Source organism: Hypomesus nipponensis, chromosome 1 (genome assembly GCF_054491055.1).
Source record: "Hypomesus nipponensis isolate SF chromosome 1, ASM5449105v1, whole genome shotgun sequence".
Classification (NCBI taxonomy): domain Eukaryota; kingdom Metazoa; phylum Chordata; class Actinopteri; order Osmeriformes; family Osmeridae; genus Hypomesus; species Hypomesus nipponensis.
Window position 1 is genome coordinate 18,346,875 of NC_140361.1, and position 288,358 is coordinate 18,635,232.

The window sequence follows — 288,358 nt, forward strand, 5'->3', positions numbered from 1 at the left end:
ACAGCGGAGGGCCCACCCTAGGCCCTGGTTCCTGCCTTGGCTCCAGCCCCAGCCCGAACCCCGACTCCAGCCTTGGTCCTGCCCTGGGCCCCTGCCTCGATCCTGCCCTGTGCCCCTGCCTCATCCTGAGGTTGTGCCGCCCTGCGCCCGGACGAAGAAGGTTGCGCCGCCCAGCACCCAGACCACCAAGACTGTTCCTGCCAGGGAGTCTCGGCCGACTGCCGCCGGAACCCAGCCCCGTTCCTGCCCTGTACCCCAGCCTCGTTCCTGCCCACTACCCCAGCCTCGTTCCTGCCCTGTGCCCCAGCCTCGTTCCTGCCCTGCGCCCCAGCCTCGTTCCTGCCCTGCGCCCCAGCCTCGTTCCTGCCCTGTACCCCCGCCTCGTTCCTGCCCTGTGCCCCAGCCTCGTTCCTGCCCCGTGCCCCAGCCTCGTTCCTGCCCCGTGCCCCAGCCTCGTTCCTGCCCCGTGCCCCAGCCTCGTTCCTGCCCTGAGCCCCTGCCTCGCCCCGAGGTTGTGCCGCCCAGTGCCAGGCCATCCGAGGACTCCTGGCTGCCGCCCCCTCCGCCCGAAGACTCCTGGCCGCCGCCCCCTCCGCCCGAGGACTCCTGGCCGCCGCCCCCTCCGCCCGAGGACTCCTGGCAGCCTCCTCCTCCGCCCGAGGACTCCTGGCTGCCGCCCCCTCCGCCCGAGGACTCCTGGCAGCCTCCTCCTCCGCCCGAGGGATTCTGGCCGCTGCCTGCCACGGTGCCCGCGCTCCCATGCGCCACCTCGTCCTGGCTCCCAGGCGCCCCCTCGTCCGCGCTCCCAGGCGCCTCCTCCTCCGCGCTCCCAGGCGTGCCCGAGCTCCGGCCTCCGGGCCACCCCCCGGACCTGACTTGACCCTCTGCCCTGCCTCCGGGCCGCCCCCCGGACCCACCCCTGCCCTCGACCATGCCTGCTGACTCCACCGCATTTGGGTCCAACCCCACCTCACGTCGTGAGATTTTATGTTGCATTGGGTAAGTTTTTAAACAATGGCTTTAGATACGGTCTTCTCCTGGAGTTCAGCGTATACCTTCAATCAGTAGGTTTACTACAGCAAATCAAAACGCAAGGGGATGAGTCAGCTGGGGTCTCATTTATAAAACAGTGCGTAGGATTCTTACTAAAAGTGTACGTACGCCCAAAAGCCTAAAATGGCGTACGCACTCAAAAATTCAGATTTATAAAACCGTGCATACGCACACCTGTACGCAATGTTCCCTTTATAAATCACAGATTACCCACAAGTGTGCGTACGTGAATCAGCATTGTACCCCGCCCTGAACACGCCCATTTTTAACCATAAATAGTCAATGCAAAGCACCTCATGAATGCTAATCTAGTATCTCATCGTGATGCTGGCATACGATTGTTCTTTACGGTGAATCATAGCTCATGACAACTTCTCAGACACTGTTAGCCTATTGGTGGAGCCCCGAAAACTCAGAAAATGTGGTGGCCAGTAGATCACCAATTTTAAAAAACTGTGCGAGTGGCGTCAATTGTGCCAGTGATACTACGAGTCGAGATACAATTTGAAAACAAAAGCGTTTGGTTATGAACAGTAATCTATTCAAGTCTGGACTGATAACGAGGACGTAGAATGTAGCGATTGCACGGGAGCTTAACGACTGTATTTCCAGTTTTTGACATATGAGAATATTTGCACAGTATTAAATAAATATATTTAGTTATACACTGTGTTCTGCAGTTATCTAAAGGTAGGATATGTGATGTTATCCTGTATTCCATGCAGTCGGGGAATCTCCCCCTCCTGAACTCCCGTAGTGGACAATCTGATGGTGAGGAAGCGCTGAATTGTTATTTAAAATTTGAGTTGGATTGTACAAGGTGTTTATGGAACAAGAATAATAACACTGCTGGATGTAATCTTCATGATAATCATGAAATTGAATGAAAAAACCCTTACAAAAAAGAAGTATATTAAAGTATACTATAAGTATACTAAAATATGACAAATCCCTTCTAGACCTAAGTACAGCATTTGACACTGTGGATCATGAGATTCTCCTGGAACGTATGGAGAACTATGTTGGGATCTCTGGTACTTCACTTCAGTGGTTTAGATCCTATCTATCTGATAGATCACAATATGTCCACTATGATGGCTGCTCATCCAGGAGCTCCACTGTAAAATACAGAGTACCACAGGGTGACATAACATAATTAGAAGCTCTGTGGTAAATTTTCACTGTTATGCAGATGATACACAGCTATACATGTCCATAAAGCCTGGAGAATTTCCACATGCTATGGAAAAATGTGTTTCCGGGTTGAGAACTTGGATGACAGCAAATGTACTTCTTCTTAATTCGGATAAAACCGAGGTTCAAATTTTCGGCCCTAAAAAATACAGAAAAAATGTATCCAATCTGACCTTAGACGTCACCAAAGTATCTCAAAGCCAGCTGGTAAAAAAATGAGGAGTCACTTTGGACCCAGACCTTTTGTTTGAGTACCATATTAAATAAATCACCAGAACGGCATTTTTCCATCGACGTAATATTGCCAAAATACGAAAATTCCTCTCAAAGGATGATGCTGAAAAACGAATACATGCATTTGTTACGTCCCGATTGGACTACTGCAATGTGTTGTTGCTGCTAGACAATTGACAACAAGAAAGTTTGATCATATAACATCTACTCTTATCTCTTTACACTGGCTCCCTATCCAAGCCAGAGCTGATTTCAAAGTTTTACTACTAACTTACAAATCTCTGCATGGATTGGCACCACTGTACCTCTCCGGTCTCCTTGCACCCTATTGCCCCGCAAGGACTCTAAGATCTCAAGATGCCGGCTATCTGGTAATACCCCAAATTAAGGTAGGGCGTTCTCATATAGAGCACCTCTTCTCTGGAACAAATTACCTGTCTCAATTAAGGAGGCTGACACTGTTTCGACATTTAAAACTAGACTAAAAACGTTCTTGTTTAGTCAATTCTATGATTGTTAAAGGTAAGTATGTGTGTACTTTCTAAGTAAACCTGGGGTGTGCGTTTGCCTATATGTGTGTATCACATGTAACTTTTAAATTGTAATTTTAGCTTATGTTCACACTGCCCATTTATATGTTAGAAATAAAGTAAACCTGTTATTGTATATTGTTACTATTATAGTTCCGTTGCTGTATATTGTTATTGTTTTAGTTTACTTGTTGGAGACAACGGGGGACTGGTTGGTTGGTTTTCATCCTTATTCGTATAAATATAACCTATTTTAGAGTCGTTTCCCCCGGAACAGATTTCATGTTCCAAACGAGGGGGGCTGTCGCTGTCTTGGTGTGTGGGGCTGCATCAAATACCCTCTTAGCTTTGTTAAGTTGCTGCACTAGTCCACACTTGACCGGTGGGGATCTTATTCTATTATGACTGTAACTGTTAGCTGCGCCTGGCATTCTCTAATCCCTGCTTTCCTCTCTCATCCCCCTGGGGGGTTTGGGCTATCAGGACCTGCCTGGTCGTCGGTCTACCAACGCTGGAGCAGGTCGTCTACCGGAACCCAGTCTCCATGACGGCCAACACCGGTCCCATCCAACGTCTATAAAGCCGAACAATGGATTTTGGTGTTTCAAAACCCATTGACATTGTATGACTATGTTTAGCTTGTGTTCTGCCCCTCTCTCTTACCAACCGTCTCTGGAGGAGGGGATCCCTCTCTGAATTGCTCCTCCCAAGGTTTCTTCAATTTTTTCTCCCGTTGGTAGTTTTTCTGGGAGTTTTGCCTTGTCTTCCTTGAGGGTTTAGGTTGGTTGAGGGGCAGTTCTCTGGGCGTATGTGAAGCCCTCTGTGACATGCTTGCGTGCAAAAAGGGCTATACAAATACATTTGATTCGATTTGAATTTACAATCTAACCTAAAAAAACAGTACAAGAGAACGATACAATAGTGCAAATTGCAATGTGCAGTGTGTCATTGTGCAGCTTGTGATTTAAAGTCAGTGTGAGTCCTTGGCCTTGTTAAAGTGGCCAACAGCAGATGAGAAGAAACTGTTCATGTGGCGTGAGGTTTTGGTCTTGATGGACCGCAGCCTTCTGCCGGAGGGGAGTAGCTGAAACAGGGAGTTTCCAGGGTGGGAGGGGTTGGCCACAATATTCCTTGCTCGCCTCAGGGACCTCGAGGTGTGCAGATCCTCGAGGGAAGGCAGATTGCAGCCGATCACCTTCTCAGCTGTGCGGATGATACGCTGCAGTCTGCTCTTGTCCTTGGCAGTGGCAGCAGCGTACCAGACGGTGATAGAAGAAGTGAGGATGGACTCAATGATAGCTGTGTAGAAGTGCACCATCATTGTCTTTGGCAGGTTGAATTTCTTCAGCTGCCGTAGGAAGTACATCCTCTGTTGTGCTTTTTTGGTGAGGGAGCTGATGTTCAGTTCCCACTTGAGGTCCTGGAAGAGGATGGTACCCAGGAAGCGGAAGGACTCCACAATGCTGACTGGGGAGTCACGCAGGGTGATGGGGGTGAGTGGGGCTGTATTCTTCCTGAAGTCCACAACCATCTCCACTGTCTTAAGAGCATTGAGCTAAGTTGTTCTGGCTACACCAGGTCACCAGGTTGTCATCTTCCCACCTGTAGTCAAACTCGTCCCCGTCAGAGATAAGCCCAGTGAGGGTGGTGTCGTCCGCAAACTTCAAGAGTTTGACAGACGGATGACTCGAGGTGCAGCTGTTAGTGTACAGGGAGAAGAGCAGAGGAGAAAGGACGCAGCCCTGAGGAGATCCGGTGCTGATGGACCGGGAGTCAAAGACTTGTGTTCCCAGCTCAACGCACTGCTTCTTGTCAGACAGGAAGTGTGTGATCCACCTGCAGGTGGAGTCGGGCACGTTCAGTTGGGAGAGCGTGTCCTGGGGAGTCCAGATGCTGTAGGGTGAAGTGGAGGGCCATGTTAACGGCATCATCCACAGACCTGTTTGCTCTGCAGGCAAACTGCAGTGGGTCCAGGAAGGGTCTGTGATGGATTTGAGGTGTGCCAGCACAAGGCACTCAAAATACTTCAATTCCACAGAGGTCAGGGCGACGGGTCTGTAGTCAATAATTCCTGTTGGCCTTGGCTTTTTGGGCACAGGGATGATGGTGGAGGACTTGAGACAGGCTGGCACATGGCATGTCTCCAGGGAGGTGTTAAAGATGTTTGTGAACACAGGAGACAGCTGGTCAGCGCAGTGCTTGAGGGTGGCAGGAGAGACAGAGTCCAGCCCAGCTGCTTTGCGGGGTTCTGCCTCTTGAAAAGTCTGTTAACTTCACCCTCCTGAATGGAGAGAGTCCTCACTGTAAGGGGGGGAGGGGGGAGGCCACATGGATGGGAAGGGGTAGTTCAGGACTGTCCAATTTTCTTTCAAATCTGCAGTAGAACTTGTTCAGGTCGTTGGCCAGGCGGGAGTCGTTGGTGGAGTGGGGGGCTCTGGGCTTGTAGTTGGTGATTTGCCTGAGCCCTCTCCAGACAGAAGCAGAGTTGTTAGCAGAGAATTGACGCTTCAGTTTCTCGGAGTACAGTCGTTTAGCCTCTCTCACCGCCTTGCTAAACCTGTTCTTCGACTCCTTGAATCTGTCTCTATCCCCACTCCTAAAAGCTTCCTCCTTCTCTGACCTCAACCTTCTCAGCTCTGCTGAGAACCAGGGCTTGTCGTTGTTGAAGCTCACCCTGGTGCGTGTTGGTATACAGCAGTCCTCACAGAAGCTGATGTATGATCACAGCCTCAGTGAGTTCATCCAGACTCTTGGTAGCAGTCGTGAACATATCCCAGTCAGTACAGTCCAAGCACGCCCGCAGATCCTCCATAGCCTCACTGGTCCACTGTTTTGATGTCCTCACAACAGGTTTACAGAGCTTTAATTTGTGCCTGTATGCAGGAATCAGATGGACCATGGTATGGTCAGGGGCCCAGTGCTGCACGAGGGACGGCGTGGTAGGCTCTACTGACTGTAGTGTAGCAGTGATCCAGAGTGTTCTCTTCTCTGGTTGGGCATTTGATGAATTGTCTGTATTTAGGGAGTTTGTGGCTAAGATTACCTTTGTTAAAGTCGCAGAGTACAGTAACAAGGGAATCCTGGTTTGCTCGCTCCACACTCAGAATCTGGTCGGCAAGCGTGCGTTGGGCCTCTTTAACATGAGGACCCGGCGCCATGTAAACTCCGACCAAAATGAGCAACGCAAATTCTCGTGGCAAGTAAAAAGGTTGACAGATTATAAAAAATGATTCCAGATCTGGAGAACAATGTTGCAGAATCACTGTCACATGTACACACCAGCCACTGTTGATGTAGAAACAAATACCACCGCCTTTGGTTTTGCCAGAGAGTGCAGTGTCCCGATCAGCTCTCATGAGTTGAAAGCCTGCCAGTTGTAAAGCGGCGCCCGGGATCAAATCGCACAGCCATGTCTCCGTTAAGCACAAAACCGAAGATGAAAGAAAGTCTCTGTTTTTCACCATCAGTAGCTGAAGTCCGTCGATTTTATTGCACAGTGAACATACGTTGGAGAGGAAAAAACTTGGAAGCACTGTTCGGATTCCACGTCTGCGTAGCCGAACTAGCGCTCCCGCCCCCCTTCTTCTTTTACGGCGTTTCACTGCATGAGCAAAGCCTAGCCCGGCACTGCCTAGAATTACCACTAAATCTGCCGCTGGAAGCAGAAAAGTGGGAAATAAGTCCACAGGAGTTGTGGTCCTTATTTTCAGAAGTACTTCTCTTGTTAGAGAACCCCGGAAATCTTGGCAGAACACTGAATTAACAGACAAAACGAGACAAAACAGAGCCCACTAGCAACTATGGCCGCCCTCACCAGCGCCATCTTCCAAGAAGACCAAAAAGCTATTGAAGTTTGAAGATTTATTTTGAATTTAAAAACATTTTGTTACAACCTGATATGAAAATAAACAAAATAAAGGCTGTGCAATGTGTATGCATACATTTTGAACAGTTTAACATAATTATTATGTTTCTAGTTCATGTTGTTGAAAAGCTATTGACTTTTGACATTTTAAATGTGTAATTTGTTGATGGTCCCTAAACATACGGGCGTCCGAATGTCTGTTGAATATCGAACTTCCAACCAACTTTACCACGGTGATTTACCGTGTATGGGTATTATAATGAAGAGACACAATTCAAGTTAATGATCTTTTATTATCAGACTGGACGTTGATGCCATCAAGCTCTTAAAAAAACTCCAACACAGAAAAGAGAGATCACCGGAACAGAGAAACACAGGGGCGTAGCCAGGATATTATTTCTGGGGGGGCCAGCTCTGGCCAGTCTTCTATTTGGGGTGGCACATGATTGTCAAAAACTACTATTTTAAACCTCACACACTGCATCACTCAGAGCAGAAGTTTTCTAACGGCTCATCTAGTTTTATGGACACTAATGATGTCTTATTGATAATCCCATGTTATTGGAATGGGTGCTTAGATAATGTGCGAGTGCGATATGTCATGATTATGTGAGGGGGTTCGGGACCTTAACATGAGACGGGGATGTTTTTAGTGCAAGTGACAGAAAGACACGATATGAATTGTCATTTTAGGCAATAATTTATTTAGGTAAACTGTAGCATTTTAAGTGCAATATTCCATTCATTTTGATAATGTATACATATATGTATACATAAAGAGAGAGAAAAGCAAAAATATGACGTGTGTGTGTGTTTGTCTTTTTTGTACATTGTAGTTTTGACTGTACATACAGTTTGTATGGATCTTTTTGTTTCCAATTATATCAGTCTTTTTGTTTATCATTTTTCACATTGGATTATACACTTGGTGGAGAAATGAATTCACAAAACCAGAGCCTTGTCTATATCGCAGGGGTGTCAAACCCATTTTCACTGAGGGCCACATCAGCATGGTTGCCGTCAAAGGGCCAGTTGTAACTACGATGTAACGTCAGTAACGATGTAAAAACATGGTGTTTTTGTTGTAGCTTTTGTAAACATAGGGCATATTATGCTGCAATTTAAGTCTGCCTTTTAATTCTTGGACAATCTGCTGTTTTTCTTGGAGGATAAATTTGCAAATTTTTCTCAGTGTTTGGTGCCAAAATGCAAGCGCACATAGCGCAAGAGCAAAACTTGTTTTGCCCTTCATCTGAACGCAGAACAGCTTTTTGAGCTTTATGTAAAATAAACATTGCCGTTTTCCAATAGGTAAAACCTTGTCTAATGAAGGTGATGTCTTCATCATTGCTGGCTCCAAATTGTCGATAAGGGAAGCAGAAACATGCTAGCTTGGCTGAGTACTCTAACCAAGTTCGAGAGCGATACCAACCTGGGTTGAATGCCCGAGGATCTTGCCTGAAAATGCACATGGGGTACGTTCGCAGAACCGGCTGCATTGGAGTGCTGTCATTCAAACCATGCTCGCCTTCACCCAGTTAAACTTTGCGTTTAACACTGATGTGCATACACTGCTTTCTAGAGGCGGGATGTCGTCACTTTGCCGTAACACAATTGAAATGCATGGTGAGAGATGTCGTTTATGGTCAATGCACGCTGTAAAGCAGCGTAGACTTATTTCAATAGCCCATTAATCTTCCGCGGGCCACATAAAATGACGTGGCGGGCCTTGAGTTTGTCTTTAATATAATATTATGAGACTGCACCTGCTGCAGTCATCGTCTGACTAGTGACAGCTGGTAAGAGTGTCACACGTGTGATGAGAAGTGGGAGATAAACAACAACGATTTCTAACTTACAAAGACGCAACAAAGCAACGTGTTTTCGACAAAAAAACGCTTCTCCACCTACTGTTCTGGCGGTGAATTGTTTTCAGCACCCCCAGCCTTCGGAGAACCATAAAGGCAACAGAAATGCTAATTAATCCGTCCTATCCGGCGGCCCGCCCATCCGTAACAGAGTCGGAGTACCATACTGGCACCTTTAGAATGCAGGTACGTTGTTTGTGTCTTGCGCTGTTGATGGGGGCTGCCGCGAGGCAACGGCCCCGGTGGATGTAGGTGGTATTGCATTCTCAAATCTGGCTCATAGCTTTTCTCACTAGCTTTTTCATTGAATACTTTTTCTAAAACGATTTTTCCTAAATTTGAAACCAATCCCATATGGGTAAACTAGCATCCCAATTATGTGCTTAGTCAAGCAAACTTGCCTGGAAACGTGCTCGCCAATACGAACAGGGGACGAGCACAAAAGGGAACATAAGCAAATCGCTGATTTAGCCTACCTGAGCTGAATGAGAACAAAGAGAAAGTGCTTGATAATCTACAGTTGCCTGCTTTATTGTAGTAAGTTTTACAAATGGTTGCACACACACGACGGTTGTTTGTAGCGTTTATTTCCGTTATTTTAAAGCAGATTTAACCATTTTGTATGATCGGTATTATGCTCATGGCATGACAAACGTAATTATAGCCTAATATAATTTGTTATAATATCTGGTGATATTAAAAAGACAAAGATGAGGTAGATGAGGAAGATGTGGTTATCATGTCTGTCTGATCACAATATTGTTATGGTCGTTATATTGTTACAACTTTCGCTTGCTTACTGCGCTGCCACTGAGCACTTTTCATAGAAATGAATGGGGACGCCATCTTGGGAGATAAAAGTAGCTGTGTCTACTAATTTAGTCTATGTTGTAGCGTGACAAAAGTGACAAATGACAACATAAGACGACTTGATAAAAAAAATACTAATGCATTTATTTAAGTTTTATGCCGTTTCTGTTCAGCAAGGTTTTTTTTTTTTTTTTTTGCCTTGAGGTTGGGGGCCATTCTCTGGCCACGGCCCCCCCTGGCCCCCACGTGGCCACGCCCCTGGAGAAACATAAATATACAGCTTTGCCTAAAGTTCTGCGTCTTCCATTGGTCTCCGCCGCCCAGTCTGAATGTCTTGACTGCCATGGTTACAGTAGCTAACTGCCGAAATTATAAGAAAAAAAATCGACATATCACTGTTAAACCAGAATATATTAGCTTATGTGTAGGGAGGACAAACCCGTTTGAGCGTTTTTCCTGAAATACGTTTTTATTAGTGCTGCCAAACGATTGAAATATTTAATCACGATTAATTGCATTAATGCCATAGTTAACTAGTGATTAATCACAATCGCACATTTTTGTCTACGCTAAATGTCCCTTGATTTCTTTTTGTCCAATTTTTTTTTCTCATTTTAATGCTTTTATCAACATGGAAAAGTGGATCGGATTGCTTGGTTCAAATGTTTTTTTAATTGAAAATAACATTGCAATTGCCTGGCTTTGACGAGGGGGCAGAGAATTCGCATCAGCTGTGTGCTTTGCCATGAAGTGGTATTTCAGACTGGACGTGCTGCGATGATAGCTCAGTTCACAACGACAAAACACACAGATCACTTTGCTCTTGTCAATGGGACCATTTGGCAACTTTTTAATAGTAAACTTTGCATTCAGAATCTTATTGGCATCCATTTCGGCGTCTCGCGCTCGCCATCTACTCAAAGCGTAAAGTTAGCTCTTTAGCCGGATTGCAAGCCCAAACAAGTGTGTGCGGCGTGCCTGTTGTTTTGTTTCCGGTGTAGCTAGATCCGGTGTGGTGTTGTAGTTTTTCTAACGTCAGTAGTTGTTGCAACAGCATGTGAAAAAAACGACAACAATTGCTGGGACAAAAAGAATGTTAATCGCGTGGTAAAAAATTGACGCCGTTAAAATGGGTGTGCTTTAACGCAGTTAATAACGCGTTAAACTGACAGCACTAGTTTTTATTCGTTATTCCTGGGGAAATGATGGAATTAAATGACATATTTAGGATACTAAAATACGTGTGCACAATAATATCAACAATATTTGCTAAATGTATATTTACATTTTTAAAGGTTTTTTATTTTACCTTGAAGCTACTTCCGTTATTCAGCAGTTAGTGAAAGAGGCTAGTTTTACGACAGCGACTTTGGATGTAAACTACTTTAACATGTTAGCTGATTAGCCAGTATGAGTGAGATATGTATACAGTTACATTTACAAACCTCTTGCTTGTAAAGTATTTAGTCTTAAATACGATGGGAACACATCACATTCTAAAATGCTTGACACGGCAAATGTTGTCTTTTTTTGTCAAGCGTCCCTGAAGCTCAGATTCCGAGTCGAGTTCCATGAAGCTATTTCGTTGCAGTGAATGGGTGCAGGCACTCATCGGACTTAAACTCAAATATCTCAAAAGTCCCAACTGGAAAATGTTAGCAGTTTCACAGTCCTGTAAAGGACATTTTCCTGAACAGATTGACCAAGTTAAGGTTGTGGCATTTAAGTTAAGGTTAGTAGCAAAGGGTGTAAAGGTCACTCGGCTAATAACAGACGTCTTTAGGCTGCGTTCACACTTGACTTCTTTTTTCTGAAAAAGCGCCTTTTGAGCGCCTTTTGAACGCCTTTTCAGAAAAGCGTTGGGTGACGTCAAGCGCCTTTTTCTAATGAGTATTTTGTAACCTGAACGGGAATCATATAGTCTGGCGATACATTATTATCTGTTATTTTTCGGTGGTTACTTATCGACAGCTAGCTACTATGGCCAATAAAATGCCATTACTTGCTTTAGCTTTGGCGTTTGAGGAACCATAGCTATAGCCATAGCCCTAGCCATAGCCTGGTAACTAAGGTAGGTTACAAGGGAAGGTACACTCGTACCTACTCTCCACATCCTGATTGGTCAGCTGTCAAAAAGGCGCTTGACCCAAGTTTTTTCTGAAAAGTTGAGAAAATTAAACTCAAAAAGGTGTCGGGCTCAGCGCTTTTCTAGAAGTTTTTAAAAGGTTTTCCCATAGGGTTGCATGTAAAAAGGCGCTGAAGGCAGCGCTTTTTTCTAAAAGAAGTCAAGTGTGAACGCGGCCTATAACTGTTAAAACGCCAGTACCACATTCGGGACAGTATTCACACAGGCATTGGCTCAATCCTAGTTTTCGGGCCTACTAGCTTGCATGTTTTTAGATGTTTATCTGCAACAAATGAATGAGTTGTCTAAAAAATGAGTTGGAACAAAATACCACTATTAAAGTGTGCCCTTTGCGCCCCTCCCCCCACCTGTCTCAGGGCCAGGCTGCTGCTGTAACTTGCTAGTCAACCTTTACTGAGGGGACTGTTTGAACACGTTGGAATTAAGAAATTATTATCTTTATGTATATTTGAGACCACAGATTCGTAGATGTAAGTTTCCACTATATGTTAACCGATTTTGAGGTGGATCCGATTAAATGAGCGAAAACAAGGCACATCTGTCCATATTTTGTTAGTGAAGCAGGGAGAGGAATGCTCGTGGCAAGCTAACTAGCTGGATAGAGCGATGGGGAGTTTGTTAGCACTCAAAATGTAGGTCTAAAACAGGGGCACTCCTAGGACATAAGCTCGATTATAAAAAATCCCCCAGCTGGGAAATGTTTGTTGACCTTCATGAACATAATGACATCAAATTGAGGCTGTGGCATTGAAGTTCAGGTTAGTAGGCAATGGCTCAAAGTACTCTCAGCCAATTACAGGCCTCTTAAAATGGGAAAACTTCTGTGCCACATACGGGATGGTATTCACACAGGGGTTGGCTCTAATTTGAGTGACAGGTTGATTCACCAATTGAAAAACTCATCTGGGAATTTTGATTTTTGTTTGGCTTCCTAAGCAGCAGTAGAATTCTAAGTTTTTCTAAACCGCGTACCGTACAGCATTACAGTGAGCTACACTGGTTTAAAACTACAGGTATATAAGGACAATTGTACCCATGAATTGTTTACTAGTAATATAATGTCCAAATAAATCATAAAAGGTTCATCGATATGTGAGGCATGTTTATTATTTTAATGATTGAAAAAAATACACACTGCTGGCTATTAGATTGTTTTAAAGTCGCCTTTCTGTTCTAAAAAGCTTTTGAAAATGTCATCGACGTCATACACATCGTACGACCAGAGCTACTGCTTTACGGCAAGCTTTGGTCACTTACTTTTTTCCAGAGAATGTCTAATAAAGGGAAAACTCTCACTCTGGAAACTTCCGGGTTCTGAACTGGTTGCAGTTCCATGTGAGGGCGCTAACGAGCGAGCGCAGAATGAATGGAGGTCTATGGAGCGGTATCCCTCAAAATCCACTTTTCTCAGGATATAATTTTTTGTCTAGTAATTTGAATTCTGAATTAAAAAGGGGAGGCAAAAAAATACACACTGCTGGCTATTAGATTGTTTTAAAGTCGCCTTTCTGTTCTAAAAAGCTTTTGAAAATGTAATTGACGTCATACACATCGTTCGACCAGAGCTACTGCTTGACGGCAAGCTCTGGTTACTTCCACTTTTCTCTCGAGGCATCGACAACACAGCTGACAGGTTAGGCTCTCCCTGTCAATACACATGCTAGAAAGAGTTTTGGCTTGCTAATGTTGTTGCTAATGTTGCTAATGCTCTGACATTCTGGTTCTGCTTCGGATGCCATCAAGCAGGATCTCTGGTCGTAGTCAGTCCTTCACTAACCAATCAGCATTCGTTAGCAGAGTGCTAGCGTGTTATGGGCAACAACAACTTACCCTGTAAGAAATCGAAAGGACATAAGTACTCGTTCATTCAACTTTTGACCTGTAATCCATGTAGAACATGCCAAACCTACAATCAAATCTGAGATTTATCAACAAAAATCAGGCGAAAGAGACAAATTTAGCCGTTTAGCTCCATAGACTCCCATTCATTTTGCACTCGACCGCGATCACTCCCAGTGGAACTCTGGTGGAACTGCAACAACATTCTGTAGAATGGGGCTTAATAGAACAGGCTCTGCTTTATTCTTTCAGGGCATCGACAACACAGCTGACAGGTTAGGCTCTCCCTGTCAATACACATGCTAGAAAGAGTTTTGGCTTGCTAATGTTGTTGCTAATGTTGCTAATGCTCTGACATTCTGATTCCGCTTCGGATGCCATCAAGCGGTAGCTCTGGTTGTATCAGTCCTTCACTAACCAATCAGCATTCATTAGCAGAATGCTAGCATGTTATGGGCAACAACGACTCACCCTTTAAGAAATCGAAAGGACATAAGTACTCGTTCATTCAACTTTCAACCTATAGTCCATGTTGAACATACAACAACTACAATCAACTCGGAGATTTCTCAACAACAATCAGGCCAAAGAGACAAATTGAGTCGTTAAGCTCCATAGACTCCCATTCAACATGCACTTGCTCGCGATCACCCCCAGTGGAACTCTGGTGGAACTGCAGCCAAATTCGGTACAATGGGGCTTAATAGGGAGTGGCAAGGCTCTCCTTAAACAGGCTCTGGTAATAGGCTCTGTGCACAATCTTACTGACGAACTTCCGCTGTAGCCAACATTTGGTAAATCAGTTTCAGGTTTACTGGAGACAATCACCCGAGTTTCCAAAATGCTCAGCTTTAGTAGATGTCTCCAAGACCTGCCTAAAATAAGCGTCAGTGACGTCTATCGCATCGTAAATTATTTTCCCCCTGCTCCAACAAGCAAGCGGGACAAGGGATTCAAACTGTACATATCCAGTTATCTGCACAACTATGAGGGTAAGTAGTTGATAGGGCGGTTTTCTGACGAGGGCGGGCCGGAAGGAGTCACGACAACGGAAATGAGTTTGATTCTTTGGTTTATTAGTCGAGTACCCGGATCAAACAATCAGTTCAAGACATGCTGATGGCATGAGTGACAAACATCTCTCTTCAGAGAGCTTAAATACAGTTGCTGGACATGTTCAGATATAGAATGCACAGCATTGCTTCCTTAACCGGTCTCCAGTGGTCAGTACACTGATACACTAGAGCACACTAGCAGGTGAACTGGTCGTTAATTATGTTGAAGTCCCAGTTTGTACATGATTTGCCTCACAGTCTCCTAACTGTCTGAACTGTGTGCTTTATTCTGCTCGGTGGGAGGCCTCGCTGCAGGACCTTTGACCTCACAGATACTTAGGCTATACATGTACACAGAAAATCTGCCTTACAGTAGTTTAATGTGGTGTTTCGGTCGGCTAGCGGCTAAGCTAGTTAGCGATGTGTTCATTTTTAGTGTACAGTAGTATAGAAGCTTGTTTTTCTTTATTTTAAACGCAAACTGTCCGTTTTTATGTATTATCATTTGTATTTCTTCCCCTCTCAATTTCTAATAAAGATCAGGACACAGGGGAAGTTGTGGTCTGTGCTACAGGTCCATGAGGAAAGCTGAGAAACCTCACAGTCTGAGTGTATGGTGAAGTTAGGATTGATAAATTCAGGTTCAGCCAACACTTAAAAGCTTGTTACTTTAATAACCCGGCGTTCCTAATGTTCCTGGGGATTTAGCTACGGTCAGTTATGTTTATTATCACTCTCAAATATAATAATCTTCATTAGGCAGGTAAGTTTACCTGGCTGATCCCCTCCCGGTTAAATGCGTTCTTATTCAAGTTTTCCCCAACTCAGTCATTCATTTAAGATGCAATCTTGTGTTTAAGGTATTAGCATGGGCGGCGCTAGGGAGGGGCTAGCAGGTGCTTCAGCACCCCCCAGAAAGACCAAAGCACCCCGATAAAACCCCCTAAAATATTGCTAATTTTGTGGTAGTATTCAGGCCTGGAGTGGCCATCGGGAGAATTGGCCAGCAGATTGCCAGCTTTCTCTCAGTTTTTTCACACACCCAAAAAATGATATGTGTTAAGTTTGTTAAGTTACTGTGTGACCGATAAGTAAGCTAATAGGCAACACTAAGTTTTAATCTAAATAAGCACATGATCAGACCGTGCATTAAAAAGTGCACTTTTCAGTAGTCGCGCATGTTCTCGTTCTCAAACACAAGTGAGTGTTGTTTTCATGGAGACAACCCTAAACCATCATTTATTGTTGTGGAGGAAGTTAGCAAGACTAAGCTGATTCGAAAATAATAAAATGGATGGGAAAAATTGAGGAACTGAAGAAGCCAGGTTAAAAAAAAGACCTGTCACTTCATAAATCTAGGTTCCTGCAAGGGTGGGAAAAATATGTTTTCTTAAAAGCCCTGAATCGTTCAGGTAAAAATGTGGGTTGTAATTTTCGGAAAACATAACAATATGAGTCCAAAGTAATGTTTATATTAGGCCTCATAAAGCTCGCATTAGTGTGAAGTTCCGATTTCAGCTCACATCAAAACCTTGACTAGGTTCGGGTTAAGCCCCAAATGTTCAACGTTTGGCTCGGCCCCTGCAGCCGAGTGCACCAGCTGGGCGTAAAAAAGTTGGTCTTAACTCTTACGTCGGTCTTAGCTACGTCCGACTTTGTGATTTGAATTTACACCAAGTGCACCAAGCTTGACAGACCAAGGTCGTAGCTACGTCTGGTCTTAAGATGCGCATCCTTGTGAAATTGCGAAAGCGTCGATCGTTGCCAAGCAACACATTTAAGAGCCTATCAGAGCCAGTCTACGGGCTCATTAGACATTCTCTGAGCCTATCCGAATCGACAATAAAATTAACAGTGGATTTCTGCTACCACGGACGACTCTTTCTCGCCTTAATGCCCTTTCCATGTTGCCTATTAACAAGACGCGCTGCATGTGCGATCAAACTGTTAGCCCTAATTAGGCTACCATGGATATTGGTCCGATTTTCCAACTTACACCTGCTCCCCACTAGGCGTAAAATGTACACCAGAGAATGTCTAATATAGACTGAACTGCCACTCTCGGGAAACTTCCGGGTTCTGAACTGGTTGAAGTTCCATGTGAGGGCGCTAACGAGCGAGTGCAGAATGAATGGAAGTCTATGGAGCTATACCCCTCAAAATCCACTTTTCTCAGGATATAATTTTTTGTCTAGTAATTTGAATTCTGAATTCGAAAGGGGAGGCCAAAAAAATACACACTGCTGGCTGTTAGATTGTTTTAAAGTCGCCTTTCTTTTCTAAAACGCTTTTGAAAATGTAATTGACGTCATACACATCGTACGACCAGAGCTACTTAGGGCTTAATAGGGAGTGGCAAGGCTCTCCTTAAACAGGCTCTGTGTACACCCAGGTGCAGCACATAAAGGGCTTAAGTCTAACTGGTGCATTAGTCGTAACTTCAAGTTAGTCGTAACTTTCAGTTCTACGTCGGACGTAGCGTACCCCCAGGCGTACGCCCAGCTGGTGCACTCGGCTCCTGGAGCCTTTAAATGTGTTGCTTGGCAACGATCGATGCTTTCGCATTTTCACAAGGACGCGCATCTTAAGATCAGACGTAGCTACGACCTTGGTCTGTCAAGCTTGGTGCACTTGGTGTAAATTCAAATCACAAACGTAGCTAAAACCGACGTAAGAGTTAAGACCAACTTTTTTACGCCCAGCTGGTGCACTCGGCTCCTGGTGGGGATGGGCTGGTTTTGGCCATTACATTGCCGGGCAGAAAATGGGTCCAACTCCGGCCCTGATTGTATTTATATAATATACATATATAATTGCTCAGCTCCCCATGTCAATGATCTAGCACCCCCTCAGCACCTGCATTAAATATTCTCTGGCGCCGCCCCTGGGTATTAGGCTATCATGTTTCAAAGAAAAACGATTATGGATCTTGATTTAATGCAGTTGGCAAAGGCATATTATACAACATACTGTAATCCAACATATAGAAATAAATGACATTTGATCTGTGATTATAGAATATTAGATATAGAAAATATTGTAAAAACAAGATTGTGTCCTAAAAGAATGGTTAGACAGTGACCAAGCTAAGATAAATTAGTATTTACTATGACATTTTACTTATGCAGGTGGTACTGAAAGATTTGCGGTAAAATAAATGTTACACCCTTAAAATTACAGGAGTTTTACCTTTTTTTAAGATTACATAGAAATTATGTTTATTTAATGACAATTCATTGTAATTCTACAGATTCAAATGTAATTTTACATGAAATGGGAGGTAATATTTTACAGATTTTTTCAAGTTGATAATAATTAAGAAATGCATGTGGAACTAGAGAGGGTACAATTTCCGGGGAAATTGTAGGGTGTGCTTGCTTGCGTCGGTTGCAGATGGGTTCGTTTATTATGAAACAAACTGAACCCCCTTTGAAACAAGCTATTCTAACAACTTTGTCACCAGCCGTATTTTTCAGATGGCATTTGCTTACTGAAAATATGCCCCCAAAACACGTAAATAAGCTTGATATTTATTTAGGGGGAAATGGCTTGTAAAAAGATGACTAAATGGCTAATTCAAAAGAAGTTTGCTGGAAGGATCATTGTCAGTAACAAAGCCAAAAGCGACCATTTGTTCTCAATCTAGAGTCCTGCGTGGAGAAGCTGAATTGTGGAAGCTAGCCTAGCTGCTGTTGCTAGCCTGAGTTCCCTTGTGCGACAAAAGACACTTGCCACAAAAACTTAATTCAAGCCTAAACCGTGCAACGGAACGTAAATAAAGAAATAATAATAAATTAGTAAGAGAGATTTAGTGAATTGTGGTTGCAGTGCGGCCATAGACAAAAAATAGACAAGGAGGTCAAATACAAAGCCTAGTGTAAAATTGAAGCCGCTAGGTGGTGGGCCGAAACCGTGTATCTGCTTTAGTTTTTAAATGACCCGTCCCCGTCGATGGAAGAGCTGGATTTTTTATATTATCAAACATTTTTCTTAAAACATTTTCATTTGTTGGCACATCCAATAGTTGCACATTTTCCCTGTAGCTTAGTTCAAAGTTAGCAACTTTATCCAAGAGTGTATGGCTGCAGCCTACAGCTTCCCGCCTCATGCCCTCCCGTCTCATGCACTCCTTGTCTCATGCCTCTACTTTTCAAGATAAAAGGTTGTCTGGTCCTCTATTTCTCCTTCCTACTTTGGTGTCCGTGTTTTTTTTTTGTCTTCAGATAAATTGTTACATGGGGACTACCCAAAAATGTGTCGATCTCACTGCATTTCTCGGCAGAGACATTGAGAAACTTCCCCCTGAGGGGAAAAATGTTTTTCGTCTGAGATGATTATATACCAACATTAAAAAGAAAAAGCATAAATACTCGTAAAGTCACTATTATAATGTAGACTACAGAATACATAATCTGGCCAGGACCACTGGGGTGGCACTGGGGTCATAAATGTTAATTAAGCAATAAGGTACGAGAGGAAGTACTTTATCGCCAATAAAGTACGTGTTCAAGGGTGTTGTTAGGCCCAACGTGCAGCGGAGGGCCGGCATGTACTTTATTTGCGATAAAGTACTGCCTCGAGTACCTTATTGCTTTTATAATACGGTTGCCAGCGAAATTATGAATAGTAAATAAATAGTAAGCTGCCTTTCAGCACAAAATAGTTATAGCCAACAAACATTGTGTATCGCATTTCAGTAGCCGAGAGAAAATAGTCCCTGTAAACAGTGGCTGTTGCTATGCAACGGACAAACAGCATTGTGAACTTCACGTTTGTTAGCCTAGCTAGATCTTGCACCATCTCATTCATTCTCAATTCTCATTTTATAAAAGTTGCCTTTAAAATACCAACAACAATGGGACACTTTCAATAAAATAATATTTAATTTAAACATTAGGCCTAAACATTCTAAATCAATCATAAATGTTTCATAGGCACTGGGTATATGCTAGCTAGCTAGTCTACATATGCTGTAAACTAGTTACGAGTGATTTGGGACTCGATAGACTAACATTAGGCTGTTGTTAAGGTTAGCTTATGTTGATTTGGATCTCCATTAATTGTGCATCCGTGGAAAACGTAGTTTTAAGAAGCTAAGACCAGGTCAAGTAATTGCGTGGCTACGAAGCTAAAATTAAAGAAGTGGATATCTACTAGTAGTTACAGAAGCAACTAATGGCTAGACCTGAGCTTCCGTCCAACGTTTCAGTAGCTAGACCAACTAGTTAGCACTGATAGCACGGGACAGTGCAATATTATTGCTAAAAAATTAACCGAATGTTGCTAGTCTAGCTTGCTAACCAATAAACTGCTGAACACCAGTACTTGTAGACAAGTCTTTTTCTTCGACAACCTTTTAGTTATTTTGAGTGCGCACTAATATGGAACGCTTCCCTTTAAGGTAAATGTAAAAAGGCGTACAGTACTCTATGCTAAATAAAGCACACCCCGTGACTCACTCTCAACCAATCAGAATGCTTGATTTCAACCACCCGTATTATAAAAATATTATATAGTACCGTCAGGCAGGCTTTCATTGATGCCATTGCATGAATTACCACATTTCTTTGTTCAGTTGTCACTCGACCTCCATCCATCCATCTTCACAAGCCACCGGTTGACAGCCTATAACAGCATAAATTGTTTAAGATGCACATTAGGGATATATGTTATGTCAGCCTGTCACGTGGCAGTTTCCATTGAAATAGTAATATTGTTTAATCATCGACTCACCTGAAGCAAATGGAACCAGCAAAGGAGAAGCTTTGCATTTGGAATAACACTTTTGATGGCATTAAGCACCCTCAAATCATGGTCCATCATCACTGACCTGTAACAATTACAAAGAAAGAAACTAAAGAGAAAAAGTTACACCACACCCAAAAGCATAGTGTATAGTATACAGTGTAAATATTGTATCAAGACAATTCAGAATAGAGAGTTAAGAACCTAGTGAGATTCAAAATTCAAAAGCTGTTGCTCAGTGCAGTGGTATTTTCAGATTCAAACACACATATTTCCCGTTGTTCTAATTACAAAGAAAAATATAGCTGCAAGCAGCGATGCGGTTTCCTCCGCAAAATATTATAAACATGTACACTGTAGAAGATTGAGAGTTGGACAACAAAAGAGCAAAACTACTTAATGTTTGGCCAACAACAGGCTGAATGGGGATTTGATTGGAACAGTCTCTCTATCCTCTCTGCTACACACCAACTGTTGAGATTGTATGAAAAGAAAGGGCACACTATTAGTTTTGGTCAGCTTTGGGACAAAGGTTAAGAAACTGTTGACATTTCAAGGTGAAATTGCATGAAATTGTGCATAGTATTTCAGAATGATGTCATCCTGTTTAACTAAACAGATAATCAAAATGATGACAGGGCAAAAGATAATGGCTGGATTCCAACCTACTACCTTATACTTTACAGGTCACCATCCCAGCCCATTGAGCTATTCTCAGTGTTGAATAGTGTCATGTTCAGTAACTGTATTAAAAAGTAAGCTGTTTCTCCTGTGGTAAGCGTTGTTAGATTCAGCCAAAGTCGAAACTACTTGTACATTTCCTATGAAAATGGGACAATGGGATGACTGGGTTGCTGCTGTAAAGAATAACTTACTTATAGTTTTTTAAAAAGGTTGTTTGGAGTGCCATAATTTGTCATGGAAGGGAATTTCAAATCATGCCTAGCATCAGTGGGGATGTGTCCTGGCTTAGGTTACTGAAATGAATTTGTGCAACGGACAAGGGATCCACCTGAACAATCAATTTACTTCATTAGAGATAACCATTAGCGTTATCTCTACCATACGTAGACTACAAGTAGCTAGCTACTGTGGTGAACCTGGCTTGTTTTGCAGTGGTTTACACAGTCTCGTTAAACAGATGATTGGAGTGTTGTGATGGGCTCAAATTTTAAAAAGCTGTTTCTCCAATGGCGAGCATTGTCAGATTTGGTCCAAGTTCAAACAGCTGTAATTCAGTCATTTTGGACATATCAAGGTGAAACTTTGCATGGTTCTTCAGAGGCATATCACCTTGAAGCCTACTAGGTTTTAACCATCCTTTCAAAAATACTAAATATTTTTTTTTTGATTTAGTTACACAAACATATTGAGGCAATGTGGACATTTACATAAATATACCCCTTTCAGCCATTTTGTACTTGATTCCATTGCCTTAAGTAATATTTTTAAATATGGCAATGATACATATCTGTACAAAATGTCAAGTCAATTAGATCTTTGGTTCAAGAGAAGAGGAATTTTGAAGGTTTTCCAAAATTATCATTAAACAGGAAAATTCATAATGGCAGACCTTATGGGTCTTTGAGGCTTTTTTGTTCCTCGTGAAAAATGAGGCATGTACATCAAGTTTCAGAAGAATGGGAGAAATGGGGTGGAAATGCCATCACTTTGAAAATTTGACTTTTGGGCGGGGCCTGTGGCCCCCCCCTATTGTCTGATGTGGCCCATATTTGGTGTGGGTATACCCACTTGGATGTAGTATCAATGTTCCAAATTATAACATTTATGACCGGGGACTTTTTGAGATATTGGAGCGCAAGGAGAAGAAAAATAATAATAAGAATACCAACAATAACAATAGGTTCCCTCCTACCGGAGAAACCCTAAATATAGTTGCAAGCAGCAATGCGGGTTCCTCCTCAAAACGGCAAAATATTATAAAAATGTACAAGCAAAATGACTTCATGTTTGGCCAACAACAACAGGCTGCATGGGGATTTGATCTCATGAGCATTAGGTTACAAGTCAGTCTCTCTATCCTCTTTGCTATACACCAACTGTTGAGATTTCATGAATAGAAAGGGCAGAGTATTACCTTTGGGACAAAAGTTAAGAAACTGTCTACATTTCAATGTCAAATTGCATGGAATTTCACATGGTACTACTTCAGAATAATGTCATCTCAAAGCCAATAAGGTTTGAATAACCATCAGTCAAAATGATATTGTATTTATTGGCACAAAGATATTGAGGCAATGAGGACATTTACATATATACAACCCTTTTTGTATTGCATTTCATATTCCATTTCACCCTATACAAAGACACATCTGCCCACACACAACTTCCATCCATGCCGTTTCCCTCTCTCCCAGCACAGGTTATGCCAAGGGAGAAATGCTGCGGCGGCCACATGAGGTTTAGGGGTAGTCCAAAAACATGCTGCTGTAAAGAATAACTTACTTATAGTTTTTTAAAAAGGTTGTTTGGAGTGCCATAATTTGTCATGGAAGGGAATTTCAAATCATGCCTAGCATCAGTGGGGATGTGTCCTGGCTTAGGTTACTGAAATGAATTTGTGCAACGGACAAGGGATCCACCTGAACAATCAATTTACTTCATTAGAGATAACCATTAGCGTTATCTCTACCATACGTAGACTACAAGTAGCTAGCTACTGTGGTGAACCTGGCTTGTTTTGCAGTGGTTTACACAGTCTCGTTAAACAGATGATTGGAGTGTTGTGATGGGCTCAAATTTTAAAAAGCTGTTTCTCCAATGGCGAGCATTGTCAGATTTGGTCCAAGTTCAAACAGCTGTAATTCAGTCATTTTGGACATATCAAGGTGAAACTTTGCATGGTTCTTCAGAGGCATATCACCTTGAAGCCTACTAGGTTTTAACCATCCTTTCAAAAATACTAAATATTTTTTTTTTGATTTAGTTACACAAACATATTGAGGCAATGTGGACATTTACATAAATATACCCCTTTCAGCCATTTTGTACTTGATTCCATTGCCTTAAGTAATATTTTTAAATATGGCAATGATACATATCTGTACAAAATGTCAAGTCAATTAGATCTTTGGTTCAAGAGAAGAGGAATTTTGAAGGTTTTCCAAAATTATCATTAAACAGGAAAATTCATAATGGCAGACCTTATGGGTCTTTGAGGCTTTTTTGTTCCTCGTGAAAAATGAGGCATGTACATCAAGTTTCAGAAGAATGGGAGAAATGGGGTGGAAATGCCATCACTTTGAAAATTTGACTTTTGGGCGGGGCCTGTGGCCCCCCCTATTGTCTGATGTGGCCCATATTTGGTGTGGGTATACCCACTTGGATGTAGTATCAATGTTCCAAATTATAACATTTATGACCGGGGACTTTTTGAGATATTGGAGCGCAAGGAGAAGAAAAATAATAATAAGAATACCAACAATAACAATAGGTTCCCTCCTACCGGAGAAACCCTAAATATAGTTGCAAGCAGCAATGCGGGTTCCTCCTCAAAACGGCAAAATATTATAAAAATGTACAAGCAAAATGACTTCATGTTTGGCCAACAACAACAGGCTGCATGGGGATTTGATCTCATGAGCATTAGGTTACAAGTCAGTCTCTCTATCCTCTTTGCTATACACCAACTGTTGAGATTTCATGAATAGAAAGGGCAGAGTATTACCTTTGGGACAAAAGTTAAGAAACTGTCTACATTTCAATGTCAAATTGCATGGAATTTCACATGGTACTACTTCAGAATAATGTCATCTCAAAGCCAATAAGGTTTGAATAACCATCAGTCAAAATGATATTGTATTTATTGGCACAAAGATATTGAGGCAATGAGGACATTTACATATATACAACCCTTTTTGTATTGCATTTCATATTCCATTTCACCCTATACAAAGACACATCTGCCCACACACAACTTCCATCCATGCCGTTTCCCTCTCTCCCAGCACAGGTTATGCCAAGGGAGAAATGCTGCGGCGGCCACATGAGGTTTAGGGGTAGTCCAAAAACATGCTGCTGTAAAGAATAACTTACTTATAGTTTTTTAAAAAGGTTGTTTGGAGTGCCATAATTTGTCATGGAAGGGAATTTCAAATCATGCCTAGCATCAGTGGGGATGTGTCCTGGCTTAGGTTACTGAAATGAATTTGTGCAACGGACAAGGGATCCACCTGAACAATCAATTTACTTCATTAGAGATAACCATTAGCGTTATCTCTACCATACGTAGACTACAAGTAGCTAGCTACTGTGGTGAACCTGGCTTGTTTTGCAGTGGTTTACACAGTCTCGTTAAACAGATGATTGGAGTGTTGTGATGGGCTCAAATTTTAAAAAGCTGTTTCTCCAATGGCGAGCATTGTCAGATTTGGTCCAAGTTCAAACAGCTGTAATTCAGTCATTTTGGACATATCAAGGTGAAACTTTGCATGGTTCTTCAGAGGCATATCACCTTGAAGCCTACTAGGTTTTAACCATCCTTTCAAAAATACTAAATAATTTTTTTTTGATTTAGTTACACAAACATATTGAGGCAATGTGGACATTTACATAAATATACCCCTTTCAGCCATTTTGTACTTGATTCCATTGCCTTAAGTAATATTTTTAAATATGGCAATGATACATATCTGTACAAAATGTCAAGTCAATTAGATCTTTGGTTCAAGAGAAGAGGAATTTTGAAGGTTTTCCAAAATTATCATTAAACAGGAAAATTCATAATGGCAGACCTTATGGGTCTTTGAGGCTTTTTTGTTCCTCGTGAAAAATGAGGCATGTACATCAAGTTTCAGAAGAATGGGAGAAATGGGGTGGAAATGCCATCACTTTGAAAATTTGACTTTTGGGCGGGGCCTGTGGCCCCCCCTATTGTCTGATGTGGCCCATATTTGGTGTGGGTATACCCACTTGGATGTAGTATCAATGTTCCAAATTATAACATTTATGACCGGGGACTTTTTGAGATATTGGAGCGCAAGGAGAAGAAAAATAATAATAAGAATACCAACAATAACAATAGGTTCCCTCCTACCGGAGAAACCCTAAATATAGTTGCAAGCAGCAATGCGGGTTCCTCCTCAAAACGGCAAAATATTATAAAAATGTACAAGCAAAATGACTTCATGTTTGGCCAACAACAACAGGCTGCATGGGGATTTGATCTCATGAGCATTAGGTTACAAGTCAGTCTCTCTATCCTCTTTGCTATACACCAACTGTTGAGATTTCATGAATAGAAAGGGCAGAGTATTACCTTTGGGACAAAAGTTAAGAAACTGTCTACATTTCAATGTCAAATTGCATGGAATTTCACATGGTACTACTTCAGAATAATGTCATCTCAAAGCCAATAAGGTTTGAATAACCATCAGTCAAAATGATATTGTATTTATTGGCACAAAGATATTGAGGCAATGAGGACATTTACATATATACAACCCTTTTTGTATTGCATTTCATATTCCATTTCACCCTATACAAAGACACATCTGCCCACACACAACTTCCATCCATGCCGTTTCCCTCTCTCCCAGCACAGGTTATGCCAAGGGAGAAATGCTGCGGCGGCCACATGAGGTTTAGGGGTAGTCCAAAAACATGCCTCCCACATTTGACACATTTTTTCAAGATGGCTGAAAAACTGCAGATATTCCAACTCTTCTTGAGTTTAACTCTTTCCAGAATCTCAGTCAATGAACAATTAACAATAGGCATGTGGGCAACCGGGCTAGGGCAGAGCTCATGCTCAGCTCCTTGTGAGAATAGCCTATGGCAGTACAGCAGCCGTCTCTCTGGTCCTATTAAAATACAAAACATGCACAATCAGGGTGACCAACAAGATTATATTAACTGATAAACAATAATATTACAAAAATCTAACTGAACAAACACAACAACTGAAATCCCTCGCATGGCTGTCTTAACCGCACTATTTTCCACAAGTCTGCCTATTTGACATACTGCACTGCATGCTGGGTACCCAAGGGGCACTGACGCTGATTATCTAGCTCTCCTCCAACGGTGATTTGAGTATTAGCTTTGGTCAGCTTTGGAACAAAGGTTAAGAAACGGTTGACATATCAAGGTGAAATTGAACATGGTATATCGGAATGATGTCATCCTGTTTAACTAAACAGATAATCAAAATTATGACTGGCCAAAAGACTGCGGATGGATTTGAACCTGTGACCTTGCTCCTTGCAGTACACTGTCTTAGCCTACTGAGCTATTCTCAGTGTTGAGAACCATTGTGGTCAGTTACTGTATAGAAAAATAAGCTATTTGTTCTGTGGCAAGCTTTATAAGATTTGGCTGAAGTTTCAACAACTGTAATTCTGTGATCTTCTGAGAAATCAAGGCAGGGGCAGGCTGGCCAGCTGGTTGAAGCTGTCTTGGGGGCAGGGCTGAAGAGAAGCTGTCCAGGTAGAGAGGGGTAGTCCAGCAAGGGGTCTGTGTTGCCCTCAGCATTCTCTATTGCATCCTCTGTTACACTCAGCATCCTCTCTTGTTGCTCTCATTATGCTCTGTTGCACTCTGTTGAGCAGGTCTCTGCATGACCTGTAAAAGTGAAAAAAGGGTCCATGTCAGTGGTGAAAAATAAAGCTTTTCCCATCTACACTTGACACAGACTTCAGTTTTGACTGTGAAATGCAGTGGCATTACTTGAACTTGAATCCAAATGTGTTGACCTGATGGAGACCCGGCCATGCAAAGTCACTCAAAACATTTGGCTCTATTCCAGGCTCTTGCAAGAGTATTTAACTGGTCAATATGTACACATCTGACCAAAGACCAGCTCGACCTTTGCCTGTAAACAGTGATTCTGACTGTTAGAGACCTTTAAATAGGCTGACCGAGTGAAACTAGCCTGGCTAACGTAGGTCGCTTTCTCAGGCAAATGACGAATGAAATAGGCTTGTTTTGAAAGCTCTTATATACTGGCTATCTTCAGCAGGCTCTTGTCTACAAAAAGCAGCCCTTCCTGACGTTTTAGGAGTTGAACTGAGTGAAAGACAATATTGTTTACGCACTGCCAGTGAGCGAGCCGAGTCTGTCTATGAGGCTAAGTTAAAACAATGTACCCCCGAGACGCAGTCTCACTCCACTTGCAAGTTTTCAACAAATCACAAAAATAATCGGACTATCTGGTTCTATTCGTGTGCACTAAAAGATAGGAAAAAAGCTTAAAATATGCACCATGTAGTCTTTGTATGTATGTAAATAAATATTACTGTTAGTATTTCAGTTATCCTAATAACATAATGTATATTATTTACATTTTTTTCCAGAAATACAAGGTGATTTATTAACTTTACCTTGGATATGTAGATTCCACTCAGGTCATACATAGTGGTAGCCAGTAGCCACATATGTAGGATATGCACATGAGAGGAGTTACAATTAAAAATGTATATTTTATAATGCAAGTAGATTTCTCAAATGCAAAACTATATTCTGAGGTGGGAGAGACCCGGCAGATTTGATTCCTCACATGGCTAAGGCTTTGGCCATTTTCTGTATATTTGATAGGCTTGTTATTTTGGCCACCCTGATAAAATTACTGGGTCTAACCTGGCCACCCCAGTAGAAAGGTTCTGGCTACGCCCCTGGTTGAAAAAAATAAAAATTCTGTTATATCCTCTTTTGCTTGGAATGTAGTTACATTTGGAATAATACATGTTGACATTTTATTTCTTCTTGAATATTGTAATATTATCCAAATCTTTTATCCATAAATGCAGATACCTTTAAACACTACCTTAAATACATTTTTCAAATATGAGCTGAAAACTGAAAGCACTGAAAGCAATGTATATTCCCCAAGCCAGAAACCTGTATTCATTGATGGATCATTTTGATTTTATATAATAAACCCTTACAAATGTTTTTATTTTATTAAAATAAAATAAGTACTTGGCCTTGATGACGTCAAACGAGTTTAAGAGAACGAAAAAAAAAAAACGGAACACAGTCACATTTTGTTTTTCCAGATGCATTCCATGGAGGAATTTTACCGACTTAAATAATATATAGCAGGAAATATTTTTATTGAAAGGGAAGTATATAAATTACAAAATGAAAAACATGTAGCACTTAATGGTGTTAAATGTGCCTTTCCAACTTTGATGGGTGAAAAGTGACATTCAATGACATATTTCACAATGACTGCAACCATGAAACTGCAACCATGAAACTATTTTCAGCAATCCCATACTGAGGTAACTTTTCAGAGACCAACACTTGAGCCTGTACAAAAATAATCAAACTGACCTTATTAAATGTGATCCATATATGACATGTGTAATTTGCTATGTTAGAAAGTAACCCCGATGATCCATGGACAAAAAGTGACAAACCTATTCCACATGATTTGCCATATTTCTTTATTTCAACAGATTGAGTCTGAGCGTTGCAGTATACCATTGACAGCGCATAAATAAAATAGACGAGTACAAAACAAAAACCTTCTTAGAAAATACTTACCTAGTTTGTTCCTGGTTAGAGTGATAGAATTTAGGGTACAGTCAATTTCTTTGATTTTGAAACCCTGACCATTTCCAAGGAAAACATACTGTTACTCTTCTGTCTGCCCAGCCCACAGTTCCCTTCCAAGCATGGTATGTGTCACTCAGCAGAGGCCAAGAAAAATCTATGGGGGCATTTTTCTTACATTGACACGTGACAAAAAACAAACAACTAAAAGTGGGCATTTGGCAAATAAAAGAAAGAAAAGAACCAATCTCTCTCAATCCCAAGATAACTGAAACATCTATATTTCCCTTCACCATGTTCTCTCTCAATAGCTTTAAAGTTAACAAACAAAACCCAGCCGTTGCAAACTAATGAAAAAAAAAGAAGAAAGTTTTACATGTGCATCATGTTAAAGCTCATTAAACTTTTTGTAACATCTTCACATAGTCCCTTTTACACACTGACACACTTCATCCAAATATAAGTAGACCACAACTTGATGGAGCCTTGGGAAGTGATCAGGGACTTTCTCCACAATGAGCCCCCAACAAGTCCCATACACACACACACACACGAAAGATGACAGAAAATCACACATTGGACTGCATGTTTCTGACATACAAGGGAGGATGAGGGGGGAATGGTTGGGGGTATTTATCTTTCTCCCCACTCTCTCTGGATGCAGTGGCGGTTGGTGGGGCTATAGTCTCAGGTGAAGAGCTGGGGCATAGGTGAGCGTGTGGCGTGGGTGGAGGAGGGGGTGGGATGAATCAGGCTCTCCATCTGGCTCGTGGACACACATGCAGTTAAATGATGATGATGATGAGGGGAGGAGAAAAGGAAGAAAGGCGAGTTATACCTACAGCTTCCACAACAGTCCCATTGACAGGGCAGGGTATTAGGGGTCACGGTTCGGCATAAGGGTAAGGAGTGAAGGTCAAAAGGAATAGGGTTGGGGAAGGAGGGTTTAGGATTTTTAAGCGTGCAGCCGCTTCAGGCACTCTCGCTACTCTCGATGGGCTGCAAGTTCACCAGGTGTTCAGGCTTGGCCCCAGCAGCATGGTGCTCCCACATTTGCAAGTAGAGCTTCTCCAGGTCCATGGTGTACTGCTTGGTGTTGAACAGGGGGCTGCAGATACGCTGCTTCCACACACGAGCTCGGATCATCTTCAGACTATGGAAAAGGTGAGGGGTTTAATCAAGAACCAGACAGCTTTCATCAATCTAAATGCTAGGCCAGGACAGATGAGCTAGTGGGACTAAGAATAGAAGCATATAAAGATAAAAGATAAGATGAAAATGAGATGAGGTGAAAATGAGAGGCAGAGGGTGGAAGAAACAATATAGTTCTTACTATTCCATGTCAGAGCCTAGTTTGACGGCCACATCCTCATACTCTTGACGGGTGAGGGCAATGAGCTCAGGACAACCTAGACAGGTGAGCTGGGAAGCAGCCACGCGTGATGCTAGGGTCTCTCCTGTACGGAAAGAGTTGTCATTTAAAGACCGACCTGTCTCACACACACAGGTTATGACACTACATTGGGCCGACAATTGTCAGAGATATCCACTGCTCTGCCACACAGTCACACCTATACACATTTTTATCAGGCTTGAAAACAAACTTTTTTTTACCTGGCATAGTGACCATGGGTGTGCCAGCCCAGAGTACATCCATGCCCGTGGTGTGGCCGTTGCAGAGTGGGGTGTCCAGACACACGTCGGCAAGCTGGCCCCTCCTCACATGTTCCTCCTTGGGTGCAACAGGGGAGAAAATGATGCGGGAGGCAGGCAGGCCCATGTTCTGGGCATACTGCTGAATGTTGGGCTCCCCCACAGCAGGGAAACGCAGCAGCCAGAGCACACTGTTGGGAACACGCTTCAGGATCTGATCAGGACAGAGAAGAAGGGATGTTATGAAAAATAACTTTTCATCAAATTACTAAAATATTACTGTATTTATTACATGAAAAAGGTGCAGTGGTCTCAATTTTATGTTTATCATTTTATCCATATAATCATGTCTATCAGTGAATTGAACTCTTCCACAGAGAAGGAACTTTCTGATCACTGAGCTATAAAGGGCGCAAAGATGAGTTGACTGATTGATCTTACATTGGCCCACATCTGCAATGTAGGAGGATCTATCTTGTAGAGCTGATTAAAGTTGCAGTAGACAATTGAATCCTCTGGCAGGCCATACTGGGAGCGGGTCGTCACCACAATGGTGCGTGGCACCTCCTCTCCGGTGGCAGCTTTGTTGTTGATCTAAGAAAGACCACAAATGGTCGATGAGAGGGAGGACAAAATTAGAGTCTGGATAAGATCCTCCCACGGTGCAAAGGGTGTGACAAGAGAGGAGGATTAGAGGCAGGTATATGTTAACAGATACATGAATTGTGTATTTAGGGTTCCTCCATCAGGAGGAAACCCATTGCTAGTATTCTTATTTTTCTTTTGCATAAAACTGCCCCCCACAAATAAAAAATGCCATAGCACAATCTTTTCAAATGTGGCACATCGAAACTACATTAAGTAGTTGAAATCACTCAATATAATAAACATGTTTGGGGTCACTGAATACTCAATTTGTTGCTTATTAACTAAGCTTGCAGTCGAGTTGTGGGCATGTGATGCAGAGTTTTTGATTTGCATCACTGTGCAGCCGGTTTTCCATCCACGAGTCTTCAGACAGGGATGTTGTGTTCAAATTTCCGTGTTGATAGTCAGTTACAATTCAAACTTTTGTTTTCTTCACAAATGGGTTAGCATACCATTAGCTAAATTGTTACAAACTACCAAAGTCATAAAATGTTTGTTTCACCCATGTGTGAATATTTGCAAAAAATAAATGTATTACTTATGTTTATCTAGCACTATTGGATCTGCCCAGAGCCACTCTGATCTGCCATTACCAATCGCAAGCGTTCGCCTTAGCCAACTCCTACACCACTACTGTAACAGAGCAAGCTGCCGTAGCTGGAAAATCAAACTTTTCCCGAACCCCGTGGGGAGGAGGGCCACAACATCATGGCCACCAACAAAACTCAGCAAGGAATGTACTTGCTCCGGCTTTAACTTATGGATATTCGGAGGCGTTGCCACAACTGCAGAATAGCTTCGCTCGCATCTTTCTCCGCCACCATTACTAAACTACTCAAAGTAGAGCACGACATTAACATCATCCTTCTCAGCCACTCCCTCTGTTCGCTGATTGGACCTACAAAAAAATTGTTTCTGAAAACCGACTTCAGAGTCAAACTCCCAGACCTGGTACAGAAGCAAAATCCAAATTGAGCGGAACTACGTAGGAGCCATTACAATTCTTTTTTCCAGCTAAGTCACCAAGCTAATAATCCCAGGAATCTCGATTTTTTTAAATGGGATTTTAGGGGGAGTTTCCCACAATTATCTTGAGAACCAGGAACTCTGCAAAGTTCAACGTGCAGTGCCACGTTATACATGGTTTGGGTAAGAATTGAGATATTTCCCCAAAATAATTACTGTTTCGCGATGGATCTTTTTCAACCATGTTGATCTCGCAGTGTACGCTTCACTAAGCGATTGGACTAATGTGGCCTAGAGGTAGGAGGCTGTATAACTTCAGTGAATTTTGTTTAGTTAATGAACTCATGCAATTAACAAAGGCTTTTGCAATTAAATGAAACTAAGCGCTTAATGCACCCGAGTTTGTAGAGAGGAAAATAGGGACATTTTGCTCAATTATTTGGAAGCTAATTTGTTTTTACAACTGATATGGGCAGGTTAGCAGTGCTGACTGGACTAAATAGACAACATAGGTGTCAATCGTTTCGTCTTGGTAGCGATTGAGTTGCTTGTATTGGGATTTACGTTCTGTTGCGCGGTTTAAGTAGAAATTAAGTTCTTGTGGCGAAAAGTGAAGCTAACGGTGGCTAACTTGCTAGGAACAGTCAGTGACGCCACGAACGTCACAAAAACTAGCGTGACTATCTCTAGCAGAACATTAGTTTAGCAGCTCGTTAACTTTTGGGATAACTGCTTTACTGCAAGGCAGCTGCAGAAACGCCACAAGCAAAGAGGCCTGGGTGATAACTATTTGCTCATTTTACTTTGTGATATGACACACAATTGTAATTTGTAATGTACAATATAAGCTAATATTATTAAGGAAGTACATCTACTTTCGGAAACAGTAGTCAACTATTTCACTGAAGCATTAGCATCATGACATTAGCCTCTGTTGCCCGGGCAACACATACTACAGCGGTCTATGATGCATCTGTTTTCAATCGTTAAAATTAACATTCCTCACAAATACATTTTCGTTGTAGGATTTATTATGACATTATATTACAAGTAAACGATTTGTGGGTGAAATTATCATTACCTGTGGTTTCAAACCAGTGTAGCTCACTGCAACGCTGTAGCCTAGTCTAGTAGCTAACAAAAACATCTCCACAGCTGTTTACAGTACTAGTAGGAAGTCAAACGGCGGCACATGTTCGGCACTACCCTTACTTAAATCAAAAGTCTTTCAATGGGTGAAACTATCTGACTAGTGACTACTAACCTGAACTCCATTGCCACAGCCTAAACTTTGTCAATCTGTTCATGAAAATAATTCATTTCAGCCTAGACCGTACAACGGAAGTAACGTTAAATCAAATTCAACCAACGCAATCGCTACCAAGATAGTCTAGTACAACTAGTAGTAGTAGCCTACAATTTACCGGGGCACCTTTTCCACAAAGCAGGGCTATATCGTATATCCTTGTTACTGACAATGATCGCTACCGCTGACATGTTTATGAATGAGTGATTTTCCCCTAAATAAATGTCAAGCTTATTTACGTTTTTGGGGGCATATTTTCAGTTAGCCTTGTACTATTTGATTCCATCGCGATTCCATCTGAGATAGCTACTGCTGGTAATGTCGTTGTTAAAATAAGTTTCGAAAGTTTTTTTTTATTAATGTATGAATGCAATATGAGTAGGCTAAATGCTTGAAAATATCACAAGAAGGGAAAAACTTACAATGACGTTTAAGTCATAGAGATTAGGTCAATTTTTACACCGGTCTGCCAAATGTATTTGTTTTGATTCAACTATGAGGTTGCTGATCACCATTCCCTCTTGCAGGGGAAATGAGAAGGCAACTATTTCATTCTACTCTTCACTCTTAGTATTTTGAGTTGTAAATGAGCAGAAAGAAATATGCTTTTAAATATATGTAATCTTTATAAATAAGTAGGCTATGCATTTTCATTTAAAATATACAGAAATATCAGTTGTAAAATGTAATTTAAATACGGACCCCTGCAACCAACACAAGCAAGCACACCCTACAATTCCCCCAGAAATTGTACCCTCTCTAGTTATTGTTGTGGTGGTTGGGATTATGTGTAAGGTTACATGAGTTATAGGAAACCACACAGCACTTATTAAAATGGCAATTAGTATATAAAAACAAATGTCTTCAAAAGCTATTTCTTATTACCAGCAGCAAGACGTGCTACGATGTATATTATTGTACGTACTCACATGTATATTATGACTATTTTACCCACCCCTACTCCTCAGTTTGTAATGTAGACATGAAAGATGTCAAAATGTGTCTTTTTTCAGTATTGTTGTGTAAGGCGTGTGTTTGACTACAAGCGTGGCAGCCTGTGCAATAAAGTGTGTGTTCTACCTGTGTGGTGGCCAGTCCATTGCTGACAGTAAAGCTGTTGATGGTGACCTGAATCTGTCCCTGGTTGATCATATTGATGATGGCCTCTGCTGCAGTGTTCATGGGGATGACAGGCATGGAGAGAGCCCCGTTGTTGTCTGAGGTCTCCTGGATGTCAGACTTCATCTTGGGGGAGGGAAGACAGCAGAGATGGGGAGAAATCCAACATATAGGGTTGGAAAAAGATGGGAAGACAAAACACAACAATAATTTAAAAAAAATTAAGACAAAAGATTCATGTTTTAAATTTGCCTAAGGGACAAGCCAGGATGACAAGACCAACAGTGGGTGGACTTTAGAACTTCTTTACCTCATGACCCAGAGGCCTCAATTCTTGGTTCTCACCTTTACAACCTTGACATCGGGCAGGCTGTCCAGGAAGGCCTTCAGGTCAATGCCATTTAGCACAACTCTGTTGTCAAAGATGTGGCCATTTGACTTGAAGTCAATCACAGCTTTTTTCTGACAAATCACATGTATGACCACAGAGGGGAAGAGAACATGATAAGTCTTGGAAGGTCAGCAGCTCTCTAATAAATATATAGTTTATGCCCATAGAGACCAAGGTTTAAATCCCACTCATGGATTACCCTGCCTACCTTGAGGTGGGGGAACATGTTAGCATGGTCTCCTATGAAGAAGGTGTTGGGCATATAGGCCAGTTTCTCAGAGTATTGCTCTGCAACCTCAATGGGTGACGTCTCTTTGTCTGAGATTATGTAGTCCATGAAAGGAGCTCCACTGGTGCCAGGGTAACCCAGCCACATGCACTGAGGACGAAGAAAGGCAGGAGGTAGGAGGAGGACAGCAAGGAGAGAGGAGAACAGAGTAAGTCATTCTTCTGATGTCATCATTGCAAATACATTATTATTACGCAATGTCTCCAAACTATTTTTACATTAGTGATCAACTCATCAATTTAAATTCATTCATTTTGCAGATGCTTTTATCCAAAGCGACTTCCATAGGTCAATGATAATAACAACAAGATAGCCCCAAAGCATTGCAGGTAGCCAAAAACAAGAAGTACACATTGTGAACAACCAAAAAATAAGTGCTAAAGGGAAAAAACCATAAGAGCATGTAGTTAAGCAAGTTACAATTAAACAACATTATTCTCTAAGTGCAAGTCTACCTGTAGGAAAGCAACAAAAGTAGGATTAACTAAAATAGAATACAACAGTTTAAATCAGCTACCACTAACCAACAAGAGCAAAAGTCTAAGCAAGAGTCATTGTGATCCTTGAGGAAACTAGCATTGGGTTCAGCAAACCATTCCTAAGTACCGTTGTACTCCCACTTTACTGGTTTCTTACTTAAACTAGGAATCTGTATGCATGTGTGCAGCAGTCCTACCTGGATGGGAGCAGGGCGCAGTGCAAAGAGCTCGTTGCGGGCACCTTTTGTGTAGCCATTCATGTTGACCAGGATGTGGAGTCCATCCTGTTGGATACGATCGGCAGCCTTACCATTACAGGGTATCTAAGCAACGAGAGGTGAAGTGAAGGAAGAGAAAGAAGAAAGAGAGGGAATGGAGAGGTCAATTTAACACATGCAAAACTTATCTTAGAGACGCATGCACTCAAATTGTTTGACAGTGTTTGTCTCAGGTTTGGTCTGCAGCACAAGTTATTTAAATCCACCAATATGATGATCAACTATAGTGATTGACCTGGGACAGGTCAGTAAAGTGATGAGCTTCGGCCAACACTTTGACACGGAAGTTGGTGCTGTCATCTGGGCTCAGGGCATAGCAGAACACCTAGGAGAAGCAGACATATGCATAAAAACCATTACCATCAGCATATCCCATCAACTTGCAAAACCGTAATCCTGTTTCCAGGGAACATATTTTTATGTGGTTCACAGGGGTTCACTTTCACCTGTCCTTTGTTAGTCGTCTTTGGCTCAGTGGTAGGGACAGACGATGATAAAGTGCCAACGTTTCAATCCATGTTGGACTTTTCTCAGTGCAAGACGAGGCATGCATGAGTCACCATATATATATATATATATTCTCTACATGTAACGTGCATCGTTACATGCTAATCAATGATCTAGGGTTTAGGGCTCAAACTGTATTTCCAGTAGGTGAGAAAGCGTCTTGACACAACAATCTCCTGTTGTGCCTACATTAGGCATGGGCTGGTTACCGGTTTCAAGGTATGTCACGGTTTCAATACTTCTAAAAAATTTCCGTTATACCGTAGCTGCGGTATAACACTGTTTATTTACGACGCTCATCAAAGATGGAAAGTGCAGGAATCCCTCAGGTTTTACGCAGCGGTGAAAGTAACCCTTTGGTTGCCCCTACCAACTAACATTGACGGCACAAGTGGAGCAGAGCAGATCGCTCAGCTGTGGCAAAAACACTATAGTGAAATTTTTAACTGTGTCAAAAGCGTTTAATTCGTAGTTGGTAATATTGACAAAAGTGAAGATGTGACTGTATCTCCACAAGAGGTCTATGATATAGTGATGGGGCTTTATAACAACCAGTCAATTATAATAATAATAATAATAAGTTAAGAGAGCTGGTAAGTTTAGTACTGGTGATATAAACTTTGAATAGTACTATTGGCATGCTACCGAATGAGGCAGATAACACAGCTAATTAACTAGCTAGCAACAGCTAGTTTCACGCTAGCCTACGTTACACCAGAGTAGGGGTGGGCAGTATACCGGTATGAACGCAAATACCGGTATTGCATTGTGCCATGATATGGATTTTGCCCTATCTTGGATATCACAATATATTAATAAATGTATTAGTAAAGTGTTTGATATAAAATATAAGGTCAAGCGATACTGCCTAGTGGGCTAGTTCAAATTTCTATCTTTTACAAAAAATACATGCAGCATGGACGCTGCACTCTTTGTGCCAGCCACTGAGAGTCAACAAACAAGCAAGTGCAACTCCAGAGGACGCAAACACTCATATGAGTAAACTGCTTTTGTTGGCAAGTTTAAGCAAGCGTTAAGGCCATTGCACACTGAGTCCGAAATTCGTATCCGAAATGTTCGCATGTAAAAAAATTAATACGACCTCACGTTATGTCAATCGCGCTTACACACTGCCTCCAAAACTTCCGTCCATCCCAAAAAAGTTCGGATTGAGTTCAGTTTTCGGCATTTTCGCATCCATAGTCAGCATTTTTTGGGGGGGAAATTCAGAGCCACCGAATGTTGAGGTTGATGATTACGAAAAAACGCATTTACAAAAATTTCGCACTCAGTGTGCAAGGGCCTTTAAGGATTAAGGAAAGACTGATGAGAAAGACTACCATGTCAGAGCCTTTTATTTAGACAATAAAAAGAGGGTGAAATGCTCTGAAGCAGGATGTGACCTCTGCAACTGACTGCCTGCCCTCTCCCTCACACTCACTTCCCTCCCTCACCTTCCAAAGTTGTATTTTTTTTTACCAGTTTTGTTAATGAGTTTTTATTTATTTAAGCATGATAGACATTTATCAATTGGTGTCCTTTGGACCAGCGGTCCCCAACCCCCGGGCCGCGGACCGGTACCGGTCCGTGGGTCATTTGGTACCGGTCCGCAGAGAAAGAATAAATAATTACATTATTACAGTTTTATAAAAAAAAAAAGCACTTTAAATATTTGTTTTTGTGTTGCGTATTATTTTGAAGGCATGTTTAAATGTTACCATAGCGACCAGAGAGTGTTTGGGGCAGAGCAGGGCAGAGCCGCAGAGACATGGACATAATAAGGGCAGAGAGGATTCATGTTATGTTGTTGGCACGATGTTACGAGGCCGCTGCTAATAAAGTTGCATAAGAGTACACAGTGGATTCACGTTTATTATTGTATTTAGAAAATGCCACCGTTTGTATGCCGGTCGTATCATTTTATTTTATGTATTTATGCGCCACGCCTTAAAGGCCGGTCCGTGAAAATATTGCAACATTAAACCGGTCCGTGGCGCAAAAAAGGTTGGGGACCGCTGCTTTGGACCTTCCCGGAATTAGAGTAGGGTTTTTACCCCTTCTGCCCCGGCCGGAGTGCAGTCCAGTCGGCCACGCCCGTTGCCTCTCCTCTCCAACGAGGAACGGGAGTGTTACTATTGTCTAGGGGTGTCACGATACCAACAATTCAGTAGTCGGTGCCAATACAAGTAAAATAACACGATTCTCGATGCCAATTTCGATACCACGGTCAAAATAAATAAGATTTTCTAAGATTCCATGTACTTGAACTTGAAACATGAACTTCTTCATTAAAATATTTTTAAAATAGCAAAATTACAGAAGACATACAAAACATGTGCAATAGAGCATAGCACAATCATTCAGCTAACAAGATGAACATGAGTTTACCTTCTAACCAAGGTAGGATAGGCTATTGTTAAAACCACAGCATAGCTAACCTAAACTATGTACATAACATAATCCAATGGTTTATGTTATGTACATATGTTATGTACATATGGAGATGGTGGGCACGTGCAACACGTGACTCAAAACATCATGTAACGTATTTCTGTAGGACAGATTAAAAAAAAAACTGAAAAAGTGCATTCTTTGGATTCCAGAATTTTGTCGCGACCACAACGAACATTGATTTGTTTTGTATGATACCAGATGTTAGCATTGGTGCTGCGCCTCTTCTGGAACTGAATCAGAACCAAGGTTATTATCGTTAACGACAACGTGTGATTTTTTTTCGTTAACTGAAAAAAAAAGAAAAAAAACGATAACTAACTGAAACTGTATTGTGTTTTTATAAAACTAACTAAAATAGAATTATAGAGAAAATGTCTTAGTTTTTGTCTTTGTCAATGGATTTCATAGGTGTCAATTTATTTCATACATAGCCAGTCTATCTTCCGCTGTACCACTTTTAGTACACGCCCCTCGCCTGGTATCAAGCCGGCAAAAGTCGGGAGAAAGCCACAGAGTCCTATTTGAGATTACTTCGAACAGTAACATGCTGTACGTGACTGGTTAGGCAGTGACTCTTTCAGAGTCAGATTTACAAATATGTAAACCCAATACAGTATTTTAAATCACCATTCAGCTTGCACATTGACTACTGGTTGTTATTCCTAATCCTTTCAGCATTCTTAACACACACATAGGTTAGGTAGCTACATACAGTTTGCAGCTGTTTACTTGTGATGAACTCGCGTTAATGTGATTATGCACCCGTGAATATGAACACTTTCATACGAAGTTGCACACATGGTTTTTAAGTTTTCCCATTATAATTTTAGGAGTTAAATAGAGGAGACTATAACATCCGCTAGACAACTAGTAATTATTTCATGCAAATTGAACTCTTCCATTTATATTGATTAAGTTATTAAGTGTCCTTAGCTAGCTAATCAGCTAGCATAGCAACTAGATACTAGATACTATTCCCGGCTCCCAAGCAATGTCATGTGTGGCTCATTAATGGGTTTAGTACATGCTGTTCACGTGTGTCTTTAGTCTATTGGTTATTACATCTTGTGTAGACTGTTTACATACTTGTACCCATATCTACATTTTATGTTCTGTTGTTGGAATTTTTCTGGTTAATGACACAAACACACTGACTGACACATATTTCATAGTCTTTTGTGGATGGCTGTTCATCTGTCCTAAATACATTTTTTAAAATGGTACGTTTTCAAAAAAAACCTTGGTCTGTAACATTCTCCGGTAAAGACTAAAACTGAAACTAATAACTAAACTAAAACTAAGCATTTTCCAAAAATAAAAACTAAACTAAACGAGCAAACCTGCTTTAAAAACTAATTAAAACTAAACTGAAATTGAAAACAAAGTCAAAACTAAATAAAAATAAAAACTAGTGAAAAATTCAAAACTATAATAACCTTGAATTCTTTAAACAAATCCGGATAGCGATCTTTCAGGTGCTTAGCTAAATTGGAAGCATTACCTCCCTTGGTCTGAAGACCACTGTAGCATTTTTTGCATAATGGCTTCTGCGGATTAATTATAACGCCACGGTCATCTGCCTCAAACGCAAAGTATTTCCAAACAACTTTTTGTGCCTTGTCAACAAGTCGAGGTGGGGCGATCGCTACAGCTGCAGTTGCTATCTTGGCTTTCAGAATGTAAATGTCGACTGGAACACACCTGAATACTGCCCCCATCAGTTCCAGAAGAGGCGCAGCACCAATGCTAACATCTGGCATCGGTGCTCACGGTGCTTCAAAAAAATGGGCATCGTCTATGTTTTGTTATTTTAGCATCTAAAAGGTATCGTACGTATCGGTTCTCGTGACATCCCTACTACTGTCACCAAACAGGACACCTTAAGGCCGACTGCTTTATGTTGAAATGCAAGCAGCAGTCACAGCCAAATAAACGACCAAAAGAGGTGGGTCTAGTGGTGCTACTAACCCCGGAGATGGAGGGGGACACATTGGAACCCTATTATGCTCCGTTTATATTGGACAAGTTGGTTTCCCTCAAGGCGGATGCGATGAACCAGTGCCCTGTGCGCACACTAAGGGATACTGGAGTAGCCCAGTCTTTTATATTGTCTGACGCATTACCTTTCTCTAACGACACTCTTGTGTGCTGGTGCAAGGCATCGAAATGGGCTTCGTATCTGTACCGCTCCATCAGGTACATCTGACCTGTGGCTCGGCGAATGGGGTGTTCAAAGTGGGCGTGCGCCCGTCTTTGCCCGTTAGGGGTGTTACGTTTCTGCTAGGGAACGACATTGCTGGTGGGATGGTAATGCCAGTTTTAGAGGTCCAAGAGCGACCTGAGATTCTGCAGCCTGATGTGTTGGCACAGGACTTCCCTAAAATATTTCCTGTGTGTGCAGTCACCCATGCTCAAGCACGTAGTCAGAGCAAAGCAGTAGACTTGTCGGACACCCTGTTCACGACTGCATTGTCTGGCCAGCCTGTGTCACCACCAGTGTTTTCTCAGGCTACTGCTGAGCCGAGTGTCCAGCTTAAGGTTGGGTGCGATACACTCCAGAGGCAATCAGGTTACCTATGGGCTGTGATAGTCTTATCGAGGCCCAGAAGGAAGACGGCTCTCTAGCCAGGTGTTTTGCTGCTGCTCTTGCTCCGGAGGGAGCTAAAAACACAGCAGCGGCTTATTTCATGGAGCATGGTGTCCTGATGCGGCAGTGGAGACCGCATGCTGGTTCTGATAATGAGTGGGGTGATGTTGTTCAGCTTGTTGTGCCTACACTGTACCGACAGTCCGTTCTGTTGCTGGCTCATGACCATCACTGGTCCGGTCATCTTGGTATCACAAAGACTTATGACCGAGTGTTGAGACATTTCTTCTGGTCAGGTCTGAACCAAGACTTGTCTAGGTTTTGCCGCACATATCATGTATGTCAGATCATGGGGAAGCCTAATTAAGTCATAAAGCCTGCCCCTCTTCACCCAATCCCGGCTGTAGGGGAACCGTTCGGACACGTACTGGTTGATTGTGTTGGTCATCTGCCAAAGTCAAAATCCGGCAACCAGTTCCTCCCAACAATAATGTGCCTTGCAACCCGGTACCCTGAAGCGGTCCCTCTTAGGTGTATAACAGCCCAGTCAGTAGTAAGGGCCCTGATCAAGTTATTTTCTACTTTTGGCCTGCCTAAGACTGTACAAACCGATCAAGGTACCAACTTTCCCTCTGGTATATTCAAACAGGTACTAGGGCTGCACGGTTATGGCCAAAATGATAATCACAATTATTTCGATCAATATTGAGATCACGATTACTTATCACGATTATTTGTTGATTTTAACCTAATCAAATTTGATTGTCACAATGCATTGTACCTGCAGAATGGATGTAGATAAAACTCAAAATATACAGTCAATAAAAAACAAATGATCTCCGTCCACACTAGCGTTTTTATATAATTTTCCAAATGTTTGCCGTCCACACTAACAGGGGTACATGACAATCGTTGTCATGGTTACACCACTCCTGCCCCTCCCTCCAGCCACGGTGCCCTGTTTACATACTCCTCTGGCAATACTATTTGGTGTTTTAAAATTGTCCCACCAGCTAGCTGTTCAGCCAGGTCTCACCCAGAATCGCTGCTCTATGTTTGGTTTAAACGTTCTCTGCCTTGTCCCCCCTATCGTTCAGGCACACCGAGCAGGCTACAAAAATCGCCTTCTGCGTAGGAGTAACGCATAGGCTATCTATTGAGTGATAGGCTAATACTTGTACCTGAAGTAGGAACTAAACTGGTAAATAAATTATAGAGATGGAGCAGCATATTTCTTTCACCTTCCATGTTCATCTTGACATTAGCTAAAGCTACCCCAGTGCCATGGCATCTGCGCGTCATCGTATCTGAAAAGCGCCGTGGACCCCGTCCACACTACTACGCGTACCCGGCGTTTTCAAATGTCTCCGGCTAGGAGAGCGTATTGGAAAAGCTCAGTTTTCAGTGTCCGATTACGCCGTATTAGTGTGAACGGGAGGTACAAACGCAGACATATGTATGTGTAGCCGATGTGAATAGGTGAAACTCACTCAGGTATGTAATAGGCCACCCGCGTCAACGAATAGCTAGCTTTTCTTTGGCGTAGCTGGTAGTGGTGGCGCTTGGGAAGTCAGAGATGGCGTGTTCGACCCTCGGTGAAGGGTGGACACGGTCCGGAAAAGCCTGACGGAACTCGCAAGACCACGTCCGTTACATACCCGTCACATATGCGTTTTTAAATTTACTCGACTACATGCAGTGCTGTAGCCGGCTGCAGCCTACAGATTGGAGAAAGAGTTTATCATAGCCAAATACATAAAATGACAAATGTTCCAACTTTATAGAGCCGTTTATAACTCCTCTCCGACTGCAGGCGGCAACTCTTGCTGGTCGTTGCATGCAGCCGCAGCCGATGTCGAACGCACCTATTGGTTTATGGAGCGCTAGATTGGCTTTGCAAAAAATAACTTTGATACGGAGCGCTCTATTAACGGAATGACGCATTTCTCGATCGCACGCTCAATCACGTGAATTTGATCGTGGGAAGCCGAAATTGTGATCGTGATGAAAATTTGATTAATTGTGCAGCCCTAACAGGTACTAACATCACTGTCCATAACACACCGGACCTCTAGTGCATATCACCCAGAGTCGCAGGGAGCACTTGAAAGGTGGCATCAGACCTTTAAATCAGTGCTCCGCAAATACGTCATGGAGAGCGGTAGGGAATGGGATGAAGGCGTTACCCTGGCTCTGTGTGCAGGGGTGTAGTGCAAGAGTCCCTGGGTTTTAGTCCAGCAGAACTGGTGTTTGGTCACACTGTGAGGGGCCCTTTGAGGGACCAGCTAACGGGCGAGAGTTCGCCCACACAGCGAAGCGTGCTGACCTACGTGAGTCGTTTTCGGGAATGACTGCACGAGGCTTGCAGTATAGCTAAAGAGAATGTCTGTATTGCACAACGGTATGCAGGTTGTCTACAGGTATAAACAAGTTAAATTTAAGAAATTTTATGACCTTTTAATACCACTTCTAAATGAAATTTAAGACCAAACTTTAAGACCAAATGGAAATACAAATCAAAAGTGGAAATATACAGTAATCTTTCCAAATAAACACACTGGTGTCTGTTCAAAATTACATTTAGTCATTTTAAAATGAACAGTATAATATTTATTTGTTTATTTGTCAGGGACAATGCCGTGCACATTATTACATACATAGATAATGTTGTATATGTGTTGCATAAAAGGTTTTTAGCCAAAAGGCTAATTTGCATCCCCAGTCCCTGGTCAGACCTTTCTAAAACGTTAGGCAAATACAATTAACTGCATAGTGTGAGTTACACAATCATGCAGCAGATGCAATATATTAGTATATCAACATTTCAAAGATTCATGACCACATTACACACAACAGCACATCATGTAACAACACAATACCTTACAACAGGGACAACAGAGACACTGTGTGCACCTGCTTTTATGGAACTGACTTACTGGCTACATGTTTGGTTTTCTTTCAGAAAACCAAAACGTCTGCCAGACGCGCTACACCGGATGCACAAACACAATCCGCGACTAATGCCTTGGTCTCTGGTTATGCAGAATTATAGCCTGGTGATCTGCCACAAGAAGGGCACAGAGAATGTATTTGCAGACGCTCTTTCTCGTGTGTGACACTTGCTGGTAGGTGGTTACTGCGGGGTCTGTAATGATCATGTTGATTGGTTGTATGATATGTTTGGGGTGTCGTCAGCCATGGGCTGACTCTTTAAGGGGGGGGAGTGTTACGTGCATGCACGTTGTGTTTGCCCTGCCTGTTTTGTGTTGTTGTTTTGTGTTCTGTCTCCTCCTTACTGACTCATTCTCCCACGTCATCAGATGTGCACACCTAGGTCCAATTAAATTTAAATTTAAATTTACATTTAGCAGACGCTCTTATCCAAAGCGACTTACAGTAAGTAAAGGGACATTCCCCCCGAGGTAAGTAGGGTGAAGTGCCCAAGGACACAACGTCATTTGGCACTGCCGGGAATCGAACCAGTGACCTTCTGATTACTAGCCCGATTCCCTATCCGCTCAGCCATACGACTCCCCGATTGGTCATCAGTTCCTTGCCACACCAGTTCCAGACCTCCCATCAACCAGTTCCCTTTAAAAACCCTTTGTTTCTGTGAGTTTTGTTTGAGAGAGGATTGGTTTTGTGTTGAGCTGTGGCAGAGCTCTGGTATGTTTGGTATTGGTTTTCCTGGTGTACTGGTTTACGTCTGTTTATGCGTTTGTGTTTACCGTTTACTTTGATTTAGGGGCCTGCTTGTGTCTTGTCTTCAGTTTCTTTTGTTTCTGTTTGTTTTGTTGCGAGCACCGGGACAAACGGGGATAGGAAAGATACCCCGGGGTCTACATTTCACACCCACGTAGTAGTACCTTTTGTTACTTCCCCAGGTTAGCAGTGAGCACCACCCGTCTTTTTTAGGTGTTTAGCACCGGTCTAAGGGGCGGGCGGGTTTGCTTATGTTCTTTTCTTTGGTGCCACTGATTGTCCTCTTTGATCCCGGTGTTGCTGTGTATAACGAATAAACGTTACATTATTCATATTGAGTATCTGGTTTGTGTGACTGCACCCTCACTGGCTTTACCTGTAGCCCTATGTTGCGTACTTCCACTCCGAGCCATTGGGGGGCGTAACAATGACAAATAAGAAAATGCATACATTTCTGTCATAAGGTAACTTTACAGCAAAGCCTTTACTGTACGTAGACTGATCAAGCTTACTGTCGTGCATAGTCACCCCCTAAATGGCCCTTCTAAGCCAGGAAAAACCCTGATGCTATGCAATTATATCACCCCAATGTGTTTGTAAATACATAACTGACTGAAAGTTTATCTAAGCAGACGTTTGTACTGCTTGTTAAAAAAAGTGTAAATATTTAAATATCCGACTTTGGTCCAAACAGTTTAGTTTTTTGAGTCCTTCCTTGTTGCACTGAATGATAGTGTGTCAACATGGTGAAGTGTTAACAGTGATATATTTTACAGTAATAGTCCCACCAACCTCAAACTTCTCAGAGTTGTGCATGCCAGGGATGGACTGCATTAGGTGGGAGGTGGGGTGGTTTCCGAAATCAGAGCTGACATAGCCGACCCTCAGACGGCCGCCACTGGTCTTCAGGTCCTTAGGGTGCTCATAGGGTGGCTTGTGAAGGGCGTTGATCTGTAGGCCACAGAAAGAGGAGGGGTCAAGTCTGCAATTTGTATGTATATCACACACACACGATTATGGCCTAAATGATAATCACGATTATTTGTATCAATATTGAGATCACGATTAATTATCACAATTATTTGTTGATTTTAACCAAATCAAATTTTATTGTCACAATGTACAGTCCCTGACAAAAGTATTGTCACTTATCCATTTTGTAGAAACAACTATTTATAACCTGACTTTTAATTAATCAATTGGTTTTTAGAAATGGCTCATATGAAAGCTACCCCCCCTGCAAATTATGTTTAATAAACTAAAATAAATTTGCTTCACTGAAGAAAGATTGATCATTTAACGAACGCAGGTCAGATTTTGTCAAGACAAAAGTTGTCGCCTACCGAAATGTGAAAATTAAATAAATAATTTACTGCAAATACAAAAATATGTTGCATAACATCAGTGAATGAAGTAGTGGTGCTGTGAGATCCATATTTAATATATTGTATGACTTCCATGAGCTTGAAGGACTGCATCCATGCGGTTCGACAATGATTCATACGATTTATTGATGAAGTCATCAGGAATAGCAAAGAAAGCAGTCTTACATGCCTACCAGAGTTCATCAAGATTCCTTGGTTGCATCTTCCATGCTTCCCCTTTCATTCTACCCCAGACATGCTCAATGATGTTCATGTCAGGTGACTGGGCTGGCCAGTCCTGGAGCACCTTGATCTTCTTCGCCTTGAGGAACTTTGATGTAGAGATGGAAGTATGCGATGGAGCACCATCCTGCTGCAAAATTTGACTCCTTTTATGGTTGGGAATGTAAGAGGTAGCTAATACTTCTTGATATTTTTGGCTATTGATATTGCCTTCCACCCTGCAAATCTCTCGCACACCCCCATACTGGATGTAACCCCAGACCATGATTTTTCCGCCACCAAACTTAACAGTTTTCTGGGTGAATCTCGGATCCAGCGCGCTCCAGTGGGTCTCCTGCAATATTTGCGGCGGCTGTGATGTAATTCCACCGAAGATTCATCTGAGAAATCCACCTTCTGCCACTTTTCCAGCGTCCATCCTTTTAGCAGGCTTTGGGCCTTGGCAAATGCCACACGTTTTTTTAATTGCCTTTTGTTTAATGCTGGTTTCTGAGCACTGATTTGACCATGGAGGCCATTTGGAGACAGAATTCTACAAACTGTCCTGGTTGACACAGGGACTTGAGGTGACCAGCCTGGTGGAGCTCTGCTGCAGTGAAAAAGGGGCTGGCCTTGGATTTTCGAGCCAACAAACGGTCCTCCCGAGCAGTTGTCTTGCGGGGTCTGCCTGACCTAGGCTTGTCAAAAACATCTCCAGTCTCTTCAAATCTTTTTCTCATTCTTTGTACTTGGCACTGAGACACATTGAAGGTGTAAGCCACCTCAGCAGTGGATCTGGTCTTCAGACTCTTGATAATCAACACTTTGGTCTCAGAGTGAATCTTAGGCATGTTGTCAGAGGTCAAGTTGCAGTTTATGTGAAGGTCTGTTGTGCGGGGGTTCTTTTTATACACACCCACTAATTGATTAATCAATTATTGATCACAGGTGAGGCTGTAATCTAGGATTGGGTGCATCATATGACAAGGCGACAAGACTTTTGTCTTGCCAAAATCTGACCTTTCTTTGATCATTAAATGATCAATCTTTCTTCAGTGAAGCAAATGTATTTTAGTATATTAAACATAATTTGGGAGGGTTTTAGCTTTCATATGAGCCATTTCTAAAACCAATTGATTAATTAAAAGTCAGGTTATAAATAGTTGTTTCTACAAAATGGATAAGTGACAATACTTTTTGTCAGGGACTGTATTGTACCTGCATAATGGATGTGAATAAAACTCAAAACATACAATCAATAATTAAAAAAAATCCATAACAGAATGTAACCAAATAAGAACATTTCATAACTATGCAGAAAAGACTAGTTTACTGGTTTTTGGATAGAAACACTAGTCTGTCAACATTTTTTGCCTGAGTTGATGTTGTGCTTTGTTTAGTTTTTGCAACGTATTTCTTGGCCCTCATACATTCATCGTATTGGACTTCATGGTGTTTTTTTAAGTGGTTAAATGGTTCGTTGTGTTGGGTTTGTGGTGCCAACACAACTTTATGGCACTCGTTGCATATGACCTGTTCTTGTTTTGTGTCACTTGCCTTGAACCAAAAATGCTTCCATAAAATGGATGAGAATCCGATTCTGGGGAAAAGGCCCTCGGCCTCGCCCTCTGCTACGTTAGACATTTTTTAGTTTTCTTTGAAGATAGTAGCCTTATGACCGACTGCTATCTGTTGTGGAATTGTTCTCACTTTACTCTGTCCTCTGTAACCGTCTGCATCTAGAAACTAAGCTGCATGGTGCAGGGAACAAATCTGATTGGCTCATGGAGGCACGTGATCAGACATTAGGTGTACTCGACACCATGCAGTGCTGCAGCCGGCCCAATACCTAAAATGACAAATTTTCCGACTTTACGGAGCCGTTAACTCCTCCCCGACTGCAAGCAGCAACTCTCGCTGGTCGTTTCATGCAGCCGCAGCCGAATGCACCTATTGGTTTACGGAGCGCTACATTGGCTTTGCAAAAAAGAACTTTGATACGGAGCGTTCTATGAACGTAGTGACGCATTTTAAATATTGCTCGATCATGAGAATTTGATGGTGGGAAACCGGAATCGTGATTAAAATGTGATTAATCGTGCAGCCTTAACAGACACACAATACATAAAGCTTGTTGACGTCCCTATCTACACTCACATCAAAATGATGCAAGGACATAATGTTTAAATAGAATCAAATTCTGTGGAAAAAAACTGAATATCCCACTTCATATCCCAATAATGCTAGCTATCACTATAAAGCATATTTTCTTTCAATTCAATTAATAAATAGTTTATATATAATGACCACATGGGGAGGCCAATTTCTTGACTTAATTGTACTCAACAAATAAAAAGTACTTACTCATGTTTGATTTATTTTTTTAAGGCTCAAAATTATGGCCATTTTGGTCGCATATATATCCCGGAATGTTCTGTGCAACCTCAAAATATTTTGGGGAGTATGGCAAATTACGTCTTGTGCATAATTCCCTGGACAGGTTCAAGTGGACACTGCACCTTTAAGCGTACAGTGAGTTCTGGGCTACATTGAGGGTACCTAGCTATGTTTTCTGTTCAAAAAGTATTGTCTTTGTAGGCCTACTTGAATAAATGCTGTTTGCCAAAAGGGAGAAGTTTGCCGACCTCCCATCTTTCCAACTCCTTACAGGAGCATTTGTGTAAATACCTGTTATGGCATGACATGTTTAAATTTCTCTAAAAAAATGCTTGCTAATTGCATAGTGATATCCTACGTTACATAACCAATTTAACTTAATCTTTAGATTATTAACTTTACTGTAGATTATAGACCTACTAATATTAGCCGTCAATCACTCCCTTCGCGAGACACCCAAGCAGAACAAAAGTGTATATGACATTACCCACGGACCCTCCTCCCCTCACACAACACAGGCAGACTCGCTCCCTTGTTTTTCAACATGAAATTTGCAGGTCGCACGTCTCAAAAGTTAGCAGTCTAGAGCCGTGTATCGGTTGTAAAAGCGAATTCACCTTGTATAACAGAATTTTCCTATTTTCTTTACTCCTAACTCCGGTGCGTTAAGTTCTTAGTTTCATTTAATTGCAAATGCCTCTGTTAATCGTATTAGTTCATTCAATTATATTTCATTTGTGTGGTGTCAAATTAGTCAGGCAATATTTCCAGACTAAGAAAGTAAATGCGAAAGTAATGACAAAGTAAATGCAGTGAGAAAGTGAATGCAAGTCGGTGGACATATCGCACAACAAAGGACACCTGCTCAATATGTGACACATCAGAGGTCTCGTCCAGGAAAATAGAAAATTGTGATGCTTCTGTCACTTCCCTCTGTATGACTTGTTTCACATAAATACTAAGAGCTTTTATGAGGTCATTTTGTGTTCTATTGGACAGGAGAGACACCTGGCACCTTTGGTTTGATGCTTGTTTTTCCTTGACTACATCAAGATGAAGCTTGAGTATGCTGTCATATTGGCCAAGCAAATCCAACAGGTTCAGAAAATGTCCTCTGTTTGAACTTGACATGCCTTCTCAGTGTTTACCCTATGTTGATTTGGCTAAATTTCTGCCGCCACGGTATCAGATAGGACTGTACAAGATTTTAGGCCGTCTATGAGCAGTGATTGTTAGAGTGCATGTCGGAGAATAGCAAGGACACCCGTGTCACAGCTCAGTTGAGATTGCGTGTGTGCGTCTTTAAGAACTGTAAGTCGTATAACTTATGTTTTCAGTTCATTAAAGCCTGTTATTGTATTAGTCTACAGTTATTGCAAATTTAAGTTAACTGGTGATTTTCGTTGTTTGTATTCTTCCCCTGCTAGCATAATTGAATGCCTGTTGATTCGATAGTGATTGCTGCCCTTGCAGCATGCTCGCGCAGCGGTCGCGTGCAGTACCGCAGAGTAAACCGCATAGCCCCCTCCCCCTTCTGACTTCCACAATTGTTGCCTTTAGGCTTATCGATTTGAAGTGAATAAGGCTACTTTATGAAATGTTTCGGGTGGCGATTTTTGAAATCTAGGTCTACATGAAATTCTGCAGCTGTTTAAATTCACTATTTATTTGTTTTCCCTCGGAGGGGCACTTTGACTCGAGGAGGGAAAACGGGCAGCTGCCCGGGCAACCTTAGCCATATCGTGTGCATGTCCCTGGGTGGGAGGTATTAGCTGGAACACACAATGGGACCACAGCATCCAAGTCCAAAGTAGATTATACCATTAAAGGAGTCATTGACTGGGTCTTTTGGGTATTTCACACTTGTCCTTAAGGTCTCCAAATAGGGTATGTAACATTGGTTGGGCTGAAAACGGCCCAGGTGTTGTTTTATGACCCCTGGTACTTCCTGTGAAATTAACTTTCACAGGATTGTTTTTTATGCTATGCTCATGAATATATAGATGAGCTGCGCGCTGATTGGTTGGTTTTCAACAAGTGAAGCTGCTGAGCAAAAGCGTGGTGGAGACTTGAAATTAAAACGTGTAAATGAATCTAGTGTCTACACAACACTTTATCATATTGACTAGATATCATTTGAAATTATAACGTTAGTTGTATCCACTTCTGTTGTCGAAGCAAACGGGATAGACTTAGGTGGGTAACGTTACAGTTTAGCAACCAAACTATATCATGATTCAACTCAGCTTCAGTTAGCTTGATATCTTGCTGAAAAATAAAATGAAAAATAACTTGAAAGATCTGGACAAACGTGCATCGTGAAACGTAGATTTACATGACAACACAGATTATTCATTTGAAGCAAACAGTCAGTAACATGAAAACGCATTAGCCCCATTGCCAATAAACTAAGTAAATCATCACATATTCTACCTATGCTCTTGCATTAGCAAGAATGCCTACAGTCTAGGTGTTTTCGCTATCTAGCTGTTCTTGCATTCCTTGCAAATCCGCATTAGTAAAAAGCAGATGAGCTAGAGTCTAGCTAACACTGACTCGACGGGCATGGCTGATTATTATTAGTTTGTTTATACCGTAGCGTTAAAGATCCCTGTGCAGTTCAACCCTCAATTACACATTTGCACAAACCATTTCACCAAGGATGGTTTTGAAAACCTGGGACAATGTAAAGCAGGATTTGCGATGAAGCTGTTGCTGAAAAGAGATGTGTTCCGACCTTGTGTTCACCAAAACCGCAAGCAGTAGTAAGATTTTATCGGTAATAGTTAACTAGGCGGCCCCATTATCGTCCATTAGGACTGCCGCGATTGTTCGATGCTGAAAATGCGTTGACATCAATATTTTAAATCGACGCATCTTTTTTTTATTTTATAAAAAAATTTAAAAAACGCTTCAAGTCATTATAACAAATGTTCTTCTTCAATATCACAACGTAATTGGTGCTTGCATGACGTCAGTCGTTGTTGGCTCAAGTCATTGGTCGGCTCCAGTCGACGCTCAAATATCATGGCAGCTGCAGCAGAGTCTAACTTGGTTACGAAACCAGAGTCCCCAAATACCCGAGGCTTCAAAAGTATGGGAATACTTTGACTTAACGCTATCACCAAACAATAAGGTGGTTTGTACACTGTGCAAAGTTGCAATGGCATACCACAGCAGCACTTGAGCTATGCACGAGCACCTGAAAAGAAAACATACAGGCGCTATACTGGATGATTGACTGCCAGAAAAGGCAAAACCACCGTTGTCTGGTGTTGTCTATTCATGTTTATTAGGGAGAGCCTTTTTAATATATGTTGTCATTGTAGCTGCTAAATACACGCATTATTAAAGCTATAAAGTCGTCTGCCTGCTATCTTAGAGTTTCCATTGAATAAATGTTTAGGTAGGTTAGAATCTGGGTTCATTCTACGGATTCTAGGGTGGCTCTCTAAGTTGGCTCTTACCATTTAGCTAACTTGTTAACCGTAACCATGACGCGTTGCTAGGACAATGGAGGCGTATGAAGTGATTTAAAGACGTTAGCCCTACTCAGGCTCCTGTGTGTGGTAAATGTACACTATCTGGATCTTAGATAATCGGCGAGTATTGCTATCGAATCATTACCGAACTGGCATAAGCACCAGCCCAGAACCAGCACCTTGGAATTTTCGGTTTAAAAGGGGTGTGTGTTCGTGTATGTTGGGATATGTTATGTACCTTATCTAAATATTTTAATTAACGTTGGAGTTGATAGTTTAAACCTAGTTTTGCACTTTAATTTGTAAGCCTTTGTTTGTTTGTCAATGATGTATACAGTTTGTTGTTTTCAAAATAAAATGAACTGAAATGGTAAAAAAATAAATTTTAAAAATCGTTTAGATTAATCGGCTAATCGATAAAAGTCTACAGATTAATCGCTAGAAAAATTGTCGTTAGTGGCAGCACTATTGTCCATTCAAACTCGCCAACGTTCCAGACCCCGTTATTGTCCACAGCCGTTTCTTATACTCTGTCACTTTCAGCTACTGGTTGCTCTATCAGTTACTTGCACTTCTGTACCTCACTGTACCTCGCCACCAGGCTCCTGTATGGTCATTGATCTGCAAATTTGCACTATTGCACTGTACTCCACTTAGGTTAGAATAGGTTATAGGGTTGAAACAGGTTTTTTGTGCATTTAGGGTTAGTATAGTGGACTAAATATTGTTATCTGTAATTTAGGAAGTTTTAGTATTGGGGTTAGTATAGTCAATTATTTATTGTTCTGTATATTTAGGAAGTTTCACTTATTTAAGCTCAGCATAGATGTAAATTATGTTCCGTGTACTTATGTTATGTTATGCCAGGTGCTTGCGTTGTCTTGTCTTAAGAATTTCAGTGCCCAGTCTGACCTTGTGTTGTTCTGTGTACCTGACAAATAAAAGACTTGAACTTCTTCCGTTAATTTCTTAAAGATATGCAGCTGCAACGAAAGAAAATAACTAATCAATATGTACACATCTTATATTACTGCACACCAAATTACAGCTTTGTACTTTGAGATTTGAGTGTGTAAATACGCTCTCAAACCGCATGTGTAGCATCTGCCTTCCGCAGCGTCAAACTTGACATTTCTCCTTTGAAAGTTGTTGGGTGGACAATAATGAGACCCCTTACTACTCCGACTCCGTTACGGATGGACAGACTCCGTTACGGATGGACAGACGGAGTCGGACAGATTCGCTGAATTTATAGTACTCCAAAGACTGTGGGTGCTGAAAATAATTCACTGCCAGAAGAGTAGGTAATCACAGCAAAGGGGTATCCGTAAAATGACGGACAGTCAGGAAAATCAGGAGGTGCACGTGGAGGTCTCCGCTTGCGGTGCACAGAAATTCCGCTTTTTCAAAACCGATGCAGTTTCAAGTTGCGAGATTTAGATAGGAAAGAGGTGTAAATGGACTTTGAGGTTCACTGTATGTCCATTTTACCCACGGAACTGTCGTTATTATTGTCAACTATGACAAGGTAAAATCGGTTCGCAATCAATGACTCAAATGAATATTTTACACGTTTTTCTAAGGGTACATCCAGGTGTTTTCTGTGTCATTTGGAAACTCCAAAAGGACCCTTGGTAACCATGGTCTAATACTTAATCCATACAAAGGTTGGTATCATTGGTACTTTGAGTTATTATATCCCATATCAAAATACTATAGTATTGCTGACACACAGCAACTGATGCATAAACACATTAGAGTGCTTCACCTGATTAATCAAAATACATTTCTGATACTTACCACTATTAGCCCGTTATTTTAATGTAGGGCTGCAACAATGAATCGATTAAAATCGGTTATTAAAAGCGTTGGCAACAAATTTCATTATCAATTTGTTGTGTCGCACGATTATTACGCCACTCAACAAGTCGCGGAGATGTTTGAGTAAAAAAAAAAAAAAAAAGTTGCGTTGAGCGAGTTGTTTTGTTACAGAAATTTTACAACTGATTTCTGTATATTTTAAAATAAGTATGCATACTTATTATTTATAAAGATTGCATAGATTAGATTGAGCGCCTGGTGCTGGCACACCTTAAATCCATCACAGACCCTCTACTGGACCCCCTGCAGTTTGCCTACAGAGCCAACAGGTCTGTAGACGATGCAGTTAACATGGCCCTCCACTTCACCCTACAGCACCTGGACTCCCCAGCATCCTACGCCAGGATCCTGTTTGTGGACTTCAGCTCTGCCTTCAATACCATCATCCCCGCCCTGCTAAAGGACAAGCTCTCCCAGCTGAATGTGCCTGATTCCACCTGCAGGTGGATCACAGACTTCCTGTCTGACAGGAAGCAGTGTGTTAAGCTGGGTAAGGTGGGAAACAGACAACCTGGTGACCTGGTGCAGCCAGAACAACCTAGAGCTCAATGCTCTAAAGACAGTGGAGATGGTTGTGGACTACAAGAACACAGCCCCAATCACCCCCATAACCCTGTGCGGCTCCCCAGTCAACACTGTGGAGTCCTTCCGTTTCCTGGGCACCATCCTGTCCCAGGACCTCAAGTGGGAACTGAACATCAGCTCCCTCACCAAGAAAAGCACAACAGAGGATGTACGTCTGGTGCACTTCTACACAGCCATCATTGAGTCCATCCTCACCTCCTCCATCACCATCTGATACGCTGCTGCCACTGTCAAGGACAAGAGCAGGCTGCAGCATATCATCCGCACTGCTGAGAAGCTGATTGGCTGCAATCTGCCTACCCTCGAGGACCTGCACACTTTGAGGAACCTGAGGTGAGTGAGGAAGATTGTGGCCGACTCCTCCCACCCTGGACACTCCCTGTTTCAGTCACTCCCCTCTGGCAGAAGGCTGCGGTCCATCAGGACCAATACCACACGCCACAAAAACAGTTTCTTCCCATCCGCTGTTGGCCTCTTCTAAATCCACTTAGTATTGCTAGTTTATGTACCCTTAGTATAGTTAGACCTCATATTAAATTTTTTAAGATTCCTATATGTTTTATGTATGTACCTTCCTGCCAAAGCAAATTCTTTGTCTGTGCAAACTTTCATGGCAATTAAAATCCATTCTGATGAAAATCATACTTTTGTTGCTGCTCATTTACACTTCTAAATATTAAGAGTGAAGTGCAGAATTAAACAGGGTTCTCTTATTTCCCTTGGTGCAAGAGAGAATGGTGATAACCCATGTGGCAGCCTGACAGTTGAAACAGTGGCATCAAAACAAAGACATTGGGCAATCCTGGGTAAAAATGGTTTTAACCTATATTATGACTTAAAGTTTTTTTTCCTTCTAGTGATATCTTTAAGCACTGGTGCACAGTGCCCGTGTTAAAATAGGTGGCGCATACACACAGATTCCTGGAATTATAAATAGGGCACAGTGCCTGTGATGCAGTTGGTGATAATAGTTGGCTTTGGTACCTATATTTCTCAAATCACAATTGAAATTCTCTGTTATCTCTGAAGTAGTTGTTCAACCTCATCTGTTCTAGTCACTTATGCACATCATCAAAGTAATGTCTCATAGTTGGTGTGTTTTAAAGTTAAATCCATCAATCTGGAATTACGTACATTTATAATTAGCTCATGTTAGCAAGATAGATGTAAGCAAGGAAACTGACAACTAACTTTGTTATCAAAGTCATACGATGTGTCCACAAATGTCTTGGACGCAGGTAGCCAAGAACGTTCCAGTGCGCGTGTGTGACTGAAAGAGCATGCAGACGTACCGCGGGGGGGCAGAGGGGGTGACTGAGTGTGAGACAGAGATGCTTTTCTCAGGCAACAGTGCAAAACACAACATTAGTGATGAGAAGTAGGCCTAAACCATTTAGGAAAAGCTAATGGCGATTAATTTGAACAAAATTGCAATTTAATATGCGATTATTATATGATTTATTATTAATAAAAAAAAATGTATACACTATTGATCTCCTGTCAGCAACATAACACACACATTTCTGAAAAATGTTGAACACACCGCAGGGGTACTCAATTAGAAACCCAAAAGGTCCACTCACAAAATTTCCAAGCAGTCCAGGGTCCGGAACAGTGATGGTTTGTTTTTCTGGCCCTTACCTCAGAGTTCTGAGGGTAATTTTGTTCAAAGTGTCTATGCTTTGTGTCATAGTGATGTTTCACGTTACCACCCTTGACAAGGGAAACCATCTCATTGCAGATTAAACACATCGGTTTTGTGCATGCTTGTCAGACCACTGTCTGAAATTTGCGATTTCCGGAATAAACTTTTAGCTTTTTGTCAGGTTTTGTCTTGCCATGATTTTCACTAAGGAGGAAACAGGTACCTTTAGCAAATACATTAGCCTGCGTTATTGCGAATGACACACACAACCTGCGTGACCCACAGAGGTTGCGGCCAACGGTGAGTGAGTAAGTTGTCTTGGTGATTCCAGTTATTACAGCTCTTGATTGAACCTCTGGATTGGACACGGAAGATAGAAACCACATCTAGTAGGAAAAGAATGTAGGCGCAAAATCACGCACCAATGAAAACTGGCTTGTATCATGACAATTATAATGTCGATTTTGGCTTCGTCCAAATTGTATTGCGTCTGGGTCCGGATCGGACTAAGCCTATTGAGCACCCCCCCCCGACATACCACCTGTACCTCTTTGAAATCGTTTTTGTAAATCAAAGCTAAACGTAGGCTAATAACATGTGCGTTGTACTTTCTCAAGGAGTAGGGTCACATATGTGATTGTTTTAATGTGGGTCCCACAGCACAACACAAATATGTGATTTTGAACATTCCAATTGAATATTTTCCGAAAGATAACTATGCAACAAATGCTTTAGTATGGCTTCAAAATGTACTAATGAGAAGGCTAACAAGAAACACTAGCATGGTAGTTGCATTGCTACGAGTATTATGCTAGGTTACTTAGCCTGAAAGCTAACTAAACCAAGCTAGCTACCGTTTCGGGAAAATAACTTGTGCTGTGGGGACTGTCGGATGGTTAAATCTTAAAAGAACAAGAAACAACGAGTTACAGTAGTCAGACTACTTTTGCCAAAACAAGAAGCACACACTGTGAACAACCCAAAAATAAGTGCCAAAGGGAATAACCATAAGAGCATGTAGTTAAGCAAGTTACAATTAAACAACATGAATCTCTAAATGCAAGTGTACCTGTAGAAAAAGCAGCAACAGTAAAAAAATAAAAATAAGATGAACTAAAATAGAATATTTTGCAGCAAATACAACAGTTTAAAATCAGTTGCCACTAACCAACAAGAGCAACAAGTCTCTAAGCAAGAGTCATTGTGATCCTTGAGGAAACTAGCATTAGGTTCAGCCAACCATTCCTAAGTACCGTTGCACTCCTGGACAGGGCTCGAAATTGGCACCCGCCAAGCGCCAATGGCGTGCAGATATTTGGGCTGGCAACTAAATTGACACGGATATCGCCTATGAAAAATGTCAGCGAATATGTTATCAATAGTATGTTTCAAGTAGGCTCCGGCCGAACCCTTGTTCTGTTTGAATCAATAGTAGGGCCTAATCGAGTTGATAAGCGTGTCTTCTTGTCTGATCAATATGCAACTGTGAGGTGCGCGAATGGACAGAGCAGCTAGTAAACTGTCGTTCCGCTGCGAGTGCCAGCCCGACGTGCACGAATACACCTGTACAAATGCAAATGAAATTTCCACTAAAAATGCTGACAAAAGTTTGATTAACGATTTCCAACGCAGCCTCCATTGGTATTCTTAACCTGGAATTATAGTGTAAGCACGAAGAAAAAATTAAAGGAAATTGCAAAACACCTGGGAATTTATACATTGATTAGAATATATATATATATATATATTCTAATCAATCAATGTATATGCTCAAAAAAATAATTATATATATATATATATATTCTAATTCTATTTATTTATTTTTTTTGGGGGGGGGGGGGAGAGAACCGAAGACCAATTTTGACCCAAGAAAAACCCCTGCATTCTGAGAGTGATTTATAATGATATTAAAATCATAGGTAAAGGTTGTTTATGTCAAACAATTTCAGAGTACGTCTGAAATGCCAGGTAAAATTTTGTCCGGTAAAAAATATTATTGGCTGGTCATTTTTTTCATCTCCCAGCCATTTTGGCTGGTAAGCCAAAAAGTTAATTTTGAGCCCTGCTCCCGGAACAAGTGCGTCTGGAGCCTAGAACATTATTTATTGATTAAAGAGTTTCTTGATTCAAGAACTTTTGCTTTTCATTATGGTAGATTATTACCTTGATCCGTCCTGCTGTATAATGAGGATTAGTCATGTTATATGCGAGTGACACTAAACATTCAGTAAAATATGTGCTATTGCTGAAGTCAACCCATTATACGTGCCTTCTGGGCATAAGTGAACAAGGTGAATTGTCTTAGAAATAAAATACTTTTCCTAATGTAAGCCAAAAGTAACTTAACGCCTTACTCTCTACAGCAAGTAACTAAGTAACATAACTAGTTACTTTACAAGAAATTTAACTAGTAACTGTAATTAGTTACTTTAAAAAGTACCGGTACCCAACACTGATCACCGTACTGAGGGGCATCATATCTTTCATGATGAATGCTTTTACGGCTTGAGTAATTTCCACGTGCCGTTGTTAGGTACGTGAATATGGAGTTAGGCTTTGAAAGATTTAGATCAGTGATCCTGTCAGGTGGTATTTGGCGTATTTGACACACTGGTGTTCGGCATTTTTGCTATGCATCGTAAATTGCTTTGTGGAGCAAGGGCTAAATTAGGTTGGTGGTGTTGCCCCGTGAGGTAGCAACGTTAGCCAGGCAGGTTTTGCACCATACTTGACACCGCGCAGCATCTTTTTAAAAGGCAAAATATTCCCACACAACTGACTTACTGTGCCTCTTTGAAACGTCAGCGTCTTTAGTGTCAGGTTCTGTTGCGCCTGAGGCCATTGTACAACAGGTCAAGGTGTATAGCGTATTTTTCATCTGCAAACTGCTTTACTCTTGCGTGTCACGTGACCAAATTAAAATCACATTTTTGTGATTACAAAATCATGTTTTGTCACATTGGGATATCACAAATGCAACTCATTGTTCATCATAATACTAATGATATGTGGGTCTGCTAACTAGAAAAACTAAGGGAAGCCCACTTCTATTTTACAGAGTTGTAGAGCTATGCGAGCGCTACTTTTGCTAGCTGTAACATTGACAAAAATACAGTGTTGATATCATAAAAAAGCATATCAAGCTACTTAACTAGAGCTATATATGAAACATTATCACCTTGGCCTGTGTGTGTGGCCTTGCAGTTCTACCAGCTAACTAGCCTGCTACAGTAACCAGCTACAGTACCTCTCCACTGACTCACAGCTAGTATTTATTGTACATGCCTTGTTATGAATGCACGTATTGTGTGACGTCCTGACATTTCTGACTGTGGGTGGTTGGCTAGCGTTAGCTTTACTTTTTGCCACAAAACGTAAATCCTGCCCGGGAAAGTCTATTCAGGGGTCCTGGAGTGGAGGGTCCGTCGGACTGTCGAACCTCGGATTCAGGAGGAGCAATGTGGTTTTCGTCCTGGCTGTGGGACAGTGGACCACCTCTATACCCTCCGCAGAGTCCTGGAGGGTACATGGGAGTTCGCCCATCCAGTCTACACGTTTTGTGGATTTGGAAAAGGCGTTCAACCGTGTCCCTCGGGGGCTCATGTGGGGGGTGCTCCGAGAGTACGGGGTACCGGATTCCCTAATAGGGGTTGTCCGGTCCCTGTACGACCTGTGCCAGAGTTTTGTCTGCATTGCTGGTAGTAAGTCGAACTTGTTTCCGGTGAGGGTTGGACTCCGCCAGGGCTGCCCTTTGTCACCGATTCTGTTCATTACTTATATGGACAGAATTTCTAGGCGCAGCCAGGGCATTGAGGGGGTCCGGTTTGGTGACCTCAGGATCGGGTCGCTGCTTTTTGCAGATGATGTGGTCCTGTTGGCTTCATCGGGCCGCGACTTTCAGCTCTCACTGGAGCGGTTCGCAACCGAATGTGAAGCGGCTGGGATGCGAATCAGCACCTCCAAATCTGAGGCCATGGTTATCGACCGGAAAAGGGTGGAGTGCCATCTCCGGGTCGGGGAGGAGATCTTGACCCAAGCGGAGGAGTTCAAGTATCTCGGGGTCTTGTTCACAAGTGAGGGAAGAATGGAGCGCAAGATTGACAGGCGGATCGGTGCGGCGTCCTCAGTGATGCGGGCTCTGCATCGGTCCGTCGTGGTGAAGAAGGAGCTGATTAGAAAGGCGAAGCTCTTATTTACCAGTCGATCTACGTTCCTACCCTCACTTATGGTCACAAACTATGGGTAGTGACCGAAAGAACGAGATCGCGCATTCAAGCGGCCAAAATGAGCTTTCTCCGCAGGGTGTCTGGGCTCTCCCTTAGAGATAGGGTGAGAAGCTCAGTCATCCAGGAGGGGCTCAGAGTAGAACCGCTGCTCCTCCGCGTCGAGAGGAGCCAGCTGAGGTGGATCGGGCATCTGATCAGGATGCCTCCTGGACGCCTCCCTGGTGAGGTGTTCTGGGCATGTCCCACTGGTAAGAGGCCCCGGGGAAGACCCAGGACACGCTGGAGGGACTATGTCTCTCGGCTGGCCTGGGAACGCCTCGGGGTCCCCCAGGAAGAGCTGGTGGAAGTGGCCGGGGAGAGGGAAGTCTGGGCCTCCCTGCTTAGGTTGCGGCCTTCGCGACCCAACCGCCGGATAAGCGGTAGATCACGACAACAAAATTATAATAACAATAAATATATACGAGAGAGAATATAGTTTGCGTCTTGCCAAAGACAAGCACACTCAATGAAAAGCCACTGCACTACCGTAGCCTTCTGCGTCGGAGTTGTTCAGTAACAGAAAATGCGTGAATTAACAGAAAATGCGTGAATCGGCAAATATATGTGATTATATAAATGTACACACAGTAGACTACTGCTACAATAATTGTTCTCTAAAACTGACCAAAATACTAGGGATGGAGATTTGAACTGATTTCACTATTCGAATAGTATCCGAAATTATTTTCCAATATCCGGATAATCTATTTTATTAATGTGGTTCCGTTATGTAATTAGCCTGACGTGACGCAAAGCATACAGTAAACACATGAACCACCACACATTCTGGCAATAATTGGGACTGTTAAACTATTAAATTAAATAAGGGTTGAATAAAGAAAACAAATGAAAGATCAATTTATTAACATGACGAAAAGACAATGAACTTGAAAAAACGCTGCGTCTTCAGATGTAGGCTCAAAATTTGGCGGAAAAGCGATTAGCCTATTATTATGTGAAATAAAAAGTAGGCTACATTGGACTAAATTAAACACATTGGGTAGGCTATCCTCTATAAAAACGAAAGACACACGGAGAAATATTGCATATTAACTTGGATATTAACTTGGAACCGGAATCCTATAGGATACGGTGCGCCACTACACATTGTGAACATAAACAGCCGATTACGCTAGCTCTACATGGCTACTGGTAAGAAAATAAATAAGCCACAACTGCATTAGCCATACGCATTTTTATTCCGGAGAATTAGCATGTAAACATGCTCAGGGGAGAGGCTAGTACGGAGTCGATTTACGAGCAGGCCGGCGTAGAAAAGACCGCAGGAACTGAGGTTGTTGCGTGGTACTGCTTAGCCAGGACACTATGCTTCTTGTAGCGCCAAATGAAATGAAAGGAGACTCGTAGCAGAACACAGGCGTAGCCTACCTTTTTTGATGGTTTTCATCATTTTCTAACGTCACAACTATTAGAATTCACAACATGACGCGATGGTTTTTCAATAAAACTTTTTTTTTTATCAAACTATGCTCATAAGTATTCGAAAAAAGTATTCGAATACTAACTTACTTAAGGATATCCGGATATTCGATTAACCACGCCCATCCCTACAAAATACAAGGTGTTAATATCACAGGAAAGCATATCAAGCTAGCAACACGAGACATGAAGTCATATCACCCTGGCCTGTTGTCATTTTGTTCTGCTCGTGACCTGGTCCAGTTGCTAGGCTATATAATGCTCTTTTTTTTCACCTTGACTGATGTGCGTGTGCGTTAAGAACCTAACGTTCAAAAAAATGTGCGCTTCTTAATCCGACCTGTGAGTGACTGCGAGTGTAAGAGAAGAACGAAGCAGCAAACACAGTCTCCGTCACCATCTCAGGTTCCAAAGATGAAATTCACTCGCAGCGACCATTGATAAATGGAAGCTAGATTGTCTTGGGGTGGACCCGATTTTTTTGCAAAGCATGTCTAACTTGTGGACAACGACTTGCCAAACTTGTTGTTAATCTGGCACAGGCAAATTTTTCTGCTGAATCTAGTTGAGCGAAAACATTAAAAAATACGAGGCCTTTCGTCACCAGCAACCAAGCTACACGCTATCGCCTACGGTGATAACTAGTTATAATTATTTGTAAATTATTTAGTTCGCTTTAGCTAGTTTAACGTTAGTGAGCTAACGTTAGCTAGCTCTGATGCGTTAAAGGCTTGCTTGCAAGTTAGCCTAGCTAACTTGGCTAACATTACACAGAGTGCAGTGAATGATTTCCCCCCCATCCTCATAAATAACTGTCATCTTGTGGTTGAAAACCAATCCTCTATTAGGGTTAAGTTGAGTGTGCAGTTGAAAAATTGTTTTAAAATGAATGTAATAATAACAATAACCACAGAGAAATGACATCAAATTGAATATGATGGTCTGATTTGTTTTCTGTTTTTTGTTAAAGAAATCTAAGAAAACACTTTGAATCTGTAGACTAGTCATATTATTGCCATTTGATGAAAATTGCTCATACTGTAAAGCCTAAATAAGTACATTTAGAACCTTGAACAAAGGTTAAATGTCTAATTATTACATTCAGTAGACGCTCTTATCCAGAGCAACTTATGGTATGTACAGGGACATTCCCCTGAGGCAAGAATGTTGAAACGCCTTGCCCAAGGACACAACATAATTTTGCACTGCTGGAAATTGAACTGGCAACCTTCTGATTACGAACCTGACTCCCTCTGGATAAGAGCGTCTGCTAAATGACTAAATGTTGTTTCACAAGTGCCCCCAATAAAAAAAAAATGCCCCTGGATTTCAGTCAGTGGGGGCAAAAATTGCCCCCTAAAAAATATGTAACTTTCCTACCCTGTCTGCTGCTAGTCATTTACTGTACTGTAGCACTTCAAGCTAGCCAGCCATCTTTACGAAGCGAATTAGCTAGCTAACAAAAACAAATAAACAAATACTTATTTTCCATGTTGTTGGTCTTTACTGAAACAGACTTGTATTGTACAGGCTTTGTTGCTAACACAAGCAGGTTTGTGACGTTTGTGACTGCGACTAGATGGCTAGCATTAGAGGCACCATTTGACACAAAAACTGAAATAATTTCTAAACCGTAGGCCTGTCGCGATAGTCAATATATTAACTCATCGCACAGTATATGTAAATGAGCGCAATAATTTTTGGTGCTGCGATATTGCAACTGATCATTTTTATTTTAAAAATATAATGAGTATTAATTTTTACAGTTCTGTTATAAATGCCTTTTTTCCGACAGTGCAAATATAAACGTGACAGCGCAAAATGGGGCACACTCAAAGATAGCGTAACTCGCTATATAGCCAAAGAGATACAGCCATTAAACACAGTCGAAAAACCAGCATTTACAAATATGCTGCAAACTTTTGACAAACACAGGGCTGCCAATTCTCACGCATTGGCCGTGAGACACACGCATTTCAACCATTTCACACGCTCTCACGTCTCAAGCTGAAAAGGCAATGCCAACCAAGAAGCCCTGTTAACGTTGTAAACAATAAGGGATGGTGGAGTGAAGCGACAGACGCGCGAACAGCCGTGAAAACTCGCCTTGGGGGGGTTAAAAAGTAGTTATTGTGACAGCCCTACTAAACTGTGCAACAAAACCTTCCAGAAAGTAATAGCAATGCTTTCGGGATTTATATTTAGTCATTTAGCAGACGCTCTTATCCAGATGGAATGAGACGCACAATTAACAGCAGAGTAGGCCAATAGTTGGCTGGGTTTGTAATGGTCCTGTACCTTGTCCAGACAGAGGTTTCCGTGGCGTTCGGCGATGGCTTTGCGAAAGCCATGGGAGAGCGGGTACAGCATGCTGTGATGGGGGTGCACCGAGGGCAGACGATTCTTTTCCAGCTGGTCTGCAACAATGCTCACCAGTTTCTTCATACGCTCATCATAGTCTGTCCAGTCACACACAATCTAATGGGTAAAAGCGACAGTTGAGTCTGTAAGTATGTTTTAGTGTGTGAGAGTAGGAAGTGGCTACCTGGTGGACAAAGTCGCAGTAGGCTTTGAATGATTACCTGCAGACAGTGAGCCAGGTTGCAGTAAGCATCAGGGAAGTCAGGTTTCAGCTTCAGTGCTGTCCGATAGGAAGCTATGGCGTCTGGAATATTACCAGAGTCCTAGGAGCAGAGTAGAGACACTGACATGAAACATCCACTTACGGCATATTGGTATGTAAAGTAGGTGAAGGTGTGTGGATGGTAGGTTGGTGAATGTAGATTGTTGAGGAATGTATCCTACCTTGTGTATAGAAGCCAAGTTGCTGTGTGCATCTGCAAAGGCAGGATTTATTTGAATAGCGCGGGTGTAGCACTGCAGGGCCCCTTGAACATCCTGCATCTCCTTCAAGGTGTTACCCATGTTAGAGTAGGCATCTGCAAACGTGGGGCTGATTCTGGGGGAAGACAGGGACATTGTTACTAACATGTAATCATTGCTTGAATAACTGCACAATTTTGGCCAAAATTGACGATTATTTTGATCATTATTGAGATCACGATTAATTATCACGATTATTTGTTGATTTTAACACCCCTAATAATTGGGACATAGACAAATTATAACTGCTGTCACATCCATATTGTGCTACATTCCTGCTAATGTACAAATATGTGCATCAAAATAAAATAGGTCCTCTTACTCATCAAAATTCAGTGCATTTCCTTAAAGAGTAAAATAAAAATGTAGCAAAACTTCAACAGGGCACTATTTTACATTGTGTAAACTTTTTTTTTTTAAGCAAAAAAAATATATACTATGAACGGAATGATGCATTTTAAATATTGCTCGATCACACAAATTTGATAGTGTGAAGCCAAAATCGTGATCGTGATTCAAATTCCATTAATTGTACAGCCCTAGACCACAGCCAAATAGGGTCGGTTTTTGAAACCGTTATGCCGTTTTACAGCAGCAGTTTCAAATTGTGAGATTTGCATAGGAACGAGGTGTCGATGGACTTTGAGGTTCACTGTATGTCCATTTTACCCACCGAACTGTCGTTATTCAGCTATGGCAAGGTAAGCTCAGTTGGGACTGGGACACCAGTATCAAGATTGGGACTCCAGTATCAAGAGTAGATGGCAGGTTACACAAGGGCAGTAGCGCATGTGAAATGAGAGTAGCATTTGATAAATACTACAACTAGTCTGACATAATTTAGAATAGCCTACGTTTTGTTCCTATTACATCTACGGACTAAAAAAGATTAAACAGGTTAATATTGGGTAGCCTACTGCATTGTGCAAAGGACTTGAGCTGGTAACCCGTGGATGCATCAAAAGGCGATTCCATCCCCCCCATATGGTCAATCGCGTAGTGAATCAATGCATTTGGTCTCAACAGTTCCTTTCAACGGTGTAGCTCTAGCTTACTCAAATCCAGTTTCCCAACATTCCAAGCATTCCATTCTGATAGGCCTACTTACAGCTCAAGAATACATTCCATTTAGCTCACTGTATGCGGGGAATAGCATAACAAAGATGTGGTTTTAGTAGCCGAGGCGAGGTGGGGGCGGATTAGAGCAGTGGTAAAAAAATTGTCTACATCTAAGGGTGTGTTCACACTTGGCAGGTTTGGTTAGATGAAAACAAACGTAGATTCGATTGCTCTGTTAGCAAACCAAGACTATAGGCTACAATTTGATTTTTTGGTCCGGACCAAGAGATCTAAGATAACCGAACTACAAGTGTGAACACGACAGTCATAAACTCCACCAGCGATGAGCAGTAGCCCAATTACAAACTAGCATTGACTTTTTCGACCATTTTGTGTTGATACACAAGCCTACTATGATATCCTGCTCTATAATATTCAAATCTCACTCAAACATACTTCAGATACTTAAGCAACCACAGATTGACCTTAATATTGAACAATACAGTTTCTATTTTGTTGAACCCAGGTCAGCTGATCGCTTCTTTTGCAAGTGTTTTTTGCCATACAGGACTGTCTCAGAAAATTCGAATATTATGATAAAGTTCTTTATTTTCTGTAATGCAATTAAAAAAACGAAAAAAAGTCATGCATTCTGGATTCATTACAAATCAACTGAAATATTGCAAGCCTTTTATTCTTTTTCATATTGCTGATTATGGCTTACAGCTTAAGAAAACTCAAATATCCTATCTCTAAATATTAGAATATTTCCTCAAACCAAGTAAAAAAAAAAGATTTATAACAGCAAAACAAAATCAAACATTTGAAAATGTCCATTAATGCACTCAGTACTTGGTTGGGAATCCTTTTGCACGGATTACTGCAACAATGCGGCGTGGCAAGGAGGCAATCAGCCTGTGGCATTGCTGAGGTGTTATGGATGCCCAGGATGCTTCAATAGCGGCCTTTAGCTCATTTGCATTGTTGGGTCTGGTGTCTTTCAGCTTCCACTTCACAATACCCCACAAATTCTCTATGGGGTTCAGGTCAGGGGAATTGGCAGGCCAATTGAGGACAGTAATGCCATGGTCAGTACACCAGTTACTGGTGGTTCTGGCACTGTGGGCAGGTGCCAGATCATGCTGGAAAATGAAATCCTCATCTCCATAGAGCTTTTCAGCAGATGGAAGCATGTAGTGCTCTAAAATCTCTTGGTACACAGCTGCATTTACTCTGGACTTGATGAAACACAGTGGACCAACACCTGCAGCTGACATGGCTCCCCAAACCATCACTGACTGTGGGAACTTCACACTGGATTTCAAGCAACTTGGATTTTGCTCCTCTCCAGCCTTTTCTCCAGACTCTGGCGCCTTGACTTCCAAATGAAATGCAACACTTGCTTTTGTCTGAAAAGAGGACTTTGGACCACTCTGCAACTGTCCGGTGCTTCTTTTCCATAGCCGAAGTCAGACGCTTCTTCCGTTGTCTTGAGTTCAGAAGTGGCTTGACCATGGGAATAAGGCTATTGTAGCCCATTTCCCGGACACGTCTGTGAACAGTGGCTTTTGATACCTGGACTCCAGCTTCAGTCCACTGTCTTTGAAGCTCCCCCAAATTCTGGAAGCGACTTTTCTTCACAATGCTGTTAAGGCTGCGGTCATCTCTCTTGGTTGTGCAGCGTTTCCTGCCACAGTTCCCCCTTCCAACAGACTTTTTGTGGATGTGCTTTGACACTGCACTCTGTGAACAGCTTGCTCTTTGAGAAATTTCTTTTTGTGTCTTACCCTCCTGACGGAGGGTGTCAATGATGGTCCTCTGGACAGCAGTCAGATCAGCAGTCTTCCCCATACTTGTGATTTAGTTTACTGAACCAAGCTGAGTGTTTTTCAAGGCTCAGGAAACCCTTGCAGGTGTTTCGAGCTAATTAGACGATTCAAGTGATTAGCTGAATACCCTACTAGTATACTTTTTCATGATATTCTAATATTTAGAGATAGGATATTTGAGTTTTCTTAAGCTGTAAGCCATAATCAGCAATATTAAAAGAATAAAAGGCTTGCAATATTTCAGTTGATTTGTAATGAATCAAGAAAGCATGACATTTGTTCTTTTAATTGCATTACAGAAAATAAAGAACTTTTATCACAATATTCTAATTTTCTGAGACAGTATATTACCGGAGTGAACGCTGCTGCTGCTACCGCTAACGCTGCTGCTAGCTGTGTGCTTTGCTTGCATGTGATAGTTTAAGCTGGAAATACTCCGTTGATAACTAAACTCAGCCTGACAATCAGTACACAAAGCCTTAGTTTTGTCAACCGAGCCATCACATTTTTTTTATGGAACTTCCCATTTCAAAGCCCTCTCCATCATTCAGCTCCCGTCGGCAGTCAAAGTCATGTGACGACAGGTGATTCCCAGGGCCAAAAAGAAACCTGCGTTAATGGCACAATTTTTTACGTGTTAAAGTGAGATTGCGTTAACGCGTTATTAACGTTGACAGCCCTAATTTATACACTATATATTAAACTTAGTCTGATTAACAGAAGACTTGCATACGGGAGCCCTTGCAACATCTGCTGATAGAAAAGAGAATTGCAGCTTTGGAATACAGGAAACAAAATGGCAGAATGTGCACCTGGCAACTATTTACCAGTATGCATGAGTGGAACAGCCTTAAATTATCTTTTCCGGGTGGAATTTTGAAAGAAAAAAAAATACTGGGTGATAACACCAGGGTTTTTTCCTGCATAGAGAAAATGTTGGCATGTGCCAATGCCGTTTTCCCGAGCGCCAATGACAAATCCCGAGCGCCAAAGGCAAAAAAAAGTCTGCGATGAAGGAAAAAAAATGCATGCATGTCAGCGAATATGTTCTCAATAGTATGTTTCAAGTAGGCTACAGCTGAACCCTCGTTCTGTTTTGATAAATAGTAATAGAGTTGATAAGCGCGTCTTCTTGTCTGATCAATACGCAACTGTGAGGTGTGCAAATGGACAAAGTGGCTACTAAACTGTCGTTCCGCTGTGAGCCCGACGTGCACGAATACACCTGTACAAAAGCAAATGAAATTTCCACTCAAAATGTTGACAAAAGTTTGATTTACGATTTCCAACGTAGCCTCCATTGGTATTCTTAACCTGGAACGATAATATATAGTGCAGTGTTTCCTCTATGGCTAAATTTCAGACACCACAGTATCAGAAATCAGGCTTCACAACATTTTAGACCGTCTATCAGCAGTGATTGTTAGAGTGCATATCGGAGAATTGCACAGACACACGCTTCACACTGCAGTTGAGACTGTGTGTGCGTCCTTGAGAAGTGTATGTTTGTATTCTTTCCCTGCTAGCTAAATCACACGTCTGTTGATTAGATAGCGATTGCTGCCCTTGCTCAGGTTTGTATTTTAGATGCATGCATATATGTATATGCATATATATGCATATATATATATATATATATGCATATATGCATATATATATATATATATATGCATATATATATATATATATATATATGCATATATATATATATATATATATGCATATATATATATATATATATGCATATATATATATATATATATATATATATATGCATATATATATATATATATATATATATATATATATATATATATATATATATATATATATATATATATATATATATATATATATATATATATATATATATATATATATATATATATATATATATATATATATATATATATATATATATATATATGCATATATATATATATATATATATATATATATATATATATATATATATATGTATAAATATATGCATATATATATATATATTATTTTATATTATCCGTTTTTTTACATTTCATGATGACGACACGGGAGGCACTGACGACACAGGGGAGGCACTGCCTCCCTTGCCTCCCCTGACTGCACGTCACTGATATATCCCCTGTGTCGTCAGTGCCTCCCGTGTCGTCATCATGAAATGTAAAAAAACGGATAATATAAAATAATAATATTTGTCCACTGATCTGTGATAGAAATATAATTATTGTATGATTACAATGATTTTATAGCCAATATCGCTGAATTTGTGTATTTTCCTGTTCAAATACGGGCAAAGAAGCGGAAGGAGGCAGCGACTAGCTGTGCCTCCTCTCGGATTGCGCAAACCCCACACAAACTGGGCTGAGCTGCAAATTCTTTTGCTCAACTTGAGCATGTGCAATTTCATCTCTCTGTATGTCACCAATGTAATGTTTGTACACATTTTTATTATATGTCCTCACATTTCATAGTCTTAGTCATCTATTTTACGTATTTGTATAACATATTAGTCTTGCTGATCGTACAAAACGCCGCAGTGAAAAAGCAGGAGGGGAGGCAGCCAGTAGCTCTGCCTCACTGAAGGGGGCGTGTGTGAGCACACGGGCATGTTCTGCTATTGTTCTTCTTCATGTATTACAGACAAATGCCATTGTATGGTTGTTGCTAGCTAAAAAAGTCAAATAGAAAAAGTGTACCCTATATATATATATATATTTTTTTTTTGCCCTGACTGATCGCACGCACGCACGCACGCACGCACACACACGGTAAGTTTATAATCTTGCATTTTTATAATCTTGCATATATATAAGTTTAACATTTCTCAAAACTGGACTTTCAATCAAAACTGGAAGTGATAAATCATGGAAGATCGATGCCCGGAGCTAAAAGATTTGCTTCAAACGACGGGAAAGAAGATTACAAAATCATATAAAACCAGATAAGAAATGTTTTTAGTTATGGACTGTATATACACTTTCATTTCTATTGAATGAGTATTAATTGTGGAATTGTGATGGCAAATTAAGAACACGGAGGATGCTGAGCCTCTATAAATGTAACGCTTTTTTTGGGCCAAATATGTGTGTGTAAAGAATCCTGATATGGGATATGAATCACATTAGTCAAGTCAAGCAGCCAGTTGAATGGTGAATTGATGCTGCTCTGTTGAATTCATATGTAAATCTGACTTTGAAAGTGTCAGTGCCTCGAGTCTAGAGTGCAAAGATGGGTCAAAATGACCTCTCTCGGCGCTTCTAGTGTGTGTACTAACTAACCTGATGGCCTCCTTGTAATGCATGAGTGCCTCCTGGAGCTTCCCTTGCTGCTGCAACACACTGGCCAGGTTAGAATGGGCAGCAGCAAACTCTGGGAAAACCTGAAATGGGAGCGGGGGAAACACACACACAATCAATCAACATAAAACCTTCTGGTACATCAGTTTGTCAACCACATTAAATTGGTCTTGCAGACCCTTGTTTGACATGGTAAAAATAAGGGGGGTGTTGTGGGGATCAAGAAGGGTGGCTGCATTACTTATAAAGCCTGAGAAAGAGAAACAGAGCTGACCTCCAAGGCTTTCCTGTAGAGCTGTACAGCCTCCTCAATGTTTCCCTGCTCACGTTTGATGTTGGCCAAGTTGTTGAGGGAGTCGGCATGTGTCGGGCACAGACGTAGGGCTGTGTTGTAACACTCTTCAGCCTCAGACACCTATATGGGTACAGAGACACCACAGGGTTAAATAAACCATAGTCACACAGGAAGAGACACACATGCAATATCCCAAGCACACACTTCCACTGGCTTCATCCCTCACACGTATATGCACACAGGATTTCTCTCATATACACACCGTCAACTAACACAAACCGTTTCAATAGGACTATAAAACGACTACCTATACAAGGATAGAAATGTAAACTGTCTCATTGTTTCTCCTTTATTGTCAGTCATGCATATCTTGTAACTACCTGCTAATAATGCACTTGAAGGATAAGCAAATACACCAGTACTGTAGCATAGGGGTTGGTCCTTGTCATCCTTTACAGCAGACAATCATTAATCTCTTACATTGATGCCAAGAGAGGAATGCAGCCATGCATAGTAACCAACAGTCAGACCGATATAGGACAGGTGCACAAGGAGGAAAACCAGACTGAACCCAGAAGGATGGGGCATGCGTTGGTCCATTGTGTTTTAGTAGTAAAGATAAATGTATGGAGCAGGTCTTTGCAGAGGGACATACACACACACCGTGTGCTTTCTTACATTGCCCTTCTCTTTGAGGGCGTTGGCTAAATTACAATAGGCATCTGGGAAGTGTGGCTGCAGCTCAATGGCTCGGCGGTACGTATCGATGGCCAGGTCGATCAAGCCCTGCTCGTAGTACACACATGCCAAGTTGCCGTGGACAACAGCATGGTTGGGACTCAGGCTTAGGGCACGAAGGTAGCCCGCTACAGCTCTAGAAGAGACAAGAAAACAGACAAGTCAGGCAGAACTAGATTTTTTTTTGAAGATTTCAGACAAGGATCAAAAACTACTTTTCTTTCTTAGCCTTAGGTGTTACGAGTAATAGAACCTTGAACACAATGAAATACATTTTTACTTCCACCTGAATTTTGTTTTGCATACAGATGCCTGCAGCTGCTATATAGCAAATCACCATTCCCTCTTGCAGGGGAAATGAGAAGACAACTGTTTCATTCTACAGTTCACTTAGTATTTTAAGTTGCAAATGAGCAGCAACAAATGTATGCTTTTAAATCTATGTAATTTTTATAAATAATAAGTATGCATTTTTATATAAAATATACAGAAATATCAGTTGTAAAAATTAGAGCTAATAAACGGCTCCATCTTTAGACACAGAGGGTAGGGGGCATCATTCCAATGCAGTCTCTCGTTGCCTATTGAATGGTAAGGACAGGACATAGAAGCTCCTATTGGGTAAAATGAGGTGTCGATCGAAGGGTCAAAGCACAGTGGCCAATTTGACACCTAGATATCAGGAATATTGACAAGGGAACCCAAGTTATGACAAAGTTTACATGAATGACTGGACGCATCAGTCTGCAAATTTAGAATGATGCAACAAGTCCATGGCTATTTATGGAAGCAATACATTGTTTTGGAGAAGAAATAAAAACTTGTTGTTTGGACCTTTGACAATGTAACAAGGCCATTTTGTTACATTCCTCTTTACTAAGGAATCTTAAAACCTACAATTACATAGGTCCCGCCTACCAGAGGAATCCTAATACTTGAGGGGGTACAATTTCTGGGGAAATTTAGAGGTGTGCTTGTGTCCGTTGCAGATGGGTCATTTACACTTCAAAATGAAACATGGTTCTCCTCTCTTTTCCCTTAGTGCAAGAGGGAATGGTCAGATAGTTGAAACAATTGGATCAAAACAAAAACATTGGTCAATCCTATGTAAAAACGATCCTAATCTATATTATGACTAAAGGCACACAGTCTGAAATTTGTGTCCGAAATGTTTGCACGTTAAAAAATAAATACCTCATGTTATGTCAATCGAGGTTACAGACTGCCTCCGAAACATTAGTCTGTCAGAAAAAAGTTTGGTAGGTCTATATATTAACTACAATATATATTGTAACAATTGTAACAATATTGCGATATATTGTTCAACAATATATTGTTACACCCATAATAGCCAGCATTTTGAGAGCCACCGAATTTTGAGGCTGACGATTGCGAAAGAATGCATAAGAAAATTTCAGACTCAGGCTCTGGCTTTTATACTTCCCCTCAAGTTTTTTTCCTTCAAGTGACATGTTTTGTATATGTAGATGCATTTACTCATCATTTCATTAATAAAGAACCCCCTTTGAAATAAGCAAATTCTAACAACGTTGTCACTGGCAGTATCTTAGCTGGAATCCCGATTGAAACTGTACCAACTATAAACTGAAAAATGGCCCCAAAAACAAATTTGAAATGTCTTTCTGGAAAACTGGCTAATATAACAAGTTTACTGTGACTAGTGATCATTGTGTCAGTAACTACATCCCTGTTTAAAGACTAGGGGGTCATGTGACCGGCTATACCCGCTGAAAGTAGGGTTTGTGAACTACCTTTCACTAATCCCCACCATATACTCAATGGCATTGATTGCTCTACAGGACTTATGATCATCATTTGATACCCCTCTCATGGTTAATTGCTTTAATAATCTATCAGTCCCACCACAATACTAGCTCAACAGAGCAAATACAGGGAAAACAAAGCTGATTAAGTATTAGCAAACTGGTTGGTAATAATGTAGTACTGCAGTTGTAGCTACAGAGCTGGTACATACGGTGCTTTGGATAACTGGATTATCTGCTACAGAAGAGCACATCCAAGCAGGAATTATGTACCATTTTCCTCACCTGAAAAGCCGTCTGTGCTCCATTTTGTTCTTAGATTGAGAACTGACCCCCGGACTGGTAATTTACCCTCACCTGGACGAGGTTGATTTTAATAGTAGTGCTCCTCTCCATGCTGGGGATCAGGGCCGGAAGCAGCCTGCTTTAACTGGGGGGCAGTGAACATTTCTGGGCGGGCATCATGATTACGGAAGAGGGTCATATAATTTTTTATATAACCATTATGTTATCATTTTTTAGTCTGCTTAACAATCCGAGTGTTAATCAGGCGCGGAGCCAGATTCCCCCCACACGTTCGGGGCTTAACCCAAACCCATGACATATCCTGGGGTTGATGTGATGCTGGATAGGATCCACCACAGTGCGAGCGCGCGCAGCGCACAAGCAACATTTTTGGGAATTTATTTGAGCACAAAATAGTTTTTTGCAAAATGTAAAATAAACCGCCGCTGTTTTCCAATTGGTAAAAACCTTGTCTAGTGAAGGTGATGTCTTTATAATTTCTGACTCCAAATTATCGACAGGGGAAGCAGAAACATACATGTAGCTTGGCTGAGTACTCAAACCAAGTTTGAGAGCGATGCCTAGGACCTTGGCTGAAAATGCGCATGGGGTATGTTTGCAGAACAGGCTGCATTGGATTGCTGTCATTCAAACCATGCTCGCCTTTATCCACAGCAGCGGTAACGTTGGTACCGAGAGACAGGGAAGTGCTTCCACTAGGACCAGCACGCTCTGCCAGGAGTATGATTTTAATATCCCTTGTCAAAGGGGCAGTAGTAGATGGTTTGGGGATCAGAAATCAATGCATGATAAAAGGTTTTTCTTTGTAGGTAAAAACACAAAGATCAATCGATGGCTAACAAAGCTAAAAGTCTACTGTTAACGTCTTTAACCCGTGTATTTTCTATGAAAACAAATAGGCCCTAAAGATAACAAATGAAACAGAAGTATGAAATTCCAGGGTCTAATTAAACACCAATGCTACACTTTACTTTTCGTCAAAAGCCCTCCACTTAAGACCGATATACAATAACTTCTAGAACAAGTGAGAGGCAAGGATTTCGAGGTTGATTTAACTTTTATCGGTAAACGTGGATGCGGAGCTCTAACCTACGTTGCCCATGATCAACCAGACAATCACTGTAATAAAAAAAAAAAAGATCGGTTAAAAAAAGCATTATCTATTACTGAAACCACTAACAATACTTGTAGCGCCACCTATTGATGAATGTGGATGAATGAAGTCTTGGTGTGGGGATAGCCACTGTCCTGTAGTATCAATGTGCCAAATTTTGACCAATGGGAACATGAGTGCCACATATGTTACTAGAACAAACGCAATAGGCTTCCTCCTGACAGAGGACTCATAATAAATATGAAAAAATATATATAGGTTTCCACCTTGCCAAAGCCAAGCACACCCAATAATAAGAAAAGGAAGGAAACACAATAGGTAGTTTAGCAGCTTCGTTGCTTGGCACCCAATAAGAAGAAGAAGAAGAAAAGGTAGACCCCAATAGGTGGCTTCACAGCTTGGCCCTCAAATAGTGTAGCACAAAACATTATGGAAGAATAATCAATTTTGACTACATACTCATGGTTGGCATTGTAATAATAATTACCGGTACATGGCATAGAGTCAATGCTGGCCCTTTCTGACTCACCGGTCAAATATGCGAGCCTCCTTCAGAACGTTGCCCAAGTTGATGTAGGCATCAAGGAAGTTGGGATCCAAAGTCACTGCCTATCAATATAAAAATATATATTTAATAACCTAAGCATTTTCTCTTTCTCTTCCCATTTCAAGTTAATCACTGGAATTGGCATGTGAAATATTTATAAATGTTTTAATTCACACCAACCTTCAACATGTCAGAATATTTATATTAGTGGTGGGCCGTTATCGGCGTTAATGTGCTGCTCTTATCGGTGATAAACAAAAATCGGCGTTAATCTATTCTCAAAGTTGGGTTGGGAGCTGGGTCTATGCTACGCAAGCTATGATGACTTTCACCTTGATATTTTAGCGCGGATGTATACCTAGCCAAATTGCACTGTAGGGGGCAAGAACGAGTCTTCAAACCTGTGTGTATGCCTTGTGTATGAAATTACCACATCAAACGTGACGTGCTAACATGGATGCAGCTATGAAGCTGCCGGGTTTGCTTCAGGGAAAATTTATTTTTAAAAAGCTTCCCAATGGAAACCTCGACAAGACAAATGTTGTTTGCACCTTGTGCGATGCGGAATTAGTTTACTGTACGAGTTCTTCCTTTCTCAAATACCACCTAAACGCAAAGCATCCCTTAGCTAATGCGGAAAATGCCGGTGCCAAGCAATGATGTAGCGCAGGGGAATAGTCATCGTCAAACTACTATGTTTCAGGCAAGCCCGTCAGCACAGCTCTATCAGCCAAGCTAACTAATCTCCTTGCTCACCTGGCTTGAGAAAACCTTTCTCAAAGACTTACTTTTAGTCATTATTTGAGTAGCACACATTCTGAATGCCTTCAGCGGAATTCAAATGAGCCATTTTAATCTGTAATCTTGGAATTAATCTATGCCCACCACTAATGTATATCTAATAATAAAATAACTTTATAAAAGCACTCAAATACAGACCTTTTCAAAATGGTGAATGGCCAGCCAGATCTCTCCCTGGGCATTAAACACACAGCCCAGGTTACTCCAGGCCACTGCAAAGTTGGGCTGCGTCTCAATAGCTTTCAGGTAACAGGCCTTGAATGGTTTAACAATGGAAAGGTAGAGAGAGAGTGGAGTGGAAGAGAAGAAACAGAAGTGGGAGGAAGAAAGAGAGAAGGAGAGGGAGGTAGAAAGAAAAAAGGAAAGGGAAAGTTGTGTTAAAAAAAAAAAAAAAAAAAAGATTTGAAAAAAGAAAAGAAAATAAAGGGGATAGAGGAAACAGAATTAGTGAATGTTCTCCACTAAAGCAAAAAGTGAGTCTGCAGCATGGGCTGTATGCATTGTATTCTGCCGCGCTAAGCTGCTGTGCTTTTTCCTACGCTGCGCAGATCCAACCAGCACCCATACACAGACCGCCATTCTGCAGTTCAGACCTCATGACCATGCAGTTTTGCTTGTCTAATAATCAAGCCAAAATAATAACCTTGCTAAACCCAACTATTCAAAACCCCATTCATCTGTTAACAAAACCATAATGGGATTGTGCTAGTTGTGTCATCTAAGGACATATCCATCACTCCCAACCTTAAATGGCGGATGCTGTGTGCAGGTGGAGGTCCCTGTAAAGCGAGCGCCTCATCGCTGTGCGGGTGCCCAGATGTGCGTGTCTAACCACGACCACCACTGTGCGCCATTCACTGCTCGCATGCGCCAAACAATCCCACCGCTGCTGGGGGAGGGTGAAGGTCAGCCGCTGCGCTCACGGCCTCTAGCCGGGGAGGGGGGGGGGGGGGGGGGGTCGGTGGCAGACTGAGCCCCCTATAGAAGCCCACTACACCAGACAGGTACACTCCCTGAAACAACCTTGCCTTTCAGGACACTGAAGGGTGGTGAACAAGGGGGGGTGGAAATTTGGCACAGGTAGTTGCATTTGTTTGGGATGTGGGCTTGTTGAATTGGTTAGAGTAATATCAGGACAGCCAAAAGTCTTGAAGTACTTTTAGGTCAATTAAAGGGAGGTTAACTTTTTCCCATGAGTATCAAGTAGATGTGAATACTTTTAAGAGTAAATCTGGTCCTTTTTGAGGCGGGAGGGCTGTTGGGGGTCTAGGCTGGGTGTGGGTGAAGAGGGGGGCGGTCTGCTGCCAACAGGCCAGGGAAGGTGAAAGGACGGGTGTGAGTGGGGGGGGGGGGGCCGGACGGATTTGGGAAAGGTTGAGGCCAGGGAGCTCGCTTGCGCTTGACACTTCTTTCTGGTCGCCTTTTTATGGTCGCTAGAGGGTATTCGCTGCGCAGCCCCTGCGCTACTGCAGACTCACAGCGCAATATCTGTCGTCACCAACAGATCGCTGCCGCTCCAAACCAAGAAGGAAAAAATAACCAATAAATAAAATCAACAGGAAAAAATAACCAAAGTGTAAGAGTTAGATGGGTCTTACTGTGTTTTGCTTACATTCACCTTTCACGTCAAATGCTTCCAAATCCATTATTCTTTCCTTTTTGACTGACTGTATAGTTGGCCGTTGTAAAAAAAAATATATACTGTTTCTTCTTAATTTTTTACTTTTTTTTTTTTTTTTTTTGGCTAACTGTCGTTTTGCTCTTCAAAGGAAGCCACAAGACAGGAGGAGCTCAGGCAGGGAGTAGTAGTGAAGTGTTTTTTCTCTTGTTGGCAGTTACAAACCCGTTACCATATTTTCTGAGTGTGTCAGAGAGGTGGCCTCGGCTGGCTGGAAGAGGAGGTGAGGACTGAGGCTGCCCTAGAGTTCCTGTCCGCCAGTCACCTACGCAGGAATACTCTGTCACCCACCTGAAACCTTCTAAATAACAATATCAGTCTTGGAAAAACCAAAAGAGACAAAATAAGAAAACAATCGCGTTAGTATGAGTTTGCAAACATTTTCCTTTTATCTCTGCATATGGATTTTTTTTAAAAGGTCTTCAACAAAAGAAGTCATAGAAAAAAACAACACAAAGTATTCTAACTAATTACATGCATGAACTGTTTCTCTTCTTTTTACAAGAAAATAAATACATGTCCAAAAGAGGGACAGGGAGGGGAAGAAAGGCTCTGGTGTGGTTTTACTGATCACTATGGAAGAACTTAATCTTAGGTCCTAACTATTGAGGCAGAGGAGGAGGGAGGCTAATTGGCTTGACCTTTACCAAATGAGCTGATTACAGTGCTTTGGGAATGAATCCTCAGGGAAAAAAGGGAAGAAGTAATGATTATTACTTTTTATTTTACCCCCCTTTTCCCCCAAAGTTGTATTTGTATTATTTATGAATACTTTTTCCTTATCCTGTCCTGCTTTCTTGTAGTCCTGGCCAATGAAGTAGGGAGAAAAGTCTGGAGATTTAATGATTGGTATCTAGAAGCCTCTCCACAGTTCTGAAATAAAGAGGTCAATGCTTGGTGCTGCGCGTGCATGGTTTCTCTCTGTCTATCCCAGCAGACTGTCGCGGGCGGCAGAGTGCAGAAGGAGAGTTGTCTGCCTGACACAGCTGGGACCAGCCTCTTGCTCTTAGAGGGCAGGGACCATACCACTACAAACCCACCTTACCAGACATAACTACTTGGGACAATTAAGCAAGATTTGGGATAAATTTGAGAGTAGCTGAACTAAACTAAAGGGACTGTTTGGTAGATTGAGAGCAGTGAGGTCTGCTGGAGCCTTATTTTGGCATAGCTGTGGGGTCAGGAAGACAGCTTTGAGCGCGCACACTCCACCGGTCCACAGCAAGCGCGCGGGGGGCGGAGTGAATGAGCACGGGGGCTCCCTGAGCTCCTCCCCACTCCCCCCCCCCTCCAGATAGGATGGCCTGTAACCTCAAAGTGATTACTCTTCAACTCCAATGTCACCAAACCACAAACGTAAACTTTGAGTTTTAATTCAAAACCCAAGACAAGATCATTACGTTTCAACTAACAATCCAGTATATATTGCATAAGGGTTTTCAAGGGATCAAACATATAAGTTAAAAGACTAGCAAATCTGCAGGGTTTGGATAAGGCCATAAGAGTGGTGGGTTCTTGAACAAAAATGGAGTATAGTGGATTGGTTAGAGGCCATCTTACCTTTTGCATTGCAAAGATTAACTAAACTTCTCATCAGCTCATTTATCCTAAAAAGCCGAGCCAGCATTTTCCCTCCAAAACCAACTGACCAGGTCTTGTTCATAAACTGAATGTGTTATTACTGCCAAATTTAAGCATACAGCCTTTCTTCCTGTGGAAGGGGGTTTGACCCAGGGTCATAGGTCAGGGTGAGGCAAAAAGCATTAGGACAGAGGGAGTGACTAGGGAGAATGAAGATGTTTGAACTACTATGCCAACAGTGAAGAGGTATGCATAGCTGCCTACAAAGTTATTCACTGAAAAAAGGCAATGGGGGCAGGAGGCTGAAGAGAGAGAGGGGGTGGAGAGATAGTTGTCTCATGGGGGAATTTTGATTTTAAAATGGTCAACAAAATCCAAATAAACCAAAGTACAAAGTAAATTTAAAAAGCATTACAGTTGGGCAGATGTTGACCTGATGATACATACCTTAGCCTCTTCCAAACGCCCAAGAGCTTTAAGAAGGTTGCCCAGGTCACTACGAACACAGTAGAGATCCTGTGAAACAAGAAACACAGCTTTGTTAGATCTTTTAACGTGAGATTCAATAGATGAAGTCATGGATGTAGAAGCCTGCATGGACACTGCATTTATAGGCCAGACTTGAGTTAAACACCTCGATCTCCCTTTCTTCCTCCAACACTTACGGGGTTGTACTGTAGAGCGGACACATAGGCCTGCACTGCTCCCTCCATGTCCCCTGCCGCCACCAAGGCTGCAGCCAAGTTGATGTATCCGTCAATGAAGTCCGGCTTTAACCTCAGAGCATGGCGGTAGTGCTCAATGGCCTCCTGCAGCTGCCCCCTCTCTTTGTACACATTGCCCAGGTTTGAGTAGGCCTCGGCCAGCATGGGGTTCTGCTTGATGGCCAGAGTGCTGAAATGGGCAGACCTGGAAAGGGATGTGGGAGGGCAGAATATGTCTGTCAGTCATGAGACTGGCTGTTTGAGAGAACAACTGATAAGGAGGCGGAGTGATTATTATTGGCTGGAAATGTGCTTCAGAAAATGTGGTGCGAGAATTAACATTTGGATATGTATGTATGTATGTATGCATCTATAACAGTATTGATAGTGTGTACAACAACATTTTCAAATATGACAATATCATCGTTACAATATGAAATCCAAAAGCAGTCATTGTTCATGAAATTAACAGCAAAACTAGGAACCACCATGCAGCAGAAATTAGCATCAAACACGACCACCTGTAAGAAGAAAACTAAGCCACCACCACTGGAAAAGTAGAAGGCGTTATGAAGAAAAGAAAATCAAGGACATGGATCAAGAGAGTATGGAATTCCCAGTGGACGGCTGACAGCATCGTAAGTGTGAGTATAAAGGGAAGACCCACAGATGGAGCTTCTCCCTGTTTTTTTTCAAAGTGAAGGAGAGGGATAATTGGGACCCTTGTTGACAGAGAGGGGGTGCCATCGGCCTCCCCACCTCACCTGTCGAGCCTGCGGCACTGGAAGTGGATAGAGGAGAGGAGCAGCAGCACGCCTGTGTTCTCCGGCTCCTGCCTCCACAGCTGCATGCAGTGGCGCTCTGCTGCCTCAAAGTCCCCAGACTGGTATTCCCGATGCGCCAGCTCGGCTAACCCTTGGAAGGAAAGCATACGTTTGGTCGGTTCTGGAGCACCAACACAACCCAAGGAGGGGGGAAACAACATGTTAGAGATGATGGAAGGCAAAGGAAAGGAGACAAATAATAAATGAGAAAAAAATAAACATGAAATGGTGCTGATAAACTCGTAATCGGTCATGTAACTTAGGTATAGAAATGCAGACTAGTGTAGACCATTTTGGGCTGTGGAAAGAGCATCCAAAACTAGCTAACAGTCTTTATAACATAGCAAGTTGCCCAATTCACTATCAAATACCTAGTCACTGTATATAATTTCCATGGCGAAATTCATATTGAGACAGCAGTGGCAGTCCAAATCATCGTGAGTTGAGTCACAACATTGCGCAACAACTACCTAGCTTGTGAGTTGAAAAATGGTTTCCATCAGTAAGGACGGAATGTTGACTAGGGACTGAAAATGACTGGCTTAAGGAGTGTGAGGACAGGGGGGGGGGGGTCACATGATTGGTTATGGGGAGGAAACGAATACAAATGGAACAAAGATTTAATTTGGGGTCCTCGGCCGGCCTAGCTAACGCAGCTATGACAACACATGGCTAGGAAGACAAGGAACAATCGTGGGTGACTAGCTAGCTAATGCTATCCATCGGAAAACACCCTAACAATGTCTCCTAACTACTATATAGTCTTGCCGAACAATTTTTACTCTCAACGCAACCTAAGATAACAGCTGCATTTCTTATGGTTAGCTATCTAGCCAAACATTGCGTGGTAACAATTGAAAAACAAACTATATGCATTGCTTTATGGTCAGCTATGCTACTTACTAAGTAGCTAGTTAGCTGGCCTAAGAAGTAGCAAGTAGTCTAGCTGTGTTGGCTAATATGAGCAAATCAAGTAAATTAGGCACCACTACTCGACAACTTTCTCAGATCTCCAACATACCTGTGCTATCGGCCACATTTCCCACTGAGCTCGCCATCCCCTCGGCCTTCGAGTCTTGTACGGTGGTCGTCAGTGTGTAATTTGGCAAGGTCCACTTCAGTTTACGGGTTTTCGTCAGTCGACGTACAGCTAGCCTATCAGCTAATGACAGCTAACACACTAAGTAACCTATCTTCGTGGAGCCAACTTTTGTGTTCACGAAATGTATATAGCTAACTAACTAAGTAAATCCTGGATCATGCCTTAATCCTGGTAATAATATCTGCCTCGCTGCAAGTACTATGAAATGGTATAGTACAATTAAAGGACAAACATCTGGCGCCAGTTACCTAGCTGTTTTTACATTTCAACACGAGCTCCTGCTATGCTATGAGCTATCCTCTCAACAAAGCGGCGCTCGATTACAGGAGAAATGGCGAGAGGGGAAGAACGGAATCGGACAGAAAATAGTTCCGAGGAAAATGATTTATTGACAAAACTATGCATGCATACAACATGATAATTTGAGTGCATGTGAGATATAATGGACAATGTAACACAACCTGTTCGCACAATTGTGTACGTATTTGTAGTTGCCAGTGTAGGGATAATATTAAGATTAGGACATTTACCGTGCGGATGAAGACTCAATGTTGAGATACACCCACTGCGGCAGAGATGTTGCGCTATGTCGGTGTGTCACGCAAGGTGGCGGTCACGGTCCGCTTCGGGCAAGCCGTTTTAACATGTGGGTCAATCCTGTTAACCGGTGCCTGTTAATATCCCCAGGAAATCCTACTTCATAATTGTTGGAATGCTGCTTCAGCATCCAAGTATTGTTCTTTGAATCTTTATACAACTTCTTCATATTCTTATCATTATATTTCTTCCGTGACACCTTTCAGCGCCTTCAAATCTTCAGCTATTAAAACCGTTCAGCTATCAAAAAATTCAGCAATTTCAGGCCATGACTGCCTAGCCTGGCTCTGCCGTCCTACGTACTTCCGCTCAATTTGGATTTTGCTTCTGTACTAGGTCTGGGAACTCGGCTCTGAAGACAAATTCCAGAAACATTTTTTTTGTAGGTCCAATCAGCGAACAGAGGGAGTGGCAGAGAACGATGACGTTAATGTTGTGCACTAGTTTGAGTAGTTCAGTAATGGCGGCGGAGAAAGCTGCAAGCGAAACTATTCTGCGGTTGTGGCAACGCTGCCGAATATCCATAGGTTAAAGCCGGAGCAAGAACATTCCTTGCTGAGTTTTGTTGGTGGCCATGATGTTGTGGCCCTCCTCCCCACGGGGTTCGAGAACATTTAGATTTTCCAGCTACGGCAGCTAGCTCCGTTACAGTAGTGGTGAAGGAATTGGCTAAGTCGAACGCTTACGATTGGTTATGTTGTGGGGGAAAAAAAATGGGGAGAAAGACTATATAAGTTAAATTGTACGGATAAAACTTCAGTCTGATCCCGGGATCACGCTCACGTTCTATTGGCAATCTTTGTTACCTGAGAACCAATAAAACACTTTGCATCAACCCTGCTGAGTTCCAGTGCTGTTTTTAAATTTTGAGAAGTGACTGAAGACGTACAGAACCTTTGTTTCATCAGTTATGGCAAATCAGAGTGGCTCTGGGCGGATCCAATAGTTTTAAACTTCAACAGAGGACCCGCCTTCAAGGAAGTTAACGTTTGTCAATGGAGAGACCCCAGACCCTCTGTACAAATGAAATGTACGAGGGTCTGGTTAGGACCAGGCTAATGACTGCCATGCCTTTTCAGCTTTCTACCTCTTATGTTTTAATTATTATCAGTAAACTTATAATATAAATAAACTTAATTATAAATAAACTTCTTAAAACTTCTTCAACTTCCAAGCCCTTCTTCTCCCTCAATCTTTCAGCTAGAGCCACCATTTAAACTTTAAAATGTTGACAAAACCCTAAACTATTTTTTTAATATTCATTGATATATATTCAACTTTTTTCAATATCACTGATTATGTTCAGGGGCAGACTGGGGGAAAAAAGTGGCGGGAGTTATACTGTCAGACCGGCCCACTCAGTAAACGGCGCACAGCCCACTCAATACATCGCACTTATCGACCACTCATTGGCCTACTCGGAAAAATTCCCAAACACTTATCATTATTTTGGATGATTACAAAGACATTACATCATATATGTTTCATTTCTTACGTTGAAATTCTGAAGTCCCTAAGAACACATTGTAGAAGACACTTCTGAACATTTTCGAAAAATAGGCACCATGAGTGTGAATACAGATCGCGAGGAATGGAGTATAAATATTAGTCCAGTCATGACACTCACGTGATGATTTCACCATTTATTCTACACATGACAAATGGTTTTACATTGGCGGAATGGATGTACATGGGGAAGCGTTCCCTGCCTCACTGCAGCATGCATGACATGAGGCAGGGAGCAACGAGTTAAATCCCCAAACACCGACACTTTGCCAGTCTATACTATGTGTAGAGCGGAGCGTCGCTCCTCTTGAGACCGCATGACATCCCACCATTTACTAGTGATAAAATTCTGGATGCCCGGTCATGCTACCATTACAGTGACTACGGCTATGTGTGCGTATCCTTAACGTTGCATACCATCCGATGTGTGGTCCGCGAGCCGGGCCACGCGCACGTCCCGTCAAGACCCAGCGCTCGACTTGACGTGCGCCCGCAACCGCCCCCGCGCCGACCATCTCTCCTGTATCCTTCTTATCTGACGCGTAGATGGATGTACGGGAAGGCAGCACCATGCTGGAACGGGGATACGTTATCTAGTGTGAAGGACCCAAAATAAATGTGTGCACAAAGGCGCCGCGCCCACACCATGCTGTTCCCGGCCGGTATCCGGGTATCTCCTGAGGTACTCCCCGATTACCATAGAGTGTGCAGCATGCATTCGCATTGGCAATGGAGTTCCCACAAGACATTCTAGCACGGTCTGGTAGCCTTCTCATCCTGCATGGGGCAGATTTATGCCACCTCTAGAGACCCATCCTCTAGCGCCCGTCGGCGACCCCCAAGGATATACGCAAAGGCTCCTGTGTACGTGCACCAGATATGGGTGTTACATGAGGATGTGAGAAAAATGTGTTGGCGGCGCCGTTCCCTGGGGGTCCAGGGCATCCCAACGGATATCTCCATGCAAGCACCGTGGATTCTGATGGCCTCTAGCGCATCAGAGCACTTCTGCGGATCACCACTGCTACATGGAGATCCGAAGAGACATACTAGCTTTAGCAATGTACAAAGCCGCCCACCACGGGATACATGCGGACCGCATTGGTCCGACTAAACAACATTATTTATCTTTAATTTATTGCGACACAGCTGAACAGACATGGCTCACACGGTCTACACATGGGTGTCCGTTCATGCGCTCATCAGCATCCACAACGTCCGATGCGTTGGGGCGCACGTAGAGCTCGTAAGCCAATGACGACCAACGGCCCATCAGTTTCAGTGTCAACGTGGGCACCTTCGCAGAAGCCGAGGTGGCCGCCCCGATTCGGAAGGAATGCGCTGTGTGCAGCTCCGGGGATAGGCCACAGTGCTCGCACAGGTTCCGGAGCCGCTGGGTTAACCACGATCTGGTCATGGCCTTTCCAACCGCGTCGCTGTCGAATAGGGGCTCACCGGGTGTTGCCCGTGGGCGGCATGACAGGTACCGGCACATGGAGGAAAAAGGATAGAAGGCACAGTGAGTTTGACCAATCACAATGGGAGTGCCCTTACATGTTGTATCTGTTTTGCTGTGTTTCAGGACTATGGTGAACACCCCACTTCCCATTGTTAAATCGGACATGGTGAGATCACGAGAAGGATCGAAGGCAACGCATCTAGGGGTGTACTTGCCACACCGCAGAAACCCGTAGAATGCCGTGAGAAACACCGTTTCGAGAAGAGCGTCGACGTAAACCCCAAAGCATCCCCGTCTTAGAGCAGAAACCAGTTTGTGCAGTATGGGGAGTGTGATGGGGAGACGTTTGTCTTTCCTTTCGGGCCTCTGCTTGCGTAGACCGTTCATGAGGAGGCGGATAGCCGGGCTCCCCAGAAGGCTGCATGCCGAAGGATCCACGCACCGACAAAACGTGTTGCTGTAGCACCTCAGCGGACCCAGCCGACCCTAGTCTAGCACGGCTTTGTGGAACATGGGGCATACCAGGCCAGTCGGTGACGAGTGAGGGCGTAGCACGTGGAAGTCCTGCAATTTGAATCGGGATAGGGAATCAACGCTTTGGTTGGCAAGCCAGGGACGTAGGCTGCACGCAATACAAAATTGCCCAGGACGTTCGTCCAGGTGAGGCGTCTGACCAGTCGGTTAATGAATGGCACCGAAGACTTCCCCTTATTTATTATGCAGACCGTCGCTTCGTTGTTGCAGAACACAGTGATCTTTTTCCTGCACCATAAATGCCCCTACAAAAGACAGGATATAACGATTGGGTATATTTCGTGAAGGGTGCTTGAATAGTTCTCCGGCGGAAAAGATCTGCTTGGGCCATGCAGCACAGAACCACTCACGACCGTGGTAAACCCCAAACCAGACGGATGGGGCGGCGTCGGTGTAAAACTCCCGGGCGGTGGACGTTTCTACCTCGTTGTTATAGAAGAAAGAAATGCCATTCCATTCGGCGCACAGGAGAGCCCAAAAGGAAAGATCCGACCTGCACCCAACATCGAGCGCCAGGGTGTCCTGCAGGTTGTCCACGGTTTTTCATAGGTTGAGGAGCCAATAAACAAAAGCACGCCCTTGAGGGATGATGCGCATTTCGAAGGTTATATGCCCAAGCAGAGACAGCAATTCGCGTTTACCCATGGACACTGCACTGCAGCCAGCCCCCATTACGGAGCGGATGCGCTCGAGTTTTTCCGCGGGCAACAAGGCTTTCATTTGTACGCTGTCCAGCTGAATGCCAAGGAACTCGAGCGAGGTCAGCGGACTTATGTTTTTTTCGTCTGATAACGGGACGTCCAGTGAGTCAATGGTCTCTCGCAACACGGAAATGCAACGGGCCGGAGGCGATAACGGAAAATCCACCACCAAAAAGTCGTCCAGAAGATGCAGGACAAAAGGCAATTTGAGCACATTTAACAGGATCTAGCACAGTGCTTCCGACCGCGTGTCGAAGATGTGCGGGCTGCTGCGGGAGCCGAAGGTTAACCGAACAGAAAAGTACAGCTTCCTGCGCCAGCGCACACCGAACAAATGCCATCGAGAGGGGTGGAGTGGCATGACCTTAAATGCATCGGTCACGTCTGCTTTGCCCAGCCATGCGCCAGCGCCTGCGATTTTAATCATATGGATTGCGTTATCCACACTGGCATAGTAAAGAGAAAAAAGGCCCGCACGGTTTTAGGCTGTTAATCCTGGCCACCGCGGAGCCGATAGGTCCACTATCAGGTGTTTCTTGCCTGAATATTTGCGCGTAGCTATGCCTATGGGGCTAACCCTGAACGAAGAGCAAGGGGATTCATCGAAAGGCCCAATCATGAACCCTTTAGTTGTCTCTTTTTGAAGGAGTGTGTCCACGACGCCCAGCTCACAAAGTGCGCTCTGCAGGTTGTTACATACATGTTTAACAGTCGGCAGCTCAGATAGACCAGCACGAAACCCACGAGTCAGACCATCCAAAAGGTACGTTACAAAACAACGATCGGGATGCTTATCCAGAGCAATACTGAGTGGGCTGGCTGGGCCCGCCCAGCCCCGAAGGCACACAGCTGTGCGAGGGCACACAGCTTGGGGATGAGCGTCCCCGCAGTAACTGCAAGCATGCAGATACCTGCACTTAGCATAAACACATACATTCTCATTGAAGTGAATACACAGCGGTGGGTTAGCTGCGGATGACTGAAAGGGCTCTACCTTCCTCCAACCACCTCTAGACACGCCCTGCAGGGTCGCCTCAGGTGTAGCAATGGGCGCATATGCGGTTCTGGGACACAGGTTAACAGTGTGAGCCAGAGATCCGCACACGGAGCAAGAGAGCGGCATGTGCCCGGTAAACACACGGCTCATCAAATCTAGGTCTCTCGCCCACCAGTCCAGCCGCTGATTAAATTTCTGGAGGTGCAAGCCTGCCTTGGCGGACAGACATTTGTGAACAAACTACCACCGTAGCGCAGGGCCAGATCACAAATAAGAGCCAGGTAGTCATCCATTTCGACGCGACACTCGGGGTACACCTCGCAAAGCGTGTCACGGTACACCCCGAATGCCACGCAGAATTCGGCCAAAGTCAAGTTCTTGGATATCCTGTTGGTGATGGCAGATATTTTGGACCATCCCAACCCCGTTGGCCCACCGGGGATTTCTAAATTTGCTCCGACTTTTCGATCACCTAGCTCGAGCATCTCACTGCGCTTGCGTCAGGGGCAGGGGCATATCTACGGTTACCGTGACCAACAAAACACAAACAGAAACCCTTGACCGTCAATACTGAAGTCGCATCAACTGTAAAAGAGTGTCCAGACCAGAGTAAAACCAGAGTAAACTAGAAGGAGTTTCACGAACAAAACCGGTTTTACAAGAGATTCAGCGCGAAATGGCTGCTGCTGGGTTCAACAGGACCGTTGAACAGATAACAAACAAACTCAAAAAGCTGAAGGACTACAGGGACCAAAAAAGGACCTCGGTCAAAGCGGCAATGGCCAGCCGTGTCAAAACCCACATTTCGACGTTGTTCATTCTATTCTCGGCAATAGACCTTCATGCCAGGTGGCCGGGGCACTGAACTCTGCAACAATAAACCTCTAGTCATCAGTGGTGGATGAATTGCTGGAGCAAAGTTGCACTGATCCAGGTACGTTCTGTTTTTACATTATTTTGCTTGTCTCCCGCCAGTTATGTATGTCTTAGCTGTTTACTGAGGTACAAATGTCGCACTGCTAGCTTGGATTGTAGCACTGTCTTGTTTTTGTTCATAGACTTGACTAGCATCAACGACATCGATGACGTTGAGTTACCGCCACCGCTGGCCTGCAGCTCTCCCTCACCGTCGAGTAGCGGCTCTGAAGATGCATCTTCAGGAAGGGACAAACGGGGTAAGACTTACTGTTTTAATGACCATGATAGTGTTTCATCACCATGTAGCAGATGCGTACATGTAATTCCCTGCAGAAAACAATTATTTGCATTGCTATGACAACACATTGATGATCTTACATTTGCTCTTGTTGATGTACACAGGAAAAAGGAAGAGAGACAGTACCTCCGAACTGGTACAATATTTAGAAAGGGCAGATGAGAGGTTCTTGCAACACAGCAAGGAAATGGACGATACCTTGCGGCAGGACATGAGGGAGAACACACAATCTCTGCTTGGACCAGGGGCGTAGCCAGAAAAATATTTTGGGGTAGGCCTAGAAAAATATGGATAGGCATCTTTTCAGTTTTTTTTTTTTTACTTATTTACTTTGAGATGTGAACCCGGTGCATAATTTTTCAGAGATGTTTACAGGCAGGCCTTAGAACAAATTGGGTAGGCCTGTGCCTATCCAGGCCTACCCGTGTCTACGCCCCTGGCTTGGACTCATGGGGCGCATGGTGGCGAAGTGATCCAACACAGTATTCTTGTTTTTATGTTAAAGTATTCTTGTTTGTATGTACAACTTTTATTTAAAGACTGTGAACAATATACATTTCTTTACTGCACTTTACATTTTGCAAAGTTTTATAAAGAATTGTTATTTTAAGTGTTCGTTCAAATGAAAATACAAATGGGGTAATACAAGTGTCTGGTTCAGTTCCTTTAATCAATGAATATATGACATGAGAATATAATACAATTTGTGACAGTTTAGATGTCCTCAAACACAAACGACAGTGTTGGTGTATTGAAAGAATCAGTCGTTCCCTCTGTTAAAAGGCATCATTAATGCAGCTCTGATGTCAGTCCCTTCTGTGTTTGCATGCTCAGGAAATGCCTGAGCAGGAGGCTCAGTTTACAGTCCTGTCTGGTTGCTCTTCTGTGAAGTTATCTCCATGTTCCTCACAAATGTTATGGAGCAAACAGCAGGCCAGTGCCATCTTCTTGCTCAGCTCCAGCTTGCAGTCATTTCTTTTTAGGAAGCACCTCCATCTCCCAAAAGCCATTTCCACAACCGCTCGTCCACTGCTCAGCCTGTAATTGTAGGTGTGTTGTCCAGGGGTCAGTCAGCCATTGTCGGACAAAGGCTTCATGAGCCAAGTCTGTATGGGGTATGCCGAGTCTCCTATCAGGTAATGTCCAACATCACAGCCCGAGAAGGTCACTTTTTCCTGCCCTAGCAATTCTCCATCACTTAGGGCATCCCATAAATGTGACAGTCGTAGCACTCTCGCGTCATGCATACTCCCTGGATAGCCAACACAAACATCCCAGAAAATACTTTTGCCATCCACAACTGCTTGCAGAACAACAGAATGCCAGCCTTTCCAATTCAAATCGCGGATAGTCTTCTGGTGCAATTATTTGTATCTGGCTGCCTTCAATTGCACCGACACACTGTGGAACTCTCCACTGATTATTAAAGAAAGTGGCCATTTCTAACAACTTGTCCGCATCAGGAAATCTCAAGTGGAACGGAAGCAGCACCTTGATGATTGTGTTGCAGAATTCCTGGACACAATTAAAACCCTTGTGTTATCTTCGGGTCATTCTGACCCATCAGTCATTGTGACCCACCGTCGTTTGCAACAACTTCACTGCATACAAAAACAAAGTGAAGCATTTTCTTTTAACCGTTGGGTTGTCTCAGACCCCCCACATTGCGAAGGTTAAAAGAAAATGATTAGGGGCCAAGCAGCGAAGCTGTTATTGTTAGTATTATTAGGGGCCAAGCAGCGAAGCTGCGAGGTACCTATTGTTATTGTTAGTTTTATTAGGGGCCAAGCAGCGAAGCTGATTCCGGTACAGGCAATCAAAATGTGCCGTTATGCCAGCAAACAGGAAGTTGGGTTGTATCTCAGCAAATCTTTGATGGATTCACACCAAACTTGCTGCGTGTACTTGTTACCCTCTTCTGAGGATGTCTAAAATGTTGTCTGGGTTATTTGACTGCTTGGCCACCTCATTGCTGCTTGCAGCTATATTTGGAATTGGTCAGATTTGGTATTCCCTTGGTAAGTCAGCAGCATTGATTTTTCTATACAGTTACAATTTGTCAAGAATAAAAAAAATTCAATGGTTCACAATGTTTGGAGAATCCGCCATTACTGCTTGCAGTTATATTTAGGATTCCTCCGTAAGGAGGAAACCTATTGTTATTGGTGGTTTTATTATTTGTAATTCTTGTACCATGGGAGTCAATGGCAGCCCCTAGACCCCATCGACAACTTTTTGTGAAATTTGGCACACTCATTAAGGACAGTTTCTTCTATATCTACACCAAGTTTCATGTCTCCTATTAGACCACTCTAGCGCCACCAATGGGTCAAAGTTGGACTTGTTTACACACGCAACTTTTGAACCGTATGACTCATTTTCAAAAATGAGGTACCACTGGATTCCCTGGATCAAGCCGTGTTCAACACACACCATGGCGTTAATTTCCGGTTATATAGATTTCCCGCCATTTCCGGTTTTATCAAAAACCTTTGAAAGCCTACTCCTCCTACAATTTTTGTCATATCTTCTTCAAAATCACCAGAGATGATCTTCAGACCAAGCCTCACAAAATTTATCAAAGGAATTTTGATCCTCATAACCGTCTGCCCGGTACAGCCAATCAAATTCATCAGAAAAGCCGCCAAACAGGATGTGAAGTCATGTCCCAGCAAATCTTTGAGATATCAACACTAAACTTGGTAGATCGGAGGAAGGCACTACAACATGTTACCATGTGCAAAGGCAAATTCATATCTCTAAAAATGATTGATATAAATCAAATTCAACTTATCGCTAACGCTAAAATAATGCTTTACACATCAGCCAGTCAAAAACTGATACTCTGATTCAATCACAAGTTCATATGAAGACTCTTGAGAATGTTCATAACACAAATCTGTGAAAAAGTTGACTGTAAGATGAAAGGTCGATTTTTGGTGAATATTTGAAACATGCTTGCTTGGCTAATTTCTAGGCAAATTTCCAATGAATGTCTCCCCTGCTCCTCCCGGCGCGTGCTCCAAAATCGCACACACACTCAGCCTTCCCTTGACACACGCGCGGCCAAGACGCACACGCAACATTTCAGGAGAGTGTGGGCTGACCAAGCCCCCACTCATTCCTTGGTATTTAGCAAAGAGCCCATGTGGCTCTTGATGGTATTGCATTTCCGATTTTGTATGCAATGGTAAAAAGGTCTCAAATCCTGAAACATTGATAGTGTAGGCCGAGAAACACTTTAACAAAAGCCCATGTGGATCTTGTTGGTATTGCATTTCCGATTTTGTATGCAATGGTAAAAAGTTATAAAAATCCTGAAACATTGATAGTATAGACCAAGAGTAACTACCACACCACAAATGGCCCACCATTAACCATAGGTGGCACTACAGGCCATGCCCAAAAGCACAAAGATACAAGGCTTTCTGGAATGGATAGGCTCACCAAGCCCCCTCCCTTCACTTATTGGCTTGAAAAAAAGGCCCATGTGGATCTTGATGGTATTGCATTTCCGATTTTGTATGCAATGGTAAAAAGGTCTCAAAATCCTGAAACATAGATAGTATAGGCAAAGAAACACTTTAACAAAAAACCCATGTGGATCTTGTTGGTATTGCTTTTCCGATTTTGTATGCAATGGTAAAAAGTTAAAAACATCCTGAAACATTGATAGTATAGGCCAAGAGTAACTACCACACCACAAATGGCCCACCATTACCAATAGGTGTCGCTACAGGCCATGCCCTAAAGCACAAAGCACTTCACTTCTTGTGAAGATTAAAGCACTTCACTTCTTGGCTTGAAATAAAGGCCCTTGTGGATCTTGATGTTATTGCATTTCAGATTTGGTATCCCATTGGAAATTCTGCAGCATTGATTTTTCTATACAGTTACAATTTGTCAAGAATAAACATGCTTTACACGTATGCCAGTCAAACAAGTTCATATGAAAACTCTTGAGAATGTTTAGTACACAAATCTGAGAAAAAGTTGACTAAGATGAAAGGTCGATTTTTGGTGAATCTTTGAAACATGCATGCTTGGCTAATTTCTAGGGAAATTTACAATGAAATGTGTCCCCTGCTCCTCCCCGCGCATGCTCCAAATTCTCACACACTCATTCTTCCCTTGACACGCGCGGGCTTGGCAAGACACACACGCAACATATCAGGACTGTGTGGGCTGACCAAGCCCCCACTCATTCCTTGAATATCAGCATAGGCCCTTGAGGACCTTGGTGTCATTGCATTTCATACTTTGTATGCAATAGTAAAAAGGTCTCCAAATCCTGACACATTGACAGTACAGGCCAAGAGTAACTACCACACTTTACCCAAAGCCCATGTGGATCCTGTTGGTATTGCATTTCCGATTTTATATGCAATGGTAAAAAGTTTTTAAAATCCTGAAACATTAATAGTATAGGCCAAGAGTAACTACCACACCACAAATGGCCCACCATTACCCATAGGTGGCGCTACAGGCCACGCCTTAATGCATAAAGATACAAGGCTTTCTGGAATGGATAAGCTCACCAAGCCCCTTTCCTTCACTTACTGGCTTGAAATAAAGGCCCTTGTGGATCTTGATGGTATTGCATTTCAGATTTGGTATGCCATTGGTAATTCTGCAGCATAAATTTTTCTATACAGTTACAATTTGTCAAAAATAAACATTTTTCAATGGTTCGCAGTGTTCGGAGGAATCCGCCATTACTGCTTGCAGTTATATTTAGGGTTCCTCCTGTAGGAGGGAACCCTATTGTTATTGGTGGTATTATTAGGATTCCTCCGTAAGGAGGAAACCTATTGTTATTGGTGGTTTTATTATTTGTAATTCTTGTACCATGGGAGTCAATGGCAGCCCCTAGACCCCATCGACAACTTTTTGTGAAATTTGGCACACTCATTAAGGACAGTTTCTTCTATACCTACACCAAGTTTCATGTCTCCCATTAGACCACTCTAGCGCCACCAATGGGTCAAAGTTGGACTTGTGTTTACACACGCAACTTTTGAACCGTATGACTCATTTTCAAAAATGAGGTACCATTGGATTCCCTGGATCAAGCCGAGTTCAACGCACACCATGGCGTTAATTTCCGGTTATATAGATTTCCCGCCATTTCCGGTTTTATCAAAAACCTTTGAAAGCCTACTCCTCCTACAATTTTTGTCATATCTTCTTCAAAATCACCAGAGATGATCTTCAGACCAAGCCTCACAAAAGTTATCAAAGGAATTTTGATCCTCATAACCGTCTGTCCGGTACAGCCAATCAAATTCATCAGAAAAGCCGCAAAACAGGATGTGAAGTCATGTCTCAGCAAATCTTTGAGATATCAACACTAAACTTGGTAGATCGGAGGAAGACACTACAACATGTTACCATGTGCAAAGGCAAATTCATATCTCAAAAAATGATTGATATAAAGCAAATTGAACTTATCGCTAACGCTAAAATTATGCTTTACACATCAGCCATTCAAAAACTGATACTCTGATTCAATCACAAGTTCATATGAAAACTCTTGAGAATGTTCATAACACAAATCTGTGAAAAAGTTGACTGTAAGATGAAAGGTCGATTTTTGGTGAATATTTGAAACATGCTTGCTTGGCTAATTTCTAGGCAAATTTCCAATGAATGTCTCCCTTGCTCCTCCCCGCGCGTGCTCCAAAATCTCACACACACTCAGCCTTCCCTTGACACACGCGCGGCCAAGACGCACACGCAACATTTCAGGAGAGTGTGGGCTGACCAAGCCCCCACTCATTCCTTGGTCTTTAGCAAAGGCCCATGTGGCTCTTGATGGTATTGCATTTCCGATTTTGTATGCAATGGTAAAAAGGTCTCAAATCCTGAAACATTGATAGTGTAGGCCGAGAAACACTTTAACAAAAGCCCATGTGGATCTTGTTGGTATTGCATTTCCGATTTTGTATGCAATGGTAAAAAGTTATAAAAATCCTGAAACATTGATAGTATAGACCAAGAGTAACTACCACACCACAAATGGCCCACCATTACCCATAGGTGGCGCTACAGGCCACGCCAAAAAGCACAAATATACAAGGCTTTCTGGAATGGATAGGCTCACCAAGCCCCCTCCCTTCACTTATTGGCTTGAAAAAAAGGCCCATGTGGCTCTTGATGGTATTGCATTTCCGATTTTGTATGCAATGGTAAAAAGGTCTCAAAATCCTGAAACATAGATAGTATAGGCAAAGAAACACTTTAACAAAAAGCCCATGTGGATCTTGTTGGTATTGCTTTTCCGATTTTGTATACAATGGTAAAAAGTTATAAAAATCCTGAAACATTGATAGTATAGACCAAGAGTAACTACCACACCACAAATGGCCCACTATTACCCATAGGTCTTCCCTTGACACACGCGCGGGCTTGGCAAGACGCACACGCAACATTTCAGGAGAGTGTTCCTTGGTCTTTTGCAAAGGCCATGTGGATCTTGATGGTATTGCATTTCAGATTTTGTTTGCCATGGTAAAAAGTTATCCAAATCCTGAAACATTGATAGTAAAGGCCAAGAGTAACAACAACACTTTAACAAAAGCCCATGTGGATCTTGTTGGTATTGCATTTCCGATTTTGTATGCAATGGTAAAAAGTTAAAAACATCCTGAAACATTGATAGTATAGGCCAAGAGTAACTACCACACCACAAATGGCCCACCATTACCAATAGGTGTCGCTACAGGCCACGCCCTAAAGCACAAAGCACTTCACTTCTTGTGAAGATTAAAGCGCTTCACTTCTTGGCTTGAAATAAAGGCCCTTGTGGATGTTGATGTTATTGCATTTCAGATTTGGTATCCCATTGGAAATTCTGCAGCATTGATTTTTCTATACAGTTACAATTTGTCAAGAATATACATTTTTCAATGGTTCGCAATGCTTTACACGTAAGCCAGTCAAACAAGTTCATATGAAGACTCTTGAGAATGTTTAGTACACAAATCTGAGAAAAAGTTGACTCTTAGATGAAAGGTCGATTTTTGGTGAATCTTTGAAACATGCATGCTTGGCTAATTTCTAGGGAAATTTACAATGAAATGTGTCCCCTGCTCCTCCCCGCGCATGCTCCAAATTCTCAGACACTCATTCTTCCCTTGACACGCGCGGGCTTGGCAAGACACACACGCAACATATCAGGACTGTGTGGGCTGACCAAGCCCCCACTCATTCCTTGAATATCAGCATAGGCCCTTGAGGACCTTGGTGTCATTGCATTTCCTACTTTGTATGCAATAGTAAAAAGGTCTCCAAATCCTGACACATTGACAGTACAGGCCAAGAGTAACTACCACACTTTACCCAAAGCCCATGTGGATCCTGTTGGTATTGCATTTCCGATTTTATATGCAATGGTAAAAAGTTTTTAAAATCCTGAAACATTAATAGTATAGGCCAAGAGTAACTACCACACCACAAATGGTCCACCATTACCCATAGGTGGCGCTACAGGCCACGCCTTAATGCATAAAGATACAAGGCTTTCTGGAATGGATAAGCTCACCAAGCCCCCTTCCTTCACTTACTGGCTTGAAATAAAGGCCCTTGTGGATCTTGATGGTATTGCATTTCAGATTTGGTATGCCATTGGTAATTCTGCAGCATACATTTTTCTATACAGTTACAATTTGTCAAAAATAAACATTTTTCAATGGTTCGCAGTGTTTGGAGGAATCCGCCATTACTGCTTGCAGTTATATTTATTATTATGTTTTACCCATGGGAGTCAATGGCAGCCCCTAGAGCACAATAGTAAAAAGTTGAGAAATTTGGCATGTTGAAACTGCAGACCATTAGTAACTACCATACCACACATGGGCCATGTGAGACAATAGGTGGCGCTACAGGCCACGCCCCAAAATGTCAATTTTTAAAGTGATGCCATTTGCAGGCCATAAGTCCCAAAATGCTGAAATGTATTACAGATGCCTTATTTCTTATGAGGAACAAAAAAGCCTCTAGAACCTATAACGGCCGCCATATTGGATTTTTCTGTACAATAAAGATTGAGGAAACACGTTTTTTCGCTACTCCTCCTACATTTTTGGTCGAATTTTCTTCAACGTTGCCAGACATGATCTCCAGACTGAGCCTCACAAAAGTTATCAATAGGATTTTTGATTTTCAAAACCGTTTGTCCGGTACAGCCAATCCAAATCATCAACAAAGGAACCAAACAGGAAGTTGGGTCAAATCTCAGCAAATCTTTAAGATATCAACCCCAAACTTTGTATATCGGTGGAGGACACTACAACATGTTCCCATGTGAAAAATTGACTTAATATCTTAAAAAATGACTGATGTAAAGCAAATCGAATTTATCGCTAACGCTAAAATAATGCTTTACACATCCACCTGTCTAAAACGGATACTCTGATACTATCACTAGTTCTTGTGAAGACTCTTGAGAATGTTTAGTCTTCAAATCTGAAAAAAAGTTGGTTGTAAGATGAAAAGTAGATTTTTAGTGAATATTTTAAATATACATGCTTGGCTAATTTCAGTGATTTTTGGCTAAATCCTCTCTCCCCTCTTCCTGCCCGCGCGTGCTCCAAATCCTCACACACACTCAGCCTTCCCTTGACACACGCGCGGGCTTGACAAGACGCACACGCAACATCTCCAGAGTGTGGGCTGACCAAGCCCCCACTCATTCCTTAGTTTCTAGCAAAGGCCTTGTGGATCTTGATGGTATTGCATTTCCGATTTTGTATGCAAAGGTAAAAAGTTCTCAAAATCCTGAAACATTGATGGTATAGGCCATGAGTAACTACCACACCACAATGACCCACCATTATCCATAGGTGGGCGTACGGCCACCCCCCCAATTGTCAATTTTCAAAGTGATGCCATTTGCATCCCATTTGTCCCAAAATTCTGAAATTCATTACATATGCCTTATTTCTCATGAGGAGCAAAAAAGCCTCTCGAACCTATAACGGCACCCCCACAAATCTGAAAAATAGTTTAATGTAAGATGAAAAGTAGATTAATTGTGAATATTTAAAATATGTATGCTTGGCTAATTTCTAGAGCTTTTACCCCAAATCCTGTCTGTAGTTTGTTTAAACAAATGTAGCCTTTTAAACCTCTAGGTTTAATTCTCTCTTTTATACATTTAAAGTTGGATTTGACATTTAATCATTTAGCAAGTTGTTTGACTCAAAAACCATAACAGTACATGGCCCCAACAGTACCAAGCTCCCACCTTCACTCCTTAGTCTAGTAGACATTTTAGACTAGTAGGCATTCTGTGATTAGTTTGGCCACAGCTAATTCTACTGTTAAAAGAAACAGAAGGTCTTCTTCTTCTTCAGAACTATACAGTTGAATCAACCAAACACAGCTTGGTCATGTTATCATCTTCTTTGGCACATCTAAATTAAGGACTAGACTTTTAAGAAAGCATGACCAAAGCAATTTGTTGAGGGATGGTTCCTCCATAAACAGTTGCCGACAAAGAATGTCAGACAATAACTTTAACATAGTCTTGCATTAAGAGTAGAGTCAACAAATTGAATAACTGTGCTGATGGTTGTTGAAACTCATTGCTCTGAGTTGGTGCATGTCAATTTAGGCAGAAGTCCATGTCTGGTGATATTTGACAACCTCAAACAGCATGAGTGTGCTCGACATACGTTCTTTTACTTATATTCATGTTACTTATTCATTTGCCTTTAACTTGTAAATTTTGTTCATTGCTAATAAAGTATTTGTTTATTCTAAAACTGCTATCTATCTTAAGACCTCACGGAATATTTACCTTGCTTACATCTCAAACAGATCATACAATAAGAAATAGTCAACCACCCAGCATTCACATACATTTCCAACACAACAATGATATGGACATATTACCACATTTAACTACACTGACTACAATTGATTTAAAATTGAGTGTGTATGTTTATGTAAGACACATATGTAGTTATTCTACTTTGACATCACAAAAACTATGAAATAAGAGTGAATGCAATTAGGAAGCAACTTTGTCCATGTACAATATGGTTGATGTTTGTTTATAACTGGAATATAAATGTGTGCACAACAATTAGTTCCATTCAAGTAAGTCTATTTTATTGGACAAGAAGCATTCCATGAGTGGTGACATTTGACAACCTCAGACAGTCTGCCACTGGGCCAAATGAAAAGCTCTATTCTTGATTTGCAATGCAGCTAGGGGAAGTCCTAGACCATAAGGGGCAAAGCTGCGGCCACTTGTGATGTTAAAAAGGCCAGTTACATACAAAATATTGCTGTCATATACCATATTTCTTTGATTAAACGCTGCAGACAAACAACTAGACAAGGAGGTCAAACAAACGCTGAGTGTAAAATTGAAGCTGCGCGTGTCTCTCCTTTTTGTAGAAATCTGAATTAGCATGCCAAAACATTCTTATATTTTAGCTTTCAAACAGAAAGCTGTGCAGAAAGCACTCACAAGCAGCAACAGACCTGTAGCACGCAAACTTGGGGTTGATGAAAGGCACATTGACCCAAGCCGAGGACTTCAAGTATCTCTGGGTCTTGTTCACGAGGGAAGAATGCAGCGCAAGATCGACAGGTGGATCGGTGCGGCGTTCGCAGTGATGCGGGCTCTGCATCGGTCCGTCGTGGTGAAGAAGGAGCTGAGTCGAAAGGCAAAGCTCGCTATTTACCAGTCGATCTACGTTCCTACCCTCACCAATGGTCACGAACTATGGGCGGTGACCGAATACAAGCGGCCGAAATGAGCTTTCTCCGCAGGGTGTCCGGGCTTTCCCTTAGAGATAGGGTAAGAAGCTCGGTCATCCGGGAGGGGCTCAGAGGAGAACCGCTGCTCCTCTGCGTCGAGAGGAGCCAGCTGAGGTGGCTCGGGCATCTGATCAGGATGCCTCCTGGACGCCTCCCTGGTGAGGTGTTTTGGGCACGTCCCACTGGGAAGGGGCCCCGGGGAAGACCCAGGACACGCTGGAGGGACTGTCTCTTGGCTGGCCTGGGAACGCCTCGGGGTCCCCCAGGGGGAGCTGGTGGAAGTGGCCGGGGAGAGGGAAGTCGGGGCCTGCTTAGGTTGCTGCCCCAGCGACCCGACCCCCGGACAAGCGGTAGATGACAACGACGACAACAGCATTTTAACCCCGTTTGTCCAATATTTCTAAAAGTTGGTACGCATGCCTCATATTGCTCATGGGGAACAAAAGAGTATCAAGAACCCACAATGTCGGCAGCATGGACATTTCTCTACAGTGACAATTTGTGAAGAATTTTTGAAAATGACTTAAAATCAGCCACTGATCCAATTGTCTTGGAATATTGTGTACATGTGTGAAATACATGTCTGTGTCATGTCAATTTGGTAATGGTTTGCAATGTTAAGGAGGAACCCGCCATTGCTGCCTGCAGCTATATTTATTATTATTATTCTTAAGACTGGGTGTCTATGGCAGGCCTTAGAAGCGCTTGGTCGAGCCAACATCTGCAGCAGTTCTGTAATGAAACTAAATTAATTATATCAAGCGTTATTGCCTGATATAAGTTTTACCTATGTAAGTGAAGCGTGGCACACAACTTCCTGGCTAGACCATATTGTGACCACAGCCGATGCTCATGACTCACTGGAAAATATAGAGATGTGTTATGGGCTGGCCACCACTGATCACATACCAGTTGCTGTGCTGCTAAATGTTGAGAGTGTACTCTTGTTGGCCAACAAGGGTAATGCTGCTCCCTCAAGAAAACTGGACTGGTCAAAATTGACCAAAGAGGTTATGCACAGATATTCTCTATTAACTGACAGCTTACTTAGTGATGTTGAATTGCCTAGGGATGCCCTAATGTGCACGGATATGAACTGCAACAATAAACATCATGCTGAAAAGCTCTGTGCCATGTATGATGATATTGTCAAATGTCTTTTTACTTCCAGTGAACCTTTTATTAATCACAAGAGTAAGGCCCCTAACAAACGGCCTGGCTGGAATGAGTTTGTGTCTGAGCAACATGCTGCTGCTTGAGAAGCCTTTAGAGTCTGGTCAGCGGCAGGCAGACCCAGACAACACAGTGCTGTGCCCAAAAAGCCAAGGCCAACAGGACTTATTGACCACAGACCCGTCGCCCTGACCTCTGTGGTAATGAAGTCTTTTGAGCGCCTTGTGCAGGCACACCTCAAATCCATCACAGACCCCTTCCTGGACCCACTGCAGTTTGCCTACAGGTCTGTGGATGATGCCGTTAACATGGCCCTCCACTTCACCCTACAGCATCTGGACTCCCCAGGACAAGCTCTCCCAACTGAACGTGCCCGACTCCACCTGCAGGTGGATCACAGACTTCCTGTCTGACAAGAAGCAGTGCGTTAAGCTGGGAACACAAGTCTCTGATTCCCGGTCCATCAGCACTGGATCTCCCCAGGGCTGCGTCCTTTCTCCTCTACTCTTCTCCCTGTACACCAACAGCTGCACCTCCAGTCATCCGTCCGTGAAACTCATGAAGTTTGCGGACGACACCACCCTCATTGGGCTCATCTCTGGTGGAGACGAGTCTGATTATAGGTGGGAAGCAGACAATCTGGTGACCTGATGCAGCCAGAACAACCTAGAGCTCAATGCTCTCAAGACAGTGGAGATGGTTGTGGACTTCAGGAAGAACACAGCCCCACTCACCCCATCACCCTGTGTGAAACGCTGTGTGTCTCAGCTGCTCGTGTGACGTCCAATGCTTCGGACGTCACTTCGACACTTTGACTCTGATCACGTGTACGGTGTTCATTTTAGGACATCCTCAGATCTCAGACTCAATTGTCAGACTCAAACGAAAAGGCGTCAAGTCTCAGACCAAAAGTCGTCAGACTCAGGCAAAACGTTTTCAGTCTCAGAAAAACCTCTGTCATTCTCAGACCAAACGCTCTCAAACCAAACGCAATCGTACAGAGACAAAACGCTCTCAAACCAAACGCCATTGTTCTCAGACAAAACGCTCTCAAACCAAACGCCATCATTCTCATACAAAACGCTGTCAAACCAAATGCCATCGTTCTGAGACAAAACGCTCTCAAACCAAACGCAGGGAAACACGTTTGATGTCAAGTTGCGACAGCAGGTTTGTTTTGTCTGAAACGTAAAGGCAGACATAATCAAATGTTTTGTTTTTTTTGTTCACAAGCTAGGCTACATCAAGTATTTTATAATAAGTGCTAATTTCTCTCATGTGTTCCTGCCTGAACAGACAGAGACGCAAAGGAAGAGAGGAGAGTGAGAAAATAAGGAGGAAAAAGGAGTAGAAAAGAGTGAAAAATATCCATGAAAAACGAATAGGCAGGAAAGAAAAGAAAGACAGCAAGGAGAAGTGAAGAAGCAGATAAGAAATATAGCAAGGAGAAGAAGCAGAAAAGAAAGATAGCAAGGAGAAGAAGCAGAAAAGAAAGATAGCAAGGAGAAGAAGCAGAAAAGAAAAATAGCAAGGAGAAGAAGCAGAAGCAGAAAGATAGCAAGGAGAAGAAGCAGAAAAGAAAGATAGCAAGGAGAAGAAGCAGAAAAGAAAGATAGCAAGGAGAAGAAGCAGAAAAGAAAGATAGCAAGGAGAAGAAGCAGAAAAGAAAGATAGCAAGGAGAAGAAGCAGAAAAGAAAAATAGCAAGGAGAAGAAGCAGAAGCAGAAAGATAGCAAGGAGAAGAAGCAGAAAAGAAAGATAGCAAGGAGAAGAAGCAGAAAAGAAAGATAGCAAGGAGAAGAAGCAGAAGCGGAAAGATAGCAAGGAGAAGAAGCAGAAGCAGAAAAGAAAGATAGCAAGGAGAAGAAGCAGAAAAGAAAGATAGCAAGGAGAAGAAGCAGAAAAGAAAGATAGCAAGGAGAAGAAGCAGAAGCAGAAAGATAGCAAGGAGAAGAAGCAGAAAAGAAAGATAGCAAGGAGAAGAAGCAGAAGCAGAAAGATAGCAAGGAGAAGAAGCAGAAGCAAAGAAAGATGGCAAGGAGAAGAAGCAGAAAAGAAAGATAGCAAGGAGAGGAAGCAAAAGCAGAAAAGAAAGATAGCAAGGAGAAGAAGCAGGAAAGACTTGAAAGAAAAAAAAGATAGCAAAGAAAAGAGAATAAACAGAAAAGAAAGGTAGGTAACGTGTGTCAGTATGAGAGTTTTTTCCTATACAGGAGGATCAAGAAAAGAATGATGGATATAGAAATTGTAAATCTGCAATGGTTTAAGGTAAATATATATACATATGTCTATTCATGTGGCAAATATGCATGTGCCTATACATGGCAATTTATAGAATTCATCAACATTATTAAGACATTTAAACTACTTTTGAATTTAATTTCTGACTGTACCAAAATAAATGTGTATTTGCAGATGCCAAACATCCGGCAACTCAGGAAGAAGGAGAGGACCACCAGGAAGTGGACCCAGGAGGCCATGGCACAGGCCCAAGAGGAGGTAAAGGCAGGCAGGCTCAATCTGCGGCAGGCAGCCCAGGAGTTTGGGGTCCCCAAAACCAGCCTGAGTGACTGAGTCAGTGGAAGGGTGTCCTCTGATTGTGTCCCGGGTCAGAGGACTCTCCTCACCCCTGCAGATGAGGATTCCCTGGTGGAGTACCTCTTGTACTCTGCCAGTCATGGGTTTCCACTGACGAAGCCTCAGGTCCTGGCCCACGCTCTGACCATCTACAACCTCCGCCACCAGGCAGCCCCAAAGACCGGGCTTGGCCAGACGTGGTGGATAAACTTTAGGGAGCGGCACCACCATCGCCTGACTGCCCGGACCCCAGACATAATTGACCGTGGGAGAGCATCTTGCGCCAAGAGGGGGCCAATAGCTCCTCGCCACCACCATGGAGGAGCACGGGTTGAGGGAGAAACCCCGTCAAGTTTACTACTGTGACAAGACGGGGTTTCAGCTGGATGCTACCAGAAGGAAGGTCATTGTGCCCCGGGGGACGAAACACATACAGGCAGGCCCAGGGAATCAGGGACCACATCAGCGTCCTGGCCTGCCTCAACGCGGCTGGGGAGGATATCCCCCCTTTCATCATCTACAAGGGGGGATATCCAGGGGGGCCCTACAATAAAGAGGGGGTTCCCAATGCCCTCTACAGGAAATCGCCAGCAGGGTACATGGACAGTGACCTGTTCAGGAAGTGGTTTGTCGAGCACTTCCTGAAGTTTGCCAGTCAGGAGCGCCCGCTGCTGCTCATAATGGATGGACATCAGTCCCACCTGGATCCAGAGCTGGTCCGGACGGCACAGAGGGAGGGTGTCATTCTCCTGTGCCTGCCACCACACACATCTCACATCCTTCAGCCTTTGGATGTGAGTTTCTTCAGACCCTTGAAGGCAGATTTCTCTGGTGTTACAGGAGATCTGTTGGCAGTGAGCCACTCCTTGGTTTCTAAGAAGGAGTTTTCAAGGGTCCTAAGAGACTCCTACCAGAGGGTGAAGGATCGGAGAGTGGTGGTGGCTGGGTTCAGGAGGTGTGGCATCTACCCTCTGGACTCGATGGCCATTGACTGGTCACGGGTCATCCCGTCCGGGCAGCGGTGCGGGACCTCCTTGCAACCTCCGCCAACCTCATCGGCATCTTCCTGGGCTGCGCCTGATGTTGCCCTTCCCTCCCAACCCAATCCCCCTTTCCCAGCCCAACCCCCACCTGCTCCACCTGGCTCTCCTCCTCCCCTTCCCCCAAATCCTTACCTCACCCTGGTAACATCAGGCCGGATTTCAGTGGACCTGGCCCACCTCCTGACCGAACAACAACGTTCCTCTCCCTCCCACTTTATGTAATCTGAAAAAATACAATATTATAACATGATGGTGACATTAGCCTTGTTGAAGACTAAACAAAACATGGTTATGCTTTTTCTGTTCATTCTGTTTATTCATACAGCCTCCAAACCTGCAGACGCCGGACCATCATCCAGCTCCTCTTCTGCTGGACCCACGACATCCACCGGTAGTGTACTTCATGTTAACTTTCTTTGAATTCCAACCCATGAAAATCTGATAATTTTTTTTAGTTCAAAGTTGTTGTTTTTTATTCTGTGAATAGGTCACACTCCTGAAGACATGGAGACAACAGTTTGGCAGTGTGGCCGGTGCAGGGAACCTGACCCTCCCGAGAGCTCAGAGGGATTGGTGTCGTGGGTTCAGTGTGATAGCTGCCACACATGGTACCATGCCATGTGTGTGGGTTGGGACGAGGAGCTGGATGACGAGAAGGATTTTAAATGTTATTTGTGTCCATAGTGATTTAGGATTTTCTTTTTGTCTGTTTTGTATCTAAATAAATGTTCATATTTTCAAAGATTTGCACAAGTCATTTGTCTTTTGTTAACCGTCCTGTTATCTTTGATCCCATTCAATGTTTGAGGTCTCTAAATATATGATTGATTATTGCTTCATATTTCATGACTTTTGAATTTAATGGGGACAACTGAATAAACGTTAAATTAACATGATATATTTTCAATGTTCTGTACACATGTGGTACGCATCAGTGTTCTTTGGATAAAAATGTTTGTAGGTTGTAGAGTTCAACAAAATATCCAGCAGGTGGTGGTATATAGTCAAATTGAGCTTTTATCGCATAGTTTAAAGATGTTAAAGAGTGATATATTATTGTGAAGGACATAACTACGTCCCCGGATATGTTGACATCATTGATGGTCAGTTTGGTGACCCTAGATCAAGTTAATATCCCCGGAAAAACAGCAACGGCGAGTGTTTCTACGAGGATAGAAGTGCGGTCGGGTTTGGACAAGTATAGCGCACGGCTAATTTGCCGGCGCTAGCGTCTTTTTAGCGGCTCTAGTAAAGGCTAAGCTAACTCTAAAAATGTTAACTATATTTATCTCGAAAGGTAAGAAGTTAAAGCTTAACGTGAAATCAGCAAATCAGCTGAAAACGTGATACGAGTGAAGTTAGCTAATACAAAATAGTTGTTTTCTGCAAGCTAGTTCACGTGTAGTCCTCCAGTTGCCATGGATACTACAAACAAACTCCACCATGTCTTAAAATGAAAACCGAGTGTTCATTTTCCTCAGAGAAAACAACGTCAAACTAAACGGCATCAGAAAACCCTTGTGCGCCGCGTGTTCATTACATTTATGATTCTTTAGCAAAGTTTGTTTGCAGTGTCCATGGCAACCGGAGGACACATGGGCAGAGCCTGTTTAAGGAGAGCCTTGCCACTCCCTATTAAGCCCCATTGTACCGAATTTGGCTGCAGTTCCACCAGAGTTCAGTGATCGCGAGCGAGTGCATGTTGAATGGGAGTCTATGGAGCTAAACTGCTAAATTTGTCTCTTTCGCCTGATTGTCGTTGAAAACTCTCAGATTTGATTGTAGTTTGTGCATGTTCAACATGGATTATAGGTCGAAAGTTGAATTAACGAGTACTTATGTCATTTTGATTTCTTACATGGTGAGTCCTTGTTGCCTATAACACGCTAGCATTCTGCTAATGAATGCTGATTGGTTAGTGAAGGACTGATACGACCAGAGCTCCTGCATGATGGCATCCGAAGCGGAATCAGAATGTCAGAGCATTAGCAACATTAGCAACAACATTAGCAAGCCAAAACTCTTTCTAGCATGTGTATTGACGGGGAGAGCCTAACCTGTCAGCTGTGTTGTTGATGCCCTGAGAGAAACAAGTAAGTGACCAGAGCTTGCCGTCAAGCAGTAGCTCTGGTCGTACGATGTGTATGACGTCAATGAAATTTTCAAAAGCTTTTTAGAACAGAAAGGCGACTTTAAAACAATCCAACAGCCAGCAGTGTGTTTTTTTTTTGCCTCCCCTTTCAAATTCAGAATTCAAATGACTAGACTAAAAATTTTATCCTGAGAAAAGTGGAATTTGAGGGGTACCATACCATAGACCTCCATTCATTCTGCACTCGCTCGTTAGCGCTCTCACATGGAACTTCAACCAGTTCAGAACCCGGAAGTTTCCCGAGAGTGGCAGTTCTCTCTATATTAGAAATTCTCTGACATGGGTTTACGTTACACGAGTGAACTATAGCTTGCAGAAAACAACAATTTTGTATTAGCTATATCAAAAGTAAGTTTCCTTGCTGTACCAGTTAACAGAAACAACACCATAGTATACAAAAATAAAAAATTCGGACAAAGTTTAGTTTGAGGGCGTTTTGTCTGAGAACGATGGCGTTTAGTTTGAGGGTGTTTTGTCTGAGAATGATGGCATTTGGTTTGACAGCGTTTTGTCTGAGAATGATGGTGTTTGGTTTGAGAGCGTTTTAACTGACAACAATGGCGTTTGGTTTGAGAGCATTTTAACTGACAACGATGGCGTTTGGTTTGAGAGCGTTTTAACTGACAACGATGGCGTTTGGTTTGAGGGCGTTTTGTCTGAGAATGATGGCGTTTGGTTTGAGAGTGTTTTGTCTGAGAACGATGGCGTTTGGTTTGAGAGCGTTTTGTCTGAGAACGATGGCGTTTGGTTTGAGAGCGTTTGGTCTGAGAACGATGGCGTTTGGTTTGAGAGCGTTTGGTCTGAGAACGATGGCGTTTGGTTTGAGAGCGTTTGGTCTGAGAATGACAGAGGTTTTTCTGACGGCGTTTAGTTTTAGGGCGTTTTGTCTGAGAATGACAGAGGTTTTTCTGAGACTGAAAACGTTTCGCCTGAGTCTGACGACTTTGGTCTGAGACTTGACGCCTTTTCGTTTGAGTCTGACAATTGAGTCTGAGATCTGAGGATGTCCTAAAATGAACACCGTACATGTGGTTTTTGCCCATTTGAAGCCACGCTCGACACGTTTGTATCGGTACCTACGAACATGTTTTCATCTGCTAAACAAGTGGGTTCCCCATCGTTCTTTTGGTGATCACCAAAAGTGCCTTGGAGCTGTCTCACGAGCCCTACTTACCCGGCGTCATGTAGCCGACCAAATACTTATTTAGCACTAGCATTGCTACCTGCATATACAGAAATTGTTTACAATATTTTCAGGTTTCAACCAGTGCTGCTCAAGCAGAAAGACAGGGTCAGGGAGAGATAGATTCGTTAGGCTTTAAAGAAAGAGTAGGAGAAGATATAATACATATATATTTAATTTTAAAAAAAGTTATGGGTAACGTTCTGTGTAACAACCCTCCCCAGTAGTTTGCTGCTGCCCGTTGGATGGCTTAAATCCGAATCAAGTCCAAATAATGGATGTTGCACCGGTCTCTTTCACTAGCTGTTGCAGCTCGTCTCTCAAAATTTCGCGGGTAGATTGCGTCCTACATGCATTATTGCGATGCAATAGAATTTAAATCTTTATCGTAGGCCAAGTTTCTATCGTTTATTTTGCATAGCGTTTATATCGCCCATTCCTACACACATTAGTCAGCGCAAGCACACAAGTTGTTTAAAGACCCAATATAGGAGAAGGGGCACACATACACTATATGCATAACATAACTTCCAAACAGAGAGGGGACAGACTTCTTAAACTTGTTTTCTCCTTATATAAGGCTTGTTGATGTCATAGTTTTGAGAAATGCTGGTTAGGTGGCCAGCTTTGACCATCAGTCATCAGACGACACAGACACACCAGTTTAGTCTTTCGGGCCTAATGTGTTGGCAAGCATACAACTACAATAACAGCATCATTTCCATCTCCGTTCTTTATTGACAAATGTCTTGTTTCATGTTTTTGTAACAGAATAATCTCTCCCTATCTACATTCAATTAGATCTATTTTCTTTTGGACAAAATAAAACAAAACACTTAAAATGTTGACAGCAGTAGAAATAAAATGGTCAGTCTCACTTCCTCAGTCTGTAAAGTGCATCAATGTCTCGAGACCTTTCACATGGGGACTCAGTTGGTTATATGGCACTGTTGGGAAGAGACAGGGGGAACCCAATATCTGAAAACAATATTTACAGGCATGGAAGTCAATATTCAACCTAATGATCTTTGGATGCCATATGCTCATTAGATTCCATGTCCCTAAGAGGGGACAATTCTTTGAAAACACTTTTTTGGGTGTGCACCAAAGATGGTTGTTGAATTGACTCCAGAGGAGATGGCTTTCCACTTCACATCCTAGATGTGCATAGAGGAGAGACGTGGTGAGGGTGGCCTCCTGGGGTCTCCTGTTGCCTGCACAAGATACCTGAGACATGATAAATGGACTAGACTATAATGGATGGAATAGAGATATTTTGGCTTATTCCTCGAGTCCTTGAGGGGGACTGTCTTAAAGGCAGTCCATAGGGCAGTCTATGGAGCATTCACAGAGGCTCTGGTAGACCAACCGAACCACCACTCCCAGAATTTCAATGTAACAGAGGTAAAATACAGTTAATTCATTGCTACCTGCATGCACACTGTCCACAGAATATATGCTATGAATCAGTTTAATTTGAGATCACCTCCAAAGGCGGGGATGGGCTGCAGAGGCTGAGCTGGGCATCTTGGACCTAGGGATGGACATTGTGATTGACGTGGTGGGTATTTTCAAGGTTGCAGGGGAGGCCTCAGAGCTGTTTTTGGTAGCTTTGCTTCTTGCTGCAGCAATAACTGCTGTGCGGATGGTCTTAGCTGTGGAGGAGGAGAGGCAATGTGCTGAGAGAAGCTGGGGTGGGGGGTGCGTCTCAAGGGTGGTGGGAGCCAAGCATTTGGAGACTCGAAGGGAGGAGCCTCTGACAAATGCTGGCCTGGGTGTTGTGGTGCTGCTGGGGATCCTGTCAGACACGCTTCTTACTGGGGTCTGTCGGGTCAGGGTGGACTTTCCTGAGGGGGTCTGAGTTGGGCTCTCGTCCACAACTGCAGGCCCAGTCCTCTCTCTTGCACTGCTGCTCCTCCTCACTGCCACCTGTGTGCTGGTTGGCCGTGTAATTGAGGAGCGCATGAAGGAGAGGTGAGGGGAGGAGAGGCGTAAGGTGTGGGGTGTGATCGAATGATCAGTGGGGGTGTGGTTCATGACACACCCTGAGGATACCATTTTGGAGTGCGCCTTTGGTATCCCTGTGTTGTAGGGGGGGCCTGACCAGAAGACCAGTTCTCTCTTACACCCCACCCCACCCCTAACTGGAGTCTTAGTGGTCCTGCGCTCCCCTTTACGGGGGGTGGAAGATCCTGTAGTGGCCCCCTCCCAGGACTCTGCCTCCCTCTCTTTTCTCCACTTGGAACAGAGGCTGGGCGGGGCCTGGGGGAAGGGAGAGGTGGAGGGTGGGGATAGGTTTTCATAGGAATGCAGGCCTCTTACTAGGGTGTGACATTCCAAGGTCCTGCCCACTTTAGAGTATGACCGGTCCCTTTCTCGGCTAGGAAACTCAGGGCACTCTGGTGCCTGCTGAGAGCTAAGGTCAAGCAGACTACCCCCCTCCGGCCTGCCCTCCCTCAGTAGTAGCCTAGAGGCTACATCTGTGTCTATATGCTGGACAAGATAAGGTGAACATCCACTTCCTGATTTGGAATCATATGCTCCCTTACTCTCCCAAAATTGTGATTGGATGCCATCTGGAGTGCAGATAACTATGGATGACTCTGATTGGCTCGGGACTAGGGATATGTCTGGGTTAGCCAAGTTTAAGTGCCTTTCAGGGACATGAGAGGGAGATATGTCCTGCTGTGGTTGACTAAGCGACCTGTCTGTGGGCTGTGTCTGGGAAGCTGTCAAGCCACAACTCTCTTTGATAGATACAACTTGTCTCCTTGTACTGGGTAAGGAGGAGGATCTGCAGGAGCTGTTGTAAGTGAGGAGAGTATGAGGTTTGGGCAGACTGGATGGAGCCTCAGAGGCCACAGCATACTGGCTGGAAGTCACATTGGTTGTCTGATGTTGCTTGGTTTGAGTGACTTCAGGTGGAGGTCCATGCTGTGTTTGTGTGATGCAAGCAGCTAGATTGTATGGCATCTGTGAGACATTAGCAATACTGTCAGGTCTGCTCTGTGTAACCTTGAGGCAGAGTCCATGTTGAGGTTGACTGATGTCAGACGTTGGATGTTGAGTTTGTAAAACTTGAGACAGCCTGGTGGTCTGGCTGTTTGTCTGGTAAGAAGGGGGCTCTGTTTGGGTCTTTCTCCTTGGGGATAGAGCCTGCTGTCTGCTGGTTCTCGAGTCGTGCATCTCTGAGAATGCGAGAGCAGGGGGAGTTTGGATATCGGCGGAATTGGAGCTGCTCTCCAGAACTGGGAAAACCTTCAGAGCAGAAGGGGTGGAGTGGAGGGAGGAAGAAGCAAAGGAAGAGGAAAAGGTTTGGAGAGGGAAGTTAGTGTTGTTAAATGAGGAGGAATCATGAAGAAGGGATGTGTAGTTATGGGAGTATCTGCGGGGGTCACTGCGCCTCAGAGTCCTCCTACTCCAGCTGCGGGTCAGGTTCTTCTGCAGGGTTTTCTCCAGGTCGTCCTGGCCCTCCTGGTTCTGCCATGCCAGGCTGAGGCACAGACCCAGGCTAGGGTCCATTTCCAGGCCAGTACACAAGGCCACCGACCTGCGCTTGTCTTCAATCTCGCGTTGCCGTGCCAAGCGCTTCTGTTCCTTCTGCACCCGTTCGGCATTCTCCTTTGGAGAAGAGATTTCCAAAATGGATACTTAACCATTTAATCTTACATCCTTTTGTATTTAACCATCCTTTCCAAAAATTCACTGGCCTGTTATAGAGAAGGTGACATGTGTGCCTTGTGTACCTGGGCAGCTTTCTGGAAGCGGAGGCAGAAGCAATGGAACACCCTACAAGCCTCCTCCAATTTAAAGGAGTTGTCATCTTCACAAAAGAACTCAAGCAGTGCCTGGCTGGACATCCTCATGCCCTCTACCTCATCCTCTACTTCTTTCAGATGTTCCTCAGCCATCTGGGGAGGGAGAGAGGAAGATGAAGGAATAAACTCATTCTACAAACAATCCCATCAGTATAGTATATATAACTTGTTTGGGGTCTAGATACTACAGTGAGGGATATTTTTTGATCACCTGCTGATTTTGTTTGCCCACTGACAAATAAATGATCAGTCTATAATTTTAATGGTAGGTTTATTTGATCAGTGAGAGACAGGATAACAACAAAATCCAGAAAAATGCATGTAAAAATAGTTATAAATTTATTTGCATTTGAGTGAAATAAGTATTTGACCCCTCTGACCCCTCAAAACATAACTTAGTACTTGGTGGCAAAACCCTTGTTGGCACAGAGGTTGGACATTTCTTGTAGTTGGCCACCAGGTTTGCACACATCTCAGGAGGGATTTTGTCCCACTCCTTCGCAGACCTTCTCCAAGTCATTCAGGTTTCAAGGCTGACGTTTGGAAAATCGAACCTCTAGGCCGCTCCAGGACCTTAATGTGCTTATTCTTGAGTCACTACTTTGTTGCCTTGGCCGTTTGTTTTGGGTCATTGTCATGCTGGAATACCCATTTTCAATGCCCTCGCTGAGGGAATGAGGTTCTCCCCCAAGATATAATAGTACATGGCTCTGTCCATCGTCCCTTTGATGCATTGAAGTTGTCCTGTCCCCTTAGCATAAAAACACCCCTAAAGTATAATGTTTCCACCTCTGTGTTGGACGGTGGGGATGGTGTCCTTGGGGTCATAGGCAGCATTCCTCCTCCTCCAAACACGGCGAGTGTTTGGTCTCATCTTACCATAATACTTTCACCCAATTCTCCTCTGAATCATTCAGATGTTCATTGGCAAACTTCAGATGGGCCTGTACATGTGCTTTCTTGAGCAGGGAGACCTTGCGGGAGCTGCAGGATTTTAGTCCTTCACGGCATAGTCGTGATCCTCCTGTGTTGTTCTGGGCTGATTCCTCATTGTTCTCATGATCATTGCAATTCCACGAGGTGAGATCTTGCATGGAGCACCAGACCGAGGATGATTGACAATTATTTTGTGTTTCTACCATTTGGGAATAATCGCACCAACTGTTGTCACCTTCTTACCAAGCTGCTTGGCGATGGTCTTGTAGCCCATTCCAGCCTTGTGTAGATCTACAATATTGTCCCTGACATCTCTGGACAGCTCTTTGGTCTTGGCCATGGTGGAGGGTTTGGAATCTGATTGATTGATTGGTTGCTTCTGTGGACAGTTGTCTTTTATACAAGTAACAAAATGAGATTAGGAGCACTGTCTTTAAGAGTGTGCTCCTAATCTCAGCTCATTATATTATAAATGACACCTGAGAGCCAGAAATCTTTTTGATTTCAAATACTTATTTCAAATACTTATTTCACTCATTAAAATGCAAATCAATTTATACAAAATTTGACATATTTTTGTTGTTGTTATTCTGTCTCTCACTGTTCAAATAAACCTATCATTAAAATTATAAACTGATTATTTCTTTGTCAGTGGGCAAATGTACAAAATCAGCAGGGGATCAAATACTTTTTTCCCTCACTGTCGTTTAATCTAGTGTGTGACCTTCAGAAAGGGCAGTGTATGTGTCTGTATTTCCATCTCAGTCTTGGCCTGGGCCCGTAGTAAGGTCACCCTGCTGTTTAACTTAGACAGATCCTCCACTACAGACTCCTCACTCAACCTGGAGAGATAGATAGAACGAAAGAAAGAGAAACGGATAGGTTGAGCAGCAGCAAGAAAGTTTGAGAAAAAAACCTTTAGAACGTCCATGTGACTGAACACACCCATACCCTGAACTTGCAATAAAACTTCCATACCCCTGCAATACCATGTGATGGAGAGTTTATGAATGTTTACCTGGCCCACATTTGCACAGACAACTACATTATTAATAGCAGGAGCACAGAACACTGCACAGGGTACAGAGTGTAACAGTTTGCAGGATTCCTTATGGTGCTTACTGCAGCTCCACTGGGCTGGCTGTTGTGATATTATTTTGTGAGGCAAGGCTGTTCGTTAGTTAGTTGTCTGCAGGAATACAGTGGATGCATTTTGAGCAATGTTAGAGGCAGTGGCTGTTACAATGTTTGGAGAAAAGAATAGGACCTCTTTAGGGGGTAGCTACTGACCGGGAGGCAGGTCCAATGTGACATAGTTGGCTAGGAAATGACAGCAAAATCTGGTCCTTCTTTACAGCTTCCTGTTGGAGGGTGAATGAAGGACAGCCTTAATATCCAGCGATTGTTGTCAACATTCTCATTAAATTCAGATGCTGAGTAAGAAAGCAATTGTCTTGTTTGTTAGTTGTGCTGTTTGTTTCTACCTACTTCAAAAATGTAGTAGTCTGATCTAAACTAATGTAGTTTGAAATCACTTTGGTGTTTTGTACTTACACACAGAAGTGCAGAACTACTAGTTTCATGTTTAAAGGCTTTATAATTGTGTTAACATCATGTGATACAGTGAAATGTATTTTTTTATACAAGAAAAATGTGTTGAGTTGAAAATCAAAAGATAAGTATTCTCTTAGTCACTGTTTGCACTTTTTGGAAGATGTGCTTGGAAAAGTAGGTCAAGCGCTAAACAGAAAGTGGAAAGCATGAACTCGTAAGAATGCAAGTCTCACCATGGCCACGAAGTGCAACAGGTTTATCCCGGGCTTGTTGGCTTTGATGTCGGCCAGTTTGAGCAGAGAGGAGATCCTGAAGCCTGCAGCGTTCCCCGCGTATCCACCCTAGGGCCCAACACAAGGTCAAACTCGCAATTACAGAACAAGCTATTGTTAAACAAACTAAACAAAACCCAGGTGCAGAGACAGATTCATGACGTTCTTGAACGCATCTCAGAACATGGTGCTTAATAATAGTAATACATAACTAGCATTTCATCTCTGAGGTGAAAGACAGAAATGAGTAATAAGAAAAGAGACTCACAGCATTCATATAATTCCCAGCCTTAAGAACAAGGCGGAGGATAGAGTGAAGCTCTGGACAGCTCAGCAGCTCTAGAAAGGACAAAGATTTACATCATTTAAAAAACATTTTAAGACGTGTCCCACAAATGTATTCAACATGTCAAGTTGATTATGACCAAATTAGACTCAAACATGTCTGACACAGTCAGCCCTCCCTCCTCAGAAAGACTTGAAAATGGGTGATTGAACACTTGAATGTGTCTCCAAGTGAGTCAAATCTCCAAGTGAGATTTGAGTTTGGATGCACAGTATTTAGTCGAGCATGCATATTTCAAAAGGTCACAATAAATCCAAGCTTTTTGGTTCCCCATGAAATGGTGTGTCACTTTGCCCCTACCTCTTATTAGGGTTGGGAACCGAAACCCGGTTCCACTATGGAACTGGTTCCTACGCAACCGGTAGGAATCGGACCGGATTAGAATGCAAATTTCGGTTCACTTAATGTATCGACTGAAATCTTTCCCCTCTGTCGCTCCAAAATTTGCGTAAAAATATCACACTTTCTCTGTAGTCTACCGTGAGCTAGCTACCGTAAAGGAGCAGGGAAATATCTAAAACATGCAGGACAGGGGGTTCTTGAGGACGAGGGTTGAGAACCACTGTGCTAGTCTATTGTTAGCTAGCTAGCTTTTAGTGCATTTCAAATGCCTTTAAGCAAAGCGGTCAAAAGTGTGGCTTTCACAGTCAAGAATTCTAACATCACAAAATGCAACAAATGTCTCAAAAAGGTTACGTGCAAAGGTGGAAGCACGTTGAATTTATTGAAACATGCGGCAACACATGGGATACTTATTAAAGCGGAGGGATGAACCGTGTTTGACAGCTTGCGGACATCACTCCCTGGTCCCGGGACAGCCTCCCCAATTTGTCTGCCACCTGTGTTCAGGCCTCTTCGACACCATCTGAGAGTTTTCTCCTGAGCAGGACATGCCATAAGTCAGGAGCAGGGCTTAACATTAGCACCCGCCCAACCGCCAAATGCGGGTAGAATTTGGCTGTGGCGGGTAAAGCAGTCAGCTCACTAAGTTCACGCCTTCGGTAAAACAGTCATTGAAAAGTTCACGCCTTCGGCGAGCACAACCATTGTTCTCTCTCATATATATTTATTATTTTTATTGTTTCTTCCCCCCCCCCCCTAAGGATCCATCAATATTTAAACTACATAGACAACGTTTGAGTCAAAAGTTTGCTCTGGATAAGAGCGTCTGCTAAATGACTGAATGTTAAGTCAAAAGAAACGTTCTAATTTCTGGCGCTTTCAAACAATCCCCTCACACAGTAAAGTTTGGCTAGCCACCGCAATTAGCTTGCTCGTAGCAAACTTCTTTTGAATTAGCCATTTCTCCCTAAATAGATGTCAAGCTTATTAACTTTTTTGGGGGGCTTATTTTCAGTAAGCAGATGGTACTGTTTGAATCGCGATTCCATCTGAAATACTGCCGGTGACAATGTTGTTACAGTAGCTTGTTTCAAAGGGGTCCTTAATGGATTATGCAGTATGAGTAGGCTAAATGCTTGAAAAATGTCACTAGAAGAGAAAAACTTAAGAGGACGGACCCACCTGCAACCGACGCATCATAGGCAACAGACGCGCGAACACACATGACAGAGAAAGTAAGTTGGAAGAAAGCTTGTCTAACATTTTTTATATTTACTCCAGAGAGGCTAGAACATTTGCTAATATAGCCCATTTTTGGGCTAAATTATTATTATTGATGGAGTCAGATGGCTGAACGGTGAGGGAATCGGGCTAGTAATCTGAAGGTTGCCAGATCGATTCCCGGCCGTGCTACATGACGTTGTGTCCTTGGGCAAGGCACTTCACCTGTACTTACTGTAAGTCGCTCTGGATAAGAGCGTCTGCTAATTGACTAAATGTAAATGATGCAGTCAAAAACTCTACAACTGCTTTGCAACCAGAAGCTTTGTTGGCTTAGGCCTACGTTATCTGAAACTAAGGGAAATGTTAAAGGGTACAGGAAGGACTGAAGATGTCTTTATTTTATTTCAAATTATGCTGCATTAATAGTCTTACTAGTTAGTGATATCCAGAGTGCTCTGGATATTATTTCTGTAATGTTTCATATCCTGTCAAAACATAGGCCTACATTAAATCTCACTCCAAGCTTTTGATCAAACTTGAGGACCCTGTCTAAAATAATAAACTCATTGCAAGGCAAGGATGTGGCGGCACATAACAGGTGTAGGAAAACCCGGAAGGCAGACACCAACACAAAAGAGAAAAACTGGTGATGAAACCGAAAATGAAGAGGAGACAAAGAACAGGAAAAGACTGTTCAATGAAAATTGTGGCTAATTAAATTTCTGAGTGGCTAGTAACTTTGGAAAACCAATAGCCACTGTGGCTGGTGAGCAAAAATGTTAATGTCAAGCCCTGGTCAGGAGAAGGCAAATATGGTAATTTGTCTGCAAAATAACTGCTAAAGTTTGAAGCTGGTTTAGTTGGCATACCAACTCAACATTTATTTTGTCGTTACTTGTTAATAGTGTAACTGTTATTTATTGTTAAATTATTGTAGTCAGTTGTGTGTTTGGTGACTTGGGTTTACTCATTATATATTTAAGTAAGCTACTTAAAAACGTTAATGTATTGTTACATTTTAATAATTTTAAATATTTTGAAAACTCTTGACCTTTCTTTTATGTCATTTTTCAGTTTTTCAAGAATCAGAATAGGAATCGGTACCGGTTCAGCATCGGAATCGTAAAAATCCAAACGATACCCAACTCTACCTCTCATATGCTAAAATCTGGAGTTACTGGACAGAGTCTCTACTTGATGGGTATCATTTACATTTACATGTATTCATTAAGCAGACACTTTTATCCAAAGCGACTTCAAAGAGAGAGCTTTACAAAGTGCATAGGTCACTGATAATAACAACAAGATTCTCATTTATCCCTTTTCCACCAAAGCCGGGCCAGTGCTGGTTCAGGGCTGGTTCCGATTCTCAAACCAGTTCTTTGGGTTTCCACACAACTAAACCTGGCTCAGGTTCCAAAAACAGGTTCCAACTCAGCACCAATTTTAAGGTGGGCCAGAAACAAGAACCGGTGACGTCGGGTGCCAGGGGGCGGGATTATCGTCCCGTCCCTTGCCAAAACAACATACATTACGCCGCCACTTCTAAAAAAGACCAGTACAACAGCTAATACAATGGACGCAAAACTAAAACAGCAATGGTCTGAGGAGGAAACAAAATGTTTACTGGCTCTGTGGTCCACCACAGAGGTTCAAAACAAATTAGACGGCAGTGTTGTGCCTGAACGCGTTCATTGAACACGTTCATTTTTATGAGAACGATGAACTGAACAAAAATTAATGACAAATAAAGAATTGAACGGTGAACACGTTCATTATCTGAGGTCTAGCTAAAACGTTACGGAATGGTTTCCTTCTCGTAAGGAGAGACGCTGTCTAAAACAAATGCTTGCACCGTGTCGTTACTCGGAGCCCGTAAAATGTTCGCTATGTAGCCTAACCCTGCGTTCACACTGCAGCAACGCAAATCGCTTGCCATCGCTCGCCTTCCCATAGTTCACCACGCGCAAGAAGGTGGAACGTAAGGGAGATTTTCAAAACTTGTAAGGGCGTAACAATTAGTTTGTGAACGACATGTATATATGTCTATGGTGAAAGACCCAGAGAAACACAATTGTTTAGGTCTTGAAAAGAGGACATGTCCGGGTAAAAGAGGACGTCTGGGGACCCTTTCTAAGTGTTAAAAAACAAGTTAAGTCTTTCATTTTCAATTTCCGCATTAAAACTATGAAATGAGCTGAACTATGAAAGAGTTCAGAATTTAAATGGTGAACTATGAACGTGAAAGATTAATATTTACTTGTAAGAACTGAACTTTGAACAAGTTCATGAGAGGTATGAACGTGTACAACACTGTTAGACGGTGCCGTTCGAACAAAACCCATTTTTGAAAAGATAGGGGAGAGCGGGGGCTAAAGTAACAAGGGACGAAAGTAACAAAGCGATTTTCTCAGAGCCCTGACTTAATTTGCTTTCCAAGTTATGACAGCACCTTTAGCATGCAACCATTGATGGAACTGCCAAATTTCACGTGATGTCGTCATCGTTTGCCGCGGTTAGGTGCGGAAAGCACTTTTCGAGTGCGCAAAATAAATTACTGAGGCGGCCCTTTTTTGCTAATTACAAGTTGTGTTTCCCGTTTCATGTGTCACCGTCACAGATCAATCTACAGGTTATTTAGTGCTGTAACACATTCCGAAGGTTGCCTTGTCAGAGTTTTTCAGTATAAAAGTAAATCAGGTTTAAATGTCAGGAGTTCCTGTCGGGACGAAAGTAACACTTGTTACATTTGTCCCACCTCTAATGCAATAGTATGTGGTGAATTTCTGTTTGTGGAAAGCATTTATTAAAACATGTTTATGTCATATTATATCAACAGAATATGCCAAGAGTGAGGGTCAGAAAGACTGACAGAGGTCTGATTCAGTAAAAAATTAGAATAAATATTTGATGCAACTGAAATATAAAATTCATAGTTTTTTGCAAAACGAATGGACAAAATATGTTTGCAGTTACATATTAACAAGGTCATAGTCAGGTATATTTAATAAAAACCAGAGTAACACAAAAAATCTAGCTTGTATCGTTGTGTTACTTTTGACCCACCCCTGTGTTACTTTCGTCCCAACTGATGGGGTCCCAACTGATTGGGTAACTATTTGAAACTTGTGTTCAAAATGAAATTATACTGAAGTTGTTCGACATGTGTACAAAATACCACCTGGTATTGATACCATTGATAACATATTACGACATCCTGGAGTCGGTATTGGTTGACAGACCGGCTTGTCAGGTGAGGGGGGCGTTAACTTCAGCAGTTCGGTAAAGTTGGCATGGCATTCACAGATTCAAACTTCCGCGATCAATTACTCTATAGCGAAATGTTATTAAATGTTAGTAAGGTAAACAACAAGCTACAAAGTCATTTTCATCAAAACGAGCCATCCAGAAACCTGAAGAAATAACATTGGTCTCTACGAGCAGCCGGCAGTAAGACAAGCGCTTAGGGACCATCTACAAACTACAACAGCGAAAAGAGATACAACAAAAATATGTATTAATTTAATGTTTAAAAAATGTAGTATTTCCAAACGTACCTCAATTATAACATGTCTCCTGCTGGTTGTACTACAGCACTTACATTTCAAAAATAAGCATAATCCTAAATTTGGGGAATATTTTTAGCCAAAAACGTTTAATAGTTTTATCATTAAATACAGTTGTGTCCTCACACATAAATCGTATTATGGTGGTTGTACTACAGCACTTGCTTTTCAAAAATAAGCACAATCATAATTTTTGGGGAATATTTTTTGCCAAAAACGTTTAATAATTTTCCATATAAATACAGTTGTGTCTTTTATTATGGTGGTTGTACTACAGCACTTGATGCAACTCCTTGGTGCCCCTCCTTGAGTCACCACCTTACCGCGGTGGAGGGGTTTGCGTGTCCTAGTGATCCTGGAAGCTATGTTGTCGGGGGCTTTATTCCCCTGGTAGGGTCACCCAAGGCAAACAGGTTCCAGGTGAAAGACCAGCCAAAGCGTGGCTCAAAAAACCAACCATGAAGAAAAACAACAATGGTTCTCAGTTGCCCCTGCCCGGAAGCGGGTCACCGGGGCCCCCCCCTGCAGCCAGGCCCGGGGGCGGGCTCGATGGCGAGCGCCTGGTGGCCGGGCCTTTTCCCATGGGGCCCGGTCGGGGAAGAGACAACGTGGGACCCTCTTCCAGTGGGCTCACCATCCGCAGGAGGGGTCATGGGGGTCGGGTGCAGTGTGAGACGGGCGGCGGCCGAAGGCGGGGGCCTTGGCGGTCCGATCCTCGGCTGCAGAAGCTAGCTTTAGGGACGTGGAATGTCACCTCGCTGGCGGGAAAGGAGCCTGAGCTGGTGCGCGAGGTAGAGAGTTTCCGGCTAGATATAGTCGGCCTCGCCTCGGCGCACAGCATAGGCTCCGGAACCAGTCTCCTTGAGAGGGGCTGGACTCTCTTCCACTCTGGAGTTGCCAGAATGCTCATGTGGGCAATGACAGTGAGACCTAGAGGGGCGTGATTGGGAGGAACGGCCCCCCCGATCTGAACCCGAGTGGTGCCTTGTTGTTGGACTTCTGTGCTAGACACGGCTTGTCCATAACGAACACCATGTTCAAGCATAAGGGTGTTCATATGTGCACCTGGCACCAGGACACCCGAGGTCTCAGTTCGATGATCGACTTTGTAGTCGTGTCGTCGGACTTGGGGCCGCATGTCTTGGACACTCGGGTGAAGAGAGGGGCGGAGCTGTCAACTGATCACCACCTGGTGGTGAGTTGGCTTCGATGGTGGGGGAAGACGCCGGTCAGGCCTGGCAGGCCCAAACGTAATGTGAGGGTCTGCTGGGAACGGCTGGCGGAAGCCTCTGTCAGAAGGAGCTTCAACTCCCACCTCCGGGAGAGCTTCGATCATGTCTCGGGGGGAGCCGGGGACATTGAGTCTGAATGGGCCATGTTCCGGGCTTCCATTGTTGAAGCGGCTGACCGGAGCTGCGGCCGCAAAGCGGTCGATGCATGTCGCGGCGGTAACCCTCGGACCCGGTGGTGGACTCCGGAGGTGAGGGATGCCGTCAAGCTGAAGAAGGAGGCCTATTGGACTTTATTGGCTGGTAGGACTCCTGAGGCAGCTGATGTGTACCGGCAGGCCAAGCGGTATGCGGCTTTGGCGGTCGCGGAAGCAAAAACCCGGGCATGGGAGGAGTTCGGCGAGGCCATGAAGAATGACTTCCGAACGGCTTCAAAAAGGTTCTGGACCACCATCCGGTGGCTCAGGAGGGGGAAGCAGTGCCCTGTCAACACTGTATACGGTGCGGATGGTGCGCTGCTGACCTCGACAGGGGACGTCCTGGATCGGTGGACGGAATACTTCGAAGACCTCCTTAATTCTACCAACACGCTTTCCGACGTGGAGGCAGAGTCTGGGGACATCGGGGGGGGCCCTTCTATCTCTGGGGCTGAGGTCGCCGAGGTGGTTAAAAAGCTCCGCGGTGGCAGGGCCCCTGGGGTGGATGAGGTCCGCACAGAGTTCCTTAAGGCTCTGGATGTTGTAGGGCTGTCTTGGCTGACACGACTCTGCAACATTGCGTGGACATTGGGGACAGTGCCTCTGGACTGGCAGACCGGGGTGGTGGTTCCCCTCTTTAAAAAGGGGGATCACTTCATCAACTTTAGGGGGATCACACTCCTCAGCCTCCCTGGGAAAGTCTATTCAGGGGTCCTGGAGAGGAGGGTCCGTCGGATTGTCGAACCTCGGATTCAGGAGGAGCAATGTGGTTTTCGTCCTGGCCGTGGAACAGTGGACCAGCTCTATACCCTCCGCGGAGTCCTGGAGGGTACATGGAAGTTCGCCCAACCAGTCTACACATGTTTTGTGGATTTGGAAAAGGCGTTCGACCGTGTCCCTCGGGGGCTCATGTGGGGGGTGCTCCGAGAGTATGGGGTACCGGATTCCCTGATTGGGGCTGTCCGGTCCCTGTACGACCGGTGCCAGAGTTTGGTCCGCATTGCCGGTAGTAAGTCGAACTTGTTTCCGGTGAGGGTTGGACTCCGCCAGGGCTGCCCTATGTCACCGATTCTGTTCATTACCTATATGGACAGAATTTCTAGGCGTAGCCAGGGTGTTGAGGGGGTCCGGTTTGGTGACCTCAGGATCGGGTCGCTTCTTTTTGCAGATGATGTGGTCCTGTTGGCTTCATCGGGCCGTGACCATCAGCTCTCACTGGAGCGGTTCGCAACCGAATGTGAAGCGGCTGGGATGCGAATCAGCACCTCCAAATCTGAGGCCATGGTAATCGACCGGAAAAGGGTGGAGTGCCATCTCCGGGTCGGGGAGGAGATCCTGAACCAAGCGGAGGAGTTCAAGTATCTCGGGGTCTTGTTCACGAGTGAGGGAAGAATGGAGCGCGAGGTCGACAGGCGGATCGGTGCGGCGTCCGCAGTGATGCAGGCTCTGCATCGGTCCGTCATGGTGAAGAAGGAGCTGAGTCGAAAGGCGAAGCTCTCTATTTACCAGTCGATCTACGTTCCTACCCTCATCTATGGTCACGAACTATGGGTCGTGACCGAAAGAATCGCGAATACAAGCGGCCGAAATGAGCTTTCTCCGCAGGGTGTCCGGGCTCTCCCTTAGATAGGGTGAGAAGCTCGGTCATCCGGGAGGGGCTCAGAGTCGAACCGCTGCTCCTCCGCGTCGAGAGGAGCCAGCTGAAGTGGCTCGGGCATCTGATTAGGATGCCTCCTGGACGCCTCCCTGGTGAGGTGTTCCGGGCACGTCCCACTGGGAAGAGGCCCCGGGGGAGGCCCAGGACACGCTGGAGGGACTATGTCACTCGGCTGGCCTGGGAACGCCTCGGGGTCCCCCAGGAAGAGCTGTTGGAAGTGGCCGGGGAGAGGGAAGTCTGGGCCTCCCTGCTTAGGTCGCTGCCCCCGCGACCCGATCCCCGGACAAGCGGTAGATGATGGATGGATGGTACTACAGCACTTACTTTTCAAAAATAAGCATAATCCTCATTTTGGGGAATATGTTTAGCCAAAAACATTTAATAGTTTTATCATTAAATACATTTGTGTCTTTAAACTTTCCTCACACATAACTACTCTTCTGCTGGTTGTACTACAGCACTTACATTTCAAAAATAGGCACAATCCTTTTTTTTTTTCTTTCGCCAAAAACGTTTAATAGTTTTACAATGAAATACAGTTGTGTCTTTAAACTTTCCTCATACATAACTAATCTTCTGCTGGTTGTACTACAGCACTTACATTTCAAAAAGAAGCATAATCCTAAATTTGGGGAATATTTTTTGCCAAAAACGTTGAATAGTTTTATCATTAAATACCATTGTGTCTTTAAACTTTCCTCACACATAACTACTCTTCTGCTGGTTGTACTACACCACTTACATAAAAAAAAAATAGGCATAATCCTATTTTTGGGGAATATTTTTTGCCAAAAACGTTTAATAGTTGTAGCATTAAATACAGATGTGTCACATATAACTAGTCTTCTGCTGTTTGTACTGAAGCACTCACTTAAAAAAAAAATGCATATGCATAATTTTGGGGAATATTTATTGCTAAAAACATGTAATACTTTAATAATTACAAAGAGTCATGTCTCCAAAAATAATCCACACATGATTAGTCTCGATCAGCGAGGTCTTCTTCAAGCAGATGAAAACATTGCCTTGTAATGAGAAACAAACTATTTAATAGGTGTCAAATAGCAATAGTCCTTGAAGTTTAGTGTTATTTGTCTATGCAGTGTATTTTTGCCCTGATGTGCACACACTGAAAGTTCAAGTATTTTATTGTCAGAGGCACAAAACAACACAGGGTCAGACTGGGCACTTACATTCGTAGGACAAGACAACGAGAAGCAACCTGGCATAACATAACATAACATAACATAACATACACAAGTACACATAACATAGATCATCTATAATAAGATGAAATATCTTTGCAAACTTGAGGAGATTGACGGACGGATGACAGGAGGTGCAGCTGTTGGTGTACAGGGAGAAGAGCAGAGGAGAAAGGACGCAGCCCTGAGGAGATCGGGTGCTGATGGACCGGGAGTCAGAGACTTGTGTTCCCAGCTTAAGCACTGCTTCTTGTCAGACAGGAAGTCTGTGATCCACCTGCAGGTGGAATCAGGCACGTTCAGCTGGGAGAGCTTGTCCTGAAGCAGGGCGGGGATGATGGTATTGAAGGCAAAGCTGAAGTCCACAAACAGGATCCTGGCGTAGGATGCTGGGGAGTCCAGGTGCTGTAGGGTGAAGTGGAGGGCCATATTAACTGCATCGTCCACAGACCTGTTGGCTCTGTAGGCAAACTGCAGGGGATCTAGTAGAGGGTCTGTGATGGATTTAAGGTGTGCCAGTACCAGGCGCTCGAAATACTTCATTACCACAGAGGTTAGGGCGACGGGTCTGTAGTCATTAAGCCCTTGTTGGCCTTGGCTTTTTGGGCACAGGGATGATGGTGGGGGACTTGAGACAGACTGGTACATGGCATGTCTCCAGGGAGGTGTTAAAGATGTAGGTGAACACCGGAGACAGCTGGTCAGCACAGTTCTTGAGGGTGGCTGGAGAGACAGAGTCTGGCCCAGCTGCTTTGCAGGGGTTCTGTCTCTTGAACAGTTTGTTCACTTCTCTCTCCTTAATGGAGAGAGTCGTCACTGTAGAGGGGGGAGGGCGGAGGCCTCACGGGTGGAAAGGGGATTGTTTAGGACTGTCCAATTGTCTTCCAAATCTACAGTAGAACTCATTCAGGTCATTGGCCAGGCGGGAGTCGTTAGTGGAGTGGGGGGCTCTGGGCTTGAAGATGGTAATTTGCCTGAGCCCTCTCCAGACAACACCAGAGTCGTTAGCAGAGAATTGATGTTCTAGTCTCTCTGAGTACAGTCGTTAAGCCTCTCTCCCCACCTTGCTAAACCTGTTCTTAGGACAAGTGAAGTACAAATGCAATGTGCAATGTTGCTGATAGTGCAACTAGTAGTTGAAAGTGGCAGTGTGTAAAGTGACTAGTGAGAAGTGTATCAGTTTCCATATCAATGTCTATTTAGAAGCCTGATGGCCCTTGGAAAGAAACTGTCGTCCAGTCTGCGTGTGTGAGACCAAATGCTTCGGTATCGCCTGCCAGAAGGCAACGGGGTAAAAAGACGAAAGGATGGGTGGTAAGTCTCTTAGAGTCCTGCCAGCTTTTTTGAGGCATTGTGTGTGGTACATGTGCTGTAGGAATGGGAGTTTCCTGCCGATGATGAACTCAGCAGAATGGCTTTGTCAACCAACAGTCGATTTGGAGACATTATTCTACATAATTATTCAATTATTCAGTATTTTTTACAATAAATGTCCCCCCAAATGATACACATACTTTTTGTTTTAAGTTAAGTGATGTAGTACAACCAGCAGGGGGGCTTTTATGTGTGGAGTATTTTTGGATATATGACGCTTTGTAATTATGACATATATTAAACTTTTTTGAAAACATATTCACCAAGATTAAGATTATGCCTATTTTTGAAAAGTAAGTGCTGTATTACAACCAGCAGAAGAGTAATTATGTGTGAGGAAAGTTTAAAGACATAACTGTATTGTTACGCCCTTACAAGTTTTGAAAAGTGTATCTCCCTTACGTCCCACCTTCTTGCTCAAGCTCTACCCTTACAAAAAAGTATATTAAAGTATACTATAAGTCTACTAAAATATGGATAGTACACTTTTAGTTCACTTTTGATATACTTTTAAGAAATATGCTTAGAAAATAGTTCACTTTTGATATACTTTTAAGAAGTATACTTCAAAACAGAAAATGGTATGGATTCCTTCTGGAGTAGGATGTACGTTTTCTATTATTATACAGCAAAAACAGTCAAAGTACTTTTAAAGTACATTACAGGTAAACAAAATGTCGATCCATCTTGTATATTCTAATTATTCATGTCTACGAAAATCTATTATGCATTGCTCATAATCTTTTTTGGTACTGAAGCTTAGACCTTAATTACTGCCAAAACATTTTGATGCCCTTTACTCTTATACTAATTCAGTCAAGACACTCACGTGATTGATTTCACCATTTATTCATACACATGACATATGGTTTCACATTGGCGGAATGGATGTACATGGGGAAGCGCTCCCTGCCTTCACTGCAGCATGCATGACATGAGGCAGGGAGCAACAAGTTAAATCCCCAAAACACAGACACTCCGCCAGTCTATACTATGTGTAGAGCGGAGCGTCGCGCCTCCTGAGCCTCAGGAGGACCACATGACATCCCACTGTTACTAGCAACAAAACTATGTGTGAGACAAATCAGCGGAGCATCCGCTGTTCCCAGGGCATCTGGACGGACATCCCCATGTAGACACTGGATTCTGATGGCGACGTAGCGCATCAGAGGACGTCTGTGGATCACCACGGCTGCATGGAGATCCGAAGAGACATACTACGATTGCAATGTATGAAGCCACCCAACCACAAGATACATGCGGACCACGTTGGTCACCGGAGGTCTCAGACCCGCTCAGCTTGAGCAACCTGCTCAGCTTGAGCGCCTTGCTCGGCTTCTTCTCGAGCGCCTTGCTCGGCTTCTTCTCGAGCGCCTTGCTCGACTTCTTCTCGAGCTCCTGCTCGGCTGCTTCTCGAGCTCCTGCTCGGCTTCTGCTCGGGCGCCTGCTCGGCTTCTGCTCGGGCCCCTGTTCGCTTCTGCTCGAGCGCCCTGTCGGTTTCCTGAGCACCTGCTCAGCTTAAGCGCCTGCTCACTTTCCTGAGCGCCTGCTCACTTTCCTGGGCGCCTGCTCACTTTCCTGAGCGCCTGCTCACTTTCCTGAGCGCCTGCTCAGCTTCCTGGGCGCCTGCTCAGCTTCCTGAGCGCCTGCTCAGTTTCCTGAGCGCCTGCTCAGCCTCCTGAGCGCCTGCTCACTTTCTTGAGCGCCTGCTCACTTTCCTGAGCGCCTGCTCACTTTCCTGAGCGCCTGCTCAGCTTCCTCAGCTTCCTGAGCGCCTGCTCACTTTCCTGAGCGCCTGCTCACTTTCTTGAGCGCCTGCTCACTTTCCTGAGCGCCTGCTCACTTTCCTGAGCGCCTGCACACTTTCCTGAGCGCCTGCAAACTTTCCTGAGCGCCTGCTCAGCTTCCTGAGCTTCCTGAGCGCCTGCTCAGCTTCCTGAGCTTCCTGAGCGCCTGCTCACTTTCCTGAGCGCCTGCTCAGCTTCCTGAGCGCCTGCTCAGTTTCCTGAGCGCCTGCACACTTTCCTGAGCGCCTGCACACTTTCCTGAGCTTCCTGAGCGCCTGCTCACTTTCCTGAGCGCCTGCTCACTTTCCTGAGCTCCTGCTCAGCTGCTTCTCGAGCTCTTGCTCAGCTGCTTCTCGAGCTCCTGCTCGGCTGCTTCTCGAGCTCTTGCTCGGCTGCTTCTCGAGCTCCTGCTCGGCTGCTTCTCGAGCTCCTGCTCGGCTGCTTCTCGAGCTCCTGCTCGGCTGCTTCTCGAGCGCCTGTTCGCTTCTGCTCGAGCGCCTTGTCGGTTTCCTGAGCGCCTGCTCAGCTTGAGCGCCTGCTCACTTTCCTGAGCGCCTGCTCACTTTCCTGAGCGCCTGCTCAGCTACCTGAGCGCCTACTCAGCTTCCTGAGTGCTGCTCACTTTCCTGAGCGCCTGCTCAGCTTCCTGAGCGCCTGCTCACTTTCCTGAGCGCCTGCTCAGCCTCCTGAGCGCCTGCTCACTTTCCTGAGCTCCTGCTCGGCTGCTTATCGAGCGCCTGCTCGGCTGCTTCTCGGGCTCCTGCTCGGCTTCTTCTCGAGCTCCTGCTCGGCTTCTTCTCGGGCGCCTGCTCGGTTTCCTGAGCGCCTGCTCGGCTTCCTGAGCGCCTGCTCGGCTTCCTGAGCGCCTGCTCAGTTTCCTGAGCGCCTGCTCAGCTTCCTGAGCGCCTGCTCAGCCTCCTGAGCGCCTGCTCAGCCTCCTGAGCGCCTGCTCAGTTTCCTGAGCGCCTGCTCAGCCTCCTGAGCGCCTGCTCAGCCTCCTGAGCGCCTGCTCACTTTCCTGAGCGCCTGCTCACTTTCCTGAGCGCCTGCTCACTTTCCTGAGCGCCTGCTCACTTTCCTGAGCGCCTGCTCACTTTCCTGAGCGCCTGCTCACTTTCCTGAGCGCCTGCTCGGCTGCTTCTCGAGCTCCTGCTCGGCTTCTTCTCGGGCGCCTGCTCAGTTTCCTGAGTGCCTGCTCGGCTTCCTGAGCGCCTGCTCAGTATCTGGAGCGCTTGTTCAGCTTGGAGGCCTGCGCCTGCTCGGCATCTTCTTGAGTGCCTGCTCGGTTTCTTTTTGAGCGCATGCTCGGTTTCTTCTTGAGCGCCTGCTCAGCTGCTCGGCCTAGAGTAGATAGTCGCAGAGCGTTATCCAATGCAAGCCTCTTGTGTACCGGCTGCAAGCATCGCCCAATACGGTCCCGGTGTCTGTTCTCAAGCGCTCATGAATTCTGCCCTTCAACAACAGAAGCAGCCGCTCCGATCCGGAAGGAATACGCCGTATACAGCTCCGGGGACAGGCCATAGCACTCGCACAGAACTTAGTGGAGTTGCATGAGCCACGATCCGGTCGTGACCTTGCCGGCTGCGTCACTGGTAAACAGGGGCTCATCAGGTGTCGCCCGGGGCAGTACAGCAGGTACTGGCGCATGAAGGAGAGGGGACAAAAGGTAATTAGTGTGGACCATCACAGTGGGGGTACCTTTACACCGCAAAACCCGAGAAACGCTAACGAGCAGGGTGCCGACTTAGCACGAAGCACCCCTGTCTCAGTGGTCGTTTGTGCAGTAAAGGTGGAGTGTTAGGAAGATGTTTGTCTGCTTTCGGCCCGCTGCTTCCTTGAACCGCTCTTACAAGACGGAGAGACGGGCTCCCCAGAAGGCTGCATGATGAAGGATCCGCACACCGAACGTACAACTGGACACCTGCCACCAAGGCTTTGATGGACACGGTTGCAGCTTGCGGGACTCAAAACGGTGCACCCTGCAAAGGGCACAGCACAGACATGTTTACAGGCAGAGGGCTCAGAGAGAATGCATCATGGTATGTATAAGAATATCAAAGCTACGCAGGGGCTGACTTCTCTTGCCCTTTGACGAGGGCACAGATCGAGGAAGCGTCCCTGCAGGCTACCTGCAGCATGCAGAAACCTATTGGAATCAGTATAGCTGGCTTCATGCGGACCGCCTCACAAGTTTCTCAGTTCATCATTATCGTTACTCATTTTCTGACACATTGATTACATCAGACACACATTCAGCATTGTCATTACACATTGGTATATCTACAGGTGTAACCGGGCCAGGGTATTCTTCTCTGCCTTGAGAAAACGCAGCTCAATGCTCCAATTGAACACATTCCTCTTAGGATGTCACAAGACAACATGCAGATAGGCTACAATATTAGGGGACCGCTACGGCCTGCATAAAGCATTCAAAACAGCATGTCATGGGACTTTATATGCGTCTCTAATAAGTAAGAGACATAACTAGTAGTATATGGAATTGCAGCAGGATTAGCATTGTGTATTCATTCCTTTACAGGACGCATCCTAGTAAACTATTACTGCTATTAACCGACAACGTTTGCCGTCTCCATTGTTAGGCTACTTAAAATGTCACTAGGACAATGTACTCCGGTGCTTCCGCTGTATTCATAATACCGCTGCACGGAATTGAAAGAACGTCATCAAACGCGAGCGAGTAGATTGGATCTGCTCCACGATTCTAACGATCAAATTAAACGGCGCGAATACAGCAAGCACTTCTGTTCGGCTCGGTCAAGCAGTGACAAACAGGGCGGCTTAGTAACAGTAACACTACTAATGGCTAGCAGCTACCTAGTAAACTCTGGCTGCTTCTTCGAATGCGGGCTTGTGCAGCAAAGCATTAATGCCCATATTATTGTAAACTGAGAAACGTGCACATTGCATTGTCCTTGCACGATATGTCCAACCCTACACCCCACACTCGATCAGATGCCTGTCCAACAGGTCTGTGCACCGAGAAACCTGAACGTGATTCACGATGGTACCTGCAAACAAATGTCGCTCCTCGGATATGCCAGATATGCCGCGAGTGCTCGTGGTCTGCTCCTGAACGCGAGCCCCCTTTTGGACAGCACAACAGCAGCATGGGAAACGGATCCGCCCTTACCTATATGTATCTGATATATGATCATGTAGCCTGTCATTTGTGTCATTTCATTTGTGACATTTTATGCATTCACATGGTCATGTTGCATAGATGCGCGACTTCTAAATATTTCCAACGCTCCCACCCATAGACATTGGATATATGTCATATCCTATGTAGACATAGGATATATGTCTATGCTCCCACCACCAGAGTGAGTTATTTTTCCGAAACGGAAGCTCACTCCCCCGCAGAATCCCACTCCCCCACGCATGAACGCGCACTGCCGTCTTACTGTATTGCTAGTTGTAGTTTGACGAACCAAGGCGTTTTTACAAGCCTAAATTCCCTCGTCTTAGACTTTAAGGAAACTGTCAGTAGGATATTTAACGCATGGGTCTTATGGAGCGCATGGTGACGCCAATGGAGTCCCGAGCCAATAAATGAAATATGCATTGTTATATCTAACTATTTATGAATTTAAAATATAATTATTTATCTATTTATTCTTGTTTTTATATTGAACTATTTATTAATAAAAATATACTTATTTATCCATTTATTCTTGTTCTTCAGTTTTAAATATGTGAATAACAACTAAAACTTGAATTGATGGGATGTGCAGCTTTTTTCAGGTAAACAGAACAGAACACAGTTAAAGGAGGAGACTGTAGGGGACTCTTTGCAATTGAATTATGTATGCAGTACAAACATTTATTCTTCTCTTCTGTTGAAGTAGCTCATTATGGCTGCCCTAATGTCTGCCCCTTCCAGCTCACCATGCTCAGGCAATGCCTGACCTGGATGCTGAATGTTGAACTGCCTGTCGTGCTCCTCAATGAAATTGTCACCATGCTCTTCACAAATATTATGAAGTACACAGCAGGCCAAAACAGGCCTTTCCCATCCATAACTCTTTGTAAGACGATCGAGTGCCACCCTTTCCTGTTAAAGTAGTCCCGGGAATACTCCTCAGGTGCAATGATAGGGATGTCGAATTGTTGGCTCCTTGGGAAGAGTGTTAGCCTTCCCTATACAGCCTGGAACACAGCATCTACACTACCTCGGACTGGGCGAGAACAGCAGTGAGTGGGCTGGTCTGGATGTACATTTTTGGGCGTGACTAAGATACAGACCAGAGCCAAAAAAGGCGGGCCAACGGACTGATGTCAGTCTGGTGGCTTTGTTGAAAAGCTACCATTTTACAGCCAATATTGTTCATTTTGAGATTTGCATAGGAAAGCGGTGTCAATGGACTGTATGTTCATTTTCCCCACCGACATGGGTGTCAGCGGCATTTTGAGAGTGGGGGGGACACATTTTGCCGGGGGGTTTGGGGGAATTTTTTTAAGATGTCGATGCAATTTCCCGCATTCTGGTGCATTTACCACAACTATTCCATAGCTGTTATAGCAATGGGACATCAACTACCTGTCACTTTTAAGCACTCACCTCAGCAACATAGCTTTCTCCACTGCCCCTGCATGCTGCCTCTGACTCACTCTCAATCTCAAACACCTAGGCTATATCAGGAGTCATGGAGATACATTGACCATTCTTTCATATTGATCATTGAAATAAGCTTAATGTAGATTGTTCATATGAAGATTTCTGAGATGTGAATCATGTTATTAGCATATCAAATTCATAATTGGTATAGGTTTAGAAGCCTAATAATTATGTAGGCTACATAGAGAATTAGCATCTCCCTAAAGCATGACTGGACAGTTCAAAAATGGTCAATTGTGTGTTCAAACCTGTAGTCTTTTCCACAGATCACATCCTTAGGATGTAAGCTTTCATAAAATAAATTTTAGGTTTAGGTGGTTGAATCAGTTTCCCTAAATGGCACAGCCCAAAAAAGTATCAGCCATATACTCCATTTACCAATACCAAATGTATTATGCATAGAAAAACTAGCATGTTGGCATAGGTTTACTCCAGATTAGCAAACGATTGTTATGGCAATAAAAAAAAACACGTTGTGCCAAAAGCACAACATATTTCAGACCCAGATTAAGAAATTAACAAATGCTTTTCCACTTGTAATGGTTAAATAAAGTATGGTATTGCCTAGTACTAGATGTAGGTAAAAAGCTTGCTTATCTAGCTAGCTATCATAATGCTATTATAGTCAGAGAATGTCTCATAAGGGTGCTTTGGCCACTGAAGGGAACACTTAGGAAACTCTGACTTCCTTTCCTCTTCCTCGAAAAAAACCTTCTTGTGTCCATCTCATACACTGTGGGGCCCGCATTCGAATGATCACATATGTGCAACGCTACTCCCTAATGGGTTAAAGTGTAAAAAAATATAATGGAGATAGAACTAATTTCGAAACCTTTTTTTTTTTACTTTACTAAGTGTCAACAATAAGATGATGTGGTTTGTACAATCAATTAACACTGCTTTTGTAATTTTTTGTTGGATGGACCACATTTTTACCAAAAAAAGTCATTCGGTTTAACCATAAATATTTTTGAAATGATTAATTTGCAGATAATTATTCATGAACAAACCTGATTTTACATTGATGTTGAGATAGTATATAGTGTGTAACACGGAATAAATGATACATTTTCACTGATTTCGTAAATGTAGTAATTTTATTGGACTACTCCAACATATTCAAGTAAAACATTGTACAGGGAGAGGAGAAAAGGGGAACTGTAGCAAAAAGCCTAATCTGCTTTAAATTTGTATTATTGTAGTTCCTTTAGTTATTAAAAACAATATTATTCAATTTAAATATGTACAATATTGGTTTTACTGAATGACCATGACCGGTTATACCGAATGACTATATCTGCTGCCCTTGACATTATGAATATTTAAGACCGTAAACAGACACAAATAGCTTTGAAGGCACATTTTATTGTTAATATAATAGGCTATCAATGTAAAAAGTACTTCCAACATTAAAACATTTCATTGTTATTGGAACAAACATTATATACAACTCGTATTGGAAAAAGTGCTACAACGATGAGCTACTGTGCATTCATGAAAGCCATCCAGTTTCTGGAGCATAATTTTGAAGACCCTGAATTTAGGGGTTCTGGCTCACTAATTGTTGCATGCAGGTCTTCTTTAAAGTAGAAGATTTTGTCAGGTTTGGCTGGCCAGATAAAGGCATTTCTCTTCCCTGACTGCTGCATGCAATTGACCTCAAGATCATCTTCAATCACCTTGAGGGCATTTTTGAAATCAACTTTCTGAGGGCTATAACACATGCACGGGGGGGGGGGGGGGGTTCTGCTGCAAAAGTAGGAAACTTCACAATGATGTATTTTTCCAGCTTCTCTGGAGGTTATTTGGTGCAATTTCATTGTACCTTTAACGGCGGGGAGATGAAAGGGTAATGCCTCACCGATTTACCACTGTCCTCAATCCAGAAGAATTTTACCTTTGAGTCACTGGCATTGAGAACACTGAAGAGCTCTTTTGGTGTCTGGGTGTCTTGCCCACGGTGCACATGAGCATCGGCACATCGCTTCCCAGCCCCACCAACACCATCTGGGGCCCCCTTGCCATGAACCTTTTCAGAAAAGTTCCATGTCACTTGAGTGAACCCCTTAAGGAACGGGATTGTGCTGGTGAGGTAGAAGTTTTACTTGTTCCATAACATGTAGTTTAGCAATGGTAGTTTTTAGCACTCTTATATTATTTAAAACCAAGTCTCCAAGTGGGCCCATACTGCTCTCTCATCGTGTCGGAGGGAATCGGAGAGAGTGGCATAGGCCTGGCTTCCATGCGCTGTGTATACCACACTGGTAGTGATGGTGGCCTGCTGCCTACTACCGCAAAAGTGGAAAGCCAGCACCTCTGTGTTCAGCTTGCAGTTGGAATTTTCAGAAAAGTCTATGTGAATAGCCACTTCATCCTCCATTAAACTTTCATTCGGTGCTCTACATCAGCGGTCCCCAACCTTTTTTGCGCCACGGACCGGTTTAATGTTGCAATATTTTCACGGACCGGCCTTTAAGGCGTGGCGCATAAATACATAAAATAAAATGATACGACCGGCATACAAACGGTGGCATTTTCTAAATACAATAATAAACGTGAATCCACTGTGTATTCTTATGCAACTTTATTAGCAGCGGCCTCGTAACATCGTGCCAACAACATAACATGAATCCTCTCTGCCCTTATTATGTCCATGTCTCTGCGGCTCTGCCCCGCTCTGCCCCAAACACTCTCTGGTCGCTTTTTAACATTTAAACATGCCTTCAAAATAAGACGCAACACAAAAACAAATATTTAAAGTGCTTTTTTTTAAAAAATAAAACTGAAATAATGTAATTATTTATTCTTTCTCTGCGGACCGGTACCAAATGACCCGGGGGTTGGGGACCGCTGCTCTACATGACTTAACCTGGTGTATCCAGTTAAACTGGTGCCTAGCGAGTTTATCCAATGTGACATTGAACCACGTTTTAAGATCTTGCAGTGAGCACGTCTCTGTCACTTTTACAAAGTGTGTGAATGTTTTTCCATCCACAGCCACAGATTCCTTCTTCCACTGCTCACAGGTCAGGATCACTTCCTCTGCCTCAGGTGTTTCAACTTCATAATAACAGCAGTGGGGACATATTCTGTACATACAATTTTTGTTCTTGAGGTCACACACTATTCCAGACAGGAGCTCTGAAATGCTTGATGTTTTGAGTATCTTCTTCTGATTCATTTGTTTACCCAATAACATCTCCCCTTTTAAAAGTTTCTTACCTGTCAAGCCCAGCGATTAACTTGTATACAAGCCTAGGCATGAAAATAAAACTTAGGTTATATGTTCAATCCCAACCAGGGCTTTAACTAGCTCTATAAACACATTTGCATAAGCATAACAACTTTTTTTTTCTTCTTTGTAACCTGTGTAATGTAGTGTGTTAAAGTTCACAGTTCACAGGTTGAGTCTGTCTGGGGGTTTGGCGAGCCTGCCACTCCTTGTGTAGCTCACTGGTCGCACCGAAGTCTCTGCGGGATTCACATGTGCCTGAACAGCAGCCTGAGTGGGTTGAAGGGTTGAAAGGCTCAGTGGCGTGCTATTGGGCACTGGTGTGTCTTCTTGAACGGGTGCACTATCCCTGCTGGACGTGTTGTTGGGCGCCATGCTTTCGGGTCGAACAGCCGAACTGTGGGCCACAGTCGAACTGTGGGCCACAGTCGAACTGTGGGCCACAGTCGAACTGTGGGCCACAGTCGAACTGTGGGCCACAGTCGAACTGTGGGCCACAGTCGAACTGTGGGCCACAGTCGAACTGTGGGCCACAGTCGAACTGTGGGCCACAGTCGAACTGTGGGCCACAGTCGAACTGTGGGCCACAGTCGAACTGTGGGCCACAGTCGAACTGTGGGCCACAGTCGAACTGTGGGCCACAGTCGAACTGTGGGCCACAGTCGAACTGTGGGCCACAGTCGAACTGTGGGCCACAGTCGAACTGTGGGCCACAGTCGAACTGTGGGCCACAGTCGAACTGTGGGCCACAGTCGAACTGTGGGCCACAGTCGAACTGTGGGCCACAGTCGAACTGTGGGCCACAGTCTGTGATTACACGATCAGGTTGACCATATCTGGCGAATTGGGCCTTGCACCTTTTGATGGTCGTTTCTGCGGATAGGTCAGGAAGGTGTTCTATTTCCAAAAAGTCTGAGAAATGGTCCACGATAAGCAAGAAATCCTTCCCTGCATAGTTAAACAAGTCCATGCTTACGATTTGCCAAGGCCGCTTGAGAAGTGGGTGTGACATCATTGTCTCTCTTTGCTGGTCGTGAGAAAACTCATTGCATGTAGCACATTGGCCCACAAAGTCCTTGATTTCACCTTGCATGTTGGGCCAGAATAGTGTCTGCCAAGCCTGTCTGTAGCAGGCCTCTGCGCCTATATGGCTCCACTGAATACGGCGCAGCATTTCTGAACGCATCTTCTTGGGAATGATGACCCTGTCACTTTTGAAAAGTACCCCATTTTGCACGCCAATTTCATCCCTGAAGGTCCAGTACTCTCTGATAGCGACAGCCGTTTCCCCTCTCTGGTCTGGCCAGCCCTCCAGAACTGCTGAAGTCAGAAGCTGAAGGTGCTCATCTGTCTCTGTGTATTGTTTGATTTTGGCCAAGCGCTGGCTTGTAACATTTAAGTATTCAGCCTGGTCTATCAGTTCAGCGTGCCGAGCATACTGACTGCCGTATGTAAATCTGGTCTGAGCTGTGTAGGGGCTTCGTGGCTCTGCTCAGTGTGTCACTTAGATACATCTCAGGGCCTGGTTTGTATACCACATTCAGGCAGTAGCCCTGAAGAGTGTGCAGCATGCTTTGGAGTCGCTTTGGAGCACTGAGGAGGGGCTTGTTAAAGATAGCAATGAGTGGTTTGTGGTCTGTTTCTGCAGTCACATCACCTCTGCCATAGAGGTAATAATGAAATCGTTGACAGGCAAACACTACGCTCAGGCACTCCTTCTCGATTTGAGCGTAGTTGCGCTCTGCCGGCGTAAGTGCCCGAGAGGCGAATGCCACTGGTTGTCCATCTTGCAAGAGACAGCATCCCAAACCGCTTTGGCTCGCATCACTCTGCACTGTGACTGGCTTGTTGACATTTTAATATTTCAAAACTGGTGCTGCCGACACTAAGCGCTTAATTTCAGCCACTGCCGCATCATGTTTTGGAAGCCAGTGCCACGGTACTTCCTTGTCCATGAGACGACACAATGGTTCGCACACCTCAGAAAGGTATGTGATAAACCCTATGAACCTCTGCACTCCTTTGACGTCACCTGGTGCTGGCATGTCCTGAACTGCCCTCACTTTCTCGGGGTCTGGCCTGAGGCCCTCTGCTGAAAGCACGTGGCCATGAAAGCGCCCCTCTTGAACTTTAAATTGCAGCTTCTTTAGACTAAGCTTCAGACTGACTTCCTTGCAGCGCTCCATGAGTGCAAGGAGTTTTGTGTCGTGGTCCCTGTTGGCCTCGTCGTTCGAGTCACCACAGCCAACAATCAATATGTCGTCTGCAATCGGCTCCACCCCATCTAGGCCAGCCAGTAGCTCATGTTGTTTTCTCTGATAGACTTCTGGTGAGACTGAGATGCCAAAAGGAAGTTTAAGCCAGCGCTTCCGGCCCCACGGAGTCCAGAATGTGAGTAAGCTGCTCTCCCTGTCAAGCTTGCATTGAAGGAAGGCCTCACGTGCGTCCACCAGTGAGAATATGCGAGCCTTGGGCAGTTTGTAGAGTACATCATCCAGTGTAGGCATGATGTAGTGAGATCTCTTGAGCGCTTTGTTTAGTGGCCTTGGGTCAATACAGATTCTAATCTTATCAGGCTTCTTAACAATCACCATATTACTAATCCAATCAGTAGGCTCTATTGCTGAGGTTAGGTGGCCCTCTCTTTCATGTCTATCCAATTCTGCTTTCACAGCTGCTTTGAGGGCTATTGGGACATTGCTTGGTGGGCACTGGACAGGTGTGATGGTCTCATCCAAGTCAACCTCGCCTGGGAGTGACTGAATGAGTTCGGTAAAAACTTCATTATATCTGCTGATAAGCTGTTGCCTAGTTAGAGACCCTGGAGGCATGCAATCAACTTTGTGCAGCTCCTCCGGTATAGTGAAGTGCATCAGACCCAGGGATTCACACGTTGAGCCAGACAAAAGGGGGTATTGGTTTGTATCCACAATCTCAAAGTCTAACGGGTAAGTACGTCCCTTTATTGTGCAGTGTGTTCTGAACAGTCCGAGTGAAGTCATGGCCTCAAGTGAGTATAGCTTCAGTCTGGTGTGGCTTGGTGTCATTTTCCCTTTTGGTGCCACCCTCATCTTTACTTTAAGGCTCATAACATTGCGTTGGCACCCGAGTCCAACTGGCACGTTTGCCTGACACCATTCATTTTTAGGTTCACAAACCACTTCTTTCCTTCTGTCCTGTCTGTTGAAATCGCTGAGGTCATATACAAGTACGCCTCTGCCTCCTCATCATCCTGTACTGTTTCTGCAACAGTGTCCTCGGCATTCAAGCGACACTGTCCCGACTTTTTTTAGACAGACGCTAGCAAAGTGATTGGGCGTTCCACAGAAGCGACATGTCCGACCAGATGCAGGGCATGCATCCTTCCCTGGTTTGTGCTGGTGTCCGCAATACTTGCAGTTTCTTTCACCCTCTCTAGCTCGCGGTTTGGTGAACTTGTTTCCATTTCGCATAGGCTGTCTAGAGTCAGTTGCGTGAATTGTATCGTCAGATTTATGGGCCAGAGCCTTCATGCGCACATCTGTGAGTTCAGCAGCACGACACATATCAACAACTGAGGCAAGCGTGAGGTCTTTCTCTCTTAACAGGCGGCGGCGTGTGCCTTCATCTGCTATTCCGAGGACAAGCCTGTCCCTTATGAGTTCTTCCTTTAGCTCCCCATAATTGCAAGTATAAAAGTTTTCTTGAAATACTTCCCTAACGCATCCAGTATGCTCGGCACGTCCTTCTGCTGGTCTACAGTCAAATGCAGATTGTGCTTGTAAATATGCTTACATTCACTGCCCATGACCCTTCTCAGTGTCGCTGCCTGTACCTCTTTATCTTTCATTCCGGACGCCAATATGTAATCCTGGAAATCTTCCTTGAACGTATCCCAGTTGGCTGCTATGTCGCCGGAGAGTTTCATCTCTGCTGGTGGTGGAATCGTGTTCGCTATGGTCGTCATCTTTGGGTTAGCGCTAGCACGTTTCGTCCGTTTTCTAGCCACCTTGAATCCAGCCCATAAAAACTTTGATACTCTCGTCAGTAGTCATTAACTATCCTAGTTCACTTCTGACACCATGTTTGTATGTACAATAAAGCACTCGGAGTCGTAGTATGCACTACAGTATGGAGTTTACTGAACTGTATGACTGAACGTATATAGTCGTGTCACTGCATTGCACGAGTCTGGTTCCGGTCCAAAAGTATTGCATACACAAGCCACCGCTAGGTGGCAGTTAACCCAATAACATAACTGTTAGCACAATATCATACTGTCCTTATAGCTTGCGGTTGCAATGAGCATACGGTCGGAACAGCCCCTCTTTCCAGGTTCAGCTTCCTAGCAAATCCTGCTTGCAATTGTCCAAGGTTGTCAAAACTGCCTTGGGTGAAATGTTCAGAGCAAATGAATGATTGAGTGTCGAACTTCGCCGGGATCTTCTCATAAGACAACAGCAGCCATGCCTGTTGAATGTTTGGCTCCTTGGGAAGACTGTGAGTGTTAGCCTTCCCTGTACAGCCTGGAACACAGCATTTACGACCGTTGTCCATTTTCAATATCCTTGTTATAATTCAAAACGTTCTTCTTTGTAATTCCTTATAAGTAGCTTACACAGAGCAGCGCGCAGCTAAACTAGTATTGGAGATAGACGCTACCTCGGGCTGGTCTGGATGTAAATTCGGGGGCGTGACAAAGATACAGACCAGAGCCAAAAAGGGTGGTCCCCGGTCCTGTGCAGACATCAATGTACTTTGTAGCCATTACGCTACAAGATGTGTTAAAATCTAAAGCGCATGTGTGGAACGCATCCTCCAAGTCGACTCCAGAAAGTAGTATAAACAGAACTACTATTTGTCTGTGATGTTGGCAGCTATCCGTGTACGCTTTGGAGTATATTTGGGTCTTAAGCCATAAATGGGACAGGGCAGTGGGCGGGGCCCAACCTGATGTCATACCTCTGGCCGCCTCCCTCAAACATCTGGCTGCCACACACAGGGAGGTCACGGCAGGGTCAAACTCGAGCTGCAAGATCATAGCGTCCAGACGTAGACGAAAACTGGAGACAGTAAAGCCCAGGAGATGGGAGGATGAGTAAAAAAAGGGAGAGGAAGGTGAAGATGTTAGCCTGATCAGTCATCTGACATATAACAATGTCAAGAATATGTCTTTGGTGTGTTTGTGTGGAAAATAAAATGCTAATTCACTACAGACAATAAAAAATCCTCTCCATGGTTGATGCCCAGTGATGGATTAGCCAAACCACTGGGGGTGCCAAATACATCAAAACACAAATTACAGGGATAATTCATTCCATGATTCCAGTGTAAGTGAATATCAAGCAGGATGAGTAACTATGGGGGTAATTGAGAGAGGTCATAAGAAATTAGGACCTCCGCTAGCAAAACACTATAGAGATCCTTCTGTGAATGCACATAAGAGATATAGTGTACCTTGGGACCTCCACTAGCAGCAGCATGAAGAGGTCTGGTTCTCCTAACCTGCCTTGCTGTCCTTGGAAGTGCCTCAGACGAGACTCCTGGAATAGAAGAAGAGGGAGAGGACTTCTATAAACATTAGTTGACAGTTCAAGATTAAAAAAAAGTTTATTCTGCTAGGACCCACAACTTAAACTCACATTCAAGGTTTACTTTTCTGGGCAATACAAGCCTTGTTTCGTCTAACATATGACACGTTCCAATGAAAAGGGGCTCTTGTCAGCATATATATTGTCTGCTAGAATATTTTCTGTTTTTACAGTTTTCATTTACTTGCATATTACAAAGGTTAAAGTTTTGAGGAAGCCACTCAATATAATAAACAACATGTTTAGGATCACTAAATACTCATAATTTGTTCTTGTATGGTGCAGATGGTTTTTCCCTAGGCTACTTATGCTAGCGCGGTGGTACTAGCTGCATTGTTTCGTATGTAGGCTGTCTTTGTCTGTACAAAGTAAGATCCCATTCCTCCTCCTAATCAAGTAGTGAATTGGCAGATTTGGTCTTGAGTTAAGTACCCTTAAATATAATGTTTCACATGTAGTTGTGTCAACTTTCAAGCATGCATTGTGTATTGAGCGTACATTTTTGTCATACGTTCATTTTAGCCTACATCCACGGACTAAATAAAATAGGCAAATCTCGGGCATTGCATTGTGCACAGGGGGAATTTTTCTTTGTTTTACCTGGTAAACTGTGAAGAAATCTTTCAGGCAGTTTTCAGAAGATGCGATTTGCACCTACAAGTTAAGACATAACTAGAACCATAACTCGGGCCAGGTACAGTACAATGTAGTCAGTAAAAAAATACTGGGTGTTAAAACACACATCTAGGATAAGTCAAGAAAGCAGGATCCTTCAATTTGATTGAGTGTGAATATTGTTTTCTTTTCTTCACTGCAGTTAAATAACCCTCGCTGAACTCTTCTAATGATTAATACACTAATATTAATACACTCATTCAGATATACGTATGTTCTTAAACTCTTTTCAGATTTCAATGTATGACACATCATTTGAAAGCTTACAATCTGCACTTTCACAATCTGTAAAAACTGAGAAATTAGTTGGCTGACAACCATCCCTTTTCACCAGAATGTGTCACATATTATAACATATTCCTAATTGAAAAAAGGTTTCTGGGGTTTTAGCAACACAAATGAAATCTAGTATAAAGGTCTTCTTTGATGGAGAATCTAAATAAATAAAAATCATTAGTCTAGAAAAGTCACCATAAAGCTAAAACTATGGTGCTGTTTCCAGATAGAATAGTGCATGTACTATGGTGTGATGATGGATACCAGTTCTTGAAGTTCAGCAATGTGAACTTGGCTCAATTTTCTATTTTCCTTTCGTACCTCCTCGCTGTCAGGAAGGAGCTTACACAGCTCAATGAGTTTCTCTGCTCCATAGCGCTCGCCGTCTCCCCGTCTGATGTCCTCCACTATCTCCTTGGCAGGCCTGTAATCCCACCCAACAGGTCATCACTTACCTTCAGAACTCTTGTTCATTATTGCTAGTATGTGTAAGGCTGGGTGTCACCCTTCCCCCACCACTCGTATGCTAAAATCTGGAGTTGCTGGACGTAGTCTACTTGATGGGTATCACACCTCATTGTGTAATTTACTGTTGCATAGTCATATGTTGATAAGCAAGGGTCAATGTGTGGTCTGATGTTCTACAGATAATAGTTGGGTATAAAGGGAACTGTGAACAGGGCCGGATTATAATATGGGCAACCGGGGCAGTTGCCCATATTATGCCACCAGGGAGCCCTCAACGACATGTTGTGTAATTGAAATAACTTAAAATGAGCAAATCAACTGTCCAATGTTTACACACTCACTGTTTAGGCGTGACAAATTGACCAATAGGGGTTATGCGCAAAATTTTTCCGGGTTCTACAAAACAGATGTAACTACTTCCGGATGGCCGCTATTGAGGTAAACCCAAGCCCTCGCCTCTCGGCTTGTGGCAACAGCCCCGGTGGATGTAGGTGGTATTGCATTTCCGATTTTCTACCCGACTTGTCCAGTCGTTTTTATTCTATTAACTCCAGTCAACATATCTAAAACTATCTCCCCCAATATTTTTTGTTCGATTCTCGAACCTGGCTCATACTACTAGCTTTTTCATAGAAATTGTTTTCCTGATTTTTGCTAAGTTTGAAACCAATCCGAAATGGGTAAACTAGCATCCCATTTATTTGCTTACGTCAAGAAAAGTTGCCTGGAAACGTGTTCGCGGATACGAACAGGGGACGAGCACAAAAGGGAACATAAGCAAATCGCTGATTTACCTGAGCTGAATCAGAACAAGGAGAAAGGGCTTGATCTAAATGTGCTTGCCTTTATTGTAGCACTTTTTACAAATGGTTACACACATACATGACGGTTGTTTATAGAGTTTATGTCCCTTATTTTAAAGCAGATTTAAACATTTCGTAATGAACGCTATTATGCTCATGGCATGACAAACGTAATTATAGCATAATATAATTAGTTGTAATATCGTGGCATGTTACGGCGTCATTATTGATTGTTGACATGTTATTCTGGAGCAAAGACGAATATGAATAAATCATGTCTGATAGCCACAATATGGTTGTTATATTGTTATTTGTCAACACTAACGATGGCATTAACAATAAGCTAGTCATAGTAAACAACACTCATCATCATTATAATGGTAACATAGGTTGCTATAGGCTTAATTTAGCTTGCTTTGCAAAGCTAGAACAATGACGGAGCCAGATATATAAGTTTACAGTTTATTTAGGCTATCCGACACAATACAGCAGTCAAACTATAAACACGAAGCAAAAAGAACAACGTATAGGCCCTGCACGTATAATACTACGGTACTAATAGTATTGATCTTTGTAACGTTCACATGTATCTGCTTCTTGATCGGACTTGTTGTACCACATTCTGACAGTTTTCTGCTATGCCTTAGCTCCAGCCCACAAGCTCGCGACTGTTTGTCGCAAAGTATGACGTATACAGCTTGCAAGAGTTTCGGAGCTAGGAAAAAGCTTCGGCGCAAGACCGCACGAGTCGTCTGGAAAGATGGCGCGGTCCGTTAGGAGCTCTCGCTTGCCTCACTGCGCCACTGAGCACTTTTCATAGAAATGAACGGGGACGCCATCTTGGAAGACAGAAGTAGCTGTCTCTAGTTATATTAACTCTATGCATCATACACCTCTTGGCCAACATTGCTCCCGACATGGAAAAGCGCCAGCTAGAGGACGCCGTCGACATTGTCCACCGGGTTGGTCGAAAGGAGGGCGATAAGAATCGACAGGTGATCATTCTGTTTGCTCGGAGACTGGTCAAGGAGGAAATATGGCGCCGAAGCAAGGATTCCCCGGCATGCAAGGAGAGAAACATCCGTTTCGCTGAAATGCTACCGCTGGAGGCCAGGGAGGCAAGAAAGAAGTTGTGGCCACAGATCGATCAAGCTCGCCGGGAAGGAAAACGTGCTTACTACCGTGGGCCTCACGGATACATAGAGGGTTGTCGACTTGGCTAAATAGGATAAACAGGTTTGACTTTTAAAACTAAAATGAGTGTAATAGAATAACATGGGACTCTTAATTTGTTACTTACAGCGTAGGACAACTTTTCAAGTTACTTCTAAGTTCCGTTGTTGGATTGGTTTGTTATTTATCCAACTTAATGTTCAATTGTACCTTTTCGTCTACTACGTTAAATGTGAGCGGTCTAAAAAACATAGTTAAAAGGAAAGCTTTATTTTTATTTTGCAAAGGGCGTAGAACACAATGCATTTTACTTCAGGAAACTCATTCTTCCGACTCAGATGTAAAGTTCTGTGGCCTATTCCATAAAGGCCGCTCAAAAAAGCTAGACTTAAAGTCCTAAACCAGACTTGAATAAGTTTAATTAGTCAAGCGGGGCTTAAGCGGTTCCATAAAGGCCAATTTCAGCTCACGCAGTCCTACTAATTCCAGTCAGATTTACATAGTCAAGCTAATTGCGCGTGCACCCTATTTTTTAACAGCCTGAGAGGTAAAACATGGATCATACAATCCACCACGGCAAAAGCAATGCACACGGCCACATGACTTCTTCCAGAAAGAACGTCCCCTTTAAATCGTGTACAATGACAGCTCCCTCATCCTCCACTTCAATCAAAGTAAAATGACACGCCATGATTGACGTTGTGAATGTAGACTTTTGTTGATTAAAAAATACCCTCTAAACTAATCTAAATTGACCTTTTTTTTTACATTGTTTAAAATAAATAGCCTACTATTAATTAAAACATTATCCAGTAGCCTAATGCTAACTTTTTAACATGGGTTTTGTGTCGGGGAAATGGGGGGCGGATTTAGGTTTGTTTTGCAATTGTAGGCTACTGTTAACAATTATATTGCTATGATAATTATACTCGGATAATTTAGATTGAGATGTAGGCCTATGCCTGATGCCTAAACATTTGAAATCACAAACTAACATCCATACATTTAACGCCTATGGTGCGTAGCCTATCAAAGCATTGTTCATCATTGTTTAATGCATTAGGCTAAATGTTGTAGGCTATTTACGTTAATTTTCTATCAATGTTGAACTGATGAGAATAAGAACATGAGAACAAACGTAGAACATGGTATAAACCTAATGGTACATGTAAATCTAGAATTGACTACTGGCTTGCTGTTGATGCATTTGGGAATTTTACCTTTCAAACAGCAATTTCTAAAGCTCCTTTAACTGATCACTGTATAACAGAAATGACACTAAATCCGAGTTATAGAAAAAAAAAAAAAAAAGGGTACTGGAAATGTAATACTACTTTGCTGAAAAATAAGGATTTCTGTGCAAAAATAAAAGAAAATATAGCTGCAAGCAGCAATGTGGTGGCCAAGCAGTCAAATGACCCATAAAACACTGATCCTCAGATCAGGGTTCCGAGTGCATGCAGCAAGTTTGGTGTGAATAGATTCCTGTTTGCTGGCTTAATGGCACATTTTGACTGCCTGTACCGGGCAAACAGTTCTGAAAATCAAAAAATCATGTGAACCCCTTTGTGAGGCTTGGTCTGAAGATACTCTCTGCCAAATTTGGTGAAGATTGGACAACATATGTAGGAGGAGTAAAGAAAAAAGTTTTTCAATTAATTCAAAATGGCGGCCGGATCAATTCGCCTATAATCACAAGTTATCATGTATCACACACGGGATGTCCCAACATATCATGAGACAAAGCAATCACTTAATGAAAGCAAACAAATCAACAGTTCTTGGCCAAAACACATTTTTGCTTCCTGCTGCCACGCCCAGTGATCACATGACACCAAATTAATTGGACAGCCTCAGAAGAGGGTTCCGAGTCATCATATTAAGTTTGGTGTTGATTTCTCAAAGATTAGCTGAGATATGACCCAACTTCCTGTTTGGTTGCTTTGTTGCCGATTTTGATTGGCTGTACCGGACAAACGGTTTTGAAAATCGAATATCCTTTGATAACTTCTGTGAGGGTTGGTCTGATGATAATGTGTGCCAATTCTGGGGAAGATTTGAAAAAAATAAAAGTAGTTGAAACGAAAAAACGTGTTTCCTTAAAATTCAAAATGGTGGAAAATCTATAAAACCGGAAATTGGCGTCATAGGGTGTGTTGAACTCGTCTTGATCCAGGGAATCCAATGGTACCTCATTTTTGAAAATCGGTCATACGGTTCAAAAGTTACGTGTGTAAACACAAGTCCAACTTTGACCAGTTGGTGGCGCTAGAGTGCTGCAATGACAGACATGAAACTTGGTGAATATAAAGAGGGGACTGTGCTTAATAAGTGTGCTAAATTTCACAACTTTTTACCATACGGTTCTAGGGGCTGCCATAGACTCCAATGACAGAAGAAGTGTAATAATAATAATAAGAAGAAGAAAAGGTAGAATCACTTATGTGGCTTCGCCGCTTCACGGCTTGGCCACCAATAAGAAAAGGTAGAATCACTTATGTGGCTTCGCCGCTTCGCGGCTTGGCCACCAAATATAGCTGCAAGCAGCAATGTGGTGGCCAAGCAGTCAAATGACCCATAAAACACTTAAGAAATCCTTAGAACAGGGTTCCGAGGGCATGCAGCAAGTTTGGTGTGAATCCATCAAAGATTTTCTGAGATACGACCCAACTTCCTGTTTGCTGGCTTAATTGCACATTTTGACTCCCTGTACCGGGCAAACCGTTCTGAAAATCAAAAAATCATGTGAAACTCTTTGTGAGGCTTGGTCTGAAGATACTCTCTGCCAAATTTGGTGAAGATTGGACTACATGTGTAGGAGGAGTAAAGAAAAAACGTTTTTCAATGAATTCAAAATGGCGGCCGGATCAATTCGGCTACTATCACAAGTTATCATATATCACATACGGGACTTCCCAACAGATCATGAGACAAAGGAATCACTTAATAAAAGCAAACAAATCAACAGTTATTGGCCAAAACACATTTTTGCTTCCTGCGGCCACGCCCACTGATCACATGACACCAAATTAATTGGACAGCCTCAGAAGAGGGTTCCGAGTCATCATATTAAGTTTGGTTTTGATTTCTCAAAGATTAGCTGAGATATGACCCAACTTCCTGTTTGGTTGCTTTGTTGCCGATTTTGATTGGCTGTACCGGACAAACGGTTTTGAAAATCGAATATCCTTTGATAACTTCTGTGAGGGTTGGTCTGATGATAATGTGTGCCAATTCTGGGGAAGATTTGAAAAAAATAAAAGTAGTTGAAACGAAAAAACGTGTTTCCTTAAAATTCAAAATGGTGGAAAATCTATATAACCGGAAATTGGCGTCATAGGGTGTGTTGAACTCGTCTTGATCCAGGGAATCCAATGGTACCTCATTTTTGAAAATCGGTCATACGGTTCAAAAGTTACGTGTGTAAACACAAGTCCAACTTTGACCAGTTGGTGGCGCTAGAGTGCTGCAATGACAGACATGAAACTTGGTGAATATGAAGAGGGGACTGTGCTTAATAAGTGTGCCAAATTTCACAACTTTTTACCATACGGTTCTAGGGGCTGCCATAGACTCCAATGACAGAAGAAGTGTAATAATAAATATAGCTGCAAGCAGCAATGGAGGGGCCAAGCAGTCCAGAGCAGGACATGGCCTCCATAGCACTTGCGCAACAATTAAGTCACAATAACCTGTTGCACTCATGCAACACACCAAGTTTGGTTGAAATATCTGTTTGCGTTCCAAAGTACTGAGTGTTTAAAGTGTTTTTTTCCGGTGTAACACCACAGGCCTCCTCTGATCCTCTTGGGAACGATGGAACCCAAGTTCGGTGACAATCGCTAAAATGGTTGCTGAGTTACGCTCTAACGTGTCTTTTGTGGCTTCGCCGCCGCCTTTGATCGGCTCTACCGAACAAACGGTTTCGAAAATTTGAAAATCCATCAGACACCTTTGTGAAGCTTGGTCTGAAGATCATCTGTGCCAAATTTAGTAAACATTGGACAAAATTTGGGGCGTGTAAAAGGTTTTTACACTTTTCCATGAAATCCAAAATGGCGGCCGCGTCAATTCGGTTGTTATGAAATATTATCGATGGTCAAGCTTGATATCTCACAAGACATCAAGAGACAAAGAAATTACTTTATTAAGGTAAATACTTCAACAGTTATTAGCCAAAACACGTTTATGCTTCCGGCCACGCCCCCTTTTAGTCACATGACACCATTTTTGGAGGACATCCTTAGAATAAAGTTCAGAGTAAGCGTACCAACTTTGGTGTCACTGCCTCAAAGAACTGCTGAGATATCGCTTCACTTCCTGTTTGGCGGCTTTTCTGCAGAATTTGATTGGCTGTACCGGACAAACGGTTTTGAAAATCAAATATCCTTCGATAACTTTTGTGAGGCTTGGTCTGAAGATCATATCTGGTAATTTTGAAGAAGATTTGACAAAATTTGTAGGAGGAGTAGGCTTTTAAAGGTTTTTGATAAAACCGGAAATAGCGGAAAATCTATATAACCGGAAATTGACGCCATGGTGTGCATTGCACTCGGCTTGATCCAGGGAATCCAATGGTACCTCATTTTTGAAAATGGGACATACGGTTCAAAAGTTGCGTGTGTAAACACAACTCCAACTTTGACCCGTTGGTGGCGCTAGAGTGCCAAAGTATGGGACATGAAACTTTGTGACTTGGACCGGGGGACTGTCCCTAATGAGTGTGCCAAATTTCACAACTTTCGACCAAGCGCTTCTAGGGCCTGCCATAGACACCCAGTCTTAAGAATAATAATAATAAATATAGCTGCAAGCAGCAATGGAGGGGCCAAGCAGTCCAGAGCAGGACATGGCCTCCATAGCACTTGCGCAACAATTAAGTCACAATAACCTGTTGCACTCATGCAACACACCAAGTTTGGTTGAAATATCTGTTTGCGTTCCAAAGTACTGAGTGTTTAAAGTGTTTTTTTCCGGTGTAACACCACAGGCCTCCTCTGATCCTCTTGGGAACGATGGAACCCAAGTTCGGTGACAATCGCTAAAATGGTTGCTGAGTTACGCTCTAACGTGTCTTTTGTGGCTTCGCCGCCGCCTTTGATCGGCTCTACCGAACAAACGGTTTCGAAAATTTGAAAATCCATCAGACACCTTTGTGAAGCTTGGTCTGAAGATCATCTGTGCCAAATTTAGTAAACATTGGACAAAATTTGGGGCGTGTAAAAGGTTTTTACACTTTTCCATGAAATCCAAAATGGCGGCCGCGTCAATTCGGTTGTTATGAAATATTATCGATGGTCAAGCTTGATATCTCACAAGACATCAAGAGACAAAGAAATTACTTTATTAAGGTAAATACTTCAACAGTTATTAGCCAAAACACGTTTATGCTTCCGGCCACGCCCCCTTTTAGTCACATGACACCATTTTTGGAGGACATCCTTAGAATAAAGTTCAGAGTAAGCGTACCAACTTTGGTGTCACTGCCTCAAAGAACTGCTGAGATATCGCTTCACTTCCTGTTTGGCGGCTTTTCTGCAGAATTTGATTGGCTGTACCGGACAAACGGTTTTGAAAATCAAATATCCTTCGATAACTTTTGTGAGGCTTGGTCTGAAGATCATATCTGGTAATTTTGAAGAAGATTTGACAAAATTTGTAGGAGGAGTAGGCTTTTAAAGGTTTTTGATAAAACCGGAAATAGCGGAAAATCTATATAACCGGAAATTGACGCCATGGTGTGCATTGCACTCGGCTTGATCCAGGGAATCCAATGGTACCTCATTTTTGAAAATGGGACATACGGTTCAAAAGTTGCGTGTGTAAACACAACTCCAACTTTGACCCGTTGGTGGCGCTAGAGTGCCAAAGTATGGGACATGAAACTTTGTGACTTGGACCGGGGGACTGTCCCTAATGAGTGTGCCAAATTTCACAACTTTCGACCAAGCGCTTCTAGGGCCTGCCATAGACACCCAGTCTTAAGAATAATAATAATAATAATAATAATAATAATAATAATAATACTACCAATTACAATAGGTGCCTCGCAGCTTCGCTGCTTGGCCCCTAAATATAACTGCAAGCAGTAATGGCGGATTCCTCCAAACACTGCGAACCATTGAAAAATGTTTATTTTTGACAAATTGTAACTGTATAGAAAAATGTATGCTGCAGAATTACCAATGGCATACCAAATCTGAAATGCAATACCATCAAGATCCACAAGGGCCTTTATTTCAAGCCAGTAAGTGAAGGAAGGGGGCTTGGTGAGCTTATCCATTCCAGAAAGCCTTGTATCTTTATGCATTAAGGCGTGGCCTGTAGCGCCACCTATGGGTAATGGTGGGCCATTTGTGGTGTGGTAGTTACTCTTGGCCTATACTATTAATGTTTCAGGATTTTAAAAACTTTTTACCATTGCATATAAAATCGGAAATGCAATACCAACAGGATCCACATGGGCTTTGGGTAAAGTGTGGTAGTTACTCTTGGCCTGTACTGTCAATGTGTCAGGATTTGGAGACCTTTTTACTATTGCATACAAAGTAGGAAATGCAATGACACCAAGGTCCTCAAGGGCCTATGCTGATATTCAAGGAATGAGTGGGGGCTTGGTCAGCCCACACAGTCCTGATATGTTGCGTGTGTGTCTTGCCAAGCCCGCGCGTGTCAAGGGAAGAATGAGTGTCTGAGAATTTGGAGCATGCGCGGGGAGGAGCAGGGGACACATTTCATTGTAAATTTCCCTAGAAATTAGCCAAGCATGCATGTTTCAAAGATTCACCAAAAATCGACCTTTCATCTTAGAGTCAACTTTTTCTCAGATTTGTGTACTAAACATTCTCAAGAGTCTTCATATGAACTTGTTTGACTGGCTTACGTGTAAAGCATTGCGAACCATTGAAAAATGTATATTCTTGACAAATTGTAACTGTATAGAAAAATCAATGCTGCAGAATTTCCAATGGGATACCAAATCTAAAATGCAATAACATCAACATCCACAAGGGCCTTTATTTCAAGCCAAGAAGTGAAGCGCTTTAATCTTCACAAGAAGTGAAGTGCTTTGTGCTTTAGGGCGTGGCCTGTAGCGACACCTATTGGTAATGGTGGGCCATTTGTGGTGTGGTAGTTACTCTTGGCCTATACTATCAATGTTTCAGGATGTTTTTAACTTTTTACCATTGCATACAAAATCGGAAATGCAATACCAACAAGATCCACATGGGCTTTTGTTAAAGTGTTTCTCGGCCTACACTATCAATGTTTCAGGATTTGAGACCTTTTTACCATTGCATACAAAATCGGAAATGCAATACCATCAACAGCCACATGGGCCTTTGCTAAAGACCAAGGAATGAGTGGGGGCTTGGTCAGCCCACACTCTCCTGAAATGTTGCGTGTGCGTCTTGGCCGCGCGTGTGTCAAGGGAAGGCTGAGTGTGTGTGAGATTTTGGAGCACGCGCGGGGAGGAGCAAGGGAGACATTCATTGGAAATTTGCCTAGAAATTAGCCAAGCAAGCATGTTTCAAATATTCACCAAAAATCGACCTTTCATCTTACAGTCAACTTTTTCACAGATTTGTGTTATGAACATTCTCAAGAGTTTTCATATGAACTTGTGATTGAATCAGAGTATCAGTTTTTGAATGGCTGATGTGTAAAGCATAATTTTAGCGTTAGCGATAAGTTCAATTTGCTTTATATCAATCATTTTTTGAGAATTTGCCTTTGCACATGGTAACATGTTGTAGTGTCTTCCTCCGATCTACCAAGTTTAGTGTTGATATCTCAAAGATTTGCTGAGACATGACTTCACATCCTGTTTGGCGGCTTTTCTGATGAATTTGATTGGCTGTACCGGACAGACGGTTATGAGGATCAAAATTCCTTTGATAACTTTTGTGAGGCTTGGTCTGAAGATCATCTCTGGTGATTTTGAAGAAGATATGACAAAAATTGTAGGAGGAGTAGGCTTTCAAAGGTTTTTGATAAAACCGGAAATGGCGGGAAATCTATGTAACCGGAAATTAACGCCATGGTGTGCGTTGAACTCGGCTTGATCCAGGGAATCCAATGGTACCTCATTTTTGAAAATGAGTCATACGGTTCAAAAGTTGCGTGTGTAAACACAAGTCCAACTTTGACCCATTGGTGGCGCTAGAGTGGTCTAATGGGAGACATGAAACTTGGTGTAGGTATAGAAGAAACTGTCCTTAATGAGTGTGCCAAATTTCACAAAAAGTTGTCGATGGGGTCTAGGGGCTGCCATTGACTCCCATGGTACAAGAATTACAAATAATAAAACCACCAATAACAATAGGTTTCCTCCTTACGGAGGAATCCTAAATATAACTGCAAGCAGTAATGGCGGATTCCTCCAAACACTGCGAACCATTGAAAAATGTTTATTTTTGACAAATTGTAACTGTATAGAAAAATGTATGCTGCAGAATTACCAATGGCATACCAAATCTGAAATGCAATACCATCAAGATCCACAAGGGCCTTTATTTCAAGCCAGTAAGTGAAGGAAGGGGGCTTGGTGAGCTTATCCATTCCAGAAAGCCTTGTATCTTTATGCATTAAGGCGTGGCCTGTAGCGCCACCTATGGGTAATGGTGGGCCATTTGTGGTGTGGTAGTTACTCTTGGCCTATACTATTAATGTTTCAGGATTTTAAAAACTTTTTACCATTGCATATAAAATCGGAAATGCAATACCAACAGGATCCACATGGGCTTTGGGTAAAGTGTGGTAGTTACTCTTGGCCTGTACTGTCAATGTGTCAGGATTTGGAGACCTTTTTACTATTGCATACAAAGTAGGAAATGCAATGACACCAAGGTCCTCAAGGGCCTATGCTGATATTCAAGGAATGAGTGGGGGCTTGGTCAGCCCACACAGTCCTGATATGTTGCGTGTGTGTCTTGCCAAGCCCGCGCGTGTCAAGGGAAGAATGAGTGTCTGAGAATTTGGAGCATGCGCGGGGAGGAGCAGGGGACACATTTCATTGTAAATTTCCCTAGAAATTAGCCAAGCATGCATGTTTCAAAGATTCACCAAAAATCGACCTTTCATCTTAGAGTCAACTTTTTCTCAGATTTGTGTACTAAACATTCTCAAGAGTCTTCATATGAACTTGTTTGACTGGCTTACGTGTAAAGCATTGCGAACCATTGAAAAATGTATATTCTTGACAAATTGTAACTGTATAGAAAAATCAATGCTGCAGAATTTCCAATGGGATACCAAATCTGAAATGCAATAACATCAAGATCCACAAGGGCCTTTATTTCAAGCCAAGAAGTGAAGCGCTTTAATCTTCACAAGAAGTGAAGTGCTTTGTGCTTTAGGGCGTGGCCTGTAGCGACACCTATTGGTAATGGTGGGCCATTTGTGGTGTGGTAGTTACTCTTGGCCTATACTATCAATGTTTCAGGATGTTTTTAACTTTTTACCATTGCATACAAAATCGGAAATGCAATACCAACAAGATCCACATGGGCTTTTGTTAAAGTGTTGTTGTTACTCTTGGCCTTTACTATCAATGTTTCAGGATTTGGAGAACTTTTTACCATGGCAAACAAAATCTGAAATGCAATACCATCAAGATCCACATGGCCTTTGCAAAAGACCAAGGAACACTCTCCTGAAATGTTGCGTGTGCGTCTTGCCAAGCCCGCGCGTGTGTCAAGGGAAGACCTATGGGTAATAGTGGGCCATTTGTGGTGTGGTAGTTACTCTTGGTCTATACTATCAATGTTTCAGGATTTTTATAACTTTTTACCATTGTATACAAAATCGGAAAAGCAATACCAACAAGATCCACATGGGCTTTTTGTTAAAGTGTTTCTTTGCCTATACTATCTATGTTTCAGGATTTTGAGACCTTTTTACCATTGCATACAAAATCGGAAATGCAATACCATCAAGAGCCACATGGGCCTTTTTTTCAAGCCAATAAGTGAAGGGAGGGGGCTTGGTGAGCCTATCCATTCCAGAAAGCCTTGTATATTTGTGCTTTTTGGCGTGGCCTGTAGCGCCACCTATGGGTAATGGTGGGCCATTTGTGGTGTGGTAGTTACTCTTGGTCTATACTATCAATGTTTCAGGATTTTTATAACTTTTTACCATTGCATACAAAATCGGAAATGCAATACCAACAAGATCCACAAGGGCTTTTGTTAAAGTGTTTCTCGGCCTACACTATCAATGTTTCAGGATTTGAGACCTTTTTACCATTGCATACAAAATCGGAAATGCAATACCATCAAGAGCCACATGGGCCTTTGCTAAAGACCAAGGAATGAGTGGGGGCTTGGTCAGCCCACACTCTCCTGAAATGTTGCGTGTGCGTCTTGGCCGCGCGTGTGTCAAGGGAAGGCTGAGTGTGTGTGAGATTTTGGAGCACGCGCGGGGAGGAGCAAGGGAGACATTCATTGGAAATTTGCCTAGAAATTAGCCAAGCAAGCATGTTTCAAATATTCACCAAAAATCGACCTTTCATCTTACAGTCAACTTTTTCACAGATTTGTGTTATGAACATTCTCAAGAGTTTTCATATGAACTTGTGATTGAATCAGAGTATCAGTTTTTGAATGGCTGATGTGTAAAGCATAATTTTAGCGTTAGCGATAAGTTCAATTTGCTTTATATCAATCATTTTTTGAGATATGAATTTGCCTTTGCACATGGTAACATGTTGTAGTGTCTTCCTCCGATCTACCAAGTTTAGTGTTGATATCTCAAAGATTTGCTGAGACATGACTTCACATCCTGTTTGGCGGCTTTTCTGATGAATTTGATTGGCTGTACCGGACAGACGGTTATGAGGATCAAAATTCCTTTGATAACTTTTGTGAGGCTTGGTCTGAAGATCATCTCTGGTGATTTTGAAGAAGATATGACAAAAATTGTAGGAGGAGTAGGCTTTCAAAGGTTTTTGATAAAACCGGAAATGGCGGGAAATGTATATAACCGGAAATTAACGCCATGGTGTGCGTTGAACTCGGCTTGATCCAGGGAATCCAATGGTACCTCATTTTTGAAAATGAGTCATACGGTTCAAAAGTTGCGTGTGTAAACACAAGTCCAACTTTGACCCATTGGTGGCGCTAGAGTGGTCTAATGGGAGACATGAAACTTGGTGTAGGTATAGAAGAAACTGTCCTTAATGAGTGTGCCAAATTTCACAAAAAGTTGTCGATGGGGTCTAGGGGCTGCCATTGACTCCCATGGTACAAGAATTACAAATAATAAAACCACCAATAACAATAGGTTTCCTCCTTACGGAGGAATCCTAAATATAACTGCAAGCAGTAATGGCGGATTCCTCCAAACACTGCGAACCATTGAAAAATGTTTATTTTTGACAAATTGTAACTGTATAGAAAAATGTATGCTGCAGAATTACCAATGGCATACCAAATCTGAAATGCAATACCATCAAGATCCACAAGGGCCTTTATTTCAAGCCAGTAAGTGAAGGAAGGGGGCTTGGTGAGCTTATCCATTCCAGAAAGCCTTGTATCTTTATGCATTAAGGCGTGGCCTGTAGCGCCACCTATGGGTAATGGTGGGCCATTTGTGGTGTGGTAGTTACTCTTGGCCTATACTATTAATGTTTCAGGATTTTAAAAACTTTTTACCATTGCATATAAAATCGGAAATGCAATACCAACAGGATCCACATGGGCTTTGGGTAAAGTGTGGTAGTTACTCTTGGCCTGTACTGTCAATGTGTCAGGATTTGGAGACCTTTTTACTATTGCATACAAAGTAGGAAATGCAATGACACCAAGGTCCTCAAGGGCCTATGCTGATATTCAAGGAATGAGTGGGGGCTTGGTCAGCCCACACAGTCCTGATATGTTGCGTGTGTGTCTTGCCAAGCCCGCGCGTGTCAAGGGAAGAATGAGTGTCTGAGAATTTGGAGCATGCGCGGGGAGGAGCAGGGGACACATTTCATTGTAAATTTCCCTAGAAATTAGCCAAGCATGCATGTTTCAAAGATTCACCAAAAATCGACCTTTCATCTTAGAGTCAACTTTTTCTCAGATTTGTGTACTAAACATTCTCAAGAGTCTTCATATGAACTTGTTTGACTGGCTTACGTGTAAAGCATTGCGAACCATTGAAAAATTTATATTCTTGACAAATTGTAACTGTATAGAAAAATCAATGCTGCAGAATTTCCAATGGGATACCAAATCTGAAATGCAATAACATCAACATCCACAAGGGCCTTTATTTCAAGCCAAGAAGTGAAGCGCTTTAATCTTCACAAGAAGTGAAGTGCTTTGTGCTTTAGGGCGTGGCCTGTAGCGACACCTATTGGTAATGGTGGGCCATTTGTGGTGTGGTAGTTACTCTTGGCCTATACTATCAATGTTTCAGGATGTTTTTAACTTTTTACCATTGCATACAAAATCGGAAATGCAATACCAACAAGATCCACATGGGCTTTTGTTAAAGTGTTGTTGTTACTCTTGGCCTTTACTATCAATGTTTCAGGATTTGGATAACTTTTTACCATGGCAAACAAAATCTGAAATGCAATACCATCAAGATCCACATGGCCTTTGCAAAAGACCAAGGAACACTCTCCTGAAATGTTGCGTGTGCGTCTTGCCAAGCCCGCGCGTGTGTCAAGGGAAGACCTATGGGTAATAGTGGGCCATTTGTGGTGTGGTAGTTACTCTTGGTCTATACTATCAATGTTTCAGGATTTTTATAACTTTTTACCATTGTATACAAAATCGGAAAAGCAATACCAACAAGATCCACATGGGCTTTTTGTTAAAGTGTTTCTTTGCCTATACTATCTATGTTTCAGGATTTTGAGACCTTTTTACCATTGCATACAAAATCGGAAATGCAATACCATCAAGAGCCACATGGGCCTTTTTTTCAAGCCAATAAGTGAAGGGAGGGGGCTTGGTGAGCCTATCCATTCCAGAAAGCCTTGTATATTTGTGCTTTTTGGCGTGGCCTGTAGCGCCACCTATGGGTAATGGTGGGCCATTTGTGGTGTGGTAGTTACTCTTGGTCTATACTATCAATGTTTCAGGATTTTTATAACTTTTTACCATTGCATACAAAATCGGAAATGCAATACCAACAAGATCCACATGGGCTTTTGTTAAAGTGTTTCTCGGCCTACACTATCAATGTTTCAGGATTTGAGACCTTTTTACCATTGCATACAAAATCGGAAATGCAATACCATCAAGAGCCACATGGGCCTTTGCTAAAGACCAAGGAATGAGTGGGGGCTTGGTCAGCCCACACTCTCCTGAAATGTTGCGTGTGCGTCTTGGCCGCGCGTGTGTCAAGGGAAGGCTGAGTGTGTGTGAGATTTTGGAGCACGCGCGGGGAGGAGCAAGGGAGACATTCATTGGAAATTTGCCTAGAAATTAGCCAAGCAAGCATGTTTCAAATATTCACCAAAAATCGACCTTTCATCTTACAGTCAACTTTTTCACAGATTTGTGTTATGAACATTCTCAAGAGTTTTCATATGAACTTGTGATTGAATCAGAGTATCAGTTTTTGAATGGCTGATGTGTAAAGCATAATTTTAGCGTTAGCGATAAGTTCAATTTGCTTTATATCAATCATTTTTTGAGATATGAATTTGCCTTTGCACATGGTAACATGTTGTAGTGTCTTCCTCCGATCTACCAAGTTTAGTGTTGATATCTCAAAGATTTGCTGAGACATGACTTCACATCCTGTTTTGCGGCTTTTCTGATGAATTTGATTGGCTGTACCGGACAGACGGTTATGAGGATCAAAATTCCTTTGATAACTTTTGTGAGGCTTGGTCTGAAGATCATCTCTGGTGATTTTGAAGAAGATATGACAAAAATTGTAGGAGGAGTAGGCTTTCAAAGGTTTTTGATAAAACCGGAAATGGCGGGAAATCTATATAACCGGAAATTAACGCCATGGTGTGCGTTGAACTCAGCTTGATCCAGGGAATCCAATGGTACCTCATTTTTGAAAATGAGTCATACGGTTCAAAAGTTGCGTGTGTAAACACAAGTCCAACTTTGACCCATTGGTGGCGCTAGAGTGGTCTAATGGGAGACATGAAACTTGGTGTAGGTATAGAAGAAACTGTCCTTAATGAGTGTGCCAAATTTCACAAAAAGTTGTCGATGGGGTCTAGGGGCTGCCATTGACTCCCATGGTACAAGAATTACAAATAATAAAACCACCAATAACAATAGGTTTCCTCCTTACGGAGGAATCCTAATAAATATAACTGCAAGCAGTAATGGCGGATTCCTCCAAACACTGCGAACCATTGAAAAATGTTTATTTTTGACAAATTGTAACTGTATAGAAAAATGTATGCTGCAGAATTACCAATGGCATACCAAATCTGAAATGCAATACCATCAAGATCCACAAGGGCCTTTATTTCAAGCCAGTAAGTGAAGGAAGGGGGCTTGGTGAGCTTATCCATTCCAGAAAGCCTTGTATCTTTATGCATTAAGGCGTGGCCTGTAGCGCCACCTATGGGTAATGGTGGGCCATTTGTGGTGTGGTAGTTACTCTTGGCCTATACTATTAATGTTTCAGGATTTTAAAAACTTTTTACCATTGCATATAAAATCGGAAATGCAATACCAACAGGATCCACATGGGCTTTGGGTAAAGTGTGGTAGTTACTCTTGGCCAGTACTGTCAATGTGTCAGGATTTGGAGACCTTTTTACTATTGCAAACAAAGTAGGAAATGCAATGACACCAAGGTCCTCAAGGGCCTATGCTGATATTCAAGGAATGAGTGGGGGCTTGGTCAGCCCACACAGTCCTGATATGTTGCGTGTGTGTCTTGCCAAGCCCGCGCGAGTCAAGGGAAGAATGAGTGTGTGAGAATTTGGAGCATGCGCGGGGAGGAGCAGGGGACACATTTCATTGTAAATTTCCCTAGAAATTAGCCAAGCATGCATGTTTCAAAGATTCACCAAAAATCGACCTTTCATCTTAGAGTCAACTTTTTCTCAGATTTGTGTACTAAACATTCTCAAGATTCTTCATATGAACTTGTTTGACTGGCTTACGTGTAAAGCATTGAGAACCATTGAAAAATGTTTATTCTTGACAAATTGTAACTGTATAGAAAAATGTATGCTGCAGAATTACCAATGGCATACCAAATCTGAAATGGAATACCATCAAGATCCACAAGGGCCTTTATTTCAAGCCAGTAAGTGAAGGAAGGGGGCTTGGTGAGCTTATCCATTCCACAAAGCCTTGTATCTTTATGCATTAAGGCGTGGCCTGTAGCGCCACCTATGGGTAATGGTGGGCCATTTGTGGTGTGGTAGTTACTCTTGGCCTATACTATTAATGTTTCAGGATTTTAAAAACTTTTTACCATTGCATATAAAATCGGAAATGCAATACCAACAGGATCCACATGGGCTTTGGGTAAAGTGTGGTAGTTACTCTTGGCCAGTACTGTCAATGTGTCAGGATTTGGAGACCTTTTTACCATTGCATACAAAGTAGGAAATGCAATGACACCAAGGTCCTCAAGGGCCTATGCTGATATTCAAGGAATGAGTGGAGGCTTGGTCAGCCCACACAGTCCTGATATGTTGCGTGTGTGTCTTGCCAAGCCCGCGCGAGTCAAGGGAAGAATGAGTGTGTGAGAATTTGGAGCATGCGCGGGGAGGAGCAGGGGACACATTTCATTGTAAATTTCCCTAGAAATTAGCCAAGCATGCATGTTTCAAAGATTCACCAAAAATCGACCTTTCATCTTAGAGTCAACTTGTTCTCAGATTTGTGTACTAAACATTCTCAAGAGTCTTCATATGAACTTGTTTGACTGGCTTACGTGTAAAGCATTGCGAACCATTGAAAAATGTATATTCTTGACAAATTGTAACTGTATAGAAAAATCAATGCTGCAGAATTTCCAATGGGATACCAAATCTGAAATGCAATAACATCAAGATCCACAAGGGCCTTTATTTCAAGCCAAGAAGTGAAGTGCTTTAATCTTCACAAGAAGTGAAGTGCTTTGTGCTTTAGGGCGTGGCCTGTAGCGACACCTATTGGTAATGGTGGGCCATTTGTGGTGTGGTAGTTACTCTTGGCCTATACTATCAATGTTTCAGGATGTTTTTAACTTTTTACCATTGCATACAAAATCGGAAATGCAATACCAACAAGATCCACATGGGCTTTTGTTAAAGTGTTTCTCGGCCTACACTATCAATGTTTCAGGATTTGAGACCTTTTTACCATTGCATACAAAATCGGAAATGCAATACCATCAAGAGCCACATGGGCCTTTGCTAAAGACCAAGGAATGAGTGGGGGCTTGGTCAGCCCACACTCTCCTGAAATGTTGCGTGTGCGTCTTGGCCGCGCGTGTGTCAAGGGAAGGCTGAGTGTGTGTGAGATTTTGGAGCACGCGCGGGGAGGAGCAAGGGAGACATTCATTGGAAATTTGCCTAGAAATTAGCCAAGCAAGCATGTTTCAAATATTCACCAAAAATCGACCTTTCATCTTACAGTCAACTTTTTCACAGATTTGTGTTATGAACATTCTCAAGAGTTTTCATATGAACTTGTGATTGAATCAGAGTATCAGTTTTTGAATGGCTGATGTGTAAAGCATAATTTTAGCGTTAGCGATAAGTTCAATTTGCTTTATATCAATCATTTTTTGAGATATGAATTTGCCTTTGCACATGGTAACATGTTGTAGTGTCTTCCATCGATATACCAAGTTTAGTGTTGATATCTCAAAGATTTGCTGAGACATGACTTCACATCCTGTTTTGCGGCTTTTCTGATGAATTTGATTGGCTGTACCGGACAGACGGTTATGAGGATCAAAATTCCTTTGATAACTTTTGTGAGGCTTGGTCTGAAGATCATCTCTGGTGATTTTGAAGAAGATATGACAAAAATTGTAGGAGGAGTAGGCTTTCAAAGGTTTTTGATAAAACCGGAAATGGCGGGAAATCTATATAACCGGAAATTAACGCCATGGTGTGCGTTGAACTCGGCTTGATCCAGGGAATCCAATGGTACCTCATTTTTGAAAATGAGTCATACGGTTCAAAAGTTGCGTGTGTAAACACAAGTCCAACTTTGACCCATTGGTGGCGCTAGAGTGGTCTAATGGGAGACATGAAACTTGGTGTAGGTATAGAAGAAACTGTCCTTAATGAGTGTGCCAAATTTCACAAAAAGTTGTCGATGGGGTCTAGGGGCTGCCATTGACTCCCATGGTACAAGAATTACAAATAATAAAACCACCAATAACAATAGGTTTCCTCCTTACGGAGGAATCCTAATAAATATAACTGCAAGCAGTAATGGCGGATTCCTCCAAACATTGTGAACCATTGAATTTTTTTTATTCTTGACAAATTGTAACTGTATAGAAAAATCAATGCTGCTGACTTACCAAGGGGATACCAAATCTGACCAATTCCAAATATAGCTGCAAGCAGCAATGAGGTGGCCAAGCAGTCAAATAACCCAGAAAACATTTTAGACATCCTCAGAAGAGGGTAACAAGTACACGCAGCAAGTTTGGTGTGAATCCATCAAAGATTTGCTGAGATACAACCCAACTTCCTGTTTGCTGGCTTAACGGCACATTTTGATTGCCTGTACCGGAAAAACGGTTTCGAAAATCAGAAAACCATGTGTTAGCTTTTGTGAGGCTTGGTCTGAAGATAATCTCTGCTAAATTTGGTGAAGATTTGACAACATGTGTAGGAGGAGTACAGAAAAAACGTTTTTCATTGAATTCAAAATGGCGGCCGCATAAATTCGGCTATTATCACAAATTATTATGAGTCACACACGGGATGTCCCAAGATATCATGAGACAAAGGAATCACTCAATAAAGGCAAACAAATCAATAGTTATTGGCCAAAACACATTTTTACTTCCTGCGGCCACGCCCAGTGATCACATGACACCAAATTGTGTAGATATCCTCAGAAGAGGGTTCCGAGTCATCATAACAAGTTTGGTGATGATATCTTGAAGATTTGCTGAGATATGACTTCACTTCCTGTTTGGCTGCTTTTCTGCTGAATTTGATTGGCTGTACCGGACAAACGGTTGTGAGGATCACAATTCTAATCGATAACTTTTGTGAGGCTTGGTCTGAAGATCATCTCTGGTCATTTTGAAGAAGTTTTGACAAAAATTGTAGGAGGAGTAGGCTTTCAAAGGTTTTTGATAAAACCGGAAATAGCGGAAAATCTATATAACCGGAAATTGACGTCATAGGGTGCGTTGAACTCGGCTTGATCCACTCTTGTTACTCTTGGTCTATACTATCAATGTTTCAGGATTTTTATAACTTTTTACCATTGTATACAAAATCGGAAAAGCAATACCAACAAGATCCACATGGGCTTTTTGTTAAAGTGTTTCTTTGCCTATACTATCTATGTTTCAGGATTTTGAGACCTTTTTACCATTGCATACAAAATCGGAAATGCAATACCATCAAGATCCACATGGGCCTTTTTTTCAAGCCAATAAGTGAAGGGAGGGGGCTTGTTGAGCCTATCCATTCCAGAAAGCCTTGTATCTTTGTGCTTTTGGGCGTGGCCTGTAGCGCCACCTATGGGTAATGGTGGGCCATTTGTGGTGTGGTAGTTACTCTTGGTCTATCCTATCAATGTTTCAGGATTTTTATAACTTTTTACCATTGCATACAAAATCGGAAATGCAATACCAACAAGATCCACATGGGCTTTTGTTAAAGTGTTTCTCGGCCTACACTATCAATGTTTCAGGATTTGAGACCTTTTTACCATTGCATACAAAATCGGAAATGCAATACCATCAAGAGCCACATGGGCCTTTGCTAAAGACCAAGGAATGAGTGGGGGCTTGGTCAGCCCACACTCTCCTGAAATGTTGCGTGTGCGTCTTGGCCGCGCGTGTGTCAAGGGAAGGCTGAGTGTGTGTGAGATTTTGGAGCACGCGCGGGGAGGAGCAGGGGAGACATTCATTGGAAATTTGCCTAGAAATTAGCCAAGCAAGCATGTTTCAAATATTCACCAAAAATCGACCTTTCATCTTACAGTCAACTTTTTCACAGATTTGTGTTATGAACATTCTCAAGAGTCTTCATATGAACTTGTGATTGAATCAGAGTATCAGTTTTTGACTGGCTGATGTGCAAAGCATTATTTTAGCGTTAGCGATAAGTTCAATTTGATTTATATCAATCATTTTTAGAGATATGAATTTGCCTTTGCACATGGTAATATGTTGTAGTGTCTTCCTCCGATCTACCAAGTTTAGTGTTGATATCTCAAAGATTTGCTGAGACATGACTTCACATCCTGTTTGGCGGCTTTTCTGATGAATTTGATTGGCTGTACCGGACAGACGGTTATGAGGATCAAAATTCCTTTGATAACTTTTGTGAGGCTTGGTTTGAAGATCATCTCTGGTCATTTTGAAGAAGTTTTGACAAAAATTGTAGGAGGAGTAGGCTTTCAAAGGTTTTTGATAAAACCGGAAATAGCGGAAAATCTATATAACCGGAAATTGACGTCATAGGGTGCGTTGAACTCGGCTTGATCCACTCTTGTTACTCTTGGTCTATACTATCAATGTTTCAGGATTTTTATAACTTTTTACCATTGTATACAAAATCGGAAAAGCAATACCAACAAGATCCACATGGGCTTTTTGTTAAAGTGTTTCTTTGCCTATACTATCTATGTTTCAGGATTTTGAGACCTTTTTACCATTGCATACAAAATCGGAAATGCAATACCATCAAGAGCCACATGGGCCTTTTTTTCAAGCCAATAAGTGAAGGGAGGGGGCTTGGTGAGCCTATCCATTCCAGAAAGCCTTGTATATTTGTGCTTTTTGGCGTGGCCTGTAGCGCCACCTATGGGTAATGGTGGGCCATTTGTGGTGTGGTAGTTACTCTTGGTCTATACTATCAATGTTTCAGGATTTTTATAACTTTTTACCATTGCATACAAAATCGGAAATGCAATACCAACAAGATCCACATGGGCTTTTGTTAAAGTGTTTCTCGGCCTACACTATCAATGTTTCAGGATTTGAGACCTTTTTACCATTGCATACAAAATCGGAAATGCAATACCATCAAGAGCCACATGGGCCTTTGCTAAAGACCAAGGAATGAGTGGGGGCTTGGTCAGCCCACACTCTCCTGAAATGTTGCGTGTGCGTCTTGGCCGCGCGTGTGTCAAGGGAAGGCTGAGTGTGTGTGAGATTTTGGAGCACGCGCGGGGAGGAGCAAGGGAGACATTCATTGGAAATTTGCCTAGAAATTAGCCAAGCAAGCATGTTTCAAATATTCACCAAAAATCGACCTTTCATCTTACAGTCAACTTTTTCACAGATTTGTGTTATGAACATTCTCAAGAGTTTTCATATGAACTTGTGATTGAATCAGAGTATCAGTTTTTGAATGGCTGATGTGTAAAGCATAATTTTAGCGTTAGCGATAAGTTCAATTTGCTTTATATCAATCATTTTTTGAGATATGAATTTGCCTTTGCACATGGTAACATGTTGTAGTGTCTTCCTCCGATCTACCAAGTTTAGTGTTGATATCTCAAAGATTTGCTGAGACATGACTTCACATCCTGTTTTGCGGCTTTTCTGATGAATTTGATTGGCTGTACCGGACAGACGGTTATGAGGATCAAAATTCCTTTGATAACTTTTGTGAGGCTTGGTCTGAAGATCATCTCTGGTGATTTTGAAGAAGATATGACAAAAATTGTAGGAGGAGTAGGCTTTCAAAGGTTTTTGATAAAACCGGAAATGGCGGGAAATCTATATAACCGGAAATTAACGCCATGGTGTGCGTTGAACTCAGCTTGATCCAGGGAATCCAATGGTACCTCATTTTTGAAAATGAGTCATACGGTTCAAAAGTTGCGTGTGTAAACACAAGTCCAACTTTGACCCATTGGTGGCGCTAGAGTGGTCTAATGGGAGACATGAAACTTGGTGTAGGTATAGAAGAAACTGTCCTTAATGAGTGTGCCAAATTTCACAAAAAGTTGTCGATGGGGTCTAGGGGCTGCCATTGACTCCCATGGTACAAGAATTACAAATAATAAAACCACCAATAACAATAGGTTTCCTCCTTACGGAGGAATCCTAATAAATATAACTGCAAGCAGTAATGGCGGATTCCTCCAAACACTGCGAACCATTGAAAAATGTTTATTTTTGACAAATTGTAACTGTATAGAAAAATGTATGCTGCAGAATTACCAATGGCATACCAAATCTGAAATGCAATACCATCAAGATCCACAAGGGCCTTTATTTCAAGCCAGTAAGTGAAGGAAGGGGGCTTGGTGAGCTTATCCATTCCAGAAAGCCTTGTATCTTTATGCATTAAGGCGTGGCCTGTAGCGCCACCTATGGGTAATGGTGGGCCATTTGTGGTGTGGTAGTTACTCTTGGCCTATACTATTAATGTTTCAGGATTTTAAAAACTTTTTACCATTGCATATAAAATCGGAAATGCAATACCAACAGGATCCACATGGGCTTTGGGTAAAGTGTGGTAGTTACTCTTGGCCAGTACTGTCAATGTGTCAGGATTTGGAGACCTTTTTACTATTGCAAACAAAGTAGGAAATGCAATGACACCAAGGTCCTCAAGGGCCTATGCTGATATTCAAGGAATGAGTGGGGGCTTGGTCAGCCCACACAGTCCTGATATGTTGCGTGTGTGTCTTGCCAAGCCCGCGCGAGTCAAGGGAAGAATGAGTGTGTGAGAATTTGGAGCATGCGCGGGGAGGAGCAGGGGACACATTTCATTGTAAATTTCCCTAGAAATTAGCCAAGCATGCATGTTTCAAAGATTCACCAAAAATCGACCTTTCATCTTAGAGTCAACTTTTTCTCAGATTTGTGTACTAAACATTCTCAAGATTCTTCATATGAACTTGTTTGACTGGCTTACGTGTAAAGCATTGAGAACCATTGAAAAATGTTTATTCTTGACAAATTGTAACTGTATAGAAAAATGTATGCTGCAGAATTACCAATGGCATACCAAATCTGAAATGGAATACCATCAAGATCCACAAGGGCCTTTATTTCAAGCCAGTAAGTGAAGGAAGGGGGCTTGGTGAGCTTATCCATTCCACAAAGCCTTGTATCTTTATGCATTAAGGCGTGGCCTGTAGCGCCACCTATGGGTAATGGTGGGCCATTTGTGGTGTGGTAGTTACTCTTGGCCTATACTATTAATGTTTCAGGATTTTAAAAACTTTTTACCATTGCATATAAAATCGGAAATGCAATACCAACAGGATCCACATGGGCTTTGGGTAAAGTGTGGTAGTTACTCTTGGCCAGTACTGTCAATGTGTCAGGATTTGGAGACCTTTTTACCATTGCATACAAAGTAGGAAATGCAATGACACCAAGGTCCTCAAGGGCCTATGCTGATATTCAAGGAATGAGTGGAGGCTTGGTCAGCCCACACAGTCCTGATATGTTGCGTGTGTGTCTTGCCAAGCCCGCGCGAGTCAAGGGAAGAATGAGTGTGTGAGAATTTGGAGCATGCGCGGGGAGGAGCAGGGGACACATTTCATTGTAAATTTCCCTAGAAATTAGCCAAGCATGCATGTTTCAAAGATTCACCAAAAATCGACCTTTCATCTTAGAGTCAACTTGTTCTCAGATTTGTGTACTAAACATTCTCAAGAGTCTTCATATGAACTTGTTTGACTGGCTTACGTGTAAAGCATTGCGAACCATTGAAAAATGTATATTCTTGACAAATTGTAACTGTATAGAAAAATCAATGCTGCAGAATTTCCAATGGGATACCAAATCTGAAATGCAATAACATCAAGATCCACAAGGGCCTTTATTTCAAGCCAAGAAGTGAAGTGCTTTAATCTTCACAAGAAGTGAAGTGCTTTGTGCTTTAGGGCGTGGCCTGTAGCGACACCTATTGGTAATGGTGGGCCATTTGTGGTGTGGTAGTTACTCTTGGCCTATACTATCAATGTTTCAGGATGTTTTTAACTTTTTACCATTGCATACAAAATCGGAAATGCAATACCAACAAGATCCACATGGGCTTTTGTTAAAGTGTTTCTCGGCCTACACTATCAATGTTTCAGGATTTGAGACCTTTTTACCATTGCATACAAAATCGGAAATGCAATACCATCAAGAGCCACATGGGCCTTTGCTAAAGACCAAGGAATGAGTGGGGGCTTGGTCAGCCCACACTCTCCTGAAATGTTGCGTGTGCGTCTTGGCCGCGCGTGTGTCAAGGGAAGGCTGAGTGTGTGTGAGATTTTGGAGCACGCGCGGGGAGGAGCAAGGGAGACATTCATTGGAAATTTGCCTAGAAATTAGCCAAGCAAGCATGTTTCAAATATTCACCAAAAATCGACCTTTCATCTTACAGTCAACTTTTTCACAGATTTGTGTTATGAACATTCTCAAGAGTTTTCATATGAACTTGTGATTGAATCAGAGTATCAGTTTTTGAATGGCTGATGTGTAAAGCATAATTTTAGCGTTAGCGATAAGTTCAATTTGCTTTATATCAATCATTTTTTGAGATATGAATTTGCCTTTGCACATGGTAACATGTTGTAGTGTCTTCCATCGATATACCAAGTTTAGTGTTGATATCTCAAAGATTTGCTGAGACATGACTTCACATCCTGTTTTGCGGCTTTTCTGATGAATTTGATTGGCTGTACCGGACAGACGGTTATGAGGATCAAAATTCCTTTGATAACTTTTGTGAGGCTTGGTCTGAAGATCATCTCTGGTGATTTTGAAGAAGATATGACAAAAATTGTAGGAGGAGTAGGCTTTCAAAGGTTTTTGATAAAACCGGAAATGGCGGGAAATCTATATAACCGGAAATTAACGCCATGGTGTGCGTTGAACTCGGCTTGATCCAGGGAATCCAATGGTACCTCATTTTTGAAAATGAGTCATACGGTTCAAAAGTTGCGTGTGTAAACACAAGTCCAACTTTGACCCATTGGTGGCGCTAGAGTGGTCTAATGGGAGACATGAAACTTGGTGTAGGTATAGAAGAAACTGTCCTTAATGAGTGTGCCAAATTTCACAAAAAGTTGTCGATGGGGTCTAGGGGCTGCCATTGACTCCCATGGTACAAGAATTACAAATAATAAAACCACCAATAACAATAGGTTTCCTCCTTACGGAGGAATCCTAATAAATATAACTGCAAGCAGTAATGGCGGATTCCTCCAAACATTGTGAACCATTGAATTTTTTTTATTCTTGACAAATTGTAACTGTATAGAAAAATCAATGCTGCTGACTTACCAAGGGGATACCAAATCTGACCAATTCCAAATATAGCTGCAAGCAGCAATGAGGTGGCCAAGCAGTCAAATAACCCAGAAAACATTTTAGACATCCTCAGAAGAGGGTAACAAGTACACGCAGCAAGTTTGGTGTGAATCCATCAAAGATTTGCTGAGATACAACCCAACTTCCTGTTTGCTGGCTTAACGGCACATTTTGATTGCCTGTACCGGAAAAACGGTTTCGAAAATCAGAAAACCATGTGTTAGCTTTTGTGAGGCTTGGTCTGAAGATAATCTCTGCTAAATTTGGTGAAGATTTGACAACATGTGTAGGAGGAGTACAGAAAAAACGTTTTTCATTGAATTCAAAATGGCGGCCGCATAAATTCGGCTATTATCACAAATTATTATGAGTCACACACGGGATGTCCCAAGATATCATGAGACAAAGGAATCACTCAATAAAGGCAAACAAATCAATAGTTATTGGCCAAAACACATTTTTACTTCCTGCGGCCACGCCCAGTGATCACATGACACCAAATTGTGTAGATATCCTCAGAAGAGGGTTCCGAGTCATCATAACAAGTTTGGTGATGATATCTTGAAGATTTGCTGAGATATGACTTCACTTCCTGTTTGGCTGCTTTTCTGCTGAATTTGATTGGCTGTACCGGACAAACGGTTGTGAGGATCACAATTCTAATCGATAACTTTTGTGAGGCTTGGTCTGAAGATCATCTCTGGTCATTTTGAAGAAGTTTTGACAAAAATTGTAGGAGGAGTAGGCTTTCAAAGGTTTTTGATAAAACCGGAAATAGCGGAAAATCTATATAACCGGAAATTGACGTCATAGGGTGCGTTGAACTCGGCTTGATCCACTCTTGTTACTCTTGGTCTATACTATCAATGTTTCAGGATTTTTATAACTTTTTACCATTGTATACAAAATCGGAAAAGCAATACCAACAAGATCCACATGGGCTTTTTGTTAAAGTGTTTCTTTGCCTATACTATCTATGTTTCAGGATTTTGAGACCTTTTTACCATTGCATACAAAATCGGAAATGCAATACCATCAAGATCCACATGGGCCTTTTTTTCAAGCCAATAAGTGAAGGGAGGGGGCTTGTTGAGCCTATCCATTCCAGAAAGCCTTGTATCTTTGTGCTTTTGGGCGTGGCCTGTAGCGCCACCTATGGGTAATGGTGGGCCATTTGTGGTGTGGTAGTTACTCTTGGTCTATCCTATCAATGTTTCAGGATTTTTATAACTTTTTACCATTGCATACAAAATCGGAAATGCAATACCAACAAGATCCACATGGGCTTTTGTTAAAGTGTTTCTCGGCCTACACTATCAATGTTTCAGGATTTGAGACCTTTTTACCATTGCATACAAAATCGGAAATGCAATACCATCAAGAGCCACATGGGCCTTTGCTAAAGACCAAGGAATGAGTGGGGGCTTGGTCAGCCCACACTCTCCTGAAATGTTGCGTGTGCGTCTTGGCCGCGCGTGTGTCAAGGGAAGGCTGAGTGTGTGTGAGATTTTGGAGCACGCGCGGGGAGGAGCAGGGGAGACATTCATTGGAAATTTGCCTAGAAATTAGCCAAGCAAGCATGTTTCAAATATTCACCAAAAATCGACCTTTCATCTTACAGTCAACTTTTTCACAGATTTGTGTTATGAACATTCTCAAGAGTCTTCATATGAACTTGTGATTGAATCAGAGTATCAGTTTTTGACTGGCTGATGTGCAAAGCATTATTTTAGCGTTAGCGATAAGTTCAATTTGATTTATATCAATCATTTTTAGAGATATGAATTTGCCTTTGCACATGGTAATATGTTGTAGTGTCTTCCTCCGATCTACCAAGTTTAGTGTTGATATCTCAAAGATTTGCTGAGACATGACTTCACATCCTGTTTGGCGGCTTTTCTGATGAATTTGATTGGCTGTACCGGACAGACGGTTATGAGGATCAAAATTCCTTTGATAACTTTTGTGAGGCTTGGTTTGAAGATCATCTCTGGTCATTTTGAAGAAGTTTTGACAAAAATTGTAGGAGGAGTAGGCTTTCAAAGGTTTTTGATAAAACCGGAAATAGCGGAAAATCTATATAACCGGAAATTGACGTCATAGGGTGCGTTGAACTCGGCTTGATCCACTCTTGTTACTCTTGGTCTATACTATCAATGTTTCAGGATTTTTATAACTTTTTACCATTGTATACAAAATCGGAAAAGCAATACCAACAAGATCCACATGGGCTTTTTGTTAAAGTGTTTCTTTGCCTATACTATCTATGTTTCAGGATTTTGAGACCTTTTTACCATTGCATACAAAATCGGAAATGCAATACCATCAAGATCCACATGGGCCTTTTTTTCAAGCCAATAAGTGAAGGGAGGGGGCTTGTTGAGCCTATCCATTCCAGAAAGCCTTGTATCTTTGTGCTTTTGGGCGTGGCCTGTAGCGCCACCTATGGGTAATGGTGGGCCATTTGTGGTGTGGTAGTTACTCTTGGTCTATCCTATCAATGTTTCAGGATTTTTATAACTTTTTACCATTGCATACAAAATCGGAAATGCAATACCAACAAGATCCACATGGGCTTTTGTTAAAGTGTTTCTCGGCCTACACTATCAATGTTTCAGGATTTGAGACCTTTTTACCATTGCATACAAAATCGGAAATGCAATACCATCAAGAGCCACATGGGCCTTTGCTAAAGACCAAGGAATGAGTGGGGGCTTGGTCAGCCCACACTCTCCTGAAATGTTGCGTGTGCGTCTTGGCCGCGCGTGTGTCAAGGGAAGGCTGAGTGTGTGTGAGATTTTGGAGCACGCGCGGGGAGGAGCAGGGGAGACATTCATTGGAAATTTGCCTAGAAATTAGCCAAGCAAGCATGTTTCAAATATTCACCAAAAATCGACCTTTCATCTTACAGTCAACTTTTTCACAGATTTGTGTTATGAACATTCTCAAGAGTTTTCATATGAACTTGTGATTGAATCAGAGTATCAGTTTTTGACTGGCTGATGTGCAAAGCATTATTTTAGCGTTAGCGATAAGTTCAATTTGATTTATATCAATCATTTTTAGAGATATGAATTTGCCTTTGCACATGGTAATATGTTGTAGTGTCTTCCTCCGATCTACCAAGTTTAGTGTTGATATCTCAAAGATTTGCTGAGACATGACTTCACATCCTGTTTGGCGGCTTTTCTGATGAATTTGATTGGCTGTACCGGACAGACGGTTATGAGGATCAAAATTCCTTTGATAACTTTTGTGAGGCTTGGTTTGAAAATCATCTCTGGTGATTTTGAAGAATATATGACAAAAATTGTAGGAGGAGTAGGCTTTCAAAGGTTTTTGATAAAACCGGAAATGGCGGGAAATCTATATAACCGGAAATTAACGCCATGGTGTGCGTTGAACTCGGCTTGATCCAGGGAATCCAATGGTACCTCATTTTTGAAAATGAGTCATACGGTTCAAAAGTTGCGTGTGTAAACACAAGTCCAACTTTGACCCATTGGTGGCGCTAGAGTGGTCTAATGGGAGACATGAAACTTGGTGTAGGTATAGAAGAAACTGTCCTTAATGAGTGTGCCAAATTTCACAAAAAGTTGTCGATGGGGTCTAGGGGCTGCCATTGACTCCCATGGTACAAGAATTACAAATAATAAAACCACCAATAACAATAGGTTTCCTCCTTACGGAGGAATCCTAATAAATATAACTGCAAGCAGTAATGGCGGATTCCTCCAAACACTGCGAACCATTGAAAAATGTTTATTTTTGACAAATTGTAACTGTATAGAAAAATGTATGCTGCAGAATTACCAATGGCATACCAAATCTGAAATGCAATACCATCAAGATCCACAAGGGCCTTTATTTCAAGCCAGTAAGTGAAGGAAGGGGGCTTGGTGAGCTTATCCATTCCAGAAAGCCTTGTATCTTTATGCATTAAGGCGTGGCCTGTAGCGCCACCTATGGGTAATGGTGGGCCATTTGTGGTGTGGTAGTTACTCTTGGCCTATACTATTAATGTTTCAGGATTTTAAAAACTTTTTACCATTGCATATAAAATCGGAAATGCAATACCAACAGGATCCACATGGGCTTTGGGTAAAGTGTGGTAGTTACTCTTGGCCAGTACTGTCAATGTGTCAGGATTTGGAGACCTTTTTACTATTGCAAACAAAGTAGGAAATGCAATGACACCAAGGTCCTCAAGGGCCTATGCTGATATTCAAGGAATGAGTGGGGGCTTGGTCAGCCCACACAGTCCTGATATGTTGCGTGTGTGTCTTGCCAAGCCCGCGCGAGTCAAGGGAAGAATGAGTGTGTGAGAATTTGGAGCATGCGCGGGGAGGAGCAGGGGACACATTTCATTGTAAATTTCCCTAGAAATTAGCCAAGCATGCATGTTTCAAAGATTCACCAAAAATCGACCTTTCATCTTAGAGTCAACTTTTTCTCAGATTTGTGTACTAAACATTCTCAAGATTCTTCATATGAACTTGTTTGACTGGCTTACGTGTAAAGCATTGAGAACCATTGAAAAATGTTTATTCTTGACAAATTGTAACTGTATAGAAAAATGTATGCTGCAGAATTACCAATGGCATACCAAATCTGAAATGGAATACCATCAAGATCCACAAGGGCCTTTATTTCAAGCCAGTAAGTGAAGGAAGGGGGCTTGGTGAGCTTATCCATTCCACAAAGCCTTGTATCTTTATGCATTAAGGCGTGGCCTGTAGCGCCACCTATGGGTAATGGTGGGCCATTTGTGGTGTGGTAGTTACTCTTGGCCTATACTATTAATGTTTCAGGATTTTAAAAACTTTTTACCATTGCATATAAAATCGGAAATGCAATACCAACAGGATCCACATGGGCTTTGGGTAAAGTGTGGTAGTTACTCTTGGCCAGTACTGTCAATGTGTCAGGATTTGGAGACCTTTTTACCATTGCATACAAAGTAGGAAATGCAATGACACCAAGGTCCTCAAGGGCCTATGCTGATATTCAAGGAATGAGTGGAGGCTTGGTCAGCCCACACAGTCCTGATATGTTGCGTGTGTGTCTTGCCAAGCCCGCGCGAGTCAAGGGAAGAATGAGTGTGTGAGAATTTGGAGCATGCGCGGGGAGGAGCAGGGGACACATTTCATTGTAAATTTCCCTAGAAATTAGCCAAGCATGCATGTTTCAAAGATTCACCAAAAATCGACCTTTCATCTTAGAGTCAACTTGTTCTCAGATTTGTGTACTAAACATTCTCAAGAGTCTTCATATGAACTTGTTTGACTGGCTTACGTGTAAAGCATTGCGAACCATTGAAAAATGTATATTCTTGACAAATTGTAACTGTATAGAAAAATCAATGCTGCAGAATTTCCAATGGGATACCAAATCTGAAATGCAATAACATCAAGATCCACAAGGGCCTTTATTTCAAGCCAAGAAGTGAAGTGCTTTAATCTTCACAAGAAGTGAAGTGCTTTGTGCTTTAGGGCGTGGCCTGTAGCGACACCTATTGGTAATGGTGGGCCATTTGTGGTGTGGTAGTTACTCTTGGCCTATACTATCAATGTTTCAGGATGTTTTTAACTTTTTACCATTGCATACAAAATCGGAAATGCAATACCAACAAGATCCACATGGGCTTTTGTTAAAGTGTTTCTCGGCCTACACTATCAATGTTTCAGGATTTGAGACCTTTTTACCATTGCATACAAAATCGGAAATGCAATACCATCAAGAGCCACATGGGCCTTTGCTAAAGACCAAGGAATGAGTGGGGGCTTGGTCAGCCCACACTCTCCTGAAATGTTGCGTGTGCGTCTTGGCCGCGCGTGTGTCAAGGGAAGGCTGAGTGTGTGTGAGATTTTGGAGCACGCGCGGGGAGGAGCAAGGGAGACATTCATTGGAAATTTGCCTAGAAATTAGCCAAGCAAGCATGTTTCAAATATTCACCAAAAATCGACCTTTCATCTTACAGTCAACTTTTTCACAGATTTGTGTTATGAACATTCTCAAGAGTTTTCATATGAACTTGTGATTGAATCAGAGTATCAGTTTTTGAATGGCTGATGTGTAAAGCATAATTTTAGCGTTAGCGATAAGTTCAATTTGCTTTATATCAATCATTTTTTGAGATATGAATTTGCCTTTGCACATGGTAACATGTTGTAGTGTCTTCCATCGATATACCAAGTTTAGTGTTGATATCTCAAAGATTTGCTGAGACATGACTTCACATCCTGTTTTGCGGCTTTTCTGATGAATTTGATTGGCTGTACCGGACAGACGGTTATGAGGATCAAAATTCCTTTGATAACTTTTGTGAGGCTTGGTCTGAAGATCATCTCTGGTGATTTTGAAGAAGATATGACAAAAATTGTAGGAGGAGTAGGCTTTCAAAGGTTTTTGATAAAACCGGAAATGGCGGGAAATCTATATAACCGGAAATTAACGCCATGGTGTGCGTTGAACTCGGCTTGATCCAGGGAATCCAATGGTACCTCATTTTTGAAAATGAGTCATACGGTTCAAAAGTTGCGTGTGTAAACACAAGTCCAACTTTGACCCATTGGTGGCGCTAGAGTGGTCTAATGGGAGACATGAAACTTGGTGTAGGTATAGAAGAAACTGTCCTTAATGAGTGTGCCAAATTTCACAAAAAGTTGTCGATGGGGTCTAGGGGCTGCCATTGACTCCCATGGTACAAGAATTACAAATAATAAAACCACCAATAACAATAGGTTTCCTCCTTACGGAGGAATCCTAATAAATATAACTGCAAGCAGTAATGGCGGATTCCTCCAAACATTGTGAACCATTGAATTTTTTTTATTCTTGACAAATTGTAACTGTATAGAAAAATCAATGCTGCTGACTTACCAAGGGGATACCAAATCTGACCAATTCCAAATATAGCTGCAAGCAGCAATGAGGTGGCCAAGCAGTCAAATAACCCAGAAAACATTTTAGACATCCTCAGAAGAGGGTAACAAGTACACGCAGCAAGTTTGGTGTGAATCCATCAAAGATTTGCTGAGATACAACCCAACTTCCTGTTTGCTGGCTTAACGGCACATTTTGATTGCCTGTACCGGAAAAACGGTTTCGAAAATCAGAAAACCATGTGTTAGCTTTTGTGAGGCTTGGTCTGAAGATAATCTCTGCTAAATTTGGTGAAGATTTGACAACATGTGTAGGAGGAGTACAGAAAAAACGTTTTTCATTGAATTCAAAATGGCGGCCGCATAAATTCGGCTATTATCACAAATTATTATGAGTCACACACGGGATGTCCCAAGATATCATGAGACAAAGGAATCACTCAATAAAGGCAAACAAATCAATAGTTATTGGCCAAAACACATTTTTACTTCCTGCGGCCACGCCCAGTGATCACATGACACCAAATTGTGTAGATATCCTCAGAAGAGGGTTCCGAGTCATCATAACAAGTTTGGTGATGATATCTTGAAGATTTGCTGAGATATGACTTCACTTCCTGTTTGGCTGCTTTTCTGCTGAATTTGATTGGCTGTACCGGACAAACGGTTGTGAGGATCACAATTCTAATCGATAACTTTTGTGAGGCTTGGTCTGAAGATCATCTCTGGTCATTTTGAAGAAGTTTTGACAAAAATTGTAGGAGGAGTAGGCTTTCAAAGGTTTTTGATAAAACCGGAAATAGCGGAAAATCTATATAACCGGAAATTGACGTCATAGGGTGCGTTGAACTCGGCTTGATCCACTCTTGTTACTCTTGGTCTATACTATCAATGTTTCAGGATTTTTATAACTTTTTACCATTGTATACAAAATCGGAAAAGCAATACCAACAAGATCCACATGGGCTTTTTGTTAAAGTGTTTCTTTGCCTATACTATCTATGTTTCAGGATTTTGAGACCTTTTTACCATTGCATACAAAATCGGAAATGCAATACCATCAAGATCCACATGGGCCTTTTTTTCAAGCCAATAAGTGAAGGGAGGGGGCTTGTTGAGCCTATCCATTCCAGAAAGCCTTGTATCTTTGTGCTTTTGGGCGTGGCCTGTAGCGCCACCTATGGGTAATGGTGGGCCATTTGTGGTGTGGTAGTTACTCTTGGTCTATCCTATCAATGTTTCAGGATTTTTATAACTTTTTACCATTGCATACAAAATCGGAAATGCAATACCAACAAGATCCACATGGGCTTTTGTTAAAGTGTTTCTCGGCCTACACTATCAATGTTTCAGGATTTGAGACCTTTTTACCATTGCATACAAAATCGGAAATGCAATACCATCAAGAGCCACATGGGCCTTTGCTAAAGACCAAGGAATGAGTGGGGGCTTGGTCAGCCCACACTCTCCTGAAATGTTGCGTGTGCGTCTTGGCCGCGCGTGTGTCAAGGGAAGGCTGAGTGTGTGTGAGATTTTGGAGCACGCGCGGGGAGGAGCAGGGGAGACATTCATTGGAAATTTGCCTAGAAATTAGCCAAGCAAGCATGTTTCAAATATTCACCAAAAATCGACCTTTCATCTTACAGTCAACTTTTTCACAGATTTGTGTTATGAACATTCTCAAGAGTCTTCATATGAACTTGTGATTGAATCAGAGTATCAGTTTTTGACTGGCTGATGTGCAAAGCATTATTTTAGCGTTAGCGATAAGTTCAATTTGATTTATATCAATCATTTTTAGAGATATGAATTTGCCTTTGCACATGGTAATATGTTGTAGTGTCTTCCTCCGATCTACCAAGTTTAGTGTTGATATCTCAAAGATTTGCTGAGACATGACTTCACATCCTGTTTGGCGGCTTTTCTGATGAATTTGATTGGCTGTACCGGACAGACGGTTATGAGGATCAAAATTCCTTTGATAACTTTTGTGAGGCTTGGTTTGAAGATCATCTCTGGTCATTTTGAAGAAGTTTTGACAAAAATTGTAGGAGGAGTAGGCTTTCAAAGGTTTTTGATAAAACCGGAAATAGCGGAAAATCTATATAACCGGAAATTGACGTCATAGGGTGCGTTGAACTCGGCTTGATCCACTCTTGTTACTCTTGGTCTATACTATCAATGTTTCAGGATTTTTATAACTTTTTACCATTGTATACAAAATCGGAAAAGCAATACCAACAAGATCCACATGGGCTTTTTGTTAAAGTGTTTCTTTGCCTATACTATCTATGTTTCAGGATTTTGAGACCTTTTTACCATTGCATACAAAATCGGAAATGCAATACCATCAAGATCCACATGGGCCTTTTTTTCAAGCCAATAAGTGAAGGGAGGGGGCTTGTTGAGCCTATCCATTCCAGAAAGCCTTGTATCTTTGTGCTTTTGGGCGTGGCCTGTAGCGCCACCTATGGGTAATGGTGGGCCATTTGTGGTGTGGTAGTTACTCTTGGTCTATCCTATCAATGTTTCAGGATTTTTATAACTTTTTACCATTGCATACAAAATCGGAAATGCAATACCAACAAGATCCACATGGGCTTTTGTTAAAGTGTTTCTCGGCCTACACTATCAATGTTTCAGGATTTGAGACCTTTTTACCATTGCATACAAAATCGGAAATGCAATACCATCAAGAGCCACATGGGCCTTTGCTAAAGACCAAGGAATGAGTGGGGGCTTGGTCAGCCCACACTCTCCTGAAATGTTGCGTGTGCGTCTTGGCCGCGCGTGTGTCAAGGGAAGGCTGAGTGTGTGTGAGATTTTGGAGCACGCGCGGGGAGGAGCAGGGGAGACATTCATTGGAAATTTGCCTAGAAATTAGCCAAGCAAGCATGTTTCAAATATTCACCAAAAATCGACCTTTCATCTTACAGTCAACTTTTTCACAGATTTGTGTTATGAACATTCTCAAGAGTCTTCATATGAACTTGTGATTGAATCAGAGTATCAGTTTTTGACTGGCTGATGTGCAAAGCATTATTTTAGCGTTAGCGATAAGTTCAATTTGATTTATATCAATCATTTTTAGAGATATGAATTTGCCTTTGCACATGGTAATATGTTGTAGTGTCTTCCTCCGATCTACCAAGTTTAGTGTTGATATCTCAAAGATTTGCTGAGACATGACTTCACATCCTGTTTGGCGGCTTTTCTGATGAATTTGATTGGCTGTACCGGACAGACGGTTATGAGGATCAAAATTCCTTTGATAACTTTTGTGAGGCTTGGTTTGAAGATCATCTCTGGTGATTTTGAAGAATATATGACAAAAATTGTAGGAGGAGTAGGCTTTCAAAGGTTTTTGATAAAACCGGAAATGGCGGGAAATCTATATAACCGGAAATTAACGCCATGGTGTGCGTTGAACTCGGCTTGATCCAGGGAATCCAATGGTACCTCATTTTTGAAAATGAGTCATACGGTTCAAAAGTTGCGTGTGTAAACACAAGTCCAACTTTGACCCATTGGTGGCGCTAGAGTGGTCTAATGGGAGACATGAAACTTGGTGTAGGTATAGAAGAAACTGTCCTTAATGAGTGTGCCAAATTTCACAAAAAGTTGTCGATGGGGTCTAGGGGCTGCCATTGACTCCCATGGTACAAGAATTACAAATAATAAAACCACCAATAACAATAGGTTTCCTCCTTACGGAGGAATCCTAAATATAACTGCAAGCAGTAATGGCGGATTCCTCCGAACACTGCGAACCATTGAAAAATGTTTATTTTTGACAAATTGTAACTGTATAGAAAAATTTATGCTGCAGAATTACCAATGGCATACCAAATCTGAAATGCAATACCATCAAGATCCACAAGGGCCTTTATTTCAAGCCAGTAAGTGAAGGAAGGGGGCTTGGTGAGCTTATCCATTCCAGAAAGCCTTGTATCTTTATGCATTAAGGCGTGGCCTGTAGCGCCACCTATGGGTAATGGTGGGCCATTTGTGGTGTGGTAGTTACTCTTGGCCTATACTATTAATGTTTCGGGATTTTAAAAACTTTTTACCATTGCATATAAAATCGGAAATGCAATACCAACAGGATCCACATGGGCTTTGGGTAAAGTGTGGTAGTTACTCTTGGCCTGTACTGTCAATGTGTCAGGATTTGGAGACCTTTTTACTATTGCATACAAAGTAGGAAATGCAATGACACCAAGGTCCTCAAGGGCCTATGCTGATATTCAAGGAATGAGTGGGGGCTTGGTCAGCCCACACAGTCCTGATATGTTGCGTGTGTGTCTTGCCAAGCCCGCGCGTGTCAAGGGAAGAATGAGTGTGTGAGAATTTGGAGCATGCGCGGGGAGGAGCAGGGGACACATTTCATTGTAAATTTCCCTAGAAATTAGCCAAGCATGCATGTTTCAAAGATTCACCAAAAATCGACCTTTCATCTTAGTCAACTTTTTCTCAGATTTGTGTACTAAACATTCTCAAGAGTCTTCATATGAACTTGTTTGACTGGCTTACGTGTAAAGCATTGCGAACCATTGAAAAATGTTTATTCTTGACAAATTGTAACTGTATAGAAAAATCAATGCTGCAGAATGTCCAATGGGATACCAAATCTGAAATGCAATAACATCAAGATCCACAAGGGCCTTTATTTCAAGCCAAGAAGTGAAGTGCTTTAATCTTCACAAGAAGTGAAGTGCTTTGTGCTTTAGGGCATGGCCTGTAGCGACACCTATTGGTAATGGTGGGCCATTTGTGGTGTGGTAGTTACTCTTGGCCTATACTATCAATGTTTCAGGATGTTTTTAACTTTTTACCATTGCATACAAAATCGGAAATGCAATACCAACAAGATCCACATGTGCTTTTGTTAAAGTGCTGTTGTTACTCTTGGCCTTTACTATCAATGTTTCAGGATTTGGAGAACTTTTTACCATGGCAAACAAAATCTGAAATGCAATACCATCAAGATCCACAAGGCCTTTGCAAAAGACCAAGGAATGAGTGGAGGCTTGGTAAGCCCACACTCTCCTGAAATGTTGCGTGTTCGTCTTGCCAAGTCCGCGCGTGTGTCAATGGAAGACCTATGGGTAATAGTGGGCCATTTGTGGTGTGGTAGTTACTCTTGGTCTATACTATCAATGTTTCAGGATTTTTATAACTTTTTACCATTGTATACAAAATCGGAAAAGCAATACCAACAAGATCCACATGGGCTTTTTGTTAAAGTGTTTCTTTGCCTATACTATCTATGTTTCAGGATTTTGAGACCTTTTTACCATTGCATACAAAATCGGAAATGCAATACCATCAAGATCCACATGGGCCTTTTTTTCAAGCCAATAAGTGAAGGGAGGGGGCTTGGTGAGCCTATCCATTCCAGAAAGCCTTGTATCTTTGTGCTTTTGGGCGTGGCCTGTAGTGCCACCTATGGTTAATGGTGGGCCATTTGTGGTGTGGTAGTTACTCTTGGTCTATACTATCAATGTTTCAGGATTTTTATAACTTTTTACCATTGCATACAAAATCGGAAATGCAATACCAACAAGATCCACATGGGCTTTTGTTAAAGTGTTTCTCGGCCTACACTATCAATGTTTCAGGATTTGAGACCTTTTTACCATTGCATACAAAATCGGAAATGCAATACCATCAAGAGCCACATGGGCTCTTTGCTAAAGACCAAGGAATGAGTGGGGGCTTGGTCAGCCCACACTCTCCTGAAATGTTGCGTGTGCGTCTTGGCCGCGCGTGTGTCAAGGGAAGGCTGAGTGTGTGTGCGCGATTTTGGAGCACGCGCGGGGAGGAGCAGGGGAGACATTCATTGGAAATTTGCCTAGAAATTAGCCAAGCAAGCATGTTTCAAATATTCACCAAAAATCGACCTTTCATCTTACAGTCAACTTTTTCACAGATTTGTGTTATGAACATTCTCAAGAGTCTTCATATGAACTTGTGATTGAATCAGAGTATCAGTTTTTGACTGGCTGATGTGTAAAGCATTATTTTAGCGTTAGCGATAAGTTCAATTTGATTTATATCAATCATTTTTAGAGATATGAATTTGCCTTTGCACATGGTAACATGTTGTAGTGCCTTCCTCCGATCTACCAAGTTTAGTGTTGATATCTCAAAGATTTGCTGAGACATGACTTCACATCCTGTTTGGCGGCTTTTCTGATGAATTTGATTGGCTGTACCGGGCAGACGGTTATGAGGATCAAAATTCCTTTGATAACTTTTGTGAGGCTTGGTCTGAAGATCATCTCTGGTGATTTTGAAGAAGATATGACAAAAATTGTAGGAGGAGTAGGCTTTCAAAGGTTTTTGATAAAACCGGAAATGGCGGGAAATCTATAAAACCGGAAATTAACGCCATGGTGTGCGTTGAACTCGGCTTGATCCAGGGAATCCAGTGGTACCTCATTTTTGAAAATGAGTCATACGGTTCAAAAGTTGCGTGTGTAAACACAAGTCCAACTTTGACCCATTGGTGGCGCTAGAGTGGTCTAATGGGAGACATGAAACTTGGTGTAGATATAGAAGAAACTGTCCTTAATGAGTGTGCCAAATTACACAAAAAGTTGTCGATGGGGTCTAGGGGCTGCCATTGACTCCCATGGTACAAGAATTACAAATAATAAAACCACCAATAACAATAGGTTTCCTCCTTACGGAGGAATCCTAATAATAATAATAATAAATATAACTGCAAGCAGTAATGGCGGATTCCTCCAAACACTGCAAACCATTGAACAATGTTTATTCTTGACAAATTGTAACTGTATAGAAGAATGTATGCTGCAGAATTACCAATGGCATACCAAATCTGAAATGCAATACCATCAAGATCCACAAGGGCCTTTATTTCAAGCCAGTAAGTGAAGGAAGGGGGCTTGGTGAGCTTATCCATTCCAGAAAGCCTTGTATCTTTATGCATTAAGGCGTGGCCTGTAGCGCCACCTATGGGTAATGGTGGGCCATTTGTGGTGTGGTAGTTACTCTTGGCCTATACTATTAATGTTTCAGGATTTTAAAAACTTTTTACCACTGCATATAAAATCGAAAATGCAATACCAACAGGATCCACATGGGCTTTGGGTAAAGTGTGGTAGTTACTCTTGGCCTGTACTGTCAATGTGTCAGGATTTGGAGACCTTTTTACTATTGCATACAAAGTAGGAAATGCAATGACACCAAGGTCCTCAAGGGCCTATGCTGATATTCAAGGAATGAGTTGGGGCTTGGTCAGCCCACACAGTCCTGATATGTTGCGTGTATGTCTTGCCAAGCCCGCGCGTGTCAAGGGAAGAATGAGTGTGTGAGAATTTGGAGCATGCGCGGGGAGGAGCAGGGGACACATTTCATTGTAAATTTCCCTAGAAATTAGCCAAGCATGCATGTTTCAAAGATTCACCAAAAATCGACCTTTCATCTTAGAGTCAACTTTTTCTCAGATTTGTGTACTAAACATTCTCAAGAGTCTTCATATGAACTTGTTTGACTGGCTTACATGTAAAGCATTGCGAACCATTGAAAAATGTATATTCTTGACAAATTGTAACTGTATAGAAAAATCAATGCTGCAGAATTTCCAATGGGATACCAAATCTGAAATGCAATAACATCAAGATCCACAAGGGCCTTTATTTCAAGCCAAGAAGTGAAGTGCTTTAATCTTCACAAGAAGTGAAGTGCTTTGTGCTTTAAGGCGTGGCCTGTAGCGACACCTATTGGTAATGGTGGGCCATTTGTGGTGTGGTAGTTACTCTTGGCCTATACTATCAATGTTTCAGGATGTTTTTAACTTTTTACCATTGCATACAAAATCGGAAAAACATACCAACAATATCCACATGGGCTTTTGTTAAAGTGTTGTTGTTACTGTTGGCCTTTACTATCAATGTTTCAGGATTTGGAGAACTTTTTACCATGGCAAACAAAATCTGAAATGCAATACCATCAAGATCCACAAGGCCTTTGCAAAAGACCAAGGAATGAGTGGGGGCTTGGTAAGCCCACACTCTCCTGAAATGTTGCGTGTGCGTCTTGCCAAGCCCGCGCGTGTGTCAAGGGAAGACCTATGGGTAATAGTGGGCCATTTGTGGTGTGGTAGTTACTCTTGGTCTATACTATCAATGTTTCAGGATTTTTATAACTTTTTACCATTGTATACAAAATCGGAAAAGCAATACCAACAAGATCCACATGGGCTTTTTGTTAAACTGTTTCTTTGCCTATACTATCTATGTTTCAGGATTTTGAGACCTTTTTACCATTGCATACAAAATCGGAAATGCAATACCATCAAGATCCACATGGGCCTTTTTTCAAGCCAATACGTGAAGGGAGGGGGCTTGGTGAACCTATCCATTCCAGAAAGCCTTGTATCTTTGTGCTTTTGGGCGTGGCCTATAGCGCCACCTATGGGTAATGGTGGGCCATTTGAGGTGTGGTATTTACTCTTGGTCTATACTATCAATGTTTCAGGATTTGAGACCTTTTTACCATTGCATACAAAATCGGAAATGCAATGACACCAAGGTCCTCAAGGGCCTATGCTGATATTCAAGGAATGAGTTGGGGCTTGGTCAGCCCACACAGTCCTGATATGTTGCGTGTATGTCTTGCCAAGCCCGCGCGTGTCAAGGGAAGAATGAGTGTGTGAGAATTTGGAGCATGCGCGGGGAGGAGCAGGGGACACATTTCATTGTAAATTTCCCTAGAAATTAGCCAAGCATGCATGTTTCAAAGATTCACCAAAAATCGACCTTTCATCTTAGAGTCAACTTTTTCTCAGATTTGTGTACTAAACATTCTCAAGAGTCTTCATATGAACTTGTTTGACTGGCTTACATGTAAAGCATTGCGAACCATTGAAAAATGTATATTCTTGACAAATTGTAACTGTATAGAAAAATCAATGCTGCAGAATTTCCAATGGGATACCAAATCTGAAATGCAATAACATCAAGATCCACAAGGGCCTTTATTTCAAGCCAAGAAGTGAAGTGCTTTAATCTTCACAAGAAGTGAAGTGCTTTGTGCTTTAAGGCGTGGCCTGTAGCGACACCTATTGGTAATGGTGGGCCATTTGTGGTGTGGTAGTTACTCTTGGCCTATACTATCAATGTTTCAGGATGTTTTTAACTTTTTACCATTGCATACAAAATCGGAAAAACATACCAACAATATCCACATGGGCTTTTGTTAAAGTGTTGTTGTTACTGTTGGCCTTTACTATCAATGTTTCAGGATTTGGAGAACTTTTTACCATGGCAAACAAAATCTGAAATGCAATACCATCAAGATCCACAAGGCCTTTGCAAAAGACCAAGGAATGAGTGGGGGCTTGGTAAGCCCACACTCTCCTGAAATGTTGCGTGTGCGTCTTGCCAAGCCCGCGCGTGTGTCAAGGGAAGACCTATGGGTAATAGTGGGCCATTTGTGGTGTGGTAGTTACTCTTGGTCTATACTATCAATGTTTCAGGATTTTTATAACTTTTTACCATTGTATACAAAATCGGAAAAGCAATACCAACAAGATCCACATGGGCTTTTTGTTAAACTGTTTCTTTGCCTATACTATCTATGTTTCAGGATTTTGAGACCTTTTTACCATTGCATACAAAATCGGAAATGCAATACCATCAAGATCCACATGGGCCTTTTTTCAAGCCAATACATGAAGGAAGGGGGCTTGGTGAACCTATCCATTCCAGAAAGCCTTGTATCTTTGTGCTTTTGGGCGTGGCCTATAGCGCCACCTATGGGTAATGGTGGGCCATTTGAGGTGTGGTATTTACTCTTGGTCTATACTATCAATGTTTCAGGATTTGAGACCTTTTTACCATTGCATACAAAATCGGAAATGCAATGACACCAAGGTCCTCAAGGGCCTATGCTGATATTCAAGGAATGAGTTGGGGCTTGGTCAGCCCACACAGTCCTGATATGTTGCGTGTATGTCTTGCCAAGCCCGCGCGTGTCAAGGGAAGAATGAGTGTGTGAGAATTTGGAGCATGCGCGGGGAGGAGCAGGGGACACATTTCATTGTAAATTTCCCTAGAAATTAGCCAAGCATGCATGTTTCAAAGATTCACCAAAAATCGACCTTTCATCTTAGAGTCAACTTTTTCTCAGATTTGTGTACTAAACATTCTCAAGAGTCTTCATATGAACTTGTTTGACTGGCTTACATGTAAAGCATTGCGAACCATTGAAAAATGTATATTCTTGACAAATTGTAACTGTATAGAAAAATCAATGCTGCAGAATTTCCAATGGGATACCAAATCTGAAATGCAATAACATCAAGATCCACAAGGGCCTTTATTTCAAGCCAAGAAGTGAAGTGCTTTAATCTTCACAAGAAGTGAAGTGCTTTGTGCTTTAAGGCGTGGCCTGTAGCGACACCTATTGGTAATGGTGGGCCATTTGTGGTGTGGTAGTTACTCTTGGCCTATACTATCAATGTTTCAGGATGTTTTTAACTTTTTACCATTGCATACAAAATCGGAAAAACATACCAACAATATCCACATGGGCTTTTGTTAAAGTGTTGTTGTTACTGTTGGCCTTTACTATCAATGTTTCAGGATTTGGAGAACTTTTTACCATGGCAAACAAAATCTGAAATGCAATACCATCAAGATCCACAAGGCCTTTGCAAAAGACCAAGGAATGAGTGGGGGCTTGGTAAGCCCACACTCTCCTGAAATGTTGCGTGTGCGTCTTGCCAAGCCCGCGCGTGTGTCAAGGGAAGACCTATGGGTAATAGTGGGCCATTTGTGGTGTGGTAGTTACTCTTGGTCTATACTATCAATGTTTCAGGATTTTTATAACTTTTTACCATTGTATACAAAATCGGAAAAGCAATACCAACAAGATCCACATGGGCTTTTTGTTAAACTGTTTCTTTGCCTATACTATCTATGTTTCAGGATTTTGAGACCTTTTTACCATTGCATACAAAATCGGAAATGCAATACCATCAAGATCCACATGGGCCTTTTTTCAAGCCAATACGTGAAGGGAGGGGGCTTGGTGAACCTATCCATTCCAGAAAGCCTTGTATCTTTGTGCTTTTGGGCGTGGCCTATAGCGCCACCTATGGGTAATGGTGGGCCATTTGAGGTGTGGTATTTACTCTTGGTCTATACTATCAATGTTTCAGGATTTGAGACCTTTTTACCATTGCATACAAAATCGGAAATGCAATGACACCAAGGTCCTCAAGGGCCTATGCTGATATTCAAGGAATGAGTTGGGGCTTGGTCAGCCCACACAGTCCTGATATGTTGCGTGTATGTCTTGCCAAGCCCGCGCGTGTCAAGGGAAGAATGAGTGTGTGAGAATTTGGAGCATGCGCGGGGAGGAGCAGGGGACACATTTCATTGTAAATTTCCCTAGAAATTAGCCAAGCATGCATGTTTCAAAGATTCACCAAAAATCGACCTTTCATCTTAGAGTCAACTTTTTCTCAGATTTGTGTACTAAACATTCTCAAGAGTCTTCATATGAACTTGTTTGACTGGCTTACATGTAAAGCATTGCGAACCATTGAAAAATGTATATTCTTGACAAATTGTAACTGTATAGAAAAATCAATGCTGCAGAATTTCCAATGGGATACCAAATCTGAAATGCAATAACATCAAGATCCACAAGGGCCTTTATTTCAAGCCAAGAAGTGAAGTGCTTTAATCTTCACAAGAAGTGAAGTGCTTTGTGCTTTAAGGCGTGGCCTGTAGCGACACCTATTGGTAATGGTGGGCCATTTGTGGTGTGGTAGTTACTCTTGGCCTATACTATCAATGTTTCAGGATGTTTTTAACTTTTTACCATTGCATACAAAATCGGAAAAACATACCAACAATATCCACATGGGCTTTTGTTAAAGTGTTGTTGTTACTGTTGGCCTTTACTATCAATGTTTCAGGATTTGGAGAACTTTTTACCATGGCAAACAAAATCTGAAATGCAATACCATCAAGATCCACAAGGCCTTTGCAAAAGACCAAGGAATGAGTGGGGGCTTGGTAAGCCCACACTCTCCTGAAATGTTGCGTGTGCGTCTTGCCAAGCCCGCGCGTGTGTCAAGGGAAGACCTATGGGTAATAGTGGGCCATTTGTGGTGTGGTAGTTACTCTTGGTCTATACTATCAATGTTTCAGGATTTTTATAACTTTTTACCATTGTATACAAAATCGGAAAAGCAATACCAACAAGATCCACATGGGCTTTTTGTTAAACTGTTTCTTTGCCTATACTATCTATGTTTCAGGATTTTGAGACCTTTTTACCATTGCATACAAAATCGGAAATGCAATACCATCAAGATCCACATGGGCCTTTTTTCAAGCCAATACGTGAAGGGAGGGGGCTTGGTGAACCTATCCATTCCAGAAAGCCTTGTATCTTTGTGCTTTTGGGCGTGGCCTATAGCGCCACCTATGGGTAATGGTGGGCCATTTGAGGTGTGGTATTTACTCTTGGCCTACACTATCAATGTTTCAGGATTTGAGACCTTTTTACCATTGCATACAAAATCGGAAATGCAATACCATCAAGAGCCACATGGGCCTTTGCTAAAGACCAAGGAATGAGTGGGGGCTTGGTCAGCCCACACTCTCCTGAAATGTTGCGTGTGCGTCTTGGCCGCGCGTGTGTCAAGGGAAGGCTGAGTGTGTGTGAGATTTTGGAGCACGCGCGGGGAGGAGCAGGGGAGACATTCATTGGAAATTTGCCTAGAAATTAGCCAAGCAAGCATGTTTCAAATATTCACCAAAAATCTACCTTTCATCTTACAGTCAACTTTTTTTCAGATTTGTGTTATGAACATTCTCAAGAGTCTTCATATGAACTTGTGATTGAATCAGAGTATCAGTTTTTGACTGGCTGATGTGTAAAGCATTATTTTAGCGTTAGCAATAAGTTCAATTTGATTTATATCAATCATTTTTAGAGATATGAATTTGCCTTTGCACATGGTAATATGTTGTAGTGTCTTTCTCCGATCTACCAAGTTTAGTGTTGATATCTCAAAGATCTGCTGAGACATGACTTCACATCCTGTTTGGCGGCTTTTCTGATGAATTTGATTGGCTGTACCGGACAGACGGTTATGAGGATCAAAATTCCATTGATAACTTTTGTGAGGCTTGGTCTGAAGATCATCTCTGGTGATTTTGAAGAAGATATGACAAAAATTGTAGGAGGAGTAGGCTTTCAAAGGTTTTTGATAAAACCGGAAATGGCGGGAAATCTATATAACCGGAAATTAACGCCATGGTGTGCGTTGAACTCGGCTTGATCCAGGGAATCCAATGGTACCTCATTTTTGAAAATGAGTCATACGGTTCAAAAGTTGCGTGTGTAAACACAAGTCCAACTTTGACCCATTGGTGGCGCTAGAGTGGTCTAATGGGAGACATGAAACTTGGTGTAGGTATAGAAGAAACTGTCCTTAATGAGTGTGCCAAATTTCACAAAAAGTTGTCGATGGGGTCTAGGGGCTGCCATTGACTCCCATGGTACAAGAATTACAAATAATAAAACCACCAATAACAATAGGTTTCATCCTTACGGAGGAATCCTAATAATACTACCAATTACAATAGGTGCCTCGCAGCTTCGCTGCTTGGCCCCTAATAAATATAACTGCAAGCAGTAATGGCGGATTCCTCCAAACACTGCAAACCATTGAAAAATGTTTATTTTTGACAAATTGTAACTGTATAGAAAAATGTATGCTGCAGAATTACCAATGGCATACCAAATCTGAAATGCAATACCATCAAGATCCACAAGGGCCTTTATTTCAAGCCAGTAAGTGAAGGAAGGGGGCTTGGTGAGCTTATCCATTCCAGAAAGCCTTGTATCTTTATGCATTAAGGCGTGGCCTGTAGCGCCACCTATGGGTAATGGTGGACCATTTGTGGTGTGGTAGTTACTCTTGGCCTATACTATTAATGTTTCGGGATTTTAAAAACTTTTTACCATTGCATATAAAATCGGAAATGCAATACCAACAGGATCCACATGGGCTTTGGGTAAAGTGTGGTAGTTACTCTTGGCCTGTACTGTCAATGTGTCAGGATTTGGAGACCTTTTTACTATTGCATACAAAGTAGGAAATGCAATGACACCAAGGTCCTCAAGGGCCTATGCTGATATTCAAGGAATGAGTGGGGGCTTGGTCAGCCCACACAGTCCTGATATGTTGCGTGTGTGTCTTGCCAAGCCCGCGCGTGTCAAGGGAAGAATGAGTGTGTGAGAATTTGGAGCATGCGCGGGGAGGAGCAGGGGACACATTTCATTGTAAATTTCCCTAGAAATTAGCCAAGCATGCATGTTTCAAAGATTCACCAAAAATCGACCTTTCATCTTAGAGTCAACTTTTTCTCAGATTTGTGTACTAAACATTCTCAAGAGTCTTCATATGAACTTGTTTGACTGGCTTACGTGTAAAGCATTGCGAACCATTGAAAAATGTATATTCTTGACAAATTGTAACTGTATAGAAAAATCAATGCTGCAGAATTTCCAATGGGATACCAAATCTGAAATGCAATAACATCAACATCCACAAGGGCCTTTATTTCAAGCCAAGAAGTGAAGCGCTTTAATCTTCACAAGAAGTGAAGTGCTTTGTGCTTTAGGGCGTGGCCTGTAGCGACACCTATTGGTAATGGTGGGCCATTTGTGGTGTGGTAGTTACTCTTGGCCTATACTATCAATGTTTCAGGATGTTTTTAACTTTTTACCATTGCATACAAAATCGGAAATGCAATACCAACAAGATCCACATGGGCTTTTGTTAAAGTGTTGTTGTTACTCTTGGCCTTTACTATCAATGTTTCAGGATTTGGATAACTTTTTACCATGGCAAACAAAATCTGAAATGCAATACCATCAAGATCCACATGGCCTTTGCAAAAGACCAAGGAACACTCTCCTGAAATGTTGCGTGTGCGTCTTGCCAAGCCCGCGCGTGTGTCAAGGGAAGACCTATGGGTAATAGTGGGCCATTTGTGGTGTGGTAGTTACTCTTGGTCTATACTATCAATGTTTCAGGATTTTTATAACTTTTTACCATTGTATACAAAATCGGAAAAGCAATACCAACAAGATCCACATGGGCTTTTTGTTAAAGTGTTTCTTTGCCTATACTATCTATGTTTCAGGATTTTGAGACCTTTTTACCATTGCATACAAAATCGGAAATGCAATACCATCAAGAGCCACATGGGCCTTTTTTTCAAGCCAATAAGTGAAGGGAGGGGGCTTGGTGAGCCTATCCATTCCAGAAAGCCTTGTATATTTGTGCTTTTTGGCGTGGCCTGTAGCGCCACCTATGGGTAATGGTGGGCCATTTGTGGTGTTGTAGTTACTCTTGGTCTATACTATCAATGTTTCAGGATTTTTATAACTTTTTACCATTGCATACAAAATCGGAAATGCAATACCAACAAGATCCACATGGGCTTTTGTTAAAGTGTTTCTCGGCCTACACTATCAATGTTTCAGGATTTGAGACCTTTTTACCATTGCATACAAAATCGGAAATGCAATACCATCAAGAGCCACATGGGCCTTTGCTAAAGACCAAGGAATGAGTGGGGGCTTGGTCAGCCCACACTCTCCTGAAATGTTGCGTGTGCGTCTTGGCCGCGCGTGTGTCAAGGGAAGGCTGAGTGTGTGTGAGATTTTGGAGCACGCGCGGGGAGGAGCAGGGGAGACATTCATTGGAAATTTGCCTAGAAATTAGCCAAGCAAGCATGTTTCAAATATTCACCAAAAATCGACCTTTCATCTTACAGTCAACTTTTTCACAGATTTGTGTTATGAACATTCTCAAGAGTCTTCATATGAACTTGTGATTGAATCAGAGTATCAGTTTTTGACTGGCTGATGTGTAAAGCATTATTTTAGCGTTAGCGATAAGTTCAATTTGCTTTATATCAATCATTTTTTGAGATATGAATTTGCTTTTGCACATGGTAACATGTTGTAGTGTCTTCCTCCGATCTACCAAGTTTAGTGTTGATATCTCAAAGATTTGCTGAGACATGACTTCACATCCTGTTTGGCGGCTTTTCTGATGAATTTGATTGGCTGTACCGGACAGACGGTTATGAGGATCAAAATTCCTTCGATAACTTTTGTGAGGCTTGGTCTGAAGATCATCTCTGGTGATTTTGAAGAAGATATGACAAAAATTGTAGGAGGAGTAGGCTTTCAAAGGTTTTTGATAAAACCGGAAATGGCGGGAAATCTATAAAACCGGAAATTAACGCCATGGTGTGCGTTGAACTCGGCTTGATCCAGGGAATCCAATGGTACCTCATTTTTGAAAATGAGTCATACGGTTCAAAAGTTGCGTGTGTAAACACAAGTCCAACTTTGACCCATTGGTGGCGCTAGAGTGGTCTAATGGGAGACATGAAACTTGGTGTAGGTATAGAAGAAACTGTCCTTAATGAGTGTGCCAAATTTCACAAAAAGTTGTCGATGGGGTCTAGGGGCTGCCATTGACTCCCATGGTACAAGAATTACAAATAATAAAACCACCAATAACAATAGGTTTCCTCCTTACGGAGGAATCCTAAAAAGAATAAAACTAACAATAACAATAGGTTTCCTCCTTACGGAGGAATCCTAATAATACTACCAATTACAATAGGTGCCTCGCAGCTTCGCTGCTTGGCCCCTAATAATAAGAAAAGGTAGAATCACTTATGTGGCTTCGCCGCTTCGCGGCTTGGCCACCAATAATAATTATGATTTTGCCATCGAGTCTGTTTTAGAAGACATTGACAGCGCATTAATTTTGAAAGAGGAACAGAGAAACGCAATCAAGGCATTTGTCGATGGAAAATATGTTCTTGCCGTCCTTCCTACGGGATTTGGTCAAAGTTAACATACTACGTTGCTCTGATTGGTTGTAGATCTATCCAATTGAGCGAAGAGGCATTTGTTTTCCAGGTTTGTTTGAAACATGCCCCATAGTCACAGCCCAACGGAGAGTTCTCAGACTCATATTCTGACTAGAATTATGAGTATGACAACGTCAGGCTAACATTTTGTAGGAGGAGTGAACAAAAAAGTTTTATTAATTCATTCAAAATGGCAGCATCAATTCGGCTGGTATCACAAGTTAACATGTGTCAGACACGGGATCGACCCCCTAGAGGTTAGAGGACACATATCTACAAAGCACAATAAATCTGACTCTTCTTGAGTATAGATCCCCTGAGAATGAAACATGATCATTACCATTATACTGTTAGACAGCTACTGTGGCATACCAGGCTTCACTAAACAGATAAACCAGTGTCATGACATGCCTGAGGCTGGGTTCGAACCTGTGACCTTGCACTTCAGAGGAACCCGTCTTATCCCAGTGAGCTATTCTCACTGCAGGGATATGCTGTGTTCAGTTACTGTATAAAAAAAGTAAGCAGTTTCTCCTGTGGGAAGCGTTGTCAGATTTGACCCAAGTATAGAAAGCTGTAATTCAGTCCTATTTTGACATGTCAAGGTGATTGTGGTCTGAAAATGATTTGATTACATGTCCATGAAAATAGGAGCAACGGCGAACGAGGAGTTTGTTTTTATGAAAATTCCAAATGGATGACGCCCAAAATGGCAGACACGGGACAGTGTGATATATTTCGACTTAGTATGCCACGTAGAATCAGAAGAGACCAATCTTGTGATTTATGACAAATCTGTTCAGAAGTTATGATGCAAGAAATCCGATGCACTGGCTAGATGTAGCATCACTATATCGACAAAGCACAATATATCTGACTCTGAGTAAATCCCCTGAGAATGAACCATTATCGTGACCATTATGATTATACTGCTCGACAGCTACTGTCGCATACCTGGCATCACTAAACAGATAAACCAGTATCATGACATGCTTAAGACTTTGGCTGGATTCGAACCTACGACCTTGCACTTCAAAGGAGCCGTCTTATCCCAGTGAGCCATTTTCAGCGCTGGGAATTGCTGTGTACAGTTACTGTATACAAAAAGTAAGCTGTTTCTCCTGTGGCACGCGTGGTCAGATTTGGCCCAAATTGTTGCCCCAACAGCTGTAATTTAGTCCTATTTTGACATGTCAAGGTGATTGTGGTCTGAAGATAGTCTGTGCCAAATCTGGTGAATATTGGATACATTGTGTAGGAGTAGGGAAAAAAGTTTCATTCATTCATTCAAAATGGCGGCCTCATCAATTCGTCTGGTATCATGCGTTAACATGCGCAAGACACAGGATCTCCTAAGATATCACGAGACATAGGAATCACTTAAATACGACAAACAAATCAACAGTTATTGGTCAAAACACAGTTTTGCTTATTGTAGCGCCCCCTAGAGCTCAAATGACCCTACCTTTTTCGGACCTCTTAATAACAGGGTCATGAATCCATACACCAAGTTTGGAGTCAATGCATCAAAGATTCACTAAGATATGACCTCACTTCCCTTTTTCCGGATCAGTTGCTGAATTTGATTGGCTGTAACTAACAAACGGTTGCGAAAATCAAAGCTCCAGGGGATAACTTTTGTGAGGCTTGGTCTGAAGATCATCTGTGGCAATTTTGAAGAAGATTCGTCAAGAATTGTAGGAGGAGTAGCGAAAAAACGCTTTTCGTTAACATTCAAAATGGCGGAGAATCTATATGACTGGGTATGACGTCATAGAGTGCGTCGAACTTGTCTTGATCCAGGGAATCCAATGATACCTCATTTTGGAAAATGCGGCATATGGTTCAAAGGTAACGTGTGTAAACACACCTTCAACTTTGACCCATTGGTGGCGCTAGAGGGTTGAAATGGGAGACATGAAACTTGGTGAAAGTGATGAGGGGACAGGTCCCAAAGAGTGTGCCAAATTTCACAACTTCTGAGCATGTGGTTCTAGTGGCTGCCATAGACTCCCATGGCAGATGTATAATAATAATAATAATAATAATTATAAGAAAAGGTAGAAACCATTATGTGGCTTCGCCGCTTCGCGGCTTGGCCACCAATAATAATAATAATAATAATAATAATAAAACTAACAATAACAATAGGTGCCTCGCAGCTTCGCTGCTTGGCCCCTAATAATAATAATAATAAATATAACTGCAAGCAGTAATGGCGGATTCCTCCAAACACTGCAAACCATTGAACAATGTTTATTCTTGACAAATTGTAACTGTATAGAAGAATGTATGCTTCAGAATTACCAATGGCATACCAAATCTGAAATGCAATACCATCAAGATCCACAAGGGCCTTTATTTCAAGCCAGTAAGTGAAGGAAGGGGGCTTGGTGAGCTTATCCATTCCAGAAAGCCTTGTATCTTTATGCATTAAGGCGTGGCCTGTAGCGCCACCTATGGGTAATGGTGGGCCATTTGTGGTGTGGTAGTTACTCTTGGCCTATACTATTAATGTTTCAGGATTTTAAAAACTTTTTACCACTGCATATAAAATCGAAAATGCAATACCAACAGGATCCACATGGGCTTTGGGTAAAGTGTGGTAGTTACTCTTGGCCTGTACTGTCAATGTGTCAGGATTTGGAGACCTTTTTACTATTGCATACAAAGTAGGAAATGCAATGACACCAAGGTCCTCAAGGGCCTATGCTGATATTCAAGGAATGAGTTGGGGCTTGGTCAGCCCACACAGTCCTGATATGTTGCGTGTATGTCTTGCCAAGCCCGCGCGTGTCAAGGGAAGAATGAGTGTGTGAGAATTTGGAGCATGCGCGGGGAGGAGCAGGGGACACATTTCATTGTAAATTTCCCTAGAAATTAGCCAAGCATGCATGTTTCAAAGATTCACCAAAAATCGACCTTTCATCTTAGAGTAAACTTTTTCTCAGATTTGTGTACTAAACATTCTCAAGAGTCTTCATATGAACTTGTTTGACTGGCTTACATGTAAAGCATTGCGAACCATTGAAAAATGTATATTCTTGACAAATTGTAACTGTATAGAAAAATCAATGCTGCAGAATTTCCAATGGGATACCAAATCTGAAATGCAATAACATCAAGATCCACAAGGGCCTTTATTTCAAGCCAAGAAGTGAAGTGCTTTAATCTTCACAAGAAGTGAAGTGCTTTGTGCTTTAAGGCGTGGCCTGTAGCGACACCTATTGGTAATGGTGGGCCATTTGTGGTGTGGTAGTTACTCTTGGCCTATACTATCAATGTTTCAGGATGTTTTTAACTTTTTACCATTGCATACAAAATCGGAAAAATATACCAACAATATCCACATGGGCTTTTGTTAAAGTGTTGTTGTTACTGTTGGCCTTTACTATCAATGTTTCAGGATTTGGAGAACTTTTTACCATGGCAAACAAAATCTGAAATGCAATACCATCAAGATCCACAAGGCCTTTGCAAAAGACCAAGGAATGAGTGGGGGCTTGGTAAGCCCACACTCTCCTGAAATGTTGCGTGTGCGTCTTGCCAAGCCCGCGCGTGTGTCAAGGGAAGACCTATGGGTAATAGTGGGCCATTTGTGGTGTGGTAGTTACTCTTGGTCTATACTATCAATGTTTCAGGATTTTTATAACTTTTTACCATTGTATACAAAATCGGAAAAGCAATACCAACAAGATCCACATGGGCTTTTTGTTAAACTGTTTCTTTGCCTATACTATCTATGTTTCAGGATTTTGAGACCTTTTTACCATTGCATACAAAATCGGAAATGCAATACCATCAAGATCCACATGGGCCTTTTTTCAAGCCAATACGTGAAGGGAGGGGGCTTGGTGAACCTATCCATTCCAGAAAGCCTTGTATCTTTGTGCTTTTGGGCGTGGCCTATAGCGCCACCTATGGGTAATGGTGGGCCATTTGAGGTGTGGTATTTACTCTTGGTCTATACTATCAATGTTTCAGGATTTGAGACCTTTTTACCATTGCATACAAAATCGGAAATGCAATACCATCAAGAGCCACATGGGCCTTTGCTAAAGACCAAGGAATGAGTGGGGGCTTGGTCAGCCCACACTCTCCTGAAATGTTGCGTGTGCGTCTTGGCCGCGCGTGTGTCAAGGGGAAGGCTGAGTGTGTGTGAGATTTTGGAGCACGCGCGGGGAGGAGCAGGGGAGACATTCATTGGAAATTTGCCTAGAAATTAGCCAAGCAAGCATGTTTCAAATATTCACCAAAAATCGACCTTTCATCTTACAGTCAACTTTTTCACAGATTTGTGTTATGAACATTCTCAAGAGTCTTCATATGAACTTGTGATTGAATCAGAGTATCAGTTTTTGACTGGCTGATGTGCAAAGCATTATTTTAGCGTTAGCGATAAGTTCAATTTGATTTATATCAATCATTTTTAGAGATATGAATTTGCCTTTGCACATGGTAATATGTTGTAGTGTCTTCCTCCGATCTACCAAGTTTAGTGTTGATATCTCAAAGATTTGCTGAGACATGACTTCACATCCTGTTTGGCGGCTTTTCTGATGAATTTGATTGGCTGTACCGGACAGACGGTTATGAGGATCAAAATTCCTTTGATAACTTTTGTGAGGCTTGGTTTGAAGATCATCTCTGGTGATTTTGAAGAAGATATGACAAAAATTGTAGGAGGAGTAGGCTTTCAAAGGTTTTTGATAAAACCGGAAATGGCGGGAAATCTATAAAACCGGAAATTAACGCCATGGTGTGCGTTGAACTCGGCTTGATCCAGGGAATCCAATGGTACCTCATTTTTGAAAATGAGTCATACGGTTCAAAAGTTGCGTGTGTAAACACAAGTCCAACTTTGACCCATTGGTGGCGCTAGAGTGGTCTAATGGGAGACATGAAACTTGGTGTAGGTATAGAAGAAACTGTCCTTAATGAGTGTGCCAAATTTCACAAAAAGTTGTCGATGGGGTCTAGGGGCTGCCATTGACTCCCATGGTACAAGAATTACAAATAATAAAACCACCAATAACAATAGGTTTCCTCCTTACGGAGGAATCCTAAAAAGAATAAAACTAACAATAACAATAGGTTTCCTCCTTACGGAGGAATCCTAATAATACTACCAATTACAATAGGTGCCTCGCAGCTTCGCTGCTTGGCCCCTAATAATAAGAAAAGGTAGAATCACTTATGTGGCTTCGCCGCTTCGCGGCTTGGCCACCAATAATAATTATGATTTTGCCATCGAGTCTGTTTTAGAAGACATTGACAGCGCATTAATTTTGAAAGAGGAACAGAGAAACGCAATCAAGGCATTTGTCGATGGAAAATATGTTCTTGCCGTCCTTCCTACGGGATTTGGTCAAAGTTAACATACTACGTTGCTCTGATTGGTTGTAGATCTATCCAATTGAGCGAAGAGGCATTTGTTTTCCAGGTTTGTTTGAAACATGCCCCATAGTCACAGCCCAACGGAGAGTTCTCAGACTCATATTCTGACTAGAATTATGAGTATGACAACGTCAGGCTAACATTTTGTAGGAGGAGTGAACAAAAAAGTTTTATTAATTCATTCAAAATGGCAGCATCAATTCGGCTGGTATCACAAGTTAACATGTGTCAGACACGGGATCGACCCCCTAGAGGTTAGAGGACACATATCTACAAAGCACAATAAATCTGACTCTTCTTGAGTATAGATCCCCTGAGAATGAAACATGATCATTACCATTATACTGTTAGACAGCTACTGTGGCATACCAGGCTTCACTAAACAGATAAACCAGTGTCATGACATGCCTGAGGCTGGGTTCGAACCTGTGACCTTGCACTTCAGAGGAACCCGTCTTATCCCAGTGAGCTATTCTCACTGCAGGGATATGCTGTGTTCAGTTACTGTATAAAAAAAGTAAGCAGTTTCTCCTGTGGGAAGCGTTGTCAGATTTGACCCAAGTATAGAAAGCTGTAATTCAGTCCTATTTTGACATGTCAAGGTGATTGTGGTCTGAAAATGATTTGATTACATGTCCATGAAAATAGGAGCAACGGCGAACGAGGAGTTTGTTTTTATGAAAATTCCAAATGGATGACGCCCAAAATGGCAGACACGGGACAGTGTGATATATTTCGACTTAGTATGCCACGTAGAATCAGAAGAGACCAATCTTGTGATTTATGACAAATCTGTTCAGAAGTTATGATGCAAGAAATCCGATGCACTGGCTAGATGTAGCATCACTATATCGACAAAGCACAATATATCTGACTCTGAGTAAATCCCCTGAGAATGAACCATTATCGTGACCATTATGATTATACTGCTCGACAGCTACTGTCGCATACCTGGCATCACTAAACAGATAAACCAGTATCATGACATGCTTAAGACTTTGGCTGGATTCGAACCTACGACCTTGCACTTCAAAGGAGCCGTCTTATCCCAGTGAGCCATTTTCAGCGCTGGGAATTGCTGTGTACAGTTACTGTATACAAAAAGTAAGCTGTTTCTCCTGTGGCACGCGTGGTCAGATTTGGCCCAAATTGTTGCCCCAACAGCTGTAATTTAGTCCTATTTTGACATGTCAAGGTGATTGTGGTCTGAAGATAGTCTGTGCCAAATCTGGTGAATATTGGATACATTGTGTAGGAGTAGGGAAAAAAGTTTCATTCATTCATTCAAAATGGCGGCCTCATCAATTCGTCTGGTATCATGCGTTAACATGCGCAAGACACAGGATCTCCTAAGATATCACGAGACATAGGAATCACTTAAATACGACAAACAAATCAACAGTTATTGGTCAAAACACAGTTTTGCTTATTGTAGCGCCCCCTAGAGCTCAAATGACCCTACCTTTTTCGGACCTCTTAATAACAGGGTCATGAATCCATACACCAAGTTTGGAGTCAATGCATCAAAGATTCACTAAGATATGACCTCACTTCCCTTTTTCCGGATCAGTTGCTGAATTTGATTGGCTGTAACTAACAAACGGTTGCAAAAATCAAAGCTCCAGGGGATAACTTTTGTGAGGCTTGGTCTGAAGATCATCTGTGGCAATTTTGAAGAAGATTCGTCAAGAATTGTAGGAGGAGTAGCGAAAAAACGCTTTTCGTTAACATTCAAAATGGCGGAGAATCTATATGACTGGGTATGACGTCATAGAGTGCGTCGAACTTGTCTTGATCCAGGGAATCCAATGATACCTCATTTTGGAAAATGCGGCATATGGTTCAAAGGTAACGTGTGTAAACACACCTTCAACTTTGACCCATTGGTGGCGCTAGAGGGTTGAAATGGGAGACATGAAACTTGGTGAAAGTGATGAGGGGACAGGTCCCAAAGAGTGTGCCAAATTTCACAACTTCTGAGCATGTGGTTCTAGTGGCTGCCATAGACTCCCATGGCAGATGTATAATAATAATAATAATAATAATTATAAGAAAAGGTAGAAACCATTATGTGGCTTCGCCGCTTCGCGGCTTGGCCACCAATAATAATAATAATAATAATAATAATAAAACTAACAATAACAATAGGTGCCTCGCAGCTTCGCTGCTTGGCCCCTAATAATAATAATAATAAATATAACTGCAAGCAGTAATGGCGGATTCCTCCAAACACTGCAAACCATTGAACAATGTTTATTCTTGACAAATTGTAACTGTATAGAAGAATGTATGCTTCAGAATTACCAATGGCATACCAAATCTGAAATGCAATACCATCAAGATCCACAAGGGCCTTTATTTCAAGCCAGTAAGTGAAGGAAGGGGGCTTGGTGAGCTTATCCATTCCAGAAAGCCTTGTATCTTTATGCATTAAGGCGTGGCCTGTAGCGCCACCTATGGGTAATGGTGGGCCATTTGTGGTGTGGTAGTTACTCTTGGCCTATACTATTAATGTTTCAGGATTTTAAAAACTTTTTACCACTGCATATAAAATCGAAAATGCAATACCAACAGGATCCACATGGGCTTTGGGTAAAGTGTGGTAGTTACTCTTGGCCTGTACTGTCAATGTGTCAGGATTTGGAGACCTTTTTACTATTGCATACAAAGTAGGAAATGCAATGACACCAAGGTCCTCAAGGGCCTATGCTGATATTCAAGGAATGAGTTGGGGCTTGGTCAGCCCACACAGTCCTGATATGTTGCGTGTATGTCTTGCCAAGCCCGCGCGTGTCAAGGGAAGAATGAGTGTGTGAGAATTTGGAGCATGCGCGGGGAGGAGCAGGGGACACATTTCATTGTAAATTTCCCTAGAAATTAGCCAAGCATGCATGTTTCAAAGATTCACCAAAAATCGACCTTTCATCTTAGAGTAAACTTTTTCTCAGATTTGTGTACTAAACATTCTCAAGAGTCTTCATATGAACTTGTTTGACTGGCTTACATGTAAAGCATTGCGAACCATTGAAAAATGTATATTCTTGACAAATTGTAACTGTATAGAAAAATCAATGCTGCAGAATTTCCAATGGGATACCAAATCTGAAATGCAATAACATCAAGATCCACAAGGGCCTTTATTTCAAGCCAAGAAGTGAAGTGCTTTAATCTTCACAAGAAGTGAAGTGCTTTGTGCTTTAAGGCGTGGCCTGTAGCGACACCTATTGGTAATGGTGGGCCATTTGTGGTGTGGTAGTTACTCTTGGCCTATACTATCAATGTTTCAGGATGTTTTTAACTTTTTACCATTGCATACAAAATCGGAAAAATATACCAACAATATCCACATGGGCTTTTGTTAAAGTGTTGTTGTTACTGTTGGCCTTTACTATCAATGTTTCAGGATTTGGAGAACTTTTTACCATGGCAAACAAAATCTGAAATGCAATACCATCAAGATCCACAAGGCCTTTGCAAAAGACCAAGGAATGAGTGGGGGCTTGGTAAGCCCACACTCTCCTGAAATGTTGCGTGTGCGTCTTGCCAAGCCCGCGCGTGTGTCAAGGGAAGACCTATGGGTAATAGTGGGCCATTTGTGGTGTGGTAGTTACTCTTGGTCTATACTATCAATGTTTCAGGATTTTTATAACTTTTTACCATTGTATACAAAATCGGAAAAGCAATACCAACAAGATCCACATGGGCTTTTTGTTAAACTGTTTCTTTGCCTATACTATCTATGTTTCAGGATTTTGAGACCTTTTTACCATTGCATACAAAATCGGAAATGCAATACCATCAAGATCCACATGGGCCTTTTTTCAAGCCAATACGTGAAGGGAGGGGGCTTGGTGAACCTATCCATTCCAGAAAGCCTTGTATCTTTGTGCTTTTGGGCGTGGCCTATAGCGCCACCTATGGGTAATGGTGGGCCATTTGAGGTGTGGTATTTACTCTTGGTCTATACTATCAATGTTTCAGGATTTGAGACCTTTTTACCATTGCATACAAAATCGGAAATGCAATACCATCAAGAGCCACATGGGCCTTTGCTAAAGACCAAGGAATGAGTGGGGGCTTGGTCAGCCCACACTCTCCTGAAATGTTGCGTGTGCGTCTTGGCCGCGCGTGTGTCAAGGGAAGGCTGAGTGTGTGTGAGATTTTGGAGCACGCGCGGGGAGGAGCAGGGGAGACATTCATTGGAAATTTGCCTAGAAATTAGCCAAGCAAGCATGTTTCAAATATTCACCAAAAATCGACCTTTCATCTTACAGTCAACTTTTTCACAGATTTGTGTTATGAACATTCTCAAGAGTCTTCATATGAACTTGTGATTGAATCAGAGTATCAGTTTTTGACTGGCTGATGTGCAAAGCATTATTTTAGCGTTAGCGATAAGTTCAATTTGATTTATATCAATCATTTTTAGAGATATGAATTTGCCTTTGCACATGGTAATATGTTGTAGTGTCTTCCTCCGATCTACCAAGTTTAGTGTTGATATCTCAAAGATTTGCTGAGACATGACTTCACATCCTGTTTGGCGGCTTTTCTGATGAATTTGATTGGCTGTACCGGACAGACGGTTATGAGGATCAAAATTCCTTTGATAACTTTTGTGAGGCTTGGTTTGAAGATCATCTCTGGTGATTTTGAAGAAGATATGACAAAAATTGTAGGAGGAGTAGGCTTTCAAAGGTTTTTGATAAAACCGGAAATGGCGGGAAATCTATAAAACCGGAAATTAACGCCATGGTGTGCGTTGAACTCGGCTTGATCCAGGGAATCCAATGGTACCTCATTTTTGAAAATGAGTCATACGGTTCAAAAGTTGCGTGTGTAAACACAAGTCCAACTTTGACCCATTGGTGGCGCTAGAGTGGTCTAATGGGAGACATGAAACTTGGTGTAGGTATAGAAGAAACTGTCCTTAATGAGTGTGCCAAATTTCACAAAAAGTTGTCGATGGGGTCTAGGGGCTGCCATTGACTCCCATGGTACAAGAATTACAAATAATAAAACCACCAATAACAATAGGTTTCCTCCTTACGGAGGAATCCTAAAAAGAATAAAACTAACAATAACAATAGGTTTCCTCCTTACGGAGGAATCCTAATAATACTACCAATTACAATAGGTGCCTCGCAGCTTCGCTGCTTGGCCCCTAATAATAAGAAAAGGTAGAATCACTTATGTGGCTTCGCCGCTTCGCGGCTTGGCCACCAATAATAATTATGATTTTGCCATCGAGTCTGTTTTAGAAGACATTGACAGCGCATTAATTTTGAAAGAGGAACAGAGAAACGCAATCAAGGCATTTGTCGATGGAAAATATGTTCTTGCCGTCCTTCCTACGGGATTTGGTCAAAGTTAACATACTACGTTGCTCTGATTGGTTGTAGATCTATCCAATTGAGCGAAGAGGCATTTGTTTTCCAGGTTTGTTTGAAACATGCCCCATAGTCACAGCCCAACGGAGAGTTCTCAGACTCATATTCTGACTAGAATTATGAGTATGACAACGTCAGGCTAACATTTTGTAGGAGGAGTGAACAAAAAAGTTTTATTAATTCATTCAAAATGGCAGCATCAATTCGGCTGGTATCACAAGTTAACATGTGTCAGACACGGGATCGACCCCCTAGAGGTTAGAGGACACATATCTACAAAGCACAATAAATCTGACTCTTCTTGAGTATAGATCCCCTGAGAATGAAACATGATCATTACCATTATACTGTTAGACAGCTACTGTGGCATACCAGGCTTCACTAAACAGATAAACCAGTGTCATGACATGCCTGAGGCTGGGTTCGAACCTGTGACCTTGCACTTCAGAGGAACCCGTCTTATCCCAGTGAGCTATTCTCACTGCAGGGATATGCTGTGTTCAGTTACTGTATAAAAAAAGTAAGCAGTTTCTCCTGTGGGAAGCGTTGTCAGATTTGACCCAAGTATAGAAAGCTGTAATTCAGTCCTATTTTGACATGTCAAGGTGATTGTGGTCTGAAAATGATTTGATTACATGTCCATGAAAATAGGAGCAACGGCGAACGAGGAGTTTGTTTTTATGAAAATTCCAAATGGATGACGCCCAAAATGGCAGACACGGGACAGTGTGATATATTTCGACTTAGTATGCCACGTAGAATCAGAAGAGACCAATCTTGTGATTTATGACAAATCTGTTCAGAAGTTATGATGCAAGAAATCCGATGCACTGGCTAGATGTAGCATCACTATATCGACAAAGCACAATATATCTGACTCTGAGTAAATCCCCTGAGAATGAACCATTATCGTGACCATTATGATTATACTGCTCAACAGCTACTGTCGCATACCTGGCATCACTAAACAGATAAACCAGTATCATGACATGCTTAAGACTTTGGCTGGATTCGAACCTACGACCTTGCACTTCAAAGGAGCCGTCTTATCCCAGTGAGCCATTTTCAGCGCTGGGAATTGCTGTGTACAGTTACTGTATACAAAAAGTAAGCTGTTTCTCCTGTGGCACGCGTGGTCAGATTTGGCCCAAATTGTTGCCCCAACAGCTGTAATTTAGTCCTATTTTGACATGTCAAGGTGATTGTGGTCTGAAGATAGTCTGTGCCAAATCTGGTGAATATTGGATACATTGTGTAGGAGTAGGGAAAAAAGTTTCATTCATTCATTCAAAATGGCGGCCTCATCAATTCGTCTGGTATCATGCGTTAACATGCGCAAGACACAGGATCTCCTAAGATATCACGAGACATAGGAATCACTTAAATACGACAAACAAATCAACAGTTATTGGTCAAAACACAGTTTTGCTTATTGTAGCGCCCCCTAGAGCTCAAATGACCCTACCTTTTTCGGACCTCTTAATAACAGGGTCATGAATCCATACACCAAGTTTGGAGTCAATGCATCAAAGATTCACTAAGATATGACCTCACTTCCCTTTTTCCGGATCAGTTGCTGAATTTGATTGGCTGTAACTAACAAACGGTTGCGAAAATCAAAGCTCCAGGGGATAACTTTTGTGAGGCTTGGTCTGAAGATCATCTGTGGCAATTTTGAAGAAGATTCGTCAAGAATTGTAGGAGGAGTAGCGAAAAAACGCTTTTCGTTAACATTCAAAATGGCGGAGAATCTATATGACTGGGTATGACGTCATAGAGTGCGTCGAACTTGTCTTGATCCAGGGAATCCAATGATACCTCATTTTGGAAAATGCGGCATATGGTTCAAAGGTAACGTGTGTAAACACACCTTCAACTTTGACCCATTGGTGGCGCTAGAGGGTTGAAATGGGAGACATGAAACTTGGTGAAAGTGATGAGGGGACAGGTCCCAAAGAGTGTGCCAAATTTCACAACTTCTGAGCATGTGGTTCTAGTGGCTGCCATAGACTCCCATGGCAGATGTATAATAATAATAATAATAATAATTATAAGAAAAGGTAGAAACCATTATGTGGCTTCGCCGCTTCGCGGCTTGGCCACCAATAATAATAATAATAATAATAATAATAAAACTAACAATAACAATAGGTGCCTCGCAGCTTCGCTGCTTGGCCCCTAATAATAATAATAATAAATATAACTGCAAGCAGTAATGGCGGATTCCTCCAAACACTGCAAACCATTGAACAATGTTTATTCTTGACAAATTGTAACTGTATAGAAGAATGTATGCTTCAGAATTACCAATGGCATACCAAATCTGAAATGCAATACCATCAAGATCCACAAGGGCCTTTATTTCAAGCCAGTAAGTGAAGGAAGGGGGCTTGGTGAGCTTATCCATTCCAGAAAGCCTTGTATCTTTATGCATTAAGGCGTGGCCTGTAGCGCCACCTATGGGTAATGGTGGGCCATTTGTGGTGTGGTAGTTACTCTTGGCCTATACTATTAATGTTTCAGGATTTTAAAAACTTTTTACCACTGCATATAAAATCGAAAATGCAATACCAACAGGATCCACATGGGCTTTGGGTAAAGTGTGGTAGTTACTCTTGGCCTGTACTGTCAATGTGTCAGGATTTGGAGACCTTTTTACTATTGCATACAAAGTAGGAAATGCAATGACACCAAGGTCCTCAAGGGCCTATGCTGATATTCAAGGAATGAGTTGGGGCTTGGTCAGCCCACACAGTCCTGATATGTTGCGTGTATGTCTTGCCAAGCCCGCGCGTGTCAAGGGAAGAATGAGTGTGTGAGAATTTGGAGCATGCGCGGGGAGGAGCAGGGGACACATTTCATTGTAAATTTCCCTAGAAATTAGCCAAGCATGCATGTTTCAAAGATTCACCAAAAATCGACCTTTCATCTTAGAGTAAACTTTTTCTCAGATTTGTGTACTAAACATTCTCAAGAGTCTTCATATGAACTTGTTTGACTGGCTTACATGTAAAGCATTGCGAACCATTGAAAAATGTATATTCTTGACAAATTGTAACTGTATAGAAAAATCAATGCTGCAGAATTTCCAATGGGATACCAAATCTGAAATGCAATAACATCAAGATCCACAAGGGCCTTTATTTCAAGCCAAGAAGTGAAGTGCTTTAATCTTCACAAGAAGTGAAGTGCTTTGTGCTTTAAGGCGTGGCCTGTAGCGACACCTATTGGTAATGGTGGGCCATTTGTGGTGTGGTAGTTACTCTTGGCCTATACTATCAATGTTTCAGGATGTTTTTAACTTTTTACCATTGCATACAAAATCGGAAAAATATACCAACAATATCCACATGGGCTTTTGTTAAAGTGTTGTTGTTACTGTTGGCCTTTACTATCAATGTTTCAGGATTTGGAGAACTTTTTACCATGGCAAACAAAATCTGAAATGCAATACCATCAAGATCCACAAGGCCTTTGCAAAAGACCAAGGAATGAGTGGGGGCTTGGTAAGCCCACACTCTCCTGAAATGTTGCGTGTGCGTCTTGCCAAGCCCGCGCGTGTGTCAAGGGAAGACCTATGGGTAATAGTGGGCCATTTGTGGTGTGGTAGTTACTCTTGGTCTATACTATCAATGTTTCAGGATTTTTATAACTTTTTACCATTGTATACAAAATCGGAAAAGCAATACCAACAAGATCCACATGGGCTTTTTGTTAAACTGTTTCTTTGCCTATACTATCTATGTTTCAGGATTTTGAGACCTTTTTACCATTGCATACAAAATCGGAAATGCAATACCATCAAGATCCACATGGGCCTTTTTTCAAGCCAATACGTGAAGGGAGGGGGCTTGGTGAACCTATCCATTCCAGAAAGCCTTGTATCTTTGTGCTTTTGGGCGTGGCCTATAGCGCCACCTATGGGTAATGGTGGGCCATTTGAGGTGTGGTATTTACTCTTGGTCTATACTATCAATGTTTCAGGATTTGAGACCTTTTTACCATTGCATACAAAATCGGAAATGCAATACCATCAAGAGCCACATGGGCCTTTGCTAAAGACCAAGGAATGAGTGGGGGCTTGGTCAGCCCACACTCTCCTGAAATGTTGCGTGTGCGTCTTGGCCGCGCGTGTGTCAAGGGAAGGCTGAGTGTGTGTGAGATTTTGGAGCACGCGCGGGGAGGAGCAGGGGAGACATTCATTGGAAATTTGCCTAGAAATTAGCCAAGCAAGCATGTTTCAAATATTCACCAAAAATCGACCTTTCATCTTACAGTCAACTTTTTCACAGATTTGTGTTATGAACATTCTCAAGAGTCTTCATATGAACTTGTGATTGAATCAGAGTATCAGTTTTTGACTGGCTGATGTGCAAAGCATTATTTTAGCGTTAGCGATAAGTTCAATTTGATTTATATCAATCATTTTTAGAGATATGAATTTGCCTTTGCACATGGTAATATGTTGTAGTGTCTTCCTCCGATCTACCAAGTTTAGTGTTGATATCTCAAAGATTTGCTGAGACATGACTTCACATCCTGTTTGGCGGCTTTTCTGATGAATTTGATTGGCTGTACCGGACAGACGGTTATGAGGATCAAAATTCCTTTGATAACTTTTGTGAGGCTTGGTTTGAAGATCATCTCTGGTGATTTTGAAGAAGATATGACAAAAATTGTAGGAGGAGTAGGCTTTCAAAGGTTTTTGATAAAACCGGAAAAAAATTAGTCATACGGTTCAAAAGTTGCGTGTGTAAACACAAGTCCAACTTTGACCCATTGGTGGCGCTAGAGTGGTCTAATGGGAGACATGAAACTTGGTGTAGGTATAGAAGAAACTGTCCTTAATGAGTGTGCCAAATTTCACAAAAAGTTGTCGATGGGGTCTAGGGGCTGCCATTGACTCCCATGGTACAAGAATTACAAATAATAAAACCACCAATAACAATAGGTTTCCTCCTTACGGAGGAATCCTAATAATAAAACCACCAATAACAATAGGTTTCCTCCTTACGGAGGAATCCTAATAATAATAAAACTAACAATAACAATAGGTGCCTCGCAGCTTCGCTGCTTGGCCCATAATAAGAAAAGGTAGAATCACTTATGTGGCTTCGCCGCTTCGCGGCTTGGCCACCAATAAGAAAAGGTAGAATCACTTATGTGGCTTCGCCGCTTGGCCACCAATTATTGGTTACAGAGGGACATAACCATATTTGGTCATATTATCTAAAATGGAAAGCCTTTCAAGAGTTATCTTTCTGCTTTTTCATTGGAGGTTTCAGACAAAATGGCACAACTTATTAACAAAACAAATTTGGACTTAATCTGGAAATATAAATGTCACTATATTAAAAAAGCGGCTGTGATTAAGAGTGTTGAAGAGGGTGGACTAAATGCAATAGATTTCTTGGTGATGAATGGTGCTCTTCAATTAAAATGGCTAAATTCATTTATTTCACACAAAAGTTCTTTTTGGTTCACCATACCGGATGCGATTTTAAAAAATTTGGGAGGTATTGAATTACTGCACCCATAATCATTTCTACAGTAGACCCCCTGAGAATAAGGTGGATAGAAGGTGGCCTTTACTACGCTGTGTTTACCCATAGAGTTAATATAACTAGAGACAGCTACTTCTGTCTTCCAAGATGGCGTTCCATTACTGCGATGTGACTATGACCTATGTAAACTGCCAACAAAGTTATCAGAGTTCCACCAGCAAGTTCTCCTCTATTGGAATTTGATTTATAAACACAACTTTACTCCTCACAATACGCCTCTATGGAACAAAAGGTACATCTTATCCAATAGGAAGTCATTGTTTTTAGACACTTGGATGGAAAAAGGAATTTGGTCTGTATCTCATTTAATGAATGGATCTGGCAAATTTTTTAACTATACAGAATTTTGTGATAAATTTAGTCTTCAGTGTTCATTTAGAGAATACATTAAAGTGATAAAAGCCATTCCAATTCCCTTCAAAACAATGACTCAACAACTTTTGGTGCATTCCAATGTTATGTCAAAGATGAGGCCTCTATGTGTTGAAGGTGTCAGTTTGAACAGCAAGCAGTTCACTAACAAATTTATTAGGAAAATATTATGTGGAAAGTATTATCCCTTTCAACTAAAAAGAAAATATATTCTCAGAGACTATAGTGACGAAGAGGCACAAAAAATTAGGAAACGGTTCTTATCCTTTCCTCTCCCACCAAAAGCCAAAGAAGTGACTTTTAAAATATTAAATGATATCTATCCATCGAACCACTTCCTACATTTAAAATTTGGTTGGGAAAATAACTTGTGTGTTTTCTGTGAGAGCGATATTGAGACGGTTGAACACGTGTTTTTTCAATGTGAACCGATGGTGGAATTTTGGCTGTCTTTTCAACACTGGCTTCAATATAAAGGCTTACTGCTGCACCCATTAAATTAAATGTCAATTAAAGCTGGAATATTTTTGAAGGATAAGAATCTAGAATTCTTGATAAATATCTTGATTGTACATTGTAAACAGTTTATTCATAGGTGTAAGTATTTGAAGGTCAAACCCCACATCAACAGTTGGAAAAATGAGCTTAAACTATTTGCTACATCTCTTCGATGTATGTTTAAGGAAAATGCCAAGAGACTCTTTTATTTGTTGGACTTACATTCCCTGCTTGACTAAGGAGACCCCTAGTATCTTTATTTTCTGTATTCTTATTTTCTTTATGTTATGTTTTTTTTTTTGTATATGTTGTTGCTACCTCGAATATGGTGACCAGAAGCATGACCCTGAAAAGGAGGACACTTGGGTCCAAAAAGGAGGACAAAGGGTCAAAAAGGAGGACAACCCCAAAAAGTTGACGGGGGGGGGGATGACGACGACGACTAACTGGTTTCCCAGCGGTGCGTGCCCCTATCAGTCGGGGGGGGGGGGGGGGGGGCAGCATTATCCTTGTGCAGTTGCGACCTCCACAGATTTAGTTGCAGTACTGTCAGTAAAGGTGGGATCCAATTATTCATATATGAATTTTTGTGGGTTAGTAGTGTGCTGGTCCAGCTACACATGAGCACCCAGCCGTTTCTATTTCACCTGACAATGAAACTAAAACCCAGGACCGGTGATTTTTGAGGCTCTGACTAGGCTCTATGTCTGCTTTAAGGTAGATAAGGTTGTGTCCCACCTCCTTTATTAAAACGCGACCAACTTTATTGCTGTGGAGGTACCTAGCTACTGATAAGACTCAGAGCTTTTCAGGTCATTTATCGCTTCACCGTCCCTATCAAGAGTTAATAAAGTAGCTAAATATGCTATTGTACGTTATTTGAGGCCACTTTTTCAGGTCGGCCTCCCATCCCTCGATAGTAGAAGGCAGAGGTATGATCAAACTGTCCCGATTCTGGTGTAACAGGCTGTGTTCCCACATGTTTTATTTCGCATCAGAATTAGCTTACGGCAATGACTGTTTATGAGCATTACCATGACAATCGCCTGCTCCGGAAGTCGCGCCCATAATTCAGGAAATGGATCATGGGAGCTAGGAATAAGGTGGATAGCCGGTGTTTAAAGGAGCTACCAGAGAATGTCTAATATAGAGAGAACTGCCACTCTCTGGAAACTTCCGGGTTCTGAACTGGTTGAAGTTCCATTTGAGGGCGCTAACGAGCGAGTGCAGAATGAATGGAGGTCTATGGAACTATACCCCTCAAAATCCACTTTTCTCAGGATATAATTTTTTGTCTAGTAATTTGAATTCTGAATTCGAAAGGGTAGGCAAAAAAAATACACACTGCTGGCTGTTGGATTTTTTTTAAGTTGCCTTTCTGTTCTAAAAAGCTTTTGAAAATGTAATTGACGTCATACACATCGTACGACAAGAGCTACTGCTTTACGGCAAGCTCTGGTCACTTACTTTTTTCTCTCAGGGCATCAACACAGCTGACAGGTTAGGCTCTCCCTGTCAATACACATGCTAGAAAGAGTTTTGGCTTGCTGATGTTGTTGCTAATGTTGCTAATGCTCTGACATTCTGATTCCGCTTCGGATGCCATCAAGCAAGACCTGTGGTCGTATCAGTCCTTCAATAACCAAACAGCGTTCATTAGCAGAATGCTAGCGTGTTAAAGGCAACAACGACTCACCCTGTAAGAAATCAAAAGGACATAAGTACTCGTTCATTCAACTTTCGACCTATAATCCATGTTGAACTCGCAAAAACTACAATCATATCGGAGATTTCTCAATGACGATCAGGCAAAAGAGACAAATTTAGCCGTTTAGCTTCATAGACTCCCATTCAACATGCACTCTCTCGCGATCACCCCCAGTGGAACTCTGGTGGAACTACAACCAAATTCGGTACAATGGGGCTTAATAGGGAGTGGCAAGGCTCTCCTTAAACAGGCTCTGGAGCTACCCTTAATTACAATTTCCTATGTACACAGTATTGCCAAACGGACGTCCAGAGCCCCGAGTACCCTGTAAGACAAAGTATTTACGTTTTACGCCTCTTCATTTATTCATAATTATGAAGGTATTTTGTAGCTTTTGCTAATGTCACCGGATACAGTATAGCGATTGTGTTAGCTAACATGACAGTAGGCTAGTTAGTTTAGACTTGTATGCTATCAGTAGTTTAGCCTTTTATTTTTGCTCGCAGACTTCAGTCAAATGAAAACTGCATTTTAGCAATGGGGTTATAATACCAACAGTATAAATACTACGATGTCCTGTGTGTTTATGCTGGTCAACCGTTAGGTAATCTATCTGACTGTAGGTCTAACGTGTCGACAGCATGTCTAATGTAGACTGCTGTTCTGACAGGTGTTTAAGATTTCTAAAACATTGTTAGAATAAGAATAAAAGTACTGAATGGATGAATGTTGTATCTTCTTGTCCACCAAACAAAGACAGGTTGATAGGTACTGTCAGTGTCAGAGCAGCTTGTTACAGGTCCATGCAGAATAATAAAAAAAGCTTGAGAGTAGGCTAATGTTTAGGGATAGGTTTACTAGACCAATTCTTAATTCTGGGGTATTTGAATAGTAGTAAAGTTCACTTCAAAAACACTTCAAAAGATACATCAGTATCAATATTTGTCTCTTTGTGTGTTCTACACCAATAGTGCTACATGATTCAGAACCTGTCGTCATGACCTCCAGTCAGTATTCGTGCAAAACTGGCACAGCAGTGTGATTGCACTGCTCATTTCAGAGCTCAATATCCACGTTGTCCCCCCTCTGTTCATGCCTGCACAGAAACTGAACAACAATGGCACAAGCCCAGAACTGCAGTAAGGGTTGAGGCAAATGTACTGTATATGTATGTAGACAAGACAACCCTCCCCCCCCCCCCCTCACTGCTGATCATTCAAAACAGTCACCACGAGCATGGCTCTGTGGGATGCTTAAGCATAGTGTTAAACAAAAACAGAGACAGAAAAAAATAGGGATAAGATAAGGAAGGTTTGGGTTTGGTTAGCTTGTCATTTAGCTACATCAGGTGCCTTTTGTTGAAACGTGTACAACTTTTCGTCAATGAGCTTGACAATGTCACTTTTTGTCAACCAACCAATCACAGTCTAGTTACTCATCCAGGTTGTGGATAGTACATCTGTAGTGGACAGATTTAGATTTAGCCAGTCAGGATCCATTGTGCCTATATATGCTCCTTTGAGCCAGCCTCCTCCTGAGAGCAACACCTTCCCCTTGTTTTATCTGTTTTACTTAAGATATAGAAAAGTATCGATAGTGGTATCGATAAAGACTCGAATCGTTAAGCAGTCTCAAAAATGGTATCGATATCGATACAAATTAACGATATCCATCCCTTGTCCCACCGCTCAAGAGCGCCCCGTCCCAACACAAGCTCTTCTCCTGTTTGGCCCCCCAATTTTGGAATCAATTCCCCACCCCTGTCAGAGACACTGACTGTCTCCCCACGTTCAAGAAAAGGCTCAAGACACACTTGTTCCTGTACTTAGGAATGATTGGCTGGACCTGATATTAGTTTCTTCCAGGATCACAATGACTCTTATTGAGACTTGTTGGTTAGTTGTAACTGACTTAAAGTTATTGTACTCGCTGTGAATTATATTATTGTTGTTTGCTTTTTCTACAGGTACACTCTTGGACTTCTGGGGTTCATGTTGTTTAATTGTAACTTGTCTAACTACATGCTTTTGTGGTTCTTCCCTTTGGGACTTATTTGGTTTTTCATAATGTATGATTCATGTTTTGGCTACCCCCAATGTTTGGAGCTATCTCGTTATGATCAGTGACCTATGCACTTTTATAAATCTCTCTCTTGGAAGTCGCTTTGGATAAAAGCGTCTGCTAAATGTGTAAATGTAACTATCCCTCCAACGTCAACCGCTGCAAAGTTCCATAGTCTTTGGGTCTTTTACCAAATGATGGAGTGGAAAGGGGGAAGTGAACGTATGGACCAAAAGACTGGGGGTGGCATGTTTTGGATAGGAGATTGATAATGACCATCAGGTCATTGGTAGTAGGATGATTGGATGAAGATTGGGCCGTTGTATTTGTCATATGAATGGTGTTTCTGCCTATCTAAATTAGAACATATTCAATAAGTGTGGAGCTCATGTGCATATTCAAATTAATTTCAAAAGAAACTTGTAGTACAAAAGTTACTTTTCATGTATACTTTTACTATGTTAAGTTTTATTGTGGTAGGAGTAAAGAAAAAAAAAAAAAGCCTATTTGGGTGTATTTGGGGCATATTCGATTCGTGTATAGCTCATTTGCATATTAACATTCATTTTCAAAGAAACTTGTAATACAAAAAATGTTACTTGTCATGGGTAGTTTCAGTGTGTACAGTTTCATTTTGATAAGGGTAAAGGGAAAAAAAGCCCCTTTTGGGGTGTAATGTTGCCTGGCCTTATTGGCACAACTTATTTAACATATTTACATTTAGCAGACGCTTTTATCCAAAGCTACTTCCGAGAGAGAGCTTTACAAAGTGCATAGGTCACTGATAATAACAACAAGATAGCCCCAAAACATTGCGGGTAGCCAAAACATGAAGCACACATTGTGAACAACCAAAATAAGTGCCAAAGGGAAGAACCATAAGAACATATAGTTAAACAAGTTACAATTAAGCAACATGAATCGCTTTAAGTGCAAGTGTACCTGTGGAAAAGCAAGTAACAGTAAAATGAAATATTTCACAGCAAGTACAACAATTTAAATCAGTTACCACTAACCAACAAGAGCAACAAGGCTCTAAGCAAGAGTCGCGATCCTTGAGGAAACTAGCACTGGGTCCAGCAAACCATTCCTAAGTACCGTTGTACTGCCGGAACAAGTGCATCTTGAGCCATATTTCCTCAAGTAGGATTTCTGAGGACGTTTAGTATGTTGTTCTGGACACCTCATAGAAATGATCTAAGCTGCAAACGAATATTTTTCAATTAGTCTGTTGTAAAACGCTACTTTGCCTGGACTAATAGTAACAAGGTTACATAGCCTACTAGCGAGTTATAACAGTTACACAGAAGGAGACACAATATGACAACGAAGTCCAAGTGGACTCAAAGAACGCAGTGTTTGGCAATCAACTGCAACAACTACCAGTGACAGTATTTATTTACTTGTCAATTTTATCGGTAGCGTAATCTTACACACCTGCTAACTAACGTTTTTTTGGTCTAGTAGTAGGCTAGTAAACGTAATTCTTTCTAGGAACGGTAGGTCCTAGCCATAGAAACCAGAATAATGATATGGATATGACACTAAATTAAAATGAGCTTCTTAAATTAATTTGCTGAATTCATATATTTCATTGATAACTTAGCACTATTTGTGTAGCTATGTAGCCTACTGTAACGTTGTAATGTGTAGAGCTAGCGTTAGTGCTACTTCCTGGGAAACTGTCTAACGTTAGGCTTTTATAACTTTATATGAACTCATTACTTCATTCCTGTCACACTTAGCCTAATGTAGAGAGTAATACAACTTATAAAATCCTTGAACTTCCTTGTCAATATAAGTTATTTGGATCACCTAGCACTGCAGATGTGTACGGAAGTGCAAAGCGGAAACGATTACATCTGTTTTCCGGTTCGAACGCTGAGCGCTCCGCATAACCCCTATTCAATTGACCGTTCCCGAAACTCCTCCCTAAAGTGGCCCTCGTCCAATCGTACCTTAGCAACCGCTACTATGAGAAGAAGGTCCGTCAAGCTTTGACTCAGAAGCAACATGGTTAAACGGTGTGCCTATGGGACGTGTCGATCTGACACTAGATATCCCAAAAGTTAAGAGGGAGGTGTGGTATTTTTTCCATTTACAAAGCCGAACACTCAAGAGGGAAGGTGCCGGCGGTGGATATAACAGTTTGGGAGACCCCACTCCCAACTTAATTTAGAGAACATCACCAAACATATAGCATATGTCTGCTCCAAGGTAGCCAGCTAGCGTTAAGCTGCTAGCGAACGATATCTAAGATGTTAGTTGAGAGAACATCCCCAATAGGGATGGGCGTGGTTAATCGAATATCCGGATATCCTAAAGTAAGTTAGTATTCGAATACTTTTTTCGAATACTTATGAGGGTAGTTTAATTTAAAAAAACATTCTATTGAAAAACCGTTGCGTCGTGAATTCTAAGTTGTGACGTTAGAAAATGATGAAAACCATCAAAAAAGGTAGGCTACGCCTGTGTTCTGCTGCAAGTCTCCTTTCATTTTATTTGGCGCTACAAGAAGCATAGTGTCCTGGCTAAGCAGTACCTCAGGTCCTGCAGTCTTTTCTACGCCGGCCTGCTCGTAAATCGACTCCGTACTCGCCTCTCCCCTGAGCATGTTTACATGCTAATTCTCCTGAATAAAAATGCGTATGGCTAATGCAGTTGTGGCTTATTTATTTTCTTACCAGTAGCCATGTAGAGCTAGCGTAATCGGCTGTTTATGTTTGCATTGTGTGGTGGCGCACCGTATCCTATAGGATTCCGGTTCCAAGTTAATATCCAAGTTAATATGCAATAGTTCTCCATGTGTGTCTTTCGTTTTTATCGAGAATAGCCTACCCAATGTGTTTAATTTAGTCCAATGTAGCCTACTTTTTATTTCACATAATAATAGGCTAATCGCTTCTCCGCCAAATTAAGAGTCTGAAGGCGCAGCGTTTTTTCAAGTTCATTGTCTTTTCGTCATGTTAATAAATTGATCTTTCATTTGTTTTCTTTATTCTACCCTTATTTAATCTAATATCTTAACAGTCCCAATTATTGCCAGAATGTGTGGTGGTTCATGTGTTTACTGTATGCTTTGCGTCACGTCAGGCTAATTACATAACGGAACCACATTAACAAAATAGATTATCCGGATATTCGAAAATAATTTCGGATACTACTCGAATAGTGAAATCAGTTAAAATCTCCATCCCTAATCCCCAAACAGTTATGGTTCATGTAAACTTGTATTATTACCACTACTAGTGCATAACTAGTGACTCCAACAAATTTGTCAATGTTAAAATCAAAATGTTAACGTTAACGTCTGTGAAATTGCAAGCTGAGCTAGCCAACGAACGCCAGAAAGTTGCTAAGAGCTTAAAATACTGTATCAATGTTGAACAAAACGTCAAGCCATTAAAACAAGCCATTATAAACTTATTTTATTTTAATCTCCGTAGAATTATGTGACTAGGCGACCTATTCCTGAGTATCCCAAACCTGTGCTTGCTGTTCAAGTGCCTGGCCAGGCAAGGCGACTTGAGACATGTATGCTTTGGCTTCGATTTTTGTTGTTTCCCCTACGTTGCTAACTTTAATATTTTGAATATATCCTTCCACTGCATATTGCAGTCCCTTCTGCCTGGATCTGGGAGATATCGCAGAGGTATTACAAAAAAAATCCTCACTCACACTGACAGCTGTAGCGCTTATCCCCGTACTCGCCATGGCTTTTGGGTTGACAGTTCCGGGAATTGTGTCGGACGTAGCAACAATAACTAAGGGGGCGTGGCCTGGGGAATTGACCGTTCGAGTCAATTCCCCGGCGAGTACGGGGATAAGCGCTACAGCTGTCAGTATGAGTGAGGATTTTTTGAGTAATACCTCTGCGATATCTCCCAGATCCAGGCAGAAGGGACTGCAATATGCAGTGGAAGGATATATTCAAAATATTAAAGTTAGCAACAAAGGGGAAACAACAAAAATCGAAGCCAAAGCATAGGTCTGAAGTAGCCTTGTCTGGCCAGGCACTTGAACAGCAAGCACAGGGTTGGGATACTCAGGAATAGGTCGCCCACTCACAAAATTCTACGAAGATTAAAATAAAATAAGTTTATAATGGCTTGTTGGGACGTTTTGTTCAACATTGATACAGTATTTTAAAGCTCCTGGCAACTTGCTGGCGTTCGTTGGCTAGCTCAGCTTGCAATTTTACAGACGTTAACATTAACATTTTGATTTTAACATTAACAAATTTGTTGGAGTCACTAGTTATGGACTAGTAGTGGTAATAATACTAGTTTACATGAACCATAATAGTTTACATGAACCATAACTGTTTGGGGATGTTCTCTCAATTAACATCTTAGATATCGTTTGCTAGCAGCTTAACGCTAGCTAGCTACCTTGGAGCAGACATATATATGTTTGGTGATGTTCTCTAAATTAAGTTGGGAGTGGGGTCTCCCACACCGTTTTATCCACCGCCGGCACCTTCCCTCTTGAGTCTTCGGCTTTGTAAATGGAAAAAAGACCACACCTCCCTCTAAACCTTTGGGATATCTAGTGTCAGATCGACACGTCCCATAGGCACACCGTTTAACCATGTTGCTTCCAAGTCAAAGCTTGACGGACCTTCTTCTCTTAGTAGCGGTTGCTAAGGTACGATTGGACGAGGGCCGTTCTAGGGAGGAGTTTCGGGAACGGTCAATTGTGTGAATATTTTCTACCAGAAGACATCCTTTACGATTGGTAGGCTACAATGGTAAGGGAGGGTGGGTTTTATGGAAGGCTGACAAAATTAACAAACGTAGCCTAGATAGCGAAGAAAAGAATGGATCGACGCACTCTAGCACGTACGTTAAGCAAAAGCAAAAAAGGAGAAAGAAGCGAGAGGAGCAGCTCTTTTACAAAGTGTGCCTTCTATTGACAGCTTTTATTAAAAGGAGGTTGCTGCTCATCAGGAGGCACCTGTTGCTAGTGCTAGCTCGTCAGCCAATGTTAGCAATTAGGCTGACTTTTCTTGACTCTACTAGGGTGGACGATAGAACGCGTCATTTTTGGCCAAGGCTAACCAACTGTCAACCAACTAGCGACTACTAGCAATACATTTCAAATTATGCCGGTTAGCATGTAGACACCTTAATGCTATCAAATGTTGGTTGCAATAAACATTGAGAAAGTGTCTGACAATATTGTTTCTAGTTTTTGCTGTTATGACTACCTGTTATAGAAGGTCGGCACCACTGGGAGACAACAACCTAAACTTTTGTTTAAGATTTTTCTTCAAAATAAGTAATGTTGATGAAAATCCCATAGGAATGCATTGGAACCTGAATGTTCTATTGAGAAAAAAGTTGGTTGTCCCTTGTAACCCTTGTATTTTCAGCATGTTGGCACCACATGGACACTTCCTGAAAAGCGAAGTTAGTTCAGAGCCATATAAAAAGAGTAAATATAAGTAAATAAAGCAAGTACATTTCTTTTCCACTTGCCCTACCAAAAGATCCACTTGTCCCGGACAAGCCTTAATGTCGAGCCCTGAAGAGGCATCTTTATTTATTATTACATGCTATTGTGCTCGCTGCTGGTAGGCATATGTATGATTTAATTACATTTATGGATTGTGTTCTGTTCATTTTTCATTGGCTGCAATTAATTTTGTAACAACATAGTTTTACATTTATAACTAGCTGTGGTTGAATTGATAGGAGGAGGGGTGGGAGGGGCCCATGATGCCTTCGTGCCCAGGGGCCCAGAATTTGTTAATCCGGCCCTGACTGTGAAGCATTGTTCTTGGATTCTTGATATCCTGAGGGCTTCTCCTCAGCTCTGGTTTCTCCTACTCCTTGCTCACCTCTTACTGTTTCTCTCTCCGATTTACAATAATCAAGGTAGAATTGAATTAAGGAATTTGCAATGTTATTAAATATCTATTTAATTTAGGCTAACGTTACTTTGACCATTCTTGCTCTGATTTTACCCAGAGTCAAATAACTCAAATTCCTGCATATTTGGTTAATGTTAATTCACTTTTCAGTTTCCCCTCTTCCTTTAAACATAGGGGAATAGTTTTGGTTGTTTGGTCAAATACATACAAGCCCCCTACATGTAGGTGGTGGGCCGAAGCTCAAAATTGTGCATTTGAACAATCCCTGGCGATGGAGGAGCTGGATTTTTCTGTATCGCTTTAAAACTTTTTTACAACCCTTAAAAAATGTGTTGGCATGTCCAGTTCTTGCACATTTTTCAAGGAACAAAGATTTTGTTTCTTTATCGACACAGACATTTTTTCCAGACAAGTATGGTCAGCATCCAATAAGAGCTCATATACATGACACCTTCATAAAATCCACCAATCGTATACCCCAATATTCAAGGCGAGTAAAGTAGGAAGTAAACATTCACATGTGCATTTTGGTGAGCTGGTATATTGTCAGTGGTCGACCGGGCTTCAAATGTATGGAAAAAAAGTAAAACAAATGGCTAATTCAGGTATTCTCTAAAGAAACATGGCAACATTCCACTTAAACAAGCATATTCGTTGGAGTATTGCGCTGCTATTAGTCACCAGAGCAAGTTAACAGTTCAGTGATAATGACATGTGCAGAACATTGTTCAAATAAATGTACAGCATTGTTTTATGTGTGTGTTGCCTAAACATATAATAATGACATGAATCAATGACATACGTAATTATAATTAGCCAAGAGTAGGTATACCACATCAGTAACACTTATCAATACATATTGACAGCTCTGCAGAAGCCTGCTTATGACCAGTCATTTGAATCAGGTGTGTTGGAGCAGGGAAACATCTAAAACATGCAGGACAGGGGTGCCCTGAAGACCAGGGTTGGGAACCACTGTGCTAGGTAATGCTGGATTTCACAGGGGTGTTACAGTAACTTCACCAACACAGCAAATATAGCTAAAGCACGTAAGAGTGAAAATGCAGCTCTGTAGGTTTTCTGTATTTTGTATGGCAAGATGTACAGTGGGGTCAGTGTATACAAATAACCTACTGCAAAATCAATTTTGCTGTTACAATCTAAGTGCACCACATTTTATTTGAAAATTAGTTGACAGACATTGCATGCTTATTAAAAGCATGGGCAGGGCAGATGATGGGCAGGACAAAGAAGACCTATAATTTGATGTGGAATACCATGCCCCTCTAGTCGTCCGAGTGTCTGCTCCCATGTTTTATTTTTTCTAAGGTAAACTTTGCAAGATGCCTTTCTTCTTACTGGCTGCATATACCTACAGGTACAATCTGGGGATTTTGTTGCTCAGAGACAAGAGGAGTATGGTTTTGCAAACACTGTCTGTGATCAAGTCATAGAGCAAACAGCCAACAGAGACTCCAAAACTAAAATTGGACTGACTGGATTCTCCCGAAACAAAGATGCAGTGCATAGATGCACCATATCACTCCAACACAGTGAACTGCATGAATATTTAAGGACATGTTTTGGTGGTTACTATATTTGTACAGGCCAGCTCATGTATATAATGTCCATCTGAGAGACATGTTTCTCACGCATGCTAGCCACTCTGTTGTGGATTGGTGGCATGATCCGACGTTGTTGCTAATAAAACCAAGCCAACCTCTTTATAATCGTCGTGCCACTGTCCGGTCTACCTGTTAAGAGATTACATGTCAACAATCAAATGTATGATTAACCCATTTGACCAGACATTGGAGGAAGAAAGTCACATAACATCATGAAAACTAGCTTCAGATGCAGTTGTCAGTGACCTTTTTCAGGCTGAAGAGAGAGGAGACAATGCCTTTGTAGAGTTTGTACAATAAAGGCTATGCTATAGAGTGAAGAGATTAAAAACCATAATCTTTAGATGTTGTTAGATGATCTCTTAACAATGTCCATACACTTGGTCTTTGTTATTTGTTCAATTTTTTCTTCTTCACAAAAGTATTTTCTTTTCAATAACGGGTGACTGTCACGATCCAATGGATGACAGAGGAGGAGTTTGCTGCATGGGGTTGTGTTGATAAAGGAGACGTTATAGTGAGATTGACAGGTCAACAAACCCGCCGCAAACCCGCCGCTAGCAAGTTCTTACCCTTGTGGGTAGTAGCATGCTAACATTAGATAAGTGGGCATAAACTTTTAGACATGAGCATAAACGCGACCTGATTGGCTAGTGCCTGTCCTGTCATATTTGCATGAAAGGTGCTGTGAGTGAACCGGTGCCCAGCTTGAGAGAGCTGCTGTGTGTAGCTGAATGTGTGCATTGCTGACTGAAGGATAACGTCTTCTGCCTCAATCTATCCGTTTACTACAATATGTTGGATTCATGTTAACGTTGATTTAAAGACAATAAATACAATTCTGGTTCTGAAATTTGTGGAGTTTTTTTTATTAAAGAAATATAAACAATTGTCTTATCAACCAAAAATGTTGTGACTCCCCTGCAGTACCTCCGCGGACCACCTAGGGGTTGCGGACCCCCTGTTGAAGACCTCTGCTTTAGATCAGTGGTTCCCAAACTTTTCTGGCTCACGTCACCCCTAACATATCTCTCCATCCACGGCACCCCTATTTTTTACTTATTACTCTCAACCTCCTTTGTGTCATATTTGTCCTTTATGCCATTTGATTTGAACTTATGTTGAATAGGCTATAACTGCTTTTATTATAGGCATTACATTGAGAAAGTGAGGTTTATCAAATTGTTGTTATATTCAAATTTAACCACTCTCTTTAAATCAACTCATTTAATAGAACTTTTAAATAAATAGTGAACAGAATATGAAACAACAACGTCTGTCCCTGTCACAACTATATTACTGTCACCCTGAATATCTCATCTCCAGTAACTTGTTCAATGCAACATGTAACTTGTTCAACTACATGCTTTTATGGTTCTTCTCTTTGGGACTTATTTAGTTTTCACAATGTATGCTTCATGTTCTGGCTACCCGCAATGTTTTGGACTATCTAGTTGTTATGATCAGTGACCTATGCACTTTTGTAAAACTCTCTTTTGGAAGTGGTTTTGGATAAACGCGTCTGAATGCATAGCATGGTGTCCAGTTCTTTCCGATCTAAAAAGTTATCTGTAAATGTGTCCATTGTCCTCATCCACGTATCTCAAGTTAGTGATTAGCTGGCAAAAGCCACTAACATCAGTGGAGTCTATTTGAAGAGCAAATTTCCCCCTTAGCCGTAGTTTCTCATTCAGTTTACAGATTTCATGTCCTCCGACATATCATCAATGCAACGTTTGATCGTGTTATCAGAGAGGGGGATTTTTTCTTTTGCAGCATCTGGCCCTAGCATTACCTCATCCATTTTTTGCAGGCTGGTAATATGAGGGACTCTGCTAAAGTGTGTGGCTTTTTGGATTTAGCAAACAACTTGTCAACTAAAAAAACGAGCCTTTTGTGACTTCACATACATGTACGGTAGAAAGCATACGTTCGCTCTGTGTGGTATTCTGTGTTTATATTCAATTCAATGTTTTTGTTATGGTGTGCCGGGTGCTTGGTCTCCAGGTGCCTTGCCAATTTGCTAGGCACCATGGCTGCATTAGCCAACGTCTCCCTGCAGACCAGGCATACTGGTGTGGGGCACGTTACCTACTGGATAATCGTTATGCCTCTTTTTTCTCTTTGCTGATTTCGATTCCAATGTCTGTTCCTGTGGAGGTGGATGCATTCTCTTTAAAAACGTATCCATTGCCCCTACCTGCACTCCTCCATCTGCTGTCAATACGGAATAATGAACAAAGTCAACAAAAGAACTGTTGACATTAAAGGTGACATGACAACTTCATTTTATGAGGTTATTTAACATTAATATGAGTTCCCCTAGCCTGCCTTTGGTCCCCCAGTAGCTAGAATTTTCGATAGGTCTAAACAAAGCCCTGGGTGTTCTTCTCTGCCTTTGACAAAATGAAGGCTCAAACGCTCTGTTTGAAAATCTCCTCCAAGTGACGTAGATACGAGAAAGGTTACCTCCCCTCTCTCTGCTTTGCCCGCCCAGATCATCTGGCCCGCCCATGAGAAACTGAGTTACCACCGTGCAATGGCAAGTGCAATATTGGTTTTTCCTGGAGAGACATTATGGCGAGCAAACAAACGAAGCACAACAGTTGCTCAGTGCTTGGATGTACAAATGCAAACACAAGTCTTTATTTAATTCCTTCATCCGAGCCTCTGCACAACCAATATCTAAATTTTATTTTCGCTGGAAAAGCGCCAACACAACTTCTCAAAGTTTTGCATGTCTGCGCCAAACATTTCAGCCACTACTGTTTCCTCAACTTGAGCCAACACAAAGCTGGCCTTGCTGAAATTAAATTCTGGATCATTACTAAATCTCCTTGGTCAAGCTACAAACCTTGGACAAGTAAGTTAACTAAAGCTATATCATTTTGTTGCTTTACTGTATATGGTTACCTAGCTTGCTACCCTTAGAATGTGGCTGTAACATTAGCTCTGCAGCCAACAGCTGAGTTACTGTTGCTAAAGTAAAGATAAATGCAAATGGCATCAAGTGTGTCTGTGAATACAAATGCTGTAACGCCAGTGTTGTACACTTCTTTGTTATTTGGATAACCGTTATGCTGTTGGTGTTATGGGCGTGCGCGATATCCGCCTTTCCCTCATTGAAATTATTATGAGTGTGCTCCTCTGCAAACGAGGGAGATCAGATGATAATGGACAAATTTGAAGCATCTTACAGCAACGGGGCTACAAGCCAGCTGAGTTACTGTCGCTAATGTAAAGGTAGATGGCATTAAGTGTGTGTGTGAATTCAAACGCTGTATTGCGAGTGTTGTACACTTCTTTGTTAATTTGGATAACCGTTCTGCTGTTGGTGTTATGGCGTGCGCGATATCCGCCTTTCTCCACATTGAAATGACTGAGTGTGCATCTCTGCAAACCAGGGTGATCAGATGAGAATGGCTAAATTCGAGGCATCTTACAGCAACGAGGGCTACGAGCCATTGCGATACATCCATTGTAAACATTAGCGCATGTTGCCGCCCCTCTCCTGCTCATTAGCATTTAAAGCTACAGACACAGAAACAGCGCGTTCTGAGGAAAGCTGGTTGTGGGACTACTTGTGGTGGCTATAATTCTGCACCATGGCTGAATTTTGGGAAAGAGACTTCAGATACAGTATTAGGGGACCACTAAGGCCTATATAAAAGCATCCAAAAACAGCATGTCATGTCACCTCTAAGCCCTGAATCAACTGTGAACTGTAGCCGATTGTTGTTTGTGCCGCAAATAGCCAACATTTTTTATTGATGTAATATCAATAACATGAATTTAAAAGTTTTTTCTTTTTAGTTTTTTTTTTTAATGATCAAGGCTTGGGCCATTCCGCGGCACCCCTGAGCATGCGTCACGGCACCCCAGCATGCCGCGGCACACACTTTGAAAACCCCTGCTTTAGATCATGAAGTGAAGTTTGAAGTGACGGAATTATTTTGCATCTCGGCGAATTCTTCACCAAAACAGTCGAGAAGGGCAGCATTTAGGAGAAAAAGCGATTCCCCACAGACCCGTAGGCTTAGAATTTTGATTTAGGTTACGTCTTTGTAATTGGAGTGAGTTCGGACCCCGGGAGACCGCATAGGCTTAGGCGGCAGCCATGTTTTGGTTGTTCACCAAATCTTGTTCACCATTTTATTTACAGTTCGTCAATTCTACCCTACAAAAAGTAGAGCAATTCTACCCTAAAAAAGTCAATTCTACCCTAAAAAAGTCAAGACGTGGGAATTGTGCTTTTAGCCACATGGTCCTATTATATTTGTGATTCGTGGAAAACGAAACATTTTAGTGAGAGTGCATTGTTTTGACGTTAGCCTCTGAGTCAGACTTGGTTTGCTCACTGGCAGTGACTGTATTTCACTCAATTCTACTCCAAAAATGTCAGGGAGGACTGATTTTTGTAGACAAGAGCTTGCTGAAGATAGCCTGCAGCCACACGTTCCATTTCACTTTTACTGTAGCCTAGGGTGACCAGATGAGTTTGTGAAAAAGAGGACACTTTGTTACGGGGGGGGGATTGCATGCCGCACCATGACCATGTGAATGCATACAAATGTCACGAATGAAATGACACAAATGACATATGATAAGGCTATATGATCATTTATGTATACCATAACAAAATTGCAAAATGCTAATGTAAACAAATCTTTTATCATTTTGTGCTTCTGTGGCTTAATGTGTCTTGTCCGTATATTAAAGCCAAACATGTAACAAATAATACATTATTTATATGGCCACATTAAAATAAGAAAATCAAGACACATTTACGTTTTGGCATGGCTGCAGATGTCATGTGCTGTTGTAAACAATGCAACTGGAGGCGGCAAGGTGCTCAGTGTTGCCAGTATTGTACCAAAGGCTCAAAAGGATCGTATTTGGAGGATAATTATTGTGCTGCTGGCAACACTGAGAAGGCGGTCGACCAATGACAGTTGTCTCTACAGTCAGAGCTCGCCCACGAAGGTGGAACGTAAGTGAGGTACACTTTCCAAAACTTGTAAGGGGCGTAATAATGACTTTGTGAAAGACCCAGAAACACAAATATCCGATGAGACACAATCCCAGACGTTTTTGGAATCCCTGCCGGACGCGTTTTTTAGGTCTCGAAAAGAAGACATGTCTGGGTAAAAGAGGATGTCTGGTCACCCTACTGTATCCTACACTTTTAATGTTCCCGCCACCCCCCCCCCCCCCCTTTCTGAATAAAGTTTGATTGATCTAATTTGTTGATTTCTGTTGCTATGAAAACCAGTTTAGCCAAGCTAACCAATATTGTTTTTAGCTAGCTTGCATTACCATTCAATCGCTAACAAAACATGAGTGAAAATAGCTTGCTAATCCGGCAAAACTGGTTCATGCAGGAGACTCCGAGACCTTAGCGCGTCACTAGCTTCTCGTCATATCACGCAGTCGGGGCACACCTTCTTAGTAGCACGGGTTATTACCCAATTTTACTCAAATGGACTCAAACCTTATGTTCACCAATGATTCAATTACTGCTAGCATCAGAGTTTGTTGTCTAAACAACTTGCTAATCGGGCAGAACTGGTTCATGCAGGAGACTCCGAGACCTTCGGGCGTCACTAGCATCTCGTCATATAACGCAGTCAGAGCACACCTAGATAATCAGCGTCAGCGCCCTTGAGTACGCAGCATGCAGTGTGGCATGTTTGTTAGTTAATATAATCTTGTTGGTCACCCTGATTGTGCATGTTGTGTAGTTTAATTGGACCATATAGTCGGCTGCTATCCTACCTCAAGCTATTCTCGCAAGCAGCTGAACATGAGCTCTGCCCTAGCCCTGTTGCCCACATGACTACTCTTAATTGTGGATTGACTGATATTCTGGAAAGAGATCATCTAAAGAAGACTTTCAGTGTCTGCGTTTTTCAAGCCATCTCTGGGAAAGTTTGAAAAGAGTGTCAAGGCGTGTGTGGAAGGCATGTTTTTGGACTACTTCTAAACGTCATATGTCCGCCGCAGCATTTTTGCCTTGTCGTGACCTGCGCTGGGAGAGAGGGAAACAGCATGGATGGGGATAGTGTGCGAGCTGATGTGTCTTTATATAGGGTGAAATGGAATAAGAAGTGCAATACAAAATGGCTGAAAGGGGTGTATATATGTAAATGTCCATATTGCTTCAATATCTTGCGTCAGTAAATCAAATATAATTTTGACTGATGGTTTTTCAAACCTTATTGGCTTAAAGATGACATCATTCTGAAGTACCATGCACAATTTCATGCAATTTCACCTTGAAATGTCAACCGTTTCTTAACCTTTGTCCCAAAGCTGACCAAAGCTAATACTGTTGATGTGTAGCAGAGACGATAGAGAGAATGACTTGTAACCTTATTCTCATGAGTTCAAATCCCCATTCAGCCTATTGTTGCTGGCCAAACATGAAGTAGTTTTGCTCGTACTATCCCTATGGTGACAAGTGCTGGTTGGTTGTCAAAAACGCATAGATACAACGTTTTATTAAGACAGACAGCGATATCAGCGAGCCCTCAGCATTAACACCGTAGCTAAAGGTCTAAGAAAGTTGAGGCTACGTTTTGCTAGGTACCTACCAACATGTATTAATCTGCTAGACAAGTGGGTTCCCCTTCGTTCTTTTGGTGAGCAGTCTCACAAGACCTACTTACCTGGCGTCATGGAGCCGACCAGCTAAACAGTTATTTAGCACTAGCGTTGCTACCTGCCTAGTACAGATGTGCTCCGTTTGGCTCCTAGATTCAGACATAGCCCCGGTAAATTGTAGGGCTAGCTAACTACTAGACCTCTGCTGTGTGGGAATCGCAGGAGCTACAAAAATACAGGATGTTGATATTCCCAGTCTGGAAACATACCCATCTGCAAGCACACTTCACAAGTTCTTCTTGCCTCGTTTCTTCTTCCTCCGTCTCGCAGGTAAACAGAGTGGCGGAACAACAAAGGGCCAGCTGCAGTCCAAGCTCGCACTCCGAAAAGTGGAATAAAAGTTCGTAAAACAGTCCTTGCCAAGTGACAACTTAATGTCCAGAAGTGTCTGCCGGTCATACTGAATAAACGACAATATAACATTGACAAAACAAGTAATGAACACTAAAATGACAAACAAAAAGCTAAGTTTTTGCGGAGCTCCCGTCAGCGCTGCCATCTCTAGGCGCACCAGATGTGAGAGAACTACCAGTAGCTACCATACATAATTCTCTGCAGCCATTTCTGCGGCAGCAGTCATTAATGTCTCTTCGTCATCTTAATCATCATCATCATCCTTTGATAAAAAGCGAATATGATTAAAACCATGGTGACGTCGAGGCTACAATCACAAGCGTAGCCCATAAGCAAAATATGCATTACCTGTTCGTAGTATGTTTTTATATGTAATATAACATTGAACATGCTATTTTATGAAGTCCACCACTTTTTTTCTTGTAATATTAACGGGCAGTGGGGTTAAATGTTCAATGTATGGACTGGCTATTGCATTCAAATAGTAAATGCATTGACTCTGCATCAATTGTCTCCCACGCCAATTGTAGCTATAGGCTACGCTGCTTTTTTCCGGAATATGTGCTCAGATTGACCCAGGGCTCTCAAGTGTCACGCATTGAGAGTGACAGTCACTCATTTTGTATTTCTCACGCAGAAAATTAATATATTTAATATGCCGCAGCACCCAAACAAAATTCCTCTGTCCGCCCCACTCTCACTATCGGCAGTCAAGCGCATCTCCCCTGGAGTCGAGCCTGCCACTTATCAGACAATCCAAAAAAGAGTCTATACAATAGCCAATCGGAAAATAGCACCATTGTATCTGGGTAAGATTTAATGCAACAACCAATGGGAAAAAAGCATATCCTGTAATTTTTCGTGATTCTGCTACGTTTTCCGAAAGTTTTATTCACCTACAAAGCAAACCGCTGGAGCTCAAGCATCACTTTGAGCACAGTCATGATCTCCTGTTTTAATGTTACAAATTCACAACTTGTTTGAAACAAACTATGACAGCTTGACTGCTGTTAAAAAAAATGTTTCCCAGATAATTAGCATCAGTTTTTCACGAGTCTCTTAACCAACAGTTTTACAGCCTGTTTGTTTATTTGAAAGGATCCCCATTAGCTGACGCTGAAACGACAGCTAGTCTTCCTGGGGTCCAAAAAGTACATAAACAGTAATCACATTTACTAACAAATATGTCACAACAAAGCCAATGTACAAACAACACAACTGAACAACCGTGAATTTATAAATTGTGCACATTTACGCGTTACTGCAACAGCTCTACCCATTTTAGCAACAACTTTGTTGATGTGATCAGACCATGACAACGTTGAATCCAGCCAAAGTCCAAGAAGCTTCACATGTTTTACTTGCTGTGTATTTTGACCATTTACTTGTATATTAATTTTTGGATTATCAGATAATCTATAGTTAGAAGCAAATATTATACTCCTAGTTTTTGAAATATTTAGAACAAGTTTTATTGTTTTGATCCAATTATACAATTTCCTAATCTCGAACGACAGAACCTGATTAAGCTCTGAACATGTAGGAGCTGCAAAATAAAGAGTGGAATCATCAGCAAAATAGTCAATGTAGCCTTACTGAGTATATACGGCATATCATTTGTAAAAATCGAAAATAGCAAAGGTCCGAGGCAACTCCCTTGAGGAACACCACAATCCAGGGACTTACTACACGATAATGCCCCATTAAAATAAACTCTTTGCGATCTCTCCGACAAATAGCTCTTAGACCATCTGATTGCTGATGAAGTAACTAGTAACTAGTACCATAACTAGTAAGTTTGGAAATCAAAATGTCATGGTTAATCACATCAAAGGCTGCACTGAAGTCCAGTAAAATTGTACCCACAAGCATTGAGTTATCAATTCCTGTTAGCCAGCTATCCGACATTTGCATCATTGCAGTGCAGGTGGAATGACCATGCTTGTAAGCATGCTGAAACTTCGTAGTCAAATCGTTGTTAGAAAAGTAATCTTGCACTTGCTCAAATACAATATTTTCCAGTTATTTACTTAAAATAGGCAGAATGCTAATAGGCCTACTGTTTTGACCACAGAAGGTTGATTTTTTATCTTTGGGTAAAGGGATTATCTTGCCCTCTTTCCAAAGTTTTGGACACACCCCACCCATCAGACATCTGTTAAAAATGTGACAGATTGGTTTAGAAATATGTCCCACTGATAACTTCAACAGCCGACTATCCAAGTTGTCTGTACCAACAGACCTACCCACATTTAAAGATCTCAACAACATTTCCACCTGCTCAACATCAACTTGATACATTTCGAAACTACACATTTTATCCTTCATAATACACCTTTCAATTAGCTAATTTGTTCACTGACAACACCTGCTCAAAACAAGTAGTTTATAGATGTAGCCGGTGTGTATCGGTGAAACTCACTCCTCAGGTAACTAAGAAGCCACCCGCATCAACAGATATCTAGCTTTTCGTTGGCGTAGTTGGTAGTGGCGGCGCTTGGGATGTCAGAGATAGCAGGATCGTACCCAGAGCAGGACATAGATAGGCCCAATTCTTCTGACTTTTAAAATAATGTCGTATTTCATTATTATATCCTGGCCATGGATGCATTAATCATTGCTGCCTTTCAAAGATGTCAGGTAAAAAGCAATTAATTAATTAATTTTGACCCCCTGACGGGGGGGGGGGGGGGGGGGGGCGGCGGCGGAGGGGGGAATGTCACTCTTGCCTGTCTTCAAAACTTGAGAGCCCTGTTGACCATGAACACGAAATAAAACTAAAGTGTGGTGAAGTATGACAACGTTTTTTGTCGTCGATTGCCATGGTGAATCCTAGTATCGGAGCTCTATAGATGTTGGCTTTTGGTAGTATTCATGCACGCGCTAAACTCAGAGTTGCCATACTCCGAGTTGAGTTAACAAATTCATATCAGCTTTTCTGGAACCAAATATTTGGAGTTTGAGTGAAATGTAGAATGAAACTGCAAGACGGAAGGGTGGCTATATAGCAGCCTCACATAGTTGAAAAGTTGCATCAAAACTGAGAAATTGGCTAATCCTGTGTAAAAATTGTCCTAAGCCTTATGACTGGTGTTTCCCATCTAGTGATATTTTCAAGTATTTAGCCTACTCATATTGGATTCATTCATTGATAAAGAACCCCCTTTGAAACACTTTCATTCTAACAACGTTGTCACCAGCAGTATCTCAGATGGAATCACGATTCAAACAGTACCATCTGCTAACTGAAAATATGCCACCAAAAACGTAAATACGTTTGACATTTATTTAGCGGATTTCAAAAAAAAGTTTACTGGAAGCGATCATTGTCAGTAACAACGCAAAATGCAACGCAGTCTAGATTCCTGCGTGGGGACGCCAGCTGTGCTCAGTTTTACTCCCACATTCAGACCTAGCCTGTTAAATTGGGGAGCGTGCCTATGTTCCCACAGCCCTATGTTCCCACAGCCCAATGTTCCCACCGCCTTATATTCCCACAGCCCTATGTTCTCACATTTCTAAGAGCTATTTCAAAATTAAGGGTTCACCATTCCGTAGCTGGCGATTTGAAGGAGCTAGCTAGCTTCCAAACTCTCTTGACCTTAACCCTAACCAAATCTGGGAACATAAGGCCTAATTTTCAAAATTGTCAGTGAAAGAAAATCCTTCGAAATGTGGGAACATAGGGCTGTGGGAACATAGTACAATTTAAGGGGTCAGTCCTATGAGCTAGCTAACTACTAGACTACTGCTGTGTGGGAATCGCAAGAGCTAACAAGTCAAAGGGCGTACAAAAATACAGGGTGTTGATATCACAGCCTGAAAACATAACTAGCTACATGTTTGGCACCAACATTGTGTATGTAGTGCAAAAATTGACAGAGTTTTAAGGGTGGGAAAATAGGTAGGCTGAGTAGAGCTACCACAGCTTATTAGTTCTGCATTTCATCCACAGAAACGCACCACGCAAGCTTGAGTTTAAGTACATGTTATACATGAGTTTAAATTAATGTGACAATACTTATTGTACATGCAAGTCTTAAATGTATGATGCGCTGGTCGATCAGTCCTCCTACACCACGGCACAATACTTGCTGAGCAACAGGGCAAACACAGGGATACAGTTAGCTAACAACGCTACTGCTTAGTATTTAGCTGCTCGGCTCCATGATGCCAGGTAAGTAGGGCTCGTGAGACTGCTCACCAAAAGAATGAAGGGGAGCCCACTTGTCAAGCAGATTAAGACATGTTCATATGTATCTAGTGAAAATTAGTCTAAACTTTCCTAGACTTTGAGCTACAGTTCTAGGTACCTAGCAAAAAGTAGCCTCAACCTTTCTAGACTTTTAGCTACGATACTAATGCTGAGGGCTCACTGATGTCGCTGTCTGTCTTACTAGCATGTCTTATCTATGGATCGTTGCTAAGTAATTTTGTGCTGACGTTGGGCTAGTACTGATGTGGCTAGCAATCTATCTAGCATTCAAGGCACTTTTTGCCACAAAAACGTTATATTCTCCTAAACCATGCAACAGAATGTAAATCCCAATACCAATATTTTGACACCGACATGTCTATTTAGTGCAAACATTTACGGAGCCTTAGGGGTGGTAAAATAATAAATAAATACATGTATATGAGAGAGAACAAAGGTAAATACCCAATAAATACATTGCTTATCATGCTACATGGCTACTGGTTAAAACATTAAACCAATACTGCATTAGCCCTACGCATTCTTATTCAGGAAAAATATCATATCTACTTGTTCAGGGATCTCATTTATCAACGTTGCGTACGCACAAAACGGGGCTTAAAATGTGCGTACGTCACTTCCCATGCAAAGGTTGTGATTTATAAAAAACAAACTTGACGGGAGAATGTGTGGTCCTCCACCCAAACTCAGACCCATGCGTAGGCCTACACACATTTTGGAGACAGTGGGAATTGGCAACGCAGATGACCGTACTGTAGTCAGACTGCAGAAAGTAAATGTGGGAAGAACGATTACTTAATATTAATATATTAATATTACGTAATATTTATATATTGTTTTCCTCACACACGTTTTTTTCACCCCATGTCATCATAATCATGAAGATTAAATCCAGCAGTGTTATTTGCACTTGTACTGATTGATAATTGTTCCATAAACACCTTGTACAATCCAACTCGAATTTTAAATCAAATTTCAGCGCTGTCTCACCATCAGATTGTCTACTACGGGAGAGCAGGAGGGGGAAATGCCCTGACTGCATGGAATACAGGATAACATCACATATCCTACCTTTAGATAACTGGTGAACACAGTGTTTAACTAAATATATTTCTTTAATACTGTGCATATATCATCGTATGTCAAAAACTGGAATTGGCTCCCACGCAATCGCTACAATTTACGTCCTTTTTATCAGTCCAAACTTAAATAGACTACTGTTCATAACAAATCACTTTTGTTTTCAAATTGTATGTCAACTCGGGGTATCACTGGCACAGTTGACACCACTCTCAGTTTTTTTTTATTGGTAATCCACCAGCCACCAAATCATGTGTTTTTCGGGCCTCCACCAATAGGCTAACAGTGTCTGAGAAGTTGCGCTTTTTTGTTGTTTTTTTCCCACCGGTCGGCATGATTCACTGTAAAGAACAATGTCAGGGTCATTAATACACTGGATTAGCATTCATGAGGTGCTTTGCATTGAACATTTATGGTTAAAAATGGGCGTGTTCAGGGCGGGGTAAAATGCTGATTCACGTACGCAGTAGTAACCTATTTTCCAAAACGTGTTGAGGGTTGTAACACTGGATGCAGGATTGTGTGTTGTCTGTCTGACTTTGAAACAAAGTTGTTTCTTTATGCTTTAACCTCATAAAAACATGAAGTCAAAGCATACTCAACTTCATTGAGCTGGTGGACATTTTACCAGTTTTGAGCACCAATTGAAAGGAAACTTGCAGCAGAACACAGCATCAAATAGCGTACCATTTTTTTTAACCATTTCAAACATCACAACTAGGCTATTGGAATTCTTAACACAATGAAGCTTACTTTTATAGCCAATTTAATTTTTAAGACTACTCTCAGTGTTCAAAAAATGCAGTTTCGATTAACCACGCCCATCCCTAGCACTGGCCTTTCAGTTGCTCGTGCCGGCAAATCAGTAGTAGTAGTGAGACGGCACTCGGGTTAGGTGAGTGACTGCTTTAGGTATCATGTTTGGCTTGCATCACACACCATACTCTAATTTTTCAAGCAATAACAGTCATTCTAATAGCTGACAACACACCTTAATGAAAAGGCAGGAATGCCCATCATATGGTCATTCAGTTTGTGTTTGTGTATGTGTGTGACCTAAAATAAAGACCTAAACTTCAATACTACAAAGGTTTGTTGATCTCAACTCACCACATTCAAGCTTCAACTGCTAGTCCTAACGGGTTTAGTTCATATAAACACCCTCTTTGATTAGGATCATGAACTCAATTGAATCTCCACCGATTTGTGAACTTAGGCTAACATAACATAGCTAGTCTGCACAGAGAAGCACCTTTTACGTATCATATTTCACACAGAGGCACACAACTTTTCAAATAAAAAGAAAAATTCCAGCATAGACTGTTCAACTATCTTCCAAAAATTCTCAAGTGAATGGGTGCCATCCAACCAGCTTCCTGTCACTGTCTTTGTTCTCTACAGGGGTCATGATGATAACAGACCGTCTGACTGACATCGGGACAGGTGTCAACTCTGACCTGGGGTTGGGGGCATCCTTAATCCCCCGCCGCCCCAACACTGCTGTGCCTGAGTGCCACCTCCCCAGCACACACAACCCACCACCCTTCTTTCATGACAATTGACATACAGTCAAAACACTTACTAGTTAAGAATCTAAGATATTGTTGGAGCTTTATGATCACCACCTTAACCAGGTTTCTGTGACACAGCATTTGTGCTGTGACATACTGTCATCTCAGGAAGGTACATGAGAACCAGCCTGGCCACACACATGCAGGCATACACACAAGCGGTCACACACATGCTGGTCCAACAAGGACCATTCTTTACTCCAGCAAAAAAAGATTGAGACAGAAATTACATTTATAACCATCATTACAAAATACATAGATCCTGACTTACGTTTTGAACTGACGTAGAAATATCCCAACATTCATACTGCGCTTGGAGTCCAGGAGAGAAACCTGCCAAAATGTTGAGAAAGGTTAGATGCTTTGTTTTGTAAACATAGTGCCCCATGATGACTTAACCATTAGTTTCAGAAGGTCACTTATACAGATACTTTGAAAGATATTTCTCTCTCCCCCCCACCCCTGACCCCATCTTACTCATCCCTTCTCACCACCAAATCCCTTCTCCCTCTTCTCTCCCTTCCTACCTGGCTGTTGGTGCTTTCCTGTGAGGCCTTGCAGCGCAGCAGGCCAGACCCGTGTCTCAGAATCCGGGTCCTGTCTTGGACCTGGCTGTCCTTCTGACCAAAAAGCTCATCCAGGGAGTGCAGATCTATGGGAAAATCCTCCTTTTCACTGGCTGCTCCACTCCACACACTCTTTCTCCCCTCCACCTGGTTGATTGATCATTATATGACTTTAATTAAACATTAAACACAATGGCAGAATGATTATTGCCAAGACATGACCTCCATTTTACAGAGCTGTAGGTATACATTTATTCATTTTAGCAGACGCTTTTATCCAAAGTATACCTTCTCCTTGGGAATCCTCTCCCAGTTCAGCTTCCTGAGACGGCTCTGATAGGAGCAGTCTATATGGGTGAGGGAGGAGGGAGATGAGGAGGAGGAGCAAGGTGGCGGGGGAGGAGGTGGTGGGGGAGCAGGAGGTACAAGGGGAGCTGGAGGGTCAAGGACTGTATCCATAGGTGTCACTTCCTTGACGACGGAATCAGCATGAAGGATGGAGGGTTGCGTTCCATGAAAGGCTTGAGACTCTTTGCTGGCCAAGAAGAGGATTATGAGCATAGAGACTTGCAGGGAGCAGTGGAGGAGGGTGGATTTGAGGTCTAGAAGGAAAGATAGTTGGATTTGAAGCTCTTGGCAATCTCAGACAAGGTGATGAACATGGTGAAGAGAGGAATATCTTGTGTTCAAAAAGGTATTCAATGTTTTGGAAGGCTTTTTGGCCTTGGTCAGTCTGTAAAACAACAAGAATTGAAATTATGTAAAGTAAATGTCAGAATTATGAAAATATTTGAGAATGACCAAATTTTATCCTGACAAAAGTTAGAAGTATTACATTTACATTACGTAATTTAGCAGACGTTCTTATCCAGAGCGACTACAAGTTCAGTGTACAGTGACTTTCCCGGAGGCAAGTAGGGTGAAGTAAGTAAGTAAGTAAGACTTTTCATACAAGAATTGCAGCTCAAAGTGCATTACATAAAATCAACTAAAACAATAATACAAATGTGAATCTAACTAGCCGCACTCTATCTGCAGTCTCTCAAATCCATCTTAGATCCGAGCTGCCACTTGCAGTTGGGCAGTGCCTTGCCCAAGGACACAATGTAATTTGGCACAGCCAGGAATCGAACCGTCAACCTTCTGATTAACAGCCCCATTCCCTAACTGCTCAGCCATCTGACTCCCTACTAGTATTTAAGCATACTCATATACAATTAGGATTGTTCCTGAACTTGACCCAAAGAGAGGTCCTCAACCAACACCTGGTTAGCCATTTTAAGTCTATAATCAGCAGGTCTGTGCATCTCTCAGATGATCATAGTTAGACAAAGTAACACCACATTAGGTAGCTCTTTCAGGGCTGGTTCAGTCAGTGACAGTCTGTGATAGCAGGAAGAGAGTCAGCGGGAAGGGACTAGAGGAGAAATGGTAGAACGTAGGCAAAAAAACCTGGGTATTTTTCCAAAAGTTGAGTTTAGATCAGAATCTACCTTTTAAAGAAACTTTTGTAATTGCCTGTTGATTTATGATGTAATGGGTATGGGATTTGGAAACTACAGTCATGATAAAAATGCAAGTGTTTTTGCACATTAAGCATACTCAAGGTCCAATGATAGGTTTGGGCTGAGCCCCAAATGTTAACAATGTCTGTCTACGCCCCTACTGTCAGCCTTTGCAGTCATTGTGGTCATGCAGTTATAAATTCATATTAATTTTGAAAGTTTCACTTACTATTTATAGGCAACATGCTTTAAAAGTGTGGGATGAGATTCTCGCTCATGCATGTCAAATTTGGAGTTGACTGATTTTTCAAGGGAATCCGTGTGGGACGTATGTATGCACTGTGTTATGAATTGGAGTATTTTGGTGCATAAGCACCTCATGTATCCTCCATATGTCGCTTTTCTCAAGTGAATGCTCAACTCAACACTCCACACAGTTATAAATGAAGCCCGTAGTTTCACTCCTGGTAAGTCTAGGCACTTTAATGTTGCCTGTCTAATTGAATAGTTGAAAAACTTGTAAGCTAACCCATCAGATAGCACAATGGACCTCTAAAGAGTGCACTTTGACAACAAACCTGTCTGTCGTGTTAGCAGAAATGGGAAGTATTCTGGTGTCAGTTCTTTAATGCACAATTTATTTTTATGACTTTTTACTTTCACTCCAAAAAAAATTGAAAAAGAAAAAAAAAACTCGCCCAGGCCACCAAATGTGCTTGGACCGCCACTGACAGACAGGGACGTTATAACTGACATGTAAAGATCACTAGATGGCGCTTGTTGCACAGAGCAAAGGCACGGTCTTAAAATATACGGGTCTTCGGAAATGTGTCATTTATTTCCGTGTTGTTACCCAGCTAACACATGACGTTGTGGCAACGTTGCCAGTAAGTGCTCATTTGGTCACCCGTGACATTACCATGAACTCAAATCTGTTTGAGCCGTATAATTCAAAATCACCTTAAATTAATTGAGTTACAAAATGCTTCTATATTACTCCTAACTATTATAGTTAGAATAGTTAGCATACCATTACAGTAGCTAACACATGCAAAGTTAGCCAATGCTCCTCACAATGCTAGCTCTAGCTCTGCTTAGCTAGTGCCATTTGTTTTGATATAATTATCTAGCTAGCTAATTGCAAAAGGCTACATAGAGGCAAGCTCAGCTCAAATTGTTCAACTAATTGGTTTGCCTCTTGCTCCTTTGCAGTTGCATGCAGTGCAAATTTACTGCATCCAGTAAAGAAGTTCTTCAAAGACACCCCAGACTTTGGCATGGAATAGGAGCACACTGACCCAGAACCTCATTTTCAGGAGCCTTGTGACTCCACATTAATTGTAGTGCTGAAGTTTAAAAACACAAACACAGCTTTGAGATGGATCCCAAGCCACTGTGGACAACAACAACAAAAAAACATAAAGGTTGGATCATTTTTTGTATGTCACAAAGACTGTACCGGTATAAATGCCATAATTTCATTGCAATGTCACTTATCTTAAACTGTGCATAGAGACTACATTTCCTCCTCTGCCATGACCACAACCAGTGACTGCAACATCTCATTGATGGACAGATTATCCTACCGCCGTCACATGGCCTAGCACTGTGCCCTGTGAAATGATGGTTAAGTAATGAATGACCATTTATAACAGTGACAATAATTGTAGGAGCCATGGCAACCCTAAACGCTATTTTTCAAAGCAAAACCATGACTTTGCCTCATGTATAAATGTTGCATACGCACAAAAAACTTGCCCCAGACGTCTGCTTTTACCATGTTTTTTTTTTTTTTTTGACCTAAAAAATACATCCGGCAGGGATTCCAAAATCGTCCGGGATTTTGCCTCATCGGATATTTGTGTTTCTCCGGGTCTTCCACAAACTAGTTATTACGCCCTTACAAATTTTGGTTAATAAAGTTATCTCCTATACGTTCCACCTTTTGGCACAAGCTCTGACTGTAGACAGAAATGCCATTGGTCGACCGCCTTCTCAGAGTTGCCAGATGCACAATAATTATCCTCCAAATACAATCATTTTGAGCCTTTGGTACCATACTTCGTCATATATGGTGGTCCCACCGCTCAAGACCGCCCGGTCCCAACACAAGCTATTCTCCTGCCTGGCCGCCCAATGGTGGAACCAGCTCCCCACCTCCATCAGGGACACTGACTGTCTCCCCACCTTCAAGAAAAGGCTCAAGACGCACTTGTTCCGGGAGTACAACGGCACTTGATTGGACCTGATGTTAGTTTCTTCCAAGATCACAATGATTCTTATTGAGAGACTTGTTGCTCTTGTAGGTTAGTTATAACGAAGTTAACTCTTGAACTTTTGTACTCGCTGGTGATTGTTCTTCTACAGGTACAGTATTGCACTTTTTGGGGTTCATGTTGTTTAAATTTGTAACTTGTATAACTGCATGCTCTTATGGGTCTTCCCTTTGGCACTTATTTAGATTTTCACAATGTATGCTTCATGTTTTGGCTGCGTGCAATGTTTGGGACTACCTCATTGTTATGGTCAGTGACCTATGCTCTTTTGTAAAGCTTTCTCTTGGAAGTCGCTTTGGATAAAAGTGTCTGCTAAATGCATAAATGTAAATATCTGGCAACACTGCTATAATATATTAAGTGGACTGAAAAGTGTCTTCATTTTCTTATTTTAATATGGCCGTATAAAGAATGTATTATTTCGATTTTGTATGTGTTATCATTATTGCTTTAATATATGGACAAGACACATTGAAGACATTAAACAACCACTAAAAGATACAAAAGCACTGGACTAAATGCAACAAATGAGATTTGTTTAACATTTCCACTTTGCAATTTTGTTAAGGTTCAATAAATAAATTATCATATTGCCATTTGTGTCATTTCATTTGTGATATTTGTATACGTTCACATGGTCATGGTGCGGCATGCAATACACTACCCCCCACACACCCCCCCGCCGCAACGAAGTGTCCTCTTTTTCACAAACTCAAATCTGGTCATCCTACTTTACATCTACGGACTAAATAGAATAAACAGGCTAATCTTGGGTAGCCTACTGCATTGTGCAATGACTTTTTGTTGAGCTGGTAACCCATGGAAGCATCTTTCAAAGATGTGATCCCATCCCCCCTAATGATCAATCGCGTAGTTAATCAATGCTTTTGGTCTCAACAGTTCCTTTCAACTCTAGTTTACTCAAATCCAGTTTCCCAACATTCCAAGCATTCCATTCTGATAGGCCTACTTACAGCTCAAGAATACATTTAATTTAGCTTACTGTATGCGGGGAATAGCATAATAGAGATGTGGTTAGCCGAGGTGTGGGCGGATTAGAGCAGTGGTGAATTAGTATGCATCTAAGGGGGTGTTTACACTTTGCAGGTTTGGTTAGATGAAAACTAACTTTGATGCAATTGCTCTGTTAGCAAACCAAGACCTAGGCTATTATTTAAAAAATGTAGTCCAGACCAAGAGAACCGAACTACAAGTCTGAACACGACAGTCTTCAGTCCTCATCAGCGATGAGATGTAGCCTAATTAGAAACTAGCATAGAGTTTTTGGACCATTTTGTGTTGATGTAAACACACAAGCCACAGTCCAATTTATTTTTCACTGAGCAATCATTTGATAGCAAGATAAACGGGACAGCAAGCAGAGATCGTAGCTTCTAGCTTACATGTTCCAAACTAATCATTTTTGCAATACTTGGACCATGCCCTGTCAATAAATAAAGAACAATAACTGTTTGCCAGGATAACTGGATCTATCAGACCCTTGAATGAGACCATTTCAATAGCTCTTTCTATTGACCTACGGATCGCAAATTATAGTTTGAGTATCCACTAATTTGCCTTCCATACATAGTGTCATTGGTGATTTTATAGGCTTATGATTCGTTAGATCCATGTTTGAATACATGCAAAAATGCTTTTATTAGTTACGTTTATCTGCTTTACAACACATAGCTTATTTGCAATCATGAATTATTGATGCCACTCTGAAATAATGGGACATAAGAATTGCACTTAAACCATTGTCTACACACAAATGTATAGGAAAAATTGCACTTTGTATAATTAAATTCTTTTTATCACTTTCCACATATACTGTGTATATATATATATATATATATATATATATATATATATATATATAAACACTATACATTCAAGGTATATGTATACACTATATATTCAACTTTGTCTGAATAACAAGAGACTCAGTCAGGGTCAAGATGGTAGACCTACACAAGGCTGGAATTGGCTACAAGACCATCGCCAAGCAGCTTGGTGAGAAGGTGACAACAGTTGGTGCGATTATTTGCAAATGGTAGAAACTCAAAAGAACTGTCAATCACCCTCGGTCTGGGGCTCCATGCAATATCTCACCTCGTGGAGTTTGAATGATCATGAGAACGATGAGGAATCAGCCCAGAACTACACGGGAGGATCTTGTCAATGGTTTCAAGGCAGCTGGGACCATGGTCACTGTTACGCGCACGCCTAGTGGCAGGGTGAGAGGGAGGTTTATTGTCCTTTCTGAAAATAAGTTTCAACTTAATCTAGCTTAATACTAGATTGCACATGGTGGTGATTGGAAAAGGGAGTGGAACAGTGTCCTGATTGGGGCCCGGGTAATTAAGGGGAGGAGTTTTTTGTTTTTGAACTCCCGGATGGCGGAAAGAAGGGGGGAACCTCAGATGTTGTGAGAGATTGTCACCATCAACGCAACCGGTTTGTCACCATCAACGCAACCGGTTGTCCCCCTGGGTTTTCTGTCCCCCACTCCTGCTGATCCATCGTTTTGTTGTGGCACATGCCGTGCTTAATGTATAGAACACCTATGTAATTTGATCCACCCGACCAACCGCGAGCGAGCTGTCCGCCGAACCGAACGGCGCTTGGGCTGTCCTGGAGACCGTGGTGGGAGTCTACCTGGCTGGGGGGTGAGCGTTCCAATTTCTCTTTCCACCTTTCACCTGTCTGGGCCTGCCGTTTAATGTAGCCTCTGGTTTAGCCTTTATGTTCCCCCTAGACAACGACGACCGTAACAGTTACCAAGAAAACAATTGGTAACGCACTATGCCGTGAAGGACTGAAATCTTGCAGTGCCTGCAAGGTCCCCCTGCTCAAGAAAGCACATATACATGCCCGTCTGTACGTTTTCTGTACGTGTAGCCTAATTAGAAACTAGCATAGAGTTTTTGGACCATTTTGTGTTGATGTAAACACACAAGCCACAGTCCAATTTATTTTTCACTGAGCAATCATTTGATAGCAAGATAAACGGGACAGCAAGCAGAGATCGTAGCTTCTAGCTTACATGTTCCAAACTAATCATTTTTGCAATACTTGGACCATGCCCTGTCAATAAATAAAGAACAATAACTGTTTGCCAGGATAACTGGATCTATCAGACCCTTGAATGAGACCATTTCAATAGCTCTTTCTATTGACCTACGGATCGCAAATTATAGTTTGAGTATCCACTAATTTGCCTTCCATACATAGTGTCATTGGTGATTTTATAGGCTTATGATTCGTTAGATCCATGTTTGAATACATGCAAAAATGCTTTTATTAGTTACGTTTATCTGCTTTACAACACATAGCTTATTTGCAATCATGAATTATTGATGCCACTCTGAAATAATGGGACATAAGAATTGCACTTAAACCATTGTCTACACACAAATGTATAGGAAAAATTGCACTTTGTATAATTAAATTCTTTTTATCACTTTCCACATATACTGTGTATATATATATATATATATATATATATATATATATATATATATAAACACTATACATTCAAGGTATATGTATACACTATATATTCAACTTTGTCTGAATAACAAGAGACTCAGTCAGGGTCAAGATGGTAGACCTACACAAGGCTGGAATTGGCTACAAGACCATCGCCAAGCAGCTTGGTGAGAAGGTGACAACAGTTGGTGCGATTATTTGCAAATGGTAGAAACTCAAAAGAACTGTCAATCACCCTCGGTCTGGGGCTCCATGCAATATCTCACCTCGTGGAGTTTGAATGATCATGAGAACGATGAGGAATCAGCCCAGAACTACACGGGAGGATCTTGTCAATGGTTTCAAGGCAGCTGGGACCATGGTCACTGTTACGCGCACGCCTAGTGGCAGGGTGAGAGGGAGGTTTATTGTCCTTTCTGAAAATAAGTTTCAACTTAATCTAGCTTAATACTAGATTGCACATGGTGGTGATTGGAAAAGGGAGTGGAACAGTGTCCTGATTGGGGCCCGGGTAATTAAGGGGAGGAGTTTTTTGTTTTTGAACTCCCGGATGGCGGAAAGAAGGGGGGAACCTCAGATGTTGTGAGAGATTGTCACCATCAACGCAACCGGTTTGTCACCATCAACGCAACCGGTTGTCCCCCTGGGTTTTCTGTCCCCCACTCCTGCTGATCCATCGTTTTGTTGTGGCACATGCCGTGCTTAATGTATAGAACACCTATGTAATTTGATCCACCCGACCAACCGCGAGCGAGCTGTCCGCCGAACCGAACGGCGCTTGGGCTGTCCTGGAGACCGTGGTGGGAGTCTACCTGGCTGGGGGGTGAGCGTTCCAATTTCTCTTTCCACCTTTCACCTGTCTGGGCCTGCCGTTTAATGTAGCCTCTGGTTTAGCCTTTATGTTCCCCCTAGACAACGACGACCGTAACAGTTACCAAGAAAACAATTGGTAACGCACTATGCCGTGAAGGACTGAAATCTTGCAGTGCCTGCAAGGTCCCCCTGCTCAAGAAAGCACATATACATGCCCGTCTGTACGTTTTCTGATGAACATCTGAAGGAGAACTGGGTAAAAGTATAGTGGTCAGAAGAGATAAAAATCAAGCTCTTTGGCATCATCTCAACTCGCTGTGTTTGGAGGAGGAGGAATGCTGCCTATGACCCCAAAAACACCATCCCCACCGTCAAACACCGAGGTGGAAACATTATGCTTTGGGGTGTTATTCTGCTAAGGGAACAAGACATAATCAAGGGACGATGCATCAAGGGACGATGGACGGGGCCATGTACCATTAAGGCCGAATCCCAATACTCCCCCTTACCGCTTCCCCTTAGTTTTGCGCGTTCCCGAGAGAGTTAGTGGTGTCCCGATACTCTTTTTGAGCTAGGGGTAGGGCTAAGACTAAGGGGTATACACCCCTTAAAACCAAGTAAGGTCGAGAGCTTACTTGAAACCTAGGGATACCCAGAATACACTGCGCAACCGGCAACAATGGAGGCTAGATCAATCCGAAGCTCCCATAAATGTAAGTATTTTCGGCTTAATAATTGATTAAAAAATTACGACAGTCTTGTTATGTGCTCTACAGTCTACACAGTCCTGTACATATATTTGCAGCCATGTTCAGCATTATAAGCAAATTTCATTTGATATCAGTGCATAACACTACTTGCTTTTGGATACATCGATACGTGCTTTATATATACCGTCCTCTGTCACACAGGGACGTCGGAGGAAACCCACCAGCTGATCAGCTTTCGGGCTGGAAACGAGCAGAAGTTTCTAAAATCGAAATATGCTGCAAAGCAACAATGGGAGTGAGTCATGCGTTCATGTTGTAGCAATTCATTACTTTATTGGTACACTATTATTGTAATAATGTTTACATAATTCCTGTTCATGCAACTGTACATTGTTGTTGGTTACAGGGTACTGGTGAAAGACATTGGGTTGGAGGAAAAGGTGACTGGCCACCAGGCAACCAAAAAGTGGGAGAACTTGAAACAAAGATACAAGGTATGTGATGTTCCATTCCAGAAAAAACTCTACATCTTCAATCTCAATGCAATACAATGAATGCATACTATAAGTTGTATGCATTATTTAGTTTTGTGTGTGTTGTGTGTCCCTTCCAGGAACTACGAACTCCCAAAACAGGGCCAGGTACAGACCGGGGGGAAATGACCGCTGCAACCTGGCAGTTTAACGAGGACATGCATGAAGTGCTTGGTGCCAGGCCCTCACTCGACCCTCCTGTGGTGGTGGCATCCTTTTATGAGGATCCCACGCCTATCCGCATGGTATGTAATGCAGTACATTTTGTGGTCTGAGGCCTGTTCCATAAAGCGAGTTGACCAAATAAGCCAGACTTATGTCAGTTAGTCAGACTCATTTCTTGTTCATTCGGTTCCATAAAGCTAGCTCAACGTAGTTCGAACTCGGTTACTATGGCAACTTAGGCTAGAAAACTAGTCTGGTCAGGGTCAGACTAACTGTCAGGCTTGGCGTGACTTGGTGCTTAACCAGACGTCCCTGTAACACTGACCCAACGGGAAGACGATGATTTACCACGTATATTCTCATTTTCTTATTCTCATCAGTTCAACATTGATAGAAAATCAACGTAAATAGCCTACATAGGCTACAACATTTAGCCTAATGCATTAAACAACGATGAATAATGCTTTGATAGGCTACGCACCATAGCCGTTAAATGTATGGATGTTAGTTTGTGATTTCAAATGTTTAGGCATCAGGCATAGGCCTACATCTCAATCTAAATGATCCGAGTATAATTATCATAGCAATATAATTGTTAACAGTAGCCTAGCCTACAATTGCAAAACGAACCTAAATCCGCCCCCCCATTTCCCCGACACAAAACCCATGTTAAAAAGTTAGCGCTAGGCTACTGGATAATGTTTTAATGAATAGTAGACTATTTATCTTAAACAATGTCAAAAAAGTCAATTTAGATTAGTTTAGTGGGTATTTTTTTATCAACGAAGGTCTACGTTCACGACGTCAATCATGGCGTGTCATTTTACATCGATTGAAGCGGTGGATGAGGGAGCTGTCATTGTACACGATTTAAAGGAGACGTTCTTTCTGGAAGAATTCGTGTGGCCGCGTGCATTGCTTTTGCCGTGGTGGATTGTCTGATCCATGTTTTACCTCTCGGGCTGTTAAAAAATCGGGTGCACGCGCAATTAGCTTGACTACGTAAATCTGACTTGAATTAGTAGGACTGCGTGAGCTGAAATTGGCCTTTATGGAACCGCTTAAGCCCCGCTTGACTAATTAAACTTATTCAAGTCTGGTTTAGGACTTTAAGTCTAGCTTTTGAGCGGCCTTTATGGAATAGGCCCCTGGAATAGCAGAATGTTAACATGTTGTTATTGTAATGCTCTCACATATGACCCCAAACATTTGTGGATTTTAAATCAAGATTTATCTTGTTTCTTTAGGAGATTGTTGAGCCCTCATCCCCAGCCAGCACAACGGCAGTTCACCCAGGTCTGAAACCTCTGCCATGGCAAGCACCCCAACTCCCTCACCCCACAAAAAAAAGACACAATCAAGATATCCTAGATTTCCTCACTGAGGAGTCCAATAAGGAACAGAGAGGAGAGCGAGGCCAAGACAGAGAGGTTCTTGGTCCTCTTCGAAAAGCTGGTGGAGAAACTGTAGTTGGAGAAGCTTTGTTTTTATATGGCCCTAATCTTTGTGTGTGGTTTGGTTGCTATTTGCACTTTGTATTTTGTTGAGTTATTACATTTGAGTGTGTTATTTGTGTGGTTTGATTGCTATTTGCACTTTGTATTTTTTGAGGTCTTACATTTGAGTGTCTTTATGTGCTATGTGTGTGGCATTAAAGTTCTTGTTCATAAGAATATAAAACACTTGTCATGTTCATTGGGGCTTCAGAATCAGAAAGGGTTTTTAATTGCCATGAAAGTTTCCACAGACAAAGAATTTTAGTTGGCAGGAAGGTGCATAAATTCAAGATATGACACTTGTCATTTTCATGGGGCTTGCACATTGTCTGAAACTAGGGCAGCCAGTCTGTTTCTTGTGTCATTCCCAGAGGTTTCATTGTAGTCCATGGGTTCACGGGGAGGTTGGGGGTCATTTAAGTCCCCCAAAATGTCTTCATCTGGAATCAGTGTGTCACCATTGTCCATACACACATTGTGCAAAAAGGCACATGAAGCAATTACCTGGGGTGCAAACGTGGGCTTCACCTCCAAAGCTCTGAAAAGCGTTGACCTCCATCTTGTCTTCATCATGCCAAAAGCCCTTTCAATAATGCTGCGCCCCCTTGAATAATAGTAATTGAATCGCTGCTGTACTTGTCCATGCACTGGCTCCTTGAAGGGAGTGATGAGGCAAATCGGAGTTTCCAAACAGGGATACCCACCATCACCCAGAAGGATGTAGCCTGTTGGGGGGTACTTTCTTGCGGTATAAAAACTACTGTTTTTCATTATTTGTGTGTCATGGACAGACCCCCGGGTACCCCACAAAAATGTCCAGAAACCTGCCATTCGAGTCACATATAGCCTGCATGTTGACTGAGTAAAGCCTTTATAATTCAAATAGTCTAATCTGTGACGCTGTGGTGGTTTTATCCGTATGTGGCTGCCATCGATTGCTCCAACCACATTGTGGAATGCAGGGGTTCCTGAAATCCCTGACCCACTGCAGGCAGGTCCACTGTTGGAGGGAAGTAGATTGCTCTCCAGATTGTCCCATATGTTCTGGACCACTCTGTGGATGATACGGTGAACTGTAGCCTTTGGTACATGAAAGACATGGGACACTACCCAATAAGAGAGTCCATGTGTCAGCCAATAGGTGTACATGAGTACTTCAAGCTCATTACCCCAGCCATGGTCCTGTTCCCTTTGTAAAAGCCTCTGTAAGCTGTGCATCGCTGTTCTGCTGAGGCGGAAATCCTGCTTCAGTTTAGTCTCAACATCAAACCACATGCGCAGTATAGGCACTTAGGGATTTATGGCACAGTATCTTGTTGGAGCACCAGTCTGGAAAAGAAAAACATTTCACACCACTAATGGGCTGACTTGTTTGCTTGTTTGTTTGAAAAATGTTTGCCCCTTCAAAGTACTTTAATGTCTCCCCTTTCCCACAACAAAGCACATAGTGACTAGAGTTGTCTCCCTTTCCCCAGAACAAAGCACATAGTGACTATGCCATGGTCCAAATGCATCGACCTACAATCGCTCTGGATAAGAGCGTCTGCTAAATGACTAAATGTACAATCGGGTACAACTTACGAGTTGCGTAAATCCTTAACATATAGCTAATAGTCATTACAAAAAAACTACTTATACACATAGATCTTAACTGGGTTCGTATTATAACATAATTCCATGTAATTTACGCGTGTCCAGCTCAGCTACTGTCTTGGTTAGTTTGTTTAACGTTAAATACAACATTAAATACACGTTGTTTGCAACAAATCCATACATACCATAAGATCCTCCAGCATTCGTAGGCGTCGTATACCTCTTCTTCTCCCTTGATTTCTCCAAAATGTTGCAGACATTCGCAAAAACATCAGTAAAGCCCACGCAATCGACAAACACTCACTTGCAGACGGCATCTTGGAAGTTTGTGATCAAAACATTGTCGCCTCTGGTGACGTAGCAGCCAGCTAGCGACAATGGATGATGACGTAACCAAGTGTCGTCTCATTTCCTAGGGCTATGTAGCCCTTACCCCTTAGTTTCGAGGGCCAAGGGCTAGGAGTAAATTAAGGGGAAGGGGTAAGGGGGAGTGTTGGGATTCTGCCTAAATCTTGGGTGAAAACCTCCTTCCCTCAGCCAGGGCATTGAAAATGGGTAATCCAGCATGACAATTACCCAAAACACACGGCCAAGGCAACAAAGGAGTGGCTCAAGAAGAAGCCCATTAAGGTCTGTTGTAGAAATGTTGGTCATATGCATATATGTATGTGTATGAAATCTATAATCTTCTATGTTCATTGGTAAGAGACAGGAAGGGAAGATAAGTAAGTTGAGTTCAAAGGAATGTGTGGTGCTGATGGCTCTGTGGGCAGCTTGCCCTAGGGGATGGGTGAAGCATCTTATATGGCCTGCTGTCCTCTGGTCAGTGTAAGGGGTCAATGAGACAGTTGCACTAAAGAACTGTGTCCTGTTTCATTGTTTGTGTTAATTAAAAGTATTATTTGACTGGTCAACCCCTGTGGCTTTATTATCTACTGCTCTGGAGAGAGATGCCACATCAAAGAATTGTGAGACAATTGGTATGGAGATGTATTGTTTTAAGCTGTCGCTAAGTTGAGTTAGCCAATCACAGAGTTTGCTACATTGATTCATTAACCTTACAGAATGCCATTGATCTAAAGTTTATATAAGGTTGAGCATGTGTGATAGTCTCTATCACTCCTACGAACGATCTGTGTGGATAGCACCTCCTTCGTTGAGACTGATCAGCAAAGCTCTGTTTAATCATGTAATTTTATAGTCTGAATAAATTGTATTGAAACTTCCACCTTCGACTTTTCATATTTACACAGACCAGCTTGAATTTTCTACCACAGATCCTGGAGTGGCCTAGCCAGTCTCCTGACCTTAATCCCATCAAAAATCTGTGGAGGGAGCTGAAAGTTTGATTTGCCAAATGTCAGCATAGAAACCTTAATTACTTGGAGAAGATCTGCAGAGGAGTGGGACAAAATCCCTCTTGAGATGTGTGCAAACCTGGTGGTCAACTACAAGAAACGTCTGACGTCTTGTGATTGCCAACAAGGGTTTTGCCACCAAATAATACATTTACATGTATTCATTTAGCAGACGCTTTTATCCAAAGCGACTTCCAAGAGACAAAAAAGTTTACAAAAAGTCCATAGGTCAATGATCATAAACAGCAAGATAGCCTCAAACATGAAGCATTCATTGTGAAAAAAAACTAGTAAGTGCCAATGGGTAGAATCAGAAGAGCATGTAGTTTAACAGATAACAATTAAACAAGTACTAAGTCATGTACTAAGACATGTTTTGCAGAGGGGTCAAATACTTATTTCACTCATTAAAATGCTAATCAAATTTATAAAAATTTTGACATTGGATTTTTTGTTGTTTTTCTGGCTCTCACTGTTCAAATAAACCTACTATTAAAATAACAGACGGATCATTTATTTGTCAGTGGGCAAACCACTGCCTGGTTTCCTCCAGACATGATGCTTGGCATTCAGGCCAAAGGGTTCAATGGGCCTCATCCCCCAATATCTTCCTAAGTTATTTCTTACATTTGTTCTAAAAGAAGTTCCTAAGAAAAGTCTACGTGTGATTCATGACGTGTTCCTACACAGCCCTATTGTCTGCAGGGGTCTTAGAATGATGAATCCCAATGTGTCGTAAATTGAAAGCTTGTGCTCCTATTTAGCATAGGTAAACACCCCGTTAATTACCATGAAGGGGCATGAGATGGCAGGGCCGTGTGCACACTCAGAGAAATGTCAAAAAGACGTGGTAAAGACGATGGAGGCCTCGTATCCAAAAGAAATAAAAACTTTAGCAATTCTGAAGTGGAGGTACTGCTGCAAGAAGTTAGCGACAAACGACACATCATATTTAGCGTCAACAGTGGATACAATGCAGTAAATAAAACCGATGCATGGAATGCAATTTGCTTACTCTTTTGCCATTTCTCTTCAAAATTTTAGAAAAAGCTGTGGCACAACAGCTAACTGAGCACCTCTCCTCAAATCAGCTTTATGAACCTCTCCACTCTGGATTTCGTCTTCACCACAGCGCTGAAACTGCATTAGCTAAGGTAGTCAATGATCTATTATTAGCCTCTGACGCGGGCTCTATCTCTGTTCTGGTTCTTCTAGACCTTAGTGCAGCATTTGACACTGTGGATCATGAGATTCTCCTGGAGCGTATGGAGAACTATGTTGGGATCTCTGGTACTTCACTTCAGTGGTTTAGATCGTATCTATCTGATAGATCACAATATGTCCACTATGATGGTTGCTCATCCAGGAGCACTACTGTAAAATACGGAGTACCACAGGGTATCAGTTGTGGTACTCCGTTCTAGGCCCTCTGTTATTTTCACTCTATATGTTGCCTTTAGGAAACATAATTAGAAGCTCTGGGGTACATTTTCACTGTTATGCAGATGATACTCAGCTATACATGTCCATAAAGCCTGGAGAATTTCCACATGCTATGGAAAAATGTGTTTCCGGGTTGAGAACTTGGATGACAGCAAATTTCCTTCTTCTTAATTCGGATAAAACCGAGGTTCAAATTTTCGGCCCTAAAAAATACAGAAATAATTTATCCAATCTGACCTTAAACTTAGATGGTGTCAAAGTATCTCAAAGCCAGTTGGTAAAAAATGTAGGAGTCACATTGGACCCAGACCTTTCGTTTGAGTACCATATTAAACAAATCACCAGAACTGCATTTTTCCATCTACGTAATATTGCTAAAATACGAAAATTCCTCTCAAAGGATGATGCTGAAAAACTAATACATGCTTTTGTTACGTCCCGATTGGACTACTGCAATGTGTTGTTCTCTGGCCTCCCAATTACCTACTTGAAAAATTTACAGCGGGTACAAAATGCTGCTGCTAGACTATTGATAAAAACAAGAAAGTTTGATCATATAACCTCTACTCTTATCTCTTTACACTGGCTCCCTATCCAAGCCAGAGCTGATTTCAAAGTTTTACTACTAACTTACAAATCTCTACATGGATTGGCACCACTGTACCTCTCCGGTCTCCTTGCACCCTATTGCCCCGCAAGGACTCTAAGATCTCAAGATGCCGGCTATCTGGTAATACCCAAAATTAAGAAAAAAACTGCTGGAGGTAGGGCGTTCTCATATAGAGCACCTCTTCTCTGGAACAAATTACCTGTCTCAATTTGGGAGGCTGATACTGTTTCGACATTTAAAACTAGATTAAAAACGTTCTTGTTTAGTCAATCCTATGATTGTTAAATGTGTGTACTTTCTATGTAAACCTGGGGTGTGCGTTTGCCTATGTGTGTATCACATGTAACTTTTAAATTGTAATTTTAGCTTATGTTCACACTGCCCATTTAAATGTTACACATAAAGTAAACCTGTTATTGTACATTGTTACTGTAATAGTTCCGTTGCTGTATATTTTTATTGTTATAGTTTACTAGTTGGAGACAACGGGGGGCTGGTTGTTTTCATCCTTATTCGTATAAATATAACCTATTTTAGAGTTGTTTCCCCTGGAACAGATTTCATGTTCCAACCAAGGGGGGCTGTCGCTGTCTTGGTGTGTGGGGCTGCATCAAATACCCTCTTAGCTTTGTTAAATTGCTGCACTAGTCCACACTTGACCGGTGGGGATCTCATTCTATTACGACTGAAACTGTTAGCTGCTCCTGGCATTCTCTAATCCCTGTTCTCCTCTCTGTCCCCCCCACACATCCCCTGTGGTGTGGGGGGTCTGAGCTGTCAGGACCTGCCTGGTCGTCGGTCTACCAACGCTGGACCAGGTCGTCAACCGGAAACCAGCCTCCATGACGGTCAACAGCGAGTTTCCAGGTCCCATCCAACGTCTATAAAGCCGAACAATGGATTTTTGGTGTTTCAAAACCCATTGACACTGTATGACTATGTTTAGCTTGTGTTCTGCTCCTCTCTCTTGCCAACCCTCTCTGAATTGCTCCTCCCAAGGTTTCTTCCATTTTTTCTCCCGTTGGGAGTTTTTCTGGGAGTTTTTCCTTGTCTTCCTTGAGGGTTTAGGTTGGTTGAGGGGCAGTTCTATGGGCGTATGTGAAGCCCTCTGTGACATGCTTGCGTGTAAAAAGGGCTATACAAATACATTTGATTTGATTTGATTTACTCATGCAGTGAACACTATCTGGAGAAGGGCGCAAAACTGATGAAATAAAAAATAAATGGTTTGATCTGAAATCTGGAACAAAAAAACATTTCAAAAAATAGAAGATATATGACTGTAACAAATATCCATGAGGATTGCTCTTGGTAGCCTAAAGTGTCCCAACAGGTACTCATTACTCTCTGCAAATAAATCGGTATGGTCACGGAAGATGCGTTTCCTCCTCAGGGCACGAGGAGGGAACGCAAATTTTGCATCAGCAATAATAATAAAATTAATAATATATATATAATATATATATAATATATATCATATAAAAGTCACTACCCAGGACGTGTTTCATTTCACTGATGTTGTACACTTTATTAGCTTTGTAGAGGTAGTAGAGGAAAGGAGAAGAATAAGTCTGTATCCTCCCATATCAAGCTTGTGGGCTGATGTTCTGAGGCCTTGACTGCAGCTTTGACAATGTCCACGTCAGCATCATGGTCTCTGTAAAACAAGCAAGAGATCCAGCCACCATAAGTTAACTAAATTTTGAGAATTTTAGATAATTTATCCAGAAGATCATGTCATTAAAAAAAAACTTTCTATCAGTCGTTACTAGCTAGTATATCAAATATAGCCAGGTACATAGCTACATTTTGACCATTAAATATTCAACTGAAGTTCCAAGTAGCCTGGGTGTAAATGTTACAAATAACCATCTGGGATCGGATACAAGCACATAGGCCTAATCGCTAATGTTACAGTTAGACTACTAGGCCTAGCTATATCTCAGAGCGCCCCCCCCCCCCTTCCCTCCCGTGACTAAAATAGACATTATTACATTTTAATTGAGACATTCGTAACGCTAATTAAATCATAAACAGTTTTTACAATACAATGTTGTTAGCTGTAGGTAGCTAAGACAACAGGTTACAATAGATTACTGTACTCACCAGAGGTCCCCAGTTTCTCCGGAAAACGCCTGTGAGCTAATATTGTAGAGTTGGGGTTTTTCTTCCCACAACTCAATCAAGCGTTCTTCTCATTCCTGTGTCCAAAACCCAGCCATTTTAAATATAAAATATTTGACCAAGCAAACAGTACCAGTAATAGACAGTTACAGTTTTTGACATCAAAGAAAACGCAAGTATGGGCTAGTTGTCATGGGAATATACTCTCCAAATGTTGCCGTTGGTTAAAAAACAGCACACATTGGTCAGACTTTCCACGACTCCACCAGACCCAACTGGACATGTCAAACTCGTAAAAACTCCGCCGACCAACACCAACTAACACCAACTGACAGTGCACACTGATCCAACAGTTGACGTTGATTGGAATTGGTCGTTGTTTGTCTGGGCAGTGTGCCAGCGGCTTAACTGCCATATTTCCAGTGTCCTACCTATAATATATTTGGCAGGACATTTAAAAAACGTTAGTCATTTTTCTCAGTTCTACACTCTGGTGTGGGCAGGTATGTCATACATACAGATATTGCCCATACACAGGTAACAATCCTTGTTTTTATTGTATTATGCAGGTGCAGCATGAATACATACATCTTGAATAGTTTAACAATATTTGTATACTCAGTTCATGTTGTTGAAAAGCTATTGACTGTTGAAATTTGTAGATGGTCCCTAAACATATGCGTCGTTAAGGCAGCCAAAAGCATACGCGACCGTTTTTTCTTTGTTTTAAACACCGGTTAAAATAACACAATGTTACGGAATAAAATAACGGAATATCTGTTGAATATCGAACTTCACACCAAGCACGGTCTTTACCACGGTCTACAAATGTCGTGTAATTTGAAATTTTGAGGTTAGCCTATGACAAATAAATCGATATCTCGAGAAAACAAGTTAAATTAACTCACTATCATGGGAAAACGGAGTAAAAAATAAAATATGTAGAAATAAAAAGTAATGCATTGTAGGAACACGTTGAACTGACTGTATTTTTCAAGTCGTATCATGTACACTAACTAGCACCAGCATTTTCATGTAGGACCTCATTATCTGCCCATTCCCATGAATTACACTGACGAGGCCAGGCGTCAGCCGTTGCCTTGTTCTTTCTACGAGTAGGCTAGCCTACCACGCAACAGCGTTAGAGTTGACGCTCAAGTAGGATATTAATTGATCAACCTCTGAAACTCATTTACTGGAATTTATTTCATTCACTTAATGTTAAATTATTAGCTGCCAGGACAAATGTTTCCACTGACTGGCTTCCCAATGAGAACAACACGCAGTCATGAAATTAACTAATAGAAAAATGGAGGGCACTGAAATATCGCCTTCTAACTTTAATTGAGGGACATTGAACAGTTGACAGGGTGTAATTTTCCTATATGTGTTGGTTTTACAGGTATCTCTATTAAAAGGGCAACTTATTTTCCTCAAATCAGCTTTATATGCAACTCGTAAGTAATTTCTCCAACCCATAGTTCCACTACATCCCACAAAAACTACTCACTAAAAAGCAACAATGCAAACGTTTAAAATGTATGACAATCATTTGGAGACCTACTTGAAACAAGTTTTACTTACCTATGTTTTAATGGCGCGTTTTGAAGCGGTTTTAAATAAGTTGTTCAAAGATTCTGACAGTATCTGCCAATATGTCGGTCTTTAGTGTGTTAAAAGACGGACAATAAAGTTAATCTTCTTTAAGTCTATCCACAACTTACTTTGACATATTACTCAATTATTTGGCAGCATAGTATCACTCCGCTGTTTCTGGTGGTCTCAGATTCATTTGGAGAAACTTTCCAAACGCTTTTGAGGTAGCGCAAACGCGCAGGCGCACCCGGTCAGATTAGGGCAGCGGTGGGTATTTTGTTTCTTTTCCCATGGAGCGGCTTCACAGGTGCGACTAGCTAATTTATCATAAAACATCTGCTTATATATATCCCTATCGGATCACAGAACGTCAACGCTGTATTAAATTAAAGTATTTGTAATTGAAACTGTTGAAACGATTTACTATTACTATTTCCCTTTCCACAGAACCACAATTGAACGAATTCCCATAAAAAATGTAAAAAATTAAGACAGCAGATTGAGCTGTCACTGTGTGTGTGTAGATATTACACAATTAATGCTGGTTATAGTTCATAGTTCCTTAAAATCTGATCTGCATTAATCAGAACAGCCAATATACTGATAAAGTAATAGGCCCCTGATTCAGAGTTACATAGCCATGGGAACATATTTTATCAGGGGGGTGCTGGGGGGGGGCTTAATGTTGCAGGCGTGATGGTGGATTTTCAAGTCACATCTTTTTTAATTATGTGCTGTCAGCAGGGGGTGCCGCAGCAGAGTCAGGATCAAGATAGCTCCAAGACCTGGGAACCCATCTCCACGTTCCACTCTGATGAGTGTAGGCTGGGGAATGGAGGGATAGAGGAAAGTGAAAGTCAATAAGTTAGTAGTCTTGCAGAGATGCTGATACATTGGGGAACTATATACACAATTTTTTGATTGATCATAACATGGTCCTTTCATTGGCATGCTGGAGTGCCTCTGATCCATGTCACCTGGAAACTCAAGTAACTCCCTGTTCACATACACCGATAGACATAGCTCAACACCATCAGTGGCAGAGGAGTTAGGGGAATTAGGATCCCAGATCTCTAATGTGATGGTGTGACCTGTGCGAGAATAAACCTTGCTCAGGAAACTTTCTTTTCGATCTATTCTCTCTCTTTTTCTCCCACCTCTCTTGGACTCTGTCTCTCTCTAGACAGCTTTCTCTTATCGCTCTTTTAGAATAATAGTAAGTGCTGTTGCTGTGAGGGAGTCTTTTATAGTCCAGACAGAATAAAATAGAACACAATATAACATGTTTTTATGGGTTTAGAATAGATAATAATCTATTTATGAGTGAATACTTAATTACGTAATGTGATATGTAATGATTGTATGTCTGTGTTTGTGTGTGTGAATTCCACAGTTTTTCCTTTAGCATAACCAAACCAAAGATATCTCATGTTTTACTGGGCCTATTTAGCTGTGAATAAGTAATTTCAAGAATGAAAGAGATATGAAAGATATGAAATATGAGATATGAAAGAGAAAGTTAAATCTGTGTCTCTCTTTTTGAGCCCATTCTTGTCCCAGGGTACTGAGATTATTAACATGAGATATCTTTGGTTTGGTTATGCTAAAGGAGAAACTGGGGAATTCACATACACAAACACTCATTACATATCACTAGGGCTGCCGCGATTGTGCTGAAAATGCGTTGACATAAATATTTTAAATCAACGCATCTTTTTTTTTTTTTATACAAAAAACGCTTCTTTAATATCACAACGTAATAGGTGCTTGATGACATCAGTCGTTGTTGGCTCAAGTCATTGGGCGGCTCCAGTCAACGGTCAAATATCATGGCAGCTGCAGCAGAGTCTGACTTGGTTCCGAAACCCGAGTCCCCAAATACCCGAGGCTTCAAAAGTATGGGAATACTTCGATTTAACGCTATCACCAAACAATAAGGTGGTTTGTACACTGTGCAAAGTTGCAATGGCATACCACAGCAGCACTTACGCTGTGCACGAGCACTTGAAAAGAAAACATACAGGCGCTATACTGGATGATTGACTGCCAGAAAAGGCAAAACCACTGTTCCCAGCTAACACATTACGTTGCGGCAACGTTGCCAATAAGTGCTCAGTTGGTAACCCGCGACGTTACCTTCTGGCAACGTCGTGGCAACGTTGTAGCAACGTTATAAAGGGAATGTTGCCAGTTGGTCCCATGGACAACGTTGCCACGACGTCGTACCTTGGTCGGCTGGTTACCTTATTTTTAGACCCGTGGGCAACGTTGCCGCGACGTCGTACCTTGGTCGGCTGGTTACGTTATTTTTAGACCTGTGGGCAACGTTGCCACAACATTGTACCTTGGTCGGCTGGTAACGTCATTTTTAGGTCCGTGGGCAACATTGCCACGACGTTGTACGTTGGTCGGCTGGTTACGTTATTTTTTGGTCCCATGGACAACGTTGTCGCGACGTCGTACCTTGGTCGGCTGGTTACGTTAATTTTGGTCCCGTGGTTAAGTTGCCGTTAAGTCGCTCTTTGGTCGAAGGACAACAGATCTCGATTGCAGTGGTTTATCCATGGAGAGATCCCACTGGACTGCTCTCAGTTCTGACACTTTTGTGATGTAGCAATAGTCTACATGAATTTCAATCACTCAATATAAAATGTTGCACCCAGCACGTATAAATGTAGACAAAGTATGTAATTCATGTGCAGCTCAGCCCCAGCATGGTCATCAATTTTCTCATATGCAGGAACATAGCTTTAATAAATAAAAGACTACATTTTGAATATAATTCTTATATTCTTAGCCTTAGGCCTATATTAAAATATAAGTATTTCATTCTTTACATGTACAAAAGCAATCAATGTGTGGTGTGTAACAGCATTAAGCAAACATTCTTTGTCCAGCACACCAAAGTTGTATGACACACAATGCAAATTTGAGCTGCAATAATTTTGTAATACAAAATTGTTAAATGTGACCAAAAGGTAAGCGATTGTTAAGTTTCATTTTCAAAGATAAGTCATCACAGAATATTACAATTCTTCCTAGCTAACCTGCCCCTCAGTCTGCCCCTGAGCAACAACTTTGCGCATGCCCATTTGAATGCATCTCTGAAACTGGGATTTCAGAAGAGTTTGCAGGGATTCAACCATCTTGAACGCATGGATTTCAACTGGAAATTAGCTACTTCAAAGGTGAGTTTCTTTACAGAAATAGTTTAAAATATATAAACATATTTTCTGAAATTGGATGGAGCATGCTATTACGTTTAGGTTTGAAAATTTAGGCTATTTAGCCTGGTTATCTGTTTCAGATTCACATTGTTTACGTTAGGATTTCGCTACTAGTAGCTAGTAGTGCTAGTATAATGAGGTAAGGCTACCCTCCAGAAAGTTATGTTTAAATACTGAAAATACATACATCAAAGTTTAGCGTCTCACAAATCACCCACAAAAGAATCAGTGACAATAAGCGTTCAGAACTGTTAGAAAAAACTTTTTTTTGTTTATTTAGCCCTGGATTTTCAAAGACTGTGAAGCTAGCGCGTGGCTGATCACGTTTTGATCAGTCGATCATGGCATGCACAGCAATGGCGTCTATAAAAGTATCATGTCACTAATTCTTCCAATTTGTACAATACATCTGTTTTTGGATACGTTTATTCGTTTTAACCTTAAGATGCGTGAGTTCTAAATATTTCCGACGCTTCAACGATTGAGTTTTTTCCAAAACGGCAGCTAGGTAGCTTTAATGATCTTCCGTTACCTAGCAACCTAGCATAATACTCGTAGCAATGCTCCTACCTGCTAGTGTTACTTGTTAGCCTACTAATTGTAAATTTTGAAGCCATGCTATAGCGTTTGTCTATCGGAAAATAGTGGTTGGAATGTTCAGAATCACACATGTGCGACGCTACGCTGTGGGGCCCTGCTTTCGAACGATCACACGTGCGATGCTACTCCTTTTATATCAATATCAAATTGCTAATACTATGTACATAAACTACATTCCACTTTCATTTCTGTACAGATTATCCCACCACCGTCACACGGCCTAGCACTGTGTCCCTGGGAAATTATGGTAAAGTAATGAATGACCGTTTATAACAGTGACAATAATTGTATGAACCATGGCAACCCTAAAGGCTATGTTTTGAAGCAAACGCATGACTTAAAACCTTTGCATCACCAGACCCCTAGGTGTCAACTCTGGTCTGGTGGAGGAAAACCAAGCCCCCACCCCTCGACTCTCAGCTTGAGGCAACAGCCCCGGTGGATGTAGGTGGTATTGCATTTCCGATTTTCTACCCGACTCGTCCGGTCGTTTTTATTCTATTAACTCCAGTCAACATATCTAAAACTATCTCTCCCAATAATTTTTGTTTGATTCTCGAACGTGGCTCATACTACTAGCTTTTTCATTGAATAATTTTTCCTGATTTTTGCTAAGATTGAAACCAATCCGAAATGGGTAAACTAGCAGCCCATTTATTTGCTTACGTCAAGAAAAGTTGCCTGGAAATGTGCTCGCGGATACGAACAATGAACGAGCACAAAAGGGAGCATCAGCAAATCGCTGATTTACCTGAGCTGAATGAGAACAAGGAGAAAGGATTTGATAATCTACAGCTGCCTGCCTTTATTGTAGCACGTTTTACAAATGGTTGCACATACATGACGGTTGTTTGTCATGTATGTATCATCTCTGACGGGGACGAGTCTGACTACAGGTGGGAAGCTGACAACCTGGTGACCTGGTGTAGCCAGAACAACTTAGAGCTCAATGCTCTTAAGACAGTGGACATGGTTGTGGACTTCAGGAAGAACACAGCCCCACTCACCCCCATCACCCTGAGTGACTCCCCAGTCAGCACTGTGGAGTCCTTCCGCTTCCTGGGCACCATCCTCTCCCAGGACCTCAAGTGGGAACTGAACATCAGCTCCCTCACCAAAAAAGCACAACAGAGGATGTACTTCCTACGGCAGCTGAAGAAATTCAACCTGCCAAAGACAATAATGGTGCACTTCTACACAGCCATCATTGAGTCCATCCTTCTTCTCTCACCATCTGGTACGCTGCTGCCACTGCCAAGGTCAAGATCAGACTGCAGCGTATCATCCGCACTGCTGAGAAGGTGATCGGCTGCAATCTGCCTTCCCTCGAGGATCTGCACACCTCGAGGTTCCTGAGGCGAGCGAGGAAGATTGTGGCCGACCCCTCCCACCCTGGACACTCCCTGTTTCAGTTACTCCCCTCCGGCAGAAGGCTGCGGTCCATCAACACGAAAACCTCACGCCACAGTTTCTTCCCATCCGCTGTTGGCCACTATAATAAGGCCAGGGACTCACACTGACTTTAAATCACAAGCTGCACAATGACACCCTGCACATTGCAATTTCACTATTGTATCGTTCTCTTGCACTATCTGTTTTTTTAGGTTAGATTGTAAATTATGGCAACTTTTATTTTATTTGTTATTCCCCTTAGTATTAGCTAGACCCCCCTTAGTATTAGCTAGACTTTGCTCCTTTTGTAGTTAGTCCACATATTTAAGTTTCAATATTCCTATATGTTTAATGTATGCACCTCCCTGCCAAAGTGAAATCCTTGTTTGTGCAAACATTAATGGCAAATAAAATCCCTTATGATTCTGAAAATCGCTAATTCTCACGTTCTGGGCGGTCACCCGGATGCGCGGCCATTGTGGAGGCACTCAGTGTAAAAAAACAATGGAGTATTGTGTGCTTTGGATACTTTAAGTGAATGTAGCCATGTCTAAACAACCGAAAATCTTATAGGGAATATAGGAATATAGGGAAGGACTTGGACCACAAGATTAGGCGCAATATTTAGAGAAATTACGCTTTATTGCCGGTGCAGATCCCTACGAGTTAGCTCCCTCTTCTTGGATCTGTGATGACCCAGTGATTTTTCCTTCAGTTGCATATCCCGATTTAGTCAACTACCTGGTTTTCTCGCCGGGCCCATACACAGCGGCATACCATAAATCCTACAAAGGTTTGGAGGCCTATAACCAGATGGTGTGTGGATGGGTGAGGGAGACGCAGTACCAAGTTATCAACGACAGTTGCGTTGTGAAGGCCAAAGTAAGTAACGCAATAACGTCTTTAATCTACCTACCTACCTAATCTACCTCCCTTCTTTTCTAAAACAATTGAACGTGCTGTATCTAACCAACTGTCTAACTTTCTCTCTCAGAACAACCTGCTTGACCCCAACCAATCGGGCTTCAAGATCGGACACTCCACAGAGACTGCCCTCCTTTCAGTCACCACTGCCCTCCAGTCTGCCAGAGCGGCTTTGAGGTCATGCGTCATCATTCTGCTGGACCTTTCTGCAGCGTTTGACACTGTTAACCACCAGATCCTGCTCCACAGACTTTCTGAGATGGGCATCACTGGCACTGCACTCCAGTGGATCTCATCCTACCTGTCGGGAAGATCCTACCAGGTCTCCTGGGGAGGCAAACTGTCAGACCCTCATCAGGGCTCCACCGGTGTCCCACAGGGCTCCGTCCTTGGACCCCTCCTCTTCTCTCTGTACACCACCTCACTTGGACCAATTATCACCTCCCATGGCTTCTCCTACCACTGCTACGCCGACGACACCCAACTGTACCTGTCGTTCCCCCGACCGATCCGGGGATCTCAGCTAGGATTGAAGCCTGCCTCGCAGACATCTCCGTCTGGATGACCGAGCACCACCTCCAGCTGAACCTCGCCAAAACAGAACTTCTCATCATCCCGGCTAAACCCTCCATCTCCCACGACCTCTCCATCACCCTGGGATCTGCGACGGTGACCCCCTCATCCTCTGCCAGGAACCTTGGGGTTACCATGGATGACGAGCTCACCACCCAGCTGCTAGTCCAAGCACTGGTCCTCTCCAAGTTGGACTACTGCAACTTGCTGCTCGCTGGTCTCCCAGCATGCGCAACCCGCCCTCTTCAGAGGATTCAGAACGCAGCGGCCCGCCTGGTCTACAATCTACCCAGACGCTCCCATGTTACCCCGCTCCTCATCTCTCTCCACTGGCCACCCATCAACGCCCGTATCAGATTCAAGACCCTGGTACTGACCTTCCGAGCAGTGAACGGGACTGCACCCGACTACATCAAGTCTCTCCTGCAACCTTACACCCCCACCCGTCACCTACGGTCTTCTTCAGACAACCGCCTGGTGGTCCCACCGCTCAAGACTACCTGGTCCCAACACAAGCTCTTCTCCTGCCTGGCCCCTCAATGGTGGAACCAGCTCCCCACCTCCATCAGGGACACTGACTGTCTCCCCACCTTCAAGAAAAGGCTCAAGACGCACTTGTTCTGGGAGTACAACGGCACTTAAGAATGCTTGGCTGGACTTGTTAGTTAGTTTCCTCCAGGATCACAATGACTCTTATTGAGTGACTCGTTGTTCTTTTAGGTTAGATATAACGAAGTTAAGTCTTGTACTCGCTGTGAAATATTTTACTGTTGATTGTTCTTCTACAGGTACAGTCCTGCACTTTTGTGGTTCATGTTGTTTTAATTTGTAACTGTATAACTGCATGCTCTTATGGGTCTTCCCTTTTGGCACTTGTTTAGCTTTTTCACAATGTATGCTTCATGTTTTGGCTACTTGCAATGTTTGGGACTATCTCGTTGTTATGATCAGTGACCTATGCTCTTTTGTAAGCTCTCTCTTGGAAGTCGCTTTGGATAAAAGCGTCTGCTAAATGAATAAATGTAAATGTTACATATTCCAAATGTTTTTATCGGCCTGTCCTATTGGTACAACCTGAAACACGGCAACAATTAACCATTTTCCTTGACGACGTTCGGGATGTACTTCAGTGTCTGTGCTTTGTTGTGATGCGGAGTGCCTCCAATATGGCGACTTCTGGTCTGATGACGCGTCGTGAAAACCCGCTATAGACGTTAATTTGGAATAGACCAACCGTCCTGGGGGAAAGGGGGGCCGGCCAACCGTGTTGCTGGCCAACCGTGTTGCTGGCCAACCGTGTTGCTGGCCAACCGTGTTGCTGGCCAACCGTGTTGCTGGCCAACCGTGTTGCTGGCCAACCGTGTTGCTGGCCAACCGTGTTGCTGGCCAACCGTGTTGCTGGCCAACCGTGTTGCTGGCCAACCGTGTTGCTGGCCAACCGTGTTGCTGGCCAACCGTGTTGCTGGCCAACCGTGTTGCTGGCCAACCGTGTTGCTGGCCAACCGTGTTGCTGGCCAACCGTGTTGCTGGCCAACCGTGTTGCTGGCCAACCGTGTTGCTGGCCAACCGTGTTGCTGGCCAACCGTGTTGCTGGCCAACCGTGTTGCTGGCCAACCGTGTTGCTGGCCAACCGTGTTGCTGGCCAACCGTGTTGCTGGCCAACCGTGTTGCTGGCCAACCGTGTTGCTGGCCAACCGTGTTGCTGGCCAACCGTGTCGCTCAATCTTCGGACAAAAATTTAATTAGTAGTAAAAAAAATTATAAGGCAAGCGGCCCTCAGGCCCTGAAGTGCTTCGGCCCATCGGGAATTCTCCCGATAGCCAGTCTGCTACTGTGTAGCCTACTGTTAATTTGCTGCTATATTTCATTTTTTTGCCGTAGCACCACCTGAGTCTTTTGCCAAGTGATTCTGTATTAAAATTCAGCCGTGTAATATTGAAATTCTCCCACCTACCTGCGGAGATATCAACAGCGCAACTGGGTTGTAGGTTGCGGCAGAGAATGTTTTAATATAGACGGGCTCTGGTTGAGGTCACAAATGGGTTGAAAATGGTATTATAGCCTATGTATTATGTGAGTAGGATGCGTTTCATACAAGATCTGGCAACTGGACAATATTGAAATAAAATATTGATGTGAATATTTACCTTTAATAGCCAAACCTTTAACGAGGTTTGGCCATACAAATTACGGGAGTTTCACCGGGGAAATGACAAAACGGGAGGGGGCGGGATGGGTGTGAAATACGGGAGGCTCCCGGGGAAAACGGGAGTGTTGATAGCTATGGTTGTCACGCCCAATTTTGAACTTGTGAGCATAAAACAAAGTTGTAATATTTGATCTTAGTTCAATGTTTCCTCAGCTGTTTCAGGCTGGGCTGGGCTAGAGCTTAAACTGAAGCTGGGACTGTGTGGCAGGGAGGTCTGCTTGTGTGGCAAGTCTGATCACACAGTTAGTATTCAAAAGGCTGGGCGGGTTTTAAAGAAGCTCCTAAAGAAGAATTGGCAAAGCATTTTTCGCAGACAAAGAGCCTTCTTTAAAAAGGCTGTGTATTTAGCAGGGGTAAGGACAGAGCAGAGGAGGACTGTGGGGTTGTGCTGAGGTGCTCATGTATGGACTCTATAGAGAGTCATTAAGCATGGCCTTTCAGCCTCCCTTTCTGCCTCCTGGCCTCTCAATTTCTCTGCATTTGCGATTCTGCCTCTTAACTTCCAAGCCTTACAGCAAACCATCACAAATATTTTTTACTAGATTGAATGAAAAACACTTAGTAATTTCAGGCATTATGTAAGTTGTGTTCGCAGTATTTTAGCAAAATAGTATTTTAGATGTATACTGAATTTACATATCAAGATTTTGACCAAATATCTACACACTCACACAAAGTAGAGCCATGACAAATCTCATGGACATCACCACACACATTCACAGCTATACCTAATTATTCTGCCTCCCCCTCCCCCTGTCTATTTGTGCCAAGCAGTGATGTCACCCACAGAGTGACTGTGGGTTGCTGGCTTGATGCCCTGGGATGGGAGGACTTGCAGACAGGAGAGGAGAGCTCCAATTCTCTAATTGACCTAGACTACAGCAGGATAGGCATTTTTTACTCCTACTGTCACTCTTCAACAAATTAATGGACAGAAGAGAAAAAAATAAATGTGGAGAGGAGGGAAAAGGTGGACCTAGGCCCAAGGGTGCCATGTTTGAGTAACAGTGAAAGGGTACAGCCACAGAGGAGAGGGATTCTGCCAGGCTAATCCCAAAAGTGGGCCCCCAGGCCAGGCCCTCATATATCCTACATGTCTCTCTTTCAGAACTGAGGTGGTTCATCTACAGCTGAGATAAAGAGAGAGTTTTGGGGGGTATTATGTTGTGTAGGTTTGCCAGATAAACAGGATGGTAAATCCCTACATCCCTCATGCAATGGCCTGCCATAAGCCACTCCTTCTCTTCCCGCTGTGGAGTGGATGAACTGAGTGGATAAAAGAGCAGGATATGAGTAGTTTCACTATGGTGAAAACATAGAGATCCTTTTTTATTTCCTTTCATCTCTTGCTCTTTTATTTTTCTGTGTGTGTGTCTATAGTAATCCTCCGCCTCTTTCTTCCCTCTTTGTGCACCATTTCTCTGTTTATCTTGTCCCCTTCTCTCTCCCCCTGACACAGAGAGAACCGACATGTTTTACAGAGGGAGAAAAGAGGGGGACCCATGGTAAGAGTTCCCATTGAAGGGTAACGATGACCAGCTGAGTTATTTGGGTAAAGTCCATTTCCAGTGGAAGACAGACTGTTGCTAGGCTGTGCTCTGAGGGGGAGAGAGCACTCACACTGCACTCACCTTAGAAAGAAACAAGCTGTGTTTATACAGGCGGACACACACACAATCTCTGGTAGCACTGCAATCAGCACCAATTAGTGTGATAACCCTACTTTCTCCTGACAACCTACTCATGTGGAAAGGACCCTAAAAAGGTTTCATTTGGGTCTGGAATGACCCTAATCCATCCCAATCCACACAGATAACAGTATCCAGGGGCGGTTCTACACGGGGGCCTACAGGGGCCAGTGCCCCTGTAAAAATGTCCCTGGCCCCAGGGGTGGCTCAAGAATATTTTCAGTGGAGGGGCACAGGGGGGAGCAGCCGTGAATTGGGGGGGCATCCAATTAAGTAAATAATACAAAAGTAATGTCACTACTGACTTTTTAAATTCAATGAATGGGCATTATAGCAACACAAACATTTAGTTTCCTTAAATTGCATGATATGATACTGCACTTTCCTCACTAGGTTTTTTCTTGATGAAGAAGTCTTTAATTTCACGCGTCCTTTTCATTGTTCTCTATAACATTTACATTTTACATTTACATTACATTTATTCATTTAGCAGACGCTTTTATCCAAAACGACCTTATATAAACCATATAAATTACACCATATTATTTTGTTAATTTCCATGCTTTTTTCAACAGACTCACTACCTCATGTTTTGTACTTAGGTAACGTTAGGTTACACTCAACGTCACTAACCCTCTTCTACAATACCGAAGCACTATGATGAGAAAATCAATGAATGCAGTACTTAACTACAATTGACTCAAGATGTTACCCAGATAGCAGAGTAGGGAGGACAAACGTTCTGCTCTCAATGTAATCACAACGGAGAGTTCCAAGCATCAACAAATGCAAAACTGAACTTATTGCTCATTTAACATTGTGGATTTAATGTACATGGTGGCTTTGTTTTAGTTTTACAGTGCTTAAGTGTGATGACATGGTTGTGTTTTGATGTTTTTGGTACATTGGGCTTCATATAACATTTCTATTTTGAGTATTTGTATGTTGCAAGGCTTGCTATAAAAAATATATATATGTTCTTACTCGGAAAAAGGCGCCTATTTATATTCCCCTCAACTCCGCCATCTAGTGACTTTTTTGTGAACTGATATTCAATCACCAGCGCATATTAGCTCTATATATCACATACATTAAACAACAAATGAAGCCAATCCCAAATTTAAGTAGGCTACTGTGTGAAAGGTGTTATGGAGGGCATTTGGATTTCAATGAGTGACAGTGATCAGCTCGACGTGACTTTCACTGTCATGAAATGACAGTTTACGGCTAGCTAGCTAGCTTAGTCTGACTTAGCCTAGCAGTTACATTTAGCTAGCAATTTAAGTCGACATAAAATCCTAAATGTCTTGCATTACGCTAACAGAATTACAATAATAGCTAATATTTATATTGTATTTAGCTAACTATATCAATATCATAGCTTTGTTATCTTAACCGTTAGACCAGGGGAAGAAAGTGCTACTTACAGAATGGACTCATGTACAGTAACATTCAAACTGGTTGTCTTGAGAATGAGTGCGGGTCCTAAGAAAAATCTACAGTAATGCTGCAGAATGTTGTCGCTGAAAAAAGGCCAATTCAACAATAAAAACTGTGCTATCTGGGGAATGTGCGATTTAAATAATATTGTATAAATACAATTCATGTATCCTCTGTACACACACCATCAAAACCTACCTCATTTTACGCTGTCCACAGAGTTAGGGAAAGCGGGAATATATGGCTTCTGTCATGTTCTGTCCAGGCAATTATTTCTTATTGAGATTGACATCATTCAGAGCCAATGAAAATAGGGGGGGCACCTGAGAACCAATCGGATTCCAGGGGGGGCACGTGCCACTCCGTGCCCCCCCATTGGCTCCGCCCCTGCATAAAGGCTCTATTGGAGTGATTGCCAGGCATCCACATACTCTGATGTTTAGGTGGAGGTGCATATCCACATGGCACAACATGTATGCTGATGGGATCAGATACTGGAGACTGCAGCTGCCTCACTCCTGTGTGCACCTGAAGAGGACGCTTCACCACAATTCCCCCTTTTCTCTGAAGTTCTCTTAAAAAAAAAAAAATGGCATCTCTAAATAAAATAAATTCTTGAATGAGAAGAAAGGACATGCATTTAATATGGGTCCCTAAACAGTATTACTAAATTAGTTTACATTCAGTCATTTAGCAGCACTCTTATCCAGAGATACTTACAGTACAGGGACATTCCCCTGAGGCAAGTAGAGTTAAGTGCCTTGCCCAGGGACGCAACGTAATTTGGCACGGCCGGGAATCGAACCAGCAACCCTCTGATTGGTAGCCCGATTGCCTAATCGCTCAGCCATCTAACACCCACCCAGTTAAATATGGGGAAATATTTCAAGTTCAAACACTAAGAGTTATCCATGGTTTGAATATTTGCAAACTATTACAAAGTTGGAAATGTTGTAACATTTTTATTTAATAAAGTCAGCCAGAGTGCATTTATTTATTATTATCATACTATAATATATAATATATATAATTATTATATTCAACCTGGGGGGTGTTTCATCAACGTCGCTAACGCAAGTCGAGCTAACACAATAAAGTCTCACTTGGGTAAACGTCAACTTAGACTTAAGCCTCAAGCCGTTCCACTAACATTCCGTTCCACTAAGAGGCGACGCTAGTTCAAGCTAGACCTCATTAAGCTTAGACTGTGCAGCCCAGAGGCGATCGTCGAAAAGAGGAGTTATGTCGCAAAAAGTAAAGCGTAAAGCAGCAGAGGGGTATTGTTTCAGCAGCGTAAATGAATTTTTTTGGGAGTTGTCCCCAAAAAGGGGAATGCTGCCGCAATTAACATGGCAAGGGAGACAACTTGTCAAACCATTACGACCGTTAACATGAGTAAATTGTACCTACCAAATCTACTTTATATATATATATATATATATATATGCATTTAGGCCTACTGATAATTAGCTTAATTTGATGAGCTGTCTGAAACCGTTCCATAGGCTAGCCTATGGCCGATATTCTCAACAGGAGATTGAGAATAATAGCCCAAAAAAGAATGTGGCAGCAATTGAGAATTGTAGGATAAAATTCAAAACACTGAAGAAAGCCATGGTTCATTGCACTTGATGTGTAAGTTTTTGTCTTCACATCTTGAACAAAATCAATAATTTACTTCAAAATAACTTTGCCACACGCACTTATTAACTGATAGGCTAAATGCTGAGCTTTAAGATAAAAGGCAAAGATAATCATGACTAAAATAGGGATTCACTACAATGACTAGTATTGCACAGATCCAGCACTAACTTTTTTAGATCAGAAGGTGACCCAAACTGCACACTTTGTTTGGCAGAACAGTCATTTAAAATTGCTCAGCATGACTATCATTATTATATCATGAGTATTTCCAATTAACATAGTCTGCCTCCACAGATCCAGAAGGGGCTTGGACAGTGATAGACTCACTTTGGGAAAGCATGCCCTACTGGAAACATTAGGGGAGACTGTTGGGCACAGCATCTAATTGTCTTCTTTGGAAAGGGCAACATTTGGGACACTCATGTCGAGGCAGCATAAACGGCACTTCATAACAGCACCCTTTTCCTTTGGAAGTAAGGGCATGGGAACAGTCCAATTTAGGCCATTATAAGGGCACCTTATAGGGTACTGCATCACATTTTCTATTGCCTACTATAAAGGAACTCATTAAGACATGTTTTTACATTTAAAGAGGGCACACTGTCATTTATTGCGTGGGGCATCCTGGGCACTCAAGCATATTTCACAATGTGAATGGCAGACAGTAGGGCACTTGGTCTAATTTTTGCCACTCAAAGGCATTTTAGAAACACTTTCAACCATGGGGGCACCAGGCAGTCACTCCCTGAGTCTTCCAATGGGCCTGGATACACCCATGGGGACAGTATATTGCACCTATAATATTGGGGAAGCCAGAGGAGCGATAATATAGAGGCTTGTCAACATATAGGCTACATTAAACAATGAAAATACTTCATACAATTGAATAAAAAGTCTCCTTGATTCTTTGTGTTTCAAGATTACCTGAAAAACTGATGATAATATTCAGGTAGCCTACTGCTTGGAGCAAAGTATACCCTTCATATTTCCTGGCATAGTTCAAGAACGTCCCACATGCAAAGACATAGACAGATGCAGACAGACTGAACAGTGTCAAGGCTTGGCTACAGTGGGTTTGCTTACTTGTGCGTGATTCCAGCAGACTACATAGTCTAGGCCTACCTACATAAACTGCAGTCTACTACCCTCCTTTCAACTAATTTAGTCTACTCTCCTTTCTATTACTTTCTACAAAGGATGGTAGGCTGCTCGTATGTGTTCATTGCCATCCTTAAGAGTTGGCAATGAGCTGAAGTGTTATATACAGTATATATATATATATATTATTTATTTATTTTTTATTTAAGAATGGCAATTAAATCTATCTAGATAAACTATGCTGGGCCTGCTGAACCTATAATTCTTCCACAGATACTGGTCAGGGAAGAATTACTTCTGTCTCTGAAGACCCTTGGGACTGGTGGGATAAACGCTCTTTATAATCTGAGCACCTTCATCCACCACAGGCTTGTCAAAGAACGGATACGCCATAATTGATTGTAACTTGTCTTGAGGCTCTGCTTAGTTTCTAAGGCCTTATTCGATGTCAATCAACCAATGGCTTTTGAAAACAGATAAAGTGACATTATTTTCATAACTTGTTAATTTAAATTAATATATTTTTTGGAGATGAAGTAGATGAACACGTGAATCATCATGTCTGCACTTCAAAAAGTCTGAATTTACGTTCCCGAACACGGACTTCAGTGCTTTGCGCGCAGGAATTTACTTGACGGAACTGTCTTTTGAGATTCTTTTTCCGCCTGTTCGAAATTATTTGCAACACTTTTTAGTTTAGCTTGACTTTTAGCCTGACATGGATCAGGCTAGTCCCGATCCTTGGTTACGTAGCTAAAACTAGAATAATCCACCTTAATGGAACGGAACTCTTGCTAAAGTAAGTGAGACTTGGCGAAATAAGTCTTGCTTTCCCTTAATCGACATTGATGGAACACCCCCCTGAACAACAGATCTGAATGCATCATCCCCGCCTTGCTTCAGGACAAGCTCTCCCAGCTGAACCTGTCTGACTCCACCTGCAGGTGGATCACAGACTTCCTGTCTGACAGGAAGCAGTGCGTTAAGCTGGGAACACAAGTCTCTGACTCCCGGTCCATCAGCTCCGGATCTTCTCAGGGCTGCGCCCTTTTCCCTCTGCTCTTCTCCCTGTACACCAACAGCTGCACCTCCATTCATCCATCAGACTTCTGAAGTTTGCGGACGAAACAGGTATGTTTCACACTTCATGAATCTACGTGTGATTTATGAAGTGTTCTTAAACAGCAGAATTGTTTGCAGGTGTGTTCTTAGAATGATGAATCCCAATATTTCGTAAGTTGAAAGCTTGTGCCCCGTTGCTACTATTTAGCATAGGTAAACGCCCCGTTAATTCCCATAAAAGGGCATGATATGCCGTGTGATCACTCAGAGAAATGTCAAAACGACGTGGTAAAGACAGTGGAGGCCTCGACAAAAGACAGAAAAACTAAATAATAATTCTGAAGTGGAGGTACAGCTGCAAGAAGTTTGCGACAAACAACACATCATATTTAATAGCGTCAGCTGTGGACACAAAGCAGTAAATAAAACCGATGCATGGTATGCAATTCCTTATCCGGTGAACGCTGTATCTAGAGAAGTGCGCAGATGAAGTGAAAAAATATATGGTTTAACTTTAATCTGAATTATTAACCAAAAAAACCAGCCTAGAAATCAGTTGACTTAAAAATATCCTTGAAGACTGCTTTTGGTAGCCTAAAGCGTTCCAACAGGTAGCCTACTCGTCGCTCTCTGAAAATAAATCGGTATGGTCACGGAAGATGTGATCCATCCTCAGGGAACGATCTGCAATATTTTGCAGCAGCAATAAATACACCATTGTGTGGTGTAGTCCTAGTGTGCGGAATAAGCCTACTTTGGGTCTATAAATACAGTGATAAGTCACTTATTACATGATGGCAAAGGTCCCTGTTAACATAATTGATTTGAATTGAAGGCAAAGCAAGGCTAGTTTACAGTTTTTTGTTTTAATGACCCATCTCAGAGTAGCTTTATAGAATGTACGTTTACTGTATTGAAAAAAATAATACATAACAATTGCTGCATTAAAGGCTTCATTTGCAACAGGACAAGAAATATGCAATATAGCTTCCATTTACAGTATTACCCTAGCTCTGGCCCTTCTCTGAGCGCCACCACACATTCTAACTCCTCTCCTCTCCCTTGTCCCACTCCCACTTCTCTCCCTTGTCCTGGTACTTGTCTTCCTCTCCCTTGTCCTGGTACTTGTCTTCCTCTCCCCTGTCCTGGTATTTGTCTCCCTCTCCCTTGTCCCACTCCTCTCCCTTGTGCAGTTATTACTGTATTCTTACTTTCTTGTGTTGCTCTATATTGTTCTTTTTCCACACCAAGGGCATAATGTATAAACGTTGCGTCCGCACAAAAAGCCTGCGTACGTTGGTTTTCACGCACACCTCAAGATGTAAAAAGATTGACTTGACGTGAATGTGCGGGCCGTCACAGAAACTTTTGAGCAGACGCGAGAATGTGTGAACCATCCGTAAAGTCTTGTCTGGCTCTGTAACGTGGCAAATTCGAACTGAAAAGTGCAGAATCTCACCAAGTATTACAGAATAAAGTTTCCTCTAGTACGTTTATGACGTTCACTATTCAAAAAACATAAAAATAAAAGTTTGATCATTAATGTGGTAGATCACATCAAAATGCCAAAACCAAAAACGGGAAATGCTATATAGCCTTCCATTTAATCCGCCACCACTTAATAACTTCTGTTAAACTTGAGGGTGTCAAACCAACGACAAAAACACTCAGGAAATGCATGTCACGCTAACCCTATAGTTGCCATGCTGTTACGATGCGCCACCACTCGCTTCTTCATTTTTCAAGTTTTACATCGGACCATTTCTTCTTAATTTCTGCCATGGTCCGTTCACTGAACCAACAGCATTTATGGCCCTATAATTGGTGGCCAAGCCGCGAAGCGGCAAATACGTATTCTTTTTATTATTATTAGGAGCCAAGCAGCGAAGCTGCGAGGTTTCATGTCCCATACTCGGTCACTCGAGCGCCACCAACGGGTCAAAGTTGGACTTGTGTTTACACACGCAACTTTTGATCCGTATGACCCATTTTCAAAACAGAGATACCGTTGGATTCCCTGGATCAAGCAGAGGTCAATGCACACCATGGCGTCAATTTCTGGTTGTATAGTTTCCACTATTTCCGGTTTTATCAAAAACATTTGAAAGCCTACTCCTCCTACAATTCTTGTCAAATCTTCTTAAAAATTACCAGAGATGATCTTCAGACTAAGCCGCACAAAAGTTATGGTAGAGCATTTTGATCCCCACAACCGTTTGTCCGTCACAGCCAATCAAAGTCATCAGGAAAGCCACCAAACAGGAAATGAAGTAATATCTCAGCAGTTCTTTGAGACAGTGACACCAAATTTGTCACTGAAAGGGGGGCGTGGCCGGACGCATAAACGTGTTTTGGCTAATAACTATTGAAGTGTTTACCTTAATAAAGTAATGTCTTTGTCTGTTGATGTCTTGTGAGTTATCAAGCTTGACCATCGATAATATTTCATAACAACCGAATTGACGCGGCCGCCATTTTGGATTTAATGGAAAAGTGTAAAAACCTTTTACACGCCACAAATTTTGTCCAATGTTTACTAAATTTGGCACAGATGATCTTCAGACCAAGCTTCAAAAAGGAGTCAGATGGATTTTCCATTTTCAAAACAGTTTGGTCGGTAGAGCCGATCAAAGGCGGCGGCGAAGCCACAAAAGACACGTGAGAGCATAACTCAGCAAAAATGTGTCTGATCATCACCAAACTTCGGTTCCTTCGTTCCCACGAGGAGCAGAGGAGGCCTGTGGTTTTATACCAGAAAAAAAACATTTGAACACTCAGTACTCTTGAACGCAAACAGATATTTCAACCAAACTTGGTGTGTTGCATGAGTGCAACAGGTTGTTGTGACTTAATTGTTGCGCAAGTGCTATGGAGGCCATGTCCTGCTCTGGACTGCTTGGCCCCTCCATTGCTGCTTGCAGCTATATTTAGTTTTATTAGGATTCCTCCGTAAGGAGGAAACCTATTGTTATTGGTGGTTTTATTATTTGTAATTCTTGTACCATGGGAGTCAATGGCAGCCCCTAGACCCCATCGACAACTTTTTGTGAAATTTGGCACACTCATTAAGGACAGTTTCTTCTATACCTACACCAAGTTTCATGTCTCCCATTAGACCACTCTAGCGCCACCAATGGGTCAAAGTTGGACTTGTGTTTACACACGCAACTTTTGAACCGTATGACTCATTTTCAAAAATGAGGTACCATTGGATTCCCTGGATCAAGCCGAGTTCAACGCACACCATGGCGTTAATTTCCGGTTATATAGATCTCCCGCCATTTCCGGTTTTATCAAAAACCTTTGAAAGCCTACTCCTCCTACAATTTTTGTCATATCTTCTTCAAAATCACCAGAGATGATCTTCAGACCAAGCCTCACAAAAGTTATCGAAGGAATTTTGATCCTCATAACCGTCTGTCCGGTACAGCCAATCAAATTCATCAGAAAAGCCGCCAAACAGGATGTGAAGTCATGTCTCAGCAAATCTTTGAGATATCAACACTAAACTTGGTAGATCGGAGGAAGACACTACAACATGTTACCATGTGCAAAGGCAAATTCATATCTCAAAAAATGATTGATATAAAGCAAATTGAACTTATCGCTAACGCTAAAATTATGCTTTACACATCAGCCATTCAAAAACTGATACTCTGATTCAATCACAAGTTCATATGAAAACTCTTGAGAATGTTCATAACACAAATCTGTGAAAAAGTTGACTGTAAGATGAAAGGTCGATTTTTGGTGAATATTTGAAACATGCTTGCTTGGCTAATTTCTAGGCAAATTTCCAATGAATGTCTCCCTTGCTCCTCCCCGCGCGTGCTCCAAAATCTCACACACACTCAGCCTTCCCTTGACACACGCGCGGCCAAGACGCACACGCAACATTTCAGGAGAGTGTGGGCTGACCAAGCCCCCACTCATTCCTTGGTCTTTAGCAAAGGCCCATGTGGCTCTTGATGGTATTGCATTTCCGATTTTGTATGCAATGGTAAAAAGGTCTCAAATCCTGAAACATTGATAGTGTAGGCCGAGAAACACTTTAACAAAAGCCCATGTGGATCTTGTTGGTATTGCATTTCCGATTTTGTATGCAATGGTAAAAAGTTATAAAAATCCTGAAACATTGATAGTATAGACCAAGAGTAACTACCACACCACAAATGGCCCACCATTACCCATAGGTGGCGCTACAGGCCACGCCAAAAAGCACAAATATACAAGGCTTTCTGGAATGGATAGGCTCACCAAGCCCCCTCCCTTCACTTATTGGCTTGAAAAAAAGGCCCATGTGGCTCTTGATGGTATTGCATTTCCGATTTTGTATGCAATGGTAAAAAGGTCTCAAAATCCTGAAACATAGATAGTATAGGCAAAGAAACAGTTTAACAAAAAGCCCATGTGGATCTTGTTGGTATTGCTTTTCCGATTTTGTATACAATGGTAAAAAGTTATAAAAATCCTGAAACATTGATAGTATAGACCAAGAGTAACTACCACACCACAAATGGCCCACTATTACCCATAGGTCTTCCCTTGACACACGCGCGGGCTTGGCAAGACGCACACGCAACATTTCAGGAGAGTGTTCCTTGGTCTTTTGCAAAGGCCATGTGGATCTTGATGGTATTGCATTTCAGATTTTGTTTGCCATGGTAAAAAGTTCTCCAAATCCTGAAACATTGATAGTAAAGGCCAAGAGTAACAACAACACTTTAACAAAAGCCCATGTGGATCTTGTTGGTATTGCATTTCCGATTTTGTATGCAATGGTAAAAAGTTAAAAACATCCTGAAACATTGATAGTATAGGCCAAGAGTAACTACCACACCACAAATGGCCCACCATTACCAATAGGTGTCGCTACAGGCCACGCCCTAAAGCACAAAGCACTTCACTTCTTGTGAAGATTAAAGCGCTTCACTTCTTGGCTTGAAATAAAGGCCCTTGTGGATGTTGATGTTATTGCATTTCAGATTTGGTATCCCATTGGAAATTCTGCAGCATTGATTTTTCTATACAGTTACAATTTGTCAAGAATATACATTTTTCAATGGTTCGCAATGCTTTACACGTAAGCCAGTCAAACAAGTTCATATGAAGACTCTTGAGAATGTTTAGTACACAAATCTGAGAAAAAGTTGACTCTAAGATGAAAGGTCGATTTTTGGTGAATCTTTGAAACATGCATGCTTGGCTAATTTCTAGGGAAATTTACAATGAAATGTGTCCCCTGCTCCTCCCCGCGCATGCTCCAAATTCTCAGACACTCATTCTTCCCTTGACGTGTGTGTCTTGCGGGCTTGGCAAGACACACACGCAACATATCAGGACTGTGTGGGCTGACCAAGCCCCCACTCATTCCTTGAATATCAGCATAGGCCCTTGAGGACCTTGGTGTCATTGCATTTCCTACTTTGTATGCAATAGTAAAAAGGTCTCCAAATCCTGACACATTGACAGTACAGGCCAAGAGTAACTACCACACTTTACCCAAAGCCCATGTGGATCCTGTTGGTATTGCATTTCCGATTTTATATGCAATGGTAAAACGTTTTTAAAATCCTGAAACATTAATAGTATAGGCCAAGAGTAACTACCACACCACAAATGGCCCACCATTACCCATAGGTGGCGCTACAGGCCACGCCTTAATGCATAAAGATACAAGGCTTTCTGGAATGGATAAGCTCACCAAGCCCCCTTCCTTCACTTACTGGCTTGAAATAAAGGCCCTTGTGGATCTTGATGGTATTGCATTTCAGATTTGGTATGCCATTGGTAATTCTGCAGCATACATTTTTCTATACAGTTACAATTTGTCAAAAATAAACATTTTTCAATGGTTCGCAGTGTTTGGAGGAATCCGCCATTACTGCTTGCAGTTATATTTATTATTAGGATTCCTCCGTAAGGAGGAAACCTATTGTTATTGGTGGTTTTATTATTTGTAATTCTTGTACCATGGGAGTCAATGGCAGCCCCTAGACCCCATCGACAACTTTTTGTGAAATTTGGCACACTCATTAAGGACAGTTTCTTCTATACCTACACCAAGTTTCATGTCTCCCATTAGACCACTCTAGCGCCACCAATGGGTCAAAGTTGGACTTGTGTTTACACACGCAACTTTTGAACCGTATGACTAATTTTCAAAAATGAGGTACCATTGGATTCCCTGGATCAAGCCGAGTTCAACGCACACCATGGCGTTAATTTCCGGTTATATAGATTTCCCGCCATTTCCGGTTTTATCAAAAACCTTTGAAAGCCTACTCCTCCTACAATTTTTGTCATATATTCTTCAAAATCACCAGAGATGATCTTCAAACCAAGCCTCACAAAAGTTATCAAAGGAATTTTGATCCTCATAACCGTCTGTCCGGTACAGCCAATCAAATTCATCAGAAAAGCCGCCAAACAGGATGTGAAGTCATGTCTCAGCAAATCTTTGAGATATCAACACTAAACTTGGTAAATCGGAGGAAGACACTACAACATATTACCATGTGCAAAGGCAAATTCATATCTCTAAAAATGATTGATATAAATCAAATTGAACTTATCGCTAACGCTAAAATAATGCTTTGCACATCAGCCAGTCAAAAACTGATACTCTGATTCAATCACAAGTTCATATGAAGACTCTTGAGAATGTTCATAACACAAATCTGTGAAAAAGTTGACTGTAAGATGAAAGGTCGATTTTTGGTGAATATTTGAAACATGCTTGCTTGGCTAATTTCTAGGCAAATTTCCAATGAATGTCTCCCCTGCTCCTCCCCGCGCGTGCTCCAAAATCTCACACACACTCAGCCTTCCCTTGACACACGCGCGGCCAAGACGCACACGCAACATTTCAGGAGAGTGTGGGCTGACCAAGCCCCCACTCATTCCTTGGTCTTTAGCAAAGGCCCATGTGGCTCTTGATGGTATTGCATTTCCGATTTTGTATGCAATGGTAAAAAGGTCTCAAATCCTGAAACATTGATAGTATAGACCAAGAGTAAATACCACACCTCAAATGGCCCACCATTACCCATAGGTGGCGCTATAGGCCACGCCCAAAAGCACAAAGATACAAGGCTTTCTGGAATGGATAGGTTCACCAAGCCCCCTCCCTTCACGTATTGGCTTGAAAAAAGGCCCATGTGGATCTTGATGGTATTGCATTTCCGATTTTGTATGCAATGGTAAAAAGGTCTCAAAATCCTGAAACATAGATAGTATAGGCAAAGAAACAGTTTAACAAAAAGCCCATGTGGATCTTGTTGGTATTGCTTTTCCGATTTTGTATACAATGGTAAAAAGTTATAAAAATCCTGAAACATTGATAGTATAGACCAAGAGTAACTACCACACCACAAATGGCCCACTATTACCCATAGGTCTTCCCTTGACACACGCGCGGGCTTGGCAAGACGCACACGCAACATTTCAGGAGAGTGTGGGCTTACCAAGCCCCCACTCATTCCTTGGTCTTTTGCAAAGGCCTTGTGGATCTTGATGGTATTGCATTTCAGATTTTGTTTGCCATGGTAAAAAGTTCTCCAAATCCTGAAACATTGATAGTAAAGGCCAACAGTAACAACAACACTTTAACAAAAGCCCATGTGGATATTGTTGGTATATTTTTCCGATTTTGTATGCAATGGTAAAAAGTTAAAAACATCCTGAAACATTGATAGTATAGGCCAAGAGTAACTACCACACCACAAATGGCCCACCATTACCAATAGGTGTCGCTACAGGCCACGCCTTAAAGCACAAAGCACTTCACGTCTTGTGAAGATTAAAGCACTTCACTTCTTGGCTTGAAATAAAGGCCCTTGTGGATCTTGATGTTATTGCATTTCAGATTTGGTATCCCATTGGAAATTCTGCAGCATTGATTTTTCTATACAGTTACAATTTGTCAAGAATATACATTTTTCAATGGTTCGCAATGCTTTACATGTAAGCCAGTCAAACAAGTTCATATGAAGACTCTTGAGAATGTTTAGTACACAAATCTGAGAAAAAGTTGACTCTAAGATGAAAGGTCGATTTTTGGTGAATCTTTGAAACATGCATGCTTGGCTAATTTCTAGGGAAATTTACAATGAAATGTGTCCCCTGCTCCTCCCCGCGCATGCTCCAAATTCTCACACACTCATTCTTCCCTTGACACGCGCGGCAAGACATACACGCAACATATCAGGACTGTGCGGGCTGACCAAGCCCCAACTCATTCCTTGAATATCAGCATAGGCCCTTGAGGACCTTGGTGTCATTGCATTTCCTACTTTGTATGCAATAGTAAAAAGGTCTCCAAATCCTGACACATTGACAGTACAGGCCAAGAGTAACTACCACACTTTACCCAAAGCCCATGTGGATCCTGTTGGTATTGCATTTTCGATTTTATATGCAGTGGTAAAAAGTTTTTAAAATCCTGAAACATTAATAGTATAGGCCAAGAGTAACTACCACACCACAAATGGCCCACCATTACCCATAGGTGGCGCTACAGGCCACGCCTTAATGCATAAAGATACAAGGCTTTCTGGAATGGATAAGCTCACCAAGCCCCCTTCCTTCACTTACTGGCTTGAAATAAAGGCCCTTGTGGATCTTGATGGTATTGCATTTCAGATTTGGTATGCCATTGGTAATTCTGCAGCATACATTCTTCTATACAGTTACAATTTGTCAAGAATAAACATTGTTCAATGGTTTGCAGTGTTTGGAGGAATCCGCCATTACTGCTTGCAGTTATATTTAGGATTCCTCCGTAAGGAGGAAACCTATTGTTATTGGTGGTTTTATTATTTGTAATTCTTGTACCATGGGAGTCAATGGCAGCCCCTAGACCCCATCGACAACTTTTTGTGAAATTTGGCACACTCATTAAGGACAGTTTTTTCTATACCTACACCAAGTTTCATGTCTCCCATTAGACCACTCTAGCGCCACCAATGGGTCAAAGTTGGACTTGTGTTTACACACGCAACTTTTGAACCGTATGACTCATTTTCAAAAATGAGGTACCATTGGATTCCCTGGATCAAGCCGAGTTCAACGCACACCATGGCGTTAATTTCCGGTTATATAGATTTCCCGCCATTTCCGGTTTTATCAAAAACCTTTGAAAGCCTACTCCTCCTACAATTTTTGTCATATCTTCTTCAAAATCACCAGAGATGATCTTCAGACCAAGCCTCACAAAAGTTATCAAAGGAATTTTGATCCTCATAACCGTCTGTCCGGTACAGCCAATCAAATTCATCAGAAAAGCCGCAAAACAGGATGTGAAGTCATGTCTCAGCAAATCTTTGAGATATCAACACTAAACTTGGTAGATCGGAGGAAGACACTACAACATGTTACCATGTGCAAAGGCAAATTCATATCTCAAAAAATGATTGATATAAAGCAAATTGAACTTATCGCTAACGCTAAAATTATGCTTTACACATCAGCCATTCAAAAACTGATACTCTGATTCAATCACAAGTTCATATGAAAACTCTTGAGAATGTTCATAACACAAATCTGTGAAAAAGTTGACTGTAAGATGAAAGGTCGATTTTTGGTGAATATTTGAAACATGCTTGCTTGGCTAATTTCTAGGCAAATTTCCAATGAATGTCTCCCTTGCTCCTCCCCGCACGTGCTCCAAAATCTCACACACACTCAGCCTTCCCTTGACACACGCGCGGCCAAGACGCACACGCAACATTTCAGGAGAGTGTGGGCTGACCAAGCCCCCACTCATTCCTTGGTCTTTAGCAAAGGCCCATGTGGCTCTTGATGGTATTGCATTTCCGATTTTGTATGCAATGGTAAAAAGGTCTCAAATCCTGAAACATTGATAGTGTAGGCCGAGAAACACTTTAACAAAAGCCCATGTGGATCTTGTTGGTATTGCATTTCCGATTTTGTATGCAATGGTAAAAAGTTATAAAAATCCTGAAACATTGATAGTATAGACCAAGAGTAACTACCACACCACAAATGGCCCACCATTACCCATAGGTGGCGCTACAGGCCACGCCAAAAAGCACAAATATACAAGGCTTTCTGGAATGGATAGGCTCACCAAGCCCCCTCCCTTCACTTATTGGCTTGAAAAAAAGGCCCATGTGGCTCTTGATGGTATTGCATTTCCGATTTTGTATGCAATGGTAAAAAGGTCTCAAAATCCTGAAACATAGATAGTATAGGCAAAGAAACACTTTAACAAAAAGCCCATGTGGATCTTGTTGGTATTGCTTTTCCGATTTTGTATACAATGGTAAAAAGTTATAAAAATCCTGAAACATTGATAGTATAGACCAAGAGTAACTACCACACCACAAATGGCCCACTATTACCCATAGGTCTTCCCTTGACACACGCGCGGGCTTGGCAAGACGCACACGCAACATTTCAGGAGAGTGTTCCTTGGTCTTTTGCAAAGGCCATGTGGATCTTGATGGTATTGCATTTCAGATTTTGTTTGCCATGGTAAAAAGTTCTCCAAATCCTGAAACATTGATAGTAAAGGCCAAGAGTAACAACAACACTTTAACAAAAGCCCATGTGGATCTTGTTGGTATTGCATTTCCGATTTTGTATGCAATGGTAAAAAGTTAAAAACATCCTGAAACATTGATAGTATAGGCCAAGAGTAACTACCACACCACAAATGGCCCACCATTACCAATAGGTGTCGCTACAGGCCACGCCTTAATGCATAAAGATACAAGGCTTTCTGGAATGGATAAGCTCACCAAGCCCCCTTCCTTCACTTACTGGCTTGAAATAAAGGCCCTTGTGGATCTTGATGGTATTGCATTTCAGATTTGGTATGCCATTGGTAATTCTGCAGCATACATTTTTCTATACAGTTACAATTTGTCAAAAATAAACATTTTTCAATGGTTCGCAGTGTTTGGAGGAATCCGCCATTACTGCTTGCAGTTATATTTATTATTATTATTCTTCCGCCATGGGTGTCTATGTCAGCCCCCATAAGCGCTTGGTCGAAAGTTTTGAAATTTGGCACACTCATTGGGGACAGTCCCCTGGTCCAATTCACAAAGTTTCATGTCCCATGCTTTGGCACTCTAGCGCCACCAACGGGTCAAAGTTTGAGTTGTGTTTACACACGCAACTCTTGAACCGTATGACCCATTTTCAAAAATGTGTTACCACTGGATTCCCTAGATCACGCCGAGCTCAATGCACACCATGGCGTCAATTTCCGGTGTACAGATTTTCCGCTATTTCCGGTTTTATCAAAAACCTTTGAAAGCCTACTTCTCCTACAATTCTTGTCGAATCTTCTTCAAAATTGCCACAGATGATCTTCAGACCAAGCCTCACAAAAATTATCGAAGGATATTTGATTTACCAAACCGTTTGTCCAGTACAGCCAATCAAATTCTGCAGAAAAGCCGCCAAACAGGAAGTGAAGCCATATCTCAGCAGTTCTTTGAAGCAGTGACACCAAAGTTATTAGGCCTACTCGGAACTTTATTCTAAGGATGTCCTCCAAAAATGGTGTCATGTGACTAAAAGGGGGCGTGGCCGGAAGCATAAACGTGTTTTGGCTAATAACTATGGAAGTGTTTACCTTAATAAAGTTATTTCTTTGTCTCTTGATGTCTTGTGAGATATCAAGCCTGGCCATTGATAATATTTCATAATAACCGAATTGACGCGGCCGCCATTTTGGATTTCATGGAAAAGTGTAAAAACCTTTTGCACGCCCCAAATTTTGTCCAATGTTGACTAAATTTGGCACAGATGATCTTCAGACCAAGCTTCACAAAGGTGTTGCATGGATTTTCCATTTTCAAAACCGTTTGTTCGTTAGAGCTGATCAAAGGCGGCAGCGAAGCTGCAAAAGACACGTGAGAGCATAACTCAGCAAAAATGTGTCTGATCATCACCAAACTTCGGTTCCTTCGTTCCCATGAGGAGCAGAGGAGGCCTGTGGTGTTATACCAGAAAAAAATAAAAATTTGAACACTCAGTACTCTTGAACGCAAACAGATATTTCAACCAAACTTGGTGTGTTGCATGAGTGCAACAGGTTGCTGTGACTTCATTGTTGCGCATGTGCTATGGAGGCCTTGTCCTGCTCTGGACTGCTTGGCCCCTCCATTGCTGCTTGCAGCTATATTTAGGATTCCTCCGTAAGGAGGAAACCTATTGTTAGGATTCCTCCGTAAGGAGGAAACCTATTGTTATTGTTAGTTTTATTAGGATTCCTCCGTAAGGAGGAAACCTATTGTTATTGGTGGTTTTATTATTTGTAATTCTTGTACCATGGGAGTCAATGGCAGCCCCTAGACCCCATCGACAACTTTTTGTGAAATTTGGCACACTCATTAAGGACAGTTTCTTCTATACCTACACCAAGTTTCATGTCTCCCATTAGACCACTCTAGCGCCACCAATGGGTCAAAGTTGGACTTGTGTTTACACACGCAACTTTTGAACCGTATGACTCATTTTCAAAAATGAGGTACCATTGGATTCCCTGGATCAAGCCGAGTTCAACGCACACCATGGCGTTAATTTCCGGTTATATAGATTTCCCGCCATTTCCGGTTTTATCAAAAACCTTTGAAAGCCTACTCCTCCTACAATTTTTGTCATATCTTCTTCAAAATCACCAGAGATGATCTTCAGACCAAGCCTCACAAAAGTTATCAAAGGAATTTTGATCCTCATAACCGTCTGTCCGGTACAGCCAATCAAATTCATCAGAAAAGCCGCAAAACAGGATGTGAAGTCATGTCTCAGCAAATCTTTGAGATATCAACACTAAACTTGGTAGATCGGAGGAAGACACTACAACATGTTACCATGTGCAAAGGCAAATTCATATCTCAAAAAATGATTGATATAAAGCAAATTGAACTTATCGCTAACGCTAAAATAATGCTTTACACATCAGCCAGTCAAAAACTGATACTCTGATTCAATCACAAGTTCATATGAAGACTCTTGAGAATGTTCATAACACAAATCTGTGAAAAAGTTGACTGTAAGATGAAAGGTCGATTTTTGGTGAATATTTGAAACATGCTTGCTTGGCTAATTTCTAGGCAAATTTCCAATGAATGTCTCCCCTGCTCCTCCCCGCGCGTGCTCCAAAATCTCACACACACTCAGCCTTCCCTTGACACACGCGCGGCCAAGATGCACACGAAACATTTCAGGAGAGTGTGGGCTGAACAAGCCCCCACTCATTCCTTGGTCTTTAGCAAAGGCCCATGTGGCTCTTGATGGTATTGCATTTCCGATTTTGTATGCAATGGTAAAAAGTTATAAAAATCCTGAAACATTGATAGTATAGACCAAGAGTAACTACCACACCACAAATGGCCCACCATTACCCATAGGTGGCGCTACAGGCCACGCCCAAAAGCACAAAGATACAAGGCTTTCTGGAATGGATAGGCTCACCAAGCCCCCTCCCTTCACTTATTGGCTTGAAAAAAAGGCCCATGTGGATCTTGATGGTATTGCATTTCCGATTTTGTATGCAATGGTAAAAAGGTCTCAAAATCCTGAAACATAGATAGTATAGGCAAAGAAACACTTTAACAAAAAGCCCATGTGGATCTTGTTGGTATTGCTTTTCCGATTTTGTATACAATGGTAAAAAGTTATAAAAATCTTGAAACATTGATAGTATAGACCAAGAGTAACTACCACACCACAAATGGCCCACTATTACCCATAGGTCTTCCCTTGACACACGCGCGGGCTTGGCAAGACGCACACGCAACATTTCAGGAGAGTGTGGGCTTACCAAGCCCCCACTCATTCCTTGGTCTTTTGCAAAGGCCTTGTGGATCTTGATGGTATTGCATTTCAGATTTTGTTTGCCATGGTAAAAAGTTCTCCAAATCCTGAAACATTGATAGTAAAGGCCAACATTAACAACAACACTTTAACAAAAGCCCATGTGGATATTGTTGGTATTTTTTTCCGATTTTGTATGCAATGGTAAAAAGTTAAAAACATCCTGAAACATTGATAGTATAGGCCAAGAGTAACTACCACACCACAAATGGCCCACCATTACCAATAGGTGTCGCTACAGGCCACGCCTTAAAGCACAAAGCACTTCACTTCTTGTGAAGATTAAAGCACTTCACTTCTTGGCTTGAAATAAAGGCCCTTGTGGATCTTGATGTTATTGCATTTCAAATTTGGTATCCCATTGGAAATTCTGCAGCATTGATTTTTCTATACAGTTACAATTTGTCAAGAATATACATTTTTCAATGGTTCGCAATGCTTTACATGTAAGCCAGTCAAACAAGTTCATATGAAGACTCTTGAGAATGTTTAGTACACAAATCTGAGAAAAAGTTGACTCTAAGATGAAAGGTCGATTTTTGGTGAATCTTTGAAACATGCATGCTTGGCTAATTTCTAGGGAAATTTACAATGAAATGTGTCCCCTGCTCCTCCCCGCGCATGCTCCAAATTCTCACACACTCATTCTTCCCTTGACACGCGCGGGCTTGGCAAGACATACACGCAACATATCAGGACTGTGTGGGCTGACCAAGCCCCAACTCATTCCTTGAATATCAGCATAGGCCCTTGAGGACCTTGGTGTCATTGCATTTCCTACTTTGTATGCAATAGTAAAAAGGTCTCCAAATCCTGACACATTGACAGTACCGGCCAAGAGTAACTACCACACTTTACCCAAAGCCCATGTGGATCCTGTTGGTATTGCATTTTCGATTTTATATGCAGTGGTAAAAAGTTTTTAAAATCCTGAAACATTAATAGTATAGGCCAAGAGTAACTACCACACCACAAATGGCCCACCATTACCCATAGGTGGCGCTACAGGCCACGCCTTAATGCATAAAGATACAAGGCTTTCTGGAATGGATAAGCTCACCAAGCCCCCTTCCTTCACTTACTGGCTTGAAATAAAGGCCCTTGTGGATCTTGATGGTATTGCATTTCAGATTTGGTATGCCATTGGTAATTCTGCAGCATACATTCTTCTATACAGTTACAATTTGTCAAGAATAAACATTGTTCAATGGTTTGCAGTGTTTGGAGGAATCCGCCATTACTGCTTGCAGTTATATTTATTATTATTATTATTAGGATTCCTCCGTAAGGAGGAAACCTATTGTTATTGGTGGTTTTATTATTTGTAATTCTTGTACCATGGGAGTCAATGGCAGCCCCTAGACCCCATCGACAACTTTTTGTGAAATTTGGCACACTCATTAAGGACAGTTTCTTCTATACCTACACCAAGTTTCATGTCTCCCATTAGACCACTCTAGCGCCACCAATGGGTCAAAGTTGGACTTGTGTTTACACACGCAACTTTTGAACCGTATGACTCATTTTCAAAAATGAGGTACCATTGGATTCCCTGGATCAAGCCGAGTTCAACGCACACCATGGCGTTAATTTCCGGTTATATAGATTTCCCGCCATTTCCGGTTTTATCAAAAACCTTTGAAAGCCTACTCCTCCTACAATTTTTGTCATATATTCTTCAAAATCACCAGAGATGATCTTCAAACCAAGCCTCACAAAAGTTATCAAAGGAATTTTGATCCTCATAACCGTCTGTCCGGTACAGCCAATCAAATTCATCAGAAAAGCCGCCAAACAGGATGTGAAGTCATGTCTCAGCAAATCTTTGAGATATCAACACTAAACTTGGTAGATCGGAGGAAGACACTACAACATATTACCATGTGCAAAGGCAAATTCATATCTCTAAAAATGATTGATATAAATCAAATTGAACTTATCGCTAACGCTAAAATAATGCTTTGCACATCAGCCAGTCAAAAACTGATACTCTGATTCAATCACAAGTTCATATGAAGACTCTTGAGAATGTTCATAACACAAATCTGTGAAAAAGTTGACTGTAAGATGAAAGGTCGATTTTTGGTGAATATTTGAAACATGCTTGCTTGGCTAATTTCTAGGCAAATTTCCAATGAATGTCTCCCCTGCTCCTCCCCGCGCGTGCTCCAAAATCTCACACACACTCAGCCTTCCCTTGACACACGCGCGGCCAAGACGCACACGCAACATTTCAGGAGAGTGTGGGCTGACCAAGCCCCCACTCATTCCTTGGTCTTTAGCAAAGGCCCATGTGGCTCTTGATGGTATTGCATTTCCGATTTTGTATGCAATGGTAAAAAGGTCTCAAATCCTGAAACATTGATAGTATAGACCAAGAGTAAATACCACACCTCAAATGGCCCACCATTACCCATAGGTGGCGCTATAGGCCACGCCCAAAAGCACAAAGA

General features: G+C 42.2%; 3 protein-coding genes and 2 pseudogenes across 17 annotated transcripts; 2 read left to right on the plus strand and 3 right to left on the minus strand.

Annotated features, from left to right (window-relative positions):
• Positions 1-5,917: 5,917 nt before the first annotated feature.
• LOC146302879 (uncharacterized) lies at positions 5,918-10,445 on the minus strand. Its single transcript, XM_084698587.1, has 2 exons — positions 10,371-10,445; positions 5,918-6,802 (listed from the first exon to the last, which is right to left on the minus strand). The coding sequence occupies exons 1-2, from the start codon at positions 10,443-10,445 to the stop codon at positions 5,918-5,920; spliced, it is 960 nt and encodes a 319-aa protein (XP_084554713.1).
• An 18,285-nt stretch (positions 10,446-28,730) lies between these two features.
• Positions 28,731-83,365, minus strand: ogt.1 (O-linked N-acetylglucosamine (GlcNAc) transferase, tandem duplicate 1). Of its 14 annotated transcripts, none has more exons than XM_084697379.1 (23): positions 82,977-83,365; positions 81,896-82,046; positions 81,093-81,336; positions 80,875-80,943; positions 77,307-77,423; positions 76,350-76,429; positions 72,557-72,752; positions 71,858-71,998; positions 71,566-71,666; positions 65,322-65,475; positions 65,099-65,200; positions 64,815-64,994; positions 46,028-46,186; positions 36,221-36,310; positions 35,905-36,030; positions 35,148-35,318; positions 34,894-35,010; positions 34,510-34,674; positions 30,951-31,103; positions 30,471-30,723; positions 30,190-30,346; positions 29,868-30,009; positions 28,731-29,618 (listed from the first exon to the last, which is right to left on the minus strand). In XM_084697379.1, the coding sequence occupies exons 1-23, from the start codon at positions 83,011-83,013 to the stop codon at positions 29,544-29,546; spliced, it is 3,180 nt and encodes a 1,059-aa protein (XP_084553505.1). In that variant the 5' UTR covers positions 83,014-83,365; the 3' UTR covers positions 28,731-29,543. The 14 variants fall into 14 exon arrangements, with proteins under 14 accessions (XP_084553505.1, XP_084553502.1, XP_084553506.1 ...); XM_084697376.1 differs by having other exon boundaries at positions 72,542-72,752; XM_084697380.1 differs by having other exon boundaries at positions 30,190-30,313; positions 81,896-82,076.
• A 4,746-nt stretch (positions 83,366-88,111) lies between these two features.
• LOC146302881 (uncharacterized) lies at positions 88,112-90,715 on the plus strand (annotated as a pseudogene). Its single transcript, XR_014755204.1, has 4 exons — positions 88,112-88,138; positions 89,471-89,785; positions 89,910-90,026; positions 90,172-90,715. The product of XR_014755204.1 is annotated as an uncharacterized LOC146302881 (transcript).
• A 13,713-nt stretch (positions 90,716-104,428) lies between these two features.
• On the plus strand, positions 104,429-105,570 carry LOC146302882 (uncharacterized; annotated as a pseudogene).
• A 4,880-nt stretch (positions 105,571-110,450) lies between these two features.
• Positions 110,451-237,038, minus strand: fhdc2 (FH2 domain containing 2). The gene is made up of 12 exons (XM_084698625.1): positions 236,766-237,038; positions 236,439-236,624; positions 236,183-236,244; positions 143,189-143,291; positions 141,783-141,868; positions 141,288-141,388; positions 115,817-115,887; positions 115,510-115,617; positions 115,013-115,083; positions 114,447-114,564; positions 112,715-112,879; positions 110,451-112,589 (listed from the first exon to the last, which is right to left on the minus strand). Exons 1-12 carry the CDS (start codon positions 237,036-237,038, stop codon positions 110,451-110,453), a joined length of 3,483 nt encoding a protein of 1,160 aa, XP_084554751.1.
• Positions 237,039-288,358: the final 51,320 nt, after the last annotated feature.

Excerpts from the sequence above, each read along its gene's own strand:
- LOC146302879 (XM_084698587.1), bottom strand. The coding sequence starts at position 10,445 with ATGGATGCCAATAAGATTCTGAATGCAAAGTTTACTATTAAAAAGTTG. Across the intron at positions 6,803-10,370 it reads GTCCCATTGACAAGAGCAAA|TGGGCTCTGTTTTGTCTCGT; the intron begins GTGATCTGTGTG and ends CATAGTTGCTAG.
- fhdc2 (XM_084698625.1), bottom strand. The coding sequence starts at position 237,038 with ATGCTCATAATCCTCTTCTTGGCCAGCAAAGAGTCTCAAGCCTTTCAT. Across the intron at positions 115,084-115,509 it reads TGTTGCACTTCGTGGCCATG|GAAGCTGTAAAGAAGGACCA; the intron begins GTGAGACTTGCA and ends ACCCTCCAACAG. Across the intron at positions 112,590-112,714 it reads GCTTCCAGAAAGCTGCCCAG|GAGAATGCCGAACGGGTGCA; the intron begins GTACACAAGGCA and ends TCTTCTCCAAAG.
- ogt.1 (XM_084697374.1), bottom strand. The coding sequence starts at position 83,013 with ATGGCGAGCTCAGTGGGAAATGTGGCCGATAGCACAG. Across the intron at positions 31,104-34,509 it reads ATGGACTGGCCACCACACAG|ATCAACAACAAAGCTGCCAC; the intron begins GTAGAACACACA and ends GGTCTTTCTTAG. Across the intron at positions 29,619-29,867 it reads GGGCCAAGCCTGAACACCTG|ATGGAGAGCCTGATTCATCC; the intron begins GTGAACTTGCAG and ends TCCACGAGCCAG.